At 46.6% G+C, this 240,056-nt stretch overlaps 2 protein-coding genes across 8 annotated transcripts; one reads left to right on the top strand and one right to left on the bottom strand.

The window, feature by feature from the left end:
* Positions 1 to 7,818: 7,818 nt before the first annotated feature.
* On the bottom strand, positions 7,819 to 50,812 carry PITX3 (paired like homeodomain 3). Its single transcript, XM_039482676.1, has 4 exons — positions 50,507 to 50,812; positions 30,146 to 30,289; positions 14,483 to 14,688; positions 7,819 to 9,308 (listed from the first exon to the last, which is right to left on the bottom strand). The coding sequence occupies exons 2-4, from the start codon at positions 30,252 to 30,254 to the stop codon at positions 8,745 to 8,747; spliced, it is 879 nt and encodes a 292-aa protein (XP_039338610.1). The 5' UTR covers positions 30,255 to 30,289; positions 50,507 to 50,812; the 3' UTR covers positions 7,819 to 8,744.
* Positions 50,813 to 64,087: 13,275 nt separating this feature from the next.
* On the top strand, positions 64,088 to 234,975 carry GBF1 (golgi brefeldin A resistant guanine nucleotide exchange factor 1). 7 transcript variants are annotated; one of them, XM_039547186.1, is made up of 40 exons: positions 64,088 to 64,518; positions 70,194 to 70,299; positions 71,715 to 71,781; positions 159,717 to 159,848; positions 168,768 to 168,886; positions 169,540 to 169,648; positions 170,039 to 170,099; positions 174,281 to 174,335; positions 182,124 to 182,271; positions 186,790 to 187,019; positions 189,677 to 189,845; positions 190,044 to 190,255; positions 191,244 to 191,342; positions 191,849 to 192,043; positions 192,462 to 192,648; positions 204,252 to 204,389; positions 204,996 to 205,084; positions 208,735 to 208,937; positions 209,281 to 209,404; positions 209,712 to 209,837; positions 210,578 to 210,660; positions 211,617 to 211,853; positions 212,704 to 212,797; positions 218,033 to 218,209; positions 218,707 to 218,771; positions 218,875 to 218,998; positions 219,642 to 219,713; positions 220,462 to 220,556; positions 221,236 to 221,389; positions 222,393 to 222,615; positions 225,043 to 225,206; positions 225,704 to 225,950; positions 226,500 to 226,699; positions 229,588 to 229,738; positions 230,520 to 230,650; positions 231,076 to 231,177; positions 231,860 to 231,973; positions 232,207 to 232,384; positions 232,662 to 232,778; positions 233,365 to 234,975. In XM_039547186.1, exons 1-40 carry the CDS (start codon positions 64,475 to 64,477, stop codon positions 233,646 to 233,648), a joined length of 5,625 nt encoding a protein of 1,874 aa, XP_039403120.1. In that variant the 5' UTR covers positions 64,088 to 64,474; the 3' UTR covers positions 233,649 to 234,975. The 7 variants fall into 7 exon arrangements, with proteins under 7 accessions (XP_039403120.1, XP_039403122.1, XP_039403121.1 ...); XM_039547188.1 differs by having other exon boundaries at positions 226,500 to 226,687; XM_039547187.1 differs by having other exon boundaries at positions 186,793 to 187,019.
* Positions 234,976 to 240,056: the final 5,081 nt, after the last annotated feature.

Raw genomic sequence — 240,056 nt, forward strand, 5'->3', positions numbered from 1 at the left:
CTGGTGAACTTTAGAGGCCGGGGAAGTAATGACCTTACCCGGGATAGAAGCAACCACTAGGTGGCACCATTGCACTTGGTTTTACAATTGAGTCATTTCCTACTGCCTGGCTAGGGCCAGATCTCCTAGAGGCCTTTTTACCCATGTCATCTCTGGCTCCTTGGCTCTCTGGGGCTGCTGCCTGGGGCTGGATCTCTTCCAGCAGTGCTGGCTGTGTGTGCGTGGGGGGGAGCACCCATACCTAGCACCACCTCCTCTCCTGGGTGTGTGAGGTGGTTCTATTGACCCACCTAGGAACAGTCAAGGCCGATTGGCCATGGGGCTTTATAGCTAGTGCTAAACTCTGTTTCAGGGACATAGGGACTCCTCCTAGGGTGGGGCATGGTGTCTGGGTTCCTTGGATGTCCTCTCAGTGGAGCTCAGGGCTCTGGGCTTCTCAAGGAGCAGGCCTATCATTGTCCTCAGGCCCCTGAATTTTGTGGGGACAGCTGGCGAGAAGGTAGCAAAGGAGAGCGCAGGAGGCTGTGTTGTAGGATTAGTGCTAAGGTGGTGACTCTGGGCGAGCTCCCTGCTAGTGAGTGTGAGAGGGGGCCAGTGCTGCAGGTCTGACACCCAGTCTGTGCTGGAGGGTTCTACACAGCACAGGAGTGGGCCCCTGGGGCCTGTGTGTCTGGGCCTCTCCCGGTGTCTCCCCTCAGTATGGCTGTGATGTGGGCAGACCTGAAGCCTCCAGCGGTGTCATGCTGGGCCGGTGGGGCCGGTTCTCCCCAGGCTCTGAAGTTAGAAACCTGCTTGCCCCATAGTGGGGGGATGGGTAATGCATTCCCGACGCATCACCAGCTACAATCACCTTACCTCACCACCATGGAGCCCCTTCTTGCCACCTTTGGCAGATATCTGAGGCTGCTAGGGGGGGTTTGGCCTGGGGACAGGTCTGAGCCAGCTGGTATGGCTGGAGGTCCGTGAGGGGCTCAGTGCTTGTGCTGGCTGGCGTGAGAGGCACTGATAGACTGGCACGGAGCTTTGGGGGGCTCTGCATATGCTGGCTGGTGGGTGGGAGCAGGACCTGATAGGCCAGTCACAGGGCTCGTTGAAGGCTGTGCATTCCTCCAGGCTCTCTTCACTGTATTCCATGTGGACTCGCTAGCCCCTTCCCTCTCTCCTGCTCCCCGACCAGATGTCTGTCACTGCGGCCTGCAGTCTGTCTCACTGCCTCCTTTGGGGAAGGTCAGGGGGTGTGTTGCTCCATGCGGGGCAGCCAGCCTGAGCCTGTGCCATTCCGGCTGGGGTTTGGGGTTTTCTAGTTGTGATGTCTCCCTCTCTCCCCAGTGAAGGAGCAGGGTACAAAGTGACAGACAATCCCTGCCTCGCAATGAGGGAGTGCTGTGGGTAGGAGGAAGAGGGCATTGCATGGGACCACCCACTGTGCCAAATTAATGGGAGCCATTATCTGCCCCAGGAATCCTCACTGATAAACTGGAGAGGGCCAGGGCCAATTACCAGGTTTATATCTCTGTGAGCAGCCACCATGCCCTGTTCCTCTTCTCCAGGTCCAGGCCTCTTGGCATCCCCACTATTTAGAGGAAGCGGGGAGAGACCCAGGTAGGTCCTGGGTAGATATAGAGCTTTGAGATCTCACTCCCATCTCATCAGTGCACCTCTGTTAGATCCTGGTATGTTAGGGCCTCTCTTCCCCATGCGTGCCTGAGTGGGGATCAGCTGCAGGTTCCCCTCAGCGTTCTCCCTCTGTAGCGGAGGCTTCCTTGCTCGTGCTAGTGGACGGGTCCTGACTGGCTGGAGTCTGAAGATCTCAGTTTCCAGAGGAGGCCTGGGCGGGAGCAAGGCTAGCACCAGCCCATCCCTGGGGGAAAGAGAGCTCTGGAGATGAGAGGGGACTTTGGTCAGCGCCCCAGCCTGTTCAGTCCTGGGCTTCCTCACTCAGCCTGCCAAGGAGATGCCTGCCAGAGGTTTCGGGAGTGCAAGCACAGGATCTGGGCTGAGACCCACCAACTGGTTTCACACAGGGACAGTAGATAGCCACTGGCAAGCCAGAGAAGTGCCCTGGGATGCTCACACCAGGGCAGAGAGGGGGTTCCTTCTCCCTGCTTTGGGTATGTCGGTCTCTGAGCCCACTCACCAGGGAGGATAGTTTTGGCGGTCAGGTTTAAGACTTGGCTCTAGTGGATGGAAGGGTCTCTGCTTTATGTGAGAGAATGTATCAGTGGTGGGGAAGGTCCCTGCCAGTCCAGAAGGTGTTATGGCTTTGACTTGGCTCAATGCAGTGGCTGTTAGGTGTTGTCTCATTGTTGGAGGAAAACCAGGGGCACTGCTATCAAATAAGAGAGTTGTGATCACAACGAATGGCCTTGTCGTTGTCTCCCTGAGATGACACACTGCTTGGGTTCCATCTTCCGGCTCTCCTGGTGGCTTTCTCTATCAGAAGCCATCCAGAACTGCTTCTCTCCCTCTCTTACCCTGCCTCCTCCCTGTGACATAATGTACCCGTGTCCACACCCTACACACTAGAGTAATCATCTTTGTACAAAGACTTTGCCTTGTGAGGGATCATTTGAAAACTCATAATTTGCTGGTCACTATTGTCCTGATAAAATATGTGCAGCAACATTGTATGGGAAGTTATAAGATTCCACTGTCTGGTGCTCTTAACACATGGTCTGTCTCAAACAACGGAATGTGTGCTTTGCTTAGTTTGCATTTAAGCAGTAAACAAAGTCATCAAGCAGGAAGGGTGGACAAAGAAACCTCAAACAGGTGAGGAAAAGCAGCAAGGAACATCCTTCTCCATAGACCTTTGGTCTTCAGAATCTCAGCTGAAATATTTTCCCCGGGGGTGAGGGCAGAGGCGGGGGAGAGAACAGACACTACAAACACCATAAGGCACACCTCTCTCTCTGTCCATCGATTCACTGCGCAAGAAGGGATAAAGGAGGCAGCCATTGAACTGGAAAAGAGGTCCTGGCCTAAGAAGTTTAATCAGTAAGACTGTTGAGAGCAGGTGGGGAGAAAAACTTTGCTTTGAATTTAACATAGTTTGTTAAGTTAAGCACCAGTAGTGTTTTATCTTTGTTTCTTGTAAACAGTTCTGACTTTTATGCCTTATTACTTGTACTCACTTAAAATCCCTCTCTTTGTAGTTAATAAACATGTTTGATTGTTCTGTCTAATCCAGTGTGTTTAAACTGGAGCATCGGTGAAACTCCATTTGGAGTAACAAAGTGTGCCTATTACTTCTGTGAAAGAAATACAGACTTTATATGAATTTGTATTGTCCAGGAAAGGGCTGTGCGGTACAGTACACACATTTCTAGAGGGAAATCTAGGACTGACGGTGTGCTGGGGTCAGGGCCGGGTTTAAGCCGATTCCCCTGAATCGGGCCCCGCGCCCTAAAGAAGAGCGCCTAATTTAGGCGCCTTTTTAATTTTTACTTACCCAGCGGCGCTCCGGGTCTTCGGCGGCACTTTGGTGACGGGTCCTTCACTCGCTCCGGGCTTCAGCGGCATTTCGGCGGTGGGTCCTTCAGTGCCTCCGAAGACTTGGAGCAAGTGAAGAACCTGCTGCCAAAGTGCCGCCGAAGACCCAGCGCGCCGCCAGGTGAGTCATCCCTGCCGGGGCCCCATCTAAATTATTTTAATCAGGCCCCACACTTGCTAAAGCCAACAGTATAACCAAAACTGGTAAGAGCCAAGGTGTGGCTGGCTGGCTGCAGCACATGCAGACACAGCTGGGAGTGACTTGCATGCTGGAGGCTGTTTGCGAGCAGTCCAGGCTGGAGGGTACAGCAGCAAGGCATTGTAAAGGGCACCTCATGTTAGAGGGCAGGGGTGACACAGCTACTCATTAGTCTGGATTGTACCCTGGTATGTCACACCCCCACCTCTTTCTTCTTCCCCTTCAGTTAAGGAAATTGGGGTCAAGTGGCAGGTCCTGCCTTTGTGGTTAGCCGAAGGACCCTCTTGCCCTTGCAGGCTGGAGTAGCTGCACCAGGATAGGCAGCACTCGCCCCTTCTTTCATGTGTTGTCTTTCTTCTGAATTGCCATCCTGCTCGGAAGTGGTTTGTTCTGACAGTTTGCCATGAATCTTGAAAATTTCCATTCCTTTGGCCCCTCTAAGCCAGAGCAGCTGACACTTTGCACGCCATTTTGAGTGGCTGCAGGAGAAGCAGATGGACTCAATCCTGATGGAGAAGCATCGGAACATATGGGCACAGGTCCCCCCCTCCCATGGCAGACTGCAGCCCCTTCTGCAGGCATGAAAGAAGATGGCTACAAAGCTTCATCCCTGATAGGTGAAGAAGAGGAGGGAGCTGCCCCCAGGACAGTCTCTGGCATCTCCAGGTAGGAACCAGGCTGGTCAGATCCAGCCTGTCATCTTGTCACCAGCTCATGGCCATAGATTAAAGGGAAGAGGGGTTGTCACTGTGTTAACGCCAAAAGTAGCTATGGAAATAGCATGGAAAGGTGCTCTGGGATCCAGTTACTCATCCCACAGATCCCCTACAGGAGAACCATCTCTTTGGGGCTAAGCAAGCCAACTCTGTATGCTCTGCCAGAAACCCAACCCAGCTGGGCAGAGATACCAAGGCGATACAGTTAGGAAGACCATGGCAACCAGTGACATGGAGGCGCCGAGGAAGATCTGTGGGATGGAGCTCTCCAGAGCAACTCAAATAGCATCTCTTCCCAGGACCCTTATGTTCAACTAAGGTTCATGCTCAATCAAAGAGTGCCCCTAGGGAAGTATGCAAGCCACCGGGGCATGGCTAGGGTCCTGGTGCTAGAAGCCAGGCTGCATCAATAGAATGTCAAGCTTCTGAAATGTAAAACCAGGACATATTTCCCAATGGTGACATGGGGCAAGGAGGTTGTGGGGAGGGATTGGCAGTTCGAAGGGGGGTGAAATTGTTGACAAAGGTCTGTGTGGAAGGCTTTGACAGCTGGGAGGTGGGCTTTATTAACCAAACTGTTGAACAGTTCAGGACCAGCCTTTTGTCTTACAGGGCCCAGCCATGGGTGGTCCTTGACAGGCCTTCAGCACACCAAAAGAACACTGCTGCTGATAGGGCCAGGATACTGTGATGCCGGGGCCTTCGATCCGCTATGTGGAGAATCAGGAAGAAAGCTACTTAGCTATCTCACTTGTAACTCAGTGAGATCTACATGAGCACGAGGTGGTTGAAAAGTCATATCCATTGTCCTTGATCCAGTGTGACTCTGAAGTTCAGTTCATGCTATTTAGAGACAGGGCTGAACTGTCAGCTACTCCTCCAGCCCTAGGTGTCCCTACCAATGGAACATGGTTCCTGCTCTGGAGTCACCTTGCTGGGCCTCCTTAGTCTCCATGGCTGGGTACCTTTCCTTTGGCTCCACCAATGAATCCCACCTCCTGACCTATGGGGACAGCACTCCCTTCCCTGCCCATTTGCAGAATGGACATGAAATCCCATTGCAAATAGTCATTCCCTATGATCCCCACCAATAGGCTTTAGTGTTGACTTGCAGAGAATCCCTTCTCCTGGGCTCGCCACTCCCTAAAACCTAGACTTTCCCCACACATTGCTGCACCCATGGCGCTGAGCCTGGCCATGAGGTCTAGCTTCTGGGGTGAGAAGGGAACCCACACAAATGACACATTAGCAGTGAGGAGGGCAAACTGTTTAGAAACAATTTGTTCAGACAGAGTGAGTATGCACATTGGAAGGTGCAGTGGTTAAAGCAGGTTGAAATGGGGGGAGCTCTCCCCACATTAGCTAGAGAGGAGGCCAGTGGGGAAGCTCTGGCTATATGCTTAGCAGCACCAACCAGTGGAAAGGGGGAGCTCTCAGCTCTGCTCCTCACCCCTGGGGTGGGGGGATGCAACAGGCCCTTTAAGACAGACAGCATTTCCCTGAGCCTGGTCACAGTCCCAAACAAGAGGTATGCTGGGAATTGTAGTCCAAGAGACAGTTGGGGCAAGAGGTATAAAGCATGCTGGGAAATAACACACTATATAAGCAGCTCCATTCTTTCCTGAGAGAGACTAGATGGGAACTGGAGCTAGGGGAGGTGCTGGCACCACCTGACAAAAGTCACAGATTGCGGAGGCACCCTGGGAAAGAGGGTTTGGCAGCTGCAGTTAGTGATGACTTTGTGGGGTTTGTTAGGAGCTCCAGTGAGGGGAAGGACTTGGAGAGAAGAAAAGTGTCTCAGGCAGGGGAGCTGAAAGGGCATGGGGGGGGCATCCAGACTGGGTGCTTGCTTCCTTCGTTGGAGCCCAGAGCAGCCGACAGTGGGTGGGTGAAATCTGCTGTTCACACCACTGCATCAAGGGTGGAGGCTTGCACAGGCCCTCTAAAGAGAGGCCGTGACCCAGAGAGAGACTAGGACTGTGTGCTTGATCTGGTCTTCTGGTACTCTGAAGAGGAGTGGCTTCAGCTGAGCCAGAGAGCCAACCACAGAACATGGGCAAAGCCGCTCCAAACCAGCACAGCAGCAGGGAAAGCGAGGTGGCCTCTGCATTCCCACGGTGGTACGGTCAGACCCAGCCACACTGAACTACTTTGTCTCAAATGATTAGTTTGAGTAGCTTCTGATTACATCAGGTTGACTGGGTTCTGCTATAGCAAGAATAGCCTGTGGTTATTCCATGGCGGACACGAAGGGAACGGACGTACTGAGGGCCGCCTGTGTGAGTCCCAGAAATGGTTACTGTGTGAAAATGGATAAGGCACTTGAAGCTGAAGGAGGTTTCTCCCTCTCCTCAGCAGAGTCTCCACCCCTCTGTGGCACATGCAGCCGTTGTGCATGTGGAAATGCCAGCAAGCATGTACTGTGTTTCTAGCTGTCTGCTAACTGAACTGAGCCGCTGAAAATGAAGAGGCACCAACACCATGTGCCCAGCCAGCAGATCGCTGGCTCTTGGGCCATGCTTTGGGAACCTCTGCTCTGAGATGACAGCATCAAAGGGCAGGGGACACCTCATTTGTCAGTTTTTAAACAGCTTCATACTTATCCATTGGGAAAGGCAGGGTTTGCTCCCTCTGCACATGTGCAGATTCCTTATGACCCAGTGGAAGCAAGAGTGATCTGTACAACCAACCTGCTTCTGCTGTGGTGCCAGGCCCCACCAGCTCCTCCTAGACTCTGCACAGCACAGTGCGTAGGTGCCACGCCTCTAGCTGCTCCCGCTATGGCAGCTGTCCTCAAAGGGCACATCCCCAGGGTGGCCGGGCAAGGTAGTGTAAGTTCATGGAGGCTCTGCCTCTATTAAGAGTTGGGTGTGGGTGGAGGAGGGGGAATCCAGAAGAGCCCAGGTCTGGTTCCCTACCAGCCCACCCAGTCTATAGCACCATGGACCTGAAACCCTGCAGGGACCCCCAGGAAGGGGCTTCCATTAGTTCATGGGGGAAGGCTTGGTGTAGTTTCTCCTTAATGCCCCCTCCCAGGGTGGGTGAGGAGAGAGCCATGGAAATGGACAGTTCTGCAAGGGATCCTGGGAGCTAGGCCACTGGCACTGTGTTCTCGAAAGAATTCCAGAGCATCTGAATTGCAAACATGTAGGCGGAAGATGGCTCAGTCACATGTTGGGGCCCCCATCCCTTGACTTTGCTTAGATGACACTTCCCCTTCTATTACTGGGCCCTCACCAAGAACTGGCGTCTCATAAACAGCAGCCCCCTTGCGGACTCTCCTCTTTCACAAAGTGGGTTTGATTTGGACCCTTTAGACACGGTTGCTGGTCTTTTCCCCACATTCTCATCTTGTGCGTGCAATAACCAGACAGATGGAAACCTCTAACAGGACTGCTCCAACTTTCATTTTATTGTTGAAAATGGAATTCGGAGGCGGAGAGGCGGGTGCACAAAAGAGGGCAATTTGTTGCAAAAGGAAAAAAAAGGGATTCTTTGGATGTACATTGGCAAAGGAATTCCTACCCGAGTGGAAATGACTTAAGCAGTAAAGCGGACAGGCTGAATGCTCCACTGTGGTGGACATGCTTGGCTTTTCATCTGTAAGGTCTACTTCATGGATTATCCCACATACAAAACAAAAAGGTGTGTTATATATATATATATTTATTTGTGTGTGTATATGTGTGTGTTATATAACACACACACACACACACCCTACATCCCTACAACTCCTGATCTCTAAGGGGTTCAATTACCTGGCCATGCACATATCTGCAGTATAAAAATGTATTGCCGGCTGAGACAGTACTTTCCTGACTGGTGGCTGGTGAGACTGGCCATGTGATAAATAAATGGGTGAGATGCCTCAAAATGAAATCTGACCGCTCACACCTGTGGGTGTATCTGTGTTCTCAGCCAAGCACTGAGAAGCTGCGCTGCTTTGCCTGGGTCCCTGGCAGCTTCCTACAGCTGTGCCACCTGGCTGCCTATGCTTTAAACAGGGCTTTTGTGCCAGGGAGGGGCAAGGACAGTTATCACACCGAGGGGAGGGGGGAAGGGGCAGATTGACATATGCTCAGTTCTGCTGCCCAGGAGCCAGTCAAACTGAATGTCACAGGTTCCTGTTTCCCAGTGGGTCTTCCAATGAGCAGTTTCGGTTGCTTTACCAAAAAAAAAAAAAAAAAGACAGTCAAAATTCACCATACGATAGTTAGACAAGTCTTCACAGAGGTCCATCTGTCTTTCTCTCTCCTGCAGGGCGTACGCTGTTGTAGGGCTAAAGGTCTCCTTTCGTCAGGCTAAGGTCGAGTCCCTGGTTGGTGGCAGGTGGCCCTTCATACGGGCCTGTCCACGGCATATTGGCAGGGGCTCAGGTTGGAAGCTGCCGTCTGAACCGCCGGGTAGGTAAAGTTGGCGTGCTGCTTGGCCTTCAGCCTCAAGCTGGCCAGGCTAGAGTTGCACGTGTCCCTGTACATGTAGGGGCTGGCGGTGGAGGCATAAGGGCAGGCACTGGATGAAACGGCAGAGTTGAGGCTTGGGCTGTTGAGGTTGTTGATGTTTCCCAGGTTGTTGAGGCTGGATCCTGGCACGCCAGTCACTGCTGAGGGGACCATGGAGGAAGGCATGGTCATGGAAGCAATGGAACTGGGAGGGGAGAACATGGGCTGGGAGGAGAGGGGGCTGACATTCATGGAGTTGAAGAAGGGGAAGCTCTTGGCTGACAAGGGGCTGGTAGCAAGCCCTTTGGTAGCCCAATTGTTATACGAATAGCCGGAATACATGTCATCATAAGGCTGCATCAGTCCATTGAACTGAGCTCCAAAACTGTTCTTACAAAGCTCTGCCTGCTGGTTCCTTTCTCGTTTCCTCCACTTGGCTCTGCGGTTCTTAAACCAGACCTGCAAGGGAAGGGAAGAGGGGGAAGGTCATTCCAGTTATTAATGGGGAAGCCTCTGCCTTTGTCAGTCATCCCTCCTTGTACCAACATGGACGTCAGGACAACTGAGCACATCTGGAAAAGGACAGGCTGAGGTGAGCGAGGGGCTTGTAACTAGGAGTGATTAGATAGAATTAACCAAAGAAAATTTTGGCTGAATAGCAGGAAATGTTACTTAACAGGCGTATGGTAGGCTGTGGCATGGTCTCCCAAGAGGAGCTGGTGGAGGCCCCCTCACATAGCGCCCCTAAAACCAGAACAGAGCACTAGAGCATGCAGTACAGGGAGAATCCTGGGACTGTGTAGGTGACTTAGCAGGTCCTTTCACATTCTAATGTCCATGATTTGCAGTATTAATGTAGTGCCGTACATTTGTGTACATACCCGGTTTCCACAGCTATCAGAGAGAGACTGGACCCTACAGGAGTGGAAAATTCAGCAGACTCCCTTGACATCCCCCTTCTGGTCTCTGTTAGTTTACTCTGGTTCTCTGTCGCTAGTGGCGATCACCTGGAGATTCTCCATGGTGATTTCCACCAGGGCAGGGGACCTCAAGCTGGGCTGGACCACAACTTACTAGACAGAGTGCCTCACAGACCCCCCCCTCAATGACCATTTGCAATCATGTGACCCACCTGGCCTTCCATTTTCGATCACACAACAAATACAGCAGTTGCTTACATAGGAAAATATTAGGAAAATACTTTGTGTATTTTTAACTGTGATCTAGCAGCTAGGAGCCGGTATCGTATGACTTTGTAGATCTTCATAGACCATGAGCAAGTGCTCTGAGGTGCACGGTTTGAGAACTGCTGCACTAGGGGAATTCACTTTTTGTCTGTATCTCAAAATCAGCTTGATTTTGTGTTATTAATCTTTTGTATTAATTAGAAGATGATGAAAGATTAGTTTTGCTAGGTTCTTCAAAGACAAATAACAAATGTAAAAATAATCCCACAGGAAATAAATCCAAATGTTGACTGAAGACTATTAATGAGACACTGTCAAAAACCCTATTTGAAACTAGTTTTTTCTTAAGTTACTAGTAATACCTCAGTTTAAAAATATAATTAGTTTTGCCATTGATGCACTTTGTTTTGTCTTGGCATTTCTGTCAGCTTGGATGGTGAAATGACTGATCCGTTTCACTCCTGGGTTCTTATGCTGTAGCCCAGTGTAGTTGCTTAGTATGGATTTAAACTACTTGACAAGTTCCCTCTCTGAGAATCGTAATTCCACCACTGCCTACTCCAAGCATTCAAAAATCACGAGTCAGAACCCAAAACATAGAATCATAGAATATCAGGGTTCGAAGGGACCTCAGGAGGTCATCTAGGCCAACCCCCTGCTCAAAGCAGGACCAATTCCCAACATCATGTGTCTTAAATTATAATTTTGAAAAACTGTCACTTTGTTTTGTTTTTTGCCTGCCATCTGACTTCCTCCCCACCCCACCTTAGGGGGAAGCCACACATTTCCAACTTGTGTGGGATCAGGTTGGGTTCAAAATTCAATCACAGAAATGCAACTTCCCTGTTTGCAAATACCACCTACCCTCTTGTATCCCTTGGGGCCATTCTAGCCCTCTCTACCTCTTCCCTAACTAGACAGGGTAGGCAGCTGCCCTAAGCACATGCTCCCTTTTCTCGTATGTTTGGAACTGGAGAAAGAGGGTCAGTCTCCAGGGGAACCTAGTGTGATAGAGTTCTGTAGTTCCCCCATATTGACCCTGAGAGAAGTGTAATCGGGTACGGGTCACTTGCCAGAATTATCTGGTGTAGCTCACTTAATAATTTCCCTGCTATTGCAGGGGCCTTGGGCGTTGGTGCACCTCGGTGTCTCCTGTTCTCTGCCTGTGGCACACAATAGTCTAGTCTCCTGTGGGCTGTAATACTTTGGTCTAATTTCGGTTGTTGGGTTTAGCATGTGGGTGGTAGAGGTGGCCTGTGATGCACAGGCAGTCGGTAGCTGATCTGGGGGGCCCTTCTGGCCTTCAACTCTATGACTGTATTTAAGTTCGGGGTGATTCTGAGGGCTCAGAGATGGATGCTGGGGGTAGGCTGCTACCACACAAACTATACAGCCTCAGCATGTAACACTGGCCTCTCAGTCTGCTCAATATAGAACTCTTTCCTACAACTCTGGCTGTCTGCAGCATCCCCTTCAGTTTCCTACACATCATGCTCTCTCACTCTGCCCCCCGTAGGCCCTTTCACCCTCAGTCTGCCTCACGCTATCCACGTGTCCTTTGACTCCTAATATCGCTTCTTGTCCTGTTCCTTAGCTCCCTCTCTGCTGCCCCCACTGCCCCATTCCCAGCACCTCCACAGCTTCCTGGCTCTTACCCTTAGTCACCATGTGAGGCCAGGCATGTCTACACTGCAGTTAGACACATGCGGCTGGCCCATGCCAGCTGACTCAGGCTCGGGCTAAGGGGCTGTTTAATTGTGGTGTAGACATGCAGGCTCAGGCCTGCGAGGTGGGAGGATCCCAGATCTTGGGATGCAGTCTGAGCAGGAAGTTCTACACCACAATTAAATATCCCCTCAGCCTGAGCCGGTGTCAGCTGGTGCATACACTAAAGGGCCACCATCTTCCCTCAGAACATGGCTTCAGCCCCATTGGTAATAGCTAGAAATGGTGTCCATCTTTGCAGTGGGCAATCTCATACCCATATACACACTCACAAGGGGCATGTCAGCCAACTTGTTGAGGGCAGCATGACGGGGTGACAGAGGCCCTTCCGGATAAGGGTACAGATTTGTGAGAGGAAGTCAGAAATGGGAAATTCATACAAACCCTTTTTAGAAAAAACCTAACCACCTAAATGTCATGAGACTCATGCTAGAATCATGAGAGTTGGCAGGATTTCCCTTTAAAATGTGACACCCCTGCTTTTCTGGGAACTAATACTCACCAGGACAGAGAAACCTGAAGCCTGCACCAGAGGAAAGGGCCACATCAGGACAGGAAGAGTAAAGAGGAGGGGAACGGTAGGAAGGGAGGGGGATAGACAAGGGAAAGGCAGGAACACGGGGCATAGGCAGGGTAAGAGTCCAGGGGATGAGAACATACAGAGGGAGATGAAGCAGGGGCATCGATAAGGGTTGTGTTAATCTGTAGTCCCAGCTGAGATCAGAGCCCTGCCATTAGCTACACTTAGCGAGACAGGCCTGCCCCAAAGAGCTGGCAGTCCAAATAGACAAGCTAGAGGTTGAAGGGCAGAGAATGAAGGCCGGAGAAGAGAAGTAACCAGCCCATGGTTGCACAATGGGCCAGTAACAGAGCAAGTTATAGAGCCCAGGTGTCTTGTCTCCCAGGCAGGGCTTAACGTGCATCTGGTGGAAAGGGGGTGCAGACCCACAAATGAAATTTCAGGTACATCTGCACTATCATGCAGTAGTGTAGATGCTTCCTACCATGACAGAAGGGGTTTTCCCATCAATGTAGTTAATCTGCCACTCCAAGAGGCAGTAGCTATGTGGATGGAAAAGTTTTTTCCAACATGCTAGCTGTGTCTACACCAGGGGCTAGGTTTGGCTAATTTTTAGGGGTAGACCCAGCCTTCTACAACTACAACTCCAGCCATGTCACTGAGAGGTGCACATGTCTGCCTGGGAAAACCCGCACTGACTGGCTACATTCCCCATTGCCCCACCTCCTGGGCAAGAGCAGCCAATCAGAGCTGCTGCAGTAAGCGGGCAGAGCTGACACATTCTTACAGGAGGGGAGCAGGGAGCAGAAATTGACCAGCAGCTCAGGATGGCTCCACTCCCCCATCTCCCAACCTCCTCCTCTCTCTGCAACATCCAGCCTGAGAAAGGAGAAAGAGGTGAAGAACCCCAGGAGGAGCAGAGCTGAGGCTGGGAAGGAGAACTGAGGGGGAACTGGACAGAATTTGGAGGTTGGGAGGACAGACATGCTGGGCATGGGCCAGGTAGATGTGGGGATGAGAGCTCCTTCAGCGGCAGCCAAAATCCCCTTACCCAATACATTCAGGAGCACTGGAAACACTAAATGTGTGTGTCTCACACTCACAGAGCATGGGCAGGGAGAGTTCTGCAGTCAAAAAACAGACTGAAAAACAGACTTTTTTTTTAAATCATGAGTTTTGGATCAATCTCCTGATTTTCTAATGTCCAACTCATGATTGTTGAACCTTTGGGGTTGGCCTCTGCGCCTTCCCTCCTCCCTACTCCATCCCTGCAACACCTGGTCTGGGAAAGGGGAGAGGGGACTCTGCTGCAGTCCCCACACCACAGGCCTGTGAGATAGGGGTGAAGGGCTCCAGGGAGCTGCAGGAGGAGCGGAGATGAGGCTGGTGGGGCAGCATTGCTGTGGGACAGGAGGACTGGCAGATGTGATGTCACTTCCATTTGTGTAGGAAATGACAGACTGTCCCCCCACACACACACTTTTTCCAGCCTGCTGCCAGGTCCATGCTCTGGCCACTGGGCAATGCTGTCCCAAGGCAGAGGAACCATTGAGACACAGTGGAATGGACAGGGAAGAGGAATGGGGGATGAGCACTGAGGGGGAGGAGGGGTGGACAAGGCCTGGGATAGGGATGAAAGCAAAAGAGGGGATTGGCAGTGGTGGGGAGACAGGGGATCAGGAGGGGGTGGCGGAGGAAGAGGGGTATTTCCTGAACTGAGTAATGGCTTCTCCTCTGTATTGGGTGAAAGTTCTTCCCCAGGGCCCTCTGACCCGGAGCAGCCCAGGGAGACTTATCTTCCCTGGGGATCAGAGCACAGGAGAGAGGTCTGTTTTTATATGGAACTGGAGGAAGATGGGCAGTTCTCTGCCTGGGAAGGAGCCTGCCATCAAATCAATCATTCCCAAGGAAATCAAGTGAGATTTCCCTCTCAAACACCTGCCAGAATGATCGTTCTTGTGAACTTGCACTGAATCCAAGATGGCAGCCTGCAACGTGTCTGCAGCTGGGGCCTGTTGGGCACTGAGAGCAGGGTTGGGTGGAATTGATGTGCTGCAGAAGCCTCTAGTGCCCTTGGCTCTCTGTTAAAGGCAGGTTCTGGGTTGGTTTGGTGGCTTGCTGCAGAGCTGGTCTTGGGACCCTTCCTCCCCCAAGCTGTGGCTGTGTTCAGAGACTGTGGAGCAGGAGATTGGCGGCCGTACCCGGACCCGTGCCTCCGTCAGGTTGGTCCAGACTGCTATCTCCTCCCTGGTGCTCATGTCTGGGTAGCGGTTCCTCTGGAAGGTGGCTTCCAGTTCCTGGAGCTGCTGGCTGGTAAAGTGAGTCCGCTGCCTCCGTTGCTTCTTCTTCAGAGAGCCATCTTCGGGGTTGGAGTCATCGGTCTGGTTCTGCTGGGACTTCTCTGTGTCTGTGAAATGCAAAGGCAGGTAACCCATCACAACGCAGCCCTGGGACTCTGGCACACGCCTCGCTTCCCAGGACAGCAACTTCCCCAAAGCTCAGTGGCTTGGGATGCAACTCTTTCTCATTACCCTGGTGCTACCTGCTCCAGGCTTCCAGCCTGCATCTCGGAGTCCCAGGACTCCAGGGCACCTCATTCCTGGTGCATGTAATCCAGGAATACATGAAAGTCACCTGCCTTCCTTCCCTAATGCAGCCAGCTATGGTAACTATGTAGGGCTTCAGGAGCAGGCACCATCCTATTAGACTAAACTCTTCTCTCATCAGCCCAGCCTTACAGCCCCACCCATCTCTAAGTGCAGAGGCGGCTCCAGGCCCCAACACGCCAAGCGCGTGCTTGGGGCGGCAAGCCGCAGGGGGTGCTCTGCCGGCGCCGCGAGGGCGGCAGGCAGGCTGCCTTCGGCGGCTTGCCTGCGGAGAGTCTGCTGGTCCCGCAGCTTCAGTGGACCTCCCGCAGGTGTGCCTGCAGGGGGTATGCTGGTCCCGCGGCTTTGGAGGACCTCCCGCAGGCGTGCCTGCGGAGGGTACGCTGGTCCCGTGGCTTCGAAGGACCTCCCGCAGGCATGCCTGCAGGAGATCCACCGAAGCCGCGGGACCAGCAGACCCGCCGCAGGCAAGCCGCCGAAGGCAGCCTGCCTGCCGTGCTTGGGGCGGCCAAATGCCTAGAGCCGCTCCTGTCTAGGTGTAAGAGGAGCCAAAAATCTATTCCTTGTTTACACACAACTTGCACTGTTTTAAACTGATGGGTGGACTCTTGTTTCCATTTGAGTAGTTTATTGTAATGTAGCACTAAATTGATATAAGCCTGGGTTGAATAGATTTAAAAGTGTTCACTTAGTGTTTCTTATGCTTGCTTAACTAAAGCAATTTTCAATCACAACGTTTAGCAAACCGGGTGCAATTTTACATCCAGACAAGGCCCCAGAGACTACAAATACAAAGTCCACAGATCAGGAAGAATGCCAACGGAGAAAGAAAATGGACAAAGGAGTCGGTGGGAGCCACATGGGAGAAACGTTAGTCACGTCATTTATTGCGTTTCTGGAAAGCACCCGGGTACCGGGGTAATGGCTGCTGTATAAGAGCCAGGATAGAATAGAACTGTCAAGCCCGGGCTTGAGGGAACAGCAGAGACAAGAGAGGAGGGGAGCCAATCTGCCAGGATCACAAACTGAGGCTCCTACAGTAAGTGGAAGCCACAGATGAAAGTAATGACTTTCCAGGACACTCGGTTCAATTTTATTTCGATTTAACAGGCACGTACATACACGATGGATATGACAGCTTGGCCTGTCTTGAATTTTTGTCATGGAAAATGGCCAGGTTACGAAAGATGCCCCCACCCCATTGCCATGTCCCTACAAGTGAATACTCTTTCCCTATTCTCTACTCAGTTGCCATCTAGAAATCCCTTCTACTGGATTTGTAGACTTCAAGGTCAGAAGGGACCACTGTGATCATCTAGTCTGACCTTCTGTATAACGCAGGTCAGAGAACTTCCCCAAAATAATCCCTAGAGCAGCTCTTTTAGAAAAACATCCAGCCCTGATTTTAAAATTGTTAGTGATGGAGAATCCACCACAACCCTTGGTAAATTGTTCCCGTGGTTAATTACTCTCCCTGTTAAAAATGTACACCTTATTTCCTCTCTGAATTTGTCTAGCTTCAACTTCCAGCCACTGGATCGTGTTAAACCTTCCTCTGCTAGACTGAAGAGATCATTAGAAGTACCTACATGGAGAAAAAATATTTAATAGACTGTAATCAAGTCACCCCTTTAACTTCCTGTTTGTTAAGCTAAATAGGTTAAGCTCCTTGAGTCTGTCACTATCAGGCAGTTTTCTAATCGTTTAGTCATTCTTGAGGCTCTTCTCTGAGCCCTCTCAAATTTATCAACATTCTTCTTGAATTGTGGGCACCCAAACTGGATACAATATTCCAGCAGTGGTTGCACCAGTGCCAAATATAGATATAAAATAACCTCTCTGCTCCTACTCCAGATTCCCCTGTTTATGCATCCCAGGATCGCATTTGCTCTTTTGGCCACAATGTCCCATTGGGAGCTCATGTTTAGCTAATTATCCACCACAACCCCCAAATCTTTTTCAGAGTCACTGCTTCTCAGGACAGTGGCCTACATTCTTTGGTCCTAGATGTATACCTTTGCATTTAGCTGTAAACCCTAGTATTCCCACTCATGTTCAGTGAAGATAAATCAGTACAAACCAAAATATTTTCAAATTGTAAATCTCTTCATAATACAAGCCTTGAAGACAAAAACAACCCCAGCAACCATATTCTTCCCTGCATTGAATCCAGTGGGACTACGTGCCCTGTGAATCGGGACAGAATTTGAGCACAAAATTGCCTCTGTTGAGAGACAACCAAGTGTTTTAATCATGTGCAGGGATAATCCACCTCATGGAGTAACAGTGTGAGGAGGAAAAAGCAGCATGCATTAAAAATCTTCTAGTATGAGCAAAGATCTAGAGAGATCGCATAACCAATTAATAAGTATTGGAGAGTACTGGAAGTCAGCAATCGCTAGTTAGAGATCTTTGATTTGCAGGACGCATTTTAAGAGGTTCAGTGCATGACACATGTTTATGGGCACCAGAGGGGAAAGTTGATGGCAGAAGAACACGATGCAGAAAAAGAGGATCCTTGATGGACGGGGTGGTATCCTGCATGGATCAAAAGGACAATCCATCCACCAAGAGATTAGCAGAGAGGATCATTCAGAATAGGCTACCATATTTGCAGATCTCCAATAATGGAGAGGCCAATAAGAAGAAGATGAGCAATAAAGATAATATTCAGTTACAGGCTGGAGAAAGATATTTTGGGGGTGGGGAATAAATTGAAGCCCCTCCCCCCCCTTTTGTTTTTTAAATGGAAATTTTTCAACCAATCCTAACCATAACTGATCACAACACAATTGAATTGGGGGAGGAATCATAACAAAAACTAGCACTGACACTCAACTTCAGGTGGGGAGATTAAAAAATCGATGCAAGTCCAAGCACAACAAACTTGTCAGAGATGTTACTTATCTAAATAGAGCTATAGCGTCCTGTCTACTCACCCAGAAAAATAGGAAGGCTGGAAGAAATACAGGAAGATATAATGGCAAGGTAACAAAGGTTATTCAAATTCAATGACTATCCTTCAGAAAATGGAAATTCAGCCCTAGTGAAGCCAGCGGAATGGAGTATATTAACTATGGCTGGTAAAATATAAGAAAGAAATTAGGAAGGTTTAAGGATGAATTTGAAGGGCAAATAGCCAAAGATACGAACTGCTAACAAGAATTTCTTTAAATATAGCTGCAGCAGGAAACCTGTGAGAAAAATCAGTGGATCTGTTGAATTAGTAGAGCGTAAAGTGTGCAATTAAGGAAGGTAAGGACACTTCGGAGAAATCAAATAATTTATTTGCAGGGCTCTACCACTAAGGGTGGGGTGGGGGGGAGAGAGGGTAAGAGGGACTTATTAAGGAGCCCACTGGTCCAATAGATTCTCTTCTTGCACGGGAACTAAATTGGGTACTCCTCTCTGCCCTTCTTCATTTAAAGAGCAAAAAGGCACATATAATGAAATGGAAAGGGAACTCATGTAAAATTGACCAAGGGAAATACCTTTTTACAAACTGCATATTTAGCCTGCGGAACTCCATGCCACAGGATACCACTGAAGTTAGTAGTGAGTCAAAAAAGGACTGGACACTTATCTGGATAAGCAGGAAAACACCTGCAGTTACATAATTAGGATATAATAAACACTTATGCATCATGTTATAAGCCAACTACTAACTGACAGAGTTTAGGAAGCTTATGCCATAGTAGTTCATTAGTGGGTTCTTTGTCCCTTCCTCTGAAGTGTCTGGTTCTGGCTCTGTTAGAGATGGACTTCGGTCTGACTTGGCAGTTCCCATTTTTCCATTCTCTCTTTGCTTGTCCTCTAACAGTAGTTGTGTTTATGGTGCTATGCATATTCTTGGCTGGTTATATGACAGTAGCACCTAACTGAATCAGGCCATTCTGCTAGGCCCAGTCCCTGTCCCGATCAGCTTCTGCTTTTACTAATCCCCGACCCTTTCCTGTGATATCCCATTGCTGCACAAACAGTAGGGCCGTCTATACGCCATTGCTGTGAAAACCCGCTTCTAATTACTTTTGAGAGCCACAATGGAGGAAAGTATCATTTAGGCTGCAAACAGCCTTTGTCAAGGAGGTTGTTGGAAATCCATGGCCCAGGCTGAAGGAGCAATGTCTGGATGACAGGGAATTAGCTGTGAATACAGCTTATTACTAGCAAAGTGAACTAGTACAGGAAGGAAGAGGAGTCCCATACCCAACCTGAACCTTCCAGGCAAATGTGTCTCAGTGTTAATGTGTGAACTGAGTGCTGGCAAAAGACACCGCATTGATCCCCTGGAATAGGGACGTTCTCTACTGATCAACAGCACAGGCAGTGGCAATACAGGCTTCGCTCATGCTGCCCCACCAGCCGCCTCTTAAGGATGGGAGGTTAGTTCTCTCCATTGCCCATTTAACCCTTGGCCTCTCAACTGCATTTTAGAAGAAGGGGGTGTCACCGAGTGTGGGGGGGGACACAAGGTCCTGCACCCTCAGCTTCCTGCGATTCACCATGACTCTCAGCCAGCCTGTAAAGCAGAAGGTTTATTTAGATGACAGGAACACAGTCCAAGACAGGTTTTGCAGGCACAGACAGCAGGATCCCCCCCAGTTAAGTCCATCTTGGGGTCCCAGGAGCACCACCGCCCCATTGGGAGATCAGAGACCTGTCCGGGTTTCTCTCCATTCCCTAGCCAGCTCCTGCCACTCTCTCACTCCCCAGCGTCTCCTCCCCCAGCCTTTGTTCAGCTTCCGGGGCAGAGGTGTCATCTGGCCTCTAACCCCTTCCTGGGTTCTCACGTTACATGCTCAGGTCTCCTCCCTCCAGGCCAGTCTCCCATCCCCCCCAATGCAGACCATCCTCCCAGGCCAACACTCCCCATTCAGCATTCAAAGACCACATTAAGAACAGTCCCAGTTCATCATGGGGGGGGCATGTCCATAGGCATAGACAGCTGACCATTAGGAAGCAGAGTGAGACCCCCAAATATTCAACATAGGCACCTAACCAAACATCAGCTCACAACAGCCAGACATGGTCTGGCAGTGGAGGAAGGCTCCATGCCCCATCATCAAACCTCAGGCTCAGCCAGCTTCTTCAGCTAATGTTGTTTGAGACTATGAAAAACACTGAAGCTGTGTATTCAAAAGGTGGAGATATGTAGTACCTAAAAATAGACCCACAGGAAACTGCTGTACCCTTGTGACACTCTAAGCACTGCTATAATTATCTAGCTGTGGGGACACTGCCCATTGCCTCAGGGCTCTTTGGAAGCAGATAAATTTCTCTGGCCCCCTTTGAGTTGATGCTCTTTGATAACACATGCTTTTAATGTGTATGTTACAGTTGTGGTTCCAGTGGAAACTATACTCTTATTCCTCTGGTCTGAACCAGTGTCAGAGGAGAGGGACTCAGCCCTTGTGGGCCTCTGAACAGATTAAAAAGGGAATGATGGTAGATGCCACCATTTCTGAGCACGAAAGTAATGGTCTGACTATCCACGAGGAGACAATATTCAGTTTAACCCTCATTTGTTTTATTAGGTCTGAAACCCTTCAAAGAGAGGAGCATGGGTGTAAGAGCCTGCTTGTGAGACTCAATGGCAAAACACCACCAACTTCCAAAGGAATTGATGCTAAGGTAGTAATGACGTGCCGCAATCTGCAGGCTTTGCTCAGAATGCCTACTGAGGGCAGGGGAAGCTTGCAATGCACGGGACATAGAGGGATGGTGTAGACATAGCACACTGCTCATGGGCTAGATCATCCCTAGTCTCATGAAATATCTGACTTTGACACCATCTAAGCACCTTTGAGCAGGGGTGCAAGACTGTCCGGGTAATTGTGTGGAGCCCAAGGAGATAAGGGGAATCTTACAAATCTCAGCATACGTCTGCAGAGCAGCATGCCCAGTGCCCTTGGTGCCCTGTTCGCAGTGCCCCGCTCCCAGAAGACAGAAGCTCTGTACTACCAGCTAATGTTGCAAGTGGCTTCTTGCCATGGGAGCACCATGCTTCAGGGAAAACACCTTCCTTCCCACTCTTGCTGGCCCTGGCTTCCCCTGTGTGGTGCTTGTTGGGAAGGATTTTTGGCATGGCAGAACCAAGAGAGGATCATGCTGTGCAGTTGGAAAGGAAGTAGTGGAGTTCTAGCTTCAGTGCAATTACCGCAGTCTCTTCCCGCTGCAGTGTGGAGAGGCACAGGGGACCCTATGGGAATGAGGGAGCAGGAGGGCTTTCACAGCTGTGTCAGAGACAGAATCAGCCCCCTGGGTGAATAACCCCAGGTAACGAAGCCCCCTTTAGTTCATTCAATGGACAGTTTTTATTTCTAAGTCACTCTGTTGTTTTTGACAGGAGTGGAAACTGACACATACAATAGCTGAGCATTTACTGGTAACCGCAAATAGTGCATAGAGTTATTACATGCGCCTTTCCCCCTCCATTAAACTACTAGAGCCATGGCTGGAATTAGCTGCCTGGTGTAAGGGAAATGTCACTCACAGTCAGTCAGGTCAGTGCAATAAGATGATTTAATGGGACAGAACCCATGAATGGACAGTAACAGCTCCAATCCAAAGCAGGCGACTAGAAGCCAGTACATCCTTAAGGATTTGCCCAGCTAAGGGCTTATCTACATGTGGAAATTTATGGTAGAACCATAGTAACAAGAACAGTTATTTATTCTGAAATAAGAGTGTCCACAGAAGATGTTACCAGTATAGCTATAGCAGTATAGTTATGCCGGTTAACTTCCCCACATAGACCAGCCCCAAGACCTTGCACAACGGGCAAGAGGGAGCACAAGGTTGTCACGGCCTAGTATGACTGTGAATGGAGGCTACACAATGGGACAATTAGGCTTAGGTGCTAAGGGCCTGATTTGTAGTGGTGTTGAGCACCTGCAGCTCCCATTGGAGGGGTCCTGTGGAAAAACATAGTGATTGTGCAATTAGCCAGTATCAAGGTGTACACACCAGGGGGCTGAATTAAGGTTACACAACCAGCCATCATTCTGGCATCTTCTAACACTTGAATCCTTGACTTTGCAACTCTAACATTCTTTTAATGTAGTTTATGTAATTTAACTTTTTTAAAAACTTAAATTGAAAAAAAAAATCCATCATGTGGAACCATACTGCCCCCCCCCATGGGTCATCAGCTGAATGGGATCTAAAGATCCCACACACACACACAAACCTCTTACCATTTGAACTAAGCGCATAAGTGGTAGAAAATACCAGCTTTCACCTGCTAGGTGGACCTGCCACAAAAGGGGATGAAGCCACTTCACCAATGAGTTTCATAACTAAACAGCGAAGGAACTGTGAGACTTGAATAATTGGTTTAGTTCCAGGTTCTGTAGTGGTTAGACCCCTTTCCCCTCCCAGCCTCTCCCTACATTCTTTTGCTCTTCTCCTGCCCTCCCACCCTTCCTCATCTCTGTGCATTTGACTCAGTTAAGCTTCCTCCTCAAGCCTAGCTGGGCACTACATGGAAAGCACAGGAGAGAGTTTCCCTGGCCTCAGAGCTGGGCCCAGTCCCCCAACAACCTGCAGCAGCAATTTCAGAGAAAGTCCTGCTCAGCCTCTATAATGCTGGGCCAGATCATGCTCAGTCATTCTGTGGGCCTGGCCCATATGGCCCAGTCATACACTGGAGAACTGAGGGAATGAAGCATGTCCAGTACTAATGCAGTCTTCAGAGAATTTAGCTACCAGACTCTTACAAGTCTGAGCATATGTGAATGGAGATTTCTCAGGGGCTTATAATTTGGCCCAATTTGGACAAACTTTCACAGGGATGGTAAAAATGCATCCCTGACACCAGGGCAATGCCTCTGCCAAACCTGAACTCCTTGCTCCACAGAACAGAGGTGCTAGAGTTTCCCAACTGTAAAACTTTAATATGGGCAAACAATCCACACTTTATTCTTGGAAATGGCTGAATCTTATTCAGCTTGGAGCAGATCCCCAGCAAGGAAAACTTTAGCCTGAACAATTAAAGCTTGGCAAAGTTCTAAGTAGCTGAAAACAGATTTATAATGGAAAGGGTCAGGCAAGCTTAACTGCAGGTATCACAGCCTGTCATTCCAGACGCAACTGAAGAACTCAGAAGGGCTTCTCTTTAGCACCCTTCTGCAACCCACACAAATCCTCTGATGAACTTGGCTAAATACAATAAAACAGTGGCAAATGGGGGGGGAGGGGTGATAATGAGACCTAATGTTCTGCTTGTGCTTAGCTGACTCTAGACTGCCCTTTACAGTGGGACAAGTTCAACTGATTTCTCTCTAGCTGGCTGCCTTTTCTATCCCGAAGAAAGGTGCCATTTAATTAGTGCATTCCATCCAAAGATGGACGCACTAAACACACACTGATTAAACCTCACAGCTGCCCAGGACACTGAAGCTGAAGAATTTAGTCCTATCTGGTAGCTGGGGTAACCAAGCCCCAGAGCAGGTGGAGTGACTTGCCTGAAATCACAAAGCAAATCCGGAGCAGAATCCTGAATGGAAGTCCTGAATCCCCATCCTCAGTTCCAACCAGTACCCACAGCTGCTTAGCTGCAACGGAGTGTCTATCTCTAAGGCAGCAGGGTATTCTTTGCACTGGGGGAGAAGGTGCTCATCTGGCCAAGGTTTTTCAACTGAGGAGGAATGGACCTGGGCTCTTGCAAAGAGAAGGGCCAGCCAATTTAGAACAAGGCAGAGAAATGGTGACATCATGGGGAGGCAGCTACCAGGGATGAGGGTAAAGAGAGAGAAAGGTAACTAGAAACAACAATTTGAGTGGAAGAAAAACTAAGGCCAGGGGACAATAGGTTAGAAGAAAGGAAAGATCGAGACTGTCCAATATCAATTTGATTTGAGGATTGTTCTGTTCGTTATGCCACTGGCTGCAAACCAGAGAGAGTAAGTAATTATCATGCTGAAAGAGCCTGCTCTCCCAGACCTCTAGCAGGGGTTGTGCACTCCGACAAACCCCAAGATGATAAATGGCTTTTGTGGCTCCGATATAAACAATTTCCCTTTACACCGAGATTCTAGACGCCTTTGAAACGGGCTCCCGGGATTTAAAGTGTGGTCATGAAGAGGGGATTGAAAGGCTCTACTGGGAAACTGGGTAGCGAGGCTTTGGCTCCAAAGGAAGGATCAAGGTGCTAATGACAATTGGTAACACCTGGCCAGCGCGTCAGGGAGGCACGGAGACACACCTCGCTGGGACGCTGGAGAAGATCGGTAGGTTGAGAGCACGGGCAGAGGGGAAGACGGAGGTTTTCATCTCACTTAACCAATATTTGCACTTCATTTTAAGGCTCAGCCGGCTCTGCTGTTTCTATCTAGGCGCTGCTTAGCTTTGATGGCTGTGTGATTTCCTCCTCCCCTGCCCCTTATTTTCTACCGAAGGCCAAACAAACGGTTCTTAATGAAGATACCTCGGGCTAACTGCGCAGGCTGCTCAATCGGGGGCGGGGGTTACTTTAGGGGCACTAGCCGGAGACAGCTGGTCCCTTGAGGGGTGGGATTAGGAGAGAAGGAACAGTGTGGGCCAGTCAAGGCCCGCAGGAATTGTTATTCTATCGCGGAAGGAGCGCGGGCTGGTGCCTATGGACGGGAGAGCCCGGAGCCCTCGAGAGGGCAGATAGTTGGGGGCGGTGCATGTGAGGCAGGGGCTCGGAAGGATCGGGGACCAGGGGTGGGGAATGTCCCGGAGCGCAGAGGGTGGGGTCAATGTGTTGTTTAGATGTGCTGAGCTATTGCGGTGAGTTCTGCCACTTCTGTGCAGCGCAGATTTGGTGCTAACGAAACACGGGGCAGAGCAAACAGCGCGCTGGCCGCTGGCCCTGCTCGTTGGCTACGTGGCACTCGCTGGAGTTACAGTTAGGGGCACGGATCGCTTTGCTTTCGCTCTTCCACGGGTTCCCTGGTCCCCTGGCACTGGCCTGTGTAAACCGAGCCGGAGCAGCGAGAACTAAACAGGAAGCTGCTGACGCTCCAAACCCAGCTCTGGCAGATAAGGGATTGGTGCACTCTGCCTGAAAACAACCAGCTGGGATACCTGGGAACCGGGCAGGGCTGGGGGAGGGGCTGTTCTCAAAGCTTTATTTCCAGGGTAAGGGGCAGAGCAGTTTACAGAGGCTGGATTCGTTCCGCTTCGGGTTTGGCCGGCTTGATGGGGGTGGGGGGAGTCCGGATAAGTTTTAGTCCCCAGGCTGTTGACCCTGTTAGATAGCCCTGGGGGCTCAGAAAGCCCGTTTGTTGCAGGGAAAGCGCTGCTCAGCCGCTGCAGGAGCCGCCTGCCGCCGTCGGTGACTGAAGAGGCGAAGCGCTAGATCTCCGAGGGGCGCGTTACCTGCTGGAAGGGCCCGCCCTGGCCACAGAAACGGGGCAGGGGCGCTCGGGGGAGCGGAGACAGGTGGGCCAGACCCGCGCTGATCTCTGCAAGTGTCCTTTGCTGATGCCTTTATCCGATCAGCCCGAGCGGAATCTGGGCCCAGCAGGCGGAAGCGCCCCAGAGAAGATGCTTGGTTCAGTGTAAAGCTGCCTGTAACCTAGGCTGCTCCTGAGGGCGGGCCGCAGGCAGGCGAGTCTGGCAGAGTTTCCCTGAGGCTGAAGGCAGCAGGGGAAGGAAGGGCCCTATGCTGCGGTGTGCGCCTCGGTAGCGGCGGGGAGACGGGTACAGGTTTCTGCTCTGTGGAGCTGCAGCTCGTTAACTCAGAGGCTGCCGCGGAGCGCCCAGCTCTCTGGAGAGGGAGCGCAGCACCAGCTAGGGAGAGGGGGATCCGCCAGGGCATGCGGGAGGCGATGGGCAGGGAAGGCAGCGATCAGGAGGAAGCATCCCTTCCTCAGTCACAGTTCAAAGTCCCACGAATCTGGTCCCTGCGGCTCTACCGCTCCCCGCTCTGCCTGCAGCGGGCGCTGGCCTGTTGGTGGCGCTGGGAGTCCTCCAGCCGGTGGAGGGGACAGGAGGGCGGTAGATTCCCAGGCAAGCCGGGGACCGACTCCTGCGCTCCCTCTCCTAACAAGAACCAGGCCACGTTCAGTGAAAAGCAGGCGAGGCATCTCCGGGTGCCCCCGGAACCCGGTGGAACTCACTGCCACAAGGTGAGGCTAAGAGCTGGGTAGATGTGGGGTTGGACATTTACAACGGGTGAGATCGGCGCCGGTTCCATGAGCCAGCGAGGATGCGGGAAGGCGGATAAGGATAAATCCTTGTGGTTCAGGAAATGACCCGCCTGGCCTGGTTTTAGGAAGACAGGTTGATTTAATAATTAGCCGCCAGCAGAGCAGAAAGCGGTCCTGTGGGCTGAGAGCTCTACACCCTTCAGTCAGAACCCCCAAATTATAGCAAGCGGATGCTTTTCCGAGGGTCTGAAAAAGCGACGTACCCGCGCAGGCAGCGTCCGGCTCTCAGCCCCTAGCTCTGCGCCTGGCAATCTGCTTCTAACCTGTCCCCGGCAGGTGCACTAGCGGAGGTGCCATCAGAGCAGGGCTGGGCCCCTGTCAGTGCGCTCCTGCGCTTCCACCAACTGTGCCCGAGGAAGCCATGGCTGTTAACATACCTGCCACCAATACTGACTGCGCCCCATTTTCAACGTAGCTGGTTCCCCTGCGACCGCGAGAGAATAGCGCTGGGCTGGGGGCTCAGCCCTGCAGCTCTCGATCCTACCCTGATCGCTGATCCTGCAACCAAGTATCTCCACTGGGGGCTGCTCCCGGGCCGGGCTCTCTCCTGCTCCCCTCTCCAATCTACAGGGAAAGCTGCAGCCCCCCGCCCTAGCTCGCCTTAGCCCCCTGCCTTCCCCAGCGCAGCCGGCAAGGGTTGGCTAGCCGGGCTCCAGCCCTGCTGTCGGGTGGCACCGCTCACCTGGCCGGTCTCCGCACAGCAGGTCAGCGCTAAACCCTGAAGGATCCGAAGCCGGGTGTCTGCTCGAAGCCGGGCCGGGAATTCAGGCTGCGCTGCAGCTGCCCCCCACTTGCTGTCCCTTTGCCCCGCACACATCCAGGCTGGGGATAAAGGCGAGAGACTGGCAGCGTCAGTGCGAGCGGAGGGAGTTTTAACCCGGGTTCGGCGGGCGCAGAATCGAGCCCAGAAACTGAGCATTTCCCCACCAGATCCGGCCCTGGGCTCCAGATTAATTCACAAAGATCTCCTTCTACCCCACAGTCCCTCGAACAGAGTATTTCATCAGGAAACTGCACGGAGGCAAAGCTGACCGGATCGCGCAGTTCTCCGGGAAAGAGACCAAAGTCTACAGGTGGGACCCGAAACAAGTTAGATTTGGGCTGGGAAATGTCATTGGAAAGCAAGAAAGCGCGTGTGAAATCCCAGCCCGGGCGAAGGGGAAGCAGAGAAAGCTAAGGAATAGCATCGAATGGAAAACACCGGTACGAACGCCCAAAAAACTGAAACCAGATTGAATTGGGTCCTATGAAACCAGAACAATAAACAGACGCTCGAACCCGGGATTAATAATTTGAAATCGACAAACAAACCCCAACAGGGGGCCGTGGAACAGGATTTAAACATAAACAGCGCGTGAGGAACAATAAAAGCTCACTGCAAAAATGAAAACCGGACAGCAGCGCAGATCTGGGGCCGCGCGGGCGATGAAATGAAGCGGGTGTAGCCAGGGGTTGTTTTGTTTAGGTGTCTGGGGCGAGTTGTTTGTGTGTCGAGAGCTGAGCTGGTTGTGTCTGCAATACGGGGGTATCTCTGGGTCGGGCGGTGCAGGGGGGGTGTGGGCAGTGGATGGGGGGTGTTTGCCGGTGCAGTGTGTGTGGCTAGGGGCTGTGCGGGGAAGCAGGCAGGTGGAACTGTTAGCTGAGTGTGGTGGATGTGGGCGCACTGGATGACACTGCCTGGCGCCCACATGCGTTCTGTATGAGGCACTTTGATTTGCCTGTTGGGCGCTGCCCAGCGCGTGTGATTTTTGTCCGAAGTTGCCCGTGTGTGTGTCAGTGGCCGTTTCACGCAGTGGACACGGGTGCGCTGTGAGCGCGGGTGACAGCGCGTTCCACTGCCCTGCGTGGGGGCAAGAGTGACAGCGTGGGGGGGAGGGGGCTGTGCGTTCTACCGCCCTGCGTGGGGGCGGGAGTGACAGCGTTGCGGGGGAAGGGGCTGCGCGTTCCACTGCCCTGCGTGGGGGCGGGCGTGACAGCGTGAGGGGGGTAGGAGGGTTCGCGTTCCACTGCCCTGTGGGGGCTGCTCTCTGGGGTGCTGGGTTGCCTTTTGGGGCAGCGCCTATCGTGGTCAACCTGGGAAGGAGAGCGCTGTAGGGGTGCGGAGTTTGCAGCAGAGATTGTAACTTGGGCCTAGATCAAGTGGAAGCTGAACCTGGCAGCCGCTGCTAGTAGGAGGAGAGGGATCGTCTCCCGGCTGCTTATTGCTACTAAAGCCTCTGTAGCAAGTGTCCCCGGGACACTACAGGGTTACCGGAAGGAGGGGCTCTCCAGAGTGCTGCTGGGCTCGCTGCTCCAGCCCTATGGCCTGGCTGTGCCCGGTACCCAGATGTGCCTGCATCCCCTGGGCGGTGCAAGCCATTTCCGGGTTCTGCTCTCTTAGGAAGGGGGATTCTCAGTCAGTGGGAACCTGGCCCTTGGCTTCCAAGGTAGTTGGATGGGGCCTTAAGTGCACAAAGAGCATTAAACCAAAAGTGATCTGGGAGGTTTGAACGTAACTCTTTGGAGGAACCTTTCTGCTGAGAGATTCTCCCTGGGTCTTCAATGCCCTTTTTCCCCACTTCCAGCTTTGATCCAACTAGGGGCGGCATGCTGCGGGAGGCGCTCCGCCGGTCCCGAAGCCGCGGGACCAGCGGACCCTCCGCAGGCATGCCTGCGGGAGGTCTACCAGAGCCACCTGCCGCCCTCCAGGCAACCGCCAGAGCGCCCTCCGTGGCATGCCGCCCCAAGCATGCACGTGGCGTGCTGGGGTCTGGAGCCGCCCCTGGATTCAACTCATTAATGGGGCTAAAACTGCAGCAGAGGAAGCAGCCAGCTGCAATGCCTCTGAAGGAGGAAGCCATTCTCAGCCAGAGGGCCCCGAGCACTGAGGGGACATCACACTACTTAGGGACAGCTGGACCTTCCCTCTGTCTATGGCTTAAACTGGGAAAGGGTGTGTCTCTTCCCAGCCTAGCCTGCCAAGGTCCAAAAGGAGGACCACCCACCCACAACACATGGTGGTGCCAAACCTTTTAAACAGACTTTGCATTTCTGTGGCCTTTCGTCTGCAGTCTAGCACCAGGGCACCCAGCAAGTCTGTGGCACAACCCAGGTCTCCCGATTTCCCTGCTCTAGATGCTGGACCATGCTCCCTCCAAGGGCCCAATGCTGCTCTCACTGAAGTCAACTGCTAAACTCCAGGTGATGTGATTGGATCGGAAGGGAACAGGACGTACTTTGGATTGGATGTGTTTTATGCTTTCCGTAGGTCAATGTGGGTCTATGGGAATGGCCAACTGAGATCTGGAGTGATGCTCTAATCAGAAAGTAAGGAAGTGCAGTGCCTCCCTGCGTGCTGCTAGGACTAGGATAATAAACTGTTCCATTCATAAGCTGGTTTCCTTCTCTCCTTTCCATCTCCCAAGGAGCTGCTTGATCTGCTCTCATCGCTCCTTCCCAGGACACAGGTGTGGGATCAGGACAGATCTGAAGCTGTCAGGCTCCTGACTAACCTTGTCATCAAAATCAGCATCCCTGAAACATGCCCACTGAGATGTTTGTAGCCGTTAGCCTGCTTTAATTCCTAGCAGAAATCAAACCCTCCAGCCTGTCTGCAAGCTACACAGTCAGCTCTAGGAAACCATCATCTATCTGCAGGCTTACAAAGAAGACACCATGGCCCCTTGTTGTGTTAGTTGCTGAGTTTCTGGAGGAGGTAGAAGAGGGTGGAGCCTTTTAAGGAAGAGCCCAAGATCTAAATGTCAAGTGCTGGGGGTGTTTTTTTTATTGGGCCCACTTTTAGATTGCAATGATTTTGGGTAGGGACTGTCACTGACTCTGTTTATACAGCACCAAACATCTGCCCGGCACCCATTTAACCAGACGAGTATCCCAGGAGCCTAAACCTCTAGCATTATGTTGAACTGATACCTGAGGCAGTGACACAGCCGGTCTTCTTGCCAGAGAGACTCCTGGCACTATCACCAAGGAGCATGCAAAACAGAGACATGTCCATTCAGTGCAGGTGCTATGTGGGAGAGCTGTGCCACCCCTTCTGGCCAGGCGGGAAGGGAAGGGTCTCAAGGGAAGAGCCTGCACTTACCACTATGGTCCTGCCCCTTGCAGCTGTGTTCGTGTTGAGGGGTCCCAGAATCCGAGAGGGACAGAGCAGGGCTGCGAGCTTCTGAGTCCGTCAGCAGGTTGAAATCCATCTGGCAGGAGTCGGTGGTGGGGGAGGAGAAGAGATCTGCAGAAATAGGCACAGAGTGAGTGGGGAGGTAGAGCTCACATCATGCCCCCTCCCTACCCCATCTGGGAAGGGACTAGCCACTTCAGGGCAGAGGAAGTTCTGCTAGGAAAAGTAAAGGAAACCTGCAGGAGCAGGACCCCAGCCCAGTCTGGGTTTCCTGGCTGGGAAGTGGGCAGACTGGCCGCAGCCCTCACTAAACTCCACACTTAGCTGCCCTATAAATCAAAGATTATCTAATGGCACTTCTATTTGCAGCCTTCAGAGAAAGAGCCTCCAATTTATAGGTGACATTCAGACTGAAATAGAAACATTGGAGCAGGCTGCGTAATGGAGATCTGAGGAAGTGGCCCTGTGGCCGGCCAAGTGCAGTTAGCACCTTCCCAAAACATCCAGCTCTCCCTCTTGTCCTCTTTCCTATCGTCCCCTGGGCTCCCTTGCCTTCTCCTTTGCTTCTTAACAAGCTGCTCCGCTCTAAATAATGTTACAGACACACACAAAAACAGGACTAGGGAGTCCCATAGAATCACCTCTAGGCATAACGTGAACACACACACAGGCATATATGCACAGAGACACAGTAACAGAGGGACACAAACAAGAGGGCAGATACACGTGCACAAGTGCTGACACAGAGCTAGAATGGTACAAGTGAATGCCGTTCTTTTCGGTGACAGGCCAGACCCATCCAGATCCCTGTAAACCCTGCATTAGTAGAAGAGTAAACACCCTTGGGTGACTGAGGACAAAGCAAGCTTGGTTAAGATGGCCCCTTACTTTTAACCTAAAAAGGTCTTAGCTTTTCCTTATGGCCCCAGGTTCTTCTCTAACGGTGATTCTATGTGCCCATATGCTTCCCCCTCTAACCTACAGTATCAGAGTTTGAGCGCTGGTAATGATCAGTGGCTCTGCAGGAAAGCATAGCACCCCTACCCCCTGCCTTTTGTATTCCTCAACCCCAGTGTCTTCCTGCCACGCTCTTACTTACGAAGGGACCAAAGCCCACCAGATTGCTCTAAGCTAAGGAAAAGCTAAGCTTTCATCCTAATTTGGGGTATCTGAAGGTTACCAGGGGTCAGCTTCACATTCCTTCCAGACTAGTAAGAGTTAAAGGCCCTACCATTTGTGGCTAGAAAGGGAAGTTTCTCTAGATTTACACTAAGGTCTCAAATTTGACCTGTGACCTTGCTGTCAGGCAGCACTTAAGAGTCTTATCCAAGTGCGCATGTGCAATATTTTCTGTGCTCTTGTTTCATTAAGAGTGAACAGAACACGCTGATTTCTAAAGTGACCTTTACCTGTGCTAACTATTCCCATTCTATAGCCAGGGAGCCCCACTAAAATTGAATAGCAGCTGACCTGAGGCAATACACGGGGATCCAGAGTAGGATTTCAAAGCTTCCAGAGCGTGGGGCTGTTCAGACCTGGAGTTTTGTGACATTTGCATCCTGGTTTGGAAACATCTCCTACATTCCCAAAATTCAGTGGCTTAGGAATTGAGATTTCTAATCCAGGGCATTTGGATGGAATTCTCTAACATGTATATCATAAGCAGGGATAATAATCATTTGTCTACCTCATGGGGTGTGGATGATAATTACATGGGGTGAGGTTTTCAAAAACACTCAGCATTTGCCTAGTTCTGCCCCGACTAAAGTCAATAGAAGAACTCCCGTTGAGTGTAACAGGGAGAGAGGCCACTGCTGAGTGCCTTTAGTGTGTGTTAAGTGCTTTGAGAACCACCAGGAGTGGAAGAGCAGGGTCTTATTAATTCTGATTATTATCCAATAGCTCCGATGACAGATTTCGGTTTAAACCCATGGGCGATTTATCCTCACTCCTCCTACGTTCTCATTTAGTCAGCCCCTTGGTTCAAAGAGCCCCCAGAGTTCCAACACACGTCTTGGCACTGGTCTGAGTCAACCTCCCTTTTTTCCCTGCTCACTTTGTAAGGCCTGTGTCTTCCCGAATGGACACAGTTGCCCTAGTGCCCATTTTCCAGTCATCTGTCTTGCTGCGGGCTTCCGATCCCCTGTCCAGGGAGGGTGTGGCAGGAGCCCCTCATTTGTTCTGAGGCAGGTTCCAGTTTCCACCACATTGCAAGCCTGGCCTTTGATGTCTGCAGACTGCATAAACTCCAGGCAGCGGCAGGGCACAGCCCATTGCTTTTCACCATGTGTATGTACACGAAGTGATGTGACAGGGGCTGTGTTTTCTTTAATACCTTTGCATGGAGTTGGAGGGAGTCCATCTGCTGCTGATATTGCCAAGGCTTTTAGCATTACTCCTGGAATTATGCAGAAACGCGCAGTGAATTAATTCCTTGGATTAAGGCTTGATTAAGATGTGTGTCACTTTGCTGTCTCAGAATTTATTAAGAGCCCTTCCTGAGGAGGCGGCAGATGGAATTTCTGCCCAATGTTTGTAGATGATAATTTCCCCTCTTCTACAGCCATTTGCATATGATTGCATCTGTCAAGCACAATTTCCTCTCTTCTAGGGCTTGACTCTGCACTGGACCAGATTTAAGGAGGAATTCAGACTCCTGCCTGTCTGCAGCTAAAGGACATTTTCATCCTATGTGGGGTCCTATTTGCATAGGGGCCTCATTCTCTCTTGTCTTGCATCTTGTGGTGTCATTTACATCTGTGCCAACTAGAATGGAAACACTAGCAGACCAGAACAGGAGCATTTTACAGCCACTTTGCCCGGCTGTAAGTGACGCCTAGGTGTAAGACAGAGAATCCAGTCCCCATGGTTCAAAAAACACATTAATTTTTAAGCTTCTTCAGGCTGACAGTATAAACAAGGGTAAACCAGTAGTGTGGACACAGCATAATCTGTTTAAATCATGTTAAAATGCTTTTAACTAGATAGGGAACTAAACTAGAACCTGTTTTTAAAAGTGGTTTCAACCCAGTTTGATTCCATCTATTACCGAATCAGGTTAGAAACCATTTAGCTAGAACTGTCTTTAAAGAGAGTGGTTAGATTTCGTTGAAGCTTAGTGGAGTTTAAGAGATGGGTGAATTTTCCCCCTCTCATATAGGGAAGACAATGAAAGGTCTCAGTCTTTCAGACTACTGAAACTCCACCACGGGGCAGACTGCAGGTTAGCAAACACCTGAGAGTATCTGCCCACCCCGTCATGCTGTGGAAAGGATCTGTGATGGGGCGAGTGGCACAACATAAGCATTTACATTGATACAGCTTCCCCAAGATCATCTCAGGCAACTGGTAGAGAGGAGACATAGCCACTATTTCAAGACCACAGACTTACATAAAGTTTAATTACTTGAGCTTTATACGGGCAGGGCTGGCGCTTCCATTTAGGTGACCTAGGCAGTCGCCTAGGGCACCAGGATTTGGGGGGGTGGCATTTTGCCACTCTCGGCGGCAATTCTGTGGTGGTGGGGGGTCCTTCCTCGCTCCCGGTGGTTGGCGGCAATTCTGCAGCGGGTCCTTCGCTCGCTCCGGGACCCGCTGCCGAAGTCCCCCAAAGACCGGGAGCGCGGAAGGACCCCCCTGCCTCAGAATTGCTGCCAACCACCGGGAGCGCGGAAGGACCCCCGCCTAGGGTACCAAAAACCCTGGCGCCACTCCTGTATACAGGTCAGGGCAGATTTCATCTTAGGTGAAGATTTTACACACAGAAAGAACACACCAAGCAAGAATATCTGAGCTACACTACACAGCATCACTGGATTTTTACCTTGTGATTTATCTGTCCTTGGGGAAAGATTTTACCATTGAAGTCAGCATTTGCTCTGTTACCACATGGTCACATTTGAAATATCACTGTATCATAAAGGTAATGTCAACTTTAAAGCATGAGTTCTCAACCTTGGGAGTCATGACCACTCTAACATGCCCCTACTGCTAAATGAGAGGGGGTCCAGCATGGCAAAGTTCAAGAACCACAGCTTTAAGGGTAGCTACTGTAGTAGTAATATGAAAGCCAGGCTCGCTCAGAGTGACTGGTGCTGTAGTCCTTACAGAGCAGAGAGCAAAGAATAAATGTGTTTCCTTGCAGTGTTTTCATTGGACAAGCTTCAGTCCCTCCCCCAACGTATTATGCGGAGTTCATGCATGCTGTTTGTTTGTGTGTTTGTTTGACTCTAGTACTGGGGACAAAAGTTCTCAAGCAGCCTAAGACTGGCACAACATGGACAGCGGCAGGTGTTCTTCACGCACTGCTCCGGTATTGCCACCCCACAAGCATTCATAATGGGGCCTGACTCATAAGACTGGTTTAAAAAAAGTTGGAGGGGTTGTGTGTTGCCTGTGCTTTTGGAGCCTTTAGGGTACACTCTTGTTATAGGTACGAGCATCTCTCCACAACAAAAAGCTTACTTCTTCAAAAGGAAAGCTAAGGTTCTCATGTTGTCACATGACTCCAGGAGCTGGGCCTTTAAGAAAAAAATAGTATCACAAGCCTCACAGTATAATCACAAGAGCAGGCAACACCCTCACCACTGTGCCTCCGCCAGGCTGTAGAAGGAGGCAAGAAAATGATCAGTCTGTGTCACTATCAAGAGATGGGTCAGTACTGGAACAATTTTTACAATGAGGGTACTGAAGGTGGAAACCATGTATTTGGGTTATTACTATTTCAAGCCAGGGGGTGCAGCAGCACCCCTAGTTCCAGCACCTACGGATGGGTCAAGACATTCTACCCATTATAGCAGCTGCAGCAGTAGGATAAATAAGAATAGAAAATATAACAGACACCCTAGATCTTCAAATGCTCTAACAGACACAACTACTTACATGTAGCCAAGTGAGCCATAGGGCTCAGAGACACAGATTCCTAAATATATACACAAGAGGCTTTTTCCTTCAAATTGCTACCCATCCACATCCCAGGTTTTCCTCTCTCAGAGGCTTTCTGGCACCACCTGCTCCTGTTCTTTCAAATACTAGAGAAATGCTTCCACTGCAGAGGCCTTCAGGCTCTTCTCCTTCCTTTCCCAGTGTGCTTTACGAGGCAGTGGAAGAGCAGCCCTTCCGTCTCCCACTCTGGAAGAGGAGTATATTTGTTGTGTACCGTGTACTGTCTAGTTTTCTGTCAAGCATTATTCTTTTCAACCTTCATATTTTACCCCCTTTTCTAGTTTTGAGGAAAAAACTCTATCCTAGCCTGGCAATACTGGGTGGGAAAGAGGAGCATTCCTTCTTCTCTAAGGGCTCCCCTCCCTAGCAAACCAATAGAGACCAAGCCATTTGTTTAAAAAATATGGCTTCTCTTTCCTAATTCTAGTGATACTCCGTCACACCATGGCAAATGCACCATAACTTCTTGACTGAAATCTAGCAGCTGACATGGAAGCCAATGGTGGTTTATGTAGTGTAGACCAGTGGTTTTCAAACTAGGGCTGCCACTTGTTCAGGGAAAGCCCCTGGTGGGCTGGGCTGGTTTGTTTACCTGCCGCGTCCGCAGGTTCGGCCAATCACGGCTCCCACTGGCCGTGGTACACTGCTCCAGGCCAATGGGGGTTGCAGGGTGGGCGGCCAGCAAGTCCCTTGGCCCACACTGCTTCCTGCAGCCCTCATTGGCCTGGAGCGACAAACCGCCAGTGGGAGCCGCGATCAGCCGAACCTGCAGATGCAGCAGGTAAACAAACTGGCCCGGCCCGCCAGGGGCTTTCCCTGAACAAGCGGCAGCCCTAGTTTGAGAACCACTGGTGTCCACTGAGAACTGCTCGAGACTGCCAAACTCATGACACATAGGTCCCTTAACTATAGGGTGACCAGATGTCCCATTTTTAAATGGACAGTCCTGTTCTGGGGGACTTTTTCTTATATAGGCGCCTATTGCCCCCCCACCCCCTGTCCTGTTTTTCACAGTTGCTATCTAATAACCCTATTTAACTACCATCAGATAGCAAAAGCCTTTTCACATGAGAACGCTGGGCAGACTTGGACTAGTAACTTAAAGATACAGGGTTGTCTGTCTGGTTACTTGGTGCTATGAGGTAGGTGCTGTGGCTCACCCCCAAAGTGGCGATGTTTCAGTACTGGCTCGATACGCTGTCTCAATAACCGCTTAGGATCCACCTTTGAGCTGAAAAGCAGTCTCTAAATGTCATAATATAAACTGGCAGAGAAGAGCCCACCTCTAGTTATCATCTGAGATTAAGGTGCAATTGAATTATTACATTGGATCTCCTAAGGAAGGACCCTCTCTTCCTCTGCTCCATCAAGCCAAGATATCAGATGGCTGGAAAGGGCTCTTCTCCTGATGGAGTTTAGTTGATTAATTTCCCTCTCTCTCCTACAAGTCCCTATTCCCCTTGCACTCCTGTTCACCCCTCTCCTGCGGGCAGATTTATTTTTAGCTGTGATAAACATTCTGAGGTTTATTTAATTGCAGTTTCATTAGGACAATGTGTTTCTCTTCACTTTGGTTCCTGAAAGACGCTGGCCTATGGTAGAACAGCTCTGCCTTCCTGTTCCGGCTCATCACAGGGGAATAGGCAGAGGGTGTGCAGGGGAACTGAGGTTCCTGCCTGTCCGATCCAGGAGGAACACTCAGGGATCCAGATTCAGGGAGTTCAGCAGCTTGGGGGTAGGCCAGCCAGGCATGGGGTGCTCAGTGGGCTTGGATTTAAAGTGCCATTGCACCCCAGGCCCAGAAACACATGTAAGCAGGAGAATCCAGCACAAAAACTATTCAAAGGTGTTTCAGCTGCAGTGTCTTTATAGTGACGCTACAGCTAAAAAAGGAGGGCAGGGACAGAGGGGTCACAGCCTCCTTGCTGGGCCTTAGCTCCCAATTTTGTCAGGACTGCAGGAATAAGACTAAGGGCAGAACAGAATCTTCTGCTGCAAAACCGCTCAGTGTAACTCCCCTACGTTTCTGATCTTAATGGAATGGCAACAGGAACCGAGGCAGCCCATTAATCACTAGAAGATAAACAGCAGCAGCAAACCAGTTACCCAGAGTACAAATCCATTACAGGACAGGAGAGTAATCTGCAGTCCTCTATAGCCTTGCGGCTGTGTGTGGTGCTGGACTGGCTGAGCAGCATGTGCAGGCGCACTCAGGATGAAATGGTTCCCCATCCCTCTGCTCAGGCTGAGTCAGTTTATTATAAACCCTTTTTCTTGGTTTGGCTCTTGCACTCCCAACTGCCGGTGGGCTCTAACCCCAAACTCGGGCATGCTGGGAGATGACACATCTACTGGCTTTGGGACACTTTTCCCCCTGCCAAAGTCCTTGGGCCCCTGGATGTTTGTTGCCTTAGGTTTGGTTGTTGGGGTGTTTTTTTAACTGCCTGTTTATATGGCTGGACAAGTGGCTCCCTTGCACGTGCAGATATTTCTGTAACACTGGTTTGTCACTGTGAGCGTCGCTGGGAAAGTGCCACATTAACCCCTGGCAAAGGGAACTCCCAGCCTTCAGGAGACAGAAGGACAAGCTGACTTTCCAGCCACGTTTGACTCTCAGGTGTCGCCCTAGCTCGCTGATCACTTGGCCTGGGAGCCAGGAGCACCGTCACTGAGTTAGTGAGTCATTCAACTCTTCTGGGCCTCCATTTCCTGTCTCTAAAATGGTGCTAATCATCCTGACCTATCAGGGGCGCTGCATTTCTGTGCTTCCAGGTCCTCAGAGAAGAGGTAACAGGGAAATGCACGTAATTATCAGACATTGCCTAATGCATTGTTGAATAAAGAGTGCCGATGCTGTAGGCAGCTCAAAGGATGGGCTATTCTTTTACTTCTTGCCCCTATTAATGGGCAGGCCACTGGGGAGGAGGGTGATCATTTAACCCTTCGTCCAGGACAAGAGGTTTAATAAATCACTGGTGACGTGGTGGTGGATTGTAATGATTACTGTGGAAATGTCCCAAGGATTGACAGCTTCATGTCAGTGTGTCCAGGGCAAAGAATTAGGATGGAATTAAATGTCCTTTATGCTTATTTGATGGTCTGTATTGTGTGCCCCAAGGGAAGAACTGTGACTTAGTGTCCCATACATAATAAGCATCCACCCCAAAAGGGATGGAATGCTGTTTTATATGCTTCCACTGAAACGGTGATGTATCTAGTGCCCCGAGGGACATTCACAGCTCCATTGAAGTGAAATTGTATTGGGTCTGAAAGAATCTCTTAATCGAGAGGGCAGAGTAGAATAGAGCTGGAATACAGCATGTTCCTTAGTTGGGATATCCCAAAGCAGTTTGCAAAGTAATATGATGATAATAGGAATCTTTATACTCTTTAATGCTACTGTTAAAAGGTATCAAGAAGGTTGACCAACTGGTCAACCAAAGCAGGAAATGTAGGTTTTATTCCTTACACATTGTAAAGTAGTTACTAAGCAGCAACCAGAAACTTGGCCTCCCTGCTTCTTTCCACACCTAATGTTATATTTTGCTGTAGACTTTTAAGAATCTGCAAAACCCACTATAGATCTTGCTATGCCGGACAATTTTCCTGTGTGGTACGTGGATACTTAGGCCAGATCTATGCTACAAACTTTTGCCAGCCTAGCTTGTTGCAGGGGTGTAAAGAGGTGTGACCCCAGACCAACAAAGCGGTGCTTGCAAAAATGCTTAGTATGGATGTGTTTATACTAGCAAAATGCTCTGGTGGGGGGCAGGCATAAGCTATACTAGCAAAAGCGCATTTTCACTGGCATAAGCTATGTCCTCACTAGGAGCACTTTGCCGATATAGTATCTTGGTATCGTTATACTGCCAAAACACTCCTAGCGTAGACATGGCATAAGGCAATAGGTGCTACAGAAGAGGTTTTTTTAAGAAAAAATAATCACACTCATTTTGGTGGGGGTGGGGTTGAAGCTCATTTACCTAGAAATTCTGTCTGAAGAAAATCTTGAGATTTAAACAAATGACCTGGTAAAATGGAGAGAGATTCCGTGTTTGTCTAATTTGTACATACCCATAGTACGGATCTGTATTCACTGATGCCTCATCTGATTCTGCAGCCCTCACTCATAGGCATATTCGTATTGATTTCAAAGATGTTACTCACATGTACAGCCTCGGGACCAGGCCTATATCAACATGGTAGAAACTGCACTGCTGAAGCTAAAAATGTAGAATGAACTCTGACACCCTGGTTGAGGTGGAGGCAGCAGTCAGAAATAAAGATTGCACACAGAACCATGCAGAGAAATGAGAGCCAAACACCACCTGTTAAAGCCCTTTCTCTGACAACCTAAGATCAACATCCTATACTCAACTGAATGAAACACACAAGAACTGTCTCTTCCACTCATGGAATGAAGATTTAGGGCCAGATACTGGCTTTGAAGATTTAGGCCTGGACTAAGCAGGTTTGGGGGTTTTTTTAGGACTAATACACTATTTTGGTGTGTTTTTTTTTTTTAAATCCTGAAATAATCAAACCAGGCCAGTTCTTAGAATGGATACAGTTACACTGCTATAAAGGTGCTTAAATCAGTATAGCTTATGCCTGTAAACTGAGTTTCTCAACCAACTGATAGTGGTACCAAAACTGCAGCCAAGCCCTTAGTATAGAAGTATATTACCCTCTGTCCAGCCATGCAACTTCAGCTGATGTCACTAAGCTTTGTATGCAGATGGAAGGCAGCATATGACTCAGACATTGCTGAAGACATAAAGGGGCCTTACAATTAGTAAGCCATCTTAAGGCAGCCCCTAATCAAGAGAAATGAGAATGATGCACAGCACCAAAGGTAAGAAACAATGAGCCACTTAATTTGGATGTAATGCACTCTACCTATCTCTAGCTTTGGTGGAGTGACTGCCGTGGAGCTGATCTATTTTACAATCTGCCAGCATTTCTGTAATGCATCTTTTTCTTTTGAGAGAAAGAGAGGGGATTGTAACTTACATAGACATTTATTTTGTGATGAATATCAACAAAGACCAACACAGTCCAGTGGAATTTTGGTTTGGGGCTGAGCTGACATTTTTTTAAAAAATCAGTGTGGAGTGGAATCGGCAGCAGTGTCTTGAAGGGAGAATACTGAAAATGCCAGTGGGGTCTGATACCCTTATGTGCCCGCCTCTCCAAAGACAGGCTGAATTGGTTATTGCAAGATTGCACAAGAGGGTGGTTTGCTTTGAAGGAGGTGTATGGTCTTAAAGTGCAAACCCACAGCATTGGAGGGGTTTAGTGTCAACTGCATCTGGCAACAAGATTTCCTGAGTTTTTTTTCTCCAAGCGATTCATACTTTAAAAAAAAAATCTGGCAATAAATCCATTATGCAGCACAGATCACCTGACAATAAAACAAGCTGATGATTTCAGAGCACAATGTACAGAAGAAAAGGGGATACAATACACTTCCGTGGACAGTCCCTAGATTGGTATGACTCAGGAGAGCACATCTCTGTGATCTATGCTAGAACTTGCTTCCCCAACTCCTCAGTCTGACAAAGCTGGAGTTTATGGACCTTGCAACATGCCCTGAAGGTCAATTTGTTTATGCAGTCATTGTTGGGGGGGGGCAGTGTGTGTGTGTGGTGGTGGTGGGGTGTTACTGTTTGTAGTGAGGAGGAGCTTCCTTGTTAGCTGATCCTGTAATTCCTCCATGAACAGCCCTCCCACTTGGCAAATCAGTGCACAGAAGGTTTGCAGGATTGGGTCCGTGGGCTAGCTGATATCTTGCATTGTAAATGTGCCAAAAGATAGTTGATCCATGTTTATAAATAGTGGGAAAGAGAGGGGATAATTAAAATCTATCAATAACTAGTGAGCACCCATCACAACAAAATATATCAATATAGGGCCCAATCCCAGGTTCTGAACTCCCTGTGCAGCACACCCTCAAATGTCCTTGCTTACAGTCCCAAAGCTAACTACATTACACACACAAAAGCAGTGTCCCTCTTGCTTAATGTTGCAAATTATCAAAAATAATCATGATGGTGAGATTCTAGAATAATTTTTTTGTTCTTCATTTTGAGACTCTGCCATACATTGCTTCCCACATTTGAGCCTCGGAAGGTGTGGAATTTTGGGTGCGTAAGAAAAACAGGATCGGGTCCATAATTAATTTGTCAAACAATTATTGTCCCTAGGAAAATCTTTTCAAAACAGTTAAATGACCAAAACTTCCCATTTGCTAGTTTATGTCCACATTAGTTAAACAATTCAATGATTCCTCCTACTTCTGGAATTAAAATGGTTGCCCTGAGAAATATCTTGGCCTCATCAAAATCAAAACGTGTAATTGCTTACCATCTAATGTAACACACAACTTAGTGGCACTGAGTACAGATTCCTAAGGATTTGTACCCTGCATTCACTGGTAGGGGTGCATAATCCCCAGTTTGTTCTAGTGTTAACAGACATCTGAGCCAATACACTGAGCGTCCTGAATAGGAGGCAGAGGCATTTTTTTTAATACTGTCATTTAAACCCACCAACAAACAATTAATCCACAGAACCCTTTTAAACTTGACATGAAAGTGTATATATGACCCTTTATCTTACACCTAAAATTTCCTTTGACCTTAGTGTGGATTCTGTACACAGATCAGGAGTATTATATGACCCTGTGAATCAAACTTAAACCGAAGGTGTTGATTCAAATTTGGTCCAACATTTAGGTTTTGTAAAATGGACATTTTGCTATTAACTTCAGTTGCACCAGGATCAAAGCCAACCTAATACAAAACCTCAGTCCCCCACAGAAACGAGCCAGGAATTTATTTTAACAGCAAATTAAACAAATGGAAATGTCCCTGTAGTATCTGCAGACCAAACATAGCGGCATCGAAAACCCAAAAACGAAACTAATGGAACAAAGTGGAAATTAATTTCATGTGATTTTCCATGTCCAAACTCAGAAACAAACAGAAAAAAATGGCTACAAATAAATAAAGCATTTTAAAAGTGTTCTAATCTGTGGGCTTTTTAGTAAAAATGGGTAAATAAATGTGTTTAAAATAAGATTTTTAAATTGACAAATTCTTTAAATTCACAAAACCAGGTGGCTGAATCTCCATTCTCCCCTATGACCATATATTTTATTCAAGGATCACTTGTCATTTAGCACCACTATATATTTAAGGATCACTAAAAAAGACTTGTTACAAAATATGTTGTGTCCCTCCCTGATGCAGTGGGGATAGATAAAGATGGCGTGCAGACATCAGGGGTACCTTTAATTAGAAATGTGTTTTTAAAAAATGTAAGTTAAAAGTAATTTCCAGTCCTATGCTGGCTCATTTGATTTAACAATCGCACTTTCCTATTTTCAAATTTCAGTCCCCTCTCGCTGTGTGATAGGCCCAACCAGTGAGAGGAAGCAGACTAACTGTGGGCCCGATCTAGTAAGCAGCACAGGGTAGGCAGATCCCTGCACTCCTAGGAAGCTCCATTGACCTGAGTGGCAGCAAATGGAGGCAGGGGACTGCCTGTGTGGAACAGTTTGGAGGCTCAGGCCCTATGTGCGGAAACAATGAAACAGATCATACAAAGCGCTACTGAATGCACAGAACGAATAAACTAAAACAGAGATGTTTCTCCAATCCTTCAGTTACTGGAATCGGAACATTATTTCAGAGAAATGGCGTTTTTAAATTTGGTGTCCCTTTCATTCAGGATGTCTCAAATAGCCACCGATTTTAGGGGCCAGTCTGAGACATCGAGGGCCCAATAGTCGTAATTGGCAAGCCCCCATAATTCCAGTCAAGGGCAATGGGAGCTGTGGAGTGCTTGGCATCATGGCAAAATCCAGCCCAAACTGTGACATTGGGCACTGGAAATTAACGGCTGCGGGTACATCTACACTGCAAAAACAAAAAATGCATCAGCGGGTCTCAGAGCCTGGGTAAAGGGATTTGGGTGCGCTACCGGGCTAAAACCAGCAGTGTAGACATTTCCACTGGGGCTGGAGCCCAGGCTCCGAGACCCAGCCTCATCTCCAGATGATAGAGCCCAGGCTCTGGCCTGAATCAATTGACTTGGGCTCTGAGATTCACTGCTGCTGGGGGGCAGTTTACTGTGTAGATGTACCCTTACTGTCTCCACCTGCTCCTCCAGCTGTAAAATGGGGATAACACCACTTGCCTGCCTCACAGACAGTCTGTGAAATGTAATTGCTTGCAGAGCATTCAGAGATGGTGGACGGTGCACCCAGTAGACTGGGTTCTACTTCCAGTTCCACCACTGGCCTGCTGGGTAACCTTAAGCAAGACACTTCACTGCTCTGTGCTTCAGTTTCCCCATCTGCAGAAGGGGGATAATGATACCCACCTCCCTTGTAAAGGGCTTTGACAGCTACTGATGAAGTGCTACAAAATACTAGGAAGTGTTATTAACGGAAAGGCACCTAAGAGCAAATTAAAAGTGTATGGGCCCAATCCTGTTCCTACTGAAACTAGTGGCAAAGCTACCCCTGGATTCATCAGTGTAGGATTGGGCATTTTTGTGCAAATATGTAGGGAAATAAACAGAATGAAAGTCCTGACTGACCCAGTTGTGAGAGAGGGGGGAAGACTTTCCATAATAATTAATATCTCATCTAAACACTTTTCACCAGTGGAGCTCAAAGCACTTTACAAAGATGGTCAGTACCTTTATCCTCATTTTACAAATGGTGATCCCCATACAAGCTTTTTAAATCTAACAGTAACAGGATCATTTCTCAGTAGGTCTCTAATGCTAAAGAGCTGATCTATTTCCCTACAGAAAGGCAATGTTTAAATATTTAATTACTGTACATACTGCAAAATGACAGCTCTGTATATGAAGATATAACAGGAATCTCTGTTCTGGCTAAATCATATTCATCCTCTTGCTGGAGGCTTTCCCTTAGGTTAGACTGAGATGCTGATTTCAGATAACTCTGTCAGAGAAGAGCCATGTTGCCCCATACACCCCCCCAGCCTTTCTGTTGGCCCTCAGACTATTGATCCTTCAGTAACAGACATGGGGCTCCCTTAAATACATCAAGGAGTCCAGCAGCTAATAACCAGCTTCATTCAATTCCCAGTCACATTATTATCCAATCTGCCAGAGGCATTAATATTCAGAGGTGAAATGGGAGGGAGGGCAAGGGTGCCGGGGAGGGGAAGCACAAATAGGAAGAGGGGAAATCAAACGGCAGCCTGGTGTCATCAGAATCCTCTTTTCTAGTCTTCTAGAAAATCAACTAATTTCAGCAATGTGTTGACAGGAGAGTCTTTCTGAATAGCCTTGGCATTAACTTTGATTCCAATTTGTAAACATGGAGCATGAGCAGATGAATGGAGTGACAGAATGCTGCACAGAATTTCTGCTCCTGGTCCCCTCTCTGCACCGATTCCAAATAGGAGGTTCACTCCTGCCAGGTGCTGCGTCCTCTCAGCTCCCAGCGAGCTCAACAGATGTGCAGGGTGCTCAGTACCTTTTAGAACCAGGCCCCAAATAACTAACAGCATTTATCTTCCTCTTTAAAAAAGGGAGGAAATAATTGAGCCCCCACCCAGTTACACTCCAGTTTTTTTCTAGGCTACCTTATAGTTCAAGTCTCCTCTCGGATTCACGACCATTTCCCTAGACCAGGTCTGCAGAACCACCATAATGCCCCATTCCCGAACCAGGGCTCCAGCCCTCATTCACTGTCTAATAGGCCAGATTCACCATTTGTGCTCATCTCCTGTCCCTACAAGCCAAGGTTCATATTCTGGGTGACATCCTTTCCGTGGGAGTCAGGGCTTAGATCCCATATTCATCCCATCCTCTGGGCCAGATCTCCTATTTCTGGTTCCTCTCTCTTTCTTTTTGGCAGAGTCTCTGTACTCAGGTTCACCCCTCTATCATAAGTTTTTTGGGACACTGTTCACAGAAAGAGGAGCATTTCCTCATATTGTTCTGATTGCACGCAGGGAATATTAACTGATCCAGCTGCAATCCATTCAGAGCTTTTAGAGCTATTGATTACCTGCTTTATACTCTAGAGAAAGACTATATATTAAAGGAGCATTGTAACTATTTCTCTGCCAGAAGAAAAGATACTGGCTCTAAAGAGGAATACAACTCAGATATGAAAATTTAAATGGGTTCTGAATGAAGAATGTGGAGGGTCTGGACTGCAGTTCCTCAAAGGTCTCCTTTGTAAAAGGCAGGGGAAACTGTTATCTGGCTCAGACCCTCAAAGGTATTTAGGTGCCCAACTCTGCCCTGTTGTGAAGGCACCCAAATATCTTTGAGGATCTGGGCCCTTCTTTTTTAGGAGAGTTAGGGATAGCTCAGGCAATTGCAAATAGAAATCAGGGCCTTGTCACTTACTCAAATTTACCCCACGTTCAACATATCCACAAGCTGTAACTATCTGACAGGGGTTTGGTGGCCTCGGTATGTGGGGCCAGTTCCCAGCAAGCACGTGTCCAACACAACCACACATCACCACCAGTTTATACCACTTGTCCCCCTTCTTAGCATATCACAGCGGACAGAGGCCAAGGATTCAGCATGTTATGAAGGCACAACTCCCCTCCGCACCATCAATGTGGGTCCTCCTGGTCATAGTGGAGGTTTGGCAGGACAGCGTGTGGATAAGTTGTTCTGGTGACTCCCCTCCCGCCAGCTGTACCTGTTCTGTGGATCAATAGATTTCAGTTGGCTAGCCACTCAGCCCAGCACTTTACCCACACAGGGAGTGCTAAAGAAGCTGCAAGTGAGCATCACTAAGGGCATCTCTAGCTACCCTCTGCCAGGAGAGGGTCTGGCTGCATCTCAGCAGCTGTCTCCTTTAATCTACATCAGGGAATTTAATGAAGACACTGAAATCTTGACCTTCTTTGAGGGCATGGGCTACAGAGGAATGCACTACATGTTTCGGGCTGGTCCATCCCAAAGGAACCTATGAGCTACCTCCTCCAAGAGATTAACAACAAAGCTATCCATTCCTCCCCATACACAGTGGGGTTTGGTCTTTGCACTGCTTTAGTGACGCCAGTTTAAGCTAAATTGATAGAAGGTCTGCAAGCAGTTTTAAGGGTACCACCTTTTGGGGGGAGGTGCCAATGTGACTCTGTGTATCTAAACCCATTTAGTTCGATTGTGCAACTTGGGTGTGGACAAGGCCTTTGGCAGATGGAGAACTAGGGTTTGTCTGCTCAAGTGGCCCCTCCTAAACTCAAATCCTTGAGCTTCAGCTGCGTAAGCCTCATAGAGCCTCTAGCTCTAGCTCCAGCTAGATGTCCGGTCTGATATTTAGCTGTGAACAGAGGTATGTGAACCAGAGTAATGGTCTTGCAAGAGTTTGAGGTTAACCCCATGCACACAAACCAATTACATCCTCTGGGGGTTAGCTCTAGGCTTGCCCAAGAAAATCAAAAGCTGTGTTTAACAATAACAAAGAGCTGGCTAGAAAGTGGCGGAATTTTCATGGTAACATTGTTGAAAATTTGAGAAAGGTCCCCAGACTGTAACCCCAAACCCAAACCTGTGGAAGCAACCTCCCGGTGGCCCCAGCAAAGTGCAGAAAGACAGATCCTCTGGCTAGGGGTCTGCAGGGACCAGCCCTAGGCAATAAAGCAAAGGCTGAGGGGACTGGGGCAGAACCTCAGTGCACCGGTACATGCAGGTGGGGTAAATTTCACCCCCTAGCTGGGCTTGCTCCCCGCCAGCCGGACCAGGCCCATCCCTGGTATTTCTGCTTCTCGTCTCCCACTCCCCTTGGCCCAGGGTTTCACGGAGCAAACGCTGCTTTCAGCGATCGGCCCCGCTGACTACTTCCACCGCGGCCTAAGGGAGAATCCAGGCCGGGCTCGCTGCCTCCTAGCAGGCTGCCCCGGGGCGCGCTTTTCCCGGGGGGAGAAGCCGGCTGCAGGAGAGGCCCCGATCCAGCGGGCTGGCCCCGGCTCGGCAGCATAGAGCGGGCGGCAGGCGGGTCCCTTCCCAGGGGGAAGGGCGCGGGGTAAGTGGCTGCTTATAAAGGGGGAGTTTGCCGTGGGGCGGCCCAGTTCCCCCGGCAGAGGCTGCGGGCAGCACGGGGCAGCTCTGGTGCATGCGGCCCCGGCCGGGGAAAGAGCCCCGCGGGCAGAGGACGGGCTCTGGGCTGCAGCCAGGGGCCGGGGGCCCGGCCAACGCTCCCCGCTGTCCCTGCGGGGCTCACCCCGTCTCGGGACTGCCTCAGGCAGGGCCTGGCACGTTCCCTGCGGCTAGAGCCCCGGGAGCCCGGCCGCTCCACCTCAATCGGGAGCCCCCCCGGCGGACCTGGGAGCCGAACCCACCGGCCAGCCTGCTACTAGGCGCATCAACCCGCCGAGCAATGGCTGGAGCCGGGTGGCCAGGACAGGCCGCAGCCCCGTTGCCACCAGCGCTCGGCTCCTTTCAGTGGAGGCTTGAAGGAAGGAGCCGCGGCGCCCTGCCCCGGTTGGGGCTGCTAGGAGGGGGCCTCCGGCTGCGTGCTGCGGGTGGAGGGGGGCAAGCTGCATTCTCTGTAGGGCCGGATCAGGGCCCCACTAGTCTGCTCCCTCCTCCCCCTGAACACCCTTCCCCTCCGCACCCCCAGCCAGAGGAAGGGCCTGGCCCGGGAAAGAACCACTGCTCTTCCCAGGCTCCTCCTGGCTTGTGGAGGCAGGTGGGGAGGCGCTGGCACCTCCAGGGCCCTGAGGACGAGCCAGGTGCCCGAGACCGGGAGACCCACAGGCAGGGAGGGCCCCGTGGGGGCTGATCTGGAGGGCCCGGCCCTGGGGGAGGTCCGTGCTCCTTAGTGGTGCATGGGTTGTTTTATTCCTGCCGGCTGCTCGGCTCGGAGAGACGCTGGTTTCTGGGACCCCCGCGGAGTTAGAGAACAAGTCTAGGGGGGCCGGGTTCCCCTTCTGCTCCGCTCGCCAGTTCTGCAGAGAAAGCGCACAGGGCTGGCGGGTGTGACACTGGGGAAGGCATCTGCAGCCCCCTGAGCAAAGCAGCGAAACAGGACAGCGCTTCTCGCAGCCAGCCCCTGGGGACCCCGGTCCAGCAGCTACAATGGCGGGAGATCCCCTTTCCCCAGCGATGGGGTAGGGGGGCCTGACACTCTCTTAGAGGGTCACCCTAAAGGAACTATATATACACACAACTCTAGAAGGCCACCCGCTAGAGTCACTCCGTACAATCGGATGCAAATATAGTATCTGCTTGTGATTTGGCCTGCTATAATACGGCCCGGTGCAAATGCTTTTCTCCGCCGTGAAAGTGCTGGGCGAGTCCTGGGCATATACCTGCCCTGTTTGTGGGCATGAATCTAGAGAGAGAATTGCAAGGAACGGACAGGCTCGCGTGGGTGCGCTCCGAACGGGTAATAAACATTTAAAGCAGAGGCCACGCTGCAGGATTCTACCAAATATTCGTTGAATGAAAATTAACTTGGGTCTGGAAAAATTTCTATCGCTTTCGATTATTGCAGGTAGTCAATAGTGTACAGAGAAACACGCTATTTATTGCTATATTATATACACACTATTTCCCTGTTATTAGACTAATATACACAATTATTTACTGATTGTACACTATAATTCATACTATATTATACACTGTTTTCTGTGATTAGTAGAATACAAACAACTAATACACAGGAATTAATTATTTTATACTAGAATTGATACTATATTATATACACACACGGTTTCCTTGTTAGTAGAATATAGACAACTAATATACACACAATATTTACGTATTATTTTATACTAGAATTGATATGATTTGTTCTGTATACACGCTATTTACTCGTCTGTATTGTTCAAAGTAAATCTAAACAACTTTACTAAAATTAAATGATTGGTACTATATATAGTGTGTACCTACGTAATTTAGCACTAGTAAATCGTGCATATTTAGCGTTAAATTTTATACGATGTAAAATTTAATATTACGTAGCAATTGTTACTCCTGTCCATTACAAATACTCCTCGTTGCTAATGCACACATTATAATACGGGTTGTTTTTTTTTAAACGGAAGGTCTCTTTAAGAGCTCTTTGGTGGCGATTTCAGTTCATGTCAAATCTTGATGTTTAAATGTGAGGCGAATGAAAACGTGGCGTGGGGAAATGCGTAATAATTGGATGTGGAGAAGGTGGACGCGCCGGGCAAGGAGTTTGTTGGAGCCGCTGTTTGTCCGTAACGAAATGCGCAGCGAAATAGGATTGAAATCCGGTTTCAGTGCCCGCATTTCGGCCGGGGAACGCAGGCCTTAGAACTCGCTCTTTACTTGGGACATTTTAATGTTAAAGGAAACCCTGCCGACCGCTGCTCGGGGCTGGATTCGTTCCCTGCTCTCTGGATTTTATTTAAAGCAAGGGAGCGGTGGCAACTTCAGCGCAGCATCCGGATTCCGCAGAAATAATGGGGGTTATGGAGGGGGGGGGGTGACTCTGGCTAGGTATGCAAGGGTGCAGCACCCATGCGAGGGGGTGCAGGAGAACTGCCCAGCCCTCCCTCCCCTCCGAGCTGGGAGCTGCAGGGAGGTCGCTTTGCTGTAAACAGGAGCTAGTTCGTTACATAAATATCATTTATCCAGCTGTCCAAAAGCCGTCGGGCTGCTTTCCTCTTCCCAGGCGGTGGCTCCCCGCCTCTGCTCCCCCAAACCCTCTCCCCTGGACTCTGCCACCAGCTGAGTTAGCAGCCCGGAATGGCATTATTTACAGCGAAACCCCAGCTAAGTTAAACAGCTCTGCCCCTCTCTCTCGGCTAAGTGGAAAATGACTAAGTTTAGAAACGGCGGCCGGGTGTCCCGAGCTAGTGCCCTAGGAAGTAAAGCCTGGCTGGACTGGAGGCGATCTAGGCTGTAGAAACGGAGCAACATAAACAGACCAAAATAGGCTAGACCTTCGGAGAAGGGTCGCTTGGCTTAGCCCAGCTCCCCGCAGGCCTCCATGCTGAAGGCGCTGCGCCCTGCTACCAGCCCGGCTAAGAAAGCCCGGTGAATAGCATGCCCGTCTGTTTTCCAAAACCGGATTTTCAGGGCCCGATCCTGCCTTTTCCTGCTGACCCACGTAAGTGTCCCCACCACAGGGGGGCCCGCGGGGAAGTTAGAGATGCAGAAGGACTGCAGGGCTGCGCCCGTGGCAGAGCTGGCTACCTGGCAGTGCCATGGGACGCGAAGGACGGACAAACACCTCTCCGTTAATCCGTTCCCGCGGGTGCTCTTTCTGCGGGACGCGAGGGCAGCTTTGCAGAAGTTGCAGGGAGCTGACGCCTGAGTTTTAACGGGGAAAACGGGCTCGGAGAGCTGCATGCCGCAACAAGGCGTCGCGGCGATAAGTGGCTGGGGAGCACTTACAGCGGTTCCAGATGCTGGTGCTGCCGGGTGGCCTTAATCCTGGGCAAAGGAGGGCAGTTTGCCCCCGCCCCAGCGCCCGGGCTCCTCCGCGCCTGTCAGACGGTAAGTCCCCCTGGCTTGCTGCTGGGCACTCTGCGCTCTGTTAGCCTGTGACTCATGGAGAGAGGCGAGGAGGAGGCGGATTCCTGTCGACTGACTCCCATTCACTGTGGCCATTCACTTTATGGAAGGCAGCAGGCGCCCCCAGCCAGCTGCTCCCCGGCTCTGCGCGCTCAGCCCGCCCTATTTCCAGCTGCGCGCCCCAGCCCAGGCACCGGCCCTGTCCAGCTGTGAACCCTCAGGCACCGCCCCCAGCAGCAGGGACCCAATCACAGGCCGCTGATTTGCATTCCGAGGTCCGCCCATCTAATTGCCCGCTGGGGTGGTTAGGCTCCGCCCCGTCTCCCTCTATCCCCGCCCACTAGAGCTGCGCGAAGTGAGTGGTAGGGGAGTTGCTGCGCAGGCTTTGGGACGCAAAACTCGGGGGTGTTTCGAGGGAGCCGGCGCATTGCCCAGGCCTCAGCTGGCTGGTCCCCGCCTCTTAGCCCCCCATTCAAGGGCTGTCCCTTCCTCTCGTTCCCAAACCTTCAGCTGCTCCCACCCAGTAGGCGCAGGGCTTCCACCACGTGCCCGAATGCAGAGACTTCCCTCCAGTTGCACTGTCCCTGGGGAAGGCGAGAATGGTCAACCAGCTGATTTTGCAGAGATGCCGGCATCTTTTATCCTGTTGGAGACCTGCATGGGGATAGGGTCTTTGGGAATATTCGGTACCATGGCAATGGTGTTTTTTATAAACACCATAGAAAGACAGGACAGATTGTATTCCTTGGGTTCAAATATAAATCTCAGCTTACTTTGAAAGAAATGTAGGAAATAAGTCTCCTTCTCAGCCATAGTTTGATCCTGTTAACTGCTCTGCTGCACCATCCAATGTATAATGATTTCTTTCCATAGTTTAGCATTTAAAGTTTGGTTTCTCTAAAATCCTTCTCAGAGGCTTGCTCACTTCAATAAGATTTTGCAAAATATTTTGAGATCTAGGAGGGAAAGCTCCTCTACTTTTGCAGCTGTATTGGGCATCTTCCCTGCTTCACAGATGGAACCACCACGCCACGGTTGTTTAGGGAAAACGTAACATATCAAACAAGTGGTTGATCATACTGGTGGAATGCTTGTAATAAAGAGCCAAAGTGGAAGTCAATAACATAGTAATAACTTACACTGTCAATACATGCCATTTTCTCCAAAGCTAGGGCGACTAACCCTAGAATATATGTGATATTTTCTAATTCAGTTACATTCTGCCAGCCTAAATATCCCTGGCAGTTTTACAGTCTAGTTCTCCCATTGAAGTAAACTGCAAAACTTCCATTCTCTGTATGGTGGTGCAGGACCCTGGCCCTTAGCTGAATGGATATTGTCTTCATGTCCTGTCCTGATGTGTTTGTACAGTGTTAAGCCTGATTCTGCAAATACTTGCACATATCTGGTGCTTAATTTTAGGCACAGGAATAGTGCCATGGACTTCATTGGGACTTGCAAATGCACAGACTAAGCATGTGTGCAAGTGTGTGCAGGACTGGCATTTTAGCTGGCATGTTCCAACCCAGGGTGTCTCCCCTTTCCTGGAGATTACTGCATGGAATGGGTTTACCAGTGGAAGGTGTTTCTGGCACTGGATGGGGGAATACCTATTTCTGTATTCAGTTTTTCTTGAGGTCACTTCCATGTCAGCCTTTCCTGAGATTTATGATGCCAAAGGTCACCCTCTAGCTCTCACCCTGATATGTTTTAGAGATTAGGAAGTAATGTTGTGGGGAGTGAATTTAACTCTCTGTGATTTATGAGCTGTATTTAGAGAGCCTGTTAAATGCATAACATGACATATGGATATGTATGGAAAGATGAATGTGCCAAAAGCAGGCATATTACAACAAGCAGGTTGTAAGGATTTAGGCTTTATGGATTAAGTTCAGTAATATGAACATGTTTATCCAACACACAGTGCTGGATAGTAAAAAATTAATTTCTTATCACAATATTGACTGTCACTGGAAGCTGCTGTGTTTTTTCTTTCTTCTTAACATGCAATCATTTTAAGTTTTTGACATGTGTCTTTGGCATTTTATTACCACTATATGACCAGACTGGGGCCACATTCATTCTGAAGTCAGTAGTCGTAACAGAGATGAATTTGGTTTCGCTCTAAATTTTATAAAACCTGAGCCCCAGGGAAAATCCTGCACTGACAGAGGGACTGACTAGATTTAGTAGATCTCTTCCACCTAACTATCTGATTGCACATAATTCAGTGAAAACATATTTGCTCTTTGGACAGAGGGTGTTTTGTGACTCAACCTTCTTCTGGATTCTGAAGATGCCAGCTGGCAGGTGTACAAACTGTATGATGCTCTGGTACTGTTGTGCTGAACGTGATATAAATGTGCAGACATAAATGCTCCTTTGGAGACATGTTTTGGTTTATCTGATTTAGGAAAGGATCTGTCTGTCATGCAATTCAGCTAGCAGAGCTTGGATCTCATCTTTCTCTTTTAGTTCTTGACGGGTCAAATCTTGAAGTCCTTTCTTACTTGGGCAAAATGCTTATAGCCCTCCATGGGACCTTTGCCTGTGCAAAGACTCCAGGATTTGGTTCAACGTTTTTGCCTTCTGCAGAATTCCAAATGAGAACTTTGAGGGACAGGGTAGCAAACTGAACCAAGTCTTTCCCCTCACAAAGAGTAATCCCTTTTTATTGGGGGAGGGATAGCTCAGTGGTTTGAGCATTGGCTTGCGAAACCCAGGGTTGTGAGTTAAATCCTTGAGGGGGCCATTTAGAGATCTGGGGCAAAAACCAGTACTTGGTCCTGCTAGTGAAGGCAGGGGGCTGGACTCAATGACCTTTCAGGGTCCCTTCCAGTTCTATGAGATAGGTATATCTCCAAATATTTATTTAGACTTGTCTCAGTAATGGGATGGGCAAGTGTAGTTCCATTATCACAGTAGAGGAGACAGTGCAGCATCAGTTCTACCAGGGGCGGCTCTAGGCATTTTGCCACCCCAAGCACGGCAGGCAGGCTGCCTTCGGCGGCTTGCCTGCGGAGGGTCTGATGGTCCCGCGGCTTCGGCGGACCTCCCGCAGGCCTCCCTCCAAAGCCGTGGGACCAGTGGACCATCCTCAGCCAAGCCGCCGAAGGCAGCCTGCCTGCTGTCCTCGCGGCAATCAGCAGAGCGCCCCCCGTGACTTGCCGCCCCAAGCATGCACTTGGCATGCTGGGGCCTGGAGCCGCTCCTGAGTTCTACAAATGTCCTGGGGCAACTTAAGTTTGAACATAAGGTTTTGAGTTGGAGGGAACACCCTGGAAATGACCATGGTTAGGATAACTGATGCATTGCACATCCTCTCCTCTTGGGGATCTGTTTTCTGTACTGGTGCAAGGAGAAAGGCTAGATCAGGGGCTTATATGGTGTGGACCACATGCTTAGTGGAGACTGTCTTGTGTGTGCCTCTTCACAATCACAGTCACTATTTCTAACTGTGTAACATCGCTGCAGCAGCTACAGTAACTGCTTATATTGAAAAGTAATAAGGAAACAAAATGATTTTTCATCTGTTTAATTTTAGCTGCTGGAAACAAGAACCAGCACCATGTCAATGGCTGGTTCTCCATGCACCACTAGCAGGTATCCCATGGACCATGATTTTGAAACTGCTGAACTAGACGATCCTGACCTGAGCTAGGAAATCTTTAACTGGGCCAAATTTCCAGTAAGTGCAAGGCTCACCCTCTAATAGTCTCTCTGGGATTTATCATGGTCTGTCTTTAGCCATTGATTTGAATACCCTGTAGTAACAGCTGTTGCTGCTTTGTGCCAAGACTTCTTAGCTATCATCTTGTCTTCCAACAGTTCACTGCCAGAGAGGAAGACCAGGGATTCACCTGAGATCAGGAGACAGATGCTATTACTTTACACAAACACAGTAAAAACAAAACCAAAGTAAAACCACAGTGGAAGTAGCTCCCTTCTCAGCAGAGAGATGACATGCACAGAGAACAAAGAGAAGGAAGTGATTCTGGACCTAAACAAAACTTCTTTTCCCCCAAGTGTGATCACTTTTTTATTGAATAGTAACTGCCCCTGAAAAGGTGAGTGCATCATTCTCACTACAGCATCCCTCTTACTGTCAAACAAGACTCTGGGATGGAGGAAAGGCCTGGAAGGAAGCCCGTGGGGCTCAACAGACAGGCAACCATCATATTAAATAATTGAACATTCACATATTTCAGAAATAGGCTTCAGATGTTGCTTGCTCTCCTCCTTAGAATAAGGTTGTGTGGATTCAGTTCGTTTCTAGATGCTACAAGGGTTGGTGCTGTATGAGTACCTTGGATAGATGTCTGTCTTGCTGCCTTCTCACTAGCTACCTCTTGACACCTTAGGAAAGTGTGCGACTTTCCCTTGGGGATATCTTAACAAATTTCAAGGGAAGGTTATGGGTTCAAGTTCAAGATATCCCAGACTATACCATGTCATAGCATTTCTGTGGCACGTGTCCATGAGCCCAGTACTTCACTTTCTTGAGGAGACTGCACCTTTCATTCAGCTAGTGTTTATTGAGGAATGACTTTTCTGGGCACAGGGTTCCCAGTGATAGCCGCAGGATGAAGTTGCTGCTCATATCATTTCCTTATTGCATGTAGCATATTGCATTGAGGACAGCTATCTTCCTTGTAGCTTGGGAATGTGTGCACACTTCTCACAGGCTACAGCCTGAACATGTTGTATAGTGTCCATTGGTGCCCTGAGCTAAGACATTGTCTGGTGTTACTCCTCCTTTGGACAGAAAAGGAGTGATTCCTCCTTGGTGTCAATTCAGATTAGAATTGCTAAAAAGTGAAACCTAATTAAATGACTATACATATAGTATATACTGTAGTCTATAGTCTGTACTATACACTATTCAAACCCTCCATCTGGTTTGTCATCATGGTCCTCTCCACTGCCCTGCTGACAAAGATCTGTACATAGCTCATCCTGAATGGCAAAATAAAGTGACAGCTCTAAATAGTGCCCTGTTGAGTCACGTCTTGACCATGTGTAAATGTCTATCAGCAGGGCTGGCTCTTTCATACAAGCAGTATAGCAGCCAACTGAGGCAGCAGAATACTCAGTAACTCTTTGTATGGGTGATTGTGGGCTGGCAGGGGTGGACATTTGCTCGGTTGCCAAGGGTAATGGAACTTGCAAAGCTGGTTCTGTCCATCAATGCAGGTTGCAATAACAGAGATGGCTGGCTGCAAATTATGGGTCTAGTAAACATTGCTAACAAATTCGTGGAGGAGGCTTATATTGATTTGGAGAAGGGTGAGGTAAACAAGAGAGCAGGGCGGGGGGCAAACTTGGTCCAAATGAGAGCCAGTATGGCAGCTGTCAGTCATCTAACAGTAGAGATGTGCCCTATGGCGACAGCCTGGAATTCTCCAGCTTGATCAAAGCAGAGGCCTGGCAATTTGGAGCATGCAGTGTCCATAGACTGCACCTCCATAATGAAGAGCAGCGACGGTGGGTTGCTTGGTACAATCACATGGCCTACCACTCCTGAAGCTCTTCATGGAGTCAGTGTGATGGATCAGCAATTCAGCTGTCTAAGGTGAGATCAGGTCCAGGGGCAATGACTGGATTAATTAGATTGCTGGGCAAGATCTAGGCTTGCTATATTCAGTGAGTTTGCTGTCCCTGGGGCTGACTTTCTATATGCTTCTTGTTGGTTTAAGGAGAACATACAGCACAGAAGTTATTCAGAGGCAGCATCATTGTTCTGGGAGTAGAACCCAGATGTGGTGGTAATAGGAGTCAGAGGCATTCATGCATATTCGTATCCTCTTTGCCTTGATTTAATAACACTGCTTTATAAGAACCAAGTGTAATACCTTTAAAATTCAAGGGACACCCTTAAAACAATGGGCCTGTCCAGGGCTGTGTGTTGCTCTTACATCGGCAAACTCTTTGGTCTGAGGGAGCAGTGCCACCTGCATGCTCACAGGTTTGAGTAGAGTGATACAGTGTCATGTCAGTGTTCCTTGGTCCAGGCAGGTCAGTACCAGGTTATTGTTACTGTGCTCACTTGGTCGTGGTAGCGTGGTGCTGATCTGATCTGAAGAACTTGTCTGTCCAAATGCTGTGTTACCGTATCAGCATGATGTCAGATCAGGAGCGTGCAATGGTTGGGTTGCAGCTGAAGGCTCTTCAGTGTGGGTAATGCAGTGCTGTATTATGTGTGAACTTTCTTTTAGCCAGACAGTTGTGGTGCCGTATCATATTAATGTTTTTGTCTCCCAACAATGCAAAGCACATTGCAATGTTTGCTCTTTATCAACACATTGAGATGCATTTGGATGCATGTGGAAGGTTCCTGGATGGCTCAGTTTCAGGTTCCATGACACGCTTCTATAAATAACAGCTTTGCACCTTACAGGACAGACTGTCATATGCACCTGAACTCTGCTCCTTCCATCTCCAAGAGTGAGGGGATATCAGGGATTTCCAGGCCCTAACCCCATGATCTTGGAGGCTTGAGCTAGCTTTTACTGTTTGGAAACTTCTAGCCAGACTGCAGACTTGAGTTCAGCATGCTCCAGCCACATCCCAACAATACAATAACTAGGGGTCACCAAATGAAATTAATAGGCAGCAGGTTTAAAACAAATAAAAGGAAGTTCTTCTTCACGCAGCGCACAGTCAACTTGTGGAACTCCTTACCTGAGGAGGTTGTGAAGGCTAGGACTATAACAGTGTTTAAAAGAGAACTGGATAAATTCATGGTGATGAAGTCCATTAATGGCTATTAGCCAGGATGGGTAAAGAATGGTGTCCCTAGCCTCTGTTCGTCAGAGGATGGAGATGGATGACAGGAGAGAGATCATTTGATCATTGCCTGTTAGGTTCACTCCCTCTGGGGCACCTGGCATTGGCCACTGTAGGTAGACAGATACTGGGCTAGATAGACCTTCGGTCTGACCCGGTACGGCCGTTCTTATGTTCTTATGCCCCCATCTCTGAGGTTGGATAGCACCAGGAGTGGGTGGCACAAAACTGGCCAAGCTGACTGTGTCAGCTGGGAATTCACATATGGCTGGGGGAAATCCACCACTACCTCACTGAAACATCTTTCTGTCCCCTTTATGCTGCTGGAGCAGTCCCAAAGGGAAGGAGCCAAGGGCCAGCATTTGACCCTCTGTCTTGAGAACTCTGCTCATTACCTAACCTTTGCAACCCCTCTGCAGTAGGTCAGTATTCTAATGCCTGTTTTACAATGAGGAAATTGAGGCACAGAGAAGTTATGTGACTTGCCTAAGGCCACAGAAAGAACCGGGTTCAGTGTTAGGCGTCCCTGGTCTATGCTCAGGTCACTAGCAAATACTGTTTCTTATTCCACCCTTCTTGGTTGGAACACTGATTGCTGGTGGCAATTACCACTGATGGCCTGAAACTTGTAGTTCTGCAAGTTTCTAAATATTCTCATAGCTGTCCATGCTGAGGCGGTGTACAGAAGGCAAGAATGGGGAGGCCAAAATCGAACTACTCACAAAAGAATCAATGTCCACTTTGGGAAGACTTGCAAATCACACCAGCCAGCAGACTGCCTAGTGCTCTTATTGTTCTAGAAGGCAGACAGGCCTCCTGCCTTTTCCTTAAGCATAAAGTCAGGGGTGGAGCCACTTAACTCAGTCCATAAGAGCCTTACCTCAGAACCTTGAGTCAGAGCAACCAAATTTAGTGGCAGAAAACTAAAATCTCTAGGGTATAGGTCAGAGTAGCAACCTGTAACAAACAGCATAATTTCTAGTCCCCACCCTGCTCAGTTTCCATTTCCTGTTTCTATAGACCAGGGGTCGGCAACCTTTCAGAAGTCGTGTGCTGAGTCTTCATTTATTCACTCTAATTTAAGGTTTCATGTGCCAGTAATACATTTTAATGTTTTTAGAAGGTCTCTTTCTATAAGTCTATAATATATAACTAAACTATTGTTGGTTGTAAAGTAAATAAGGTTTTTAAAATGTTTAAGAAGCTTCATTTAAAATTAAATTAAAATGCAGAGCCCCCCGGACTGGTGGCCAGGATCCAGGTAGTGTGAGTGCCACTGAAAATCAGCTATAGACCCTGCCCTAGCACGGGATAGGTCTCCATGATAGCTGCCGAATATTTTGGCCATAAGCTCTGGACTGTCCCTTAAATGGGTGGTACTGGTACACCCCTGGAAAGGCAGGTTCGCTGGTCAGGGGATGCCAGAACTGGACTGTTCTTAAAAGTAGGGTAATTGTGTCCTAAGTACATTTTCAATGGATCTTAAGTTCTCCCTCTGATTCTCAGGCAGGCAATACTCAGGCGGTTTTAAGAGGGTTGATGCATTTGGGGTTAGAAGGAAATGGTGACCCAGTCCCCTGCGCACCCCTGCTGGTTAAGTGATGGAAGGACATTGAAGTCAGCCTTGGTGGAGGTCACTCCCTGGAGAGAAGAAACGTTTTGCTTGGGTCACCTAATAGGGAGAAGTTGTAGCAATCTTTGGATCAGGGCCCAGCTAAGTAGGGAAGGCCTATGCTTCAGAGTCTTCTCCAAAAACTTTGTTTCTTCATCAAAAACATGGCTAGGCAGGTAGAGTTGTGATTACTGCTTCTGACTGGCTAAATGTTGTACATCCTGTTCCCGTCCCCCCCGCCCCCAGCCTGCTTGTTAGTCTGATCCACCTGTTGTCTTGGCTTAAACTGTAAGATCTCTGGAGCAGGGCACAATGCCTAGCAAAACAGAACCCCAATCTAGCTGGCCCATAGCCACCACTGCAATATTGCAAATGCTTCATAATCCCCTCTCTCCCAAAGTTGAATTTATATGAAAAATAGTGATTATAAAGCAGTGTGTCTGAATATCAAATTACTGTCAGTGATACACTGTGCATTCAAAAGCATTTTTATTGCAGTAATTCTTAGGAGCCCTAGTCCTGGACTAGGCGTTGATTATGCTAGACACTGTGCACACAGAATAAAGACTGCCCGTGCCCAAAGGGTATACAATCCAAGTACATTGTTAAATTCAGCGTGGACCAGCCCTTTGCTCCCAGGCAGGCTGGGAGGAGTGTGCTGCAGAGGTAGCCTACAGCTCCTCTGGCCAACTCAGGAACTGCACCAACAGTTCTGAAGGCAGGAATCCTTGAGAGGGTAGGTGCAATGTGGTGGAAGTAAAGCTGGCGCGGAGAAGGGGGAGTTATGTATATTTGTTATAGATATCATATTCCCCTCAGGTTATCTCTTTGATATTAACCTGCCTGACTGCTGGGAGTTAGATCAATAGAGATTGTTAAAGGAACCAAGCAGGAGGCGATTGTATGATTAAAGGGTGGGAAAACAGGCCTTATAGTGACAGCCTCAAGGAGTTCCATCTATTTAGCTCAAAGAGGAGGGTGAAAGGTAACTTGGTTACACATACGCAGGGAACAAAAAAATGATAATGGGCTCTTTAATTTAGCATACAAAGATATAACAAAATCCAATGGGTGGAAGATGAAGCTAGACAAATTCACACTAGAAATAAGGCATACTTTTTTTAACAGGGAGGATAATTAACCATTGGAACAATCATAGATTCATAGACTTTAAGATCAGAAGGGACCATTATGATCATTTAGTCTGGCCTCCTGCACAACACAAGCCACAGAATCTCACCCACCCACTCCTGTATCAAACCCATGTCTGAGCCATTGAAGTCCTCAAATCATGGTTTAAAGACTTCAAGGTACAGAGAATCTTTCAGCAAATGACCTGTGCCCCACGCTGCAGAGGAAGGCAAAACCCCTCCAGGGCCTCTGCCAATCTGCCCTGGAGGAAAATTCCTTCCTGACCCCAAATATAGTGATCAGCTAAACCCTGAGCATGTGGGCAAGACTCACCAGCCAGACACACAGGAAAGAATTCTCTGTAGTAACTCAGATCCCACTCCATCTAACATCCTATCACAAGGCACTGGGCATATTTACTGCTAATATAAAAGACCAATTCATTGCCAAAATTAGGCTATATCATCCCCTCCACAAACAAGGGGAAGGGATAGCTCAGTGGTTTGAGCATTGGCCTGCTAAATCCAGGGTTGTGAGCTCAATCCTTGAGGGGGCTATTTAGGGATCTAGGGCAAAAAGCTGTCTGGGGATTAGTCCTGCTTTGAGTAGGGGGTTGGACAGATGACCATGTAAGGTCCCTTCAAACCCCCATATTCTATGATTATCAAGCTTAGTCTTGAAGCCAGATATGTCTTTTGCCCCCACTACTCCCCTTGGAAGGCTGTTCCAGAACTTCACTCCTCTGATGGTTAGAAACCTTCATCTAAGGGTTGTGGTGGCAATATAATCACTGACAATTTTTGATCAAGATTGAGTGTTTTTCTAAAAGATCTGTTCTACAAATTATTGTGAGGCAGTTCTCTGGCCAGTGTTATGCAAGAGGTGAGATTAGATGACCACAGGCGTCCCTTCTGGCCTTAGAATGTATGAACCTATGAAAGGTAAAACAATGACATAGATAAGAGTCCTGGAGGAAACAATAGAAATGGTGTTTATTGGGGAAAACCCCCTATCTGCCCCCATCCAGGCTACAATGGATTACTCTTCCCAAGGCTAAAAGCTGAGATTAAAGGGGCTTCTAAACCTCAAAGACCCTAGAAAGGGAGGGAAGTTGGGTGGGAGAGGCTAAGAGAAGCACCCAGAATGTCAGTGAAAAGCTGACAAAGACACAGAGCTGGAAACTGCAGCAAGGGGAGTTGCTCCCTGCCAGAGATGGAGTTAGTGGGGCTGAAGGGAACTTACAAAGATGTATGTCATATGCAGGGAGGTTTGCCTTTTGTTATTTTTACATTTTGCTCTTTGTAAATTTGAGGAATGAATAAATAATGCATTGGTTGATTTAAAGATGCTGTTCTTGCATCACTGCAAATTTATATTGTCACAAGCTCCGAAAGAGAACCTTACAGTTGCCAAAAGTACACTGCACCAGGGTAGCTAACATGGTTTGGAACCAGGGGGGCTGCAGCTCAGAGAGCCAGTCTGAATGACTGGCCCACATGGTTGCACCCAGAATGAGGTACAGGAAGGCAAGCAGGCTTTGCACCTTGGGTCTGAACTTGAGAAGGGCTACAACTCTGCCTAAGGCATAATTTACCCTGAAGCTGTGACAGCCAGATGTTATGGAGAGGTGCTGTTGGGTCCTGCCCCACCTCTCCAGGCAGGCTACCAGTCCTAAACTGGGTTTTTAAATACTTCTCCATCCTGCCTCCCACTGGTAGGGGAAGCAAAACTACTGCCTCCTTATCACTGCAACCAGCAGCAGACTCTGCTGTGCCCCTTCACTGTAGAAAAGGTTGCGGGAGAGAGGAAGCACCAAGAAACAACCATCTTTCCTTGGTCAAGGCTAGGGTTGTTGGAAGCAGGGATGGGGAGTGGAAAGAGTTAGAATGTAAGGACTGTAGGGATGAGGAGCTAGGGGAGCTTAAAGATTGTGGGGTTCTTGAGAGGCTGAAGAGTTATGAGGGTGCTGGGGGGGCAGAAGAGAGACTTTAAAAGGAAACAGAAGCTTAATTAGCTATGGGTCTGACAACAAAGGACCTTGGAGGCCTGAAGCCAGCATAGCTGTCTCCAGATGACTCAGAACAAAGGGTAGGATGAAGTAGTGAATGCTGGGAACTGCTGCTCATGGGAGTTTTGTATCCCCTGGACATGGGCGGCAAGTTATATACTCACGTGGTGCCCGGGCACCAGCAATATTCAGAGCCCAGAGGCCCAGCTCCACCAATGTTTGGGGCCGGGTGGCCCCACCTGCCGCCCCCCCCCCCCCGTGTCTCCCCCAAGTGTCCCCCAGCTCCCCCTTGTTGGCCCCGTGCATGTCCCTGGGCCCCGGAGAGAGCAGAGTGTCCCTGCCTCTTCCGTGCAGCTTGCCTCCCTGCAGCAACTGCTGCTGCATGGGTCATAGAATCATAGAATCTCAGGGTTGGAAGGGACCTCAGGAGGTCATCTAGTCCAACTCCTCTGCTCAAAGCAGGACCAATTCCCAACTAAATCATCCCAGCCAGGGCTTTGTCAAGCCTGTCCTAGTGACCCCATCTCAACTGCCAGGGCAGACTGACTCTGAGCCTGCCCTTCCCCCTCAGACCCTTCCCTTTTCCGGTGGGACCCTCCACCAGCACAGCACTCCCTCCCCCACCCGCAATCACTGCTCCTGCCCCATGCTGGGCAAGGTGGCATCCCCATCCCCCACCCTCAGTGAGGCTACAATCAGGGGCAACAGCAAGGGAGGAGGCGCACGCAGCACCCCCCGGCACCCACCATGGGGGAGGCGAGGGAGATTCCTGGACCTGAAAGGGGCCCTCTGAGCACATGCAGTGACAGTGGTGGGGGTGACTGTGCTGCTGGAGGGGAGCAGGACGGGGGGGCTTCTCCCCCAGAGCTCACTGCTGCCGGCAGGGAAAGGGCTGGGGGGAGTCCTCCTCTCTGACCCCTGTCCCGGAGCAGCCTGTCTGCACCCCAAACTCATCCCCACCCCCGAGCCCTCACCCCCTACACCCCTACCCTCTCCCTGAGCCCCTCCCACACCCCAAACCTCTCATCCCCAGCCCTCATCCCCCTGCACTCCAACCCTCTGCCATAGCCCTGAGCCCCCTCCTGCATCATGAACTCCTCATCCCTAGTCCCACCCCACAGCCCTCACCCCAACCCTCTGCCATAGCCCTGAACACGCTCCTACACTCCAAACCTCTCACCCCCAGCCCCACCCCTGCACCGCCTCCCTCCCCAAGCCTGTACACCCTCCCTCCACACCCCCTCCCATCCCCAAACTCCCTCCCAGAGCCTTGGGCAGGTGGGGGGCAGAGTTTTGGGGGGGCAGATTCTGGGCACCACCAAAATGTCTACAAACTTGCCACCCATGCCCCTGGATGCTCCAAGTGAGAGTGGGACCCTAGCGTGCTAGGTGCTGTATGGTCCCACTGGGGCAGTCCCGGCCCCAAAGTGGCTACAATCTAAACAGCCAGCACAAGGGGTGGGCGAGGCTGTGGGCAGCGAGGAGAAGCAACTAATACAGCAGGCAGCGCTAGGGGCAGACCCCAGCTCTGCTCGCCCCACTCCAAGGGCTGTGACTGGCGGCGCGCCCGCTATGATGGCAGCTGACCGTGCACCGCTCCTGGGCTCAGGCTGGGAGCCACGCTCGCTGCGCCGCGCTGGCTGGTAGCTCCACCCCCGGGAGGCCTGGGACCTTTTACACTCGCTGTCCGGCGAAATTGTTCCCTGCCGAGTCGTTTCCTGTGGTACGCGGTGTACCCACAATGCATCGTACAGGACCCTGCTGCAGATCTACCACACTTGATTCACCCTCCTGTATTGTCCCGCCTCCCCAAGCACAGTCTGTTCTCGCTATTGGGAACTCTATTGCCAACTCTATTTACTTTCATGTGATTGGTTCTCATCCCTATGTCACTGGGGGCGTTGGCCTGCTGGACTTTGGATCCCGCCTCCTCGCTCAATGAGTTATTGGATAACTCTGCGACTACCGCGCCAGGTTAATGTTCTGGTTGGCCAACGAGCTTGTTCGTCGGCGCGGTAACCAGGCAGCGGGTTAGGTTGAGTCTGTTTCCACGTCAGTGAGAGCAGAGCGCAGCCGGTTCCTCTTGCTTGTTCCCCACTGGCCTTTGCTCTGTCTCGGCCCCGCGCGCAGCCCTCGGCCGGCCGGAATCGCTGCTCTGCTGTCGCGTCCCCCGTAGCGCCGCGCGCCGACCCGATATGTGAGGCAGCCGCCGGCCCGCTAGCAACAGGCGCCGCCATTTTGGATGCGGGGGTCAGTAGTGACGGGTGGCGAGCCCCTATCGCGATATTGACGCGGCGCGGAGATCCCGCGGATGGGGAGCTGGGCCCGGGGGAGCCCAGGCTGTGGGCTGGCCCGGTGAGCAGCAGTGCGTGGACATGCTGGGGACGGAGCTGGGAGCTCCCGGGGGCGAGGCGGCGGGTTGGGCCCTAGGGCGGTGGCAGCGGGGTGAGCTGCAAGGGCCCCGGTTTTGGGTGTATCCTGGGCAGGGTGCGGGGTGTCGGGCTCAGCCATTGTGTGTGTGTGGGTGGGTGGTGACGGGTAGTCCTGGGCAGGGTGCTGGCGGAGGGGGGTCTGGCCCAGCCATGATGGGTGGGTGACGGGTAGTCCTGGGCAGGGTGCTGGCGGAGGGGGGTCTGGCCCAGCCATGATGGGTGGGTGACAGTGTGTCCTGGGCAGGGTGCTGGCGGAGGGGGGTCTGGCCCAGCCATGATGGGTGGGTGACAGTGTGTCCTGGGCAGGGTGCTGGCCGAGGGGGGTCTGGCCCAGCCCAGCCATGGTGGGTGACAGTGGAGCCTACGCAGGGTGCTGGCGGAGGGGGCCTCGGCCCAGCCATGTGGTGGTGGGGGAGATGGTGTGTCTTGGGTGGGGTGCTGGCATAGGGGGTTTTGGCCCAGCCATGCAGGGGTGGGGGGAAGTGACGGTGTGTCTTGGGCATGGTGCTGCCAGAGGGGTTCTCGGCCTAGCCGTATGTGTGTATGTGGTGTTGGTGTGTCCTGGCCATCCCCAGCCGATGGGGGGTGGGGACATGTTGCCACAATTTCCTGCCGTGATATTTATCCCATTTTAGGCCTGATTTCTCCCCCCCACCCCCCGGCTTCATCTTTCTCTTGTGTGAACCTCCCTGGCTACAAGGAGACAGAGACATATGTATCTGCCAAGTGCTTTTCCTCTGAATGTGTCAAGAAATAACTGTGTGGTCAGGGTCAGTTTTGCCTTGGATTAAACTCATTCAAAGGTAAACACAGATTACTCAAACTCTGGCCAAAGTAATATAAACCAGCCCTGTACACTGATTGGTTCTCTGCATATGGGATCCCCTGGAGGGGACAGACCTGGAGTCACTGGTCAGTTGCGTGATAATGTCTGCCCATGTTGCAGCGGCAGTTCTAAGAAAGTTGATTGGAATTGTTCAGTGGGGAGAGAATAAAATACGATAATGTGGCCCACTCCTAGCTGGAGGACTGTCTAGTTCTAGTCACCTCCCCCTAATTTAGGTGGAGCACAGATTAAAAAGGTTGAGTGAAGAGCAGTCTGGTCAATCAACAGGATGGTGGTATATACACATGACTGAATTCCAAACTCTAGGATTATTTAGGCTGGAAATAGTTGGAGGGGACTTTCGTGAAGTGAGCAGTTATGAATAATTCACTGAGTATGAGTAATTTAAAAAAATGAAAGTGAAGACTACTTTACACAACATATAGATAACCTTTTTTAATTGCTGGAGGAGGAAGGATCAAAGACAATGGCCTTATTAAATGGACAGTATCAATACAAGACTTTTTGAACTGTAAAAACTAAGACAATTTAATCAGTCGTAAGTAGAGAAAAAGCATTCACCCTACTGTTCATGCTGTTTAATTTTTATTTTTCACTCAGTTTTGATAGTTAAAAGAGGGTGTTCCGTTTCACTTCTTGGTTCCCATGTGCTAACTCAATGCTATTGTATTTAGGCTTACAACAGCACTGCAGAGGAGTTATACCACTCTTGCCTCTCCTTTATACCAAGTAGTATGTTACAACTACTTTTGAGAGCACCCTAAATTGTCTCATCAAGTATAAATGCCACAATGTCTGTTCTGTGTCACCAGACCATTGCACAGTACAGTGAAATAAGAACCAAACCTCTTGGGTTAATAAAAGTACTCTTCTGCGTTATTTTTTAGATATTAGGAAAAGGTTTCTAACTAAAAGAGTGCTTTAATGCTGTAATAGGCTCCTAAGGAAGGTTATGGAATCCCTATCAGTCCAACAGATTGGACTAACACCTGTCAGGGATGGTCTAGGTTTACTTGGACCTGCCTCAGTTCGGGGGGCTGGACTTGATGACTTCTTGAGGTCTCTTCCAGCCCTACATATCTATGATTCTGTGATTTCTGTCCAGTGCTGGAGAATTAGCCTTAAGAAGAGTTTCTTCAACTCAGCTCTTTCAGCTCCCAGTTATACTGTATGTAAAAAGCTCAAGTGAATTAGACTTCTAAATCAACTTTCTATATGAAGATTGACAGGCAAGTGCAGGCTATATTGCTGTATTGACTTTGTTTTCAGGTAGCCTGGCTAGCTGTGCAGTAGGCAGGAACTGTTGATGTGATTTGAGGACTGATAAATGTTCCCTAATCTTATTCCTTAATAGCACTTTATCTGCAGTGGAACTTGACTGACTGCATCCTGCTCAGAAATTTTCAGATTACAGTAGAACCCCGATTTTTATGAACATCAATCTTATGAATGACTGGTTATGTGAACCATTTTTCTGCCACCAAAGTCATTTTTCTGCTGCCGAATGTGACTTCAATCCTTCAGCCAATGTACAAACAGCTGTACAGCTCAGAGATGTGGTGACAAAGATGATATGCAGTTCTATCAAACAAAGAAAAATCAGGCATACTGTATACATTTATCATTTGTATCAGTGAAAAATTAATAATTTAACTTATGCACCGTATGTCCTGTAAGTTTGAAATGTTTAATTTTATGAACTTTCAAATACCCAGGTAATTCCCAAAATAGGTGATCAACTGTCTTGTTATGAACATTGAGCCAGATCTGGCTCAACAGCAGCCTGGTTTTGAACTAAATCACTGTTCCCAATTGTAGAAGTGGATTGGATCCATTTCTGTGATTGCGGTCCATTGTGGTGGTTTCATTGGCATTGGGTCTGCAGGTAATTGGTATTCAGTAAGGGTAAAAAACGGTGATGGAAAGAGGTGACTTCATGGAAATCTAACCAGAGGATGGTGCTATTTCTTGGTTGTATTTCCCAAGGCACTAGCTTCCCAAAAGGACTCAAAGTGGTTACCCAAAATAGCACACCTGACTCTTGATGTCTGTACCCATGAGATGTACGTATGTACTTGACTATTGAGTAACCAAGGGTTCCATCTGGGTGTGAGATAGTAGCATGTACCTTTGATGGCACACATTTGAAGCATTTTTGAATGTGGAATTGATGATGTAAGATCACACGCAAGTACTTCAATTGATGATCATTTGGCTGCTAGAGAACATTGCTGAAGGCTCTCATCAGCAGAATGATTTGGCAGACAAGAACATACTAACTGAAACTTGTAAAACATTTCAGACTGATTCTAGCCACAGGATTTAGACCTATTAGCTAGAGGTTGATACAAAATAAGATAGGCATCTACAGTGGAGTCGCATCATAGGCACATTTAACTTGCAATTTTAAGTATACGCACTCGGCAAAAAAGAGAAAAATAACAATTTAAATACTGTAACTGTAGTGTGGGCGATTCCACCCACCATTCCACTCAATGAGTGTTTGACTATATGCGATTTTTTGCCTTACACGCTGACTTCAGAACCTAACCCCCGTGTAAGATGCGACTCACCTGTATAAGGGCCAGGACAGCATCTGGTGGGAAGCACTTTATCTGCTGAGGTGGGGAAGAAGACTTTTTCTTTTCAAGGATGTCCTTGTACTCTGAATAGGGCACTATTTATTTCATATGGTGTCCATCTTGAAGACATTTGGTTATTGCAGTAACGAGGGCCATGTAAGGGACTTTCTTCTTCCTCCCTCCACACTGCCCAACCTACTGACTATTGGGGGATTCAATACTTCTTCCTCTTTTTTCAAGTCCTGTTCCCATGTGAATAACACCAATGTTTGCTTTTGCTGCCACTCATAATGTTCCTGCATATTAGCAGTGGTAGTGGTATGACTTTTGTTATAGCTTCACTGCTGTCTCTAAAGATCTGAATAAAGCTGCAGTGATTCTGAGTAGAGCTAGATTCAGGAAGACAGACCCTTCACCAGAAAGGAATATGTATTTGGGAGGGATGAGCTTTTGCTTCAAGAAGCTCAATTCCTTAAAAGTAGCTGAAATTTAACAGGTGTCTAGTTTTTATAGATTTTAAAGCCAGAAGGGGCCATCTAGTCTGACCTCCTGCATTACATAGGCCGTATAATTTCATCTAGTTGTTTCTGTATTGAGCCCAATAACTTGTTTGAAGCATATCTTCCAGAAAGGCATCCTATGTTGCATTGGAGAATCTGCCATTTTCCTTGGTAGTTTGTTCCAATGGTGGTTGTTAACCCTGCCTGTTCAAAGTTCTACAAACAAAATTCTGCAAAAAACTTTATCAGGGTCATAAGAAAGTGTCAGATCCTCTGATTTTTTTTTTGAAGTGTCTGCATTTGATGAATTCTGTAATTGCTACACTATTGGCAAGTTAAGGATAATGCAGTAGGTTAAGTGACTTCTTTGGTCACACGTTTGAAGTTTACAAATGTGCTAACATGACTAAAAATTCAGGTGATATACACAGACTGTTGTTTCAAATTCTCCTGTGGTAGCTCCACATCAGTTTGCTTCTTACCCTCCATTGCTGTCTCTTCATTTTTTCCCTTTACCCTCTTTCTAGGTGACCCACTCCCCTCTCATGATGTTACCAGTAATACTCAGATTTACTGCTCTGTTTTCCACCCCTCTGCTCAGTCTCTCAACTCCTTCTGGATGTTCTGTTGATGTCTCAAACTCAATTGATTAAAATTAAACCTCTCCTCTTTGCTTCCAGTCCCTCTATACATCCTCATTCCTTGGCTAGCCTTCCACTTCCTACTCATCTGGGTTTGCAGGCATGGTGTCCTATAACTCTGGTCTCCTGATCAGTCCTGTTGCTTATTTGTCATAACTTTAATTAGTCTGTGTGTTACTTACCACCCCCGTTTCTCTATCTTTGTCCATGCCTGGGTCATATCTAGCATTAATTACTGTAACATTGTCTTCTTTTATCCGTGCCTCTTCACTTCTGTGTACCTCACAGTCCGTCAAAAATGTTGCTGCTGCTCCAGTCATACCATTCTTTCACCCCTCCCTGTGCAGATCCCTTCATTGGCTTTCTATCTCAGTACATCAAATTCAGGCTTCTTGTCCCTGTATTCAAGGCCCTGCATGACCTCAGGCTGTCTTGGACTACATCTCTGCTTTTATCTGCTCCCATTTTCCCTCCCTTTGGTCTGTCCAGTTCTGTAAACCTTACTTCTTCCTTGACGTTGTCCTGAACTTGACTTCATGCTTTTCATGCTTGTGTTCTTCCTCCTCTTAAGGTGCATGTGAAAGCAACATCTAAAACAAATGGCTTTAATCTTTAAAAGTTTAGCATCCAAAGGAGCTGCTTTCCCAAGCAACTCAAATAGCAGTAGCCTATATAAAGGGCACAAATAAGAAGTCTAAGGGCTGGTTTCCTGTACCTAGCTAGCTGCTTTGAATGCTTCTTATATGGAAAAGTGTGGTGTCTTTCTCATAGTAGAATAACTGTATTGGTCTGCAGGTGGAAAACTGGGAATATACCAGTTTTCCACCTGCAGACCAATACAGTTATTCTACTATGGGAACTCTCCTGTAACTAACCTATACTCTACAAATATTTCTCGCTTGTCAATTGCATCCCTACCCTGTCCCTTACAGACCTGGGGACCAGATTGATTTCCTGCCCAAGGCATGGGGTGATTCAGTGTGCCTTATTTTGAACAACTAGGAATTAACCTGGATTCTCTTTGTTAGGACTGTCAGGATGGTGGATAAGAATATTTACATTGTCCAAGGTGAAATCAATACAGTGGTGGGTGCCATAAAACGCAATGCTCGATGGAATACTCACACACATTTGGTAAGTTTGCTTGGGTTGGTGAGATCTGTCTGTGTTATGAAGAACCTAGTAACTGTAAATTTTAATAAAATCAAACCTCTTGTCTCCTCAAACTAAAGCACCCAACAGTAGTTTTCTAGGTAACACAGGAATAATAATTTGCTATGGTTTGCTTCTTTAGACAGCTTTGACCTTCTAACTTTGTGCTTGTAAGCATGTATGTTGTATTGGTGAGCACTGAGAGATGAAGCTGGAAATCTATTTCCCCATGGGCTGGAAAAGTGGCTGAGTTGGGGATATGATTTATACATCCTCGCACTCACTTTAACATTTTATTCAGACCTTTGTAGGAATCTCTCCTGGTGTCATAGGGGGTGTTTGAAAATATTGCCTGTTTCATTTTAACATCATTTTTACGTGCCTTTTGTGTTCTGCCGTGGCTGACAGTTTAAAACCACAAGAGCCAAGAAATGTAAATTTGGGGCATAGAGTAAGTTAATAAAAATGGGGCATTTTTCACCCTTTGTGTGGTGCATTGTCACTTTATCTTTTTATGTCTGTTTTGTGACTGCTAGCTATGCCATTGACTGAAATAATATTTCAAAATCCAATTTGTTAAAAAGGTCACTAATGCAAGATTTTTGGTTCACATGATGTTCTCAGCCAGCATTTCAGTTTAGCAGTGTAATGTGTATGTGTTGTACTATATCTGTGATGCACTGTAAAATGGCACATGAAACACAGATGGTTCTAATCTAGCATAAATGGCTTTAATCTCAAACGGCAGGCCCTTTTGCCTTCTTAGAAGCATTGCTTCATTAGTGCTTGGTGCCTTCCATTAGGAGTTGTGGCTGTATATGCATGCGGCTTGGAGGAACCTCTGCCTGTGCCCATAAAAATAGATATACTAAATTATGGCTGTAGGAAGTAGCTACTCTGGTAACTTTCTTACAGTGGCTCTTTTTTCAAGTTACTGTTGCAGTGCCAAGTATTGTTGGTGTGTTCCCATTATAAATCACTCTTGAGGATTAAATTGGTTTATAAAGATTTGCTATGGGTGTTAATGTGGCATATATCTACCCTGAACTTTATTGAGTAGTGGAAAGCAAATCAGAATTCTTTCTTACGACAGTAAAATGAAAACAGAGTGCTGAGTCTTGAGAGGGCATTCTGCTCTTGACCCCCAAGCTATACAGCAGTGGAAAATTATAAAGGAAAATTGAATACTTTCCTCAATCTTGATGGAATAGGAAGATTGAAGCTAATGAACCTAACCTACCTATCTTCCCCTCTTTGGAAAATCTCTCAATACGGCTTGTCCTGAAGGAAAACTAAAAGGAGATGATATCTTTGTGGACCCTGCATATCTTTTTTACTGTGTGATTTAGGTATCTATCTGTCTCATTAAGTACTTCCTTTGTTTGTGTAACCTGTAGGATGAAGAACGGGATCCCCTGCTGCACAGCTTTAGTTTATTGAAAGAAGTGCTAAATAACATAACCGGTAAGTGCACATGTGCAGGTATGAATATACAATATAACGTGTAAATATGGTATGTCTGTACCTGGGCACAAATATAGCCTCTTATGACTGTCACTTTTTATCCAAGGATCAGATATTTAGTAATGGAAAAGCACCAACACGTACACCCTTTATAGAAAATAGTAAATCAGTCCATAAATAGGGGAAATGCCTTTTTACTGGGAGTGTGTAACACATGCTTATGACTAATCACATGCCATTTATGTGCTTATACCAGTTACTCAAACATCTTGCCTGTGTTGTTAGACTTTCATTCACCTGAGAAATGTTGGTGTCTTGCATACCTGCTTGTTCTGAGGTATGGTATTGCTTTTATAACTTTTTTTCTATAGCATTGGCTAATGAATCTCTGACCCCTTGAAGTTATTTCATGACCATATGCTCTGAGCTTTAGACCAACAGTTTACCCTCTGACCATTTGTTTTTTATATATTGTGTTGTGTTTATACAGTACGTGAGGGACGCTTCAAAATATATTTCTGTGCAATCTGTAGCCATTGTACCCATGCCTCTCTGTTCACCCTGATCTGTCTCTATAATCCAGTATGTTTGTAGTATTATATGAGATCAGTGCATAAACATATGTCGTCTTTCTGTCCAAGCTGTGATAAGTAATATATGGAGATATATCCATCTCATAGAACTAGAAGGGACCCTGAAAAGTCATCAAGTCCAGCCCCCTGCTTTCACTAACAGTGTGTTTTGTTCCTGTACGTAGTCATGAGTGACAGGAAAATTCTGCTTGGAAAGGAGCCTCCCATTGTTTGATTTCTTCCGCCTCCCATCTCTCAGGACTGCAGGTTTGGTCACCTGCTGCCTGTAATTAATGGCAAACAGACTGCAATTTCAACATAAATCTCCTGGGTTCAGGGATGAAACCCTGGTTAGCCTTGTACTGAAGGGAGGCCAGCAGCTGTGATAGATGTTCCTGCAATGATTGCTAGAATTTCACTGTTGTTCTTCCTTCTTTCTGGAAGTGAACCTATGTGGATTAATTTCCCCGAGCTTTGAGAGGACAGGTCACTCTTATGGTACATATAAACCAGTCTGATAGGACCTGATTCTGAGCCAGAATGGGTTATTGGTACACATTTAATGGGACAGTAGCTCTCTGGAATGTGAGCTCTGCTAACTTTATTTCTTCTGGAGCAGAATGTCTTCTCTGACTAACAGTGTCAGGACAGTTGCATTACCCTAAGCTAGTCATGTGTCTCAGACTCACAAGTCAGGTGTGCATTCTGTTAGATCTCACCAGATCCCATTGTCTCATGACTGAACGTAACAGAGAAACAAACTTTGCAATATTATGCAATGGCTGCTTCACTACTGAACTCTGTCTAGAGCCACAAGAATGTTAAGCTTATTTTGAGTTGGTTTCTGCACATTCCCACTGGTGGGCTTTGCTCACTACTCTTTTGGCACTGAGTTTAGGAACCCACTAAGAAAGCAGTGTTTATTGAAACTCCAGAAGCATCATTTCCTGGAATCGAAGAAAGGTTATAGGAGTGAGTCAATGGAGAGCTATAATTCCTTCTTTTTTCATGACTATCTGCAGGCATAGGGGCTTCTGCTCTGTGCCTGGAGAACTTGCTTGGTCTTAAAAAAGAATCTAATGTTAGCTTGTAGTACAGAAATTTTAGGTAGGTAATTTCTGCCCAGTTAAATTTCTCGACTATGTTTTGGTTCTGAGGCATCATGTCAGAACCCAAAGTTCTTGAGCAAGTCGGTTTAAATGCTTTGGAGCCGTCTGTCATCATCTAAGTTGGATGAACATACCCATTGCCTTAAGGACCATGGGAAGAACTACACCCTGGAATCCCTTTGTCTAACACCTGAAAGGATAGGGACGTTCTGCTTCATTTCTTGGTTGTAAGAAGTGATTTCATACATTACCACTGCAATGGCTCTCACTTGAATGAGGCTGTGATTCTCTCAGGTGGGTCTCCTGAAGCCCTTTCCTGGCAGTAACAGGAAAGTAACAAGAGTAACAGACATTATCAGAAATGGTGTGTCAAGCAATAACGAAATTGAACTGGAGAGTCCTGATATTTTCATACAGACACAATGAGTAGCTGGCAGGGCTTGGTTAACATTTGGGCACTGTCCACAATAACTTCTCTTGAATGAATTCAACCCAAACCACTAATTGCTCATTGTAAAGAGAAAGAGTTCCATGTGCTGAGTAACCCAGAAGCTTCCTGTGAGCTCCCGAGGGATTATGCAAAAATGGCCTATGTTCATTCTGCCATGGTGGTGTCAAAAGAGTGCCTGCTTGTGTATTACATTGGAGTGTGATCTCACTTTGATCACAAGGTGCTCTCCTAAACAGGCAGTTTCAGCACCAGTGATGGCCTCTGACTTTAATGCCTGAGAGTAGGAGACATATGCTTTGCCCAGCTTGACTGAGCCTTAGGCATGCGATGGAATCCAAGCAGTGCTTTGTAGTATTGGTGGAGTCTGCTGAAGGATGTCCACTACTGTCTAAGCCCAGCACCTTCTCTGGGCAGTGAGGCCGGAGCTTAGTTCTTGTCCAGACTTTCTTTTCATGTCTCTTTCATTAACTCATGGAAGCACATGGCTTTTATATTTAAATTTATTCAAGCTGTAATCTTTGACATTTGAGTTAGCTTTTAGTACAGTTTTGCATTTATAGTAATATATATTATGTATTTTCTCAGTCCCCCAAGAATCCATTTTAATCTGTTCCGGATGCAAATTTCAGACTGTCTTGTCCCATCTCCCTTCTTGCTCTCCCCCTTTCCTCCCCCCACGGAGCATGTTTGATCAGGTGTGGCAGGAATATCCACTGTCAAGCTGCGCCCTTTATATTAGTCAATATTATCCTTCCCTCCCTCCCACTCCCTTCGTTCTCCTCTGGGCTTTACCAGTTGATTTATAATTTTGGAATTCTCATCGGAATCTGTAATACAGTTTGTTCATTATTTAACCAAAACCTGTTTAATGAGCAGAGAGAGGCAATGTAAATGTTAGGCAAGTTGCAGTGGAGTACCTTTTGTTCTCCTCTGAGCTGGTGGGTATTTAACTCTGTCCTGACTGTAATGCTTAAATACCCAGGCCTGGGGTGTAGAGGTGCACCCCATTGCCTCCAGCAGCTCAAGATTTTCACTTCAAAGGGTTGCTTTTCAGGAATCAGTAAACTTCATAATACAGTCATAATCTGAGTTACCAACAATAATGATAAGCCCCCACTAACTTGTGGGAGCCCATCTATTCACAAGATAAGCAGAGTTTCAGGTGGAACCATGTTCAAGCAGACTCCTAAGGGTAGTATCTGTAGAAGAGACTCTTGTTCGTTGGGAAATATTAGTGATGTAGAGCACGGGATTTGTTAAATTTCTGAAGTTCATGTAACTTCCATAGCAAAGGCCTCTTGTACTCCTTGGACCTAAACTTTGTGACATGAGCCCTGGATTCTGCAGTAATTTGGTGCTGAAATTTAAACTGAAGCTGCCTCAGAATTTAAATTTTTAAAGATGTTTTTAATAATCTGAAAATGAATAATACAGTTAGTACAGTAGACCCAGTGCGTTCTCTTGGATGGTGTCCCTAACCGCTGTTTGCCAGAAGCTGAGAATGAGCGACAGGAAATGGATCGCTTCATGATTACTTGTTCTGTTCATTCCCTCTGGGGCACCTAGCATTAGCCACTGTTGGAAGATAGGATACTGGGCTGGATGGACCTTTGGTCTGACCCAGTATGGCCATTCTTATGTTCTTCTGTTTAGCTTACTTTATGTTCTCACCTTTTCAATCATCATTTTTGCTCTTCAGATGCAGATTTTTGTGTTGATGCACAGTTGCAACAAAAATATTAGGTACACAGGAGGTCTTGGCAGTGGGTAGGGGGCATTTGGGGCTTTTGTCACATGGGGAAGTTTGGGAGGCAGTCTGGGATAAGCTTATTAGCTGAACATTTCTACTAAAATATTCAGTTAAATACTTTTGCTCATGTAAGTCATAGTCTGGCTGGGAGTCTTGTTTTGCTAGGCATTACAAACATGAATGGCTTCATGACCTTCTCATAAACAAACTAGAGACAGAGCCTAGATGAACCTAATATAAGGTGGGTGCACGACTAATTGGAAAACCATACTCAGAGAGCAGTTACCAGTGGTTTCCAATAGAGCTGGAAGGGTATGTTGGTTGGGGTTCCACATGGATCTGTCCTGGTTCCGGTTCTATTCAATATCTTCACAAATTATTTGGATAATGATATAGAGAGTACACTTATAAAGTTTGCGGACGATATCAAGCTGGGAGGGGTTGCAGGGGCTTTGGAGGACAGGATTACAATTCAAAATGATCTTGACAAACTGGAGAAATGGTCTGAGAGGAAAAAGGATGAAATTCAATCAGGACAAATGCAAAGTGCAACACCTAGGAATAATCAGTTGCATAAATACAAAATGGGAAATGACTGCATAGGAAGGAGTACTCCAGAAAAGGATCTAGCAGTTATAGTGGATCACAAACTAAATATGAGTCAACAGTGTAACCCTGTTACATCCCAGAATGGTTGCTTTTTTTTGTATTAGCAGGTGTGTTGTAAGCAAGACACAAGAAGTAATTCTTCCACTCTACACAGCACTGATAAGACTTCACGTGGAGTATTGTGTGCAGTTCTGGGTACCACATTTTGAAAAGATGTGGACAAAATTTTGAAAGTCCAGAGAAGAGCAACAAAAATGATGAAATGCCTAGAAAACATGACCTATGAGGAAAGATTGAAAAAAAAAAATTTGGGTTTCTTTAGTCTGGAGAAAAGAAGACTGAGAAGTAGGGTTGCCAACTTTCTGACTGCAGAAAACCAAACACTCTTGCCCCACCCCCGCCCTGGCTTTTCCCCAAGGCCCCACCCCTTCTCCAAGGCCCTGTCGCCCACTCACTCCATTCCACTCCCTCTGTCGCTCGCTCTCCCCCACCCTCACTCGCTTATTTTCACTGGGCTGGGGCAGGGGGTTGGGATGAGGGAGGGATTGAGGGCGCTGGCTGGTGGGGTGGGCCTGGGGATGAGGGGTTTGGGTTTAAGAGGGGGCTTAGGGATGTGGAAGTGGGTTGAGGTGTGGGGGGGACGGTGAGGGCTCTGGTGTGAAGTCAGAGATGAGGGGTTTTAGGTGCAGGGAGGGGTCTCTGGGCTGGGGCCGAGGGGTTTGGAGTGTGGGAGGGGGTATGGGCTCTGGGAGGGAGTTTGGGTGTGGGAGGGGGCTCAGGGCTGGAGCAGGGGATTGGGGTGCAGGAGGGAGTGCGGGGTGCATGCTCCAGGAGGGGGCTTAGGGCTGGAGCAGGAGGTTGGTGTGCAGGAGGAAGTGTGGGCTCCAGGCAGCACTTACATCAGGCAGCTCCCGCAAGTGGCTGGTATGTCCCTGTGGCCTCTAAGCGCAGGAGTGGCCAGGGGGCTCCATATGCTGCCCTCACCTGCAGGCATTACCCCCACTGCTCTCATTGGCCACGGTTCCCAGCCAATGGGATCTGTGGAGCTGGCACTCGGGACGGGTGCTGCGCGTGGAGTCTCCCTGGCCGCCCCTGTGCCTTGGGGTTGCAGGGACATGTTGGCTGCTTCCGGGAGCTGTGTGGAGCCATGGCAGGCAGGGAGCCTGTCTTAGCCCCGATGCGCCGCCAACTGGACTTTTAACGGCCCAGTGAGTGGTGCTCACTGGAGCTGCCAGGGTCCCTTTTCGACCAGGCGTTCTGATTGAAAACTGGACGCCTGGCAACCCTACTGAGGGGGGGCAACTGTTGTCAAGTACATAAAAGATTGTTATAAAGAGGGTGATAAATTGTTCTCCTTATCCACTGAGGACAGGACAAGAAGCAAAGGGCTTAAATTGCAGCAATGGAGATTTAGGTTAGACATTAGGGAAAAACTTCCTAACTGTAAGAGTATTTAAGCACTGGTACAAATTACCTAGGTGGAATCTCAGTTGTAGAAAAAAGTTTTTTAAGAACAAGCTAGACAAACACCTATTAGGAATGGTCTAGATAATACTTAGTCCTGCTTCAGTGCAGGATACTGGCTTATATGACCTATTGAGGTCGCCATCCAGGCCTACATTTCTATGATTCTCTGTCCTGAACCACCTACACATAAACAGTGACATCTAGGCTTAGTCCACAGTAGAAACAGGTTGGAGCCATAGTATAGACAGGGCTTTTGAGACTGGAGCCTATTTTTACCACCACTTAAACTTAGACCTGCTTTTCAGTAAGTTGAACTTAAATGCTGGTAGCAATATGTCCAAGTGCCAAAGCCTTGGCTACATTGGAGCTTCTGCCAGTTCTAATGTGGGTTCAGCCGAACTGGTAGAAGCTTTTATTTGAAATCAAAGACAACTTCAGTCTACACTGGGAAAACTTCCAAGGTAAGACCCAGTTGAGTTGAATGGAGCAGTTAACACAGTTAAGAATGATGATTTCAGGCTGACAATAAACTCGAGACATTAATGCTATAGTTTGCGCATAAAAATGTTTATCCTTGCAACTTTTGTGGCTGTTTAAGTCGTGGGACGCTGCTGATAGTTGTGAAGCTTGAGCAGAGCTGTAGCTACTGCTGTATGTCTCCTCCTTTTGGAATGAGTTATGAATGGGTACTCTATTCTAAAGGTGCTGGCTTGTAGCAACCTGTGCTTATCAGAAACAACCCATAAGGAAAACTGAAATTGATAGCACTGCTTGTCACCCAATGCTTTCCTCACTCAGTTCCCATAATTGGAGCAAGCTAGGATTTTAATGAATGAGTTGCTTCTTAATGCTGTGTACAGTGCCTTGTACGCAGTCAATTCCTGTCCTGAACTCTCCTGCACAGAAGAATCTTGTGCATGTCAGTGCTGTAGTGGGAGAAGCAGGTGTCTGTGGAAATTGTGTGCATCAACTCTATTTAAATAAGGCTTATACTTGGATAAACACAGCTGTAAGAAGGTGCCTGTTGGAGTAGGGGGCCATGAGTGCCATGCTTGGGAGGTTTGAGTCCCTTCATCCTCTAGGCCCAGGAGTTCTGAGTTAGAGCATTTCAATAGAAGCTGCAAAGTGAGCCTTTGGAAGCACTCTGACTTCATGCACACTCAAGAAATTTTAAATGAATGTGTGTATATCAGGGCAGAGGAATCTCTCCATGGCTTATTTCAGACAAGAAGCTGTTGAAAAATCTCCATCCTGAGGGGGTTAGCTGGGTGCAGTTAAGAGCTGGCTAAAGGTCAAACAGTTGTAACCATAAGAGAACCTTTGCCCAGCCTGCTAATTTAATACACTTGTGGTAGCCATCAGTTTTCTGGTACTAAAACTGGGTTCAAACCTCACTTTCTCATGTCTCAACTTTTCATAGAATCATAGAAATTTAGGGCTGGACAAGACCTCCAGAAGTCATCACAGCATAGGTGGCTGGATTTGATAGGACCAAGTGAACCAGGACCAAATAACCCTAGACCAGTAGTTTTCAACCAGGAGTCTGGGGGCCTCCTGCGGTGGAAAAGCAGGTTTCAGGGGGGTCCGCCAAGCAGAGCCAGTGTAAGATTCACTGGGGCCCAGGGCAGAAAGCTGAAGCCCCACCACCTGGGGCTGAAGTCTGCGGCCCTGAGCCCCGCCACCTGGGGCTGAAGCTGAACTTAGCTTTGTGGGGGCCCTAGTGGCATGGGGCCCCAGGCAATTGCTCTGCTTGCTACCCCCTAACTCTGGCCCAGTTGTTATGGCACAGGTGGGCTGTGGAGTTTTCATAGCATGTTATGGGGGCCTCAGAAGAAGAAAAGATTGAGAACCCCTGACCTAGACCATCCTTGACAGGTGTGTGTCCAACTTGTTTTTGAAAGCTTCCAATGACGGGGACTCCATGAGCTCCCTTGGAAGCCTATTCCAGACTTAACTACCTTTATAGTTAGAAAGTTTTTCCTAATATCTAATCTGAATATCCCTTGTAGCAGATTAAGTCCATTACTTCTTGTTCTGCCTTAAGTGGAAGTCCAAATGTGTGCTTGAGGGAGGCAAAGGGTCAAAGAGCCACATGCAATAACAGTGCAGAAATTCTTTCTTGGTTTGGAATTAATTTCAAAAACATTTTCCGAAACCTTAATGTTGACTCGGCATTTAAGATCCAGTAATTTACGACAGCAAAAATGAGTGTATGGATTTGTGACATAGGTTATTTTGATTCTTAGTGCAGTTGGACTGTTGCTAAACAGAGCATGGCCATTTAGCTATGGCACAGTTGAAAGTGGTTGATATTGGCAAGAAAAATCCCTTTTAAAAGTTTGAAAGTTAGATGACGTGAATACATGAATTGTCTTTGATGGTATTTTGCCATCTCTTGGTGATTTGGTTTCAGTCTGCAGTTATAAGTGATAATTCATTCTATTTACTATTGAAGTTCTGAGAGTTTGCAGGAGGTTAATGGACTTCCTTTCTTGATGACAGGTCTCAACTAAACAGTCATCTAGGGCAATTTCTTGTATTTATACAAATATCTGCAACATTAGTGCTGCAGCTGAGTTAAGGAGAGGCGTGAGACTTGTACTCTTCAAAGTAACTGTCTACACCAAGGATAGTATACGCCAGTCAATGTAACTGGGAGTAATGAGATGAGTCTGAGCAAGTGAGGACTTCCTAATGGTGAGATGTATTTAGATGTATTTGTGTTTTCCCAAGAGTAAGGATAGAAGAAAGCACTTTGTTTAAGTCATTTAATATTAAACTGGAAGTACTGTACTTGAGAATAGACATGGAACTGGTCCTTTGCAGACCTATTAAGTCATCTAACCCATCCCTTGAAGTTATGAATCTTTTGGTTCATGTAGTGAGGATAGTGATGTTCCATGAAACTTCTTAAATGTAAAAGCCAGAAAAGAAATGCAAATAATTAGGCTGGGGGGTTAGCCTTAATGGGCCTATCGTTGTCCCTTTCCTCCCTTCTTGCCTCATTCTTCCTTCTGTTTCTTCCCTTTCCTTCCCTTAAAATCCCTCCTCATTTTCATTCCGTTCTGGCCTCATCACCGCTAATGTCTGACTAACCACAGTGTAACTTACAGGAACCAAATCAGGGACCTTAGGAAAGATGAATCAGAAATGCCCAAACCACAGAGTAAAGTGCCATAGCAATTTCAGTAAATAGGAGTTAAAAATTCTTCTTGTACCTAAAATATCTTTCCCTGCTGGATTGTCTAAGGTGAATCTACCCCTCATACATTACACAGCAGCCTGAGCTGGGGATGCTTCATACTGGTGGCCTCCTCACACACACTGTCTTCTCTTTCCCCAATATTGGACATTCAGTGGGTACATGGAATACTTCTCATTTTGCATCTACACTTCATAGATTATTCCATATGTATGTAATAAGGAGAATAAAGGGTAGGCAAGGCAGCTGGTATTTTGTCTTTGCTCTCGTTGAACAGCTGTAGGCCTGCGAATACTCTTCTCTGACCTGTTCAAACTACAGCTTGGGCCAGCTGGTCTCTGTTCCTCAAAACAAGAAAAAAGGCAATGAGTCAACTGTTCCTGAATGGGTGTGAAATTGAAATATGGGAGAGAAAGGGGAATGCTGATTCTCTCTGAACAGTTCCTTACAGAACCTGTAATATTGTTCTGTTTCATCACACCAACAGCAGCATTTCTAGGATGAATTGCAGCTTGTGTATACAATGGGTGGATATTAATCCTTGTTCTAGTAACTATTTACATAATTGTTACAAATCAGGCTTGAATGTGCCAGAGTTAAGGTTGCCAATGCCACCTTTATTTGGTCCCCTTTATCAGAGGGGTAGCCGTGTTAGTCTGGTTCTGTAAAAGCAGCAAAGAATCCTGTGGCACCTTATAGACTAACAGACGTTTTGCAGCATGAGCTTTCGTGGGTGAATACCCACTTCTTCGGATGCAAGTAGTGGAAATTTCCAGGGGCAGGTATATATAAGCAAGCAAGAAGCAAGCTAGAGATAACGAGGTTAGATCAATCAGGGAGGATGAGGCCCTGTTCTAGCAGTTGAGGTGTGAAAACCAAGGGAGGAGAAACTGGTTCTGTAATTGGCAAGCCATTCAGAGTCTTTGTTTAATCCTGAGCTGATGGTGTCAAATTTGCAGATGAACTGGAGCTCAGCAGTTTCTCTTTGAAGTCTGGTCCTAAAGTTTTTTTGCTGCAGGATGGCCACCTTAAGATCTGCTATAGTGTGGCCAGGGAGGTTGAAGTGTTCTCCTACAGGTTTTTGTATATTGCCATTCCTAATGTCTGATTTGTGTCCATTTATCCTTTTCCTTAGAGACTGTCCAGTTTGGCCGATGTACATAGCAGAGGGGCATTGCTGGCATATGATGGCATATATTACATTGGTGGATGTGCAGGTGAATGAACCGGTGATGGTGTGGCTGATCTGGTTAGTCCTGTGATGGTGTTGCCGGTGTAGATATGTGGGCAGAGTTGGCATCGAGGTTTGTTGCATGGATTGATTCCTGAGCTACATAGAGTTACTATGGTGCGGTGTGCAGTTGCTGGTGAGAATATGCTTCAGGTTGTCTGTGGGCGAGGACTGGCCTGCCACCCAAGGCCTGTGAAAGTGTGGGATCATTGTCCAGGATGGGTTGTAGATCCCTGATGATGCGTTGGAGGGGTTTTAGCTGGGGACTGCATGTGATGGCCAGTGGAGTCCTGTTGGTTTCTTTCTTGGGTTTGTCTTGGTCCCCTTGTAGATATGCATTATGATGTACTCTAATTATTTGATCATACGCTGTTTTTTCCCACAGGACCCCTACCTTATTCACTAGCTTAGGAAGCAAATCAGTGTTGTATAATGAAAGAGGCTGCTTGTATGACCTCCTTAATGGTTTGTTGTAGAACTTGGAAGGTATGTAGTGAATGGCACAGGGGGTTCCAGGGAGAGACAATGGTCTCTTGGTTAAGGCATTTGAATATCACTTTGGAGAGCCAGATCCTATCCCTGCCTCTGCCAGAGAGTTCCTATGTGATGCTGGGCAAATCACAAACAAAAATTTTCATAGAGGCCACTAATTGTGTATTCCTCACTTTCTGAGTGTTCAACATGAGACACCTGGGGGCTGATTTGCAAAAGTACTGAGAACCCACTCTGTTCCAGCTGAGATCAATGAGAGCTCTATTTGAAACATACGAAGAGCTATAAAAATACTCTAGAAAAAATGACTATAGGTGTCTAAGCTGGGTGCCCATAACTAGTGGACACTTGACAGTTTTGGCTTTAATTATGGTCTTAGTTCTCCATTTTTAAAATGGGCATAATACCTCCCTACCGCACAAGAGTGTCATGAAGAGAAATTCTTTCATGTTTGTGAAGCACATAGAAGAGCCCATGAAGAAATCAATTCTGTCAGTGCAGGATTTGGATGGTGTGTGGTAAATCAGGCATGGACTACACTAAATAATGAGGATAAGCAGACATTGAATTAGCTGCTCATTCAATGAGCATCGTCCATCCTAGATTATTAGGGTTGGAAGGGACCTCAGGAGGTCATCTAGTCCAACCCCCTGCTCAGAGCAGGACCAATCCCCAAATCCCTAACTGGCCCCCTCAAGGATTGAACTCACAACCCTGGGTTTAGCAGGCCAATGCTCAAACCACTGATTAACTTGGGTTCTTATGGGAAAAAAAATAGTATGAGATTTTAATTACAGTCTTTAATTACAGAATGCATATGCACAGGCAACCTTTAATACTGGCACTTCCTGCCTTTTGAATTATTTACTTTGTAATCTTACTATTCTTTTAATATAGTTTTTGGGATGTAATTAAAGAATGATGGGGGTGGATTAACACTGCAGTCATTTACCTTCCTATCTAATGGCTAATGCCTGGCGGGTAGTGGGAGGAGGCGGTGCTGTTGGAAGGAATTGTTTCCTACCCTCTAGTCCTGCGGGACCCTTAGGAGTTAGATAGACAAGCACTCCTGGCTGTTCCTTGGTAGACTTCCCACAGTATGGTGTCCTGTAACACCAGCCCTCTGTTACCACTTCAAGACTGGGCTCTGAAGAGCTGCCACATGTGCACAGCTCGCAACTGACCCTCTCTTGTTCCATGCTTGTTGAGCAATTACTTCCCCACTTGTTGAACACTCCTTTATTTTCTTCAGTTACTGTTTCTTTGTGAAGTGGGGCCATAAAGGAAACGGCCTAATGTACTGTACATTAGAGGGGAATAATTGCGGTTTGATTTGGTGGAAAGGCTGGGCCAGATGCGATGCTGAAGTCAAGATTCCTTGTAAGTCATCCATGGGGGGTTTGTTCCAGGGCTTTGTGACCATGTTGTCTTTGTCTTGGTCACTGGAGTCTTGGGATAAAAGGGACTGTGGGTGATTGCAGATTCCAAAGATATTTGTATGGTACCAAAAATCCTCTGGAAATAAAAGTGTTCATGAAATTGTGCTGAATTCAATAGGGGTTCATGGAATACATAACTCTTCCCCTATTGTTCCCTCCTCCCCCCTTCTTGCTGGACATTAAAATTTTGCATATTGAGGATTAAACTTCAGTAACAAAGAAGTGTTGTTTCCTCTCACATTCAATCAGGTAACAAAGGGGAGGATTTTCTGCTGGTGCATATCTTCATTAGCAGAATAGGACATAATTTTGTATGCAATATATTACCGTACTTGCAAGAAGTCCTGGTTCAGGACTCTGCCCCTATTTGTGCTAAGTGTTGTACAGAACACCGAAGAAGACAGCCCCTGCCCCACAGAGCTTCTAGTCCAAGCAAAGTGACATACAAAGGGTGGAAGCAGAAGGAAACAAGTTATGCAGTTTTTATACACACTTAAAAAAGCAAGTGGTTAACCCCTCAACCTGACCATCATTGGCAGATTGCTAATAGGTGTTCCAGCAGAGGTGGGTTTGGAGGAGGGATTTGAAGGAAGAAGGTAGTAGCCTAATGGGTCAGTTAAGGAAGAGCACTCTGGTTGAAGGGCAGTGTGGAAGAAAATGCAGAGATGGTGTGTGGTAAACTGACAAACGAGTTAAGACCAGAGCCAGCAAGTTGGGGTGGGGGCAAGTGATCAGAAGGTTAACTGGGTATTGTGAATTGATAAATCCCATCAACAGCCAGTTAGTTACTTAAAAAAGATGGATGTGCAGCTGTTGGTTAGCCAATGTAAAGCTGGTTTACACGAATTATTCTCTCTAAGGTGATTATATCTTGTGTCTCTGCTGCCCAAGTGCTGTGTGATGTCCTGAGAATTGCAGGGCAACTAGAGACCCTTTTTCTGTGCTCAAGGAGAATTTCATTTCTTCCCAGAGAATACAGGCCCACCTCAGGCTAAGTTCTCCTCCAGGCCCACGAAGGGGTAACCTATATCTCCAATCAATGACCTCCTTTGCAATTACTCCAAGTGATGTACAGAATGGCAGGTTTGGGGCACACCTTGTGCATTATTTTAACGTGGCTTGTAAGGGTGAGGACTGATGAGGTGCAGTGTGATAGGAGCGTGGATTGCCCAGTGGAAGAGTATGAGTGGGGAGTGCAGAATGGTAGTATAGATGCATGGGAGTGCATCAAAATGTGGAACCCTGGTGTCACAGGTACCAAAGAGAAGCGAGTGTGACTTTGGGGAATGCACTGGGAATGTGATATGTTAATAAAATAAGGAACAATTATACTTGAGTTAGAGACATATGTAAATATCAGTGGGTCAGTAGGTAAATAAATTTCATTATACAATCAAGTGGAATAACATGTATTTCAGGAAGTACCTTTTATCTACTTTTTGAGTTTCATCAAATAGTTGTAGCAGTTACTTTAGAAACTATTATCTAAATCAGTATTTTATAAAAGTGAGCTGCATCAGACGTTCAGTTGGCCAACATGAATACCTAAGCATTTGGAACATTAATTTCTGGTGGAGGGACAAGTCACCCTCACTTCAAAACTCTCTTCAGCCTCAAGTCATCATAGAATTTGTCAGAATATAAATTAGTACTTGGGAGGTCCAGGCTCCCCATCCTGTGGTTGCACTACTAGACTATAGTGTCAGCATTGCTAGGATATAGTTACAAAACAGTGCAACCTTTCAGAAACCATGTGCCCAGTTTGCTCAGTGCAGCTGTAGGAACACTTGCATGATCAGAAACTCTTCTTAATGTGTAACAAATAAAAGACACTGCACAATCTTAAATGACACAGCAAACATCAAAACACTGCTCATCTTTGATCCATTTTAACTTCATCTATTTGAAGTTTGTCATTAAAATGGCTTTTCTAGAACTCCTAGTAGCTTGTAGGAAAGTGACCTTAATTTATGAGACACGTAGCAAGAGGAGGCTTGTCTGGAGTTGTAAAACTAGATTCTGTCTTGCTTTGATTCAGGTTTAGTAGTTACTTAAATATTAGCCACTTACATTCTTTAACAAAATACCTTATGTTTACAAAGTGAAGTTCTTAATACACAGTTGGAAAATGGCCAGAGTAGTAGCGGTGGAGGCCAGGGGTGTGGTTGCCTGCTTTACCGAGCTCTGATTACATCCTTATCATGGCCTGTTCAAGGTTTGGAGTCCACTAGGTCTGGATATGAAATTGGGAGGAGCTTTTGTACTAGAACAGAAGGGAGTGGTGGAGGTGTTCCGCAGCTGACTGCATGCAAGAGCTGTTTACATAAGATGCTTCATTAACTGCACTTAGGAGTTTGAATGTTTTTCAGGGCCGGATTAGACAGTTTATATTGGGCAATGATTATTCAGCTCTGTGTATAAGAACTGAACTGGCTGCTGTGGCACCATAGGAGGAGACATCGCTGGCTGATTGTCCATGCCAATCTGATGTTTTCACATTACTCATTCAAGGGTAATCTGTATTTCTTCTAATGTTTAAGTCTTACACAAAATAGCTGGGATTTCCTGCTCTGAGGAGCAAATATGGTGACTCAGCACTCAGGTCTAGTAAATATTTTGAAAGTTTTCTCTCCTGTACTCCTCCCCACCTCATCCACTCTTTAAAAATGCTTTGCCCTAGCTGAATGGACTAACTGCTCATACATTAAATTACTACTTAAATTCTAAAGTGGTCAGATTACTGGTGCAAATTGGAAACCATGTTCCTGACATGTATTCCAGTGACATTGTTGTTTTTAAGGGACATTCTTAAACATATTTGTTCAGGCATTTACCAACAGTTTATGATGAGCAAGCAGTGTCTGCTGGAATTTAAATATCTGTCTATTTTAAGATTCTCTCATCCTAACACTGAGAAATTACCCCCCAAAAGCAATTTTTTTTTTGTTCAGGAAAAAGTAATTGCTTATTGTGAGGCAGAAAACTCAGCTTACTGAACACCACTGTTCCCTGAGCCAGGCATACTCCTGTTGACCCAGTCATTGGTGCTGGTACACAAATGGAGGGGTAAGCAAAATCCTACCTTGTTGGCTTCTGCTCCACTAGGAACACAGGGGAAGAAATATCAGTGTTTGCTAAATGGAAAAGGAGCATCTCGTCAGGGAAATGTATGTTGCCTTTTAGTGTCTCAGAGGATGTTGGAAAGAGTGGAAAGGAACAAATTAAAAGGCACAGCTATTGTTTTATTAATTCAAAGAGATACTTGTAAGCTTGGGAGAGGGAAGAGAACATTAATACAAAAAGCAAGTTTATTGGCCATTCCTTTATGTATTCCCACTTGCTGCCAGTTCAGAAGGCTTCCTTTTTAATTAGTTCTCCCTCTTAGTCTAACTTCTCCTGAGGGATGCTTCAGAGACATTTTAATGCTCAATTTATGGCATCTTAGTCCTTTCCATGGTGTCAAAAAACAACAACATATCACAAGGACAGTCTGTTACTGCTTTTCTATGGCCTTCAGGAAAGGATGGAAGGAAAAAAAAAATAAAGGAATCCCCTGCTTTAAACCTTGATCTTTGGGAAACAACTTGGCCTCCTCTCTTCAATTGGTTCCATGTTAACAGACATCTTGTGGTTTAAGCAGGATCCCATTAAAGTCACAGGTGGTAGGAGGGGAGGCGGCTTGTCTACACTTAAAAGGGTTTGCCAGTACAGTTATGCCAATAGAACTATACTAGCAACCCGCCCCCCCCCAATAGAAATGCAGCTTATAGTAGCAGAGATTTCTTTTGCCAGTATAGGTTATACCAGTGCACTGATCAGAATAAGCTCTACTGGTAAAATGAGGGCTTTATATATATATAAAAACTGTCTACACTAGGGCTTTTGCTATCACAGCTGTGTCAGTTGGGGGATGATTTCCCCTCCCCCTCTCTTTGAACTGACACAGCATTGTCAGCAAAACTTAAATATAGCCCAAGCCTGGGTCTCTACATGTGTGCAGGGATCAGCTTGTGCTGGTCTCAGTGCATAATCGGTGCCTTCAGGAAGGATATTATGAAACCTGAGAGGTGAAAGTATCAGTCCAAAAGAGTACCAGAATGTAGTCTTAACTCTCATTTTGATGTATTAAAGGTCTTCTTTCAATCAGCTGTGTCCTGGGATAAAATTAAAGAGCCTTGTTTTGTAAAACTGCTTGAATTTGAAGTTAGTTGCTGAGAACCCAAATTGCTGTAGTTAGGCAAAATCAACCTAGCGTCAGTTGCATCTGAGTTCATTAAAAGGAATCAGAAAACCATGAGACTTTCCAGTATTTGTGTTCTCTCAGGCTTTTCCCTAGAGCAGAGGTGGGCAAACTTTTTGGCCTGAGGGCCACATCTGGATATGAAAATTATATGGCGGGCCCATGAATGCTCACGAAATTGGGGGTTGGGGTGCAGGATGGGGTGAGGGTTCCAGCTGCTGGTGCAGGCTCTGAGGTAGGGCTGGGGATGAGGGGTTGGGGGTGCAGGAGGATGCCCTGGGCTGGGACCAAGTGGTTCAGAGGGCAGGAGGGGGATCAGGGATGGGGCAGGGGGTTGGGGCACAGGAGGGGGTCAGGGGTGCAGGCATTGGGCAGCGCTTCCCTCAAGCAGCTTCTAGAAGCGGCGGCATGTTCCCCTCCAGCACCTATGCAGAGGAGCAGCCAGGCAGCTCTGTATGCCACCCCGTCCACAGTTGCTGCCCCTGCAGCTCCCATTGGGCACGGTTCCAGGCCAATGGGAGCTGCAGGGGCGGCGCCTGTGGACAGGGTGGCATGCAGAGCCCCCTGGCTGCCCCTACACGTAGGAGTTGAGAGGTGGACATGCCACTGCTTCCGGGAGCTGCGTGGCGCCACGGCACATGCAGAGTGGGTCAAGCTTCTGACGCTGCTTCTTCGCTGGAGCGCCAGAGCAGGGCAAGCCCTGGACCCTGCTCCCTGGTGGAAGCTCAAGGGCCAGATTAAAATGTCTGAAGAGCTGGATGCGGTCCCCAGGCCGTAGTTTGCCCACTCCTGCCCTAGAGCTATAAATAAGGTAGCTCGTATGGCTTTCTTACACTCATAATCAGTTTTTAGTAACCAGTGTTTGCTTCCCAAGATAACCTGTGACTCTTCTTTCTTTTTCTGTAACCTGTGTTAAGCTTTATTTCATTATCTGTCATAGGCCGGGTCTACACTGCAAATGTACATTGGTATAACTACTTCTTTCAGGAGTGTGAAAAATCCGCTCCCCTGAGCGTGATGCAGTTATACCAGCCTAACCCCTGTTGTAGGCAGTGTTGTGTCGACAGAAGGGCTTCTCATGTCAGCACAGCTACTGCCTCTCGCGGATGTGGATTAACTACGCTGATTAGAGATGCACTCCAGTCAGCACAGTGACGTTTTCCATGAAGTGCTACAGCGATACAGCCACGCGACTGCTGTGTTTTAAGTGTAGACTCGCCCCTAAATACAAATTTAAACAAATGTATGTATAAAATTTCTCAAAGGTCTCATCTTCACTGCAGAGTTAACTCTAGTTGTAACTCAAGTATTACTCCTAACTAGAGTCTTGTCCACATACAAACCCTTAACTTGAGGTGGTGCTGCTTTCAAATTTCAAGTTGACTGGCCAGTCAGGAGCCTGTAGGCCACATCTCAAGTTATCACAACATGTCAGCTGCTAAAACAATCACTCTGTGCAACTCGAGTGTTAATTTGCAGTGTGGCTGCCCTCGCTTGAATTTAGTCTAACTCAGGATAAGTTTCAGAGTAGCAGCCGTGTTAGTCTGTATCCGCAAAAAAAAACCAAACAGGGAGTACTTGTGGCACCTTAAAGACTAACAAATTTATTTAAGCATGAGCTTTAGCTCATGCTTAAATAAATTTTGTCAGGATAAGTTAACTCTGTGGTGAAAACAGCATATATAATCTTGTGAAAATTAATGAATAATATTTTAATAAAACATTCTAACAATCTAGTTCAGATTGGAGTAGATCATTAGACACTCTTAACGTGTGGTTCTCAGGCAACAGAAAACTAAAGTGAAATAATAGAGAGAAACCACTATAAAATTCTCTGGAATATTTATTGTAGTGATAGATTAGAAACTGACCACTGTTACTGTTGTATTAAAGGCACAGTCAACTGAAATGACGATTTTAAGTACTATTAATATGTTACTAATAACCCATTAGAAATCTCCAAGTGAAATTTTTCACTCAGCTGTCCCCAGTTTTACCATTTGTATTTTTTTTGTGGCACTTCTCAGTTATATGGAGTTTCACAGCCCATCCTTATATTTGTTGTACATGGGTATTGGTGCACATGAACCACACTGGAAGGTCACACACTAGCTCTCACTCCAAAGGAACAACAGGTGACAATACCAGCTGTTCAGATCTGTTAGATGTCTGAATTTGAGCATCTGTAGACTGCTATTAAATTATAATTTTCACCACTTTTCACTTGACCCTGCTTTGCAGCAGTCAGCATTTCTTACGCAAACATCTTTCACTGTCCCCACCACAAGATACTGGTTTCTCCCCTCACTTGTTGGTTCCCAGTCTTCCCACATGTGATACCTCCCCCAGGGATACTCAAATCATAGATGAGCATAGGATGCTATTATGGGCCAAACCTAAAAAGAACAACATCTGAAAAATTAGTAGCGTAGAAAGCTTTAAGTAAAGGGGAGTAATTTTTTTTAGCATATATTTCTGTAGGCTGTTTCATGATTGTACACTCATGAAGTGAATAACTTACAATTTAAAAATATTAGGTCTGTGATCCAGAAGTAATTTTTGTTTAAAGCGAAGGGTATCCTTTGTCATCAATAGGAGGCCCTCTTCCTTGCAGTGTCCCCCACTTGAAATCAGATAGCCAGGGAAGGCTGCTTATACAAATGTGCTATTAAGAGAAGGTTGCAATGATTTTTAACTCCATCTTGAATAATAAAATTGGTCTGACCATGAGTTTTAATATTATTTACCCACAGCTGATTTCAACTTTTACTTTTTATTTAAAAAGCTTAATTGTGAGCTGTAAAAACTCTCAGTTAAGCTTGTTAAATAAACCCTGGAAAGGTTGAAACTGCCTGTCTGCTGATTCCAGGGGAGGGGAGGAGGGAGCCAAAGGAAGAAAGTTTTTAGAAATAAAAAACCTTTCACTCTTCCCCTGCAACTTTTCTTCTTGCTCTCTTTCTTCTACCTTCCTCCTTTCCTCTTGCATCACTTGGACCATATCTGCACTATGGGGACTATAATGGCGTAATTGCAGCGCCATAGCTATGGAGGCATAATCCCATTATGTAGACGCAGCCTACAGTGACATAAGGGTTTTTTTCATTGCTGTAGGAACACCACCTCCCTGAATGATAGTAGCTAAATTGACAGAAGCATTCTTCCGTTGACCTAGCTGCATCTACTCTGGGATTTAGGGTGGCACAGCTACCGTGCTCAGGGGAGTGAAAAGACTACTCTTGGATCTTCAGCTCCCAATAAGGTCTCAAAGTGGTTTCCCCCCTGCCAATAAGGTCTATGGTTAGATAGAAATCCCAAAGCCATCTGCAATTAAAAAAAATTGTTCAGTGCCTAGAGGCCCCACTCAGGAGTGGAGCCACATGGGGCAAAGCCTTGTGCAGAGCTTGTGAATAAGCATGCTTTAAAAACAAAGGACAGGAAGTTGAAGAGAGGTGGAACAGTTCTTTGAAGTCTTAATGCAGGGATGGGCAAATGTTTTGGCCTGAGGCCCACATCTGGGTATGGAAATTGTATGGCAGGCCATGAATGCTCACGAAATTGGAGGTTGGGGTGTGGGAGGGGATGAGGGCTCCAGCTGGGGGTGTGGGCTATGGGGTAGAGCCATAAATGAGGAGTTCAGGGTATGGGAGGGGGTTCTGAGCTGGGGTAGAGGGTACGGTGCAGGGAGGGAGGTCAGGGTGTGGGCTCTGGGATGGGGCTGGGGATTAGGGGTTGGGGGTGCAGGAGGGTGCTCTGGGCTTGGACCGAGGGGTTTGGAGGGTGGGAGGGGGATCAGGGCTGGGGCAGAGGATTGGGGTACAGGAGGGGGTCAGGGGTGCAGGCTCCGGACGGCGTTTCCCTCAAGCAGCTCCTGGAAGCAGTGGCATGTCCCTCTCCAGCTCCTACACAGAGGGGCAGCTAGGCAGCTCTGCGTGCCGCCCTATCCACAGGCATCACCCTTGCAGCTCCCATTGGCTGCAGTTTCAGGCCAGTGGGAGGTGCAGGGGTGGTGCTTGGGGCAGGGGCAGCGTGCAGAGCCTCCTGGCTACCCCTACGTGTAGGAGCTGGGGAGTGGACATGCTGCTGCTTCCAGAAGCTGCGCGGTGCCACGGCACGTGCAGAGTGGGGCAAGCCCCCGATCCCGTTCCCTAGCCGGAGCGTTGGAGCAGGGCAAGCCCTGGACCCTGCTCTCCCAGCGGGAGCTTGAGGGCCGGATTAAAATGTCTGAAGGGCCGGATGCGGCCCCCGTGCCATAGTTTCCCACCTCTGTCTTAATGGGACTGAATATCATGGTTCTTGTTGGTTTGTAGCAGCAAGCCAAGGACCCTGGCTATCTTACAAAATGACTTCCTGATGGAGACAAGGGTAACCTGCCTATAATGAAGTTATGCCTGGGAGGGACAGAATTGGAACAAGGGTGGGTGCGTACATGTGCGCATGTGCCTTGGCTCTCATTCTGTCTCTCCCAGGCATATATATTGTTGGTTTTTTGGGAAGGTTGCGGGGGGAGGGGTGAATATATAGAAAGTAATGATAAAAAATGGGAAAGATCCATTGCTCAGGGAAAATACAAGTAAAATACATAGAATCATAGAATCTCAGGGTTGGAAGAGACCTCAGGAGCTCATCCAGTCCAACCCCCTGCTCAAAGCAGGACCAACCCCAACTAAATCATCCCAGCCAGGAAAATAATCGGGATTATCATTGCTCAGCATGTGTAACTTGAACTATAAAATCAAGGATCCTTCTGCTTCATTTGGTCCTTTCCCCCTCCATGCACTAGAGTGGCAACTTGTCCAATACATTTTTCTGTCATTTGGAGTTGGTCCTCCCTTGACAAAATAACCCAGTAGCCTCCTGATTTAGCATCCAGCCCTCTTGTTTCAGGAAGCAGAGAGATGCTTTCTAGAGAACTAATAATAATTGGTTGGAGCAGGCAGTTATTTTCAACTTCATACTTCAGATTTTTCACTGTTCAGGTGTCTCCTTCAGCCATCAAGAAAAGAGTTGAAATGAACAGCTGTGTCAAATGAAGTACCTCTTGTCCCACAACTCTTCCAAAATAAATGGGGGAGTAATGCGTTACACGTTTTTGTCGTCTTGTACTCCAAAGGCCAGCAGCAGCATGGATTAGCATGTAGTGATTTCTAGGAGCCGTTCAGATTCCTCTGTGCTCAGGCTGATTGACAGGGACATGTGGCTGGAGTACAGCTGGAAGTATATAACTGGCAAATTTTGGTTGGGTAAATATAGCAGGCACGGGATGTCAGAGCAGGAGACAGATTGTCCTGGGAAAGGAAGCATTGTCTATCTTTTATCCGAATAACAATTTCCTACATTTCTGGGGGTTCTCTTTCTTTCAGTATAGAGGAGGAGTTGTTGGGGGCTGGCACACTTGTCACATTCTATCTGTGTCACTGTTTGTTCATGTGATTGGTGTAGTGAAAACAATAATAGCTGTTTCATTGTGGTAGGAATACTCTAAGATGCAGAAAACTAGCATTGATCAATTACATATGGTTTAATTAGCATTGACGTTTATTTCACTGTGGTTTGAGCTTCTTTGGAAGAAGGGAAAATAAGCCTTTGCTTGGAGAACAGTTAGGGGTGGGTTCAGGCGGAAAGTGTTGGTAATATTGTTGCAAAGCTGACCTAAGAAATGCCAAGTGGAGAGCTACTAGGATGAAATTGGAATAAGTGTGTTAGAGAGTTGATTGGGGTGGGAGGAAATTGGGAGTGAGAAGAAAAGACTCGTTCTGTGCCCAGTGTATCCTTGAGATCCTTGGATTAAAATGTCACCAGAATACAAATTGGTGTGACTGCATCGTTCTGTCTTGAATAGAGGGAGTTAGTATGAGTGTTAATTCAAGCTGAGAAGATCATAAGAGTGAGAGTTGGGAATGCTTGTTGTGAGTCTCACTGTCATGTTTCTTAAAGCTCCATCTCCTGGAATCATGAGAATACATAAGAATCTCAACTTAAATTTTGTTTTTAAAATGAAGTGTCTAGCCCTCTTGGTTGAAAATGTGACCCAAGTGCATCCTAAAGATTAAATCCGAAGGTAAATAAAATAAAAAGAATCCCCAACTTGTGAAAAAATCTCATGCTTAACGAATCTCAAGATTTTGGTGGTTAGCAGTATTGTCACCTGACCTGCTACTGCTTTTTTCCTGAAATTTGTAAATGTTATTAAGTAAACTGTGGGATAAAGGAGTTTACCTTCTGGGAGTTTGCCGAAGTGGGGAGGTGTCTGGTAAGATTATACTGTCCTTGACTTTGATTTCAATGTATCCACAAGCTAATACTTGAATTACGAAACAGAAATGTTGTATTTTAAAGTAGGCCAGGTCTGTGCTAAAGAGTTTGCTGATGTAGCTATACTGGGAAAAACCTATGCTAGCAAAAAGTGCTTTTTCTGGTATACCTTATACCAGTTTCCCAACGAAATAAACTATACAGGCAAAAACACTTATGCTGGTATAACTGCATCTACGTTAGGGATTCTTTTGGTTTTGGTTTTTAAGTGACATTTCTATGCCAAAACACCTCTAACACACATTACTATACCAGTAAAAGTTTCTAATGTTTCTAAGTTTCTAGGCCTCAGTTAGCCCTTAGACAGCAAGCAGCAACTAGCAGTAAAAGTAAGTATTCTTGGAGGTAGGACCCCTGAACTGAGCTGAGGAAACTGTAGTAGTATTGTCAACTGCAAAAGTTCAAAAATCATGCAGCAGATTAATAAAAACAAACAAAAAAGAGAGAAAAAAAATGTCCTCCTGCTCGTCCCCAGTGTGTGTAATGTTGCCAATTCTGCCGGTTTATTGAGTAAGGTGATTTTGGCCCCCAGAGCAAGAGCTCTTAATGGAGCAGACCTTCCCACTTCTCCCTAGATTTCAAAATTCCAATTAATTCTGTCCCCTGACCCTCACATCTGTCCCTCCCCAGCCCAGCAATTAAGCAACCCCCATATCAGTTCTCCTCCCACATCTGTACCCTCAGAGCCTCACTTTTGCTCCTCAGAAAGGTTTTGCTCCTCAGAAAGCTCACCTCCCTCTCCCCAGGCCTGTTCTGAAGAGGCTGACTGGGTCACTGTATTCACTAGTTACTTACTGAGCTCAGTAAAATCTGCTGAGCAATCATGGTTGGTACACAAGGTACGGCGCCCTGGATTGCGTCTAAGAGTGGAAGAATTGTGGGATTCCATGACAGCACCAGTGAAGCAAGAGGCTGAACACAGCTGCATAGTTCAGAGTTCAAATCCAAAAATTTAGAAGTAAAACTTGCATGGCTAACTGGAAGAATTATACTAGTTTGGTAGGACTTGCAATACATCCTTTTGTAGTCTTTGCCACAGTTCAGGGCTAGCTGTACCTCTGTCCTCTCTTCTGAGTGTACCCCTGACAGGTATTAGGCCTCTAATCCCACAGTTCTTCCACTCTTACACCAGGTCCAGGGCTCTATACCTTGTGTACCAACCATGATTGCTCAGCAGATCTTACTGGGCTCAGTCATCTATAAGGCTTCCCTTTGGGAGCTGTGACCATTAGTGAATGCAGTGACCCAGACAGCCTCTTCAGAACAAAATGTTGTTGAACCCCAATAGTAGGAACAATGTGTGCTGGGAGAAGGGGTTTTAATGCAATAATAAGACTACACACACATCATGCTTACCTAAAAGCTTAGGTAGGCTTAGCTTATCCCAGATGCCCCAACTTCTGGGGAATGGGATTCAGATGCTCCCCAGAAGTCTCTACCTTACTCCCTCCTGTTCTTCAGGGGCTGTCTTTTTAAACACCCCACAGTTTTGTTCCAAGGTTTTCCTGCTTAGTTTTCCCACCACCCTCCCAAGTTATGTGCCAGATGGTTGAACTCAGCACAGACAGAGGTGAAACTTCACAGGGAATGCCACCTGCTTTGTTCTTTAGGTATCAGAAAATTGGACTATCAGAAGCTGCTGTCTGCGTTCTTGCATATGTGCTGTCAGAGCCTCCTGGAATCATATAACAAACACAGGCGCAAACAGAATATTCATAAAATATTATAGGCAGGTCCCACGTCCTTCAGTCTTGTATAAAAAGACAGTGCTCCTTTTCCTATGGGAATATATTTCCTTTAGTACACAATAGGACTTGGCCATTTTTAAAAACAAAAAAAGATACAGTAAAAGCTTTATCTGAAATGTTGGGGGAATCGGGGGTGCTGGTTAGTCAAAAATTCCGGTTATCTAAGAGTTATACTTACTACTTGAATACCAATTTTCAAAGAATTAGAATACAATAAAATGAATAAAGTATAAAATAGTATACAGGTACTCACCACTCCAGTAGTAGTACTGCATTGCAGAGTGGTTGGTTTCTTGACGCACTTAGGTGTATACAGGTAAAGTTTTCTATACAGTAGGTTATCTTATGACACTACATATCACTATGGGCAGTGCATGGCATACACCCAGATCACTAAAAATACACTTAACACTAAAACTGTACTGAACATAATTTAATCTTTCTTTGAGTCAGAAGGCACTTCAGGATTTTGCAGTGCCCCAGGGTCGTCGTCATTAACATCAATGATCATTGTAGATGTAGAAGGAGTAGGAGATTGGGCTGAATCTGTAAGACCCTATGATGTACCCTGGAAGCTGCTTTTTTGAATAAATTCCTGATATCAGCTTGCTTGCTTGCTTGTCTTCTGCCTCTTTTGCATAAAAGTAGAGTGCAGAATGTGCAATTGCATAACCTCCTGGGCAGTATACTAGTCCTGTTTACTAGACTGCAGATTTGATTGGGAGATATCAGAAATGCTGGTTAATAAAGCTTTCCGGTTGACAAAGTGCCGGATAATACAGCTTTTACTGTAGTAAGTTTCTTGTTGTATCTTTGTCACAACACCCTATGATGTGGAAACTTATTTACTGTTAAGTTTGGAAAAAATGCTAGAAAGAGCTAAGCAAAAGGGATTAATTAATATTTGTACAGGCCATTGACAATATAAAGCATTGTATACAGTAAACACTGACACTGTACCCCCTGTGCATCATAGTGGTATGATTATGACATAATTATGATGCATTTTGTATAAGATGTCATGTGAGGTGTCATTGGAAAGGTTATTTGCTGAATATGATTCTCTTATTTGTGCGTGTATCACTTTTGTATCTGGAGTTATGAATATTGACTATGTATCTGTTTCAAATGAGCTTACTCTGGGTAACACTCACAACTAGCCTTTCTGGTACAACAGTGAAGAAGCTAGACAGTGCTAATGACTCATCAACAAAGACAGCGGACCGTGGAAGTGCTTAGTCTTCCTGTGAACGTTTCAACCAGCCTATGGATAATGGCTGGTATGACTCAGCAAGGAATGCAAGGGCATGTGACCAGACCACGTGACACTGAACTCCATTTTGGTACCTGTATTTTCCCATAAACTGTGCTGGGAACTTAGCTTGAAACAAAGGGTTCCTGCCATATGGAGAGACTATGTAAGGTGGGCAGTGACATTATGATTTGTCTTTACTCCCCCACAACACCTGAAAGAAGCTCTGAAAGACAAAGGACTTGGAACAGGGAAGGGGAACCCAGGCTGCACAGCCATTTCAGTCTGTGCCTTTAGAATCTTGAAGTCTGCTTGTATCATCAGTCAGGGTGAGAAATTGTTAATTCAAATCCTATCTAGTATATTAGGCTTAGTTTGCAGTTTTGTTTATTTGCTAGGTAATCTGTTTTGATCTGTTTGCTATTAATTATAGTAACTTAAAATCTATCTTTCTGTAGCTAACCAACTTGTTTTATCTTAACCAGCGTGTCTTTAAGTGAAGTGTGTGTTAGCCAAGCTGAGATTTTCCCACAGGCTTGTTGTGCATATCTTTCCCACATCAAGGGAAAAGCAAATTATATTAATGAATTTGCGTTGTACAGATCCCTGTGCAGTGCAACACAGTATAATACTGGGTTTATACTACGGCAAGGGTGCAAGGCTAGGAAGCTGGAAAATTGGCTATTTTCTCTTGCTTGTCCTTGAGTGGCTTAGGTAAAGCACTCGGGTAGCTCAGTCGGGTGTGTAGCATCATAGCTGTTGTGTTGGGTGACAACAGGACCTGGAGAGGCTGGCTGAATCACCAGCAGCAGTGTAAGAGGGACCAACCCAATTGAATTGTTAGACGGCACAGCGGTTCCAACGGCTCACAGACTGCATCCTGGGGGTGACACCTGTCACAAACACTACCATTGTTTACCAGTATTGGGCAGTACAAGAGCAGCAAGTAACTTGTATATTACCAAGTCTAAACTTCTCATCAATACTAGTGAGCTCTGAACTTGCAGAATCATCAGAGGAAAGACCAAGCAGCCAGTCTAATTAGGCAGTTATCTTTGCTCTACTAACAAACAAGATGAGTGGATGTGTTAAAGGGATAGAAAATATGGGAGATATGACATCATATAAACAGACTATTCTTACATGCAGTGCTATGTATGCAATGTTGTAGCCATGTTGGTTCAAGAATATTAGAAGGACAAGGTGAGGAAGGTAACATCTTTAATTGAACCAACTTCTGTTAGTGAGAGAGGCAAGCTTTCAAGCTGAAGAAGAGCCTCATGTAAACTCAAAAGCTTGTCTCTCTTACCAACAGAAGTTGGTCTGGTGAAAAATATTACCTCACCCACCTTGTAGCATGGTATTCCATAGAGAGACATCTGAAAGAGGAAAACTGAACAGGGAATAGAAAACCCAGGGGGCATATAAATGGGTTGTTTCTCCTACATGACATTGAAAATAGAGGTATTTATCTTCAAACAGGGATGAGTTGGGGGAATATAGCTAAAAACCATGGAGGGTTCAATTGTTCTGAAATGTTATTGTCTTAGGTCTTGACTACATGGGGAAGTTGACCTGCATAGCTACAGTGGAATAAACTATTCCCAAATGGCTCCCCATATGGACAATATTCCGGAATACAAGTGACTTTATTCTGGAATAGTCTGGCCACCTTTTGGAACTATTCTGGAATAGCTATAGCTGAATAGCTTGTTCTGCTCTAACTATGCCGGTCAGTTTCCCTGTGTAACAAGGCCTTAGTCTGTACTGTAAAGAATAAATTTTTGCATTCTGAAATAAACTTAATTACAGCTGTCCAAATGATGTTGAAATCTTACCGTATCTGAGCCCTGTTTTTTTTTTAAACTGGCTGTATTTTTACTAGATTACAAGATGAATTGTTTAGTGGTTTTGCATATATTGAAAACCTCATTACTTTCACTGTTTAAAGATTGTAGGCATTTCACAATTTAAGCATAACCCTCCTTCATTCAAGCTATTGGCCATTGTTACAACAACTAATAAGCATCAAAACAACAAACTTCAGGGAAAGAAGAGATCAAGCAGGGACAGTTAGCTGATTTTTTTTTTTTTTTGGTTGGTCTGTGGCTCAGGTCCTTCATTCTTCACCTCTCTTCCTCCACTTGGGTATCTTTCTAGGAAGTAGCTTTCATGGATATTGGAACTCTCCAAATCACCATTATCAGTCTCTTAGCAACAATGCCAGGTAATTCAAATGATAATTTAAATACTTTGGTTGATAAAAAAGTACCAAGAGTGTTAGCTTAGTACAGTCTTTCAGTATGAATTCACTAAAGCCATCTGTGTTCAGAGTCTGTGGCTACAATAAAAAGGTTGCAAAGTGTGTCTAGGCTGCAACCTGATTTCCTTGTCAAAGAAGGAAAATCAAAATCCAGAGGGGCTGCTTTGGGAATAAAAGCAAGGGAAGGAAAATCTTGGAAGTGGGAGACAGGGTGTCACAGCTCCAACTGAGAGGCCCCTCTTGATCACTGCTGTAAGGGAATCCATTTACTTGCTCTCCAGGTGTTTTAAACCTCTGGAGACTGAAGAGAATCCAGGTATTGCCCCTGTTTTGGAGTCTCTAGGCACGGTCTCAAGATGCAGAGCCTGTGTCTAGAATCCTTTCTTAAAGCATAGACCATGCGGTCCTTCTCCCTGGTCCCTCTCCCAAGTCCTTGGCACCAGTGCTAACTCCTCAGACTCCACCATAGCTCAAGCACACCCTCTCCCAGAACTCCATCTGAAGGGGTGAACTTTCTGGTTTTCCCCTTCACAGAGGCATATGGTAGGTATAAATGGTTAACGCTCACAGACAGACTGCACTAGATTCTAACACTGTTGCTCTTTACTCAAGTTCAGGAAACAGAGAGTACAATAATAAGGAAACAACAAACATCCTGAATGCAATGCCCCCGCATTCTAGCTTATTCTTCCTTTGGGGACTATTGTTGTTCAGGTAGCAGGGTTCCCTCCACCTCAACAGGTTCCTGCAGCAGTGTCCCTCATCTTGAGCTAATGATAATGTCCGAAGTTCTAAATAGATCTGCTCCTGCTCTTTTTATAACCTTCTGGTACCTCTGTCGAGTGGCTCCTGGATCAGTCTCTTCAGGTGATCCCAGACTCATGCTAGGTGATTTAGTTGCTAGACTGCCCCTCTCCTGATAAACTAGTTCTCCTGGGTAAGAGCCAGCCTCTTAAGAGCTATTCCATTTCAGTGGGAGAGCCCTTAAGTCAGTGACACTTTATTGTAAGTCCTGTATTACTATCCCTTAGAACTTCAGTCCAACGTGGAGGTAACATGACAACAGAGAAGGTGATGAACCCCACATCCAAAATAGTCTGGGGTCTACCACAGATACAGATAGAGAGCCCCCCATATTGAATAGAATTCATAAGTTGTATATACAGATTCCCCAAATCGGCACACATGGACCATTGTGCTAAAATGTAGAGCAATCTTAGGATCAGTTTTGCAATATGACTTAAATTGTGTAAAGTTGTGTCCCATCCTTGTACTATAACTTGCAGCACTTGGGATGAAATTGGACACTTCAGCACACACATCCTTTGTAAACCCAGAGTTCATTTAGCAAAAGAAGGTTTTTCCCTGAAGTCTGTTTCTTGACATTTGTGTTCTCCGTAACCCTAGTTCTTTCCTGATCTCTTGTCACCGCCCTTTTTGGAAATGAGGTCTCATTCACCATCTTCCACACACAAACCCAGTCAGGCCAAAACCCTGGGGTGGTAAATGACAAGACATGTTTTCTCCTATTTAAAATGCAGCACTTCTTTCTAATATTGTCCCCCCCACTTCACCCCTGCTCCCCAAATCCTCATTATCCCTTTGCATAATCAACAATGAGTTTTTGCTAGGCTTTTATACAAAGGAGCTTAGAAAGGCAGGTATTTCTGGATTTGAACTTATGAAACTTCCAGACATGGAGTTTGTTGTGTCCCCCTGCTCCCCTTCTGTAATACTTTGTAGCCTGTAATAGGTTGAGTTGTAACATTCATTAAACCATTCCTCACATTCCCTGCTTTGAAAGCTTATCAGGACTGCTTTGATTTAGTTATCTGGAACAAAAAAGGCAGTTTGTGAAGGCTGGAATGGAGCTCTGGAGCAGTAATATACCGGGAGATCAGATTCAGGTCCCAGTTGTATTATTCCTAGGGATTTATTTGCCTGTGTACACACAGGAGCAGAGTGGTATGTATGGAAGGCTTGCCGGAATGCAAATTGGACACATTTTGTTGGGACCTGTAGGGGATTTTCACTGCTTCATAATTTTTCAAAGGTTTGTTATACATCAGGCAGCCACTGCTTTTTCTTTAAAGCTTTAAATCCCCCCTCTTTTTGCTGTTGTAAAGGTCAGATTTTTTGACAACTGTGTGCAGGAACAAGATTTGCTAAATCCCTTCATTTTTATTCATACAAATATCGGCGTTTAGTGATCAAGAGTAACCCCAGGATTCAGAGGCAGATAGAGCTCACCACAAGCCTTGTGAACCTAAATTCAGTTTAGAGACATATCTTCAGGGCTGAACCTTCCATCTGGATTTTAACCCTTGGCTGTCCTGGTAAAGGGTAGCAGCAGCTTGCCCTTTTTTGTGTAGTGCTAGTACTAAGTAAAACTAACCCCTTCACAAATGTGAATGTATTGTTTTGCTTAGCTGGTCAATGGAAACTCAGGTACCTCGAAAGGGATGTAGCCATGTTCTGAAGCTCAATTGCTAGGATGCAGACCTTGAGAGTTATCATACTTGGATATATCACATTCTCTTATCTAACCCTGGTTAATCATGGTGACACAGCAAAATATATTTTTTTGATCTGTTTTCCTTTTCTGGTCCAGTCATTCAAGTAATGGAGTTCCTAACTGGAAGATCCTCGCAGAAGCTATTTTGCTTGCTTTTATGTAATTATGTGCGACTGTTACTCAACCTTGAACAAGTGATGTGGAGTACAGTTGGTTTTTGGTAAGTGTATAAAGACCTAACTTGTGTGTATTGCCTTTCTTAGGAAAGGCTGACACTAATCTGGGCTTGATGGTGAAATCCTCAGGTCTATGGGAATTTAAGGTGATTGGTGGTATTAGGTTTTTATCATTGGGGTATTCTCTAATTCAAACTGTTCGTGCACAGTCTGTCTTTCCTTGATTAGCTCCTGCATCCGTCAAGACATGTGGGATCTTATTTTATTTTAGTTGGCCATGGCTGGAGGTGCAACTGGGGTGGCATAAGGGGATTTATTTCTGCTGGCCTCCTATCTAGGGTATTGTACCCTAAAATGTTAGCAAAAAAGGCATATTATTCTTGCTTATCTGGTATAATGCTGTAATAAATACCAAAAGCAGCTGGAACTCTGTCTAAGTTAGGGCTCCCATCAGTGCTACCAATTCAGTTGAACCATTGGTAACACAGGAATTTCTATATAAAATAAAAAGAGATCAAGGAGTGTTAATACCTATATTTAAAGCAAATTGAAAATGGAATGTATCCCTTCATTTTTAGCCTTCACAAAAGGACTTCCTGCAGGCATTCTGGAATTAGCCAAATGTTCCTGTCACTCAGATTTCCTGACTTAGGTTTGAAATGGCTAACCATCTCTAGCTTTTCCCAGTCACCTTCAGCAAACTTCCTGCCCACACAATGAAACTGGCCAACTGTTTTTTGCAGACCTTGTGATGACTGACTGGAGTAGGCTGAGTCCTGGGGCCATGTCTGATGGCTGTTGTTTAGATAAGTGAATCTTGGATTTGTATTCCACTGGCCCCAAAAGACTGGAATGTGATTCCACTTTCAAATTTGATGCTTCGAAATAGAAATGTGCTAGTCCCAAGTTGAAGTTTATTTTAGTCTGCTCTGTGCCAGCCAAACGAGGTTGGGGAATGAAGAACCATTTCAACCACTTGTACTAATGTGTTACTCATCGCCTCTCCTGTGCAAGCAGGTTTCTTGCTGCTGAGTGAAAAAATGTAGTAGTCAAGGACAAATGGAGCTTGACGCCAGCAAAAGGAAGCCTGGCCTGTTGCTGTGCTTAGTAACTGCATCGGCTGTGTTTATACTTCTCATTCTTGGTGTGGGAAAACCCTGCCTTGGGCTCCATATTGTCCAGGATGACAAGGGCATGTGTAGGGGCTGGAAAGGAAAGGACACAGGCTGCTTTCTCAAAATAACGAGACAGCTAACACCACCTTGGAAAAAGACTTGCTGTGTGGAGGAAGCTCGTTCAAACAGCATTGCTGGAATAGCTGAATGGACTGTAATGGAATCTGTTGTAGATTAACCTTGGTGCTTTTTAAGCGAGCCTGTCCTTCAAAAGGGTTTGACCCGAGCAGACGTTTTAAACATAAGGTCATGGTTAATCAGTCAGAACTGGGGAGAGAAAAAAGGCGAAGTAAAGAGTGAAAAGCTTGTCCTTCTTGGTGATTGCATTAAGAGACTTTGGTATCTTAAGTCATTTTATTTTCTTTTGAATGATCAGTTTTAAATCTGTTCCACCCAACTTCCTGGAGCCTTCAAAAACTGGTGGGGAAGGCCATTTTGAGGGCACAAAGGTAACAGCTAACCAAAAAAGCATGAATAAAATTAAAACAAAACAAGGGGAAATTGCCTTTTGTGTAGATAACCTGGCTTGAGAAATCTTGATTGTGCAGATAATGCAGGCCAGATGCTGGCTGGAACAAGCCATGAGAGAGAGATTATTTTGTGGAGAACTGACTATGTGGAAGCATGAGGGATTAGTCTCTTAATTCCTTAGAAACAAATGGGATTAGTTGAACGTGGTGCACACTTGATTTATCTTTTCAGAATAATCACTTTGGCTGTTCACTGCTCATAGGTAGCGCCTTGGTCTGACCATCTGAAAGGGAAGCTGGGGCTTCCTTAGCGTGAGCTTTGATGCATCTGTAAAGGTAGTGGCTGGGACAGTCTCTTGCTTACAGCTTCAGCTTCCTCCTTGTTAGTTCTCATGGCTGTTTTCAGTGTTTATCTACAAATGGGTAGATATGGTACAAATGGTTTATCTACAAATGGGTGCATTTGAAGAACATCCTATTTTTTCTTTATTCACTCGGATTAAGTTTCAGACGCCACCTTGATCGCTAGAAATAAGTGTATAAAGAAGAAGAGCGTAGCAGATTGTTCCTGTGTAAAGTGCAGTTTTAAATGGAGACGTGCCTGGTTAGGAAAATGGGACTTGTATAAAAAAGGGGAATATTGAGTTTTCTTTGAAATATAAAGCTGTTAGTGTAACGCTGAGGATCACATTTTAAAAAGTGATCTCGGTTAATGGCTTTAAGATTTTTTTGTTTTTTTTGTTTTACATGTCCAAATACTTTTATTTCTATTTGTAAATCCCATGATTGGAATTGTAGTGGAATTTCTGTTACTTCTCATGTTACTAGACACAGAGACACACGGCTCGGTGCTGGTGCCTGTGTGGCTTCTAAAGGAGCTTGTAGCTAAGAGCAGTAAACTTGGCTTTTGGGTTGAGAGGTCTTGTCATGTGCATTACTCATTAGGAGTGCAGACTGGAGGGAGCAAGAGAGAATACAAGTCTCCATCTAACTTGGGGGTGAAAGGTAGTAATTAATAGAAACAATTGTAGTGAGCTGCCACTGAGCTGGTGGTTAGGAGCTGTAAATCCGGTCAGTTAATGGCACTTTAAACAGAGAGTGACAGCTTTGGCTTAGAAGAGGGGTGCAACTGTTGTCCTGCTTCAACAGCTTTCAACAATGTGCTGAGTGGATGGAGGGTCCGGACAAGAGTAATTAATCAGTTTGGGGTCTCTGAAGTGCTGACAGAAACATTGTGCAAGACACTTGCAAAACCAACTTCTGAACTGCAGCCGCTGTATCACTGGATTAACTTGACCAGTTGGGTTTGCAGAGGGATAACGGCAGTTACTTGACAATTGGCCTGCCAGCAGTTATATAAAATAATTGTAAATATGGCTTAGGCTGAAGGGTAGTGGTGAAACAGTAACTGTGCTCTCCTCTAGCATACCTTAGCTCTGCTATGTATATAACATTGGCTGTAGGTTAAGCCTCCTACTTGAAAGGGGATAGGCATCATTTTGAGAATACTGACTGAACAGCAGAGATCCCAGCCCTTGGGAGTGGTCATGTTTCACTCACTTCTTAAAATGTTGATTCACAGGGAAGGACCGTGTGTGTTCAAGGAAGTTAAGAATTTCTAGGATGACCACCTTTGACTTAAGCCTGGTCCCAGTAGGACATTTATCCCTGAAACCACCAGACAATTCTTCATAGTTTAGAATGCTCGATAGCTTGAAAGGTCCAATATTGGAGTGGAATCTGCCAGCCAATCAAATGACTAGATGGCTGAATCTTTAAGTCAACTTGATAACCATTCAAAAGCAAACCTAGTGCTGGTGAGTTTAGGTATCCAGTTGACCATACAGTGAATTAATTTTTTTAGTTACAAGGACAAGGGCAGCTGCACTGCCAACTTCACTAACCTATTCCACTGATGTCTTGATCCTGACTTGGATGGACTACCTCTGGGTGAGAATTTCTCTGTCTCTCTTGGATTTGTCTGCTGAAGCATGGAGCCATTTGGTATCAGACAGGCATTTGCCTCACAAAATTTCTACCACAGATGATAGGAACTTGACAAACTCACCAAATTTATTTGATATAAATAACCATAGCTAAAACTTCTGCTTTCATGATGGAGGTGCCAGTCATAGCTCCATAGGTAGGGATGTTGAGCACATATGTAAGGAAAAATATAGTATATTCTCTGCAAACTCATAGCACATCTGGAGTTCAAAATGAATTTTCTGATGATTCACAAGTAAACAAGTTTACGTGAAAATTAATTTAAAAATGTGTCCTTTAAGAAATGTTGCATCTGACGGTCTTTGACCCAGATGAGCCTAACAGAACACTGTCTTCAAACTTTCCATATAGTTAAACTTACTGAAATCCTGTGCATAGGCTATATTTGAAGAAATTGTGTTATAATTAAGAAGTTAACTATTCTGTCTGTTATGTTACCTGAGCTGTAGGACCTCAACTTGTCTGTAGCTTATTGAGTTCTAAGTGGCACAGTGACATCAGCTGTAACTTGATTGACTGGACACATGTAAAACTTCTTATTGGTAGGTGACTTGGCCAACTGCCATGGCTTCTTAAAGGTTGAGTTACTGTATGCTAGCTGGGGCATTTGTGTGAGAAAGGCTTACCGCATAGCTCTTCTGTCTCAGCTCTACTGCACACTAAGGCAGAGCACTGCTGGAGGAATTGAACCAGGAACATAATGGAGGGGTTAAAGTGCAAGACATTGGAACTTGGGGTGTGGGCATCCCCTCTTCTTTTTTCACACAACACTAACCTCTGTTAATACCTTCTTGCAAATTAGTGAGAGATTCACCAGTACATTTTGCACTACAGCCTATGCAGGCATAGTGTAGATGCAGCCTACACCAACAGGAGTTTTTTCAATCAGTATAGGAACGCCACCTCCATGAATGATGACAATTGCATCAGCAGAAGCTCTCTTCCTTCAACGTAAATAAGGGTTTTTGTCTGCATAGCTACTTCTGTTAAGGGTGTGTTTTTTCACACCCTTGACCAGTGTAGCTATGCCAACATAACTTTTAGTAGACCAACCCTTAGACGGCTTTGCACTGCTCTGGTGTATCAGAGAATCTACCTTTGCAAGTTAAAATTTAAACAAGATTTAAAGTTGATATTACATATCTTCACACCATAAGAAAATCACCTGGTTTAACACTCCTTGGGATTTTTGTGCAGTTTGTTTTTAATTAATACATGACATCTAAAGAATTCCCCAGACACTATTAAAATGTAGTTTGTCATTATTATATATTATATAGTATATTTTATATATACTGTCAACTCTAAGGTAAACATACAGGGATGTTGGGATAGTTACAACTAAGTATTACTGTGCCAGGAAAGTCAGGTTACACTTAAAGAAATCAAACAGAGTGAGGCATCCAAACAACTTTAACTCTGCCTTGTAGTGATGCCAGGCAATAACCACACGGTTGTGATTAAGGTATGTTAGTATTTGTGCTTCAGAGTAAGAGGAAACTAATTTTTAAATACCTTTTCACATTTTTCTCCTAATGCTATCACTACAGGACAGAGTTAAGGTTGTTTGGATGTTTTAACTATGTTTCTGTCCTCCATTCACCACACCATGCTTACTTATTAAAACTGCATATACTGTGTATCAATATCTGATAAAATATCAAGGGATAATATGAGTGAAAGACAGTTATCTACACAAAGTTGCGCAAGTTTAACCCAAAGATGTAGTTTTAAAATGTAATTTAAACTGAGTAAGTCAGTCTTAAACCAAAATAAATGTCCATGCAGGGGATTGCACTGATTTAAATGAAAGTGTGATTTTTTTATTTTTTTTTATTTTTTTTAAAGACCTGTTTAAATTGCAACTTTCTTGCTTTGACAAGCCCTTAATTCTTAATTTTCTGGTATTTGAGGATTTGCCATTGTCTTGCCAAGGGAAGTTGGAGAAGTCACTTCTTTCTCTGCCTTAGTTTTCCCATCTGTAAAATGACAATAAAGATGCCTACCCACCTTTATAAAATACTTCCAGATCTATGGAGAAAAATTGCTATAGCAGAGCTATTAATTTTAATCAAACCGTGATGCTAGAAAAATTGAGCTTTTCCGTATGACAGTGAAAACTTCATAATATTGCAATAAATCAACTTTTCTGCTGTTGTCAGTTGTACTGATGATTAACCTTTTCTATCCCAGAAAATTATTGCAGTATATAAAATTAAACTAAACTTTGTCCAATCATGTGATGTGTCAAATGGAATGTGGCAAATAACTGCTGGGTTGCTATGAGGGGCACTGGATATGGGCCTTGTGCCTCAAAGTTAGACAGCCCAATTAAAACAATCATGCGTTAAATAACACATCACCAAGCCTCTTTGTGTTTCTTTATTCTGATCAGCTGTCAGAAACCATTAGGATTAATGCTATATCCTTTTCAGTTAGATAATACCATGGTGTAGTCAAGGAGAGAGAGGGGAAGTTCGGTCCAGCAGTTCTATAACTGAGTAAGGGCATCTTCCTAATTTCATTGTTGCCTAGCAAAATTTGGAGGATTACCTGTGTGCAACCAAAAGATGGTGAAGTTCTGGTTCTGATCCCGCCCTGTTGGTGCCCTTCCTTCTAGTGCTGAGTGCAACTTGGGGGACTTAAGTAAATAAAGGGTGGAGTGAGGAGAGCAATGTGCAATGAGGTAGAGAAAGTAGAATTGACCCCTTGAGCTTTTAGAGACCTTGGATAAATTAGAAGTGTAAGTTAAAGGCACCCATGGGCTGCTAGACTAGCACTTATGCTTCAGAACACTTTGACTTTCTATCACAATGTGCTATTACAGAATTATATGCAGATCTTCCCTTGCGCCCTGTGTCTCCTTCAGTAAGGGAGTGCTGTGGTTAGTGTAAGGCTGCATCTTCTCTAGAAACACTGTAGAGTTGAAAGCGTAGCTGTGCCATTGTAGTGCTTCAGTGTAGACTCACTACAGCAAGGGGAGGGGTTCTCTCATCGCTATAGTTAATCCACCTCCATGAGATGGGATAGCTGAGTTGACAGATGAATTTTTCCATCGATCTAACGCTGTCGACACTGAGGATTATGTCATCTTAGCTGCATTGCTCAGGGTGTGGATTTTTCATACCTCTGAGCAACATAGGTGGGTCAACCTAATTTTTTATTGTAGACCTGACCTCAGGAACATCCCATTCTCCATTCATGTTAAGTTCCATATTTTGTGTCCTCTCCTCCCCCACTCCCCCAACAGGGACTCTCAAAGTTAAGAGAGGTATATCTACACTACAAAGCCTATGCTGGCATAGATATCTGTGAAGATGCAGCCTGCGCTGACAGGAGGAATGTTTTGTCAGTGTTGGAACCCAGCTCTCTGAATGACATTAACTATAATGACTCTGGCATAGTTGCATCTACATTGGGGGTTTTGTTGGCATAGGTATGTTGATCAGGGGAGTATTTTTTTCGCACCTCTGACCAATGTAACGTTTATGTGTAGGCCAAGCCTAACTAAAAGTGTGATGTTCAAGCATATTAGGCCAGGTCTATACTAAAAAGTTAGGTTGACCCAATTGCATCATTCAGGGGTGTGAAAAATCCACACCCCTGAGCGATGTAATTAAGCTGACCTAACTCCTGGTGTAGACAGCGCTAGGTTGACTGAAGAATTCTTAAGAACAGAAGCCTATATAAAAACATAAAAATGGCCATACTGCGTCAGACCAGTAGTCTGTCTAGCCCCGTATCCTGGCTTCTGACAGTGGCCAATGCCAGGTGCTTCAGAGGGAATGAACAGAACAGGGCAATTATCAAGTGATCTATCCCCTGTTGTCCTGTCCCAGCTTCTGGCAGTCCAAGGTTTAGGAGGGCACAGAATATGGGGCTGTGTCTCTGACCGTCTTGGCTAATAGCCATTGATGGACCTATCCTCCAGGAACTTATCTAATTCGTTATTGAACCCAGTTGTAGTTCTTTTTTGCTGATACAGACTAACACGGCTATCACTCTGAAACCTTTTATCTGAAGTATTCAGCTATCACAGAACAGAATGAGGATTGTTCTTCTTGTGGTAGTCTGTACTGCATCCTCCTGAGCTTTTTGGATTGTTGGGCACTATGTGAATCTACGGTGCTACAGACATATGATTGGCTGAGGATTTGAAGTTCTGCAGAGGATGAGTAGGTGTGTTGCTAATTCTTGTAACACCTTTTCTATCACTGAAATCTCTGCATGCACTGTGGAGATTTGTTAGTGTTACAGCAAGTGGGTTTCTTTGATCCTCTACAATGGGGGTTATCTGGGAACAGCTCCTTTTGCTGATGGTAGGTTAGTTCTTATGCTCTGGGCATGCTGATCAAAGAAGGAAATGAAGTGATTCTCATAGTTGGAAGATGAAGACTGGACTATGTAACAGCTGTGGCTTCTAGAGCCATTTCCTGCTGCTAGCCTCGTGCACTGTATTAGAAGATGACAGCAGTGGGCAAACTTGACTCATGAGCTAAAATAATCTGAGGTCAGCCTGGCATTGGCTTGTTGCATTCGTGGTGGGAGGAGGAAGTTCAGAAGTGAAGCGTTGACCTTAACACTGCTAAGGTCAGTCTGGTTGGAAGATCATTCTCTTTTTTTCCCTGAAGACATGCTGCCTATTGGGGTTGATGTGTGTTGGGTCAGTAGTTGCTGCATGTAATGCTTTTTAGCCTGCCTTTGTTGAGTGGTGCCTTCGGTTGAGGAAGGTGAGGAATCAGCAGCTTATAGCTTTCCACAAACTTGCAAAGGAGCACTTGTCTTGTTCCTGCTGGATGTTGCATGTGAATGACTTCCATTGACTGTTTATCTGGCATGTGCAAAGTAGTACACAACATTATAAGGTGGTACACATGTCTAAAGTTGTATAGCAGTTGTATATTACTGAGTAATAGGATGTTATCCAGTCATTAAAGACTGAGGGTATAGTTAAGAGTACCAGATTCGAAAGAAGCTTGTTAAAAGGCAGTTTGACAGCTTGGAGTAATTGAAAATAGAGCATTCTATTTTTAATTTTTGCACTATCCTATCTGCTAACGTGACAAGTGAAAATTAGTAATAAATAGCTTGATGGATTGGTAAAGGAATAAGTCACTGATTCAAGTGTAGCTGAGGGCAGGGGAAGGGATGGTTCAGCATTTGTTAAATGGATGTGGTGTTCTAAACCAGTGGTTTTCAAACTTTTTTTTTCTGATGACTCTCAGTGGAAGAAAATTGTTCGTGCCCGCAATCCAACGAAGCTGGGGATGAGGGGTTTAGGGTGGGGGCTCAGGGCTGGGACAGAGAGTTGGGGTGCAGGGGTGAAACTGCAGCGTGGGGCTGGGAATGAGGGGTTCAGGGTGTGGGAGGGGGCTCTGGCTTGGGGCACAGGGTTGGGTGCGGGAGGGGGTCAGGGCTCTGGGCTGGGGGTGCAGGCTCTGGGGTGGAGCCAGCGATGGTGGGGTTGAGGTGCAGGAAGGGGCTCCAGGTTTGGGGGGAGGCTCAGGGCAGGGGATTGGGGCACGGGGTTGGGACATGGGTTTACCTCCAGTGCTCCCAGTCAGCGGCGCAGCTGGGGTGCAGAGGCAGGCTTCCCGCCTGTCCTGGCACCGCGGACTGCGCGGTGCCCCGGAAGCGGCCAGCAGGTCCAGATCCTAGGTGGAGGCGCACAAGCGGCTCTGTGTGGCTCTTGTCCGTAGGCATCACCACCACTCCCACTGGCCAGAAACTGGTCAATGGGAGTGTGGAGCCGATGCTCGGGGCAGGGGCAGCACACGGAGCCCTGTGGCCCCCCTGCCTATGAGCCAGACCTGCTGCTGGCCACTTCTGGGTAGGGACTACTAGTTTTACTACTAGTTTTTACTGGCCAGCTGCCAGGGTCCCTGGGTGCTGAGCAAGGTGACCCAGTGCCTTGCATTCCATGATCTGAACTTTGAAAACCACTGTTCTAACCTCTGTGGGTCTGATATGAATCCTGGTCAGGTCACTAGTAACTGGAATTAATCTTGCAGCTGTTCAGTGGCCTGTATTAAATGTGTGGTCTTAGTCCTGTTTCTAGTGCAAGTTTTCAGTTGATGTGGTACTGTTTACCCTCTTGGTAGAGAAGCCGAAGACTGAGTGGGGATGGAGACTAAACTCCTGACTCTGGAGATGGCCCTTCCAGCTCAGAGTTTACAGCTTGCTAGTGGGAAGTTAGAGAATGTGTTCCCTGCCTCTGCTCGTTCTTTTACTCAGTCCATGAGTCTACTAAGGACTTCAGTCTCCTGGGCGGGCAGATAAAGTAAATTAAAAATTTGTTTCAAGCTGTTGCAACTATCATTATCCTCCCTAGTCTGGCTTTGCCCAAGTGTTCACAAAGATGACGACAGCCCACAGCACAAACATTCAAGCTGCCTTTTGCTAATGCTGGCATGCATTTGTAAGGCTTCAGAGACTGATGCATGGCTTGGACTCTAATCAAATCTGGGTGTCGAGAGGTTCTTTCTAATTTCTGCGCCTGATCAGTCACTGACTGATATGACAGTCCATGTGTCCAGAGTGTCAAGCAGCAGGTAAGTGCTGACACTCTGATTGGACAGGCCACATTTTGGGGATTGACAACAATGTCTGCAATGACGTTGGAAGACCAGCCAAGAATTTACTTTCAGTGGACAAATGGGATTAGTTACTATGTTTAGCTGACATTAAGCTATAAATTATTTGAAAGGTGGAAGGAGATTTCACTCAGAGTTCACATAGAATTTCCATTTAGTAATCTGGCTACATGAGGTCTGAGTGTTTACTAAGCTCTTCCTGCCCCACATTGTATTATATTTTTGATGAATGTGTTTAGTATTTATATTGCAGTAGCATCCAGAGGGTCCAATCAGAATCAAGGGCCCATTTTGCTAGGTGCTATATAAACATAATAAAGCCACAGACACTCCCAGAAGAGTTTACATTCTAAGGCCCTGATCCTGCAAACACACACACATGCTTAATTTTTAAGCGAGTGGAGCCCCATTGAAGTCAATGGGATTAACTTTAAGCTCGTGAGTAATCATTCAAAACCAATGAATATTACTAGGATATTTCCTCTAATGATACTTTCTACCTTTTGAGTTGCTTCCACTGAAAGTATTAGTATAAGAACATTGTTGTTGCACCGTTTCTCAGTTTGTGAGGTGTTTTGCAAACGCAGGAAATGGACTGTCTTTTTAGATTCTCTGCTGTGAAGGAAAGGGGTACAGCATAGGTTGGCATCATGGTAGGTACATACTTGTAAGAAAAAATAAAAATTCAGCATTAAATCTCTCTCCACCATTCAGTTTTTACCCCACCCCCATCTCAGTTTGAGTTTCACCCAATGTTCAGCCTGTTTCCTCAGTGTAAACAGTTATCTCATAAGTACACTAAATATAAATTATGTAGTCAGCTAGTTTCTTGTAAGTGTCACAAGGTGGGCCTTATAGATGTCCTGAAGTGGGCCTTCAGGAAGACATTCATCAAAATGACTAAAACAGAAATGCTTTCTTTCCAGTTCATAAATGTAATCTGGCCTCTAATCTGAGTATACACATTTTTGAAGTTGCACTGTTTTTTCTTGTTTGATAGGGTTAATTTCTTGCATTACTGAGGCTTGTAGATTTCTATATAGTCAAGAATTCATGCTTGCTGTTTGCACCACTTTTGCAGAGGTGGTTATCAAAGCGAAAGTGTTCTGACCACTAGAGAAGGGGCAATTGATGTGAAATGACTGGCTCTGAATTGGATCTGATTGTCAGGCAAGAAGGATTAGCCATCTTGTGGTGATAGTAATGAAGATGGCATACAATTAGCTTATTTCTGCCAATTACTGTTTATGGAGAGATGTTAAGGACACTTACTGCACAGCAGAAACTATCTAGTAGTTAGGCACATTAAAATGCCAGTTTAATTTTGCTCCGTGCTCTACTGTGTGTGGATAGCTGCCCTCTTTGTAATTGTTGATCAGTCTGCAAGTGATTTGAGGAGAACCTTAGCAATGGAAGACTTGAACATGCTGCTCTAAGGTTTTTGCTAGCTGGCATTAGGTACTATGGGCAAGGAAGTTTTGTGGCTGATATAGTTCACGATAATGAAAAACTCCTGCTAGTCATTGTGCAGCAGCTGCCCGTTAACTCCGAGAAAGCTGAACGCTGAGGAGCTGGCCTTCTCTGCCACTTTTTCATCTTACCCTTTTGCCTGTTGCACTTCTCCTTTCAACTTGTCATACAACTTTCATTTTACCTGTGCATTAAGGAGAATGACTTCTGTGTGGCCGAGGATACCCAAGGAAGATGCATACAGTAATAGAGAGGGGAAGAGAGATGGAAGGCATGCCAGTTCCTTCTTTCCCTTGCTGTGTGCCTTTTAATGTAAATATATTTGTGGTGATAGTGAACGCATGTCACAGGCAAATTTATTTTGGAAAGATTACATTAATAAACATATGTAGCAATCAGTTTGTTTCAGGAGATTAATACAACAATTACAGCAATAATTCAGCAAATTTACCAAATACTGTACAGATTTTGATTTATCAGCAGACTAAAGCACTGCTCAAACTGTACCAATTTGTTGAGAGATCTTGGAATTTCTCACTCAGTCTTTGTTTTCCCCTGGCTTCCTTTTCCTTAACTGAGGTGCTACTGTTCAGGCAAACTTGAAGTTAAAATAACCAACAGGGTCTGTATATGTCCTTTAATTTCTTCATGTTCAAGATCTGGAAATTTAATCTGAATAGAGATTAAACTTCTGATGTCTTAACCCAGAAGGTTAACTGTATAAATTCAGAAGTTTAAGGCAGTGTTTGCTGTAAGGCTTTAAGGTGAAGAGTGCCATAAATAAAAGAATGGATGGTTACTCTGGTGGACTCAAATTCATGAGTCAGTTGTATGTTGCTGCTGCTATTGCTTATATGGAGGCATTTCAGCAATGCTGCTTACCATGCAGCTTAGCTGCTGCTTGGGACCAAAAAGTGATGCAAGAGGTATCCTTCCTTTTCCATCTTCAGTCATTTTTAGGGAGTAAGTTACAATTATATCTAGCATGAAGTATATCCCATTGCTTCACTGTCCATCAGTTTTTCTGTGGCTCATACACCCCACCAAGGTCCCGCTCAAATTGGAGACGTCTCCTGTGGAGTTTGGAAAAAGCAGTTTCTATAGGTAAACACTTTTTAGCCATAACATGAATGTGACCCTTTCCATTGAGACAGTATAAAATACTAAGGGGAGAAACTTGCACCTCACTTGTGTTTAAATTCTCTGTCATGTAGTGTTGTCTAGGTCCTGCACTCAAACAGATCTACCAACGAACCTATTTCCCATGCTTTGGGAGAAGAATCCCTTCTATGAATGCCAGTGTTTTGTTTGTCTTTCTGGCCAAAATGTTGTGTCCCAAAAGCACTGATTGTTCTAGTGGGAGTGGGGAGAAGAGGCAGTTCAAAGAAATTCTCTGAAATGTCGAAATTTTCCGGAGTAAAGAGAACATATCTTGATTATTTTGAGTCAGCTTTTCTCTACGGACATTTTTCACTTTTAATCCTAAGAGCCCCTGGATGCTGTGTTAAGCATCAGCTTCAGTGCAGCGGTAGGAGAGTCCTGAAGAGTGAGAGCTAAATTACTATGCTTGTCCCTCTCCATAGGGAACACTTGGTGTAAAGGAAGGGAGCCTTTATTCTCTCTCAACATCCATATCCCATTTCACCCACTATCCAGGACTGGTGGTAAACAGCTTGCAAAAAAAGCGCCATTTGCTGTGGGATTGTTTTTCTGTTTATTGGAGGTGACATGAGCAATGGGGCAGTGGCAGAGAGGCCGTGTTGCCATTGCTAAATATACATCCCTGACAGTCTGATAATAGGTTCCAGGAAGTTCAGTGGAAAATTAAAACAAAGCAACATTTATAGCTGATTGAACTTGAAAAGCAGTTTTCATGTTGAATGGTAAATATGTGGACTTCAGCATTCCAGGAGACTGATGCAGCCCAACTGGATGGGCCTGACCTTGTGTGTGCAGAATGGACTGTGGACACAGCAGCATGCAGAATGGGTTCATCTAAAGAGCACTTTATGTGGAGGAAAAATTTGCTATCGTGCACAAAAATTGTTCTCACATACGCCTATATTTATACAGTGTCCGCAGGTCTGAATAGTGTCTTTCGTATGAGGGTTTTTCAGCCTGTTAAGGGTACAAGAATGTCTGTTACTGGATTGTCTCTGCCAGAGTGCTATAAACACCCCCACCACCCACCCCTCCTCTGAAGCTGTAAGCAGACTTTACTGCATTGTTAATGCACAATATTGTGATAGTTACTGATTATGTCCCACGTGTGGGGGATGGCTCTAAATCAAAATTTTCCTCCACCACAAAGATTTAAAACAAACAAACAAAAATAGCTGTGCAGAAACTGTTATTTAAACTTATTTTATTCCTTTGAATACTGGGTAACAAACAGCATTACACAGTGCAATTTAATAGAACAGGTGGAAGGAAACAGCTAATTGAGCTGAAGTGATATATAATGTTGTGATCAGGAATATTAGAACTACACCTCTACCCTGATATAACGCGAATTTGGATATAACGCGGTAAAGCAGTGCTCCGGGGGGGCTGTGCACTCCGGCGGATCAAAGCAAGTTTGATGATATGCGGTTTCACCTATAACACGGTAAGATTTTTTTGGCTCCCGAGGACAGCATTATATCGGGGTAGAGGTGTATAGCTCTTGCTCAGTTTTTCAGTGGTAAAACACACCGCAAGCTGAACATCCATCTTCCATTGGGATCCTCTGAAAGAGAGCTGATGAAGACTGTGCCCTTACAACCTCTTCACATTTAGAAGACCCTGTAAATAGAATTTCTGGACATCTTCCACTGTACAGCTTTTTAGTATATTTTGTATGTTTGAATCATTTAACTAGACGGACTGTAAAAGTAAATGTAGGGGTGTAATAGGATGACAACATTTTGGCCCATGAATCCTTGGCCAAAATTGCCCTCTACTCCCCAGTGCTATGTAGTGTGCTGCTTTCTTTTCAGTCCTAGTGGTGCCTCCGTCTGGCTGTCCCGTGTGTGTGTGTGTGTAAGTATAATATCAAGCTTGTAAATCACTCTAGTGTCTTGCAGGATGAAAGGCATAGAGGAATGTAAAATATTATGATTGGACTGCTAAAGGTTTTGATGCCTTCACTCATCTGTGTAAACTTCTATAATTAAATATCCTGATGTTGCTATTACTATTGGCTTGGCGAGGCCTTTCCTCAGGCATTCTCTTTGAGAGCTGCAGTGTTGTCATATCTCAGTTTTTAACATGAGTCTCGTGAGATTTTGAGGCCTTTTTTTAAAGGTCCAACTCCTAGTTGTGTGACTGGGAATCACAACTTACTTTTAAAAAAATTAAAGTTGCTAGCCTTCATGGCTCTGAAGAGAATCTTAAATGTGAACCGTAGAGTCTCAAATCAGAAGGCAAATACCTTCTCCAGTGCCCCAAATTTGGCTTAATTATGGGATTTAAAAATTAATAATTGCCTGATTTTGGGGGGCCTAACTCATGATTTTTGAATGTTTAATTTGGCAACACTGGGACTGAAACCTGTTAAGGTTTCATTTGTGAGGCTAGCTTTATACTTACTTGTCCTAGGACTATGAAAGAAGAAAATCTGTTAGGAGATCTGCATATATCTTAACAAGTTCTAAATGTAACATACTACTGAAAATGGAATGGCAGAGTCCAGGAGTTTTATTCTAAAAGGGGACACAATATAAAGCCAGCTAAACAAAAAGCCTTGCAAATTTCTTGAAACAGTTTTTCAGTTGCCTTGCACCACAGGAGCTTTGGATGGTATATTTTGAGTATTTGATGATAATTTCTCCCTAGCCCCACTTTAGTGAAACAGGATCATATAAGTGAAAAGATTGGACCAGAAACATTCTAGTATTCCTGTGATGGTCAGGGTCCAGATACCGTAGGGGGAGAACAGAGGGTCTGAACCCCAGAAAACAAGCAATTGAATCAACTGGTTGTATACAATATTACTGTACTATAAAACTGTATTGAGTAAGGTCTTTTGTGAAAGCCAGTGACACACTGTTGTTCTATATACCTGTGTAATGTATGCATTAACGCTATAGGAACAATTATGGATACTTATTTTAAAGTCTGTGACCAAACAGGGAGAAACAGGTTCCCTTCCAAACAGATGGGAAGGCAGCTGTCTACCTGTCTCCAATGTAAATTAAGCATTATGGAATCAAAACAATGGAAGCCTCATTTGTGCACAAATCAATGGAGGGATGGGAAGTCAACAGGAAGGGCAGATAAGCAGGAGGTTATTCTGTCTCTGGGGACAAAACAATGAATTTTGGGAAATATAAGCAGACGCAAAAGGCCATTTTAGCAACCATCACTTAGGGGGACAGGATACGTCACTTTCTGAGCCTGTAAAAGTTGGAGGGGTGCTAGTAACTTGATGTAAGTAAGAAAACTGCTTAGGCAAAGATTGTAACTTGCTAAAATTAACTTTTAGTCACTAGAAAGATGTTTTGTTTTCAAGCATATCTTTTTTTTTTTATTCTTGCTTAGTGTCCCTTAAATTTCTGTTCTTTGTTAATAAACTTAGTTTTACTATAAACCGTCTCACTTCAATTTAATAGCACTAAGTATGAGTCTTCAGCTAACCTAACAGTCTGATGTGTCTTTGTTACTGTCTCTTTGGAGGCAGCAAACATACATTTCTGAGAGCGCCCAGTGAGGGGGGCTGGAGACTGCAGGGAGACGTCTCTGGGAAACTCGGGAGCTGGGGTTTGCTGATTGTTACTTGCAAGGCAAGGTTTAGACAGGCAGAGTGTCAAGCAGTTTGCTAGTGAAGCAGACAGACTGGTGTGGCAGGGAGCTGACACAAAGTCTAATCTCCATCGAAGCTCCTTCTTGCTAAGGCAGTGAGGTAACACAATGGCTTACGGTTCTGGGCTGCCCTGAGACCATCACAATTCCATGAATATATGTGCAACTAGGACTGTGGGAATAACGTTAGAAGTAGGCAAAGCATTGAAATTCTCTGAATCGTTGCAGACTAATCAACTATTTTAGTGTGTGCTGCATTTCAGATGAAAATCAAGATTCTTAGATATTGTCTTACTTAAAGAAAGAAAACCCAGGTGTAAGAGTCTGAGCCATGCCCCTTCCTCACTGCCAGATATTTCTCATGTGAAAGTGCTGTGGAATGTTTACAAATACAGAAAATGTCAACTCCGTTGCCGCTCCATTCTGCCTTTAGGACTGTTGGATAATGCACTTAATGGATCCCTTCCCATCTGCTCAGCTGTGTGCAGTGCAGCTCCACTTTGTCTGTCTGCTGGCGTTTAGTTTATAAACTTCAGATAAATTGGCACCAGTCCCTCATATCACTTACACATTAGTGTAACAAAAGTTCAAGACTTTATTCTGTCCTTCTATTTAATGTAGTATTTTTTCTTACTCTATTGGCTATAAGCCATGTTTGCAAAGTGTCTATACCGTATTCACCTCTGTACTGTATCCACTGAGTTATTAAGGTAGCTGGTGGGCTGAGAAGACCTGTTGAGTTGTTAATAGTTTTGATAGGCCTACCCTCCCGATTTACCTGTTTTGACTTCAGTAAGGATCTGTCAGGGCCCGTACAGGGACAGTCTGACCTAATGATCAAAGTCCAGTGTAGAGTTGGGATCATGGTCAGGAGTCAGGCTCAGGCTCACAGCTTGAGTCGGAGGCAGGAGCCATGCCAAGGGTCGGAGCTGGAGTCAATAACTGGGGTCAGGATGTGGGAGCAGGAACAAGGAATTGAGAACCAGGCAAGGAGGCAGGAACTTAGTCTTAGGGATCTGGTCAGCAGCAGGCCTAGTAACTAGTTGCTCAGACAAAGGGTGTGGCAGGAACAGGAAGCTTTATGCTAGGAGGTGACCAATCAGCAGTTGGCAGCTAGTCAGCTGATCCTGCTGAGTCCTATCGCTTCTGTTTGCAAGGTACCAGTTGACCTTTGCACCACTGCGCTGCAAAGCCCAAACAGGGGAAGAGTAAGGCTCCTGCTCAGCACCTTGAGCCAGGATTCAAGACCTGTGGTGCCTGACAGGATTTGGAATTGCACTGTGAAAGAAAGATGCTGCCTGCTTTAACTCCTGTCCTCCCTTTCAATTTTTTTTTCTCAGCCATGCTTAAGAATGCAGCTGTTTGACTTTTTTTCTGAAAAGCTCTCTGCAGTCCATCTCACTGAATAACTGTGAATCTGTAAAAGGTTACTCCTTCATCTAGATGTAGTTTAATCTCCACCTGTAAATAAACCAGGATTTGTATCTGGAACTCTTTTTGTGCCAGAGTTTTCTATTGATGTTGCTCAGTATCATTAGAAATAGATACCACCATCATTACATAGTCTATGAGCTTTGCTGGGACTAGGCCTACAGTGAAAGCCAACACTTGTCTAGATAGCTGATCTCTTAACAATCACGTCTGTTTTACCATTCTGATGTCTCTCATACCCAGGAAAGTGCTTCAGTAATGAAGTTTAACCCCCACCTCCACTTGTAACAGTTGGACTTGCAGAGAATAAAGCAGATTCGATAGCTTGGAGTCTTACGTATCCTTTTAACTTCTTTTGTAAAATGAAATACGCTCACAGGTGTTCATGCCCATCCCACAGCTCTGCTTAGTGTCAGCACTCAAAACAAGGGGCTATGGCCCTCTCTGAGCACAGACAACTTGTTGTAGCAGTTATTTCTGCACACAAGTCCATTTAAAAATTATAGTAATTTATGAGGTGTGTGCTCTTATGTGAAAGAAAACAAACCAGCCACTGTGCAGGCCTTTTAAATTCCTGAGTGCACTCGGAGGTGCAGCTTACAGGAGACGCATATAGTGAGGGGACACAATTCTATGCTGGGCTCAGCTGCCCAAAGTATTTGTGCTGGTGTGTATATATTTATGAGCCTGTCTTTTTCCGGGGATTCACCTGGAGGGTGAAGACTCCTGGGCAGAATGAGGAAGCTCTCATTAATCTTCTTGCTCTTGTTTAGGATTTCTCATGCTGTCTGCTGCAGCTCCTGTTGGAGCAGGCACTAGCCTCTCTCAGTGAATGGAAATGGCCAAGATTAATATTAATCCCTCTAATACTGCAGCTCATGATATAGTCATTAGGTGACTTGGAACTAATCCTGCCCACCTAACTAGTGTGATTTATTAAATACACATGGAGGATTTAGTCTGAATACAGCTTGGTGGAATAGGCATCAAATAAATACCTCTGTGTATCTGTGTTAATGCTGGCAGATTGGGACACAATTGCAGGACAGGCTGGGAAGAAACAGGAGTGGAAGGGATGCTTACCGCAAAGTTCACTAGTTTCTATCTAGTTAGGATTAGTGTTAGTGACTTCCATAGCTGGAGGCTGCATATGTCAAGAAGTGAATTTGGCTAGAGGGCTTAATGTAAGAAGAAACTTCCTAAAATCTGCCATTTAAGTAAGACTTATTTTTGCTCCAAGGATTTAGAAAGTAAATGAAACACAGCGGAATTTACGCTATGCACTTCACAGGAAAACCTGTTCAAGATCTTTGGCATACTGTGTGGAGAAAGCCAGTCCTGCTAGCCTCAAATTCAGGACAGGGCAGTGGAATATGCCAATTAATAAAACTCTCTTCTGCAGATATTCAAACAATTGAGTAGGAAGGCGTGAGTTAAGTAGTACTAGGCTAATTAACATTAGCAAGAGATCTCAAAATACCTATGACTCCAACATTGAAGGTATTTCTTCTTGATTTCTGTTAAAATGAAAAATAAAAAGTACGTGAGGAAGGAGGCATATATTTAAAGAGTGAGTCAGGTTGGATGGGGCCTCCCATTTGAGGGAAATGGAGCCTACCAGTTCACTCCACTCCAAAATTAGTGGGAATCATAAATTGCATTTCATATTGAAGTGCCTGCCTAGAGAATTTAGAGCTTTATTCATTGTCACATAAACAGACCAGGGCTTTCTGTACACTGGAGAAAAATGAGCATTAGCGACAACTTGCTAGTTTTGGTGCCAGTCACTCACTCACTTGACTGCCACTCTGGTCATTGATCATGGCTGCCAAACTCTTCCACTATGCTCACCACACCTCTTCCCTACCTCGTTCTTTCCTCTCCTTCCCAGGTATCTTCATATTTTCTTCTCATTCCTTCTACTCTCTCTCCATTTTTTTTGCCTCCACAAAATTTGCAATCACCCCTTTTTATCTGTGTGCTTCACAAATCTCCGTTTAACCTCTGCATCTTCCTGTGACAGCTACTGCACCACTGGCCTTTCCTCAGTTACAATCTTTACCCTGTTGGACTCTGTCTTAAGCTTCACCCTTATTTCATCTTTCCTCCTCCCTTCCTTCCCTTCTCCTCTCGTTCTGGGGGGCTGTGCATGTGTGTAAATTATGAACAGTTCTTGACAGAGCTTAAAAACATGTTTACATTTCTTTAGGAGTTAAGCAAGTAGCTTAAAAAAATCTCCCTGCTAACTTTTCTTCATGAAAATTAAAGGGATATTAATGGATCACTCTGAGATCCTGGAACACAGACTAGCTGCCACAACAATCCAGGCAGAGAGTTAACCCTACAAATTCCCTGCCAAGAATGAAGCTGGGTCAACCTGCTACTGTTTATGGTTCACAGTAAAAGAACAGAAGGAAGACAGTAATGCACAACGGTAGTATTGATATTTTCTTTTCAGAGTTCTGGAGATTAAATCCTTCCTGTTACTTTTAGGGTAGATCTACAGTGCGAGCACTATAATGGTACAGCTGCAGCTGTAGCACTGTGGTATAGACATGTGCTACAGTGTCAGAAGGGTTTTTTCTGTCCCTGTAGTAAATGCACCCCCTCAAGAGCTGGTACCTATGTCAACGGAAGAATTCTTCTGTTGACGTAGCAGCGTCTATAGCTTGGCTTAAGTTGTCTTAACCGTGTCCTTCTGGGTGAGTGACGAAACTAGGTTTACCTAAGTTTTAGCTATATATCACGTCTTATATATTTATGTCATTGGAGAGTCTTGGTGTTCACCTTTCTGCTGGCAAGGCTAGCCTTGTATTAACTGATGCTGCCTGCAGGTCCATAAAGCTGCTGTCAAAGTGCAAGGTAAGTTGCTTAGATCTTTACACTTCAGCCTTCAGGCAGACAACTTTCTAACACGGGTGGGCAAACTGGCCTGTCAAGGCTTTCAATCCGGCCCCTGGGATTGCCAGCCCTTTGGCGCAGCGGGGCTAAGGCAGGATCCCTGCCTGCCCTGGCCCCACGCCGCTCCCGGAAGCAGCCAGCACCATGTCCCTGCAGCACCTGGGAAGGCAGAGGGCTCTCTGCTTTGCCCTCGCCTGCAGGCACCACCCCCCGCAACTCCCATTGGCCGAGAATGGGGAACTGCAGCCAATGGGAGCTTTGGGGATGGTGCCCACGGGCGAGAGCAGAGTGAGGCAGACCTGCCTGCCCTGCCCCACCCCACTCCACCCCAGGAGCCACTTCCAGGAGTGATGCGGGCCAGGGCAGGCAGGGAGCCTGCCTTAACCCTGCTGCGCGCCACTGCTACCCCAGAGCCGCTTGAGGTAAGTGACGCCGGGCCGGAGCCTGCACTCCAAACCCCTCCTGCAGCCCACACTCCAACCCCCTGCCATGACACCATAACCCCCTTCCTTGAACCCCCTACCACACCCCTCCTGTACCCCAATGCCCTGCCCTGAGCCCCCTCCCGCACCGCCTCCTGTACCTCAACCTCCTGTCCTGAGCCCCCAACCCCCTGCTCTGGGCCCCTTCCTGCACCCCACCCCCTTGCCCTGAGCCCCTTCCTACACACCGCACCCCCACCCTAGCCCTGCATACAATTTCCCCACCCAGATGTGGCTCTCGGGCTAAAAAGTTTGCCCACTCCTGTTCAAACATGTCTGTATGGCCTTAACTCCGCTCTGATTCTTTCTGCTTCCTTTTTATTCTACATAGGTGTGACGGGGTGCTGTTAGCAGCTATAAATTGAGCCCTTTGGAAGCCAGCATCTTGGTCACTGACAACACTCAGGGCTCTGCGTGTAGTTAGAGTAGGAGGGGCTTAGGTAGTTTGGGCTTGGAAGGGTAGAAGGGAACACTTACTCCTGTAGAAAGCCTGATGAACTAATGAGGTAACTAGCTCACTAGCTGGATAGCTCTGGGAAGAAAGCAAGCAGTATAAAAGGCTGAGCCAGGAAGCAGAAGGGAGCCCCCCATATCTGCTGCTATGTTGTGGTGTACCTAGAGCATAAACAGTAATAAAGATACTTGGTGGAGGTACCCTGACGGAGACTGTATGTGCTGCTTAACTGACAGAGGGCTTACTAGCTAGGGTTTCCAGGAGCTGATGGGGAAACCTGTTCACAGATAGGGTGACCAGACAGCAAGTGTGAAAAATCAGGACAGGAGGTGGGGGGTAATAGGAGCCTATATAAGAAAAAGACCCAAAAATTGGGGCTGTCCCTATAAAACCAGGACATCTGGTCACCCTATTAGTGATAGATGTGCCGTTTTTTCCTCTCCTGCCTATTTATATGTTTCAGAATAAAGCAGCATCCCTATCATTCTCGCATCCCGGACAAGGATCTGTCAAACTAGGCAAGTGAAGTTTGTTGAACCTCCAGTGCTCTTATGGTAGCAGACTTTTTGTATCAGACATTTGTTTTCAACGGCCTCTGGTATTTAGCAGTTATTTGGCTATCTGGGGTGGCAACACCTCTTATGTTAACTATCCCTCTCAAGGTGGCTACCAATCAGGGATCTTCGTATTCCACTAACAAAGATGTGGCCATACCAAATATAGGATGACCAGGCATATCAGTGGCTAATAGCTGCATGGCTGCTCAGCTACAGTACATGTTTTGTTTTAAAGCACGCACTAGAAAGCTAGAAATGCCCAATTATAAAAGTAGCAACTATTTTTTTTCTAGAGAAGAGATGAGTGAAAGTAGCTATAGCTTATTTTGAAGAGGGGATGGGACTTTTTGCACCAATATTCAGTTGCCTTTACCAGTCAGTGTGGGACTACAGCTGTGACTTTTCATAAGCTAGACAAGTTCATGCACCAGTTCTTCAGAGACCAAATACAAATCTGGAAAGACTAAAGCTGGTTATAGCTAAGGAAATTCAAAATATGCTGGATATGAAACTTACTGAAATGTCCCTGTCTCTGGTGTTTGCCTGTTGTCTTGGTTCTGAAAAGGGATGGTCAGATGCAATTTAGTACTTTTTGTAAGATTAATGTCAGTTTAGTTGCTATCCAGTGCCAAGAAGTGATGAATTATCAGGTCAGTTGGCATTAAATTTAATCTAGATATTGGATCTTACCAAAGGATATTGGCAAATGCTGAATGCCTCATGTTTTTAAAAAACAAAAAACAAAAAACAAAAAAAAGAAAAGAAAAGTTTACTGTTCTGTTTGCACTCCATGATGCTCCGGCAACTTTTCAGAGAATGATAAATAATCTTTTGAGTGATGATGCTTAAGCATGCAGTGTTCTACCTTGATAGTGAACTTCAACATGACTTGGGGAGGATTGCTCTGAACGTTATTGTAAAACATTGAAGAATCTGGATCGCTGTTAATCTGCAAGCATGCTATATTGTAAAGAAACTAGCTAGGTTTTTTTCTGGAAAATTGAAATGCTAAGGTAGAGCAGAACAAGATAAAAGCAATTGTGGTGGCTAAACAGCTTAGGAAGAAGGAGAAGGTAAGGTTTCTTCTGGGTTTAGTGGGTTGTTATTAGCACTTTAGTCACCAGTTATTTCTAAAATAACTGCTCACCTCATAAAAATAACCCTAAATGGATTTAAACTTTTTAATCTATAAAGGACACCTTTGTGTTCTGCACCAATCACATGCAATCCAAGTATCTGATATTTTTTACATACTTTGTTCAGTGGGTATGGGAGCTCTTTAGAATTAGGCCATGAACATCTCCAGGTAAAGTACGGTAACAGAAGTTATTGCATAGGGAAAAAAACAGATTCTACTGTTGAGCAGCAATGTCTCACTTTGGAATGGGATGTGGAGGTTTTAAGATATCACTACCAAGCAGATACTTTTATCTTAGTGACCGATTGTAACCCATTAATACAGTTACAATAGGGGGTGTAACTCCAGATTGTGAGCACTGTCACTGTCTTCACTCTGCTACATGTGTGTACAGAGCCTAGCCAAACAGGGCCCTGATTGCTAATTGAGCCTGAGATGAGCTACTTGTTTGCTTGAAAACATGCTTTTAAGGTTAAGCTGATCAGATACTACATAGTAACTCCCTATTTGTAAGTAACACCCTAGCACTCATATCCAGTAAGAAATGCCTCTTAAAATACAGGCCAGGTGGCCACTCTTCCCTTAGGTAGGAAGGAATGTGAGACATGGGAGTCACTAGCTAATTAGTTTGCTATTCTTTTATTTGGCTTTCAAAGACTCACTATAAATATTATCCAGTAATTGCCTGTGTATTGTAGTAGAAGCTTGGGCCACTACTGGCATGTCTAAGGGTTTGTGTGTGTGAACGTTGGTGGTTTATTTTCTTTACCTAGCCAACAGAATGCTTGTTTTGGTGTGACCTAGGGATGAATCATGCCTGTTTTAACCCAAGTCTTATTTTGTTCCAGTGAGGAAATATATTGGGGATGGGGGGATTTTAAGTAAAAGGAGTTTTAGGGTGAAAGTAGATACTTGAGATCAACACTCTTTTGCCCAACCTTGCGGTGGGGAAGGGAAGTGGTGAGCCAGATATTGACACAAAACAAAGTCAGAAACTGGGGATTTGTGTATATATACACCTAGGAAGATGGTGTGAATCTGACCTTAGGTTCTTGTGAGTCTGGGATATATAATCCAATATGTGGGGGAGAGGAGTGGCTTTTTTGTTGCACAAATGTTTGTGACTGAGTCAAGAAAAGAATGTGCATTAAAGAACAACCTCATTAATGGTGAAATTATGGTTAATTTCATTGCACATGAGTTACTATGTGCTTTTTAATGAAGGCGGAAACTGTTAATTCTTTTGGGTGGGGGATTTTGGTAATCTCGTAGGATAAGGGCAGAGCAGAAGTTCTGAGGGCACTTCTCAGCATGGGTTAGGCAGTGCCTGGCTTCAATATTGAGCTTTAGGCTTTCCTACTTTCTTGTGTGTCATTGGATGTTTTGGTGGATCATGCTTTAGGCCAGGGGTCTCAAACACGCGGCCCACAGGCTGCATGCAGCCCGAAAGGTTATTTTCTGTGGCCTGCGAGCTCCTCACGGCCCTTCCCCAGCGTTTACCTAGAGTGGCTCTGGCCCGATCTGCACCGGGGGCAGGGCAGGCTCCCTGTCTGCCTGCCCTGCCCCAGCGCTGCTCTGGGAAGCATCTGGAAGCTGGGGAAGGAGCGGGGTGTGTGGCTGTTGCTTTAGGCACCGCCCCCAGCAGCTCCTATTGGCCGTGATTCCCCATTCCCCATTCGGAGTGGCACAAGGGCAGGCAGGCAAGGAGCCTGCTCTGCCCCTGGTGTGCATCGGGCTGGAGCCTGCCCCCCGAACCCGTTCTGCAGCTGAACCCCCTGCCGCACCCCTCCTGCCCCCCGACCCGCTGCCCTGAGCCCCCTGCTGCACCCCGCACCCCGACCCCCTACCCTGAGCCCCTGCTGCACCCCACACCCCTCCTGCACTCCCTGGGGGCAGGGAGGGGGCAGAGTTGGGGTGGGGATTTTGGGGAAGGGGTTGGAATGGGAGCAGGGAAGGGGTGGGGAGAGGTGGGGCAGGGGCGCGGCTTCATGGAAGGGGTGGAGTGGGAGCGGGGCCGAGGTGTCAGTAAATGTGGCCCTCAGGCCAATGTACTAGTCCTCATGTGGCCCTCGTGGTCATTTGAGTTTGAGACCCCTGCTTTGGGCTGAGTACAGGTGGTCACTTTTGTGTCTTTTATATTTTCCCTATCTCTTTAATCAGTCACTTTTATGACACCTTCCTTAGTTTTTTCAATAAAAGGTCTCTGCATCTGACAGTGCCTGTCTTTTTGCAACTGATCACTTCAATCAACTTGTGATGTTTTTTCCTGATAAGTTTCTTGACTTAATTTTTTTTTTTTATTCCTTCCCTGTCACTCTGACAGAACATGTATGGGTCAGAAACACATCACGAGTCTTCTGCTGAGGTGGAGATTCGTGGGGGTAAAACCCCACACCTTTGAAAAGCTGCCAGTTTATTCTTTACAATCATCCCTTTCTCCAGACTTGGAAGTGCTCTTTACCTGAGAGCAGCAATCTGACTCTCCAGAGGAAGAGTTGTCATCCTTCTACAGTTATCACTGTAGGGGATAAAGGTAAAGGTAATAATTGGAGATATACCAGTCTCCTAGAACTGGAAGGGACCTTGAAAGGTCATCAAGTCCAGCCCCCTGCCTTCACTAGCAGGACCAATTTTTGCCCCAGATCCCTAAGTGGCCTCCTCAAGGATTGAACTCACAACCCTGGGTTTAGCAGGCCAATGCTCAAACCACTGAGCTATCCCTCCCCCCAGAGTTCCACCTACCCACCATTTCTGTGAATGAATAAGAACAGGCGGCAGCATGTCACCTCTGCAACACCCCCATTCTGTTTGGTCCAACTAGTAAAGGATTCCTTGCCCCGATGCTAGGGCAAGCTGAGTTAGCTTCACCAATTTGAATTTGTACAGAGTAACAGCAAAATTATTTTAACCCTGAAACCAGGGGAACAGTATAGCCTTGTCCATTGTTGGTGCAGAATCAGTCTGTGTTGGCTGTTCTTTTCACTGCCTAGCACTTTTGGCCACTTCATCCTTCCCCCAACCACCACAACTGTGTTAACTGGTTCTGATCAACAGTAGGCTTCCCCCACAGTTGACCATGACCAGCTAATACTTCTTGAAGTGGTTAAACCCTGTCTATTAGTGTTTAAAAACATGTTAGGTTGATGTTGAAAAATATAGTATATTAATATAGACATACTTTTGTCATTGTGGTCAGTTTATCTCTTAATGTAATGTGTGGAACAGGTGCATCTTATCTCTTGATTCATGTGGTCTCTGTACTGGCATATCTAATCTTTAGTAATGGAGTCTTCACTTCCGGATTCTCGTCTTGGCTTTATAGTATGTTTGCAGAAAAACTAGGGGATCAGGAGGAAAGGAAGGCTACTTCCTCTCATTCATTCTCCCTCTTTCTCTGGCACCTCATCCTTGCTTGAAATGTGGAGTGAGTAGCAAAGGATTCTGGCATTCCCTAGAGCATGTCATCCATCTGAAGGAACCCAGCAGGTGAAGCAAATGTATAAGGAGCATTTCTTTTTCTCTGTCTCTCTCAAACGCACACACTGGTGGATGTTTGTACTCACAGAACTAGTGTGAAATTTAGTCACAGCCACAGCATGTGTTCCAATTTTCCAGGGAAACTCTCCTCCAGCTGTGGCTTTAACCCTTTCCCCATTCTGCATCTTCCTTCTGTTTCAGTAGTTCAGGATATTTGGAAAATGAGGGGAATGGTTGAGGCCAAAAGTAGTCTTGAGAGAATGAGGCAAGATTTTAGTTTTAGTGATCTGACTGGGAGAAGGGAAAACGGTAAGCTGTGGTTGATTGGTAGGGCATGCTGGGGGATACTCTTATTAGTTTTCTTCACATAAGGGAGAATTACAAGTTTTCCTTTTTCATACATACCTTAATATACCATTTTCCCTTTAGCCTTCCGTTTCTGCACATGCTAAGGGCTTATTTATAAACAATTTGTACTGCCTCACCCACCTTGTTACTTTCTAATATCCAGGGACCAACATGACTACAATCACCCTGCAAATAAGTTGTACTGCAGTAACTTTACTGGAATGATTAAAACAGAACAAACTACCTAATATGGATGCAGTTACACTGGAGTAAGTACTTTTAACTGCATCCGTGCTGGGAATTGTAGCACCATAACTATTTCAGTAAAATCACATCCCTAACCAAAATAGTTATCCTGGTACAAAAACTGTGTACACCCCAGGCCTGGGATCCTATACTACTTCTCCTTGAAGTAAGAGGTGCTGTGCTAAGAGTACAGTTTTTCTCCTGTCTGATGCAGACAGATGCCTCTTGTATCCCTTGTTAAGTATGTTACTGACGAAGAATGAATGTATTGGCATTTTTTCTTTCCTTGGGTGGGAGTGGCATTTCTTTTAAAGCAGGTTTTCATGTTACCAGTATATTTATTGAGCCAGACGTGGGAGACTTCCTGTTAGTGCATTGGAATAAAATATGAGATAAATGGACGCCATGAGCCAACCCTCTAAACTTAAACCTAAAGAGGGTATGTAGTTTTGTAACTTTAAATTTGAAATTTATGATTGTGTCAGTGGAGGAGAGAGGGGGAGAGCCCAAATCTAAGCCCATTTTAGTAATAACTTACATATATATGGTTCTTTACATTCTGAAGAATTCCAAAGCAATTGGCATGCTATATAGAAATCCTTTTCCCCAAACTCTGAAATGCGGTTATGACTAGTGTGAAAAGCAGCATGTATTTAATAGTGCCCGCTATTAAGCAGTCTTTGGCAGGGAGTGAATACCACATCCAGTTCTAGAGTGGAGACATTGTGGCACGCTTTTCTTCAGCTGCTTTTCTCTTTGGCTGTACTGATGTAGGTCAGGTGGTCTTCTTTGTCTGCTGCTGCTCTTTTCACTCAATTCTGCATTTGGATTCTTTTTCTGTTAAGGTTGAGCCTTTAGCAGAGCTGGAAAACCACATCTTCAGGCTGTCTGCTGCCAGATCACAGCAGTTTGAATTGGACACTTAAAAAGCTGAAGCAGGTGCTGGAAACCCTATTCCCCCATTGGTGTGATTCATTGAGTGCCAGCTTTCAACTGAGAGTGGGGGACGGGGCCTCTATTGCCAGTAAAATATAAACATGTTTAATATTGTTAATCCTCTCACACAGCAGAATAAAGATTCTACGGGTTGTTGATAGTGTTGCATTTTCCTGGAGATCACGGTTGGCTACAGTGTAGCTGATGTGGCTCATCTTTTGTATTGAGACATGGGTATGTGGCTCAAGAACAGAGCATTCCATGTTTGGGCTTTGAGTTCTGCACACCACACCTCCTAAACAAGAGAGCCAGAGCAACTAATTCTAGTTCACGTGAGGCCCTCAGACTCTGGCAAGCTATTAATGTGGTTCTTGGGTTGGGAAAAAGCTTGAGTTCCTTTGTTGACTCTGTATTTGTGTTTAGGAGTCTTTGTAAGAAAATTATGAGTTTATTTCTGGTACCAGCTTTTTTGGCAAGGGTGCTAAAGTGTAAACAAAGCATGCTTTCTGTTACTCATGGTATTGACCATTAATGGGGCTGAGAAGAAGGGAATTGCTTAAGTTAGTGAATAGTATAATAAACCACACTATTAGTGTAAAAAGTGTTGCAGAGCTATTTGCTTTTGGAGTAAGCAAAAATTAGAGATCACATCTCTCCAACAGGAAGAGTAAGGATTATCTCCTATATATAAAAGGTAGAAAGTGTTTCTGAATTTCCACCTCTGCCTTGTTTGGGCTATTTTACATCCTTGGAAACTTTGCCAGGCTTTTCTTGGGTACTTGTTGGAGAAAGTAACTGCTTAGTGAGACTGTGGCTGCAGAGATCAGTAGAGCTTCCTATCACTGGAGGAGAAAACCCCACAATCTGTTGGGGGTTGTCTAAGCAAAGATTTTTATAACTCTGCTCTGGTAGAAGAGGGAGTTAAAAATTAAAGTGTTTTGAGGAGCTTATCCTTTTTCATAGCTTAGTTATTAGTTTTATGAAAACTGCGGAAGTCTCTTGTTCAGATGTCTGCTTCTATAGATCAGAGCCCTCAGGTAGAACTCTGTCTGGCGTACTTGTGTGTCTCAGAATAACCTGGACCTGGACTAAGCTGTAGGTACTTTCCTGTAACATGGAAGCATGACCTAATACTACTTAGGAGAGTGGTGAAAGAGTTAAAGTAGAATATCACTTGCATCACTTCTCCCCTCGCCTCTACCAGGAACAACTCTTGCTTCTGCTCGTCACTGCTCCTCTTGTCTGTTGCTCTTTTTTCGGTCAATTTTTAATTCAGTGTGATAAAACATCCGTTATTTGTAAGTTAACTGAGCATAAAGTATTTCATTATAAAACGGTCATCCATCACCGGGAGGCTGGGGGCTGCGAAAAACATTAACTGGGCACTTTTGGCTGGAATTCAGCTTTGCCAGAATAATGCAGCTTCTGTGTAAAGTATGCAGCATAAAAAAATGGACTGTTCAGGAAAACAGGTGCTGGGCCTGCTCTCTCAGAGCTTTGGGATTTCATCCCAAGTTTTTTGGAAGGGCCTTCCAAGTCCTTCTGTTACCTATAGTCAGACATTCAGACAAATGGCCTCAAAACTAAGCAAAATCTTTTTTTGTATATTGACACATCTGCATATGCTATTCTTAATAGAACCTTTTCAAGTGCTTTATATTTTAATTCTGATTCTTGAGCTGTGGGTGTAGGAACTGGTGGTCCCAGCTATTCTGCAGGTCCTGCATCTTTTCTAGCCAGTTAGGTGCCCTGTGGATTTCTAGGAGTGAGACTTTGTTTCCCTGGGTAATACTTGGTTGGCCATACAGTTTTCCAAATGTGCATCTTTTCAGAGTGTTTTTTGTGTGTGAATCTAGAAATTCTGCACTGGGAGAAGTAATAATTGCCTGCTCCTAGCTCCTGTTTTTTCCTTGCTGCTAGTAGATGTAGATTAGTGTTGAAATGCCTCTTTGAGGTATGTGATCATTATTGAGATGGTTGGAAAGCAAATTTGAGCATGTGATGGGAGCATGTTAACTGTCTGGGTTGTTGAAACAGTTGGTGTATCTGGAAACAGGTTAACCTACAGGTTGATCTACTGAGAGAAGTTGAAATAGATCCAAAGAGGGTTTGCCCCATTCATCCTTTCCTCTACCTCTTATCCAGGAGGGGCAAACGCTCCTTGCCATAGGGGCAGTGGAGGAGGTTCCTTGGGAGCTATGGGGCAGGGGATTCTACTCCCATTATTTCCTAGTCCCCAAGGAAATAGGGGGTCTCAGACCTATTTTAGACCTGTGAGGACACAACCAGTTCATGGTGCAGTTGAAGTTCCACATAGTCTCCCTGAGCATAATCATCCCTTCCCTGGATTCAAGAGACTGGTACGTGCCCTCGACATGAAAAATACATACTTTCATATAGTCATTTGGCCTGTGCACAGATGGTTCCTACGGTTTGAAACATCAGTCCTCCCATTCTGTCTAGCAATGGCTCCCTGAGTATTCACCAAGTGTATGTCAGTTGTAGCAGCCTTCCTCTGTAGGAGGCAGGTGCAGATATATCCCTACTCGACGACTGGTTAATACAGGGACACTCCAAGGAGCAGGTAGAGTCTCAAGTCCGATAAGTCAGAGACACTTTCGAGAGACTGGGATTCCTCCTCAACGTGAACAAGTCAACCGTATCACCGACCCAAAGAATAGAATTCATCGGGGCGATGCTGGACTCAGTATAGGCAAGGGCATTCCAAGCCATAACAGACATTATTCAAAACCTCAGGCGGTACCCGGCCACTAAAGCCAAGGGGATACCGGAGTGTCCTCAGCCACTTGGCAGCCTGCACTTATGTGGTCTGACATGCCAGATTGAGGCTCAGACCCCTAGGAGTGTGGCTTGCATTGGTCTACCACCTGGGGCATGACAGCCTGGACTCAGTGGTCACCATGCCAGAGCAAGTACTCCAGTCCCTCCGATGCTGGCTCAGTCTTCGGTCAGTGTGCAAAGGAGTGCCCTTCAACAGCCCACAACCCTCTCTGTCCCTAGTAATGGACACGTCAGCTCTGGGTTAAGGGGCTCATCTGGGAGATCTCCGAACGCAAGGCCTATGGTTGCAGAACAAGCTCTCACTCCATATCAATATCGAGGAGCTCAGAGTGGTGTGACTAGTCTGCCAGACCTTCCTGTCCCGAGTACAAGGCCAGTGCATGGCAGTGATGACCGCCAACACCACTGCCATGTTTTACATCAACAAACAAGGCAGAGCCCGTTCCTCCTCCCTATGTCGGGAAGCCCTCCAGCTATGGGAGTTGTGAATAGCCTGCTCCATTCATGTGGAGGCGTCATATCTCCCGGGAGTGCAGAATGAACTAGAGGATCACCTCAGCAGGTCGTTCCGCAATCACGAGTGGTCCATCTGTTCAGATGTCCTACATTCCATCTTCCAAAGGTGGGGGTTTCTCCAGGTAGATCTGTTTGCTACATGGAGCAACAGAAAGTGCCCAACATTCTGCTCCTTCAGGAAACGCAGCCCAGGCTCGATCTCAGACGCGTTCATGCTACCCTGGGGGGACCATCTTGTGTATGCCTTTCCGATGGTCCCACTCGTACACAAAGTACTGCTCAAGATCCGCAGAGACAAGTCAGAAATAATTCTGTGGGCCTCAGCATGGCCACACCAGCGTTGGTACACCACACTTCTGGAGCTGTCCGTGGACACCCCAATCCTGCTACTGCTTTACCCAGATCTCATCACCCAGGACCAAGGTTTTCTTCACCACCCAGACCTCCAGTCCTTCCATCTCACAGTGAGGAAACTTCATGGTTGAACCCACTGGAGCCCCTGTGCTTTGAACCGGTAAGGCAGGTTCTCCTCGGCAGCAGGAAACCATCCACCCAGGCCACTTACCTAGTGAAGTGGAAGAGGTTCACTTGCTGGTGTGCCCAACATTACACACCTCCACTCCAAGGGCCTATACCACTCGTCCTGCATTACCTCCTGCTCCTGAAACAGGGCCTAGCAGGGTCATCCAATGGGATACACGCTGCTATTTCAGCCTTCCACCCAGGAGAGTTGGAGCGTTCCGTGTTCACCAACCCCATGGTAGGATGTTTCCTCATGGGCTTGGAAAGATTATATCCACAGACTCGACGACCTGTACCTGCATGGGACCTCAATCTGGTCCTCTCCCAGCTAATGGGGCTCTTTTTCGAACCATTGGTGACTTGCTCCCTTCTGTATTTGTTGTGGAAGGTGGTATTCCTGATTGCCATCACATCGGCTAGGGAGGTGTCTGAGTTAAAAGCACTAACCTCCGACCCACCCTACACTCTTTTCCACAACAACAAGGTGAAACTCAGACCTCACCCAGCCTTTCTTCTCAAGGTAGTATCCAAATTTCATACTAGCCAAGACATTTTTCTACCAGTCTTCTATCCCAAACCTCATAACAATGCACAGGAGCAGAGGTGTGCACTAGCATTCTACATCAAGCATACTAAACCTTTCAGGAAATCGAACCAACTGTTCGTTGTGGTGGCAGACCGGATGAAAGGGCTCCTAGTCTCTTCCCAATGCATTTCTTCCTGGATCACGGACTACATCCACACATGTTATGAGCCACATAAGGTCCCAGCCCCGGCTATTATGGCACACTCCACAAAGGCACAAGCCTCTTCAGTGGCCTTCTCAGCCCAGATCCCCATTCAGGAGATATGTAGAGTGGCAACCTGGTCATTGGTGCATATGTTTACCACTCACTATGCTATCACCCAGCATTCCAGAGATGATGTGGCATTCGGCAGAGCGGTGCTCCAGTCAGCGATTCCTTAACTCCGACACCACCTCCGGGGCAGAGCGTGGGAGTCACCTAATCGGAATCAATGTGAACAATCATTTGAAGAAGAAGAAAACGGTTAGTCACCTTCTCGTAACTGTTGTTCTTTGAGATGTGTTCATGTCCATTCTAATACCCACCATCCTTCCCCTCTGTTGGAGTAGCCGGCAAGAAGGAACTGAAGGGGGGTCGGGTTGGCAGGGTTATATATTGAGCGCCATGAAGGCGCCACTCCAGGGGGCTCCCCAGCCGACCCAATTGGACTTGCTAAGGGAAAACGTTCCGACAACCGTGCGCATACCTGGAATGGATATGAACAACACATCTTGAAGAACAACAATTACGAGAAGATGAGTAACCATTTTTTCTAGCTTTCATGATTCCAGAGAAACTGGTAAACTGAGACTCAGACTAGAAGGCAAAAAGATCCCCAAACTATTATTATTTTAAAAATCACATATTTGGGGAGCCTTGCTCATGACTTTTGAATGTTTGGGCTTGGCAATAGTGTGCCCATCATGATAATATCTAGTCTCCTGATACAACAAAGTGATCTAAATGTTGCTCAGGAACTTGCCTGCTTCTCCTTTCAGACATGCATGTTGGCATAATTTATCAAGGATTAAACAGTGTATCAGAGACATTTGCAGAGTGACGGACTTCTGCTGTCAGGGTTAACAGGTTTTAGGAAGATGGAGTGGGGAGAGAGGATGTTTGAATGGGGAGAGGTGGATGTTAGCAGGCAGGCTGGAGGGTGAGGATGAGGATGGCCATACTTTTTCCATGAATAAATAAAATCCCCACTGGAGTTGCTGAGGTATCGAAGAAAGATGAATTATGCTTGGTCTGGGTGTTAATGTTGCTGTATTTGGTTATTTCCTTGATTGGAAACCAATTGAGCAAGATGAACTCTAAGCTAATGATGCTTTGACGGGGGGTGTATGGGAAGGGGGCGGCATTGAGTTGAGATCTTGAAGTGGTTTCAAAACTATTAAAAATAGCAACAAAAACTTTCCATTTAATTTTTACATCTGGTCACTATAACACTCAGTATTGTAATTATAATATATATATAGTAGAAAACTGATGAAATCACTGAGAATCCTAAATACCATATAATAAACCCAGTGGAACTGGGGGGATAGGGGGTGTGGATAGGTATGTAAGCATCTAGATTGTGATGAGTAATTGTTCTGTGATGTCTCTTCCAAAGTGTGTTTTTCCAGGTACCTTCCTCCTCTCAGTTTTCTTAGAAACATCCAGCAAAAATGCACTGTATCAGAGAAAGTAGGGAGAGGAGTTCTTTGCTGTGCAGTCTCAACAGCAAGTTGGTGGGGTCTTGGTCTGATTTCACCTACTGAGTCACTTTAGAGAGAAAGGCAATAATGTGGAGCTGAAGCAGAAGTGACATGACTTGCCCAAAATCACCCAGGAGGTGAAAGTGGCAGAGTCAAAATTAGAACTAGTCTCCAGATTCTTGGTCTAGTATTCTTTCCATTGGACCATGTCACCATCTGATGGTTATCTTATCTGTATACACACTTCAGCACTGTCAGAGCCAAAATTATGTGGTATCTTGATTAGAGGTTTGAAAGAAACTCTCCTTTCTTTGTATTTGAGCAGGATTTTGAAATAAACGATTCTATCCCAAAGGTCATGGTAACAAAAATTCTGAGGGTGAGAGGTTAAAGCAAGGAGATTAAATGTGTGTTTTATAATTCATTTGGAGGGCTGGGCAGTTCTGTGCCTTAAGGGAAGGCAGGGAAATGAGGAAACCCGCAAGTGTGTGAATTGGGAGGTGGCTTGAGCAAACAGGTTCTGTTTCTCTGTGTGAATTACAATGTGTGCTGTGCTGTCACTGGCCAACCAGTCAATGATGGTCTTAATAAAGTGAGGAGGAGGACACCCAGCTGAGCTTCCAAAGCACATTCACAGATTCAGCTGCTGTGGGTAGAAGGATTGGAGGAGTTATTGGCCCACACAGATAATTGCAAATATTTTGCTTCTTCACCACTAACTTCATCCTGTAAACTGGTTACAGTGCCAATGCCCTGTGTGCAGGAGAGTTTCCGTCACTCCTCACACTTGCTGTGTTGCTCAGAGTGTATTGGCTACTTGCCCTCTTTCTAACAGTTGTGCCAAAAAGTTGATGGTGTAGGCGACAGGCTACACGTAGTGGCTCGCTGTCTGGGGCAGCATCTGAAATAATATTCATAGTGGTGTGCAGACCTCCAGATAGAAACCGTATCAACTTCCTGGAGGAGCTTATGTAGAGCATGGTACTGGAATACTCCAAATTTTTAGTCCTCGGTGAACTCCATCCTTTACGGATAATGTAAAGTATAGAGCAGTAGTTAATCTCATGACCAATGGAAACAATAGGATTCTCCTAGACGGCCTGTGGGCTTGAACATGTAGCTGGGGACACACTGGATCAATCCTGTTTTCAGAGGAGTGGCCATTGAAGACCCATCGCCAACATACTGCTGTCTTGGTCTCACCACCTCCTCCTACTCCAGGCAAAGTCAGAGCCTGCCTTCCTTCCTATTCCTGCCAAGGTAACCATGTTCATGCTGCAGGCTCTCTCTGCAGCTTTTGATGCAGTAGACTGCAAGGTATTACTAACCTCTACCTGGCATGGCAGGAGTACAAGGATGACTCTGCTTTATAGTGGCTCCACTCGCACTTCTCCAACAGAACTTAATGGTGATGGCTAGCTGCTGCTCCTTTGAAAGCCTCACCTGCAGGGTCCCGCAAGGATCCATACTATCCCCTCTTGTACAACAGCTGTATGAAATCAGTAGGAGAGATGGTGAGATTCCACAAGCTCAGCTGGCAACAAACAATATGCTGCTGATACTAGACTAGATCTCATTAACCATTGTCACTACTGATGTAACCACCACCACTCTTAAGTTGTTAGAATATCTACAAGAGATAAGCTCTTGGATGAGGAGGAGGTGGCTTAAGTTGAACCCAGGCAAGACCAATGTGGAGATGCTGACCCAACTTTCCATTGAAGGAATTCAGTCCTCATTCATCTAAGTGGTGTGAAGCCTCAGGGTCTTGTTTGACTCATCACTAAACTTGAGTAGTCAAGTAGTCAGCTATCTCAAAATACCTTCTTTTCCAGTTTGCCAGAAAACTTTTTTCCCCTTCCTCCTGGATATAGACCTGGCCACAGTGACATGCATTTATTTTGGGGCTGGATTATTATAATTCCCTATATCTGAATGTGAAGAAGGTAAAGCACAGGCTCTTAACTGATACAGTGCCCACCTGCTCCATTGTCTAGGCTGCAGGGAGCCCATCTGGTCTACGCTCAGGTTCCAGTCAACATACCTTTTTGTTATTAAATGGAATTTAATCATTAACCAGTGTTAGATTTGAGATCATTTTAAGACATAGTAGATATTTAAACTCTTTACAACTGCCTTCTGGCTCTGGTTCTGAGAGGGGTGGAAGATCTATGTAGTGACTAGGAAGCTGGTGTGATTTCCCTAACATATAGGTGCACTGAGGTAACACATACTATTCTGGTTGAGGATCCTAGCTGAAATCTAAGAATTCACAGACCTATCATTCTTTCATTGTATCTGGGCCTAGTCAGTTTCACAGGTACTATGGAAGCAAAGTAAGTCTTGGTTTACTGACAGAGCTAATAGTTCAAATCTGCACATGAGTGCACGAGTCACTACAACACACAGGATTGGCACTGAAGTTTTCCCTTCTTTCCTAACCTATCTTTAAGAATGTCTGGCAATATCTATTTGTTGCTTTCTGAGGATCGGGAGTCCATTTCCTTTTTAATAGGAGTCTCCTGCTGCTTGGACTTTGTTCTGGGGCCCTTTATGCTGCATTTATAGTGCTCACTTCAGTTGTTACTATGTTAAAACTGTTCTTATTCTGCTAACATTTTATATTATGGGAACATCTTAAAGCCCAAATTCGCTAGATCCCCACTCTGGCAGTCTGGTGTTGCTTTTATTTTCTGATGTCCCTCATCCACCTCCAAAAGTTTGGAGCTGTAGTGTTTCTAAGGTATTTTGAAGTCCCTTTGTTGAAGCTCATCCATTTGCATGTATGAAAAGTTAATATTGGTATTTAGGCTATTCAGAACTCATGGAACTTATGTTTGCTATTAGCATTTGGAATTGCTAATGGCAACAAGGTACAGAAGCACAATCCATCTCCTTCGTTATTTACAGGTCTGCTAGAGATATGTTGTATAAAAGTCAAAATGACTAGGTGAAGAAGTTGTTTTGTGCCTGACGTACATGATGCCATTAAAAAGCTCCTTTGTTTCCTTTTGGGTTCATCAAGTTTTTCTTCACTCCCTTCTTTGGTTATTTGGGTTTTGTTTGCTTACCTGTTGCTTTTCAGATTCTCTGGCATCAGAAAGTCTCTTGACTTGTTTGGCATTTTTCCCTTTGATTTCCTTTTAATTTTTCCCCTTCCTGCTCCTGTGCTTCCCAGGAGAAAGGCATAAACAGAACAAGGTAACAGCCAGAAAGCTAATTGATGATAAAACTGTAATTCTCCTTTTCCAGCCTCTCAAAAACAATAGAGCTTTCCTTTCGACAACATGGTGAATTTGCAATCAGAGAGCTACTTATAGTGTGCTGGTCACAAAAAGCTGCGGAGAATTACTGTGCTTTAAAGTGGTGTAGAAGAAGTTTTAATTTCTCCTGGGCTTTCAAATTGCCTGCTTAGTTTGGGTCTGGTATTGTGCAAAGCACGTATAAAATGCCTCTATGGAACGAATACAGTGACTGAATAGAGTTCTGTAGTGTGTTACAACCTAATTGCTCTTTCTTCGACATGTGCCAATTTTCGAAGAAGGGGAAAAGAGTGCTTAAAGTTGACACACATCAAACTTGTGCTGTCAGTAAGATAGATGGATCAGTCCATCCTCTGAACTTGGCAGTGTGCAATGCAATTCCCTGTGGGTTTCATTTAGCCCAGCTAGCCTTGTTAAAGCGGCTGCTCTCTCTTTCTCATATTAGGAGGAAACCTTGGGAAACTTGGCCCTAATTCACAACAGGAGCAAGATCAATAACTATCAGTGTTTGGTCATGGGCAGATGAATTTGTCATGGGGTGGCTGCTTTTGCTTTGGTTTAGTCTGATTTAATAATTTCATTTGGAGTTGAAAGTCACTACCTCAGAGGGTATTGGCTTGCCATGGGCACTGAAGCTTGGAGCTGGGGCAAGTTCAGTCCAGGGGCTGGCCAGTCTCCTGTGTTTATTTACTTTGTGTAAGAAATCTACCCAGACAGTCTCAGTTAGTTGGAATCAGAGACAGCTTGAAGCTTATCTGTGCTTTTGGTGCACTTTAACTTGGCTTTATGGCCATTTTCAGTAGTGATTTATGAAAAACAGTTTACAAAATGATGCTTTCCTTTCTTCTTTTCAGTAGTTGGTGCTGCTGAGCTAGTGTAAATACTGACTGCTGGCCCTCAAGTGACGGAATAGGAAGCCCTTATTTTTGTAGACCACTACTAGAAATCTGCTGTAAGGTGAGGTGGTGGTTGTGTATCACAGTGAGTTGACCCCAGAGTGACTAGAGAGATGGCTGTCCTATACATCAAATGATAGTGCCTCTTGTGAAGTACATTACCGTGAGTTTATGGCTTTTATTTTAGTGATAAAATAATGTCTTTAAGACATCATCTTGCCTTTTTTATTAAAGTAGCCATGAAATGTTACTAAGTTAAAAGAAAATGTTAAAGTTTTTTTCTCTTGTTTTACTGAACTCTGAAGTTTACAAAACCTTATTTAAGCCCACAGACATGGTTGCTTCTGGGGCCTTGACACGAAGGAACAGACAGTTTGTAATTCACTTGATCGTTTTTGCACTGATTTTTCACAAATGATTCAGTTTATCTATTCTAGCTGTACTGAATCAGTTGAGGGACTCTTAGGACTTGTCTACACTTGTAATACTGCTGTGGCGCACTTGCACCGCTGTAGCGCTTCAGTGAAGACATCACCTACACTGGTGGGATGGCTTCTCCTGTTGGCATAGGTAATCCACCTCCCCAAGAAGTGGCAGGTAGGTCAATGGGAGAAATAGTCTGCACTGGGGGCCAGATCCGTTTAATGGCATTGTTCAGGGGCCTGGATTTTTCACACCCCTCTGCAGTGTAGTTATAACAACCCAATTTCCTAGAATAGACTAGGCCTTATTGTGTATCCACAGTTACGCTGTCCTAAATTGCTTCAGCTGCAATTCCCTCCGCTTAGAAATGCCTCCTCTCCAACCTGCCCCGAGAAATACTCATCCCCTGTTCTTGAGCCCTGCAGGGTTCAGGCATAGTACCAGTCTTCTGTAGCTATATTTATGCTCTTTCAAATGATTGAAGCTCAGTTGATAACCCCTAAAAGAGCGTAAGCTGCCAGCATGGCTGATACCACCTTCAGTAAATGATTGCAGAGCTCGTGTGTGTAGGAGCAGAGTATACTGCAGTCATGCAAAGAGAAGCAGCAGTACTAGTCATGGCAAATTTGTCAAGTATAGTCAAAGCCTTGGTGACTGTTTGGAGGGCAGTAATGATCCAGTGTAGGGATCAGCATATAGCACAGAGCCTGAAAACTACCATGGTGTTGTAACATGGTAGACAGTGTTTCTATGCTAGGATTTTGATGAGTTACCACTGATGAGGTATTTCAGGTAAAATACAGAGGTGCATGAGAGTTTTTATACCATTATTGTTAACATATGCTGTCTTCTGAATACATTCTACTTTTCATCTCTAGTCCCATACTTCCCCCAAATTTCAAACTTTCAGGTATCCATGAAGACTTCAGTTTTCAGCCTGATTTGCCCATTGTGCTCACAGAATTTCTTTGGAGCAAAGGTGAAGATGAGACCCATCTTCTCTGAAAGATGGTTGCAATTCCAAGTCTCTCAGGTAACTTCCACCTTTGGGAGAGAATTCTTCAAAAAAGGCCTCTTGAAAATAGGGTCTCACACCAGCATTTGTGAAGAAAGATAATTTCAAAAGACCAGTTCCTTGGGTAGGTAGTGAGGCCTTTCCAGTACCATTGGGAGCTAAGACTATAAATGTATTGATGTCTTTGAAAAAAACTAGAATACTAGTATTCTAGAACCTGCGAGAGGATGAGCTTGTCTGAATTCTTTTCTTGACCTGAGGGCAATTGATCTCTCCAGGATTGAGGTTGAGATCTATTTGTGAAGCAGTGTGTAGAGTTTGTATCTGTGGGTCTTAAACATTGTGCCCTGATCTAATGTCTCTCTTCCTGGAATACAGCAGTGCAATGTTTGATCGTTGTGCGCAACTTCTACCTTGTATGCGATGAGAGGAAAGTTCTTAGAAACTGGGTTGGAGCTATGTTTAAACTAAACTTTAATGTAGGTGGGTACCGCCCTTCATAAAGGGTTCTCAGCATTCCCCTAGGAATCTGAAAGAGAGGCTATATGGTACAAGTAGATTATTACTGGGCAAATGCATAGTGTAGAGTAATTGATTTGTTGACTTGATTAAGAAAAGCCTCCAAGTCACTGAAGAGGTATTCAGGTCATAGGGTGAGAGTGAGCTCTATAGGATTAATTTTAAATCCTTCTACCAGTGACCTTCAACCTTTCTATGCCAAATAGCTGTTCAGTTCAGTTTTACTGCTGCCCTAGTCCTGGAATAGAGCTAGTTGGACATGACATCCAGCTTAATTACATATCAACTATAGCTTAAGGAAAAGTTTTTATGGTGTGATTCCATTCTGTGTTTCTTTAGTGCTAATTATTAAGATCACAATTAATTAAGACAGGTTTCTTCAACTTCTGAATTAAAATCCACCCCCAAACCTATTTCTTCTACAAGGCCCAAGCATTCAATTCTTTATCAGTAGGGTGACCAGATGTCCCGATTTTATAGGGACAGTTCCAATTTTTGGGTCTTTTTCTTATATAGGCCCCCTATTATCCCCCAACCCCCTGTCCTGATTTTTCACATTTGCTGTCTGGTCATCCTAGTTATCAGGAAAACACCACCACAGGGTTTTTTTAATCCAAAGAAATGTGAATGGTGTATCATCTTGGTCTGTAAATGCATTTCTTCTCTTTTGTCTCCCATGTTGTAAGCACCTCTGAGCAGGAACAAGGAATGTTTGTGCTTTGTACAGCTCCATGCTTGCCGTTGGTGTTTAACACATTTGTTTTCCTTATGAAGGAGTAATACTTTTCAAATTTTTATAATGTCACTGAAATGCATCCACCTCTGGAGCAGAATACTGCAGCCAGGTGGACAGCATGTTGTGTAACAGGGTTGGTGCTGGAGTGTTTTTATAATATTTTAGCTGAGGATGCCAGGGCAAATGCCTTCTCATGAAAAAAGTCAATGGATTTTTAATAAGGAGGAGCAGATATTAAAACTAAAACACAGCAGCTAGTCTAAGCCAGACTCTCAGCATTGCTACCACTGGTGGAGTTGTACAAACGGTAGCTAAAGTGGGAGACTTTAACAGTCACTAATGGAGACAAGCCCTTAAATGAGCGAAGGTGTCCTGACCAGAAGATAGCAAGAGTGGCAAATGTTCATTATATATTGTATGTCCCCTTCCCCCAAAATAAAATCTCAATTCTGAGCGGCTCTTGAGATCCCAGCACAATGAAGCAGTCATTTGTTAAAGTCATGTTTAGTGAAAAGGAGATAAACGCATGAAGCTGCAATCTGACAAATGAAAGCATTTGTGCCATTGTAATGAAATTAGGCAAACAGAACGGGCTTGGCAGCTCTGGGTTCTCCCTGTCAAACCGCATTTGTAATTGTAGCCCTCCATTCATGTGTGGCTGTGAATGGCACCGTTCTCCTTTCAGTAACACAGGCAGGGCCCCTGAATGCCTGCGCCAATTCACAGGGAATTAGACTTGGAGAGTGTATTTAGAGACTTTCTGAAAAGGATTGGTAATTAACCTCTCAGCTCTCCCTCATTAGCTGGGACATCCTTCATTTTAGACCCATATTTATCTCTGCCCCATACAAACCTGCTGTTATATTCCCATTTATTATTGTGAAGTATTGACTTCAGAGATTTACAAACTAAGAGTTCTCCCTCACAACATTGCTTCTGCAGATTCCCACAGTGAGCTCGCATGCTCTGCCATGCAGCAACAGAACCCATTTTAAAACACCCAGGGGGAATGTGTGTATGGTCCTCTCTTCAGCATACTAGAACCAAGGGTGTAAAGTCTCCCACTTGACAGCTGACCCTCAGTCTCTTCTCTTGCTGCCAGCTTGGGTGGATGCAGAACCCAATCTTTTCCCCTCGGGGGTTTATGTAGGGGTGAGAGAGTGCATTTTTGGTGACCATTAGGGAAGGTCAGGTGGTTACAAGTTCTCTTTGGAGGGACTCTTATGATTCCTTGGGCTTGAGGGCTATACCTAGGCACCCAGTTACCATTTTTTGAAGGTATTCATGCTATGGGATTCTGTGGCCAGATGAACAGGTAGTTCACTGAGGTAGGATCAGTCTTTGTAGAAGTAGCAGTCCTCTTTTTGATTCCAGAGGCCTTGTCTAGACAAGATGTTTTGTTCTACTCTAACTTGAGTTACAGACCTGCTTTAGTAGCTAATCTAGACACTACACAAACATTTGTTCAGGGACACTTCAGACTAGGCTGCACCACAACCAGGAAAAACCACATGTCCTGGAACAAACGGATGAATTGCCTGAATTTTAGTGTTGCTTTTACCGATTGCTCAGGTTAATAAGAAAAAGCCCTGTTTGTAATGTAAGTCAATGCTTAATTAGGGAAAGTGCCTCATGCTGGAAACGTTGTGTTCTTGTCTGCGTTGTCTGGTGTGTGTTACAGTGAGGTGCACATAATAAAGAAGGTTTCAACGGCCTTCCTTAAGGCTCAACATCAAAGGGTAACAGCTGTTGCATAGGAAAGGGTCAGGCAGGTCATGTGGTTTGCATTGCAGTTGCCTGTCCTGTGGATAAATGATGTTGAAATAACTTGTCATAAACTATTTTTTCTTGCTCATCTAATCTGATTCGAAACGCATAGCAGACCCTGATAAGAGTTACTCAGGAGTGAAGAGTTTAACTACCAGAGAAAGCAGCTTATGTGAGCATTTTAGATCAGGAATGTGCCAACAGTGTATCAGCAATGAGATGAAATCTCTTCACAGAAGGACCCAATCTTCTATACCAGGAATGCAGGGGAATGAGTGGCCTTAATACACCTCGTTTTCTGGGGTGCTGTTAGATTCACCAGCTAGGCCCTGGAGTGCAATTGGATGGGATTGTCACCTGACAGGAGGAGACTGATGTTTGCCCTCAGTGAAATTAACTATTGCTTGGAGAGAGAGGGAGAGGAAGGAATAGTTTCTAGTCTGCTATTGAAGGTGGCATGATATAACGGAGCTCAGTGGTGGGATGACTCCTAGTTTTTGTCAGTACTAGAGAGATCTAAACTTGCAATAAAAGCAAGTGCTTCAGTGAGGAATAAGTGTCCCTAACTATACAGCTGTGCTGCAGTGTGAATGAGAGTTTATAACTTTGTTGTAAAAGCACAACCTGAAACAGAATGGGTCTGGTGTTCTCATAACTGGAAATAGTCCAGAGGATCTGAAAGTGAAAGCACGGTGGTTGCAGGGTTTCTAACTCCATACTAAAAATCTGGCTCTTCTGGCTAAGCTGCTTTAATATGTTACTAAGGTGACTAGGGACATTTCCTTCATTACTTGCTCAATCCACACACACTGCCTTGGGTCATCTGAGCCTACCACAGAGCTGTTGTGGTTTGCGTCTTTATTTGCCTTCTTGATGCTGCATTACAGTGACTCCTGAAATTTTGGTTAATGGAGAGTTGGAGGTAGGGTTACCATCTTTCAGGTTCCCCAAAAGAGGATGGGGGTACAGTTGAGGATAGTGGAAGGGGTATTTAACAGGATGCTGGAGGGAGTGCGTGTGTACTGGGAAGGGGTATTTGGGGGGGGGTGCTGGAGGTGTGTGTGTGTGTGTGTACACTGGGAGGGAGTATTTGGGGGAGTACTGGAGGGGATGTGTGTACTGGGAAGGGTACCTGCAGGGTGCTAGAGGTGGTACCTCCGGCCTCACTCTCGAGGTGGGGGGCACTGTCGCTCCCTGGCATGGTGGCAAGGCAGATGGGCTGGCCTAGGATGCAGTGTCAACTATCCATCAGCACCTCCCTACCTCTTCTGCTCCCCAGGGCTGGGAGCCAGTAGCTGCAGCGGAGGGTCCAATCAGGACACAGAGCCAGTTCTTTCTGAGCTGTGATGTCCGGATTTTTGCGGTGTGGACATTTTCTCTTATTTGAAAAATCCGCCTGGACAGAGAGGGGAGGATCTAAGAAGAGGAAATGTCTGGGAAAACCGGGATGTATGGTAATGCTAGTTGAAGGTGTCCTGGAGCTGTTTCCTAAAGGAGACCCAACCCCTCTATGGATCACTAGAACCCAATTTTTACTATAGCCCCCCCCCCACCCCTTCTGAGCAGTTTGCAGATAATGGGGACCCTTGGTGAGATTTTTTTCTGCTTTTGACAGTCACTCAGTTTGTTGTTCACCATAGTACACAACATTAATGTGGTGGCTGCAGTCTTTATTGCACAGCTGAAATCAGGTGCCCAATGAGAGGAGAAATTTCCCATGTTTCTGAGAGCTCATGCAATGAGATGCCCCTTGCTGGGAAGCTCACTTAGAGAGACATCTTTAATTATCAGTATTTCTGAGCCTCTTGCTGGTGTGGCCACTTTCACTGAAAAATGATGTGACATCTGACCCTGGCAGAGCAGGAACCCTAGGGACAAGAACACATGAATGCCTTTCCAAAGTGCTTTAAATAATGGCTTAGCTATCATAATTTTTAAGTCTGAACTTTCAAACACCCAATACTTCGTTTAAACAAATTTTATGATGGCTAAAGTTGGAAATGGGTTTTACTGTTTTTTCCCTGATGTTCCCATGCTGCCAGGATATCGCACAATTTTGCTTTTCAGCTCCTTGTCTCCCTTCCCACCCCAATTCTTGATCAAAAGTTCTTCTCTATTAACTTTCAGGGCTGAGCTACTCCTTTAAGGATGTGACCCCTACCTTCTCCCCAAAGCAGTACATGAACCTTCAACCTAAGCCAGTAATAGAACAGGGAAATGGAAGATAATGTCCACTTTTTACAAAAACAACAAGGAGTCTGGTGGCACCTTAAAGACTAACAGATTTATTTGGGCATAAACTTTTGTGGGTAAAAAACATACTTCTTCACTCCTCATTATTGTGGATACAGACTAACACGGCTACCCCTCTGATATTTTGTCCAGTTTTTGTTATCAGTAGAGACTGGATGAGGGCGTAGTGCAGTGGTTCTCAAACTTTTGTACTGGTGACCCCTTTCACATAGCGACCCCCCCCCCTTATAAATTAAAAACACTTTAAAATATATTGAATACCATTATAAATGCTGGAGGCAAAGCGGGGTTGGGGTGGAGGCTGACAGCTTGCGACCCTCCCCCATGTAATAACCTCACGACCCCCAGAGGGGTCCCGACCCCCAGTTTGAGAACCCCTGGCGTAGTGGCTGAGAAAGCTACATCGAAGGGGCACAGATGGCAATTGCAATATGTGGGCTGGAAGTACTGGGCATATGATTTTGAACTTGACAGTTCTCTGCAATATTGGCTATAGTGCTGTGTGAACCTTTGATGGGAGACCTTCTGAACTACATTATCAAAGCACAATAGCTCTGAATAAATGTAGAATTATTTTTATGGGTTTCTCTGCACTGCCACTGAGCTTCAGTCCTCTTATGAAAAGATGGTACAAGATTTCAGTCATCCTGCATGTTGAATCCTTGGTGCATCTGCCAATGCAACCAGTAAGGGGCCTCTAATGACATTATGGACACTAGTCCCCTAAAGAACTGGACTGAGACCAGAGATATCACACAGGCCCTGAACAGCTTTCAGATGATGATCACTAGAAACTTCACTGGGTTTCAGTCTCTCTCTGAAGGTACTTGGATTTGCTCAGGGAGCAATCCCTTTCCTTACACTCCCCTCCCAAAAAATATAGATAATTACTCCAAATATCAAACACTATTTTATTTGCATATTAATATTTTTAACTATATATGGAGATCCTAATGGAAGTAGATCTTTAAATAGTGCAAAAATCATAATAGAGAACTCAGTGAAGAAGGGGAACAAAGATAGACAGCACCATCTCATAATTAGAGCTTCTATTTTTGAGGATTTATTTTTAGCAATTTGTGAGTCTTATGTAGATGTCCAAAAATTGGAGGTTTGGGGACTTTCTCATGTATATTATATTCTTCACTCATTACAGTAGTATATGCTGTAATGATTAATCTCTTTGTAATGTTTCCTAGTGGCCTTTCAAGGAGTACTGTTTCAAACAGCACTGCATTGTAGCACACTAGGGAACCTTTAGTGCGCACCAGCAGGGTCTAGATGGACCTATTAATGTACAACATGTTAGTGTACTGTACAAATCATACCCCTGTAATCTGCATTACTGCTTCTTGTAGACAAGCCCTTAGATATAAGTAACTATTTCCAGTGTTAATGTGATGTTTATTGGATAAACACAGATTTTTTTTTTTGTTTATTGGGGTGTTTAACAGTATTGTTTAGTTCAAACTTTAAATCAGAAGCTCTATTCATATTCAAATTCCCAAATGAGAAGTTGACAGAGCAACTGATTTTGCAGTGGCAAGTAGTTTGTCAGTCCAGTCTTTCCATTCTCTCCCAAACAGTTGTCTTTGGGAGGGGATTACTAATGTCTGCTCGTCTTCTCTCCTTCCCCACAAATAGTATCTCTTTGCAACAGGGAAGGGAAGATTGCTAGCTGTGAATCTTTGTACAAGCCTTTCTGCTCTGGATTTTGGTTTGTTGGTGGGAAAAGGAACGTGTAGTTTTCCTTCTTCCCTTCCCTATGCTACTTTCACAAAAAGGGTTTAGATTATCTTCTTCTCAGACTATGCCTCCTTCAGTTATTTTAGTGTGTAGCGAGTGAGTGATTATCCCCAAATTAACTCTTAAGAAGGTTGGCAGTCCTGAGTAGTTGTATACCTTCAGAAATGGCTTGTTACCTGAGTTTTGTGCCTGTAGGAGACTGATGAACTGGGGAGGAGGAAGAGACTGATTGAGAATCTAGAGTGCACCTGGTTCCATCCAGCTCCATCTTCTCCTGGCAGGGAACCTCTGTCCTCTGCTGGTTTGACTCTGTCCCATCTTTTCCTGCTTCTGGATCCTGCCCCCCTTGCAGTATGGGTCAGGTGGCCCAGCCAGCAGCAGCTGAGGAGAGGATGCTTCCCTAGAACACGCTGAAAACGCTGCCCAGTGGTGAGGGCAGGCAGGCAGAGAACAGAAGGCTTCTCCCCCCACTGGGATGGGGGCCAGTTTTGGTTATTTGAATAGTGGAGAAGTGTGGGGAGGAGAGTTGCCCTTTGAGGAGCTAAGGACTTGTGTGCTTTTCTGTAGGGTTTTAAGGGAAAATCCAATATTTAGTCAGAGATGGAACCGGAGTTGCTTGCATTACTTGCTTGCAGCTCTTTGTTCCATGGGTTCTGATATTTCTGAGCCTTTTGGTACCACAGTAGTACCATCAGCTTAGAGTGTGTTCATTTATACTGTAAAGTCTTTTACAGCAAATTTCATGTAAAACACCTCACTACCCTAGAAGCTGAGTGCTGTATCCAGAAATAAGCCTAGGCTTTTGCATGCAAAGGGGACTTTAGTCTCTCTTGGTTCTTGTTTTCTGGCCTGGGTATGATAGAGCAACAACACTAGTTGATCTTCTGAAGACTGATCAGGTGTCAGTGCTGATTCATTTTGATCTGTCAGTTGCCTGTGATACTGTTGATTGTGTGACATTGCTGGACACATCTGCTGCTGTCTCTAGCAGTAGAAGATGGGGTTGCTAGCGAGTGGCTGTGCTCCCTTTCAGAGACATCCCAAAAGATAAAGGTTCATATACCCTGAGGCTTCTCATATGTAGGTGATGTTCCTGGATAGGCTTGTCTTTGGGGATTAAACCCAGGACCTCTGGATGTAAAAGCATAAGATTGATGATCAGGTCCACTAACTTGAAGGCAGTAGCAGACTTGTAATCTTCTGTGATCTTGTCTTCACTGTGGGGAAAATGGTGTATTAACAAAAGATAAAATCCTAGTGAAGACAAGGCAGTTTGTAGTCCTTCATATGAGGTAGCAGATAGTTTGAGTGAGACTCGTTTTTAAACTCCTAATTTATGTGAAGGCTACAGACTGCCTTGTCTTCACTAGGATTTTCGTTAACCAGAGTTAAATTGGATTGAGAACATCTTTTTTTCTTTTCTTAGGGCTTGTCTACACTTACATTTTATAGCGCTCTAGTTTGCTGGCTCAGGGGGATGAAAAATCACCCCCTGAGCGCAGCTAGTCTGAGCACTTTAACACGCTAGTGTAAACAGGCTCCGAGTGCTGGGAGCCATGCTCCCAGCGCTCGCACTTAACCACACTCGCACTTCAAAGTACTGGCGCGGGAGCTTTCCCATGACAGCACTTTGAAGTTTCCAGTGTAGCCATGCCCTTAGTGAAGACAAGGCCTATATGTGGTCCAGATGCTAGATGCGGGATAAAGAAACGTATTACCGTGTGATACGCACTAACACACTGTGGCTCTGTATGCTCATCCCTCCTGTTCAAATAGTATGTGTGGTGTTTTGTTGGGTTGTTGAGAGAGAGAGAGAGAGAGAGAGAGAGATGAGCTATGGTGTGTTCCATATCCTGATACCCAGCTTTGTTTCTGTCTTGTCAATATAGTTGATGCAGTTTAGTTACTCGCTGACTGAGGCTTCACACAGGTAAGATTAAGGAGAAGCTTGTTAGTAAGGGAAGAAATAGCAGAGATTTATACAAGTCCCCTTAACTGAGGCAGTGCATCTGTTTGTTACTCAGGATCTCAATTTGGGATTCATCGAAAAGTGAAGCTGGAAGGGACCTTGAGATGTCATGTGTGTCAGCTTTCCATGCTGAGGCAGGACTGTGTTAGGTCCTAAGCTTCCTTTGGGTGGGCAGGAGCAATTTTTTCATCTCTGCTTTTCTTGACAAGCAATCTTAAAGGCCCCGAGTGGTTTGGGTCTTGGGTACCTAAGACACCCACTCTCTCCCAGTGTGGTACTGTTGCAATTGTGAAACAGACACTGAGCGATCCGCCTTTGGCTTAAAAGGAAGTTGTCTAGTTATGTTAAGGGCTCTTTCTGAGAGTGATCCTCAGCGCTGGGACTGTTAGTATACACGGGCCTGATGAAACCTTGATTTATTAACATTCAGAGCACAACTCCTCTATCTTTCTGGATTCTTGTAAGGGAGGGGTGAATGGTTTGGCAGGTATGTACGATGGGTTGATTAACTTGGTGACTATTTGATAGATAGCCATCCTCCTCAAAGCTGATCCTAAGTCTGTCAATATAGATCCGTTAGTTTTTTGTATATTTTTAATATTGCATAGGTGCCTGTAACCTTAGAAAAGTGTGCTTATAAGAAGGCAGGGATTTTCCCCAGCTTGCTAATGACTCACTGCCACGCCCTCGGTCTCCTGTAGGCACATTTATTGTCCAAACTTAAACAAAATGGCTCTTCAGCTCGCCCGTTACATTTTTGGTTTTCACTGCCACCCCTGGCAGTCCTGCTCTTGTTCCTGCTGCTTCTGCTGCTGCAGCTTCCTGCCTCTTTCTCAGCCAGTTCCCCCTCATTGGGTCTCTCTCTGACTCTTTATAGCCCCAGCTGCACTCTTAAGCCTAACATATGACCAGGCACAGGTGCACTGGCCCTGCTCCCTCTTAAAGGGCCAGTCACCCTGTGACAATTCTATAAAGCAAATTTAGGATATGTCTACACTGCAGTTAAAACCTATGGCTGGCCTGTGCCAGCTGAATCGGGTCCGTGGGGCTCAGGCTAAAGGGCTGTTTAATTGTGGTGTAGATGTGGGGCCTTGGCCTGGAGCCAGAGCTCTAGGACCCTGTGGGGTGAGAGAGTCCTAGAGCTTGTGCTGCAGCCTTAGCCAGAACATCTAAGCCACAATTAACTTCTTAGCCCAAGCCCTGCAACCCTGAGTCAGCTGGCACATGTCAGCTGTGGGTGTCTAATTGCAGTGTAGACCTACTCTTAAGCATTGTTGAAAGCATGTCTCATGATCTCTGCATTTCCATGAGCTATTGAGAATTCGTACAGTTGTAATGTCATATCAGAATATTACCCTTTCTGTGCTCCTTGTGGTTTTTTGTCTACAGGTTTTCTTTCTCACTACAAATGGAGTAGAAGAAACCATATTACTTTGCTTTAGGCTACGTCTGCACAGTTAACCTGGGTAATTGGCATCCGGGTCTGAGGGCCCAAGTTGTCCTAATCCTACTGTGAGCAATTCCACTGCAAAGCCATAACCTTGTTACTGTGTCCTCACTGTTTCTGCTCTTGCCCCTAGTTCTTTATGCTGAGACACTCTAGGATTCTTTCCCTGTCAGCTGTGGGATAAATTGTCTGTCCTTCAAGGGGAATTGTGGGAAGACATTGGAGAGCTATGAGCACTAGAATGATTTAGCTTGAAAAGTAAGTGGGCTCCAGCCTGAGTCAAAGTTATGCCTGTGTTGTAACTCACAAGCCTAAACTTAAAGCATCTCCAAGCCGAGGTAGAAAGTTCCCTTCTCAACATACAACTCCATGCATCTGCCTGTCTCTGTGGCAGCTGTACAGAGAACTCCTTTTGTACAAAGCAACAGGAATTGGGGTAATAGCACATTCTTTTTCGAGTGATGGTCCCTATTGCATTCCACTAAGGGTTATGCTCATGCACCATGTACCCAGAGCCAGAGCTTTTCAAAGTAGTCGTGTGTGTTGGTCCGCACATGTGCCCTTGCATTGCCTCGTGGTTTCGCCCGAGGTGATAAAGGGCAGGATTGACTGACCATATCTTCAGTTCCTTCTCACCAACACATAATCCGAGTCGGAGCTTCTGCTTTTCTCTTGTCCTTGGTGACTTAGATGCCAACTCCGTGTGTGCTCCAGTGCCGGAGCACTCACAGAAAAAAAAATTGGGTGCTTAGCACCCACCGGCAGCCAGCTCCTCCCCAGCACCTCCCACCTACCAATGACCCTGCCAATCAACTTCTCCCCTTCCCTCCCAGCGCTCCTGCCCTCTGTGTTCAGCTGTTCCATGATGTGCAGGAGGCACTGGGAAGAAGTGAAGGGGGCAGAGCGGGGCCGGGAAGAGGTGGAGCCGGGAGTGGAGCGGGGGCAGAGGTGTGGGATTGGGGGAAGAGGTGGAGTGGGGGTGGGGCCTGGTGCGGAGTGGGGGTCGAGCACTCTCCCCCTGCCCACACACACTATGCTTGGTGACACACTTTCGAAACTTTCCAGAAAAACTGTTTCTGTTCTTGTACATAGTTAGGATTTTACTGTTTTTTTTTTGTAGTAGCTTTAGTGTTCATAGTAAATTTTGTAGGATTAAAGACTTTGGGATGCCGCTTTGGTGGTTTCCCACCAACCCCCAGCTGTGCAGGGGCACTGGATTATACCAAAGATGCTGGGATTCAAAGTCTGTGCTTCCTGCCTTTGCTCATTTTCACTTAACGACAAGCACCAGTGGTGGCTGTACTGCTTAGGAGAAGTGCATGTAGTATCCAGGTGCAATATCTGCCTCCTTCCCTTCTCGTACCCGGGAAGGCCGGGCCCTATACCTTAAGAAGCACCTCATGGAGGTCGCTGTGGGGCTGCAGTCAGCTCCTGGCTCCAATATTTGCCTTCAGAACAGTCTTGCTCATCCCTAGAGGAATCCCCCCCATGCTTCGTTGAGGAGACATTTGAAGCTGGGTCTGGACGTTGCGCCAGTCAGCCCAGCTCCGGCAGTACCGACAGATCGAGAGAGGTTCCCCTCATTGTCCCTGGATGCGACTATGTCATTGACGTCCTCCTCTGACCTGGATGACTACCATCAATTTCAGGAGCTGGTCAGGAGAATAGCTAATGCTCTTCATATCCCGTTGGAGGAGGTGCAGGACAGTCAGCACCAACTACTAAACATCTTGCATGCATCAGTATCCTCTGGAGTGGCCCTACTGATCAACGATGCCATTCTCCAACCGGCATGCACCATGTGGCATACTGTGGACACATGCACCCCCACCCCAAAGAGGGCAGAAAAGAGGTGTACTGTGTCCCCCCAAGGGGTCTGAGTTTCTGTTCTCCCCTCCTCTGCCTAATTCCCTGGTGATCCAGGCTGATAAGGAGTGGTCCAGACAACAGCACACATGCACGTTAATGCACTAGCATTAACGTTTGACGTTATAGGTAGAAAGGTCTTTTCCTCAGCCAGCCTCCAGTTCTGTATCTTGAACTATCTAGCACTGATGGCCAAATATGACTTCTTGAACTATAGGCAGATGGTGGATTTTGCAGATAAGCTAACTCAGCAGGACTGTGCTCACTTCCAAGCTATTTTGGAGGAGGGCAAGTTTGTCTCCAGGACCATACTTCATGCTGCAGTTGATTCCATGGACATATCCTCACACAAAGTGGTGACTGGAATAGGCATGAGGAGGGAATCCTGGTTACATTCCTCAGGCTTCCCTTGAGAGGTATAGAGCACAATTGAGGACCTCCCTTTTGATGAATCACCCTCTTCTACCAGAAGACTGGTGATTCTTTACACTCACTGAAAGACTCTAGACCAGAGGTCTCAAACTCAAATGACCATGAGGGCCACATGAGGACTAGTGCATTGACCCGAGGGCCGCATCACTGACACACACCCCTCGCTGCCTTTGGCCCCGCCCCCACCCCTTCCATTAGGCCCCACCCCTTTCCTGCCCCATTCCAACCCCTTCCCCGAAGTCCCCACCCCAGCGCTTCCCCCGGGGCTGCAGAAAGGGTGCAGGGTGCAGCGGGGGCTCAGGGCAGGGAGTTGGTGTGTGGGGTGCAAGAGGGAGAGGGGTGCGGCACGGGGTTGGGGTGCAGGGTACAGCAGGTGGCTCAGGGCAGGGAGTGCAGAAGAGGTGTGGGATGCGGCAGGGGCTCAGGGTAGGGAGTTGGGGTGCAGGAGGGGTGCACGATGCGGCATGGGGCTCAGGGCAGGGAGTTGGGATGCAGGAGGGGTTCAGGGTGCGAGCTCCAGCCCAGCACCGCTTACCTAGAGCGGCTCCGGGGTGGCAGCAGCACGCACCGGGGCCAGGGCAAGCTCCCTGCCTGCCTGCCTCCCCTGGCCCCTGGCCCTGCGCCACTCCGTTCCAGGAAGCAGCTGGAACCGTGTCCCTGCAGCCCCTGGGGGAGAGGGAGGAGCTCAGAGTTCTGTGTGTCTGCTGCTCTTGCCGCTCCTCCAGGTACCGCCCACGAAGCTCCCATTGGCTGTGGTTCCCTGTTCCCGGTCAATGGGAGCTGCGGGGGGCGGTGCCTGGAAGGAGGCAATGCAGAAGCCCTCTGCCTCCTTCCCCCTCCCCCCGGACCGAAGGGTTGTGCTGCCAGCTGCTTCAGAGGAGCAGCGTGGGGCTAGCAGCGCCACAGGGGGGCAATCCTGCGGGTAGGCAGAGGGATGGGGGCAGGGGAGCGGGGAGCTTGGCGGGCCACATGTTTGAAACCCCTGCTCTGGACCCACCCTTCAATCCCAAGGCAAATATACACCAGCACTGAAATGAAAATATATATGCCATCGTCTACATAATGCTATTGAACTCCCCAATTCTACCACTAGCAAGCCTACGAACCTCCACAGAAGTGCCTGAAGGTCCACACGTCTTGCCTGCCTGGTCTGCCGATGGTCAGCCCTTCATGCAGCACACTTAGTTTTTGTGTAAGGGATATTTGTGAGTGCATCTAGAGAGCCATCAACCACTTCACACCGTGCTCTTGCCAACCCACCCCCTTTGGTGCATTCAATACTGCACAAGGGGGAAGGGTCAGTGCCCATTCAGAAGGCGACACCCTGGTCGTCGACTGGTTGGACCAGATCAGCGATGTCTTTCCTCCCCTGCCACTCTTGCAATGCATCTTTCACAAACTCCAACGGGAGAGGGCAATGGTCATCCTGATTGCTCCATTCTGACCTTGCCAGTTCTGGTTTCCTCTGCTTCTCTGCATGGCAAAACATCCTCCACTCCTACTCCCAACGTTTCCGGAACTGCTCTCACAACACAACGGCAGACTCATATACCTCAATCCACAGATGCTTCACCTGACAGCCTGTTTTTTTGGATGGACACCTCTGCTAGCATGAAAATGTTCGTCAGCAGTATGACATGTCTTCTCCAGTAGTAGGAAGGGTTCCATGAGATGAGCCTACTGAGCTAAATGGGTGCGTTTCACCTCCTGGGCCCAACAGAAAGCTGTTGGCATCCTTATTCTCTTGGACTATTTCCTCTCTTTGAAGGTCATGGGGCTTTCTCTCAACTCCTGCTCCCTTTCTCTCCTTTCCATGAAGGTCGCTTTTCTTGTGGCTATCACCTCTGTAAGGAGGGTTCGCAAACGTGGAGTCATGATGGTAAACCTCCCTTTCACCACGTTTCATAAGGATAGAGTTTCACTGTGCTTGCATCCCAAATTTCTACCAAAAGTGGTTTCCCGCTTCCACCTCAACCAACCCATATGTTTGCCAACCTTCTTTCCCAGATCACATGCCTCAAATGAGGAACAGCCGCTTCATTGTCTCAATGTCCATAGGGCCCTGGCCTTTTACCTATACAGGACGAAGCCCTTCCAGAAATCTAGACTACTCATTGCTATAGTGGAGAGAATTAAAGGGCAGGTCATCTCCACCCAGAGAATCTCAAAGTGGGTCTTAGGGCGCATTACACTGTGCAATCAACTATCAGGACAGTCCCCACCAGATGGGATACAGGCCCATTCCATGAGAGCGCAGGCAACAACTACTGCCGTGCTCCATGACAAACACATATAAGGCAGCCACGTGGAGTCCAGTACACACCTTTTCTTCTCATTATGCTCTAGTGCAGAGGTCCCCAAAGTGTGAGGTGCCCCCCCTTGTGGGGCGTGGAGGGCCGTCTGAGGGGTATGTGGCAGGGCCTGGACCAGCCCCCACAGAGGTGGGGTGGGAGTACCACCCAGCCCCTCCCCACCCTCAGCTCTGCTCCGATCCAGCCCCTAGCCGTGTCCCCAGCCACCGGCCCCACGCGTGCCTGGCCCCGTCTCTAGCCTTGTCTGCTGGCCGGGGCTCTGTTCCTGGCCTTGCCCCCAGCCTCAGCCCCAGCCTCAGGCTGGGAGTGGAGCCTCACCTTGCTGTGGGCCTTGGTGCTGGCCCCCACCACAGCCCGGCAGTGCGGCTGCTCCCATCCCTGTCTCCAGCCCTGGCCCCAGCCTCCCCCCCCACAGCTGCAACCCCAGCCTCGGCCCCCTTACCCTGTTTGTGTCGTCCCGTGTGACGCAGCCCCACTCCTGGGGGGGAATGGGGGAAGGCAGAATAAGGGAGTTGCAACCCTCAAAACTTTGGTGACTGCTGCTTTAGTGCATGATTCTCATTCGGTGCAGTAGTCCTCTGTTCCATGGTTCCGTCATCTTCCCACACTCTCCTCCTAATTAACTACTGCTTGTTAATAATCCTCAGTGGAATACAATGGGGTTCATCAGTGTAATGCGCCCTAAGACCCACTTTGAGATTCTCTGGGTGGAGATGGCCTGCCCTTGAAGAATGAGGGGTGGTTACTTACCGTAACTGGAGGTTCTTCGTGATCCCTATCTGTATTCCAATCCCATCCTCCTTCCCATCTGCTGTGGATCTGGTAGATCTGCAGTGAAGGAACTGAAGATGCGGTTGGTCTGCTCTGCCCTATATCTGCTTGGCCAAAACCACGAGGCAATGCAAGGGCACAGACACGGGCTAATGGATGCTACTACTTTGAAAAGGTCTGGGTGCATGGCGCATGCGCATAACCCTCAGTGGAATACAGATAGGGACCACTCATCTCGAAGAACCTCCAGTTACAGGTAACTGCCCCTTTTACACTCCCAAGTTTAGATGTATAGTCTGAAGGCCAAGGTTGTTTGGGGGAGGGAGGAAGGTGTATAAAATGGTTTGGCTCAGTTTCTCTTGCCTAAAAATGAAATTGGTCTAGAACACTGACTTGAATACAATCCCGTGGGACACACCCACCAAATGTGGTCATGTATTCACACTGTAGATGTAGGTGGTGGATACACAGATAGTGAATATTGTGAGGGAATGGGGAAGGATGAGTCAGGTTTTATACAGCTAATTTGATCACATTACAGGCATCCAAGGAAAATGCTGCAATATCTGCCAATTAATTAAAGCATTAATATAAGGAGCAGCAGCTCTGTGATGTTTACATAGTGCTCTTACAATGGGAGCTCAGACAGGAGGCTCCAGAAGGCTGTTTAGAAGATCACTACATTTGCATAAGAATTAAGGAGCTTCATAACTCCTTCCTCTCTCTGCGGTGCTCATTTTTTAGGAGCAGCCCCCACCTTCCCACCAATCTTCTGAAATGAGTAATGAGCCATTTATACGGCTTCCTCCCTGAGGGACTGAGCTTGGACAGCTACTTAGAGGGGAAATTAAATGCAACCTAATGAATGAGACTAATGAGCAAATTGGCAACGTGAGGACTTAGTACGTAGTATGCTGTTGGAGTTTGCGAGCATATTGTCTCAGGCTCGAATCATCCTGCCGGTCACCAAAGGGATGATCATCCTGGCTGTACACCAAGGTCCCACAGAACTTACTCCCCTGTTACGAGAATTTGTTTTTAGCACAAGTTGCTTTTAGTTCTGTGGTCTGGCCATTGGTAAACTAAGTCTCTAATGATGATCTCTTTTTCTTACAGAGCTTTCGGAAATTGAACCCAACATCTTTCTCCGACCCTTCCTGGAAGTAATCCGTTCTGAAGACACTACAGGTCCCATCACTGGGTTGGCCCTGACATCTGTGAACAAGTTCCTCTCATACGCATTAATAGGTATGGGGCTTGGATCACTGGCATTTCCCAAAATGCCAGCCAAGTGTATACTCTGGAAATCCCATGCATAATGGGGTAATACATATTTGCAGCCTTCTCAGGGTTGAAGTCTGCCTGGGCTGATGGTGTGAGGGTGACAGAGTCTTCAGTAATACTTAGGAAATAATGGGGAAGTGTGTTTTCTGTAAACTTGGTTCATGTGATGCTGACTAGTGCCATTCACAGCTTTAGAATGGTAGTAGATGGTAGTAAATAGCTCTAGGACTTCTAGTCTTTTCTAACCATTGCAGGCATTTCAGGGCATTTGGAATATTTATTTTAAGCACCTAGAAGTGTGTTAGGTATGTCACAGAAATACACAAAGGAGCAATCCATGCACTGGAGTGTTTGCCATGTGCTTTCAGACACAGTATAACAAGGTGGGAAGGGAGAGTGGAAAATGAGGGCAAGGGTTACAATAATAGGTTCACACACACAATAAACTCAGCAAGGTTACTTGGGGAGGTATTCCCAGATCTTGGTGGTTCTGTGATAGGTAGATTTTTTTTTTTATAGTCCAGTCCTTGTCCAGTGGCCTACATTGTCTCTGTCAGCTCCTGAAAAACTCTCTTCTCTCGGTTGACATGGAGTAGTTTTGCTATTACTTCTTTGTTTGTATAAAGAGAGAGTATTTTTTGGGAGCAGTGGGGAGGATATCAAATTGTCACTAATATTTTTAAATTAGCCATTTGGGAGATTAGGGTTCAGTGGAAACTTGAAACTCTTCCTGTGCTTACTAGACTCTAGGAACATCACTAGATTAGGGCTGGAGGGTGGTGCATGTTGCGTTGTTCTGTAGCACCCCCTCGTGGCTGTATGCACTGAGTCGTTTTCAGCAATCACCGCAGAACATGCTATGTGCCACTGCTTGTGTTGAGGTGGCAGAGACCTAGCAGGAACAAAAAAGCCAGACATTGCATCTGAAGGATGGAAAAAAGTTGAGGTCGTCTCCCACATCTTGTGTTTATAGGGTAGAGTGGTTGTGGAGCTGGAATCTAGTGACAAATGGCAGCTCCTGCTTACTTAGGTTTCAGGTACTTGTTACCAGAAAGCTTTGTATTGTAGATGAATCTAATCATCACTTCAACATAAGAAACCCAGTCCCCAAGTTAAGAAAAGAAATGCTAAGAAACTGGGATCTTTGTGACCTATTAAAATGGGCATCTCAGTCTGTTTCTTCTGGTTGGTACTTTGGTGTCTCTGTAGTGGTGTGTGTAATGGTAAAATTAAATGCTTAACTGGTGGGATATCTCCAAACTTTTTATATAATTTTAGTGTAATGTACTGTGACAATAAATGCATTAGCAACACATAAACCATTCCTAGCACGAGCACCTTTGAAAATGTAAGCAACAGTGCAGCTCTTGTATCCTGGTAGAAAGAGGACATGACAGTTTCTAAGTGGAATGAGTACACAATGACTTCCTGTGTGTGTGCTTGTGAACTGGGAAGTAGGACCAAAATGTCAGATACACTTTTAGCTTTGTGTTTTAATAGGTAGGGTCACCTGTACAGTAGACATGCTGCGTTTCAGTCAGCAGAATAACTGCATAAATGGCTAAAGACAGTTGGTTTAGGATTTCAGTTGTTTATTTTAACAAAGCTAGACAGAAAATGATTGAGAGTTTGACAACATTCTTTAACTTCCTAATTAGCTACAGGTCACACCAGAGCTCCCCAGCAAGAGGCCACCTCTAAAGTGTGTGGGGTGTGTGATTTTTGCAGGCAATGGCAGAATCCTTTGGTTTTTGTTTTGGAACAGCACCTGTAATCCAAATTCTCAGTGATTGCTTCAGGTGATGTTTGCAGGGGCCTTGCCTTTTGTGCTTTTCCAGACACCAATGAGGCTGGGATTAACGGTGCTGATTGAATGTCTGGCTGGGGCTGCATTGTTATATGAAAGCCCTGTCATTCTTACCTTCCCTTTTGTGATATTAACTTCACTCCAGCACAGGAACTATCAAAGTGCTATATAAAGATACACAAAGTGTAAAACTCTTCTTAACAAGCAAGCTTTTCCCAGATTATAAACAGGGAACAAGAGTGGGGAAATGTAGTGTGGCTGATGTTTGCTGTGCTTTCTAACTCTGGGTAACTGAATGACCAAACCAGAACCCTTTCCAAAATTGGCATTTGTTAGATCTGTGTGGGAGCAGATGGCCTGTGCTCTGCACTTGGGGGTTTAAGACCAGCGTGCAGTGGAAGGACTGGCGTGTTTAAGACAACACGTTTGAAGAGGTGTCTTGAGATGCAGTATGTTTATAAACAGCTCCCTCTTCCTACTCCTAAAGGCATTTTGTGGACAACACGCATTTCTCATTCTCTCAGATGGAATCTCTGCCAGCTAGTCAGGTGGTTGGTTGTTTAACCAGTATTGAGAGAGAGTGGTTGAAAACTCTTAAATCAGAAAACATCCTCTTCAGAGTAACACAGTTCTTGAGTGCACTTTTTGACATCTGATCTCCAACTGGCAAAGGTCTGTTATGAGTTGGTATTAATGCAGCCATTTATTAATGGTGTAGCGTGCAGCCTGTAAGTCTGCTGTCCAGTCAGAACATAAGAATGACCATACTGGGTCAGACCAAAGGTCCATCTAGCCCAGTATCCTGTCTCCCGACAGTGACCAATGCCAAGTGCCCCAGAGGGAATGAACAGAACAGGTAATCATGGTTTTAAAAACAAAACAAAACAAGTAAAACAATTAAGTATCCATCATGCATGTACTTTGGTAGAAATAGTCATTATTACAGAATGTTGTCACAGGTTGTCTTCTGCTCTGAAATAAACACTTCATCTTTGCTTGGACACTTACATTCTGTATATACCATGGCAATTTTTTGCAGCAACAGGAAACCTTGTGACAATATTAACGTCAGTTGAATTTATCTCCATTATTTCCCAGTGCATTTGCTTTTGGATTAGTTATTTTTTGAGCTTTGCTATTTCTATAGGACGACTAGCAACCAATTTCTTTGATAGACGCTGTAGAGAACATAAGAGCAGCCATACTGGGTCAGACCAGTTGTGCATCTAGCCCAGTATCCTGCCTTCCTACCGTGGCCAGTGCCAGATACTTCAGAGGGAACAGAACAAGGCAATTATCGAGTGATCCAGAGCATGGGGTTGTGTCCTTGACCATCTTGACTAATAGCCATTTATGAACCTATCATCCATGAATTTGTTTTTCTTTTTTGAACCCAGTTATACTTTGGGCCTTCACAACATATCCTGGCAACGAGTTCCACAGATTGACTGTGTGTTGTATGAAGAAGTACTTCCTTTTGTTTATTTTAAACCTACTGCCTGTTAATTTCATCAGGTGAGCCCTGGTTCTTGTGTTATGAGATGGGTAAATAACACTTCCCTATTCACTTTTTCCACACTGTGCATGGTTTTATAGATCTCTACCATATCCTCCCTTTGTCATCTCTTTTCTAAGAGTCTTTTAATCTCTCCTCATACAGAAGCTGTTCCATACCCCTAAATATTTTTGATGCCCTTCTCTGAAACTTTTCCAGTTGTGATATATCTTTTCTGAGATAGGGCAACCAAAACTGCATGCACAGTATTCAAGGTGTGGGCATACCATTAATTTCTATAGTGGCATTATGAGATTTTCTCTTTTATTATCTATCTCTTTCCTAAAGAGTCCTTACATTCTGTTAGCTTTTTTGAATGTCTCTGCACATTGAACGGATGTTTTCAGAGAACTATCCACAATGACTCCAAGATCTTTCTTGAATGGTAACAGCAAATTTAGACCCCAGTCTTCTCGTATGTATAGTTGGGATTGTTTTTCAAAGTGCATTACTTTGCGCTTATCAATATTGAATTTCATGTGGCATTTTGTTACCCCGTCACCCAGTTTAGTGAGATCTGTTACTTTGAACTTAACTATCTTGAGTAATTTTGTATTGTTGGCAAATTTTTGCCATTGCGCTGTTTATCCCTATTTCCATATCATATGGAATATGTTAAACAGTACTGGTCCCAGTACTGATCCTTGGGGGAACCTGCTATTTACCTCTCTTCACTGTAAAAACTGACCATTCATTCCTACCCTTTGTTTTTATCTTTTAACCACTTACTGATCTATGAGAGGACTTTTCCTCTCATTCCATGACTGCTTACTTTGCTTAAGAGCCTTTGGTGTGGGACCTTGTCAAAGGTTCTCTGATAGTCCAAGTACATTGTGTCCACTGGATCACCCGGGTCCACGTGTGTGTTGACCCTCTCAAAGAATTCTAATAGATTGGTGAGGCATGGTTTCCCTTTACAAAAGCCATGTTGACTCTTCCCCAACATATTGTGTTTGATCTTTACTATAGTTTCAACCAATTTGCCTGGTACTGAAGTTAGGCTTACTGGCCTGTAATTGCCAGGATCCCCTCGGGAGCCTTTTTAAAAAATCGATGTCACATTCAGTATCCTTCTGTCATCTATTCCAGAGGCTGATTTAAGTGATAGGTTACATACTACAGTTAGTAGTTCTGTAATTTCATAGTTGAGTTCATTCAGAACTCTTGGGTGAATACCATCTGGTTCTGGTGACTTACTACTGTTTTAATTTATCAATTTATCCAAAAACTTCTCTATTGACACTTAGTCTGGGACAGTTCCTTAGATTTGTCACCTGAAAAGAATGGCTGAGGTGTGGGAACTTCCAACACATCCTTTGTGTTGAAGACCAGTGCAAAGAATTCATTTAGTTTCTTTGTAATGGCCTTGTCTTCCTTAAGTGCTCCTTTAGCACTTCGATCATCCAGTGGCCCCACTGACTGTTTGGCAGGCTTCCTGCTTCTGATATACTTAAACAAAAAAATTGCTATTAGTTTTTGTCTTTTGCTACTTGTTCTTAAAATTCTTTTTTGGCCTGCCTAATTATACTTTGACAATTGACTTTCCAGAATTTATGCTCCTTTCTGTTTTCCTCAGTAGGCTTCGACTTCCAATTTGTAAAGGATTCCATTTTGTCTCTTTTACTCTGCTGTTCCTCACATTTTTTTTTTAAATTTGGGATACACATTTAGTTGAGCCTTTGGTATGTTTTTGTTAAATAGTTTGCAGGCATTTCACCCTTGTGACTATTCCTTTTAATTTCTGTTTAACTAGCTTTCTCATTTTTTTTGTAGTTTCCCTTTTTGAAGTTAAATGCTACTGTGGTGAATGTCTTTGGTATTTTCTCCCTTACAAGGATGCTAAATTTAATTACATTATGGTTGCTGTTACAGACTGGTAATCCATTTAGGACTAAACAATTGCCTCTCCTCTTGTGGGTTCTAGAACTAGCTGCTCTAAGAAGCAAAAGTAATATTGTCTACAAATTTTATCTCCGCATCCTGTCCTGAAATGACATATACCCAGTCAATATGGGGAGAGTTGAGACCCCCCATTATTATAGTTTTTTCTGTTTTTTGTAGCCTCTCTAATCTCTGAGCATTTCACAGTCACCATCCTGGTCAGGTGGTTAGTAGTATATTCCTACTGCTATACTCTTATTATTCAAGCACAGAATTTCTATCTATAGAGATTCTGTGGTACAATTTGATTTAAGATTTTTACTATATTTGATTCTATGTACCCTGGTATTACCATTTTCCATTGATAAGTTTCTGTGATGCCTATTATATCAATATCCTAATTTGATACAAGGCACTCAAGTTGACTCATCTTAGTACTTAGACTTCTAGCATTTGTATACAAGCATTTATTAAATTTGTCAGTATTTAATTGTCTACTTTCATGTAATGTAACTGAATGGGATTTTTTCGTTTGACTGTTTCTCTTCAGTTCCTGCCTGTACTGTGTTCAACTTCTGTCCTCCCTTCTTCACAAGGGTAATAGAGTAGCTCCTTTTAATAAACCCTCCCTGAAGGCATGTCCGTGTCCAAGCCATGTGCTCTTCTTCACTTGTGGGCTTTCTTCCAGCCCTTAGTTTAAAAATTGCTTTGCAACCTATTTCATTTTACATGCCAGCAGTCTGGTTCCATTTTGCTTTAGATGGAGCCCATCCTTCCTATATAAGCTCCACTTTCCCACAGGGTTTTCCAGTTCCTAATAAACCAGAATCCCTCCTTCCAACACCACTATCTCATCCACGCATTGAGACCCTGTAGTTTTGCCTATCTAACTGGTCCTGGGCATGGAACTAGAAGCATTTCAGAGAATGCTACCAGGGAGATCCTTTCTTCTCTTTATCTAGCAACCTAAATTTGGTGTCTAGAACCTCTCTCCTACCTTTCTCTACCTCACTGGTACCAACATGTACCATGACCACTGGCTCCTCCACAGCACTTCACAAAACCTATCTAGATGTCTTGAGTAGTCCTTAACCTTCAGTCAAGGCTTGCAGTGAATTTCAAAAGCATATTCTCTACTTTTCCCTTTGAAATGTATTTGCTTTGCTGCAATCGCCATACATGTCATGGACTTCAGAATGTTCATAGCAGCTTTCTAGATTTCCACTTCTAAAACAAACTTTCACTCTCAACATCACTGGGCTCAGCATGTCTATAGGTGCAGTCTGGATTTTCACCAGTTTAGCTCTATCTTCAGCACCACAGGGGAGCCACTCTTTGAATTTGTATGCTGCAGTAGAGATGATCCATCTTGTGTAGATTGAGAGAAATAACTACCTCCTGCGGTAGTAGAATTGGTTTATATTGTGGTGAGAATAAGAATCCCCTTCCAGTTCTGACCTGGTTCTTTTTAGTTTTATTTTCTGGTGTATACATCTGCTACTAAGAACCTGTACAGCAGTCTGACGAGTAATAAATGACTAGCTAAATAGTCCAAGTTTTGGGGAATGAGTTAACTTCATGCTGTGCTATGACTATCTATTGGATAACATGTGGGTAGGCCTTTAAGCTTTTTTTTCTGTGTTCCTAACTCTTACATGCTGCATTGTCCCTGAACCTTCTCATATTTATTAAAATAAAAAACACTCAATTGTTCCTTTTTCCACATTCCTCCTCAGTGGAATTGATGAGAATAAATTATAGCAACTGTACCTTGGGTATGCTACCTGTTTCTACAGCTAGTTTGATTTACTACTTGAGTCACTTGGAAGTGCCTATCTTTGCTCCATTGCTCTTTGTAGCTGCGGAAGAGCTTGCTTATTGAGAGGTTTGAAGCATATTCTCCCCACTCCGATTATTCCACTTCCCTTAAAGCTCCTGCTGAGAGGACCCCTGAATTGCCTGAATTCCTCAAAAGATGAGAGTCAGTAGTTAAAACCACAAGGTCACCTGACCCAGCTCAGTTAGTCTGCACTAGCACCACCACGGGTGGAGCTGAGCTGGTGATAGCAATGGTAGAAGCCATTGTATATCCTAAGCAGTGAAAGGTCTACTTTTAAGTCAGGCCACCAGATAGTTTCTATCACCTCTCTGACATTGAGGTCCACATGTTGCCTTTTGCCACCAAGTGTCAGTGCTCAACAGGATGCCATTGACATGGAGTCATAAATGACCAATCCAAATCTCTGACAGACTCTGATCAGTTTAATAAGACGTTGTATAACGATGGGTTATATAAGCATTGCCCAAATATGTAAAAACAAACCCATCAGAGGAAGGCAAGATCTGCATAAGATTGGGATGCATGCTGTGTTGGTGGGCTACTGCCCTTCAGCCAGTAGTATCTGTGCCTCAGCCAGTGGCAGGCTGCTACATACCGTGCGTGTAGCTGTGAAAAATATTTCTTACACAGTAGCTTTTCAGAATCTGCACAGCGCCATTGAGCCTGCTCTCCGTGAAGGAACACGGAGGGCATGGAACACAACAAGGGCAGCTTTCTTTAATATGTAGACTTTAGCAGTTGAGGTGTGAATGCTACTAGAGCTGAAGAGAGAATCTGCTGCAGCTTCTCCGCCAAGTGCACAAGGCCCATTCGTTTCCAGGGCTCTTCTGCCAGATACGTGTTTGCTGGAGTTCATGGAGCCCTGTCCCCAATTAATGAGGTATTAACTAGTGTTTAGTTTGTCTCCTCTCTTTCCTAATGACTGTTTAGGTAAGATGGTAACAAGACTCTTGCTCAATGCGGTATTGTTTAAGTGAGAATGAAATCAAAGCCAGAGGCAGCTTTCCCAAAGCCACTGAAATGTGGCACAAAATACGGTTACTGGCAACAATCCTATCCAAAGCTCCCTCTCAGCTGCACCCATGTTTGTAGATACAAGAGAATGAAATGGAGAGAGGGGCCTTGATGACTGATTGAAGTGGGAGGGTTGCAGCTCTGGTATCTCAGCCATGGTCCTGTCTGTCTACCCTTTTCCCCCTGAGAGAGCTGCTGGCCTCTTCTCCCTCTCCTGCCTCTTGGGAGAAACCCCAGGCAGCAGAGGACAGCTTCCTTCCCTGTCGGGGAGAAACCCCAGGCAGGGACTCCTATGCCTGTAGTAGAAGTGAGTTTAGCAAATGGAAACTGGTTTCATATGTTGACATTTTTTCCCTCCCCAGTGTGATGCGGTTAACAGCTGACTAGGTCATGGGTGTTTGGGGAGTAGTCTTATAACTTACCAACAAAAACATGATCTGGGGGGGACGAGGGGACGTAATCAGCATAATCACTTACTCCTCTCCCCTGTCCTTTGTCTGTTGGAACATAAGCTCTTTGCAAACAGAAAAGGCAGTTCCTGTCCCCAATTAAGTGCCCTGTGTGCAATACTGAAAACTATAGCAATAAACAAAACGCCAATCAGTGCTAACGGAAGTTGAGTGGACCCTACAGGGAAAGGAGTTTACCCCCAAGCCACACAAAAAGACAGCAGATGTAAGTGAAGCAGCTCTGGGTCAGTGTCTCCGCACAGAGGCGACAGCCTGCAGCTGGCTTTTCCCTGTCAGTTTCCATTTCCTGTCATGGCTTCTTTGTTTTCTTGTGCAGATCCCAGCCATGAGGGCACAGCTGAGGGAATGGAGAACATGGCGGACGCCGTCACGCATGCCCGATTTGTGGGCACAGATCCGGCGAGCGATGAGGTTGTCCTGATGAAAATTCTGCAGGTAAGTGGAGAGAAGTGGCAATTACCATAATGGCTGCTGCCTGGCGCTGAGTGGATCCAGTTACATGGAGATGCGGGGGGGAGGGAGCAGTGTTTTGACTCTGCAGGAGCTTAGTGACAGACTTTATTTTTAAACAGATGGCTCATGTACCTGTGGTAAAAGCTTTTCCAAATGAAAATAATTAAAAGCTTAAATGAATTGATTTTAAATAGAGTTCTTGATGTGCTATAGCCTTGATCCTAGCCTGTGTGTGTTCCTCTCCAGTGGTGGGGAAAGCAGGGATGGGGAACCCAGCAGCTTCTTTGGTGGTAGCCGAGGGCTGTAGGGGGGGAGTGAAAGGAGTTATTCTGAGACAAGCCTAGAGTTGTATATCACTTGGATCTGCATTTGGGCTAAGGAATCTTAGCAAACCCAAGTGTTGGGCAGCATGTGAGGTGCCAGGCCTATGAGCAGAGCCATCACTCTTGCTCTCCAGCTTTCCTGCCCTTGAGCACAACAGTCACTTTGAAGTGACTTCTGGAAACCCTCCTCCTTTCACTCATGGCAGTGATTCCTGGGTTCCAAGCAGACCTTTTCTGAGTGCCTCGACCCTGTCTCAGTGTGCAGGTGAATGGCATTGGTGCTGCATTACGTTTAAACTTTGCTTTTTGCAGGTTTTGAGGACCCTGCTGCTCACTCCAGTGGGAGCCCATCTCACCAATGAGTCAGTGTGTGAGATCATGCAGTCCTGCTTCCGTATATGCTTTGAAATGAGACTCAGTGGTAGGTTTGTTCTTCATATTCCCATGGTGGTGGCTCCTAATAAATGATCTGGGCTCTCCAGACCTCTGCATCTAGGCCCAGTGCATGAAATCCATCGAGGGGAATATGCTGAGTTTACAACATCACAAGCTTCTGCAGTTTTATGGAAACTTAGTCAGAGGTTCACTGCACAACTTCTTGCTCAGTGGCTCCTCTGTTTTTTTCCCTGGCTCCGTGGCGCCACCTTGTGAGTATGTGCCCATTTTGCAGCAAGGCAGAGTTGGAGCTGGTTTTAATAAATTTGCCATAATCCTCTGTAAACAAGGCTCGGAGGGGAGTCTGCTTGGAGAAGCCTCTTGATAATATCACAGTGAGTAATGACACCTGTGTTATTTGTTTTTGTCTTCGCAGAGTTATTGAGAAAATCTGCAGAGCACACTCTGGTCGACATGGTGCAGCTGCTCTTCACAAGGTAAACCTGCTTGTGTTTGCCTCAGCATTGCTGAGATGGCCCTCTATGGACAGGAAGATTCCACACTTCCACTTAGGGGCCCACAGAAAATCCGTTTGATCAGACCATGGTTTCAGGGTGGTGGGGAAGGGAGGATTTGGTCCTTCTCTCTTGGGCTGTCTCACCAAGACTGGAGGGGGGGTTAGACCAAGTTGTATGGTTTAAGGTGCCCTTCAGGGACAGACAGACAACCAAACAAGAACTTTTGGTTAAGAAAAGGTTCTTTGGCCAGATAATGCAAATTCCACTCAAAAACCCAGAATCCATTTCTATGCTTTAAAAATATATAGTTCTCTTTAAAAATGTAATAGAAAGACCGTGTTAAATAGACATATGCTTAATTCCCGCAGAGTTTCACCTCAGATGCTGAAAGGAATTTAAACTGCTTCAGGGTCACTTGGGGCAGCTTGTCATTTGGATGAATCTTGTGCCCTGACCAACACTGCCAAAGTGTTGAACTAGGATTCCCTCTCCTTCTGAAACTCAGTCGTTAATTCATTTTTGTAAGCAATGCCTAAACTCCTCTTCCTGGCCAATGAAATAATCAAAGCCTTTCTCTGGGTATTATACAAATATAGAGATCTAGTCAAAAGGAAGCAGTGCAGTAAGTTTGTTACAAGAAATGCTGACTGGGGAATGCAGTGCCTCTGCTCTTTTTTTCAACCCTCCCAGTTCCCACAAGCACATCCTTCCATCTTCCACATTCCCAGCCGCTGCAACTGGCCCTGCTAGCCCCATCTCTGTTCCACATCTGAGGTGGAAGAAAAACTTAAGAGTTTAATGGGCTCAGATCAGTGGCACTAGATAATTTCCATCCCAGAATACTGAAAGAACTGACACATGAAATTGCTAATCCGGTAGCAAGGATTTTTAATAAATGTATCTATTCAAAGGTAATGTGGTATGACTGGAGAGTTGCTAATGTCATACGTATATTTAAGAGAGAGAGAGAAAATGTGATCTGGGCAATTGGATTTGTTAATCTAACATCAGTAGCACTCCAGGCTTTAGAACAAATTATGAAGGAAAAAATAATTAAATTCATGGAGGCAAATGATAAAGGGGAGGAAAAGCAACATGGGTTCACCAAACATAGATCATTGCAGGCTAACCTTATTTCTTTCTTTTAGAAAATAGCAGATTTTTTTATATAAGGGCAATGGAGTAGATCTTATATACTTGGACTTCAGTAAAGCATTTGACGTGGTACCATGTGGGAAATTATTAGTTAAATTAGAGAAGATGGGGACCAGTACAAGAATTACAAGGTAGATAAGGAACTGGCTAAAGGGGAGAAAGGCAACAGGTTATGCAGAAAGGTGAATTACCTGACTGGAGGGAAGTTACTAGTGGAGTATCAGAGGGGCAGCCGTGTTAGTCTGGATCTGACATGCATCCGCCGAAGAGGGTATTCACCCACGAAAGCTCATGCTCCAATACGTCTGTTAGTCTATAAGGTGCCACAGGACTCTTTGCTGCTGTTACTAGTGGAGTTCCTCAAAGATCAGTCTTGGGACCAACCTTTATTCAGTATTTTTATTGATGACCCTGGCACAGAAAGTATGAGTCTGTATCATGAGCATATTTCATTAGTAAAGTTGGGAGGCATTATTGATGATCAATAAGATCTGGGACTGGAATATTATACAGGAAGATCTGGATGACCTTGAGGCCTGGAGAGACAGAAATGGGATGAAATTCAATAGTACAAAAGTGAAAAGTCATGCATTTAGGGTCTAGTAATAAGCATTTCTGCTACGAGCTGGGGGCTCATCAATTGGAAGCAACAGAGGAGGAGAGAGACCTGGGCGTGTGGGTTGATCACAGGATGAGTATGAGCCACCAATATGATGTGACTGAAAAAAGCATGTTTGATCTTAGGATGTATCAAGCAAGGCATTTCCAGTAGAGACAGAAGTATTAATGCCATTGTACAAGGCACCTGTAAGACCTCATGTGGAATACTGTGTACAATTCTGGTCACTCATGTTCAAGAAAGATTAATTCAGACTGGAACAGGTGCAGAGGAGATACTAGGATGATCAGGAGAATGGAAGGGTCTATCTTATGAGAGGAGACTTGAAGATCTTTGCTTGTTTAGGTTAGAAAATGGAGGCTGAGGGGATATGATTGCTTTCTATAAATACATCAGGGGTAAATATCAGGGAGATGAAGAGCTATTTAAGCTAAAGGACAATGTTGGCACAAAAATGGGCATAAACAGACCATAAACAAATAAATAAAGGCTAGAAATTCAAAGGTTTCTAACCATCAGGAGGAGTTGTTTCTGGAACAGCCTCCCACTAGTTGTTGAGGGCAAAAATTTAATTCATTTTAAGAGACAAATTTGAGTGTGATTGTTTGACAGGATTGCTTGTGATTGTGGGGGTCAGGGCTCAGGAGCCCTCGGGCTCAATTCCAGTTTGTCTTACATTTCTAAAAGCTCAAGCTTCGGGGTTTCAGCTGGCGACCTGCAGGTGTCAGGAAGGGATTCCTTCTGACCATACCCTCCATGTATTCTGGATTTTTAAAATCTCCTGTCTCTGAAGTCTCAGGGATGGCCATGGCTGGAAATGGGATATTGGGGGGAGAGGGGCTGGGAGGTAGACTGAGCATTCTCTTTCTTGTATGCTTGGCTGGCTGGTTCTTGCTCACATGCTAAAGGTCTAACTTGGGGGATCAGGAAGGAATTTTCCCCCAGGTCAGATTGGCAGTGACCTGGCAGGGGGGAGGGTTTGCCTTCATCTGCAGAGTGTGGTGTGGGTCACTTGCCAGGATTCTCTGAGTATATCTCATGTAATCGTTTCCCAGTCATTGTGGGTGCTTTGGGTATTGGTGCACTTTGGCCCTGCCTAATCTCTGCTTCTGGCACATAATAGTTTTGCCTGCTGTGGGCTGTAATACTTTAGTCTAATTCGGGTTGTTGGGTTGGTGTTCGTGGTGTATGATATATTGGATGGTCTTTTGGTCCCTTCTGTCTTGAAATATGACTCTGATTCTGACTACATAGATAACTGGATGAATGCAAACACCCCGTGGTCTATGGGTCTTTGTGGCTAGGTTCAGAAGCAAGTGTATGATAAAGGAACAACGATCAATGTATTGTTTTCACTTATTTGGCAGCTTGGCAGAGTTCTTATTCACAAATCCATATGCAGCTTCCTCTTTCTTTCCCCCTCCCAATTTAACTTGAAAATATCACCACCATGGCTCGTTCCTGAGAGCAGCTGAACTTGTATACCTGTGGCAGTCACTGGGGCACGAGTAGGGTGAGCACTGCCTCTGGATGGTGGGCTTGCTCTATTTGCCTTTCCTTTGGAATATTACCTTGTCTGTTCGTCCTTGGGCAAAGCTGGGGCATGGGCTTGCTGTCTCCCCAGCATGTGAAGGCCAGAAGTGTAAGGAAGCCAGATGAGAGGAAGCAAGGTGTGTGGGTGTTAAAGACGTAAATGCTGTTTATTGCAGAGATCATTTGGGAGGACAGGTTTAAGCTGCCCATCTCTGCCGAGCTCTGACCTTCCCATCTACTCTACCCCCAATGAGGGGGCTGCTTAATGTGAGGCTTTCAGGCTGAGGACTGGAGAAAATAGTGCTGGATTTCTGACTATATTCTGTGCAATGTGGAGGATAACAGGGTTTCTAGATGGTCCCGTGGGATAAGTTCAAAGTAATAACTACTCTAAATCTGACTCTGCTGCTTCTGAGAGAAGAGAAACTGATTCGCAGTTCACTGGTACTAACAATATTGGGAGCCCTAGTGTAGGTGGTTCTTGATCTCCTGCTGCCATTTTCAGCAATGTGCTACTTGGACTTGCTCTGGACAAGTTTAATTTGCAGTGCTGAAACCAGCAGCTGGAATTTGCTACATGAGTGCTCCTGAAGCAATTAACATCAGCGTAGCTGTACCACTGTTAGCAGCAGTGGGGTGCTTTCTATGAACGTTCCGTAGTGTAGAGAAGGCTTTTCCCATAGCATCCTCTACAGCAGAAAGAAACTGGGAGAGGGCCACTTCCTGGAGAACATCTTGGGTCCAAGGTGGTCCTCCATCCTTAGTGTTTGCAGCCAGATCTGAAGAGGGTGTTCTCTTCCTGCACCAGTGCCCGGGAGGCTGTGTGCATTCCTGCTTGTTCTTTGTCTTTCAGATTGCCTCACTTTAAGGAAGAACCTAAAAGCTATGTGGGGGCTAACATGAAGAAGGTAAGAGCCAGTACACTCCCTGCTGTCTCCTCCGCCTCCTCTTGCTTGCTCACATCTCTCTTCTTTGCCTTCACATCTATGGTTATGTTGTTCCTGGAAATCTCTAGCTCAGTGAAGAAAGCACACTAAATAACATAGGGCTGAATTCACCAGTGGTGTAAATGGGCACAGCTTTATTGAACTCTGTGGAGTTGTGCTCACTTTTTTCCAGCCATGAATTTTGCCTATGAATTATTGCCTGGGCAAGTCAGGCAGAGCTGTGGCAGTAGCCAACAGCTGCTCCTCATCTAGAACCCCTGCAGGCCCTGGGATCTGGTGGTGATGCCTTCCAAATGTTTTAACCCTTTCTGACATCTCTTCGGCTTCTTTTTCATCCTTCCCTTTCACAACATTTGTCTGTATTGCTTACCAGTGCATCTTGTTCCTGCTCCCCGACCTAAAAAGGAAGCCTTCTTGAGGGTAGGTGAGGCACTGTGAAAACTTTGTAAAAATTCCCTAGTGTTGACAAGGTTTTTGGAGGCTTTTCTCATGAAGAGGTAGGAAACTAGGAGAGGGATGCTCCATGGTGGAAATCTGAGCTCAGAAGAGGGCTTCTATCTTTTGGAAGAGGATGTTCCTTCTCCCCTCCACACCCTCTTGGAGGAGAAAGGGGACTGTAGGGCTCTGGGTTGTTGCCTAGCACCATCTTGTATGTGCAGCTGCCTTGCCAATGAGTGTTAAGCACCTGGATGCAGTAGGGTATATACCACAAATGTGATCTCACATGTTTAAGAATGTAATATGTCTTTTCTTTCCTTCTGGATCCTTGACATTTTAGAACCACTCTTCTTAGACTGGTGCTCTACATAGAGGTGTCCTGGAAAATCTGCTGTCAGTGTGCGCTTATGATAACAGATCTGAACCAGCAGAGGCTCTGGTACTTCCATGGCAGCATATGGTGACACACTGTTGTTGCATGTTTCCTTCTCTGATGGAAGGAAGCAACAGATTTTGTGCTGAGCATAAGATGGGACAGTGAGAACAGGGAAAGGTCAGAACTGATCTATGTGACATACTCTAAATGCCAGAATTCCTAATGCCCACATACACAAGCTGTAATTTTCTGTAAGTAAATCCTCTCCCAAGCTATCCAGTGATCAGGTGATAGCTGCTCCCAGCTCATGAAGGCAATGCTCTAAGTCCAGTCTCTGAAACACTGTCACCTTGTCCTGTCCATTCACCGCATGCTACAATTCTCCCCCATAGTCTTGCACTCTGCCAGGTTATTCTTTCTCTTTGGGTTTATTTTGCTTTGTTTAAACCATGCATTTGCCTGTCTTTCACAGATCTCTCCATGTCTCCTCAACAAACTGGAACTAAGTAGTGGGGAACAACCCAAAGCCCTGAACCAGTTAGAGAGGGTACTGCTCTTTAAGAACCTGAAGGTCTCTCTCTCCCTTTCTCCCTCCATCTCTTCTTCCTTCCCTTTCTCCTGCAAACACCACCTGGGATAGAGTTATGTTGTGTGTAGCAAATCTCCCCGTACCCTTTTGACACAGCATGGCTTTTGGGGAGAATGCATGCAGTGGTTGCTTTCCAATGTTGTGGATCCGCCTGGGGCAGGACCAGAAAGGAGAGAGTCTTGTTCTAACTGGATCATTAAATGTCTTGGTGAGTGGGAATTGGGACACTGTTGAGGAGTCTTCAGAAGGAAAGAAGTGGGAGGGCGTAGGCAAGGGATGAATCATCCCAGTGGCCAGTGAAAACAGAGTAGGAGCCTGTTGCCCACAGCCTAAGTAACTCCTCAAAGACCAAGTCTTGCATGTCATTCTTGGGTGATGGTTGCAGAAGCATGATGGAGGAGTCACTTGACAAAGACACAGTCAGACAACTCTGGTTTGCAGACTCAGACTGTAAGCACCTTTACATGGCACAGTGGTGGGGAGTTCATCTGCCTCCCAGACATTCAAATGGGGCTGTGATGTATTGGCCAAGTCTCTTTGGTTCTGGCTTCACTGACTTTGGAATAGTGTTTGAGAGCCATATTTAATCTGTTCTAAAATGGCCTTAGCTAAACCATTCTGCCCAGTGGGTGTGAATGGGGCCAAACAGGATTAAACACGTCTTGGAAACCGTACTTTCCACTAGAACAATATTTTTAAAAAGTGTTTTAGATCCACAGTTTGCCCCTGTCCATATTGGCCCTACACAGTATTAGAAACCGACTTAGCTGGAGCCATTTTTTGGCTTTCAAATTGAGTTCATAGACCAGTGTAGGCTGAGCTTCTTTCACTGTGCCTATCTTCTTTTGCTCCTGATAGAGCAGAAATGAAAGTGCATAGGGGTCTTCAGCATGGCCTCATCTGTCTCTGTAGTCAGGACAGTTTGGAAAGACTATGGCTGGAGCTACTTCCACAAATGGGGTACTTATGCTGAGTTGCACAAGAATGAAACTTAAGTGAATCCCCTTTCTTGCTGATAGATGGTATTGTAGTTGAACTTCCTGCTCTGAAGAAGAGAGAATGGGGATTGGTGTTTCTGGGTTTTTCCAGGGGTAGGGTAACGGGGAAAGGACCTGTTGTTAAATGTGTAAAATGATGTTTCCCAAGTGTGTGGAGGTGTGTGAGATGACTGATCCCATCAGTGTCTTTACTGGGGCAGGACTCAGATCAGGGGCTGCATTCTCTCTGCATGCTATTGTCTTGAACGCCACTCGGTACGCTGACCAGTTCCATGCTGTATCTAGAATGAGCTCACGTGCTAGTCTCATTGCTTTAGTTACTAATCATTGGCCCCTGCCCTTTTCTCTTGAGGCTTACAATATCTTGTGGAAAACCAAACGTGTGCAGGTAAGGTGGCTTGTTGAATAATGGGCTCTCCCAGATCTCTTAGAGAAAGCTGTAGTAGTACACCCCCACTTTTCTAACTCTCTGCTGGGATCTTACTGTCAAAGCCTGGCAGTTCAAAGGGGAAAAGAGCGGGAGCCTCATGGCTCTGCTAGTTGCACTTCCTCTCTTTATGCAAAGGAAAATCAAACATTGATTTTTCTACCATGAGGCAATTTCCCCTAATTATCCCAGACTGTAAGCTGATGAGGGTTGTGGCCATGGAGACAAAGTAGGAGGAGAGAGCAAGTTAGCAGGATGGAGAAACTTCCTGGTTATAACTGGAGTTTGAAGGAACCCAAATGTAGAGGAATCTGTATAATTGGGACATTCTTGTAGATCTTATATTGATTGCACTAGATGTATCGAAAACAGCCGAAGCTTGACTTGCAAATGGGAAAAAAAGGATTGTTCCCTTTTTTCTTTCAAATTCCACATTTTGCTTGTTTTTACTCTAGAAATTCCGTTATGGGCTATTCTGAAGGACACTGGTTGACTGGAGAACTTCTAACATTATAACATCACAAGATGCTGAAAGTTAAAGAGGGAAAGAAAATTTTAATTTGTTTAAAACACAGCATTTTAAAATTCTATTCAACTTCAATACCTAATAAACCTTGGGTGGAAAGGAAACTTTGAAGTTTCAACACCCCTGCCCATTATTTAAGGTGTCAGATGGAATAATACATATGCTTTTGAATACTCTTCCTTCAGCCTCTTCCCCACTCCCACCCAAAAAAAAGTTCAAAATGATCTAGCAAAATCAGGAAAGACCATGCTTTTATGTTGTTGATATTTCCAATGTAAAAAGAAGCATGAGGGAAGGGAACCTCTTCTGGGAGGAGGAGAAGCTGTGGACAGCCTTTCAGGTTGTGTTTATATTTTCATAATAAAGCAAGAGGGCATAAAACTATTAAATTGTTTGCGAGACACCTTTAAAATTAAGTACAATACAAAAAGAACAACAAAAAGGATCTTACTTTTCATCTTTATTTGACTGTCTGTCAGAACCTCCCAAACATAGAATTTCATACTGTAACACCTTCAAACATGTACCCAGTAAGTATAAATCTCATTAATTCAGTGCTGATTAAGCAGCAGTCGTTTGCTATCCAGTTCCCTGAGAAATGTCCTAATAAAACTATTTTCCTAATGAAGCAGAATATGGAATTCTGGAGAGTAGAGGTGAAAAAGCCCTACTGGGTAAATCTTAACTGTCCCCTAAATTGTAAAACCAAAGGTTTTAAATAGGCCTTGGTTTATATGTTATAAAATACAAATATTTGAATGAATGTTAAAGTTAAATCATAAAGAAATGTCATTGAGTCTCTTGTGTTCCTGGCCCAGAGGTTACATGTCTGCTCATAGCGTTGAATTTGAGCCTCTGGCAAGTGGTGCAAATTGGCAGTGTGTGTGTTTGTATCTGTGTATGGGGGAAGATATAGAATTTAAAGCAAACTTCTGTTTACAGAGCTAGATCAATCAAACTAGCATCTTAAATATTTTAAAGTTAACCATGTTAAAATGGTGTTTGTAAAGTTCCCTGTTTCTTAAAATCCTGATTAAGGGTAGAAGAGGTGAAACCAACATGGCTAGTTTTCAATAAGAGATCTTGTTTCTGTGTTCCACTGGCTTGGCTTGACTTTGTTTTCACTCTTTACCAATCAGTTAATGAATGGTTAATTACTTAGGCAAGTCATGGAAACAGGCACAAGGTTTAGTAACTAGAAGCAAAATCTGATATCTTACAATTGCTTTGAAATAAACCTTTCTGGGTTTAATGGTTAATGCTTCCATTTTTCTCTTTCATGTTTACACCTCTTGGCATGCAATTGACCATATAAAAATCTCTAAAAATCTTTCAAATGTGGTCCAAAAATGAGGAAATTAAGCTTATTTATTTCTAACAAAATAATCAAATAACAGTACACTGACCAGGTTTGATAGCTGTCTTCAAACCTCTACAAGCATTAAGGGGCACAGAACCAGGAAGTGACCTTATAATTGAGAAAATTGGGACTCTTAAAGGATTTCTGGGGAAATTAAAAAAGGAAAATGCAACTGGTAGAGATGAAATATGAAGGAGGAGAACTGGCAAAAGTCTATGGTCTAGCTATATTCTAGAAGTCAGGGCATTAAGCAGGAAATTCTCATGCAGGCACCTATGCTGGGAATACAGCGGCACGGTGGGATGAGGTGCATGACTAGAATACCAGAATAGAAGGATATTGTCTATATAGGAAAGATCAGCAGCTGGTGTAATGATGTGGATCAAAGCTATGTATGTAAGCACTGGAGCACAAATAAATACTAGTGAAATCCTATGGTTAAAATAAAGGATTAACAAGCGTGGAGGTTAATGAATAATAGCTTGTATCCCTCTGAACTGGGAAGCAGGGGAGATGAGACATCAAACAGAATGTCTACATGGAAAAAATGTTATCAGTGAGCTTTTTAAATGATGGAGATCTGTTACATTTCACATTGTGTATGTTTTCTATCATGTATGGAATAGTTACAACCTAAGGAAGGGTAGTTTCTTACTGAAAAACTGGAGGAAATAGCAAGGGACAGTGCAGTCCCAAATCTGTTGTTAATTAACTAGCTCAAAGGAAACTGTAACATCTCTAAAACTTGGGGATTAGCAGTCAAACAAATAGAATTTGTGGTGCAAGGAAGAGTTACACAAATGGGTTGCCACATTGGGACATAACATTTTCATAAGCTTTGTTGAAATAAGAGAAATTATAGGCCATGTAAACGGGTGACACAGTCTTAGATAGAAAAGAGAGGGTGGGGAGAGATGGTCTTCCAGTATTGTGTTTTCCAAAATGCTAACTGCTATACAAAGATTCAAACAATGGCTGAAAGGATGGGTGGTGAAAGAAAGAAGCCCTCGAAACAATTGATAGCAAATGGAAAAATGAGAAGAGTGGAAAAAATATACCTTAGATGCTATGAAAGAGTTTAAACCTAAAATAAGGGAACAATTACATTAGATAACATTAGATCAGTGAGATACAGTGGGGTGTCTATGCTATAGAGAAATTAGTACTTTTATCACAACAGACATTCAACTGCAAATGTGCTAGGCTACTAAGAGCAGGCTTCCATGACATTGGTAAAAATACTGGAAGCCATAATGTATACATCCAGTTCTTCTAAAACTTAATTGTGCTTAGAAGAGATCTAACCTTAACTCTGTTATAGGCAAGGCAAATCTGTCTTTTGATAAAAGATCTTAATAATGATATGGTCATAATTAAGGGTTCATAGATTAAGGCCAGAAGGCTCCATTTAGTCTGGCCTCCATTCATAGGCCATAGAATATAACCAAATGATTTCTGCATCAAACTCAGAACTTCTGGCTGATCTTGAACAATTGAATGGGTGCTTTGGTGGCCGCAGAGAGGAATTGTGGAGGTGAGGAGTCTGAGTGGCTTTGGAAGTGTGTTGATCAGTTGGTAAAACATGCAAATAGAGTTGGTCTGGCTGTTTCTGTGCCTTAACTTGCAATTTCTTTGACTTAATGCTACAGAAATTTGATCAGAAGTGCATTTTTGTGGAGGATAGTCCATCTGGATCTCAGGCAGATATTCAATATACTGCCACATTGTTAACTGAAAAATTGGATAAATACCAGCTAGATAAAGGACTGAAGCCTGGAATAGAAATTGGTTGACAGAGGGATAATAGTAAGGCTTGCAAGAAAAAACCATCAACTAAGGGAACTCCAGGGATCAGTACTGGGACCTGTTTAATATTTTTGCTGCCTAGTTGAAACTCTCTGCTCACAACACCCAAATCTGAGTGGTTATGGCTGCACAGAAGAACTACCCTGCTGTAAAGGGATCTGTAGAGGTTGGATCAGTTGGCTGTAGCAACAAAATTCAGTACTAACAAGCATTAAGTCCTAGACCCAGTGAGAGGAACTAAGTCTCTCTCTGGGGGACATCTGTCTGGAAAGTAGCCATTTCAAGACCTAGCTGTGGCCGTAGATTTACTAAATGTGAACGTGTGGGCGCGTGTGATGTTGACATAGCAGGGTAATAGTGCAACACTGCAAATCCTGGTCTGGATGTCTCTGAGGTACTATGGTCTTAGTCTGCACAACTTAGGAAGGATACAAGTACTAGAAAAAGTATAAAGGACAAAAACAATTCAAAGGTTAGATTAGATGTAGAAACAAAGGGGAGTAAAAGTTAAAATCTAGATTAAGGGGGGCATGGTTGCTGTCTGATACTATCAAGTTAATATTAACAAAGAAAAGGAATTAGTTTCCCAAGAGCTAAAGGAAAAATAAGATATTAAGGAAATTGACTTGATCATGAATGAAACAGACAAAAGGGAAAAAGTGAAGGCCCCATTGCTGCAGAGATTCAAGGTCAGGTAAGGTATGACAGGGTATAAGTGTGACTGAGGAGAACTACAAAAGATATGGAGTTGCACTGGATGACAGAATTTTAATTCCTAACTCTACTGTGTCATTTTTATGGAAGCTCCCTTAAAAGGTTTGAATTGGTGCCTACTTAAATGTCTTTAGAGTTGTTAGGACAGTATTACTTAAAACATTAGCAGGGACTTAACAGGCAAAAGTGAAAATGTTTGAGATGCATCTGAAGGGCAGTCTTAAAGAAGACTGCATTTTAGTGTAAAGCAGGGAGACATTGATGTGAAAAATAGGGTCTGGGGACTTGGATTGAAGGACACCAAGTGAATTGTCTCCTGAATTGGGGTCGGGATGCGGACTTTTGGAGTAGGGTGCTGTGGGCTAGTTTGCATGACTTTGAGGTGCTTGGTTTGTGTGATATAGTGGAGTGACTGTTTTTGTGCCTTTGGGGCAGCCTTTCTGGGCTAGATTTTTGTGGTCTTTTGTGCTGCGCAATGTTGCTGTTTTGATGTTCTTGGTGTTCACTATTCACAGCTGAAAATGAGAGCAGGAGGAATGAGTGATTCATCTAAATGGAAAAAACAGAAGAGATCCCCAAGGCCCACTCGCCATGCAACCAAGGTCTCTCCAGGGACAGAGCAACCAGCCACCAATGGTACTGTTATGCCTAGTAACATCTCAGGTAAGTGGAAACCTGTTTCCAAAGGATGGGTGTCATCCATCTTGTAGCCCTGTGCTGTACCTCTTTATTTTTTTTTTCACTTTTTCCACTCAGTTTTTCTGTATTTAGTCTGTGTTAGTCTTCAAAGATCCTAGAAGCACACATCCCACAATGATCCAAGCCCAGAAAGAAGTGTATGAGAAAGAGGGAATACTTACTGCTCTATGTGCAACTCAACAGCGTTCCTCTGTTTGTTGGTAATGCACCTTATAGAGAGATTAGTGGGGGTGGAGGGAAGCTGCAGGGACTGGAGCAAAGGGGAAGGGGGGAATCAGGGACTTGGGGAAGATTGGGAGATTAGGTGAAGGTGGGGGAAACAGTGACATGATGGGAGGTGGGGGACATGCAGAGACCTGCAAGAGAATGCGGGGTGGGAAGTAGTGGTGGTGATGGAAGCAAAGACCCAAAGGAGGGAATTGGGCAGGTGGGTTTGGAAGCATGGACCTTGAGTGGAGATGGGGAGGGGAGAATGGGAACACACAAGACAGGGGAAGAGGAGAATGTGATGGGGCACATGCTTTCAGGAAAGGGGAAGAATGGAAGGTCAGGGGGAGAGAGCCCTTGGCATGAGGATGGGGGGAGTTGCAGGAAGTCCTTGTAATGAAGGGCCAAGTGAGAGTGGCCCAGAGGGAACTTGTGAGGGGACTAGAGAAATGCAAGGAGCCCTTTTTTTTTTTGTCTCTTAAGCTCTGCCTTCAGAAACCACAAAGTGTGCTACTCTGTATTACTGTGATACAGAGAGAAGGGAGAATTTGTATGCTCTGTAGTAGACAGACTGCCCAGTGTCAGTTTTTAACCTTTAATTTGGGTACATGGGTTCTGTTGGCTGTGGAGTAGATTCTGGTCTGATGTACTCCTTAAATTTTGACAGATTAGACGTAAACAATAGCAGTGAAAGGAAGCAGACAAGAAAGTTGCTATTATAGTTATGTAGAGTACACAGCTCTGAAGCATACTGCATGCACAAAAAGGCTATTTAGGGCAGGAGTTCTCAAACTGGGGGTCTGGACCCCTCAGGGGGTTGTGAGGTTATTACATTGGGTGTCGCAAGCTGTCAGCCTCCACCCCAACTCCACTTTGCCTCCAGCATTTATAATGATGTTAAATATATTTAAAAGTGTTTTTAATTTATAAGGGGGGTTGTACTCAGAGACTTGCTATGTGAAAGGGCTAGTACAAAAGTTTGAGAACCACTGATTTAGGGTGTTTCCTCACAACAGTGCAAACATTGAAAAGTAAGGAAATCATAAAGTAGAGCAAATTACAGCCAGCATAATACAAACATCCAAATATTAGCCTACTCCTGGCACCAACACATTAATACCTTCTCTAACATTCAATTTCAGTTCAACAATCTGTCACCCTCAGTGCATACATGAAAAAAATGAATCCTTCTGAGGCACACATCCTTAACTCTGACACTCTTGTGCCATTATTTAACAATTATCTCTAAATTGCAACAAGGATATACACCAGGGAGGGGGGAAATGCAAAGTTGACGCCAGAGTCCATTTATCTTATGTAGCAGAAGTCTGTGTATTTTTTTTTATATTTGCCTTTTGTCTTTAAAAAAAAAAAAATCAGCTGTACAACATACACTACTAAACAAAACCCCATGTTTCATATGCAATTTATAATGTGTAACTCTGGCTCGTTCATTTATTCTGTTAACATGCTCTGCAATGTGACTTTAAGTACTTGCTTCACATTTTCAAGATTTTCCCTTACAACCATGAAGGCTACAAACGTGTGGGGTTGTTTTAAATGAAAACTTAGATTCTGGAGCATCCACCTGACATGTAGAGATGATGAAAATGTTCTGACTCTTCTCATGTTCATTTGGTTTCTGCTGAAACTCAGTTTGATTGAGGAATCACAGGAAAAACTCTTGCCTTTCTATTTTAAATCATTTTCCTTTCAAAAGTTCCTACTCAGTTTTCTTGCCATGCCAACATACTTCATTGGAATCTGAGACACCTGCCAGATTTTATAGATTCTGTAGAGCAAGGTGAAAATGCATCCTTCTCTTATTTCAAGGCATATTGTATTCTTGTGTCCTAAATTATTAGATATTGTTTCCCTGGATTTTTCATTTAATCTTGGTACTCTATGTATTCATGACAGTTATTGATTAAGTTGAAGGGAAGCATGGATCAGTGTGGATCTGCATCCTCGTCATATGCTGAATTGAAGTTAAGAATAGAAAGCAAATAAATAGACTCAGGCTCCTACCCATCATGTTCCCTTAATAGGTGCGAGCACCCCCTCTAAATGCCTCCATATCTTTCTAGTTCATTTCTCCTTTAATCTGCCATCCTTTCACATAGTTTCAGGGAGAAAGTTTAGAAATGGTCTCAAATTCTGTTTATGGAGAGGAAAAAAACAGCAGGAATAAAGAACAGAAGTCACCAGTTCCTGCAAGGTTTGCTCTCTAGTAGCGATAAAGGTGGGAAGAGTCCATCCAGTCCCAGGATTATTTTCCATGCTGCACCAAGGAACAGTTTTAGGCAGTTCTTAACTGAAGAAGGAAGCTCATGTAGTACAGGTACTTCTCTAAATAGAAGCCCTATAAGGTCTAAATAGTTGAACAATGTTGATGTTGTCTTCTCCAGTGTGGGAAGCACAACAACCGCAAGTGGTTCCAGTCCACTACTTGTATGCCACATTTCAGACATGGTCAACCTGGGGGAATAAATTAGCTTCTGAGCAGTTGAATAATATATAATCGTGTACAGTTTCTCTTGCATCTGCTTCAGGAATAACGCGAGAATGAGGTAATGTAATTCCTGAGAACATTAATCAACCTTCTGTCCTGTAGTATCCCCCCCCCCCCCCCCCCGGTGCTATTCTAACCATAGACATTTGGAGCCGGAAGCAATACAAGAGCCTGTGTTGTTCAAAATAGATTCTAGGTGAGTCAGGCCAGTTTCTCATGTATGCAATTCTCTGGAATGTTTCCACTGAAAGTAGGAAAAGAATTAGGATCTGGGAAGCTTTGTTGTTGTATTTTTGTGTAGCTCTTCAGAGTTGAGCAGACCATGGGGACGAAATAAATCAGGCAAATAATTATTTACCATGAGCATTTTTTCATACCTGGCCTGGATAGGTTGGGAGAAGGAATGATTTGGACTAGTTTTGATAAGGATGCAAACTTGCCAGATTAACATGTTGCTCAGAGGGTAGCTACAGGAGTAAATAGATTTGGGTTCAGTGATGTAGGGCCCAGTTGTACAACTCTTACTCCTGGAGGGCACTCACTTGTGCCAGTAGCACCAGAGAAGTCAAGGGGACTTCTCAGATTGAATAAATTCTCTGGGTGAGCAACGTTGTGCACTTGGGTCCTTAAAGGCAAGAGGGATTGTTGCAATATTGAAAAATGAAAATGCAAACTTTGGTCTTGACAGGAGCATAAGAGCTTGTCTATACAGTGCTGGCAAAATGCACTAGATGGGTGTGATTTTTAAAGCACTCTAACATGCTTTGCTCTAACTATCCCAGGCAGACCCTGCTGGTACGCAGCAAGGCTTTGTCTACACTAGCACTTTTGTTGGCAAAATGTTTTATCAGTCAGGGGTGTGGAAAAAACCACCCCTGGCCAGCATAAATTTCACCAACAAAAGCACTGGTGTGGACAACGCTATGTCGGCGGGAGATGCTCTCCTGCCGACATAGCTACTGCAGCTCACTGGGGATGGTTTAATTATGTCAACGGGAGAGCTCTCAACATAGAACGGCTACACGGAGACCTTACAGCAACGCAGCTGCAGTGGTACAGCGATCCTATATTGGCCTCAACTGCAGAGTACGGAAGGTCCCTTGCTGTCACTTCTAGACTTTCTTCCTTTTTCTGGATGCGCCAACCAGTCCTCCCTTAAAGTCCCTCAGTAGTCCAGCGATGCTTTGAAGGGGCAAGGAGACATTTTAATGTACTTAAAGCCTTATGACTGGAGCATCTCTGGTCTTTCCCCTTGTAGCTGTGACATATGAAGTGTCTGTCTCTCCTGCCCTGCCTCCCTACAAGCTAGTCTGTACCTCCAGTTCAGACAACTTGGGGTGCAGGGAAAGGACCATCTCCTGCAGGGTCTCCAGTCTCTGATAGATATCCCTCCTGGCATCTGCTCTGCCCTGTTTCCCCTCCAGATTGTGTCAAGTACAACCACTTTGCCTGCCCTCTCCCATTTTAACTAAATGTATGCATTCTGTTTGAATATGATCTTCATTTGTTCACAAGGTCTACTAGATTCTATCTACTATGTGATAACAGGGAGTTGCCAGTCTTTCTCTTTGTGATCTGTTTGACTTGCTGATACCTCATTTATCTGAGTCTTCTGCATTCTTATGTCATTTTGAGAGTTCATTTGTGGTGCAGCATGACCCAGGTTAAAGCAGTTATTTGTTGCTGTTTCGACATGTAATGATAAGGATGGTGGAGGGGTGGTGTCACAGTTTTAATAACCTGTTGCTGCTGTTTCTTCTCAGTAGATGGAGTTACTTTTATTGATGCTCCTTCTCCCATCTCATCTGGAAGTTCAGAAAACACCTCCTCTGCAGTCAGTCCTGCTACAGACAGTGGCTTAGAGCTGTCCTCCCAAACCACCTCCAAGGAAGATCTTACAGACTTGGAGCAGATCAACTCTTTGGGACTTAGTGCAGCAATGCCTTCAATTGAGCCCAGCGCTACTGAGCCTCCACACAAGCATGAACCCCAGGTATGAGCATGATCTTGTGCAGAGGAGGCAACTCCAAACCCAGTAGATCTAGTGTCTGTATTTGTGCCCTCCTTTTGGTCAGTGTCACTAGTGCTACATAGTTAGGAGCTTAGAAAGTGGTCAGGAAGAAATTTCCCTTAATAGCATAGAATTGCATCGTTTGGGTGCATTATGTGTTCATACTCTCCTCAAGACTATCCGGCATTGGCCACTGTTAAAGAGTAACTGTGTGGTCCAGTTTCTGTGTAGCTGTATCCTTTCCAATGTTTCCATTACGCCAGCCTTAAAGGAGTAACTAATAAAGGCAGAGGTGGCTGAAGTCTGCTGTGATTCCTTTTTGCTGTCTTCAGTAATAATTTTCCAGCCTCAATTTTTTAATTTGTAGAGACGTTTTTGATGATTGCTTGGTGCATGTGCACATGCATTTGGTCTGGCCTAGTCAGGGAGTATGACTAGATATAATGTGGTGCAATTAAAAAGAAAAGTGTACTTGTATAGATCAAAAACTTAGTAGCAGGCCGAGTAGATTGATTTAAATGTAAGTGATGCAAGTCATCAAGTCAGAAACCTTGGTTTAAATGATTGATTTTAATCATGTTTTACATTTGTACATTTTAGTTATTTTCCTAAAGAAAGGTTCATTCTCATTAGCTGGTAACCTTTTAAAATATGTTGAATTGCTACTAAAGATAACCTTTACGCTAAATTGTTTGCTTCTTTTTGCTAACTAGGATACACTGTATCTATATACATTTATTTAAGCAATTATACCTTAATTTGCATTTATTCAGACTCTTAATTTCTCCTTTTTGATTGTTAGAAAATGGTGAATGATGCATTTCTTTACTAGAAGATCAAGTTTTTTACTTGTGATTTGTGTCAATTTGTGGAAATTCAAATTCAGTTAAATGCGCAAACAGCATTTTAATTTTTTTAATTAAACAGAGCAACCTTAAAGGTGCTGAATTAATAAGAAGAAAAGTTTTTATCAAAAAATTTTTCAAAACATGTTTTGCATTTAGAATTAACTGATTTTTTTAAACAAAGGAAGTACAGTTGAACCCTGTTATGTCGCCGGGCTAGGGGTTTGCCAAAAAGCATCGAGATAACCGATGATCGAGATAAACAAAAACCCGGGCGGGGACCGGGGAAGTGGGGCCGGGCGGGCGGCGAAGCGGGGACCGGGGAAGCGGGGCCGGGCGGGCGGCGGCTGGGGACGCAGGGCTGGGCGGCCGGTGAGCGGGCGGCTGGAGACGCGGGGAGCTGGGCGGCTGGGGCTGGGGAGCCGGGCGGCTGGGGACGCGGGGCCAGGGCAGGAGTCGCGCGGCCGGGGAGGGATGCGGCAGGAGCCGGGCAGGGCTGCCGCCGGAGTTAGTAGTTTACCGGTAAGTGGCAAATTCGGCGCTCTTCTGTGCTCGAGATATTAGGGTTCGGCGAGATTAAAGAATCGACATAACCGATGAGAAACCGATAAGACAAAGAGGGAGTTTGGCGGTTCCACTTCTAAAACGTCGACTTAATACGATTGGCAAGTTAACCGAGGTCGAGATAAATGGGTTCGACTGTATTATCTGTAGTTAGTGAATTGAACTGACTTTTTGGTAACCATGTCCTTCATGATTGTAAAACTAGTAGATCTCACCCTCTCACACCTAGTTTTATTCATAGATTGGAAGAGGAAAACAAGCTTTCTTGCTTTTTGAACTCCCAATTGGTTTCTTAACTTTGAATTAACTAGTCATTGAAATGAACTAGTTGAATAAACTGAAATGAAAATATTTTCTCTGCGCTTTCAGAAGAGGCAAATGCCGTCAAATGTTGGTTTAGCATTTCAGCAAATTCTGGTTCCAGGTGCTTAACTGGTGTCTTCAGTGGTTTCTTTAAGACTTGGCAACAAACATGTACTGCTTAATATTATTTTTATATGTAATTTATATGATTTTAATCTATATAAGAAGATTCAAGGATTTTCTGTGTGTATCACTCTGAAGCCTAGAATGTCAGTAGAGCCAGTGTGACGTGATGGAAACAGCTACAAGGATTGTTGATAGCCCTTTTTGTTCAGAATATCCCCAGGTTCAATCATCACTGGGATTTGTGGTGTGTTACCATCCAGCTTTTAAGTTCTTAGCCATTTCTGGCTTTGTTACACCCATGATTTTATGAATTACACCCATGCAACAGTATGGGCTTTTAGCCGCTGATGGATTCTAATGAATTTAGGCCATAATATGGATTGTCAATTTCAAATTTAATTTTAAATAGGTTTATTTTTAAAACCTAAACCTGTGTTAAATTTAAAAATACAGTTTTTACTTTTTAAATCAGTTTTTATCTGTTCTGCTAGCAGTAAGATCGATTGGGCTGTGGCAGAATCTTCCAAGTGAAGCTGCTGAAGCCTATCATTGTGGACATTTCTAAAGCAGACTGAGACACACACTAGAGGGTGTTCCCCCACATTGGCTGTGGGGGATGGACTATAAGTGATGTACAAGGTTTCTTTTGTCTGAATTTTGAGTTCTACTTTGCTCCCTCATGAGTGCCCAGTGCTACTTTGGCCACTCTAAGAGAATGAGCCTGACCTGCAGCTGGTGCAGTATTAGTTTATACTTGCTCTGTTTTTTTCCTTGCTTCCCAAATGACTGGTATGAATGAAGAATGAAGGTCTCAGGGTGGAGAAGATCCAGTCGGCTTCAGTAGAGTCTATCCCAGAGGTGCTAGAAGAGTGCACATCTGTGGCAGAACATTCTGACTCTGCCTCTGTTCATGACATGGACTATGTCAATCCCCGAGGAGTACGTTTTACACAGTCCTCCCAAAAAGAAGGTGAGAGTTTTCGAATACTGCTAGTGTCCTTTCTGCCTCTGTCTGTGTTACTCCACAGCTTGAGAGGAGGGAGATGAGTTCCTGTTCCTGAACTATTTTCTGTAACAAATTGTTCCATACTTCTAGATGGGCATCGGTAAGAGATGGGAGCAAACTTGTAGAGGCTCTACATTTTCTTACCAGCTCTTATTTCCTCAGGAATAGCGCTGGTCCCCTACGGTCTGCCTTGTATACGAGAGCTGTTCCGCTTCCTCATCTCCCTCACCAACCCACACGACCGCCACAACTCAGAGGTGATGATCCACATGGGGCTGCAGCTGCTCACTGTTGCTCTGGAGTCTGCCCCTGTTGCAAACTGCCAGTCTCTGCTGGGGCTTGTGAAAGATGAGTTGTGTCGGCACCTTTTTCAAGTGAGTTTGGGCTTGGCTACTGGGTATGCTGTGCTAGTGAGTTTCCCTGTGTACCAGATGGGAATGATGGCAACCCAACACACCTCCCCCACAGCTCACTTTGGCTAGAACTTCTATTTTGGAAACTGAGGTGAGGTTAGCTGTGATGTAGGATCACAAATCTGGTTGCTCTCCCAGTGAGAGGAGAGAGAGCGTGTCTCTGATAGAAAGAGGCCTTCATAAGAATTTATACAAGAGTCTATTAGTTTACTGTTGTTGTATATGGGAGAAGATGACACATGGGCACTCTTCCTCCCCGACCTTTCCTGAATCCTTTTCCTCTCATACAGCAGATAACACTGTTGGATCACCCCTAGCCCCCAAACTGGTACCAGATAATTTCCCCTCACCATTTCTCTTCATCAAATTCTCAAATGGTTTTGAAGGGCAGAAATGTCTCCTCTTGATCTCTGTCTTCACTCTCCCTCATTAAAGCAATAGGTGGAAAACCTTCTGCCTTTCTTACCTCAAGGTAGAGAGTGAGGAAGCTGATTTTAATGAGCTGTTGTGATTGACTTGGTTCCATTGTCTCAGTAGCTTTGTAACAACACTCTATGGCGTAGTCTGGGAAAACGGGGTTTTGAGATGCATCCCCAAGATGGTAAGTGACCAGACTGGTAACAGGTGGAGACTTGGAAATAAGTACTTAATCGTTCTTTAGAGTGGCATCCTTGCAGGCAGCTAGTCACCTAGCTTTCTGCTTAAAGGAGATATGCATGCTCTACAAAAGAGCAAGCGTAGCAGTTGAAGGAGAAATTCGAGTTCCCTGAAAGCAGGGGAGGAGTGTTTGAAGCATGGCCATTGCCATTCACAGCAGGAGAGACCTTGAGACGAGGAGGGCATTGCTTCCAGAAAATAGATCTGTTATGTGATACAACAGTAGTACTACTCACCTGGGCAGGTAGTATGGTTTGACCTCTCACTCCTTATGTTTCTGTTCGTTGCTCAGCTGCTGAGTGTGGAACGGCTCAATCTGTATGCAGCCTCCCTCAGGGTATGCTTCCTTCTCTTCGAGAGCATGAGAGAGCACCTGAAGTTCCAACTGGAGGTGAGTTTTTGAAATACAACCACATGGTCCCCATGGGATAGGTCAGTAATAATTGCTTGACATGTAGGGGTATACAGAATGGGGTGGCAACATACACTGATTCAATAGGGTACAGCCCAAGCGGTATTAGTAGCTGCATGGGGGGGTTCTGAGGGCTATTCTGGGTCCCTTCCTATTAAAACAGTAAAGTGCTTTTGAAACTTACACATTGCCTTGCCTTCCTTCTAGCTTTCTGGAATAGTGAATCTCAGTCCGCTTAATGGTAAAATAATTCAGTGGCACCTTAAGAGTTTGCTGTTGAAATGTGTATGAAGTTACTAAATGTACAGGAACCTGAAGAGGTTCTTCCACTGGCGTGAGCATTCACTAAATGTGGAGGATTTCACACTGTGAATCACATGTGAAAGGGGAACTTGCAAATCTCTATTTAAATAGCCCTGAAAACTCAGTATTGTCCTGTTTTCCTTTCTCTTCCCCTAACCTGAGCTGTTCTGTGTTTCTCCCAGATGTACATAAAGAAGCTGATGGAGATCATCACTGTGGAGAACCCCAAGATGCCCTATGAGATGAAGGAGATGGCCCTGGAGGCCATTGTTCAGCTGTGGAGGATCCCCAGCTTTGTCACTGAGCTTTATATAAACTATGACTGTGACTACTACTGCTCTAACCTCTTTGAGGACCTCACCAAACTGCTCTCCAAGGTCCAGAAAAGACTCTGCTTTGCCCTTCCCTTCAGCTAGTGCTGCAGACTTCAGAACATGAGCTAGAACAGGGCTGGGAGGGAGGTGTAGGTGGGGATGTGGAGAGGAAAGTCCCTCTAGAAGAGGGATAGCAGAGAGTCTGAGAGGAGGAGAGAGAAGCAGATGGTGGTGGATGAAAGGTTCTGGTTGAACAGCTTTGTATGGCTAAGACAGACCACTTAGGTTCTGGAAGATCAAAGAAGTGGAAGAAGTACAGTAAGGTTAAGTGGGGGAAAATGAGTGGGAGGTCTCAAAAAGTTATGTGGAAAGTTTTGGGGGTTTTGTATTGTACATTTACGTATTCAGAGCACTGGGACAAACTCGCCTTGAAGGGTGTTAAATCTGAGACCATCTGACATTCAACTGTTTGATTTCCCAGAATGCCTTTCCAGTTTCTGGACAACTTTACACTACCCACCTGCTGTCTCTTGAAGCATTGCTGACAGTGATTGATAGCACTGAAGCACACTGCCAAGCCAAAGTGCTGAGCAACATCCACCAACAGGAGAAGGAAGTGGTCAAACCCAGCACAGAAACTGCCAGTAGCACCAAAGAACCAAGCAACAGTGAGACCTTTCTTTTTAACATCTCCATGTTCAGCCCTAGCTTTATTCTAAACCCACTTGTATACCTCCTTTTGGTCGCTCAGCTAGTGAACTCCAAGATAATGTATTTCCATTCTTCCAGTTTCATGCTTTCCAATACTCTTTAGCATTTAAAACCTTGATGTCAGATCACTCCACTTCAGGGACTTAGTCACTGGCAACTGAGATCAAGGAGATCGAGCTCAGTGTCTGTCCCAAGATACAGCCTGGAGAGGGCAGGAGGCATGGCCTTATCTGTTAACGGTTCTAGAGACATATCTGGAATGCTTTTCTGTTCCATGAATGCTATAGTCCATCTGTGGCATCCTTCAGGACAAAATGTTTAATGTTGTGTATATACGCATGTGCACTAACCTTGCTGCTGTTGTTGCTCCACTTAGAGCATGTTGCCCTTTCTTTGAAAACATACCGTTCTTTGAGATATTGTCCACATGGATTCCACTCCTCCTGCCCCTCATGAAGAATCAGTGCCATTTCTTCTTCGAGTGATTGCTCCTATGCATTCCAGTTAGGTGTGTGCGCGCCGCGTGCACGGCTCGTCGGAAGATTTTTACCCTAGCAACCCCCGGTGGGTCGGCTGGGCGCCCCCTGGAGTGGCGCCGCTATAGCGCTAGATATATACCCCAGCCGACCCGTCCGCTCCTCAGTTCCTTCTTACCGCCCGTGACGGCCGTTGGAACGGTGGAGTGCTCCTTTGACCTCCACAGCCCTAGCTTTTTTCTGATTTCTTCTTTGTAGTTATTGTATATAGTTAGTTAGATTAGTTCATTAGTTAGTTAGTTACGGGAATTCGGGGGGCCTAACCCTTCCTTTCCCGAACCGGTGCGGGCTCATGCCCAAGGCACTGGGATTCAAGCCCTGCTCGGCCTGTCAGCGGCCCATGCCGATTGGAGACTCTCACGACTCCTGCCTGCGGTGCTTAGGAGAGTCTCATCGTGCAGATAAGTGCCCTATTTGCAAGTCTTTCAAGCCGAGGACAAAGAAAGAGAGAGACTTTCGTTTAAAGCAGCTCTTGATGGAGTCGGCTCTTAGCCCTTCGGTGCCGACATCAGCCGCTCCACAGTCCTCTTCGGTACGGAGCGCCCCAGCGGTTCCTGGCCGGTCCGGTACTGAGACTATGAAAAAACAGCTACCGGCACCGACGTCCCGGCACCGTTCCCTCTCTCCAGCGAGGAAGCGTAAGCCGGCGCAGACGGCCTCCAAGGCATCTGCACCAGCACCGCCTGCCCAGCTGCCGGCTCCGACACCCCCGGCGCCGACTCAGCCGGCGCCCAGATCGTGCGCTGTACTGTCGACTCCAGCACTGCAAGAGCCGTTGAGTCTGGTACCGCCTTGCTCCACAGTGCGAACCGTGGTCGAGCTGTCTCTCCCGTCGACACCCGAAACCTTTTTGACGGCGAGAGAGCTGATAGCGCTCACCGAGCCACCGTGTATCCAGCCCCCAGCACCGCCGGTGCGGGCTGTGAAGTCAGTGGGCAAGCCGGCTATCATGCGGCCCCCTTCCCCTGACAGACAGGAGAGACGGTATTCCCGGTCCCGGAGACGTTCTCCTTCACGCCGTTCCAGATCTCGGCGCCGGTCGCAGTCCTGGTACCACTCTCCATCGCGGTACCGGTCGCACTCCCGGAGACGATCCCGGTCCCGCTCTCCTGACCGACAGTACTGACGCAGATCTGGCTCCCGGTACCGTTCTCGGTACCGTTCGTCTCGCAGCCGCTCCCACCGCCGACAGTCGAGATCTTGGTCGACCTCCCGGCACCGGCACGGTCGATGGTCCCGATCTCGCTCCCGGCACCGTGACGACCGGCATCCAGGGACAGACCGGCAGCGTCGACGGCTCAGTCCCACAGTGCCTCTGCCCCGCCGTGGCCTTCCCGACAGCCGTCTGTCTCCTCTCAAGCAGACAGTGTAGCCGATCCACGCGCCGACCCTCAAGGGCAGGACCAGGGTCCTCCCCAATGGGCCTTCTGGACCCCATGGGCCTATCATGAGGCTCAAGGGGTGCCCTTCTCTCAGCGCCCCAGGACTTCCGACCACAGGGCGCCTGAAGCTACGGACAGCCAACCTCCTCCCACGTCATTGGTAGAGGAACCGCTGCCACCTGTTGTTGGGGAGCATCCCCCAGTTGCGGAGGCCTCGCAGCAGATTGACGAGCCCCCGCCGGACACCCTGATTCCGGGCCTGTCCTCGTCGTCCTCACCGGATGAGGCTGTAGCAGGAGCGTCGTCATCGGGCCCTCCCCCGATTGACCTGTGAGCCCACCAGGACCTACTTCGACGGGTGGCCCGGAACATTAACCTCCCCGTTGAGGAGGTGGCAGAGGATGATGACCCTGTGGTCAGCATAATCGGGGCTGACGCCCCTATCCGGGTGGCCTTGCCCTTTATTCGCACGATCCAACGAAATGCAGATACAGTTTGGCAGTCGCCGGCTTCCATCCCTCCCACTGCTCGGGGGGTGGAAAGGAAATACTCGGTCCCATCCAAGGGGTATGAGTATTTGTATACACACCCGACTCCAGACTCGTTGGTAGTGCAGTCCGTTAACGATCGTGAGCGGCATGGGCAGCCAGCTCCAGCGCCGAAATCGAAAGAGGCGCAACGCATGGATCTTTTGGGACGGAAGGTCTATTCGGCCGGTGGACTCCAACTGCGGATTGCCAATCAGTTGGCCCTCCTCAGTAGATACACCCATGACACCTTAGTGTCCCTGTCAAAGTTCACTGAACTGGAGCCAACAGACGCCCAGCCTGAATTCTCGGCCCTTATTGAGGAGGGCAAAAAGGCCTCCCGGTCGTCCCTCCAAGCCTCTCTGGACTCTGCGGATTCAGGAGCCAGGGCTTTGGCCTCTGGGGTGACCATGAGGAGGATTTCTTGGCTGCAGGCTTCCACCTTGCCGCCTGAGGTCCAACACACTATTCAGGACTTGCCGTTTGATGCCCAGGGTCTATTTTCTGCAAAAACGGACTCAAGGCTACAGACCCTCAAAGATGGCCGAGTCACCATTCGCTCCCTGGGCATGCACATTCCTGCTACCCAGCGGAGATCCTTCGGGCCACAACCGTACCGCCCGTTCAACCAGCCCAGACTGCGGCCCGATAATCGGCGCAGGGGCAGGGTGAACCGGAGCAGGCAATCGGGCAACCAGGGAAACCAGTCCCAACAGCCCTCTAAGCCAACCTCGGGACCCAAACACAACTTTTGATGGGATGCCCGAGGACGGCCCACCAGTTTCTTCCCGAGATCCTTCCCCGTTGTTTTTCAACCATCTCTCCCACTTTCTCCCGGTGTGGTCCCAGATAACAACAGACAACTGGGTACTTCACACGGTGCAGTTTGGTTACCGCCTCCAGTTTATTTCACCCCCTCCCTCCCACCCACCCTCCCCGTCCCTCTTCAGGGACCCCTCTCACGAGCAATTTCTCTTGCAAGAGGTCGAGACTCTGTTGAGTTTGGGTGCCATAGAGGTGGTGCCGGAAGGCATGCGGGGCAGGGAATTTTATTCCCGATACTTCCTAATCCCCAAAGCGAAGGGAGGTCTACGACCTATACTAGACCTCTGAGAGCTCAACAGATATCTGCTCAAGCTCAAGTTCTGCATGGTAACCCTGGGGACCATTATTCCCTCCCTGGATCTGGGAGACTGGTTTGCCGCCCTCGACATGAAGGACGCATACTTTCATATCGCAATTTACCCCCCCCCCCCCATCGACGCTACCTACGCTTTGTCGTCAGCAGCATGCACTACCAGTTTATGGTGCTTCCCTTCGGCCTCTCCACGGCACCGAGGGTCTTCACCAAGTGCATGGCAGTGGTCGCTGCGACCCTACGCCGTCGTCGCATACATGTTTACCCGTACCTCGACGACTGGCTGGTCCACGGCTCATCCCGGCAACTCGTAACGCGTCAAATGACCGAGATCTTGGCCCTGTTTCAACGTCTAGGCCTTATGATCAACGCTGAAAAGTCTACCTTAGCTCCGACGCAGCGGGTGGAGTTCATCGGTGCGGTCCTGGATTCCAATTTAGCCAGGGCCTGCCTCCCTCGGGCTCGGCACCAGACCATAGCTTCCCTCGTCCGAGACCTCCAGTCCTTTCCGACGACAACGGTGCGGTCCTGCCTCAGCCTCCTGGGCCACATGGCCGCCTGCACTTTCGTGACCATGTACGCGAGACTGCGTCTTCACACTTTTCAAACTTGGCTGGAGTCAGTGTACCGACCACACCGGGACTCCATAGATATGGTAGTCACAGTCCCGAGTTCAACCCTTCCATCGCTCAACTGGTGGATGGACCCAGAGGTGGTGTGTGCCGGAGTTCCATTCCGCCCACCCCACCCCTCCGTCACCTTGACCATGGATGCCTCGGCACTGGGCTGGGGTGCGCACCTCGACGACCTGCACACCCAGGGTCTCTGGTCGCCCCAAGAGCTCTCCCTACATATGAATGTCAGGGAGCTGCGGGCGATTTGCTTGGTGTGTCAAACCTTCCGCGCCCATCTCCAAGGGCGCTGTGTGACCGTTTTCACGGACAACACGACGGCGATGTTTTACGTCAACAAACAGGGCGGAGCTTGTTCCTCCCGGCTTTGCACGGAAGCGATGCAACTGTGGGACTTCTGCATAACCCACTTGATTCACCTGGTAGCATCGTTTCTTCCAGGAGTGCAGAACATGCTAGCCGACCATCTCAGCAGATCATTCCTCTCCCACGAGTGGTCGATTCGCCCAGATGTTATCCACACAGTTTTCCAAAGGTGGGGCTTTCCCCAAATAGACCTGTTTGCCTCCAAAGAGAACAGGAAGTGCCAACAGTTCTGCTCTTACCAGGGTCGCTCGCAAGGCTCCCTGTCGGACGCATTCCTCCGCTCATGGACGGGTCACCTGCTGTATGCCTTCCCTCCGTTTCCCCTTGTGCACCGGGTGCTACTCAAGCTCCGGAGGGACAGGGCCCGCCTCATACTCATCGCTCCGGCCTAGCCGAGACAGCACTGGTACACCCTGCTGCTCGAGCTCTTGGTACGGGATCCAATCCCCCTCCCCTTATGGACGGACCTGATAACACAGGAGTTCGGCAGGCTTCGCCACCCGGACCTGCAGTCCCTCCATCTTACAGCTTGGTTCCTCCGTGGCTGACCCGAGCGGAGCGTGACTGTTCGGCTGCGGTGCAGCATGTCCTGATGGAAAGCAGGAAGCCTTCCACTCGGTCCACCTACCTCGCCAAATGGAAGCGTTTCGCACTCTGGTGCGATCAGAAGGGTCTCAATCCTTTCGTGGCCCCTATTCCTACGATCCTGGACTACCTCTGGTCTCTCAAGGAGCAAGGGCTCGCGGTCTCCTCCTTGAAGGTGCACCTGGCAGCCATTTCCGCCTTCCGACCTGGCGTAGGGGAATGATCCATCTTCTCCAATCAGATGGTTTCCCGCTTCCTTAAGGGGCTAGAACGATTGTACCCGCCGATACGGCGCCCTACACCTACCTGGGATTTGAACTTGGTTTTAGCCAAGCTTATGGGAGCCCCCTTTGAACCCTTGGCCACGTGTTCCCTTCTCTATTTGTCATGGAAAACGGCCTTCCTCGTCGCTATTACTTCAGCAAGACGAGTTTCTGAGCTTCGTGCCCTAACGGCTGACCCGCCGTATACCATCTTCCATGCAGACAAGGTGCAGCTTCGGCCACACCCGGCCTTCCTCCCTAAGGTGGTGTCGGCTTTCCACGTAAACCAGGACATCTTCCTCCCGGTCTTTTTCCCAAAGCCGCACACATCACGTCGTGAACAGCAGCTTCACAGCCTCGACGTGCGTAGGGCCCTCGCCTTTTACATAGAGCGAACGAAAGCCTTCCGGACTTCGCCCCAGCTATTCGTAGCGGTTGCTGAGCGCATGAAGGGCAAGCCAGTCTCCTCGCAGAGGATCTCGTCCTGGGTGACATCATGTATCAGGACTGCTCACGTGCCAGCTAGCCGTCTCACCGCTCACTCAACGAGAGCGCAGGCCTCTTCTGCCGCCTTCCTGGCCCACGTCCCCATCCAGGACATCTGTCGGGCGGCTACCTGGTCGTCTGTCCACACCTTTGCTTCCCACTACACGTTGGTGCAACAATCTCGAGACGATGCAGCCTTCGGCTCAGCAGTCTTACACTCTGCCACGTCTCACTCCGACCCCACCGCCTAGGTAAGGCTTGGGAATCACCTAACTGGAATGCATAGGAGCAATCACTCGAAGAAGAAAAGACGGTTACTCACCGTTGTAACTGTTGTTCTTCGAGATGTGTTGCTCCTATCCATTCCAGACCCGCCCTCCTTCCCCACTGTCGGAGTAGCCGGCAAGAAGGAACTGAGGAGCGGACGGGTCGGCTGGGGTATATATCTAGCGCTATAGCGGCGCCACTCCAGGGGGCGCCCAGTCGACCCACCGGGGGTTGCTAGGGTAAAAATCTTCCAACGAGCCGTGCACGCGGCGCGCGCACACCTAACTGGAATGGATAGGAGCAACACATCTCGAAGAACAACAGTTACAACGGTGAGTAACCGTCTTTTACTGACTCTGGCAAAAGTCCACTCCAAGTGCCTTTTTTGCCTAGGAGAGGGACATACTCCCTGAGTGATGTTCCAGACATTATTCCTTAGCCTCAGTAGCCTCAGAAAGCTAGACCATCTATGCAATCCTCTGGATGGCAAAAGGAAGGACGCAGCTGGACTTCGCTTCTCTGGTCAGTCCCACTCGATGAGCACCCTAGTCAGCTGAGATTCCAGCCTGAACTCCTGTGCTAAGTCAACCAAGAGGCCCCAGTTGTCTTCTTCATTCCAGTGTCACGCTGAGATGGAAGTAGGCAGGAACACCCCTCCAGAGATAAGTCGAGGCATAGGTCACCCTCTTTGCTGCCTACCAAGTCAAGACACAAGAGTCTGCAGGCATCTGACGGGTCTTGGGCTCAACAGAAGGGTAACTAATGACCTGACATAGCTCTTTTTGGTTCATGTGGTATCTACTAAACCCATGGCCCATGCTTTGTCAAGTATCCAGCACTTCAGTACTGCCCAGGTCTGTACCTAGAGCATATTCAATCTTGAATGATCCATTTGTACAACTGGTACTCGAGTCACTTCTTCTCGAGAGGTTGAAGGTGTTGATAATGTAGCCAATGGTTACTGAATCATCTGTACAGCAGATGAAGGAGATATCTCTAGTACCAACATCAGCCCCTACCCAATTAGGGAGGATACAGCAGAACCACAGCACACGGACAGGCCTATCTTTAGAAGAGGTATACTTCTCTTAATCCCCATCATAACACAGTAGGGATTCATCTCCTAAGTACCCTCTCTCACCCGTTGTGTAGCATAATTGTAGTCAAAAAGGACTCTACAGAGGGCTCTGTCAGGCTTTCATTCAAACCAATCTGTAATGTATCTGTTTATTTTCTAAAACCTCATTTCTCTCTGGGAGAGGCTGAACTTCGTATCTTGGCCATTTCAAGGGACTTGGTTTACTATCTTCAGAGGGCAAAGTCTTTCAGACTGTCTCCCTGTACTTTTATTGCCATCTCTGGTGCTTCAAAGGTCAAGTCATCTCTTCCCAGAGAACATAAAAACGGATCACATAGTGTACATCAGTGTATCACATGATATTCTATGATATTCCTCTCCCTTCATATATTAAAAACTCATTCCACAAGAGCAAAAACTGCAACCTATGCATTGCGGATCCAAAATTTGCAAGGCAATATGTGGAGTAATCCCCTTTCTTTGATTTAAACACTAAGCCCTTGATCTGGATGCAAGATCAGATGCAAAAATGTGGTAGAGCAGTGTTACCATCACTATTCAGTTAGTGACAATGAAGGCTCCTCAATCACACTTTCCAGATAGGGCACTGCTTAGCAGTCACTTACAGTGGGATCTACACTGTCAGATTTTCTAAGAAAAGGAAGAGTTACTTCCCTAATAGTGATTGTGGTTCTTTGAGGTGGTGTCATCTGTGTGGACCCCCATTATTTGGGTCTCTGAATTAGTAAAGGAAGTGAGGGACAGTTGTGGTCGCTCTGTCCTTAATGCCCTCAAGTAGGAGGCTATGCACGGTGCAGGCGAAGCCCAACAGATACTGCTATTCAAAAGATTTCAGTGTCACGTGTATAAGAACATAACAAAAGAACGGCCGTACGGGTCAGACCAAAGGTCCATCTAGCCCAGTATCCTGTCTACCGACAGTGGCCAATGCCAGGTGCCCCATAGAGAGTGAACCTAACAGGCAATGATCAAGTGATCTCTCTCCTGCCATCCATCTCCATCATCTGACAAACAGAGGCTAAGGACACCATGAATTTATCCAGTTCTCTTTTAAACACTGTTATAGTCCTAGCCTTCACAACCTTCTCAGGCAAGGAGTTCCACAAGTTGACTGTGTGCTGCGTGAAGAAGAACTTCCTTTTATCTGTTTTAAACCTGCTGCCTATTAATTTCATGTGGTGACCCCTAGTTCTTGTATTATGGGAATAAGTAAATAACTTTTCCTTATCCACTTTCTCCACATCACTCATGATTTTATATACTTCTATCATATCCCCCCCCTTAGTCTCCTCTTTTCCAGGCTGAAGAGTCCTAGCCTCTTTAATCTTTCCTCGTATGGGACCCTCTCCAAACCCCTAATCATTTTAGTTGCCCTTTTCTGAACCTTTTCTAGTGCCAGTATATCTTTTTTGAGATGAGGAGACCACATCTGTACGCAGTATTTGAGATGTGGGCGTACCATTGATTTATATAAGGGCAATAATATATTCTCAGTCTTATTCTCTATCCCCTTTTTAATGATTCCTAACATCCTGTTTGCTTTTTTGACCACCTCTGCACACTGCGTGGACATCTTCAGAGAACTATCCACGATGACTCCAAGATCTTTTTCCTGACTCGTTGTAGCTAAATTAGCCCCCATCATATTGTATGTATAGTTGGGGTTATTTTTTCCAATGTGCATTACTTTATATTTATCCACATTAAATTTAATTTGCCATTTTGTTGCCAATCACTTAGTTTTGTGAGATCTTTTTGAAGTTCTTCACAGTCTTCTTTGGTCTTAACTATATTGAGCAGTTTAGTATCATCTGCAAACTTTGCCACCTCACTGTTTACCCCTTTCTCCAGGTCATTTATGAATAAGTTGAATAGGATTGGTCCGAGGACTGACCCTTGGGGAACACCATTAGTTACCCCTCTCCATTCTGAGAATTTACCATTAATTCCTACCCTTTGTTCCCTGTCTTTTAACCAGTTCTCAATCCATGAAAGGACCTTCCCTTTTATCCCATGACAGCTTAATTTATGTAAGAGCCTTTGGTGAGGGACCTTGTCAAAGGCTTTCTGGAAATCTAAGTACACTATGTCCACTGGATCCCCCTTGTCCACATGTTTGTTGACCCCCTCAAAGAACTCTAATAGATTAGTAAGACATGATTTCCCTTTACAGAAACCATGTTGACTATTGCTCAACAGTTTGTTTTTCTATGTGTCTGACAATTTTATTCCTACAGTGGGATCTGCACAGATGACAACATCTCAAAGTACCACAATTACTATAAGGCAAATAACCATTTGTTATACAGAATCTTTTGCAAGTGGTATACCTATTAATAGACTTGTTTGCCACAGTTCAGAACAAGAATGGACAGATCTGTTTTAGAGTGGTCTCCAGTCTAGGCTCCCTGTCACTTGCCTTTCTCATCCTTTGAATACTAGAACCAATATGCTTTTCCCCCTCCCAATCCTCATGATACTGAGGAAATGAGGCAAGTTACTGAATCAGTGATCATGATAGCCCTGGCATGGGCAAGGCAGTTCTGGTATTCAGATGTAGTGAACCTCTCATCGCAGCCCCCAGTCACTTTGCCCACTGTGCCTGACGTAGTCTTGCACAACAATGGTCACATCCTACAGCTTGACCCAGGATCATTATGTCAGACAGCCTGGATGCTGGCTGGCTGATATCTGTCCAAACATGCTGTTCAGCTGTAGCAGGAGAGCCTCAAGTAGACTGAGTTACAAAGCTAAGTGGAAGGGGTGTTCTATATAGGCATCTTAGCACAAGCTGTCTCCCTTGACAACACTCATTTAAACAATATTGGATTATTTTATACCTGACACAGTTGGGACTTCTATTCATTCCAGAAGGATCCAACTAGCAGCAATATTTGCACATTCTCTCTCTCCCCCCTCCACCCCCCCCCACCCCCAAATCTTGGATCACACTGTATTTTCTCATCCTACAGTGGCTAGATTCCTTAAGAGCCTAACTCGTGTTTTTCTTCCAGTTTGGGAGACCTCACCCTCTTGGGATCTCACTGTAGTATTAATGTGTTGATGTCTCTCCTTTGAGCCCTTAGTAACCTGTTTCCTTTACCACCTACAATGAAGAGTTCCTTTTTAGTAGCCATTACATCAGCTCTGGTAGGGAAGAGTCACACCTGCCTGGTGGGTCCCCCTTATAATAGTGTTTGATAAGAACAGGGTCACTCTTAGGCTTCATCCCAAGTTCTTGCCCCAAGTTGTTTCAGGGTTCCATACGAACCAATTTATTCATCTTCCAGTCTTCTTCCCCAAGCCTCGTTCAACCTCCTGGAAGCTAAATTTCACATACATTATGTAGTAAGGGCATTGTCGTACTACCTTACCACGACAAAATCATTCAGGAACTCACCTGGACTGACTGTGATCTTTGCAGAGCGTGTTACGATTCAGGTAGAATTCTCCAATTTTATAAGGACATATTATAAATTAGCCAGGTTAGATCCACCTACTCACATTAGAGCTCATTTCACTGGACCTAATGCAGCCTCTGCTGCCAGTTTGAAGAATGTCCCTATTTCTGAAATTTCTGGGACAGCTATAAAGAGCTTGGTTCAAACATTTAAAAAACACTATACTTTGGTAGAGGCCTCCACATCAGATGCCTATTTTGTCCTGCAGTTATTGTTTTAAACAAGGCTCCTAGCACCCATCTCCAACCAAACTGATAATTGCTTGTTACTCACCAAGAGTGGGATCTGTGTGGAAAATCACTTGAAAAAATGGTTACTTATCTTACAGGTTCTTTGAGATGTGTTGTCAATACGGATTCCTCAACCTGCCCTCCTTCCCTGCTGCTACAATGTCCTGCTCCTCTGGGATTCTGTATTGGAAAAGCAACTGAGGAGCATTTAGACCCATTCTGCTCTTAATACCCTTGGATGCATCAGTTCCTTCACCAATACAGAATCTTGGAGAAGGAACTGACTCACCCAAGAATATAAAGGGCAGAGTGGATCCAGCTGCCCCTCAGTTCCTTTGTCAATACAGAATCCCAGAGGAGCAGGGCTCTGCAGTGGCAGGGAAGGAGTGGGGTCACAAAATCAATGAGGGCAACACATCTCAAAGTCTCTCAGTTCCTGTAAGGTCAGTAACTGGTCTTTTATTTTGGTAAGACATGCAAAGGCCTTCAAGTGGTGAACAGCAATTAAAGTAAAAGGCATTATGATTATTCAGAAGCTCGTGTCAATCTTCTATTGCTGATTTCTCTTGCCTTCTCTTTTGCCCACAGACAATGAGAGAGTGAGTGAAGGGAACTCTCCCAATGTGGTCACGGAGCTGTCTGGGGCATGCCCACCCACCAGTGGGTGTCTTATGGCTGACCAGATGAAGCAGGGCTGCCAGGATTTGGAGGGAGGAAGTGATGCAGGTAATAGTCCCCACAGGATCTTGACTCTGACTGAACATCTGCATGCAGGGAATGGTTCATACCTATGTTCTTTGGCACTAATAACTTATAGTGGACTGTGCTACACGTGTTAACAGAACCTGCTCAGAGCCAGAAACACATGTGCATGGGACGCTCAAGTTACTTTAGATGTGGTGTATTTGACAGAGCATGGCTACTGTTGATGTTTGTATGTGTGGAGAGGGTTGGAACTGGTGGGTCCCCTTTACTTGTAGCAAAAACAGATAGTCACAGTTAGCACAGCAATCTCTAAGACAGGATCATCTCTCTCAGGCTGCAACAGCCCCAGAGGAGGCAGAAAAATAAACAGGGTGTGTGAAATTATCATGGCTGGGACGCTCCTGTGCACATGTATGGTACTGGAGTTGCTGAGCAGTGACGGGAAGGTTGTGTGTGGTAGGGACCAGGAGGTAGTATAGTGAGATACTATGGCATTTGCAGAAAAGGCAGTGCAGCAGGGCTTAGTGATTGCAGGGGGGCACTGAAAAATAAGTCAGTGCACCATAGTGAGCGATGCTGTTGTGGGGGAGAGGTTGGCTGTAATGACACTTTCACTTTCCTTCCTAGCTGAGAAGAACATCCCCAGGAAGCCTACTAGGTTTTCTGGCCTCCTGCCCAGAACTCAGGAACTGATGGAAATTAAGAGCAAAAAGAAGGTGCGGTCTGTTAACGTACTGTAAATTGGTTCTTTGCACATTGTCCTGTTTCTTCCTCCATGAAGTATTTACATTTTGGCTTGATTTAATCAAACCTTTAGATGTTCATTTGAGACCTTTGTGTGTATAATAAATTCCATAGTGTCACACTGAGGACCAAACTGCATCAAAGGAGGCAGGACAGTGTCTTAAGGGAGTAGATATTACTTTGTGTCTACTTGAGTTTCACTCTGGTAGTGCTCTGAGTTACTGGAAGTGTTGGGGAAATTTCATGCCTGAACTTGTACTCTGGATCCGTGGTGCCCCAGGCTGTTGGAGGCCATTGGGGAAACTGCTGGGCCTAATGTTAATGGAAATGGTTAACATCTCCCTCAAGAAGGGTAGGTTGCTTGCTACTCTTATCGAAGCATTGGTACAGCCTGGTCTCAAGAAGTCCCCATTTGAAAATGGCATTCTGGCCAATTGTGGGTACCCTTTATGGGTAAAATGATTGACAGATTGTGACAAGACAACTCTTCCCATATCTAGATGCCTCAATTTCTTTGACCCTTGTTAATCTGAGTCCAATCTGAGTATGGCATGGAGACTGCACTTGCTTAGTAGTTGGTCTCCTCCTCAAGTTGGATGGAGGTCAGGTATCCATTCTGGTAGTGTTAGATCTATCAGCTGTCTTTGATATCAAAAGCAAGATGGATGAGACTGCTCAGAGAGATCCCAGAGGATAGCATTGGGTAATTGCTCTTCTTTCAGTGGTGCGCTCGTATGGAGTTCTGCTGGGTTCCGTCTTGTTTTCCCTCTCACTCAGGCTTGGTCTACTCCTTAGTTAGATCAACCTAGCTACGTTGCTCAGGGCTGTGAAAAATATCATGTAACGTAGTTAGGTTGACCTAACCCCACTATAGACCCAGCTAGGTCGACAGAAGACCTAGATACCACCTCTTGGAGGGGTAGATTAATCATATCAGTGGAAGAACTCCTTCCATTGATGTAGGAAGCATCTACATTATGGCACTACAGTGGCACAGCTGCACCGCTGTAGCTGAGCTGTTGTACTGCAGACATACATTCAGCGTATATATGAGTCTGTTAGGAGGCCTAGAGAGGAAGCCAGGGTTATGATGATTTCAGTATGAGTGACAGAGGCCCAGTCCAGATAAAATAGGGTGGTGTTGGTAGGCTGGAGCAAGCAATCAAAAGATATGGTGATTTTAACTATCCCTTTATGGGTGGTTGCAACTTGGGTTGAATGAGTTGGCTTTCAGTGGTGGCCAGGATGGCTTTTTACACATGCATCTGGCTAGAAGGCTGCAACCTTTTCTCTCCAATGCAGATTTCACTACTGTGATTCATGCCTTTGTCACCTCAACTAGATAATAATGTGCTTTCTTGGGGCTATCTTACATCTATTCAGAAACAAAATTGTCACAAAATGTGTATGTGCAGGGTATTTCATCGTGAGCACATTACATCTGTGCCTTATGATCCGCTTTGGCTGCCTGTGGGTTTGAATGGAGTTTAAGGCATTGGTTCTGATTTAGACAGCTCTGAACTGTGTGGGACTGTCTTGCAGTACCTCAGATCCCCCTTTATTCCCCATAACCAATGTAAGAGCTGTAGTTTGCGTTCCCTCAGTTATAAAGGAGGGAATTGTTGGCAGGATATTCTCTCTAATGGCCTTGCCGCTTTGGAATTTGCTCTCCTCCCTTGGTCTAAAAAGGACCAAATTTGTTGACTTTCACATCCCACTGTAAGGCTGCTTTTTATGGAGGCTGTTGGGGAGAGGAGGTTGTTTGAGGATCATTGTTTAAGAAAGGTGGATCACATCTTTTGCTCAGAGGTTTAATTAGCCATATATCATACAGATGATTAATTTTTTTTTGTTAGATAACTGTCAAAGGTTCCTACAGTCTGGAATAGGCAACTCTTTTTTTGTCCTGCAGCTCCAAATATATAGTAATGGTTTTCCATATCAAGGTAACCCCTCAGGCTAGGTAGGCTAGGTAGGTACTTGGGCTTCATCACGGCAGCATCTAGCACTTAACAATCATTAACAGATGTTATCCTGACTGCATCCCTGTGTTCTCTACACTACAGGAGCTGTGTATCTCATTGTACTTTGAGAAAGTTCACACAGGCATATATGGGGGGATAGAGAGGAGTGGGGGATGTGCTCTGAGGTACTGAGAGCCCAGGGGAGTTAGAATTGGGATGGTCATGAATTTAGTTCACTAGGTCATTGCTAGCGGTTTCATGGTGATGGGAACTAACAGGGAACTGACATTTATTCTGGGGCTTTAGTAAAGTTCATGTAGCTGTTTGTGCATTTGGTTTTCTTAACACGACAAAACCTTCAGTTAACCCTTCCTTAACCGGGTGCTCTATTGCACTGTAGACATTTTGTTATATAATCCTGGTCCTGAAGCACAAATCATGTAAGTATAAACAGAATTGAGTTATCTTTTAAAAAAAAATCCATTTATGTTGTGTTATCCCAGACTCTCAGTTGGTTTTGCTTGTCCTTATGGACCTCCAGATGTTCCTGTCTCACCTGCTGAACTCTTTATAGTTCTTACTTCTCTAACACCTGGTCTACACTAGGAATTTACACTGGCCGAGCTGTGTGTCTCAGGTGTGTGAAAAATCCACATGTACCAATGTAACCCCTGGTATAGACAGTGCTAAGCTGATGGAAGAATTTTTCCATGGACCTAGCTATTACCTCTCAGTGAGGTGGATTAGCTACACTGTCGGGAGAACCCCTCCCATCGGCATAAGTAGTGTCTACACTAAAGTGCAGCAGCTATGCTGCTGTAGTGTTTTAGATGTTGACATACCCCAAGCCCTTAGGCCTAGTCTACACTAAGGGGAGGGGGGGCAGGGGAATCGATCTAAGTTACACTACTTCGGCTACATGAATACTTAGATCTACTCACTGCAGTGAGTTGACTGCTGCCGCTCCCCCGTCAACTCCGCCTGCACCTCTTGCACCAGTGGAGTACAGGAGTCAGCGGGAGAGCGCTCAGGGGTCGATTTATTGCGTCTAGACTAGATGCGATAAATTGACTCCCGCTGGATCGATCACTGCCCATTGGGTAGTGTAGACAAACCCTCAGCGTCTCTTGATTCTGCATTCCACATAGGTGCATAGGACTCTTGCTACCTGCACTCCTGTAAGTGGCTTAGAATGAGATTCCACTAGTCCAAAAAACTGGATAAAAGTGGCTACTGTTGTACAGGAGTAGCCCTGATCTCCTGGTATTTGTTCGGAGTTCATCTTGCGGCTTCCTCTGCTTTAGTTGATTAACAGTGTTGGGGAGGACTGGATACCCTGTAGTATCAGAATTGGTCACTGGGTGAGACTTGAAGCTTTTTGTGGTTTGTGCTGTTCACTGTTTTGTTGCGTCTCTGAGGAGGGAGGTCTGCAGATCTGGCTTTGGGTGATCCCTTTTGCAAGATCACACAAGTATAGCAACGTATTCAGTCCTGAAGTCAGTCATATTTTTCACAGTGCCTTTGAAGTAATTTTGTTTTGTGGCTTTTGACCCCCAAGAGCACCTGTATTAAAAAGTGGAAGTGAATCTCCATAGAGAGGTTCTCCGCTTTATAGGGCTCTTCTACCAAACTGGTAACTGTTGGCTTGTCTCATGCAGCTCCTGATAACTGGCACAGAGCAGTTCAACCAGAAGCCAAGGAAAGGGATACAGTTTCTGCAGGAGAAGAACCTTCTGGCCATCCCTATGGACAACAATGAGGTGGCCCAGTGGCTGCGAGAAAATCCCCGGCTAGACAAGAAGATGATTGGGGAGTTCGTGAGTGACCGTAAGAACATAGACTTGCTGGAGAGCTTTGTGGGGTGAGTATTTTTCCATAGTTGGTATCTGTTTCTTGTATTTGGTCACAAAGGGGAACTGATTCAGGAGCTAAACAGATCACCAGCTACTATGACCGCTGTTCCTCCTTCCTTGTTCCTATCCACTGGCTGTTATTGGTGACCTTTCCTTGGCTTTCTTCCACCTACCACTCTTGCCCATCTCCCTCTGCTCCCTGCCCACCAGTCAGTATGGCTCGTTCCTATATGTTGATCCTCAGTGTTTTCGAGTCAGTAAATCTCTGAGTGCACACATGCCTTGTTTTGTCTACTCTGCCCTCTTCTCCTGTCTGTTTCAGTCTCTCATAGCATTTTGCTCTTATTGCAGGACTTTCAATTTCCAAGGCTTAAGACTGGATGAAGCATTACGGCTTTACCTAGAAGCATTTCGCTTACCAGGAGAGGCACCGGTGATTCAGAGGCTATTGGAAGCCTTCACAGAACATTGGCGGGTGCGTACTGGGTGGGAAGAAATTATGCTCCCTCCACCCCTTCTGTATGTTTGCCATCCTTGACATGTCATATCACAGTGTGAATTTGACTTCTTTTGAACTCCCTGTGTTCTATAACATTACTGTGTAGGTGGGGGATGGCACAGTGACTTCTTCCGGGGCGTTGTCCAGAAGCTGGGAGTAGAGTTCTGATTTTTCAGACAGTCCATTTGTTGGATTCTGTTGTGCTGGCAGGAAAATGGAAATCTCAGGTCATGTGTGCATCTATCTCCCATGGATCTGACTTGTGGCTGTATTTGCCTTTCAGAAATCAAATGGCTCTCCATTTGCTAGTAGTGACGCCTGCTTTGCCCTGGCCTACGCAGTTATTATGCTGAACACTGACCAGCATAACCATAATGTCCGCAAGCAGAATGTTCCAATGACCCTAGAGGTGAGAGCAGATTCCCTGCACGTGGCTGTTATGATGCCTCTTACTTCTCTTCATTTTCATAGCACTATGTTCTATTTTCACCTTTCTGGCTTTCTTTCGTTTACTGTTCCTCCCATCTTCTGTTTAGTCTGTCCCACTCATCACTCTTCGATGTACTGTAAATAACAGTAGTGTTGGGGTTAAGTACAAGAGTGACGCAGTCTGAAGAAATGAAAGCTAAGCAGTAACATGCAGGGAAGTTTTGAATTGCTTTTACTCTGTAAACACAGTTTTGTGACCTGCTGTATCATAAGACCTAGTAAGAGTGAAAAGAAGCAATAGAAAAAAGACTAGTTGATTAGAGAAGTGATGCTAAGTGAATAAGCAACTGGGGAAGTGCAGAGTGCTCAAAGTGATGGCACAGTGTTCTTACAGAGGTGGTGTATTTGTCATCCTGATGCACAGTTGAAGCTAACCACATGTAACATTAATGGACCATCCCCATGTAACGTTGCCTGTCAGCAGCTGGGATGGAGGCTACTGAAAGCTCCCATGCCACTAAAAGGATTATTCAATACTCCTTGAATTATAGTGTATTGGTCAGTGTTTCTTGAGTCCCAGGAAAGGCAAGCAGACAATCAATCAGACCCATGGAGTCTGCAAGCTGCATATGGGCCTCTGAGTTGCTGAGTGCCACTTAAGTTAGCGTTTTTGAAATATTCTTAAGAGAATCATCTTGGTGCTAACTGTAATGTTCCCAGGAATTCCGGAAGAACTTGAAGGGGGTGAATGGAGGCAAAGACTTTGAACAGGACATACTGGAGGACATGTACCACGCCATCAAGTAAGTACTTGGGCCTCTATCGCATTTCCATGTACTCACCGAGCATAGCGGCTCTGTTTTGGTCTGTGAGACCTCTGGAGCACAGTTAGAGAACTCTGCTGATCATGTGCCAGTCTGCCTTGGACCATCTTCCATCTCAATCTGGGGCTGTGCTAATAGGTTTGTCACAGTTACTGAATTGGATTTATATAGTTGGATCCCTGCCATGGTATTTTAATCCGCAAGGCTTAAGATAAAGATTTTTTTAAAAAGAACATGGCTTGTATCAACATGTGAAGGAACGGCAGGGTGAGAGCAGCACATGTGAAATACTGTAGCTAAGAAACCACTCCTCTGGGTCAGGCTTCCAACTGTATTAGAACTTGTAGTGCCGGAGGCAGTGTCCCTCTCTGATGCTGCATTGGTGCCCTGAGATGGTGTGGCCAGGTCTTGGTCTTGTATATTCTGCTTTTGTATTTGTCCCTTTCTTTCTCATGAAACTGTCTGTTCCTGGTCTCTGCCTGGGGCTCCTGGCACACAGACCACTGCTTGGGGGAATTCCTGACTGCTGTGGTCCTTTCGTGCGCAGAGTTGGCTGTGGGTGAGGAGGCTTTAATAACAGCTCAGAAATTATCCTATTCAATAAATCCAGGCCCAGCCACTTTGAAGCTAAGGGGATTACAGCTTGGAGGAGGCAGGATGTGACTCTGACTCTCAGCTGGTTTCAGTCTGTGATTGCGTGCAACAACTAGGTCTGGAAGTGAGGCAGACTTCTTAGTCTGGGACTGCCTTTCAAGTCTCCTCCAGAAGGAGGGTCATGCAGCCACCTGTGCTAAGTACCTAGACGTTCCTCAAGAGGCATCTCCAGATTTCAACAAATAAGTTGTAGTTTTGATCAATGTCTATTGCTTGCTGGGGTAATGTTAGATTTTTTTCATTCTGAGCCAAACCTTAACCTTTCCTCCCATCCCTGCTAGAAATGATGAAATAGTGATGCCAGAAGAGCAGACGGGCCTGGTGAAGGAAAACTACATATGGAATGTACTGCTGCATCGTGGTGCCACTGATGAAGGCATCTTCCTGCACATGCCTCCAGGAAGCTACGATCATGATCTCTTCACCATGACTTGGGGCCCCACCATTGCAGCCCTATCCTACGTTTTTGACAAGAGCTTAGATGAAACAATCATTCAGAAGGCTATCTCTGGCTTCAGGTAGCCCTACTCTTCCTCCGTAGAGATCTAGTAGGCTTCCAGTCTGTGGGTGTAAATCATCCCCATTTTGGGCAGTGTCTCCTGTCTGCCAGCTGGAGGGCACATAGAGAAGATCAGCTGTTGGCTTTCCCTAGCAACGTAGAAGCTTTTGCTCCCAGGCTGCAGCCCCACAGTACTGGCTAGTGCTCTTCCCTGGGCTCATGTGGATTCAATCCGTAAAGACTTCTGATTGATACCACTCAATCTTTGTGTGGTCCACATTGTTGTAATAAATTATTTAAAGTGACGGAGCACCATTTAAACTTAGTTGTGGCCAGGGTAGGAACCAGAATGTTTTTTGGCCAACCTCGTTCTCAAAATTCCATGGCCTGGCAAAAATCCCTCCCTAGACAGAGCAGTCTGTATTGGGGGATCTTTGGTCACAGCTGAGTTCAAATTAGGTGTAAGCACATTTTAAAAGCTCAATTATTACACCATTGTAGCTGGGGCCTTTTTGAACTTTGAACCTCAACACCATGAACAAATTTACCACCTGTACTTTTACGTTAAGGGTTGAACTGGGGACCTTGGTCCTGTCTGCATGGGTCTCTGAGGCAGCAGTTTGTTTTCTGTACCAGCACAAGGAAATATCAGGGTTTCAGGATCTCTGTGCACCTGCCAGTAGTTTGTGCTGGAGGGTGGCAGCACAGAACAGAGGTGGGTTGCTAACATTTTCATGCATTGTGAGGTGGTGGTACGAGATGCAGGAGAATGGTCCTGCATTGTCAGTGGAGAGGGAACCTGACCTGGGGTTCTAGATTGGGAACGTCCTGTGCTGTTGTGGTTACATTGCTTGTGGTTTGTCTTTCAGGAAATGTGCAATGATTTCTGCACACTATGGCCTGAGTGATGTGTTTGACAATCTCATAATTTCTCTCTGCAAGTTTACTGCCCTCAGCAGTGAGGTGAGTTTGTGGGGAGGGGTCTGGAAGCAAATACTTGTCATATATTATCTTCTGTCTCAAAGTCTCTGCTCTGGAGAGTTAACTTTTACAAGTGATGACACCCCCTGCCAGGTATGTCTGTCCCGTTCTTCAGCCCCAGTGCAGGGATTTCTGGAGTGAACTCTTCAGTGCAAGTGAATGGGGAAATGTGATTTGTCTGTAATAAAGTAGGGTTTCCACATAGCAGCATATCCTGATATCCCCACTGTTTCTTTCTAGGTGTTGCTTATGTGGCATTTTCAGCAGTGGCTTTGTCAGGGATGGGAAGGTATCACTTGTGGCAGTCCCTGTCCCTCTTGCTTGGACTCAATAAACTTCTGTCCATCTTGCTGTGACCAAGGCCATGACCTTACACATCCCAAACCAGAGCAGACATTGCAACTGTTCATCCTGTAATTTAACTTTTGAGTGTAATTTGGTGCTGAGAATGGCCATTTTCTGACCTAAATGTTTGTTTTTAAACATGCCTTAGTTTAGTTGCTTAAGCGTAAAGTGCTGTGGCAGGGGCTCTGCATTTACCTAGTATTAGGGGGTTAGTAAAATAAATGCTCTGAATTCTGACCCTTGATATACAGAATCTGATGAGAAGATCAGGTGAGTCAGCCCAACCCAAGTGCTAAAGCCAGTGAATCTGAGGTGTTCTCTGAAGATAGTCACATTCAGGGCTTGGTGCCCTATATACATTTTTGGCTGAAGTTTCCTCTGCTTACCCAGGTTAGTAAGTTTTGGCCCAAGTTTTCCAAGGTATCCTGTATTTGCAGGGCTGGTGCAAGGATGTTTTGCGCCCTAGGCGAAACTTCCACCTTGCGCCCTCCCCCGCGCCCCCGCCCTGAGGCCCCCCCCTCCCGCGGCAGCTCCCCCTCTGCCCTGGCACCCCTTGCGGCAGCTCTCTGCCCTGAGGCACCCCCCCCGCCCCAGCTCACCCCCGCTCTGCGCACGAGCACCTCGAGCACACCGTCGCCGCTTCACTTCTCCTGCCTCCCAGGCTTGTGGCACCTAAGCTGATTGGCGCCGCAAGCCTGGGAGGCCGGAGAAGTGGAGCAGCTCACCCCTGCCCCGCCTCCTCCCCGAGCACGCGGTGGCCGCTTCACTCCTCCCGGCTCCCAGGCTTGCGGTGCCTAAGCTGATTGGCGCCGCAAGCCTGGGAGGAGGGAAAAGTGAAGTGGCCATGGCGTGCTCGGGGAGGAGGCAGGGCAGGGAGTTCCCCTGCGTGCCGTGCCCTCCCCCTTTACTTGCTGCAGGCGGCCCTCCCCGCGCCCCCCTGCCCAGCTCCCTCCACCTAAATGCTGGCGGCAACTGGCGCAGCCGAAGATCCGGCTGCCACGGTTGCTGCCAAAGAAAACAGTGCCCCCCAAATGCCAGTGCCCTAGGCGACCGCCTAGGTCACCTAAATGATTGCACTGGCCCTGTGTATTTGATAGATAGTGGTGGTCCATGCAGTATGTTAAGCAGAAGCAGCATGCTACTTTGATGCCAGGATCAAAGATGTTGAAGAAAGATTCATGAAGCTACAAGTTGAACGCATTGAGAAGAACACTGTGTGCACAGATAAAAAACACACCGGCTCACTTAAGATATCAGGCACTGTCATAGGGAAGTAAAGAGATCAAGACAAGTGATCTCTGAAATCTTGTTGGGTGAGAGCAGGATGATGATCCTGGGAATGAATCCAGTGAAGAGGATTTTGGATTGTTGGTGATCCTCTTCTAGAGAAAAGGAACTGTTTGGACTGGATGCTTTACACTTAAGCAACTAAAACAAACTTCTGTGACTGAAGACTAGCCAGGTGGCTTGAATCACAGAAGTTTCTACTCAGTGTAGATGTACCCAGCATAGCACTGGCAGCAGCACAGGGTATGTGTGGCTACATGTCACAGTGAAAAACAGGCTGCATCCACACTGCAGCATGTATCTACATGCATCAGTGAAGGGCTCTGGCAGTGTGGAACTGTGGCAGTGAAAGGCTCCAGCAGCGGAGTGTTGCCGGAGCCTTTACCTGCTGCCTTCCCTCTGCCAGAACCTTTCCTCTCTGCGGGAGTCTTTCCCTGAGGTGGAGAAAAGCTCAGGCAGCAGGAAGACAGCGGGACACTACACTGCTAAAAATAGCAATGTAGACAGACAAGACATTGCTTGGGCTTGTAGAGAGCCATGTGAGGTACCTGTCATAAGGTTCTGGTGTGTCTATACTCGCCTAAGCAGAGTCTCACTGTCTGCATTGGTGTTTATACCTGTGCTGGAGTGGTGTATATACTCCACCCTGCTGTAAAGCATGTGCAGTTTAGACATATGATTAGGAAATAATAGAGCAGGAATTTGAAGATGTTCCTAGAGTACGTGTGTGTACACACACACTCTCTCTCTCTCTCTCTCTCTCTCTATTGTCTGATGTTACAGAAACGTGGTCGGATAAATGAGTCTGGGTTGCTGGAGGATTTTCTTTTTTTTCTTCTTCTTCTTCAAGAAACAGAGGGAAGGAGAAGAAGGGTGCAAGCATTGCGTTGTGTGTTTGGGGGCACTTGCATTGTGGCATGGCAACAATTAAACCCTACCAGTTTGGTTATAAAGAGAGGCAGATAAAATCAGATTAGTGGGTGTTCTAGATTCCATCCTTTTCTACAGATCAGGACTATAAAGATGAAACACTTGATAGTCCTGATCTGGAGTGCTTGGAGAGTGCCAGTAGATAATGCAAGCAGGAGAGTGTATGCCATCAAACTGTTGAACTGTGTAAATCTGCTGATCCCAACCTTTTAGAGCACTGTACCAAACTACTAGACTAAGCCCTGCAAGGCTTCAACAATTGCTTGCTGCATCCCATTCAAATGTGAGACTGGAATTTGGCGCGCTGCAACCTGAGTTCTGTTGCAGTTTAGCAAGTGTATCTTTTGGTGGGAGATGTAAAATCAAGGACTTCTAGTCCTGAAAAATGCCACTAGCTCTTCCACAAGAAATAGGGTCTTATCCTTAGCTGTATTCCAGTTGTACTAATTACATTCTGCAGCCCTAAATTTCCATACAGCCTGGGGACCACAGATATTTGAGAGGTAATATAGTGGAGGGGAAGGCAGTGTTTCAAGGGGTTGAGAAGATGACTAAGAGCAACAGTGAAAAAGTAAGGAGAGACTATTTTAGTTTAGGTTAGCTGTTAGCCACTTCCCTAGGCAAACATTTTATTGATCAGGTATCTTTTCTGAGGCACTGCAATTGCAAGATGTTGCCATATTGGAGATCAGTTGTGAGAGAGGAGATGGAAGAGGTCTCTGCAAGGAATCAGCTGGTTGTAAGCAAGATCACCTTGCTCTCCAGTGGATTCAGTAGTCTCATTCTTTTTGCCTTTCTCTGCAGTTAGACACTCACCCACTGGGTGTTCTGGAGTTGCTGTCTGTTGGGATGAGTTGGATGTGGCTGGTCAGTGCACAGAGGAAGCCAAGGGATATTGAATTTCATATTTTGATGTGAGAGCTCACTGATGTTTGTTCCTATGGTTCTGTCATAATAACATGGGGGCTAGCACTGGAAATGGAACAAAGGCAGCTGAAACTTTCCTGCCAAGCTTGCCGCATAGAGCCCACTCATGCAATACAGCTCTTGTCACTAGCACTGACAGCAGTCCCTGCCAAAGCAAGTAGTTTTGCAGTTGGACCTCTGTCAGAGGCAATGGGATAACAGAATGGGACACATGTTTTCTGGGCTTCAAGTATGAGATCTGAAGAGCCACACTTCTGACTGGTCCAATCTTTCTCACCCCTTTTCAATTAGCCTTGGGAGTAGAGTAGAGTTATTGGCTTTTCTGTTCCTTACTTACACGGACTATTTCTTGGCATAGTGATCCTCCTCTTGAGAGGTTGGTGGGCTCCCCGAAAACATTGGACATAGTAGTTCTGACCCTTATTCATATGGTTGCTATATTGCTTTACTGAGCGACTCAGTTTTGCAGCATGTGGTCAGTTTGATGGAATGGCATAACACACTTTGTGTTGGTAAGCTGTGGGTCTGTTGGACAGGTTGCCTTTATGAAGGGACTGTGATCTAGTAATTAGCACAGGGGACTTCAGATCAGGACTCATGGTTCTGTTCCCAGCCCTGCCATTGACTGGGTGGGAATAACTGTGCCCTTAAGCAAGTCACTTATATACTCATGTTACTTAGGGTTTGTCTAGACTTAAAATGCTGCAGCAGTGCCTCTGTAGAGCATCAGTGCAGGTACTACCTATGCTGCTGGGAAAGGTTCTCCCATCAGCATAGATACTCCACCTCCCTGAGAAGTAGCTGGGTCTACAGGAGAATTCTCCCACCGACCTAGTGCTGTCTACACTGTGGGTTAGATTGGTTTAACTGTCATTCAGGGAGGTGGATTTTTCACTCTCCTAATGATGTCAAGTATCAGAGGGGTAGCCGTGTTAGTCTGGTTCTGTAGAAGCAGCAAAGAATCCTGTGGCACCTTATAGACTAACAGACGTTTTGCAGCATGAGCTTTCGTGGGTGAATACCCACTTCTTTGGATGTAAGCAGTGGCCACTGCTTGCATCCGAAGAAGTGGGTATTCACCCACGAAAGCTCATGCTGCAAAACGTCTGTTAGTCTATAAGGTGCCACAGGATTCTTTGCTGCTTCTCCTAATGATGTAATTATACCAACCTAATTTCCTGATGTAGACCAGGGTGGTGAGGAAAACTGAGGTACAGAGAAGTTAATTTCTGCCTCTCAGGGGAGTTGTGATGCTGAATGAAGTATTAGTAAAGAGCGTTGTGATCCTGGAATGAGTTACTGTAGTGCAAAGTCTTAAGTCAAGTCTACCCTAGGAAATTAGGTTAGTATAACTTTGTTGCTCAGGGATGTGAAAAATCCACACATCGTTAAATCAATCTAACCCAGAATTCTCCCGTTGACCTAGCTACCGCCTCTCAGGTAGGTGGAGTACCTATGCCAACGGGAAAACCCCTCCTGTCAGCATAGTAGTGTTGTCACTGAAGTGCTACAAAGGCGCATCTGTCTTCCCTCGATGTTTCAGCAAGGGTCAGAGAAGCCAGCTGATCCCAGCCTTCCCCAAAATTGAGTGCTAGCTGTAGTTTACCCATAGCCTTTCTTAGAAATATCATCTGTCCCATAGCAGGGTCCACGATGCACTGTCCTGGGTTGTGTTGAAAGGGAAATGTGTCTTGCTGACAGACCGCCACCCACTCTTCTCTCTTGCAGTCTATCGAGAATCTGCCCAGTGTTTTTGGAAGTAATCCCAAGGCCCACATCGCAGCAAAGACCGTGTTTCACTTGGCACATCGCCATGGCGACATTCTGCGGGAGGGCTGGAAAAACATCATGGAAGCCATGCTGCAGCTTTTCCGAGCAGAGCTGCTGCCCAAGGCCATGGTGGAGGTAATGACAACCAGCTCCTGGCTAATTCAAGACAGGGCAAGTGAGGAGCCCAGCTTTGCAGAGCCCCAGTTCAAAGGGGAGGAGAGCCCACTTGGAAAGACATGGCTTTAGCAGTGCATATATAGAGCAAGACAGCCCTTGAAAGGTTAGCACAGTAGTGACCTGTGGGCTCCTGCTTCTCAAATTGGCAGATTGTTTTTTTTTTTAACTGAATTTGATGAATTCCAACTGTGATATCTGCTAAAATAAATGACAAGACATGTCTGTATGGGGAAATACAATAGTGTGAGGACTGCAACAAGGCCCGATTCTGTGGTATTGCCTGTGGGGTTGCAGGTTTGGTTACAGTGTCTGTATGTAGGGGCCGAGGTGTTTGCTGTGTATAGATCAGATAGTGTAGACTTTCAGGAATGGGAAGGTAGAGTGGAAAATTGATTAGGGGATGTGAAGAAGACGGAGCTGAAAGAGGTGAACATGCACTCTGGTCTGACTTCCAGGTTGAAGACTTTGTGGATCCCAATGGCAAGATCTCTCTGCAGCGGGAAGAGACCCCATCTAACCGGTGAGTGGCACAGGGAGATGTAGCCCAGCGAGTCCCTCGTGGGTGCTAGGGAACATGCATGGTTTCTTGTTGTGTGGTTGATGTATGTGTGTTCTGTTTGCAGCGGTGAATCCACAGTGCTGAGCTTTGTTAGCTGGCTCACACTCAGTGGTACAGAACAATCTGGCATGAGGGGGCCATCTACAGAGAACCAGGAGGCAAAGCGAATGGCTCTGGAGTGCATAAAGGTAATGCACAGGACTGAAAAGAATCTGGCGCAGAGTGCAATGCATTGAGCACAGTGTGTATGAGAGGACAGATCTTTACAGATAATGGGAAGTGGGGCTGTAACTCTTAAGTACCCGCTTCCTGTGGAGGAGTGTTGACCATTTAGATGGAGCCAGGATCCCAGAGGACTTGAAAACTTCAGGGACCTAACAGACCCTGAAGAATACCTGCATATTCAAAGCTGTAGGGAGCTGTAGTGTACTCCGTACAGGTCTAACAACGCTCGCCCATGGGGAGCCACGTTCCATAAGTCCATAAAAATGCAGGTGCTTTCCCACAGGGAGCTGAGATGTGCCCTCTAGTTTAGAGTCCCATAACTAAGCACAAGCTGAGAATAGATTTGTAACAAATACAGATTTTCCTTGATGTGACAGTCAGAAGGTGACTTGTTCTCTCCCCTAAAATCTGCCCAGTGGAGGCCAGGTTCTTTAGGAGGAACGGCTTCTAGAGATGCGTATTGGTTGGACGGGGACTGAGTTACTAGAAATGGGCTTGAAATGGGCCTCTCCAATCTATTGTGTGTGTGCAGACCTGCATGAGCTGCGTTTCTTCAGGTTGTGTCCCTGCTCACAGCACTCTCCCTTTCCCTTCTCTTCTTTGCAGCAATGTGACCCCGAGAAGCTGATCACTGAAAGCAAGTTCCTCCAGCTGGAGTCCCTCCAGGAGCTCATGAAGGTGAGAGGCATCGCAGGCAGGTTGTAGAGCTGGAGGATAGTGGTCAGGAGCGTACGCTGTAATTACAGCCATGTATCACATACTGCAGTGGAATATTTCCCTGGCAGGTCCTTCTACAGAAGACTTATCTAGGAGTACTTTAAGAACAGCACTCAGTTCAGCTTTTGGCTCAAGGTTTCTCACTGTCTCTGGGATGGGAAATTAGGTCCAGGACTTCCTTAAGAGCAGAGCCAGGTGTTAATTTGTTGTATAGCTTCTTAAAGGATCACTGTGGGACTCATGCAAGTTCTCAAGCCTCTGCTAGCTGTGCCTAGGAGCCCTGGGGCCTTCCCTTTTGCCCTCCCTTGGCAAGCTGCATGCCTGAATGCCTGGTACACCTCTACCCCGATATAACGCGACCCGATATAACACAAATTTGGATATAACGCGGTAAAGCAGTGCTCTGGTGGGGGGCACCGCGCACTCCAGAGGATCAAAGCAAGTTTGATATAATGTGGTTTCACCTATAACGTGATAAGATTTTTTTTGGCTCCCAAGGACAGTGTTATATCGAGGTAGAGGTGTAGTTGAACATTAGTTAGCGCATCAGAAAAAGAATCTGGCGGCTCTGCTCTGCCAAGTGGCTGATCCAGTTGCAGAAGCTGCGAAGTGCTGTGTGACTGGGGGAATGCACAAGCTGGTCCCTCTGGGAGGGTTTCTACTGCATGTAGAGGTGATGATGGGTACTGATGATCTTTGGCTCTTTCAGGCTTTGATCTCCGTGACTCCTGATGAGGAGACATATGATGAGGAAGACGCTGCCTTCTGCTTGGAGATGCTGCTGAGGATCGTGCTGGAGAATAGGTGATTCTTTGAGCTGTATACCAATACCTTCTTTCAAACGCAGTCTCCAGAACTGCTCCAGCAGTGACTAGCTGATATGTAGGTCCAGGGGCTCAGTTCCTTATGGGCTTGGTTTGCCAGCTGTACCTGTAAACAAAGGGGCCATCCCCTGTGAATCTCTGCTTACTACAGGGAGACCTAGAGGACATGGAAACTAAAATGGTATCTGCCCCAGCTAGGTATGGGGAGGTTGGGGAGACCTGACTCCTAGAGTAGCGGTGGCGGGATAATGTAGCCACAGTGCCAAGTCTTATGATCAAGAATTACCCTTCCCCCACATCGCCTTGATGGTGAGGTGGGTGGCCTGTTGCAAAGATCTCCTGCTAAATATGGGAGGGCTGGCCGGTGGGGCTGGTGGAGCCCCCATGCGTCTGGCACACTTGAGGTGAGGAAGGGGTTTGCAAAATGAGCAAAGGGGCCAGGAGGTTCCAAGGAAGCTGAGTTTAGGGTGCCCTCCCTCACCTGGTGGCTTGTGAATAATGAAGCAATGAGCTCCCATAGATGTGCTGTTGGTAACTCTTCTGGAGCATCCGGTTGAAGCAGTGAGATACCAGGCCTGCGAGGTCTCTGAGAGCAGCCGCTCAGCCCTGCTGTTCATCTCCCTTCACCCTGCCCTTTCTCCTGTTGCTGTGTTGGCTAGGGATCGTGTGGGATGTGTCTGGCAGGCAGTACGAGACCACCTCTATCACCTGTGTGTCCATGCTCTGGAGTTCTGCTTCCTGGTGGAAAGAGCGGTGGTAGGGCTGCTCAGGCTGGCCATTCGGCTCCTGCGCCGGGAGGAGATCAGTGCCCAGGTAAAGGGGGTGGTGGAGGTCGGTGCACTGGGTTTTGTGTCTACACTCACCAGCCCATGAGGAATCTGTTGCCGCTGTTAGTCATCCTAGCATGGCATCACCTGTTCACTTGTCTTGGGATTTGGTGCCCTGCTGCCGACTTCAGGGCACTTTGGAAGCTGTTTGAATTGCTAAGAATGGGAGAGTTACAGCTAAAAGGCAAAAGCCATGGAGTCTGGTCTGATGGGTTCAGAGCAATGAAGATGAGGAAGAAGAATTCCCCTACGAGGGCCCTTAGCAAGAGAGAGACCCATCCCCCAAAGGCATCTGAACATGCCCTTTGTCATGGAGAAGGAGGGTAGGTGGACCTGGTCTGGGAGAGGGGAATCTCATAGCCAAAGGGACCACGTCTGCTTAAAGCCTAGTCAGTTAAAAGTAGTGTCAGGTCTTGGCAGATTCACACCCTGTGGGGCACTTGCATCTGAGAGCACATTTGACAAGTGAACAGACTGAACTGCAGACGGATGGTTTTCTCCATCCTTTCAGTTCTAGGGGTTGAAGGTGGTGTGTGGAACAGTGGTGATTAAAATGCTTTCACCCAAGTTTGTGTGTGAAGCTTATGTGCCTGAAGGGACACCCTTCCAATCCCCTGGGCTTGTAGCCACTCTGTACTAACACACTGCCTGGGTGATGGGGAGTTTTATACTCTTTACACACCACATTGAATGGCCTTGTCCCTGCTTGTGCTGCTTTGCTGACCTCCTGCTACAGCGGGTTCCAGCTCACAGAAATTGTCTGCTGCCAACCACCAGGGACTAAGGGGCCTGGCCTAAGCACACTGTATGTGACTACTGCACAGCAGCGAGAAGGGGGCTCGGTTAATCTCACAGTGCTTTGCAGTGCACGCAACTCTGCTGAGAAGCTGCAGCCTTTAGCTCTAAGTAACTGGGAGAGGAGGACTGGTAAGAAATGGGACTGGATGTAGCGCTAGCCGTGAGCACTCACTGCCACCTTCCCTGGCCAGGTTCTCCTCTCACTCCGTATCCTGCTAATGATGAAGCCCAGCGTGCTGTCCAGAGTTAGCCACCAGGTTGCCTATGGCCTCCACGAGCTCCTGAAGACCAATGCTGCCAACATCCACTCCGGGGATGACTGGTACACACTCTTCACCCTCCTGGAGTGTATCGGGTCAGGGGTGAAACCGCCCCCAGCCCTGCAGGTTACAGCAAGGGCAGATAACGACACAGGTAAGACAGAGGGCTGCTGCTAGGAAATCTGATGCCTGCTTGCCAGATAAGCAGCTGCTTCCCCGGGCTTTTCAATTAGCAAAGGGGACTGCAGGAAAACAAAGCTGATATTAAACTACATTAGCAAGATTAAAAGCCAGCACCTGCTGTTCACTCCTACTCATGATTTGTCCCTTTCTCTGCTCTGCCATCTCCTCCTGGAGCAGTAGCCCGTGCACCAGAGGGAACAATGGAAGGGAAGCTGAGATTGCACAGCTGCTGCGAGAGACTGCTGTGTTCCGAGAAAGGGAGGGGGGTCTTGTCCTGGGCAGTACAGATTAATCCCCCTCTTCGGGGGTGTAATATAAACTGAGCTATTGTCCACATCTTACTAGATGCTCTTACAGGGGGAGACAGCAAGGAAGTGAAGAGACTGGCTCATCTATGGCTGTTTTAAGAGCAGTGTGCTGGGAAACTGCAATCAAACATTTGTGATTCTGAATCCATTTGGGCATAGATAGGGCACTGGCCACTCATACAAAACCTGCTCACCAGTCCCCCACTGTCTCACCTTGATACTTACCAATCACGTGAGAGCAATCCAGTTGAGAGCGTGGGCAAATCCAATCCAACTCCCTCTCTCCCCCTGCACATGGCAAAATGATTGATGATGTGCCTTCTCATTGTCAGAGGCTACAATGCAGGGCCTCCTTCCTCTCCCCAGCTCTTACTTGCGAGGTCCTGGGGCATTATGCCTGCTGGTTTGGCAAGTCCTGCTGCCATAGACTCCTAGCTGGAGACAGGGCTGGTGGGCCTTTCATCTTGGCTTCTCCAGGGCCCAGCCCAGGATTGTTTGCTACAGTCTCTTCTAGCACTGCTATCTGTTGGTGGCACAAGCACACAACAAGACCCAGTGGCAATGTTACAGACCATAAGCTCTTCTGCCATGAGTCTTGGCCCTGAATGTCCGAATGCATTTTGTGGTACAAGCTCTACCTCCCTCCCTGCTGGCTAGATTGTAGCAAATGTGGGATGCTGGAGAACACCCAGCAGTTGCCCATAAATAAGTGATTCCATTGGCTTCAGTGCTGCCCCCAGCAAGGATTGCTTAGCTGGGAATGTGTGATATCAAACTGAATGCCAGGTGGAGAGAAGGCAGCCCCTATGACACAGCACGCTAAAGTACACTGCTGGCTACTGGAGAGCATGAGATTAGTGCAGAGGTGGGGCTGGGTGAATGACCCCGAGGCCCTGTCTGGTGCATGAAATTCTCCAACACATTGGCTGTGCTGCCCTGTCCCACCATAGCAACTGCAGTAATTCTCCTCAAACTTCCCTTTTCCATGTGATGTTTCTGATCTGTCGCCCTGGAGTAGAGCGCTGCTGAGGAGCCTGGAATGAAAGCACTTCCATGAGTGCAAATGGGGCTCAGCGGTTCAGGCCATGTTTTTGGTTGGATCTGCATGTATCGCCTGTTCAGTATGGCTATGCAGCAGGCAGTATGGGTGCGGGGGGCACGTGCGTGCGTGTGTGTGAGAGAGAGATTTTGCAAATGCAATTCCGGAGGCCAGTTTTGGGAACCCCCGGCTGGGCTCCATCTTTATCTGTCCAGTCTTCAGCGTTGGACTTTCTCCCCTTCTAGGTTCCCAGCCATGTTAGCCAGCTGGAGCATGGGGAATCCTGTGGGAGTTCCCAGCATAAATCACATGTTCCCTCAGAAGGGATAAACTGTTACAAAGATCTGGTCTTTCTCTCTCTCCCCTGAGGGTGCTGCTCTGATGGCTGCTCTCATGGGGGGAAAAGCAAGAGGAGATGAGGCCTGGCCAGGTTCTCCTCTAACTTGTTTTTTTTTTTTTTTTTTTTTTTATTGGTTGGTTTGACTCTGAACTGGGGTTGAAAAAAAAAAAAAAAACAGACATCTCTCTCTGATCACAAAAAAAAGGCCAGGGCCGGCTGGGGGCCAGGTAGGGCCCAGGGCCAGACATAGGACATAGGCTCAGGGGGGGCTGTGGGAAATGGAAAATGAGCAGAGACAGCAGAACCAAGAAAAGGGGAAACAAAGAAAGTAAGTAGTAACTGAGAGGGGGGAGGGGGCGGGCCCCCTCCCCCCCAATCTGACACACACACCCCCCCCCAGCCAGAGGAGAGAGGAGGAAAAAAAAAAAAAAAAAAAAAAAAAAATAAAGCAACACACCCCTCCTCCCTCACCCCACCCGGGGGGGGGGGGGGGGGGGGGACACGTGGAACCAGACGCTGCAGCCCAGCTTGCCACACACACAGGGATGGAGATGGCGGTGCGCGGCTCTGGGAAGAGGGGCCGGGCTCAGTCCTCTAGGATGATGGGTTCACTGGTGCTGGCAGGGTGGGCTGGGGGATGGAGCAGCCTCTTTTGGCTTGTATCCTCTGGAGCTCTGGCTTTGGCTCACTTCTATGCATTTCTTCTTGAAGGTGCGCAGTCTGACAGTGAGATCTCCTTGTCCTACCACCCAAGTGATGTCAGCCTGGACCGTGGCTACACCTCTGATTCTGAGGTGTATGCTGATCACAGCAAGCAAGGCAAGATGCATCGCTCCGTGACTGACGTGGATGTTGTGAACAGCGGCTGGCTGGTGGTGAGTGAGGCGAGGGCTGCCTGAGGCTAAGGCTCAATCCCCTGTAGCAGCAGAGTGTACAGAAGTGAGACAGCTGTAAGCACCACAGCTGGACACGTATCCACTGGAGTCAGGGTGCAGCTGTCATTGAGCTCCCTGCCCTACAGATCCCATCCTCCTCAATGTGCATCTAGCTCACGCATGCCCTGTAGTGAGTGGGTGCAGTTCTCTGACAGCTCTGGGTGGAGGGTGGGGTGGGGTCTGAAGGGAGTGGGACTGGAGAACAGAGCAAGGGGGGTGAGGGGAGGAAAGGGGGATGAGAGGCAAAGGTGGAGAGGGGGTGAACGGGAGGAGACAAGTGTGGAAAGGAGGGGAGATGGGTCCTGCCAGCAGCAGTACCTCCTGTTGGCGATAGAGAAAAGGGCCTGCCTCTGGCCTTGGGGATGGGCTGACGCATGTGTGCTGTGCTGTGCACACCGGGCTGCATCCTCTCACACTGCTGTTGCCCCGAATTGCAGGTTGGCAAGGACGATATTGACAGCCCCAAACCCACAGCTGGGCTCAGCAGGCAGGGTCCGTCTCCTCTTGTGAACCAGTATAGCCTGACTGTGGGTCTGGACCTGGGCCCACACGACACCAAATCTCTCATGAAGTGCGTGGAGTCCCTGTCCTTCATTGTGCGAGATGCTGCTCATGTCACTCCAGAGAACTTCGAGCTCTGCGTCAAAACCATCCGCATCTTTGTAGAGGCGAGTTTGAATGGAGGTGAGGTGGGGCTTGGTTAGGGTGCGTCCAGCAACAGCACATAGAGGAGCAAGGGACAAGCAGAGCGCACCCCCAGAGGAGAGCCAACCGGCTGTGGGATTTTCTCAGAGGTGGGGGTGGAGGCCGGGGGAGGCCTTGTCACTTTGGTCTTTTAAAGCTTGGCTGGCTGCAGCAGGCAGATCACCCAATGGGGGTCAGTCCGGCCATGGGCGCTGGAGTAGTGAGCTAGTGCTGACCTCATTCCATAGCTCCTTCCTGTCCCTCATTCCTGCCAGTGAGGGGAACCATGTGACTGCAATGTGGAGAAAGAGGAGCAGCATCAGCCAGGTGGTGCTGCTTCCCGGGGCTTGGTTCCAACAGGCTCTGAGGGCTTGGTTCCAACAGGCTCTGAGGATTCACAGACCTTGGGTGGCACTCGGCACCTCATGAGGTTGGGCCCTTTGCTTCAGATGGTTGTTAGCATGTAGATTGAGAGGGGCTTGCAGGCCAGTCTGCATTAGGATCCCAGTGTGTATGATGGAGTATGTTATGGCCCCTGGTGCTCCCTAGGGTACAAGTCCCAGGAGAAGCGGGCGAAGAGCCATAAGTATGACGGTAAATCCAACCGGTTCAAGAAGAAGCCAAAAGAGAACTCGCTGAGGCGCTCGCGGGCCTCGAGCCAGCACCAGAGCCACTCCCACAGCGACGAGGACGATGACGAGAGTGTTCCGGCCAGCTACCACACTGTGTCTTTACAGGTTAGTCAGGACGTAAGTATAGCCAGGATTTCCTCCTTTCCTTTCCCATCTGGGGGCCCCGCTGCCCACCCTATCAGTGCTCAATTAGGGGGCAGGCATGTGTCTGGTCGTAGTGTTAAGGGGAGTGTAGGAGATGCCTATGTGATGAGGGGAGACAGGCAGATGTGGGGGTGGGGAGGTTTAATGAAGAGGGGTGAAGGCTGTGTCTGGAGCTGTGGGGGTCACTGAAGAATGTGACTGGGATGGGGGGGATTTTGTGATGAGATAGTGAGGGACGTCTGTGATAGAGGAATGAAGGATGTGTGAGCCCTGGGGTGTGTCTGAGGTGGAGTTAGGTGTCATGCTGTAGAGTTCAGTAACTGAATCATTAGTCCCTGAGCAATAGCCTTGTTACAGGCTTTACGCAGAAAAGATCAGACTGTACCTGGTCAGCATGACTGCAATTGTCTCCCTCTCTCTATTCTTTCCCATGCGACCCACTAGTCCTTCCCCTGATCCTCCCTCCTTCTCCCGGAGGAGTGCTTCTTCCTCTCATCCCTTAAAGACAGGCTCATCTCTGCCAGTGTGTCTGTCCCCCTCTCTTGCATGACCCAGACGTGCTCTGTGTATGGTGGGGGGCATAGGGGGAGGTGACACTGCGCACTGGTGTGGGCGAATCTGGGTGAGGAGTGGAAGTCTTTAGCCCTGGTTTAGGGGAAGGCAGGGCATAGCATTGCTTTGGGCACTCGAGTCCTGCAAGTTGCAAGGGCGCCAATTAGGGAGGGCGGGAGTGTCTTGCCCCACCCTGAGTTCCCTACAGGAGGTGGGTTCCCAGGCAGACCTCTCAGCTTCACAGAATTAGTGTGGAATGTGAGTTCTGCAGAGGAGAGGTGCTTCTTGCAGCTTGTGCCCTTGGGGCAGGGAGTCCGTGTTTTGTTTACAAACAGAGGCAGGGTGATTAAGATAAGAAAGGTTGGTGATTAAATTAAGGATCTGGAAGTCTTTAGATGAACCTGTAAAACAGGAATCCCTGGGGGGTGTTGAAGAGAGAAAGCAGAGGACTCAGAAGAAATACAGCCAAGCCCTCTGAGCCAAGTTTACATTCAGAAAAGATCAGAGAAGGTAGCGTGTTAGTCTGTATCCACAAAAATAACGAGGAGTCTAGTGGCACTGTAAGATTAACAGATTTATTTGGGCATAAGCTTTCATGGGTAAAAAAGAAATGGGTTTTTACCCACAAAGCTTTTGCCCAACTAAATCTGCTAGTCTTTAAAGTGCCACCAGATTCCCCGTTTTTATTCAGAAAAGAGGGAGATGTGAGGGGGTATGTAAAAAGGAGGAGCCAAAACCCAGGGAAGGGATAGCAGATAGAGTGGGAACTTCTCTATATCTGTGGTACTTATGTGGCCCCATCACCGCAGTATGACTGCCTCACATCACAGCCCCTCGGTAAGATACAGCAGTGCTGTTATCCCTATCGTACAGATGGGGCACTGAGGGACACACTAGGGTGACCAGATGTCCCAATTTTATAGGGACCGTCCCAATATTTGGGGCTTTGTCTTGTATAGGTGCCTATTACCCTCCACCCCTTGTTCCAATTTTTCAAACTTGCTGTCTAGTCACTCTAGGACACAGACAAAAGGCCAGATTTTCAAAGGCACCTAGTGGGGAAAATGTAGTCCCTGAGCCAGTGCATATATGATGTGTAACTCTGGATAAGATGGCTCAGATATTTAAGTATGAAGTGTACAGTTATTGACCACACATGTAATCTATGTTCACTGTGATGTTAATATCTCTGAGTGGAGGCACTGAGGGCAATAGTTTTACTTGATTAATGTCTAGGAGATTTGACCCTCCAACTTTCTTTCAAGAGGAAGAGCTGCCCAGAACTCCAGTGCTGTTTGTTTTTCTTCCCTGCCTGCATTGGCCCTGAGATACCTCAGAAGTCTCGGTTCTTTTCTCAGCTTTAAAATGTGGAATTTTCTTGGTGTTTGGTTTTAAATATTCTCCCGTGAAAACTGCAACTCAAGCACTGTCGTGTTTGTGTTTAAGACCCTTCTGGAAAGTAACTAGCCTCTAAAGAGAAGGCAGTGTTGCCAACTCTCATGATTTTGTCATGAGTCTCATAATGATTATTGTTTTCCTTAAAGCCCCAGCTCCTGGAGTCAAGTGTATACGTGATGATTTCATTCTTAAAGAGAAGTGAAGTTTCTAGCCCTCGTGGGTGTGGAGAAAGCTTCAAAATGTGACCCCAGTGCACTGACTGTAAAGGCTCAAAAAGCAGAATATAAATAAAAAACACCAAATGTATTATTTATTCATAATCTCATTATTTTTAAAGCCAATCTCATGATTTTTGGTGAGCCTGATTCATTAACTTTTGGGGTTGGCAATACTATGAAAGTGGCTTGACAGTGTCAGTTTCACTCCTGTTTAAAGTCAGTTTCTAGTCTATTATTTGTAGTGGGGTAACACCCCTAAAGCCCCAGGCAGTATAAACTCATGGGGTCTGGCCCTAGTAGGATGTTTCCAAAAGTTAAATGATCTGTTCCAAGCTTGATGAACTGCAAAAACGTGATAGAAAGTAATCTGGATTTTTCTACAGTTGTTTCAATTGTTGTATTCAAGAATTAGTACCAAATAAAATTTTAAACCAAACCAGTGTCCATTAAGTGAATTGACACAAGATATCAGAACATGTTAGTATTAGAGCTGAGTGGGTATAATATTTATTTAATTTTCTTTCTTTATATATTATCTGACAGGAGCACTGTATCTAAGATGTTATCTGGGAAAAAAAACACCGAGTTTTCAGATGCCCAAGTAGCCTCTGAAATCATGGTTAAAGTTTTTCCCTGCCCCCCCATCCCTCGGCATCCCTGGCGTGTTGTTTACTTGGATGCTTTTAATTGCAGTTGCTGGACCTCATGCACACCCTCCACACACGAGCTGCCACCATCTACAGCTCCTGGGCAGAGGAGCAGCGCCACCTGGAGGCTGCAGGGAAGAAAATCGAAGCAGACTCTCAAACACTGTGGTCCAACTGCTGGTGCCCCTTGCTGCAGGGTAAAGTCTCTTCCTTCCCCCTCTTTCCCCCCCCCCCCCCCCCCGTTTTCATGTGCTGATGGGGTGGAGATTTCCAGTGTCAGGGTGGGGGCTGGTACACAGGGCCGAGCCCTGCAGAGGTGGGAAGGAGGAGAGTTCAGCTAGGGCTGCTCCTCGTGTCCTCTCCAGCTGGAAAAGGACACTGGACAGCAGCTGTATGACAAGTGATGTCCAGGCCCAGCTTGAGAAGAAATCAGTGCGTTTGCTCCTGTTCCTTGGCTGTTTTGACATGGCTGTTGCTACCAGTAACCTCCCACTGGCTAACGTCCTGTTTCACCCAGGCCAGGGGCCTGGCAGCTGAGATGAGCTTGCAGGGCAGCATGGGAAAGGGCCGCAGTGACTAAGTGAGCAGCAGCACTTCTGTTCTGAACGGTCGGGGCTGAGCATCATCCAGCACCACGGGGCTGGAGAGAGACGTGACTTAGTGCTCCGAGCAGGGCAGTGAGCCGAGTCCAACCTGGCATCGCTGCCACTGGCTCACTTTGGACTTGTCGCTTCACCATTCTAGGCCTCAGGTTCCCCATCTGTGACCTCGGTGCTGGATAGCCTCTCTCCGGGGGGTGAAGAAGGGTCAGCATATGCCCTTCCCTAGCACTTCTCACCCAAGGCTCCAGATTGCACAGCAAAGTGTTGCTCTGCATTAGAATGAGCTTTTACACTCGCCCACGGGGTGGCAGAGGAGGATGTGACACCACCCTATGTTTGATGCGGAAATGAGATTCTGACTCTCACCCGTGTGCAGGTATCGCCTGGCTGTGCTGTGATGCCCGGCGCCAGGTGCGGATGCAGGCGCTCACCTACCTGCAGCGGGCTCTCCTTGTGCATGACCTTCAGGCGCTGGATGCTCTGGAGTGGGAGTCCTGCTTCAATAAGGTAACCTCCCAGCTGGGCTGTGCACTTGAGCAGGGGAGCGCTGCCTCTGGGAACTGTAGCTGGAGTTGGCTGGCTTCCTATTGGCTTTAGCAATGCTGTATGGGGGAGTCAAGGAGCAAGTCGTCCAGGGGCTGAGGGCACTGGCTTCCCATGCCCTGTGGCTAGCATGGGAGTGCAGCTGTTCCAGGCAGCTGCCCACTCACAGTGAGGGATTGGGCTCCCTCTGAAAACCCCTTTGTCCAGACTCCCAGCCGAACCTCTTTGAGGTGTGAAAGCAGCCCTGTCCTTCTCATATCCTGAGCTGCCTCTGCGCTTGCTGGCCTGGGTGAGAGTCCCCAGAATGCCATGAGCCAGCCACTCCGGCCAGGTTAGCAACCGCCTCTGCCGTGGTGATCCCCAGCATGTTCATGTCATTGATCCACTAGGTGCTGTTCCCTCTGCTGACCAAACTGCTGGAGAACGTCAGTCCAGCTGACGTTGGTGGGATGGAGGAGACGAGAATGAGAGCCTCGACACTGCTCTCCAAGGCAAGGATGCGCCTCGTTCCGTTTGTGCGTGCGGAGCTCTGTGGCAGACAGCTCGGCGACTCTCTGCTTGGGGTCTAGCTAAAAAGTTGTGCTTGGATTTTGCCCAACTCTGCTGTTGTGGGCGTGGGCTTGAAGGTTGACTGCCAGTGTGTGATCTGGCCAGGCATTAGCCCTGGGCAATGGGCACCTCCCTGAGCTGCACAGGCTGTACTTAATGCTGCTGTGCAGTGCCTGCTTTCCAGGAGGGTGTCCTGCTGCCAGGCTGCAGCATGTCCCCCTCATCCCAGCATTCAGAAACATTCCTGTTCACAGAGGATGGAGACAGGCACCTTAACACTCCGCTCTCCTCCAGAGCGATCAGCGATCAGTGATAACACCCTGGATCAGCTTTTGGCCCGTGGCCCAGCGGAAGTGGGTCCCAAAGGCATGGAAGTGTGGGGGTCAGAGCTGAGCAGCAGCATATGCTGGAGATCTAAAGGAGGGGAGATCAGGTCCTGGACACTGCCTCCGGAGCCCTCAGAGCCCTGTGGCTGGATTCCTGCCTATCCCTCTCCTGAACCTGCCAGAAAAAGGAAGGGCTCTGGGATGGAGGGTTTGGTCCCAGAGCTGAGGGTCGCAGCCCTGTGGCTTGGTGCTGCCTCTTAACTCGTGTCCCTTACTGTGGTGGTGGTTGCTACTCTAGGTGTTCCTGCAGCATCTCTCCCCGCTGCTCTCCTTGACAACGTTCGCTGCTCTGTGGCTGACGATCCTGGACTTCATGGACAAGTACATGCATGCAGGCTCCAGCGACTTACTGGTATGGCACTGAGTGGGTGCTACAATGCTTCCCCTGTTCTCTGGGCTTCATGGTGCCTTCTCTTCCCGCTCTTACTCCTGGCTCCCTCCTCTCCCCGCCCCTGCTCTGAAACCCTCCTGGTCCCATCTCCCCCTGTGGTCTCGTGCTCCAAGACCCTCCGTCAGCTGTTCTGTGCCTCCATTTCTCTGTCCCTGAGTTGCCCCAGCTCTGTTCTAAAGAGTGTCTCTTTGCAGCCAGAGGCCATCCCAGAGTCTCTGAAGAACATGCTGCTTGTGATGGATACAGCTGGAATATTCCATAGTGCCGATTCACGCACAGGGTACTCGGACCTCTGGGAGATCACCTGGGAGCGGATAGATTGCTTCCTGCCCAGACTGCGTGATGAGCTCTTCAAACAGACAGTCATCCAGGGTACGCAGGGCTGGGGAATTGCCATCACGGCCAGGCCCTTGTAGACCAGATCTTTGCTTCCTGGGGGGAGGGGGGAGAGCCTTCCTCCAGTGCCAGGATGTTGGTGAGCCCAAAAGCCTGGGATGGAGGGAATGCCTTTTGCATTTGTTGGTGAGCCCGTAGGCTTGGGGTGGTGGGGCTTGTGAGTAGGGCACTGTGGTGAGAGGCTGGATGGTGGGGTTGGGGGGAGTATGGCTCATGGGGGGCTGCAGGCTCACTGCTTGTTTTATGTATCTAGAACCCGTCCCCAGTGTGCCAGCAGAGCCACATCCTCAGAAACCAGTGGCCCCTGCCCTGCCTGCTTCTGCTGCCCACCCAGCACCCTCGGAGAAGACCTCTGAGCTGGGTGCCAGTGGTGAGTCTCCTGTGGGCTCAAGCACTTGTCCCTCCCCAGCAACATTGTCCAGCTGGGCTTGGGTTCAATGGAGCCACTTTCAGCCTGAATCAGATGGGTCTGCAGGGGCTGGGTCTCCTGAGCAGGCTCTGAGCTGTGGAGTGGGCTTCAGTTTTCAATTGGACAAACCTAGGCCTCCATCCCTCTGCGGTTGTAGTGATGGGGGAGTGCTCGCAAGCTGCCTGGCTTGTGTCTTTGCTCAGGCTGTCCGACTGGGACTGGAGAGGGTGGCTCGGGGGAAGGCACCACGATCCCTGCTCGGCTTGGGTAGAGGCTGGCCCCAGGGGAAGGCCCCATGATCCCTGCTTGGCTCAGGGAGGCTGGCCTTGGCAAGCCCCGCTATCCCCGCTTGGCTTGGGGGTAGGCTGGCCCATGGGCGGCCGTGTGATCCCCGCTCAGGGGAGGGTGGTGCGAGGAAGGCCCTACGATCCCCAATGGGCGTGGGTGGGAGGCCGGCATGGGGGCAGGCTCCGTGATCCCTGCTTGCCTCAGGGTTAGTCGGGAGAGGGTTTAATACAAAGGATTGTTCTCTCCATTCCTTCCACAGACTCTGAGAGAGCCCCAGGCCCCGGCCCAGCCATCAGAGGCACCTCTGGCTCCCCTCTGTCTGCGGTGGCATCGGTGAAGATGAGCCCCGTCACAGATGTACCTCCTCATATGGCACAGTCACCACTGATCCTGCAGCCTCTCGCTTCCCCCCTGCAGGTCGGAGTGCCGCCTATGACTCTGCCAATCATTCTCAACCCTGCCCTGATTGAGGCCACTTCCCCTGTTCCCCTCCTGGCCACTGCACGGCCCACCGATCCCATGACAACCTCTGAAGTCAACTAGAGTGAGGGGGCTCAAGGACGGCTTGCTGAGGAAGTGCTGCAGGTGGAGGACACCGGCTTGATCCTCCCTGGTAGTTGCCACGTTTGCTGTAGAGGACGGTAGCTTGAGCAGAAGGGCAGCAGGGTGCTTGGCAGGGCAGCTGCTAAAATCTCCCTGGAGCGTGTCGGCCTCTGCTCCCTTCTCATGGCTACTGCTCTGGAGTCACTGGCTCCCTTCCTTGGAGGGGGAGCTCAGTGCCACTGAGCGCCTCCTTGCCTTTGCAATCTCAGGGGCCAGGCAGCCACCTTTACCTAGCAGCCTGTGACCAAGCCACTGCTGTTAGCAGGTGAAGAGGGACGCTCCGTGCTGTGGGAGCAGAGAGGCCTGGGTTCCTGGGACCCCTCTGATCATTCAGTCCAGCTGGTTCATCCTCCATGTCCACTGTTCTCGGCACTAGTTCTTGTTGCAGGCCCTGGGCATCCCCATGCAGCAGGAGTTTGGCTTTCGTTCCTCTCCCCAGAAACATACAGCCCCCTCAGCGTGGCTCTGAGCTTGCTGGCCGTGGTGTGCAGGCTGCGCTCTCCTGGCTCCGGACTGCAGCGTATCACCAAGTTCCCTCAGCCCAGTGGCGAGAGGGCATGAGTGGGCACCCTTGGTGAGACCAACTCTACCCCCTCCCTCTGGGTCTGAATGAGACACGCTGAGGCCTTTCTGGGAGGAGGGAGAGAATCCAACCATTGTTAGCTATTGGGTGGACTAGATGGAAGCCAGCAGCTGAAAGCAGCCCCAGCAATGCCTCTCCCACAGCAGCTCTTGGGGAGCAACTCCCCATGAAATAAACAGCATCCTCCTGCCTAGATACTACACTGGCCCCTTCCTATTTCCAGCCGCAGGTGCTCTCTTCTCCAGCCATCGGGCCTGCATGCTCCTTAGCTTGAGAGAGGAGCTGGCTGCTGCCTGTCAAGTCCCACCGTGGGTGTTGGGGTGCTCAGCTTCCCTCCTTCCCTGCCCCCAAAGCTCCAGCAGCTCAGCAAAGCCCTGGCAGCATTGCACTTTGCTTCTCCCCTACGCTGTGGATGCCGGTACCTTCTCTGCCATCCCTTCCCGAAGCGGAGCCAGCCAGCTGGAATGTACCATATCTCAGTTCTTCCTGTTTTCTGAACTAGTTTTATAAATTCTCCGGGCTGATTGCAGAAATCCCACTGGAAACGGGGAGCGACTCAGAGCCGGCGTGTTCTGTACTCAGAGGAAACCCAGAGCTGCAGGGGATAGACAATGTACATAAGGAATAAATGGCTGGGACTCCAATGAACTTTTTACAGAGTAATAAATGTCCTGTAAATGAACACTCTGACTTGGTGGCTCCTTCCTTTTCTCTCAAGTCAGTGGCATTGATATCTGGGCTTTGGGAAGAGCAAGGGTGTTGCCCCCTGTGCCAGGCTGGCTGGGCCCAGCATGTAGCAGGCTATGTCCCTGTGCAGTGGGACACCCCCAATGAGAATGGAGCCTTTAGAAGGTTGCTGCCAAGTTGGCTTGCAGCAGAGAGGCTGCAGGGGAGAATGGCAGCAAAGAGTTGAGAAGAAATGGCTCTGAACTGAGCAGGGTGGGGCTGTCAGAGCTCTTGTGGACACAGAAATGCTTTAGTTTTGCCATAAAACTCCTCCTGGCCTCTTGCTAGTATGCAGCTGTTCACAGCCCGTGCTGAGGTAGTGAACCGGTGCCAGTGATGCCAGCCCTGCGATGTCTCCGCACAAAGCCTGGCTGCTCTGACTGCAGCCATCCCCTACCCCAGAGGACAGCCCAGCACTGCTCAGAGAGAGGTCCTGGCTTCATGTCCCCTGGCTTGGAATCTGCTGGGGCATAAAAGAGTGTGGCTTCCTGTGGGGTCCTAGAGCTTCCATGTGTCCAGAAGGACATGTGTGTTTCCCTGTAGGTTTCTGCCCCTTTATGGATCTTCTCCTAAGTGCTGCAGTGTGCTGAGACCTGTGCAGGACACAGCCCCAGTTCCTGCCCCAAGGCTCTTGGAATCTAAAAGATGGACATAGATCAGGTAAGAGCACCTCCCGAAGAGAGTGCTTAAAACAGTGTGCTGGGTTGACTTTAATTGGAGGGTGAAGGCCTAAATGCCTAGTCATGGGAGACATTGCCTTGGTAGCCCTTGTGGGCCTCCTGGCATGGTACCAGGAAGGGAGCCTTGTGCACTGTGATTGGAAGGGCCAATTACCAAATCCTTCTACTGCTGCTTTTATGGCAGGCCTAAAAATCCATCCTTCCCTCTCCCATCCCTCCTACTAAAACTCTGGGCCATTCCTCAGTCACCATTGCTGCTGCCAGCTCGTCCTCTCCCCTCCAGTGCCGCCACAATCATCTTCCCTTCCCATCACTGACTTTTGTTACGCTCTTATTTGCATCCCTTCACTGATTCCCCAACACCTTCCATATCAAGTTCCAGCTGCTGGTCTCCTGGCTGCCCCTCTGTTCTCATGTCCTTTCCCCAAACTCCTCTTTATAATGTGTCCAATGTAGATTGCTTGAAGTTTACAATCTTACAGCATCTTGGCTTCACTATATCTACCCTGTGTTCATTTCACAATGTGAATGCTGGCCAGACAGTGGCATTGCTACATTTTCCCAGCTACTTCATAACTATTTTGTATGAACACTGCATATTAAACAGGGTAATGCAAACCTGCTTCCTGCTCTGAGTAGCTCTGCATCTTAATTCAGACAATTAAGGAACCAGACAATATTGATGCAAGACCGTTTCACTTCTCCTGTGATCGCAACATGGAAATTCTGAGTAGCTTTTATTGTTTAAAGTGTAATTGTTCTACACAAAACAGTTTGATTAAACAGAACTGCAAACTGCGATAGACTCAATCAACCAACAACTTCCTTTGCTTACGAGAGTTTCACCATCCACACTCCCCATACAAAAAATTTCATGTGGAAAATCATTCGCTGCAACTGGGTCTTTTTGGTCTAAACTCTCTGGGAGGTTAAGGATCTGTTGAAAAGGAATCAGCAGACACAGTGACATCATTGCATCAACTAGCCTGTGCTTATGTGCTAACTTAACTGTAAAAATAAATAGATGGCACATGTGAGACTGACACTATCATGGACAAACTATTCAGTTAAACCTTATTGAATGAGGTGTAATACCTTTGGGGTCCATTTTATTAACAATGTAATTGAGTACATGCTGTTAAGGAGGAGGAGCAGGTTGCTAATGTAATTCCTCTGGTTATTAACCCTTTGAAGCTGGAGAGGTTCGCATATACTAGTTCAAACTGCATTCTCCAGGGACCAGCAGACAAAGAATGGCGTTTCTGATAAATAGCCTGGTTTTAAACAGGTTCAGTCGTCTTCCTGATCCAACAGACAGGGCCCCTGGTCCACAGAGGGTCCTAGTCCTTAGGGAAGGGTTGGCAGGTCTGGGCCTAGACCCATAAAACTGGGTGCTTGTTCTGTGATGAACTTGAAACCACAAGGAAACCCAGGACTGCTCCTGCCAGAGCCCATGTTAGGGTTGGGATGATCTCTGGTTATTAGCACGTGTTTTCTCTGAAGTGTTCCTACCCTAAGAATAAATAGGCTTCCATTAAGAGAGCTGTGTGGCAACTGGAACTGTGGGCAGTCACTGCTAAGTGTCTCTGAAGAGAAAGCAAGCAGGACTGCTGGGGCAGCCTGTCTCTGCTGGGAATAACAGTGAAGGCAGGGAACTGTTCAGCCTGGAGATCCCTTGGTCAGAAGGGTGGGGGATGTGTCTCCATGCAAGAGAGGTGACAGCCAGGGGAGCTGGGAGCCTAGCGTGGGTGCCTTTGCTGAACCATAGAGGTTGCCCTGAACTGCGACAGCACATACATACTCTAGTCACACATACACAGTAGTGCTAACTACTGCCACTGAGGAGAGGGTGAGTACAGTACAACAATAGGAGCAAACTGTCAGCGTCTATTTTCAGCTAGGATTGGGCTTTTATTTTTCTTCTTTGCATATGTTTGACAAAGTGTTGCTAAAAAGGTCACTAAAAATCACACTTGGAATTTTTTTATCTACTGTTGTTCCATGTAACAATTAAGATGCCTGTAATGGAAGCAACATGAAAGAAAAGTTTGTTTTATCTGTAGATTGACAGCACAGCATATAGGCAGTGTTACTGCTTCACTTGTCTGCATGGGCCTTTCGAACTGCACCAGGCACAATGAACCCCTCCTAAAAAGATAAAACATGGTTGTCAAACCACACACCTGGCCTGTGAACTCAGGGGCAATTGTAGAACCTGAACTTAGTTGGTCGCTGTAAAAAGAAATGGAAGTGGCCCTTTAACTGCAGTGATGTTTGGTCACTGAACTTAGCCAATCCGCTAGAGGGAGGAAAGTTAATACCACAATCATAGATGGTACAAGACCAGAGGTGAGCGCTCCTGGATCCATAAGTGAGGCCGGATTTTCAAACGTGGTCGGCAGCTCCCACTGCTCAGCCTCCTTGGAACATCTGGCCCCACTCTCTTTCATACCACTTGTGCATGCAAATGAAAGCGGCAATCCCAAAGCAGCCTTGTTCGGTTTACACTGTTCTTCCCATTGTTTGTAAACAACCTAATCCTAAACAAAGGATGCTGCGTTCATCAGCAGCTGCGTCATTAGCCCTGGCACCCTAACATACTGGAGTGTATTGTTCTTGCTAGCGGCGGTAACAATGCGCTATTTGTCTGTGCAGTAGTGCCTGCTGCCAGCAGAGGGGGTTTCAGAGCTATGGTCTGTTGGAGACAAACTGCGGCAGGAGCCTTAGCCCAGGGCTCACATAGTACCTCACCCACCTTGTCTTTTACCTACTATCTTCTATTGGACCAACTTCTGTTAGTGCGAGACACAAGCTTCCAAGCCTCCTCTCTCACCCTGGGAGGGACCGGCCTAGCTACCCCTCCCCTGCGTGTAGTATGGGAAAGATGTTTCAAGAGCACAGCATTCTTAGCGCAAACCTCCTTGTGGTTAGTGGTTGACTGCAGGAGATGTTTGGAAAGCCTGGGAACGCAGCTGTGATAGCTAAGGCTGAATTTGCTGTTTGGGACCATACACTCCATGGACTTCAATTAAACGGCCTGTGGTTACGTTCAACTGCAGGAGACCCATAGAGACTACGCCTCCCAGCATGCAATGCTCTGATTCAAGTGGCCTCCATCCTAAAGGTGTATTGTCTCAGGGAAGCTGTAGCCAGAGCTTGAGGTATCTCAATGGAAATTAAGTCCTGCAATTGACTTGGCTTTGGCAGTTCACTTGAAGCCATCCCTTGGCCAGGGCGTAGGTGCCTCTGTACTGGGTGGCTTCTCCTTTGCTGGCCTGGGCTCTGGGAAGAAGGTTTCTTAGCCACTTGTTGCCAGCTACACAACATCGAATGCCAACTACTCTGTGTGCAGCAGTGGCGTATCCTTATTGCCCAGGATAAAAGGGAGACAAGGTGGGTAATAAAAGATACTACCTCCCCCACCTTCACTCTCCAATGCTTTGCTATGGGGCCAGGAGTCTGACTACCAGCTTTGGCTCCTACCTTCACCACAGCCATGACTGGCTCTTCCACTGTCAACTTGGGCAGGTCCGTTCCCCCACCTATCGAAAAGGGGAAATTCTCTGAGTGACACGGGTGTTGGGGGCTACTTCAGTGAGTGTCTGAGCTGCTCCGATAGAAGGGGGTATCTGTACTGACAGGGGACATTTATGGACTCAGGAGTGCCTCAGAGTCACACGTGCAGCTCTCAGGCCCTTGATATCTACTCACCACAGCATGGAGCAGAGAGCAGTTTCCAGCTCCAAGGCGGAAAGGCTGGATGTAGTGACTCTGGCTCCCACCAGACAGCTGCAGCCAGAGGTGAGGACTGATCGCAGTGGAGCACTGCAGGCTGAGACTTGCAGTGGAAGGGAAGGTGCACCTGGGGAGTGAACGGGGTTTCCCATCTGCCTTGCAAAGCAGCCAGCAGGGCTGAGTTTAACTCCCAGGCAGGCAAGCCCACAAGCTCCTGGACTTGGGTGCAGCTCTAGCCAGTAGGAGCTGCCTGCCACGCAGGCTTCCACAAACAAACCCTTCCAGGCCTTGCTGCTATTCAGAGTGGTGGTGTTACAAGTATCTATTGGGTTTCCGGGAAATGGGGTGGGCAAAGCCCGCCCCATGCTAACGGATCTACCCCCCAGCCTAAGGGGAGGTTCCACAGGGCCTCAGAAACCCTCTAATTGTGGGGGACAACTAATAAAAGAACAGGGACAGGAGTGCGGTCAAAGGGTCATAAGGGAGCCTGACGGGGACACCGAGCAGAGAATCCCGGACAGCGCCCACTGCTCCTCGAAGGCGTCAAGGGAGCCAGCGGACGCCGCCCAGAGGAACTCCGCTCGGAGATGTGAACAGACTAAGGATCGGAAACAAGCCCCACAG

This window comes from Mauremys reevesii, linkage group 7, assembly GCF_016161935.1.
Source record: "Mauremys reevesii isolate NIE-2019 linkage group 7, ASM1616193v1, whole genome shotgun sequence".
NCBI lineage: Eukaryota > Metazoa > Chordata > Testudines > Geoemydidae > Mauremys > Mauremys reevesii.

Bases quoted from the DNA above. Each gene is read 5' to 3' on its own strand.
- PITX3 (XM_039482676.1), bottom strand. From the start codon at position 30,254: ATGGATTTCAACCTGCTGACGGACTCAGAAGCTCGCAGCCCTGCTCTG. The intron at 14,689-30,145 runs GTAAGTGCAGGC...TGCATTTCACAG, and splicing joins CAAGGGGCAGGACCATAGTG to ACACAGAGAAGTCCCAGCAG. The intron at 9,309-14,482 runs GTACGGCCGCCA...CTTCCCTTGCAG, and splicing joins TGACGGAGGCACGGGTCCGG to GTCTGGTTTAAGAACCGCAG.
- GBF1 (XM_039547186.1), top strand. From the start codon at position 64,475: ATGGGGAGCTGGGCCCGGGGGAGCCCAGGCTGTGGGCTGGCCCG. The intron at 159,849-168,767 runs GTATGGGGCTTG...TTTCTTGTGCAG, and splicing joins CCTCTCATACGCATTAATAG to ATCCCAGCCATGAGGGCACA. The intron at 219,714-220,461 runs GTGAGAGGCATC...TGGCTCTTTCAG, and splicing joins CCCTCCAGGAGCTCATGAAG to GCTTTGATCTCCGTGACTCC.